The sequence below is a fragment of the Neovison vison genome, chromosome 5, assembly GCF_020171115.1.
Source record: "Neovison vison isolate M4711 chromosome 5, ASM_NN_V1, whole genome shotgun sequence".
In the NCBI taxonomy this organism is placed as follows: domain Eukaryota; kingdom Metazoa; phylum Chordata; class Mammalia; order Carnivora; family Mustelidae; genus Neogale; species Neogale vison.
The window spans coordinates 110,682,805-110,971,162 of record NC_058095.1 but is presented as its reverse complement, the minus strand read 5'-3'; the positions used below and the strand labels follow the sequence as shown (position 1 = coordinate 110,971,162).

Here is a 288,358-nt window from a genome sequence, read left to right as displayed (position 1 = left end):
TGTTGCTATAGTGCCGCTGGCCTCCTATGCATTGCAATTACATAATTTGTGAATGTTATGTTTCTAAAGATAATAAGATGAGGGGTCTGGGGGACTCCTGGGTGGCTCAGTCAGTTAAGCATCTGTGTTCTGCTCAGGTCATGATCCCGGGGTCCTGGCCTTGAGCCCAACTTTGGGCTCCCTGCTCAGTGGGGACCCTGCTGCTCCCTCTAGCCCTCACCCTGCTCGTGCTCTCTCTCTCTCAAATAAATAAATAAAATCTAAAAAAATAATAATAATAAGGTGGGGGTTTTTTTCTTACATAGGTAACTATTTTTAAATGAGCTTTGTTTGTACTTCCTCCCCAGGAATTGCACTTCAATGTACACAGTAATCACATTAATTTAGGCATTAATAATATAAATTATTAGAGTATGAGCTTTGAATTCTTAAGTTGTAATGCAGAAAAGGGTTCAGAATTCATTTAGACCAACGCAGTGTGTAGCTATAGCCAAAATAATAATAATTATTATAATTATATGCATCTCTTTAAAGCTAATAGGTTATTACATCAGAGAGAAAAGGAATACGAGGAATAAAAAGTGGTGCTACATTTGGGCAAAACTATGGTGTGTCTTCCTAGAAAACTGTTTCTTGTTCTAATTTCTATACCTCAAGAAAAGACATAACAGGGAGAGATCCCCTAGGTGGCTCAGTCAGTTAAGCGTCTGCCTTCAGCTCAGGTCATGATCTCAGGGTCCTGGGATCAAGCCCCACATTGGGCTCCTTGCTCAATGGGGAGACTGCCTTTCCCTCTGTTTGCTGCCCACCCCTGCTTCTGCACACACACTCTGTCTCTTTCCGACAAATAAATAAAATCTTAAAAAATAAATTTTAAAAAATGAAACCATAAAAGTACTGGAAGAAAATGTGAGAGAACTTAATTTCATAATCTCAGAATGGGCAAGGACTGCCATAGGATAACGTAACTTCTAGAAGTTTTAAAATAAAATGTTGATGAACTGGATAATATTAAAGAAAAATTGAAAGCTTCAAAAGACAAATGAATATTTGCAACTCATGTCACAGACAAAAGTGTAATTTCCTTAGCATTTGAACAACTGATTAAAGTCAATAAGAAATTCAACAACAGGGGCACCTGGGTGGCTCAGTGGATTAAGCCACTGCCTTCCGCTCAGGTCATGATCTCAGTGTCCTGGGATCAAGCCCCGCATCAGGCTCTTTGCTCAGCGGGGAGCCTGCTTCTCTCTCTCTCTCTCTCTCTCTCTACCTGACTCTCTGCCTACTTGTGATCTCTCTCTCTCTCTGTCTGTCAAATAAATAAATAAAATCTTTAAAAAAAGAAAAAGAAAAAGAAAGAAATTCAACAACAAAGGACATCTGGGTGGCTCAGCTGATTAAGTGTCGGACTCTTGACCTTAACTCAGTTCTTGATCTCAGGTTTGTGAATTCAAGCCTTGCGTTGGGCTCTATGCTGGAGCCTGGAGCCTACTTAAAAAAAAAAAAAAATCAACAACAAAAAAATCAACAAGCCAACAGATAAATGGGCAAAGAGTATGAGCCCAATTCATAGAAGCAAAATAGTATAAGATTAAATATATGAAGAGAAACTCAATCTTGCTCATAAAAAAGGGCAAGCAAGTTAAAACTACAATAAGACATCACTTTTCAGTTAATAGGTCAGGAAAAGTAAAAAATGTTAAGTTTGTTGGCAAGGGTGGTAGGAAATGTGTTCTTCACATTGTTGGAAGGACTATAAACTGTTGTGGCCTTTTTGGCGATTTGTGAATATTCATAAAAATCACATACAAAAGAACGGTAATTCCACTGTTAGGAATTTAGCCTACACGTATACTCGCAGAAGTATAAAAGGACGTGTCATTTCAAATTGCACGTTGTTTGCAGTAGTAAGACATAAATGCCCATCACAGGGGACTGGCTTAACAGAAATTGCAACACCGCTTTATTAAAAGAATGAGTCAGTTGTGTACATCCTGGTATGGAACCATCTTCAAGTTAGATTAAGTGAAGGGGTGCCTGAGTGGTTCAGTCGGTTAAGCTTCCAAGTCTTTTTTTCTTTAAAGATTTTATTTATTTGACAGACAGAGATCACCAGTAGGCAGAGAAGCAGGCAGAGAGAGAGGAGGAAGCAGGCTCCCCGCTGAGTAGAGAGCCCAACAAGGGGCTCCATCCCAGAACCCTGGGATCATGACCTGAGCCAAAGACAGAGGCTTTAACCCACTGAGCCACCCAGGCGCCCCATAAGCTTCCAAGTCTTGATTTTGGCTCAGGTCATGACATCAGTCGAGAGATTGAGCCCTGGGTTGAGCCCACCCCAACTCCGTGGAGCCCCACGCTCAGCGGGTGTCTGCATCTGTCCCTCCCCCTGTGCATGTGTGTGCATGCACCTGCTCCCTCTCTTCAATCAATCAATCAATCTTTTTTTAAAAAATCCTCTGCTCCGTGGACATCTCCACTTGATGTTCCATAGACCCTCCAAACCCATGACCAAATAGAATCCATTATTTGCTTTAAATTGAAATATGCCTGCAGAAGCCAAGACTATCTCTGGGAGAACAGAGATATCTCTTCTGTGAACAGGCACCACCGTCCAATGCAGAGCGCGGGAGTCATTCCTGAACGTAAGTCACGAACGCAGCGCCATTGTAACAATCTTTGTACCGCACACGTTTGATTACGTTGCCCCCTACTCAATGTCTTCCAATGACTCCTTTAGAGTCATTTAGCCTTTAGAATGCAGGGCCATCTCTTCTGACTCGCTCACAAAACCTTGCCTGCTGCACCTGGGGGTGGCGCCCCCTCCAGCCTCTGTGTGCCCCTCGGCTCACGCTTGCACCCCACCTTCTGCCCGGGGAACAACCTGGTCCTTCCACGAGGTCCCACCACCTCTGCTTCGGGTGCCCGTGAGTGTCAGCCAGCGGGGCTGTGTTGGATTCAGTCCGCTCCAGACACCTTCTTCCCAGGTGTTGCCACCAGCACTGTCTCCTGTGCCTGCTTCTGACTGCAGAGGGACAAGCATAGGGACCCAGAAAAACCCTGGTATTACTGCCTAGTAGACCCTGTGATATTTTGATGACGGAATCCCCTGCTTGATGAGATCAGGGTCTTTGTTTCATCTTTCAACATTGAAGGACCGGTTCTTTGAACATCCAGCTCCAAAAAACCTTCCACTTTCGTAGTGTACACAGTTTCCCAGGCCCATGGGTCCCTCCCGCTGTCATTGTCCCATTTGCTCCTATGACTGTTGGGAGCTGTTCACTCGCTTCGTCCCTTCCCCACACCCAAATTGGGAGCTCTGTGAAGGCAATACCCTGTACTTAAGAGTACTGTTTCTGGGGCCAAGCCGAAATGTCATGGCTACCCAGTGGCGTTTGTGGGAGGGAAGGAGAGGAGGACGGATCGGTTAATGATGCATGGAGCAAGACCACTTTGCTTCCTAAATACTAGCAGTAAAACCTCGGTTCGGGGTTTTTTTCCTGGAGGGGGAGGTCGAGCTGGAAGTGTCAGAGAGGCCACAAGGGGGCACTAGAGTTCCACCTGGGCTCCCTCTGCCAAGAAAAGCCAGTTAGAACGGAGTGTCTTGACCTGGGCAGGTGCCTTGTCACAGATGCCTGGTGGGGCCAAAATAGGCCTGGAGAGAGGGTTCGAACTGAGGACTGTGGGGGGAATTAATGCAAAGAGGCTACAGCACCACCGCTATGGCCAAGAGTTGGATCGTGCCTCTAAAGGGACTTTAGCATGAAAGAATTCCATCTCCACCTGTGACCAGCATCCCCCTGTCCCCCGGAACCAGATCCAGACCATATATTGCTCGCCGACCCCAGTTTTCCTCCTCTGCTAGTGAAGCAAAATACTGAGACTCATGATAGGGGGATATCTTCCTGCTGCCACAATAGGTCCCCTCGGAATCCTTCCTTCCTCGTTCAACGATCAATGACAACGGTCATGAATATTATTACCATCTCCCCCTTTCCTTCCCAAGAGGTCACTGAAACTTTCATCTCAGACCTTCGAACCCTGGATTTCTGGTAGGCTGGCGAGAGAGGAAAAAAAAATCCTTTGAAATTTCAAATACATGTATCTAACTCCTGCCAGGGACTGGGAGATGTAACCATGGCAACCAGAGCATGCCTGTAACCATGGAGACCCATTTAAACCAGCTGGGCCGTTACCGCCTTAGAAGCTGGTGGGGCGTGGCTGTTAGGATAGTTAATATGGTCGAGTGATTTCAATTGTTTAGGTGAAAATTTACAGACATTTCAAGCAATTTTGAGGTACTGCCAACACTGTAAAATGTTCATGAAAAGGCCTTTTAATAGGACTTCCTCTGTTTGACTAATTTCTAAAGGATCCCCAAATCTCTTCCCCACCCCCTTACCACACCTACAGAGCCATCACTTAATCAGACATTCCTTCCGTAGACACGTGCTAATCACTGTAGTGTGCTGGGCACTCTCCTGGATCCTACCATGTATGTTTTCCAGATAATACACATTATCTGTTCCATTATCTTTAATTCTGAGCCAAGTCCTTGAATAAAGGGTCTCTTTATCGAAAGGCTTCTTTACCAGAATCCATCAGAATTTGGCTTTGTGCTTCCAGTAAGTGAGATGTGACCTAGCCTTTTGTTATTTTGAAGGAAACTGCCCCTAGCCAATGTCCTAAAAGTGCTTCACAAAACCAGAACCTTCTGTTTATCCCACGTGTTTTATTCTTTCCCAGCTTCTGCCAAAACCCCATCATTGCCCCAGAATTTCAGCTTCCAAAGCCTGGTGACAGCTTGGTTTGTGAGCTGTTCTGTGGTGTGTTTTGTACCCCGATTGTAGTTACAAGATTGAGCGCTGTAGTCACAACACTGGCTCCTGCTGCCCACCAGCACATGCCCCGAGGCAAGTCACTGGAATTCTCTACACCTCTAGAAAAGGGAAACAAAGCCTATCATTATTTGAGGATAACTTCACACAGGGGTGGGTAGATCAACACTGCTACAGTGTTATCTCCTGGTCTTACCTGCATCCCCCGCATATCACTTAGCAAACTTTCAAACCTTCCGGTTCTTCGGTCCCTTCTATTTTACTCAACAGCTGGTCCAAATCTTTACAACTCCCATCAGGCACCGGAGACCATATGGCTCAGCAGATAGTGACAGTGGAGATGACACCAGTAAGGACAGTTGCAACACAGTGCGTGTGGTCCTCCAGGCACTATCCTAAGCCCTCCATGTATTCTAACTCATTGCATCTTAAAACAGTCCATTGCAGATTCTTATCCTCCCCATTACACAGATGAGAAAACTGAGGCACACAGTGTTTAGATAAATTTCTCAGGGTCATGAGGCAGGGAATGACAGGAAGAGAACGTGAACCTCAGCCACACCTCCCCAATTGGCCCTGCTCACAGTCATCAGGTCGTCGGCCTCTCTCAAATGAGTGTGTCCTGTCCCGACTCGCTGTAAAGAGAATCCACAAGCACAGACACCCTTAAATGTCTCCTGTTCAACCCCTGCACTCACCACATGAACTAACATCTTGCTCACCACCTGTCCCAACAGCCTTCCTCAAGGTTTTTGAGGAAAGGATCAACTTTCCTCCAACCCCCCACCTACCCCGGCATCAGGTTCCTTGCTCCCCCAATTGTTCCCTTTTTCCTGATCTTCAATCCTTCTTCTCATTTGGCACTTTCTTCCCAGCATGCCAGTACTTCCAAGTCTCTCCTATCTTATTAAAATTTAAAATATATATATATATATATGACTCTCTCTGCTTGTCACGTTCTCTTTCCTTTTCTCAGCCAAACAAACTTCTAGAAAGCTTTCTATCTCCACCTTTAGGCCTCCTGACTCAGCACTCTATTGCAACTATTCTCCCGACGCCCCTCCAAATTCTAAAATAAGGGACCTCATGCTTCCCGTCCTCCCTGCCCTCCCATCCTTCCTTCCACCTTCCTTTCTTCCTCCCAGCTCCCTTCTCCTGCCCCTCTTCCTCTGACTCCTTTTTCTTCTTCTCTCTCCCTCCCTCTCTCAACTTCTCCTCTCATCCCCAAACCTTCTTCCATGTCTCCCCATCTGTACCAAAATAAATAAATGAATAATAATAAAATTAAATAAATTATCTTGTTAAGGTACTGGTCCTGCTCCTCTTTGTAGCATTTAACTCCATTGATGGAGTTCTCCCCTTTAATAGGTTCACCTTGGCATGACCTCCTGTTCTCCCACTCTCTGGCTCCTCCTCTTCCATGTCCTCTGCTGGCTCCTCCCTTCCTGCCTATTCCTTACATCTGGGTGTCCCCGGAGGTCCTCCACCTGGGTGTCCTCTCTAAAGATAGTCAGTGTCGTGTCTTTATGTTTCACCATAACTTTCTTCTGAGTTTCGGAATAGTAGATGAAAATGAAGATTAACCATTGTGACCTAGAGGGTCCCCCAGCTCCTCCTCCTCAGCTCACCCCTGCCCTCCGCCCAGGAGCCCATCATCAAACCAGAAGTCACCCTCCAGTCTTTGCCTCTCATCCACCTCACCAGGCCCCCTTACATGTAGATCTTATACCTCTTCTTCCTGTTCCTTGTCCCATCCCCTCCACCACAGTCTTGGGCCAAGCAATCCTTTCCTGCAATATTAAAATCACATCCTTACCTTATTTCTTTTTTTTTTTTTAAAGATTTTATTTATTTATTTGACAGAGAGAAATCACAAGTAGGCAGAGAGGCAGGCAGAGAGAGAGAGGAGGAAGCAGGCTCCCCGCTGAGCAGAGAGCCCGATGCGGGACTCGATCCCAGGACCCTGAGACCATGACCTGAGCCGAAGGCAGTGGCTTAACCCACTGAGCCACCCAGGCACCCCACATCCTTACCTTATTTCTCAACAGCTATCAACCAAAAGGCTATCAGCAAGTCTTTCTAATATATCTATCAATCCATTGCTGAAAAGTCCTTCAAGATCCTCAATGCTGGGGCGCCTGGGTGACTCAGTGGGTTAAAGCCTCTGCTTTTGGCTCTGGTCTTGATCTTAGGGTCCTGGGGTCAAGTCCCACATTGGGCTCTCTGCTTGCCAGGGAGCCTGCTTCCCCCCTCTCTCTGCCTACTTGTGATCTGTGTCTTTGTGTTAAATAAATAAATAAAAACCTTTAAGAAAGAAAGAAAGATCCCCAATGCCAACATAAAGAAAACTAATTCCTTTGAATAACAAGGGAGGCCCTTCATTACCTGACCCCTGCCTCTCTCCAGCCTCATTAGCTGCCTCTCTGCCTCTCTAACTCTGCAGCCACAACACTGAGCTCCCAATGCAATAATGACCCCAAGCACTCCACTCATACTTCCTCCCTTGCCACATTCCATCTCTTCTTTCTAGGACTGCCGCCTCAACTTGTTCATCACTGCCATCAACATCAGAAAGCACAAACCAAATGCTGTCAATAAATGAACAAGAAGAGCTAATCATCCAGCAGCACAGAGTTACAGGGACATAGTAGTGTAGATGCCCACACGTATGACACAAACACAGTGGCATGCAGACATCACCAACACCAGGTGACGCGTTGTATTAGCTGGTTTGTAGGGTCTCTTCAAATACCGACATTCTGGGAGCAAAGACATGAAACCAAGACATCTAGTCAAATCAGCCACCATATGAGTGGCTATTATGTTCTAGCTCTTTCACTAAATGCTATAATCAATGGGTAGGAATAGACACTTATCAGTATTTAGATCAAAGATGAATATAATTAAAGGCCATTTGGATGGCAGATTGGGGTGGTAAAAATGGGAAAGACAGAGGAGAGAGCTCATTCATCTTGTTCAGCTAACACTTGTTAGGGCCCAGCTCTGCCAGGTTCTGTCTGTGTCAGGAGCCAGGGCACAACAACAAAACCATGTGCTCGCTGTTCTTAACGTGTTCATGGCCTGGAGAGGCAGACAGATACATAACCATCAAATGCAAAAGGCAGGAGGGGAAATGGTGTGATTAATTCTGCCTGGAGAGAGAACACAGGATGGAGCGCAGACCTCAATAAATTTCCCAGTCATGGCATTTGGTATGGCTCTTGAAGGGCTAATGATTTTTTTTCAAGTAGGGAAGGGAGAGTTCCACAGCAAGAGAACAGAACGAACAGAAGAAGCACATAGAGTTCCCAGCTGAGGCACCTTGGAAACCATTGATTTTCTCCAGGACGTGCACAGCAACAGCTGAGCAACTTGCTCAGAGCCCCATAGGCTCTTGGGGGGCCTGAGCAGGCTGATGTGTAGTCCCGTGTGGCTGGGGTACACCACGTTGGCCAGGAAGTAGGGAAATACAGTAGGGTCCCACAAAACTAACACACATTTCTTGGATGTGCAGAAGGAAAAATACTTTTTAATTTAATCTGTCCCTGATCTAGTCTTCCTTCTCCACCCTACCCACACCTTTGCCAAGAACAGAAGTAACTAGATGGCTAGTAGTTTCACAATCCGTGTAGGTAACATGTGTCTCTCAGATAATTTGCTTTACCCTCTGCTTCTCTTCCAAGAGCGTGCTGAGGAGTATAGCTTTTACACTCTCATGAGGTCCAGAAGGAGTTGGGGCCTTAAGAAGTTATAGCAGTACCTCTTTCCCTTGGGTGCTGTCCATTGTGCTGGCCTTTGAGGCTGAACGTCTGCATCTTAGGTCTAACTTAGCTGGACCCAGTCAGCCAGCAGCGCTCCCTGGATCTGAGCCCTCACTGGGCCCCCCAAACTCGGAGGTCTGTGACTCCCTATCCACCCTCACTTGGGCACTCTTCCCTGAACAGGACTTTTCTATAGAACATCTTTACCACATCTGGAGCTCCTCAGCTGAACCCCACATTTTACCTGTGCAATACTGGGATCAAGGATACCTTCGGCCATTAAACCTCCCAAGATCTCTCTGCCTAGCCAAGACGAAATGGTAGCACCCAGGGGTAATTTAAAATATTTAAAAGCTCTTGAAGGGCTATCTGCACGCCCTCGTTCATAGCAGCATTTTTTACTCTAGTCAAGACATGGGAGTGACCCAGTGTCCGTGGATGGATGAATGAATAAAGAAAATGTGACATATATATACAGCGGCATATTATTCAGTCTAAAAGGGAGGAAATCCTGTCATGTGCCACACAATGAATGAAACTTAAGGTATCGTGCTAAGTGAAAGAAGACAAATGCCAAAGGACAAATACTTTTTGATTCTACTTCCACGAGGTATCTAGAGTAGTCAGTCATAGAGACAGAAAGGGGCTACAGAGAGGGAGGAAAAGGAGGGTTCCATTTAATAGATACAGAGTTTCAGTTTGCAAGACAAATAAATTCTGGAGATCTGCCTTACAACAATGTGAGTACTTAATACTACTGAACTATACCACAAATGTTAAGATGTTAAATTTTATGTTACATGGGGGGGAGGGAGTTCAACCACAATTAAAAAAAAAACTACAAATAAAGACATAAAACCCAAAATACTTTAAAAACCTGTAGGACATCAACACAGCACAACCCACATGGACCCTTGTCCTTACGAACCCGACCAGACAACCAGAATAGGCTGTGAACCTCCTGGAACGGCTCCATTAGGGCAGACTGACACAGAAGCACCCAACTTAGCTACATTCTGTCCCCTGTCCAAGTACGTTTTTGCCCACTCGGTTCTCCTAGCTTTGCCCCTCTGTTCTTCTCTCCACAACTTCTCGTGCCTAAGAAGGCTTTTATTTCATTTCTACTCATAGATTTTATTTATTTATTTATTTACTTACTCATTTTTTACAGAGAGAGAGCACAGGCAGAGGGAGCAGCAGACAGAGGGAGAAAGAAAAGCAGACTCCCTGCTGAATAAGGAGCCCAGTGTGGGACTTGATCCCTAGGATCATGCCCTGAGCCAAAGGCAGATGCTTAACCGACTGAGCCACCCAGGGACTCACACTCACAGATTTTAGGTACAAGGAACAGAACCAACTCTGGCAGAGTCAAGGGATAAAGGAATTCAATGAAAAAGCAATGGAGAGCCCGCAGGATCCCTGGGAGGGCCAGAACCAGGCACCAGGACTCTGCAGCCAGGAACAATCCTCACAGAAAGGCCTTAGAAACAATGCTGTTGCTATGGACCTGGACCTCACAGGTTCCTCCACTGACAACACTGGACACTGGACACAGCCAAGGTCACTATCTGCACCTAACACCAGAACAGGCTATGGACTCCAGCTGCTTCTTCCAAATACCAGCTTTTGAATCGAAGTCAGGGTAGATGTATCTGACTGGCATGGGCCTCACTTATTTTCAAGGGAAGCTAGGAAAGCAAGTATCTGGTATTTTCTGATTTTTTTTTAAGATTTTATTTATTTATTTATTTGAGAGAGAGAGAGAGAGAGAACACCAGCAGGGAAGAAAGGGAGAAGCAGGCTCTGGTGAGCAGGAAGCCCAATTCAGGGCTTGATTCCAAGACCCTGGGATCATGACCTGAGCCAAAAACAGACACTTAACCAACTGAGCCACCCAAGTGCTCCTGATATTTTCTAGTTCTATGGTAGGTGCAGGCTCTGCTCAAATAGAGAAAAAGGCTTCAAAGCGTGTATGGTCAGTGTGACTGGCCTCTTCTAGACTTCCCTCACATCTTATTTTCCTACAAGGTATTACTTGTCTGGCTGTCTTGGAAATTAGGAATAGGATTAGGTCAGGTTTAGAAAATAAAAATACAAGATGCCCAGTTAAATTTAAATTTCAGATAAACAGCAAATAATTTCTTAGTGTAAGTATGTCCTATGCAATTTGGGGAACATACTTATATTTAAAAAGTTCTCATTGTTGGGGCACCTGGGTGGCTCAGTGGGTTAAAGCCTCTGCCTTCGGCTCAGGTCATGATCCCAGGCTCCTGGGATTGAGGCCCGCATCTGGCTCTCTGCTCAGCGGGGAACCTGCTTCCCCCCACCCTCTCTGCCTGCTTCTCTGCCTATTTGTGATCCCTGTCTGTCAAATAAATAAATAAAATATTTAAAAAAAATAAAAATAAAAAAATTAAAAGTTCTCATTGTTTATCAGAAATTCAAAATTAATAGGGTTTCCTGCATTTTATCCAGCAATCCTCCTTCGGGCTTTCTTTTCTATATGACACCACACTTTCCCACTCTATACCAGAGCCTGGTTCCCGAGTACACTAAAGATGCTGCCATGCAAAATCCATATTCAAGACAAGAGCCTCATTGCCGAATCCTGTCTCTAAGTGCCCCAAATCGGAAATTACCCAGTCTTTCTCTTCACTTGCCGCCCATACAGAATTTCATCTCCTCCAAATCAGATATATGCCTAGAACCAACTCAGGGGAAGATTATGTCCTTGGGAAGGCGATGGAGAGAAGCACATTAATATTCTAAAAACAATTACCCAGTGGCAATGAGGAAAAGTGCAGTAAGCAGAGCAGAAAGATTTCATGAATTTTTTACACCAGGCTCTCTCGAATTCTAGGACCTCGAGTTTAGTATGACTCACACTTAAAAGGGCTTTATAATAGGAGGTGAAATGATAAAGCAATGAAACGGATTTCCATGGGCTGTGTATGGAAATGAGTCTCTGAGTCAACGGTTACTGTGGCTCTCACCTCCCACGTGTCAAAGTGGACCCATTACCCAACTGCCAATGTGTTCCTTTGATGCGAAAAGGCAAATGATTTTCAAAACCACCACATTTTGATGTATTGTAGGAAAGTATAGGACTATTTTGTAACATTACTTAAAATCATAACACAAACAAGGCACACTTTGCCGAATTCCTGTAAGGCAACTCAGGTCTTACATAAGGAATAGTTAGACTTTCCCAAACCAACCTCAGCTTTCTCTGGGCTGCCAGCCGCCCCACAGTGGGGTGGTTCCAAGCCACAGAAAATAAATGGCGTCTTTGAGAGCTGATGTGCATGGTAGACTGTATTTCACTAGCCAGCTTCAGACCCTTGGGAAGAGAACTGATTTATGTATTTGCTTAAATTAGACCTCTTTTCAATTCTTCAAACATGTTCGTCCCTCCCATTTCGGAGCCTCTGTGTACACTGTTCCCTCCTCCTAGAATTCTCCTCTTTGCTTCATCTCGTTAATCCCCTTGGACCTCTGTTCAAAATCACTCCCTCAGGAAAAAGTAAATTCTCTGACACACACACCCCCGCCCCCAGACTGGATCAGGACTCCTTTTTATGCTTTCGGAGTCCATGTTACCATTTTACCACAGTTTATTAGGAGAGCTGGGGGTGAACATCATATCCCCTGTCTTCCCAAGTAATGAGAGTTTTAGCAGGACACAAACCAGCCAGTAACCATATTTCCCAGCATCCCTGGCAGCTAGGTGTGGCTGTAGGACTAGTGCCTAGCCAATAGGAAGAGTTTACCTTCTGAGTGTAGCCTTTGGTGTTTTTTTGTTGTTGTTGTTTTATTTTATTTTAACAGAGAGAGATCACAAGTAGGCAGAGAGGCAGGCAGAGGGTGGGGGAGAAGCAGGCTCCTTGCTGAACAGAGAGCCCGATGCGATGTGGGGCTCAACCCCAGGACCCTGAGACCATGACCTGAGCTGAAGGCAGAGGCTTTAACCCACTGAGCCACCCAGGCGTCCCCTGAGTGTAGCCTTTTGAAGGAAAGGAACACATCTTTTCTTCCTCTAACAGGCTGGAAGGGTAATACAATGGTGAATGGCCTTCGCCCTTGCAGGTATGAAGGGATGAAAAGAACTTGAGTCTTCATTATCATAGAGCCATCTTGTCCTTCTGCCATTAACCACGCGTTTCAGAGATGATGCCTCTGAACCTTTACCTGAGGAAGCAACTTAGTTTTCTCTACATAATTTTTAACTTAATTTTTCTCTGTGCCACATATAATTTTACATAAATGCAAATCGTATGAGCTTTTATTTTGGTGCAATGCTTTTTCTTTTCTACTTGGTTTCCTCCTTCATTTCCTCTTCTTCTTCCTCCCCTCCTACACCAGACATTCCCACACCAACCCACACACAAGCCGGATCACCAATCAGCTGTGTGTTCTCCCAGATTTTCTCCTCCGTGCTCATAAACTTGGGTATAGAGATTCAGAGGGGTTTTCTGTCTTTTTTGCTTTACAAAAGTGGGATCACATTATATACTCTTTCTGCGTCTTTCTCTTCTCTCTCAACAGGACCTCATGGAAATCTCTCCAACTCAACTAGTTTCGATTTACTTCAGTCTCTTTGATGCCTGAATACTAATTTATGGTGTCGTGTATTATAATCAGCCATGGGCTTTGTTTCCAGTTTTCTGTCATAACGAGTAATCTGCAACGGCATCCATGTACATGCATCTTGAAGGAGTGGCTTTGTCTTTGTGGGATATTCCCAGGGATAGGCTTTCGAAAGATAGATGAATTTTTAATTTTAAAAAATATTGTTTTCAGTTGCAATTGCTTGCTGCCCTAGAGCCAAACTTTCCTTCCACTCCCTACAGTTCTCCTGTTTCCCCACTTACCCCATTATATCCTTCCTGCCTTTTATTTTCCATAATTAAAAAGTTGGCCTGTTTATTTTAGGTCTAATCTAATAGTCTCAGATGTAAGCTATTTGTGCTACTCTATGAAAATACAATAAATAGTATTTTAAGAATGATCATTATATTTAAAGTCTCAACAGGAAGAAGCCCTCTTCTGCAATGGACTGAGTGATTAAGAATGTGGCTATAAGCTCCCTCTGCCCCTGCCCCGCCACCTCCCCTCCCTCTCTCTCTCAAATAAATAAATAAAATCTTTTAAAATTTAAAAAAAAGAGTGTGGCTATAGATATGTAATGGTACTTATTTTTCCTCTCTTTCTATATTTAATCAAGATACATGTTCACAAATGCCCAAGCACTACGGCAACTAAATAGTATCAGTAGCAAATTATGCAATATCCTGCCAGTGTTTCTTAGGTAATTCACTATATGAGGTAATGCTTTCCTGAGGCATACCTTGCCCTGCCACCTCAATCCCAGGACTATTTATTCATTCGACAATATTTATGGAGTTACTGCGACATGCTAGGCACTGTGCTGAATGATGGACATAGAGCAGTGAATAAGAGGGACAAGATCCCACTCCTATAGAGCTTCTCTTCTAGCTGAAGAGAAAGATATTAAACAACTAATTACACATGTGTTTGCATAATAGTTTTAAGTGTTCATTTATTCATTTAACTAACCTATACCCAACGTGAGGCTCAAACCCATGACCCCAAGATCAAGGGTCCCATGCTCTTCCAAATGAGCCTGCCAGGTGCCCCCCCTTAGATAATAATATTTTTATTGTGATCAAATATATATAACATAAAATTAGTTAAGCCACTATATTGTCTCTTATTAAAGTTGCCTGTATCTCACGGATATAGATTTAAACATTTTTAAGTGCCCAGTTCAGTGGCAGTGAGTATACCCACATGGTTGTAAAACCATCAACATCTTCCATCTCCATAACTTTTCTTCTTACAAAACTGTAATTCTGTACCCATTAACCATGAGCTCTCCATTCTCCCCCAGCCCTTGGCAACCACCAATCTGCTTTTTGTCTCCACATACTTGACAGCACTCATGTAAGTGGGTCACACAGGGCGTCTTTTTGTGACTGGCCTCTTTCACTTCTCATAATGTTGTCTAGGTTCATCCATGTTGGAGCAGGTGACAGAATTTCCTTTCTTTTTAAGACTGAACAGTTCTTATCATATGTGCAGACCATATTGTGTTTACCAGTCATCAGTGGATACTTGGATCGCTTCCACCTTTGGATACTTTTAAACTTTTTCTTTTCTTTTAACGAAGTTTAAACTTCTGCACTAGACTGGTAAAGAGTGGCAAAGTATTTCTCCCACATAACTTTCTCTATACATTCCCAGACAGAGTAAATTTGTGTTTGAACTATTTTAAAAATATTAACCAAAATAAATAAAATCTTTAAAATAATAAAAAGGTGGGGGGACGCCAGAGTGGCTTAGTTGGTTAAGCATCTGCCTTTGGCTCAAGTCATGATCCTGGAGTCATGGGCTGGAGCACCCCATTGGGCTCCCTGCATCTGCTTCTCCTGCCTACCACTGCCCCTGCTTGTGCTCCCTCTCCCTCACTCTAATTCTATCTCAAATAAATAAACTTTTAGGGCGCCTGGGTGGCTCAGTGGATTAAGCCGCTGCCTTCGGCTCAGGTCATGATCTCAGGGTCCTGGGATCGAGTCCCGCATCGGGCTCTCTGCTCAGCAGGGAGCCTGCTTCCCTTCCTCTCTCTCTGCCTGCCTCTCTGTCTACTGTGATCTCTCTCTGTCAGATAAATAAATAAATAAATAATCTTTTTTTTAAAAAAATAAATAAATAAATAAACTTTTAAATATATATTATATATATATACATACATATATATATATATACACATATATAAGTCAGTATTTTCCCTTTCTAGCTTTTCTTTCCTTGCTTTGTCCCTATGAAAATAGGGAAGCTATGATCATTGCTCTAGAGGCAGTGTGGCAGGGCAAAAACTTTTCCAGGTATTTCTCTGGCTGCTCTTGTCCAGTGGTCTAGATACTTAAGGAAACAGAACGAAATTGGACTCTAGGTGTCTTTTTTTTTTTAAGATTTTTTAAAAATTTATTTGACAGAGATCACAAGTAGGCAGAGAGGCAGGCAGAGATGGGGAGGGAAGCAGGCTCCCTGCTGAGCAGAAAGCCTGATTTGGGCTGCATCCCCTGACCCTGGGATCACGACCTGAGCCGAAGGCAGAGGCTTTAACCCACTGAGCCACTCAGGTGCCCCACCCAGAGAGATTTGTGGTCAGATAACACTAAAGACAAAGTGGTCATCCCCCCAATACCTTCTTTTCTTCCTCTTCCTCCCTCCAACCATATAAACTTAATCCTACATAACTATAGAAACACTTTGGGACCCCAAATATAATTTCTACCATCATGGTTGAATGGGATCTTGAAGTATAAGTTTCTTGCTCACCTAAGCTGTCGATTAGGATCTTGACTCCTCTACACAGTGAATGATGTAATCACAATGGTGTTACATGCTGTCAGAGAAGGACTGATTCTGTGAAAGCCTAGGATGGGGCCTCATCTGGATGGTAGGGGAAGGGGATGGCAGATGAGCGGCTAGGCTTCCTAAAATTTGAGCTGAGATCAAGGATGAATGTGAAGCGACTGCACAAAGGCAATGGGCCAAGAAGTTGCATCTTCTCTTCAGTGATGCTAGCCCACAACTTTCCCATGACCTTTTTCTGAGAAAACAATCCCCACATTGTTTTGTTGCCAGGAAAACTTGTCCAGCACTCCCTCTTGCAATAACTCTACTTTCCCAATTCTTATTAATATTGCTGAGGTGTCAGGAACACCTGGGTGGCTCAGTTGGTTAAGCATCTCGCTTCAGCTGAGGTCATGATCCCGGAGTCCTGGGACTGAGCCCCGCATCAGGCTTGCTGCTCAACGAGAAGTCTGCTTCTCCCTTTCTCTCAGCCCGTACACCTGCTCCTTCTCTCTCTCCCTCAAATAAGTAAAGAAAATCTTAAAAAAAATATATTGTTGAGGTGTCCAAAACTCCATGTGGATGTTATCATTTTCTAGAAGTTTTATATTTAGAATTCTCTAGACGTTTTAAGATGCTATCTTGATCTTTGCAGCTTGTCTTCTGAACATCTGAGCATTCTTCATCTAACACAGATATATCAGCTCACATGTGTTTTCCCTGGCAGTATTCATATTCAATCCTAACACTCTATGCCTTATCATACAAAGCCCTCATGTTGAGAAGCAAATAAAGGAAAAATTTCTTCCACATCATTAATTACTCCATTTTTAAGCAGACACAAACATGTTTCCTCTTTGGATGTGAAACAGCTACTATGGCTCCCAGCTGGGACTCCCAGGGCTTCAAGACTGTTAATCACCAGACTGAAGCTTTGTTCGTTTAAGACTAAATTAAAGGCACACTCAGATATTTTCCCCCTGGTTAGAAAAGGCACAAAATTTGGTGACTAATTTCTCATACTTGCCACTGACTTTTAAACAGTTACTATAACTTAAGTGAATTTCTATTGAAGTGTAGCCTGATTATAAATTTAACTATTTAGTCTAAATCTATTTTCTAGCTCCAAACTCATATCCAATTACCTACAACAACTCCCCTTAAATATCTCATGGACATCTAGGGGGAAAATATGTGTCTAGACCTAGGATTCTGACACCAAATGTGTGGTGTTTTTTCCATGCCAAGAAAGTCTTTTGAAAGATTGATTTATTTATTTTAGGGAGAGACCGCAAGAGAGCAGGGGGAGAGGCAGAAGGAGAGAGCTAATCCTGAAGCAGACGCTCCACTGAGCACAGAGCCTGATGCAGGGATGTAGGTCTCGATCCCAGGCCCCTGAGATCATGACCTGGCCGAAGTCAAGAGTTGGACTCCCAACCAACCGAGCCACCCAGGTGCCCCGTGCCACTCTCCTTCTGATGGAGGGATTCTCATGACCCTCTTCTCTGGTTTGATGACTTGCTAAAATGGCTCACAAAACTCAGGGAAACATTTAACATTCACTATTACTGGTTTGTTAGGGAAAGATTCAGGTTAGGAACAGCAGCATGGAAGATAGACATAGGTCGCGGTATGGGGCAGGAGTGTATGCGTTCAGAGCTTCTGTGTCCTCTCTGGGTATGCCACCCTCACAGCTTCTCCATGTATCCAGATCCTGCTGTTTAGGTTTTTATGGAGGCCTCATTACATTGGCATGAGTGATTCATTCATTGGCCATAGGTGATAAAGTCAACCTAGAGCCCCTCTCTTTCTTCTAGGGGGGAGGGGAGATTTGAAAGTTCCAACCATCTGGCAACCAGCCTCCATCCTCTAAGAGTCACCTCATTAACATAAAATCAGATGTGGTTGAAAGGGGCTTATTATGAATAATAACCTCTTCTCACTCTATCTGAGCCAGGAACTGGGAGGTGACACCAAATGTATATATCTTTTTGTGTCACAACATCTCAAAGAAATCGTGTCCAAAACTGGAAGGGTTTTTTGTTATTTTTTTTAAATTTTATTTATTTATTTATTTATTTATTTATTTGATAGAGAGAGAGGGAAAGATCACAAGTAAGCAGAGAGGCAGGCAGAGAGAGGAAGGGAAGCAGGCTCCCTCCAGAGATCATGACCTGAGCCAAAGGCAGAGACTTAACCCACTGAGCCACCCAGGTGCTCCTCATAGTCTTCCAAGATGAGTGTTGTCTGGACTGTATCAGGGGAAATTCTAGAAAACAGCAATTTAACTTAATAATTATTCTTTTTTATTTTTATTTTTTAATCCTTTTTTTAAAAAGATTTTATTTATTTGACAGAGAGAGAGAGGACAGCAAGAGAGGGACCACAAGCAGAGGGAGCAGGAAAGGGAGAAGCAGACTCCTGCTGAACAGGGAGCCTGATGTGGGGCTTGATCCCAGGACCCCAGGATCATGACCTGAGCTGAAGGCAGACATTTAATGACTGAGCAACCTGGCATCCCAATAAATATTCCCTTTTAAAAGTATAGAACTCTAACTTTATAAATGAAGGTTGTTTTAGGTTGTTAAGTTTGTTACACAGCAATAGAATACTACATGCTTTTATTTTTTTAATCATTTATTTTATTTTTTTAAAAGATTTTATTTATTTATTTGCAAGAGGGAGAGAGGGCAAAAGAGAGAGAGAGCATGAGTTGGAGGGAGAGGGGCAAAGGGAGAGAGAGAGGCAGATTCCCCACTGAGCAGGGAGCCCAATGTAGGGCAGGGGGCAGTAGGGGAGGCTGGATGCCAGGACCCCAGGATCATGACCTGAGCAGAAGGCAGATGCTTAACTAACTGAGCTACCCAGGCGCACTACTACATGTATTTAAAGGGAATTATAATAATACAAGAAATCTTTCATGCCAGCTTTCCCAAGCATGCTGCTGGATCACCTGTGGACCTACATTTGTCTCCATGTCAAGATCCTATATGTGCAGATAAAAGGCACCTAGGTGGCGCCTTCAGCTGAGTGTCCAAATCTTGGTTTCTACCCAGGTCATGATCTCAGGATCATGATCTCAAACCCTGCATAGGGCTCTGCGCCCAGCTAGGACACTAGGAGTTGGCTTGGGATTCTTTCCCCCCTCTTCCTTTGCCCCCCACCCCATTCACACATGCTTGCTCTCTCTCTCATAAATAAATAAATAAATTTTTTAAAAAACTATTGTATGTGCAGATAATGTGGAAGATTCTACAAGTTTGTTTGTTGCATAGTAAAGAGCTCAGGTTTTAAAAGATCAGGAACCAGATTTATCTTTTTTTTTTTTAAGATTTTATTTATTTGTCAGAGAGAGAGAGGGAGAGAGAGCGAGCACAGGCAGACAGAATGGCAAGCAGAGGCAGAGGGAGAAGCAGGCTCCCCGCCGAGCAAGGAGCCCGATGTGGGACTCGATCCCAGGACGCTGGGATCATGACCTGAGCCGAAGGCAGCTGCTTAACCAACTGAGCCACCCAGGCGTCCCCAGAAACCAGATTTAAATCATGACTTCACCTCCTGTAAGTTGTTTGATATTCAGTAAACTAAATAACATCTAGGGATATTGCAATAAGTAAATGAAATGTTATGACCAAAATCTGGAACATGGACAACACCAAGCACTGGCAAGTATTTGTAGCAACAGGAACTCTCATTCATTGCTGGTGGAAATGCAAAACGTTACAGCCACTTTGGAAGATAATTTGGCAGCTTCTTACAAAACTAAACATATTTCTACCATACAAATCCATCAGTTGCATTTTCTGGCATCTACCCAAGGCATCTGAAAACTTACATCCACACAAAAACCTATACATGGACGTTTATAGCAACTTCATATTGACAAGATTAAGCAGCAAGCAAGATGTCCTTCAGTAGGTGAATGGACGAATAAATTGTGGTCCATCCAGACAATGGAATACTGGTCAGCACTAAAAACAAATGAGCTACTAAACCATGAAAAGATATGGAGGAACCTTAAATATATGTCACTCAGTGAAAGAAGCCAACCTGAAAAGGCTACATACTGTATGATCCCAACTATATGACATTCTGGAAAAGGCAAAATGGTGGAGACATAAAAAGATCGGAGGTCGCCAAAGTTGAGAGGGAGGGAGGTGATGAATATACAGAGTACAGGGGATTCTTATGGCAATTAAAATACTCTGCTCTGTATCTTATAATAATCAATGTATGTCATTACACATTTGTCTCAACCCCTAGAAAGTACAATAGACTGACACAAGGTGGACATCTTCAGCTTTATCCTGATTCTTGGGGATGCAGGTTTATTTTGTCTTGCTGAGAAATGACAAAGAAGCTTAATATTTAGTGGGTTGGTGGAAGAAGAGGAATCCATGAAAGCACCTGAATAAGAATAAAGAGGGAGAGGAAAAGCAGCTATACTTTTTCTTGTTTAACTTTGGGAGAGAATTTTAAAGAGGGAGTAATTACAGTGTCTAGTGTCGCACTGAGTACACCTAAAATGGCCGTTGCATTTGGAAATTGCGGCGCCACTTTCAGTAAGAAGAAGTCACAAGGAAATTAGAAAATACTCGGAGATGAATGAAAATGAAAACAAATTTGAGCTCCCGTATTTGCTGCGAGGGAAATTAACAGCTCTAAATGCCTTTTAGAAAGAAAAAACCTTATTAAGAAACTTATTAAACTAAGATTTCACCTCATAACACTGGGAAAAGAAAGGCAAATTAAACCCAACACAAGCAGAGAAAGGAAATAATCAGAAGTAGAACAAAAATTAAATAGAGAAAAGAAAAACAATGGAGGAAATCAATGAACTCAAAAATTGGTTCTTTGAAGGGGCGCCTGGGTGGCTCAGTGGTTTAAGCCTCTGCCTTCGGCTCAGGTCATGATCTCAGGGTCCTGGGATCGAGCCCCACATCAGGCTCTCTGCTCAGCAGGGAGCCTGCTTTCCCCTCTCTCTCTGCCTACTTGTGATCTCTCTCTCTATCAAATAAATAAATAAAAATCTTTAAAAAAAAATTGGTTCTTTGAAAAGATCAACATAGTTGACAAATCTTTAGCAAGGGCAGCCAACAGAAAAGAAAAGAGGTTCAAGGTACTAGAATCAGAAGTGTAAGGGGAATATTATGGAGTGCCTGGCTGTCTCAGTCAGTAGAGTGTGTACCTCTTGATCTCAGGGTTGTGAGTTCAGGCCCCATGTTGAGCATAGAACTTACTTAAAATAAATAAATAAAAATAAAGACTGACATATTTAAAATTAAAAGAAGAAGCAAGAGGGGACTTTTCTACCTACCCTCCAGAAATGAGAGGTTTGTAGGAGAATACTATGAGCAACTGTATATCAACAAATTAGATAACTTAGAAGAAATGGACAAATTCCCAGAAACATGGAAACTATCAAAACTGACTCAAGAAGAACAAGCAGTGAGGCAAAAAGCCTGATGGGTGCCTGGAAGCTGAGGAAGGGTAGATGTGCATAGACTATTTATTCTTTGAAGAAGTCTGGCTATGAAGGGAAAGAAAGATGTGGTTCCTGGCAGGAGTGTGGCCACAGAATTAAGGGTTTTCTTTTCTTCTTTCTTTCTTTCTTTTTTTTTTTCTGGTTCTGTTTTCAGGGTATGCAGACTTTCTTCTTTTCTTTTTTAAAATTCTTACATTAAGTAGGCTCCACAGCCAATGTGGGACTTGAACTCATGATCCAGAGATCAAGAGACCCACGCTCTACTGACTAAGCCAGCCACGCACCCTAGGAGGCAAAAATTTGACCACCGTTGAACAATAAGGTACTAATGGAGAGGAGAGGTTGAGGACATAGGAGGAGAAAGAGGCACAGGAGGTGGCAGGAGATAGGATGGTATCCAGAAGGAGAAAGTCCATGCCTGCCCTCAGCCACAAGGACCATGGTATGGGACAATAAATGGCTTCCATGTAAAAGGTGCAGACAGTATAGGCTGAGACTGTATTTTCAAATGAATAGATGCCTCAGAGTTCATAAAGAGAGTGATTAAAACAGAGGCTGGTGACAGTAGCAGGTGGAGATACACTTTGGTCTGTCATCATAGAGGCCAAACAGAGCTATAATGCATCTCAACCCTGGCCAAAGTACTAGTCTCCAAATCTTTCTCTTCCCCAGATACTCCAGACGATGTGGAGTGACCCTCGCCTACACACATACCACCCTGTGCTACTTCTATTATAGAAGGTAATTGCATTGTATCATAATTGCATGTTTACTGGCTTATCTCCCCTACTAGACATGACAGTAATTAGTATAATCTTTACATAAGTTTTTGTAGTTTTCTTTTCTTGCTTATGTTTTTAGACCTCCAATCCTATAAAGAGGATCTTTTTTAAAAAAATCTTATATAATAGAAAATTTTAAATATATATAGAGGTTCAGGGAATAGTATAATGACCCTCCTCATGATACAGATTCAACAATTATCAATTCATAACCATTCTTTCTTCATTTATGTTCCCACCCCCCCACCCTGATTCTCTCTCTCTTTTTAATTTTAATTTTAAATTTTTGAAGATATTTTATTTATTTATAAATATGAGAGGGGGGAGGGTCAGAGGGAGAAGCAGACTCCATGCTAAGGGAGCCAGATGATGGACTCAATCCTGGGACTCTAGGATCATGACTTGAGCTAAAGGCAGTTACTTAACCAACTGAGTGACCCAGGCTCCCCTCCTTAAGAGAGAGAATAATGTGTTTTGTGCAAGTGAGTGGGTGTAGGGTAAGGGGCAGACCAGGAGAGGCAGAGGGAAAGAATCTCAAGCAGACTCCTGCTGAGTGCAGAGCCCAAAGTGGGGCTTGATCTCACAACCCCAAAATCATGACCTGAGCCAAAATCAAGAGTCAACACTTAATCACCCGAACCACCCAGGTGCCCCTCCTCTCCCCCAAATCTCTTGAAGCATGTCAGAGACATTGTAATTGACCTAAAATGTTTTAGGTGAACAAAGCTTATACTCTTTTAAAAAAACATAACCACATATTATTACATATTTAAAAATAAACAAGTTCTTAACATCATCACATATCAAGTCAATGTTCAAATTTCCTCGTTCGGCTGATAAAAATGTATGTACTTTTTTTTAAAAATCACTGCAATTAGTTATACAGCTTTTAAGTCTCTCTTTTTTTTTATTAAAGATTTTATTTGTTTATTTGACAGAGATCACAAGTAGGCAGAGAGGCGGGCAGAGAGAGAGGAAGGGAAGCAGGCTCCCTGCTGAGCAGAGAGCCTGATGCGGGGCTCAATTCCCGGACCCTGGGATCATGACCTGAGCTGAAGGCAGAGCTTTAATGCACTGAGCGACCCAGGCGCCCCTTAAGTCTCTTTTTAATATAGAAGTTCCCTCTCCCTGATAATCTGTGTAGAAAACCCAAAAGACTCCACCAAAAAATTGCTATAACACATGAAGTCAGAAAAGTTGCAGGATATAAAAATCAATGTGCTGAAATCTGTTGCCTTTCTATACACCAATAACAAAGGAGTGGAAAGAGAAATCAAGGAATTGCACCAAAACAACAAGATACCTAGTAATAAATTTAACCAAAGAGGTTATAGACTTGTACTCTGAAAACTATAGAACACTTATGAAAGAAATCAAAGAGGACATAAGAAATGGAAAAGCATTCCAGCTCATGGATTGGAAGACAAAGAGTATAAAAATGCCTATACTACTGAAAGCAATGTATACATTAAAAGCAGCCCCTATCAAAATGCCACCAGTATTTTTCACAGATATAGAACAAACAGCCCTAAAATTTGTATGGAACTGCAAAAAAACCCAAAATAGCCAAAGCAACCTTAAAACAGAAAACCAAAGCTGGAGGCATCACAATTCTGGATTTCAAGCTCTATTATAAAGCTGTAGTCATTAGACAGTATGGGACTGGCCCAAAACTGACCCATAGATCAATGGAACAGAATAGAGAACACAGAATTGGACCCATAACTCTATGGTCAACTAATCTTCCACAAAGCAGGAAAGAATGCCCAATGGAAAAAAGACAGTCTCGTCAATGAATGGTGCTGGGAAAACTGGACAGCCACAAACAGAAGAATGAAACTGGACCACTTTCTTACACCCTATGCAAAAACAAATTCAAAATGGATTAAAAACATAAACATGAGACAGAAAACCATCAAAATTCTAGAGGAGAACATAGCCAAAAACCTCTTGGAGCTCAGTCATGGCTACTTCTTACTAGACATGTTGCAGGAGGCAAGAGAACAAGAACAAAAATGAACAATGGGACCTCATCAACATAAAAAGCTTCTGCACAGGGGCACCTGGGTGGCTCAGTGGGTTAAAGCCTCTGCCTTTGGCTCAGGTCATGATCCCAGGCTCCTGGGATCAAGCCTGCATTGGGCTCTCTCCTCAGCAGGGAACCTGTTTCCCCACCTCCCACCCCCAACGCCTGCTGTTCTGCCTGCTTGTGATCTCTGTCTGTCAAATAAATAAATACAATCCTTAAAAAAAAAAAAAAAGCTTTGCACAGTGAAGGAAACAATAAAACTAAAAGTCATCCTATGGAATGGGAGAAGATATTCGTAAACAACATATATGATAAAGGGTTAGTATCCAAAATCTATAAAGAACTTACCAAACTCAGCACCCAAAAAAACCCAAATAATCCAGTTAAGAAATGGGCAGAAGGGGCGCCTGGGTGACTCAGTGGGTTAAAGCCTCTGCCTTCAGCTCAGGTCATGATCCCAGGGTCCTGGGATCGAGCCCCACATCAGGCTCTCTGCTTGGCCAGGAGCCTGCTTCCCTTCCTCTCTCTCTGCCTGTCTCTCTGCCCACTTGTGATCTCTGTCTGTCAAATAAATAAATAAAATTAAAAAAAAAAAGAAATGGGCAGAAGATATGAATAGACACTTTTCCAAAGAAGACATCCAGATGTCTTGTTAGCCAATAAACACATGAGAAGATGCTCAATATCACTCATCATCAGAGAAATACAAATCAAAACCACAATGAGATACCATCTCACACTTGTCAGAATGGCTAAAATTAACAACAGGCATTGATGGATGCAGGGAAAGGGGAAGTTGTGGGCTGTCGGTGGAAACACCAACTGGTGCAGCCACTCTGGAGAACGGTATGGAGATTCCTCAAAAAATTAAAAATAGAACTACCCTCTGATCCAGCAATTACCATACTAGGTATTTACCCAAAGAATACAAAAACACAGACTCAAAGGAATACATGCACCCTGTGTTTATATCAGCATTATCAACAATAGCCAAATTATGGAGAGAGCCCAAATGTCCATTGCCTGTTGGGTGGATAAGGAAGATGTGGTACAGGGGCTCCTGGTGGCTCAGTCGTTAAGTGTCTGCCTTCAGCTCAGGTCATGATTCTAGGGTCTTGGGATCAAGCCCTGTGTAGGTATCCTTGCTCAGGAGAAAGCCTGCTTCTCCCTCTCCCCCTGCCCCTCCCCTACTTGTGTTCCCTCTCTTGCTGTCTCTCTATCTGTCAAATAAATAAATAAAATCTTTTTTAAAAAAGATGTGGAATATATATACATATATACATACACATATATATATGTGTATGTATGTATATATATGAATATTACTCGGCCATCAAAAAGTGAAATCTTGCCATTTGCAATGATGTGGATAGAGCTAGAGCATATAATGTTAAGTGAAATAAGTCAGTCAGAGAAAGACAAATACCATATGATCTCACTCATATATGAAATTTAAGAAAGAAAACAGATGAACATATGGGAAGAGGTTAGGCAGGAAAGTAGAGAAGGAGACAAACCATAAGAGAAAAAACTGGGGGTTGATGAAGGGGGGTGGGTGGGGGATGGACTAAATGGGTGATGGGTATTAAAGAGGGCACACGCTTCATGAGCACTGGGTGTTGTGGGTCAGTAACAACTCACTGAATTCTACTCCAGAAACCAATATTACATGGTGCTAAGTAAGTAAAAAAAAAAAAAAAAAAGATCCCAGTACCTTTCTATTAAAATTTTGAGACCATTTCATACACACCATATTGACTGGACCAGAGGTATAAAAAGAACCCAGGGATGAATCAAGATGGTAAGAGGATGAACTATATCATGTAATGCTTTGGAAGAATCACATTCTCCCTAAAACAAAGGGAAATTAATTTTCATTTCATTAAACCTTCAGATATGTAAGATAAAGTCTAGTTAAAGCCATCTTTTTAAAAAAGTTCCCTCTCCCTCTTATTTCTCCATGCAATTTATCTTTTTGAAAAAACTGGATAATTTATTCTGGTTTTTTTTTTTTTTTTAAGATTTTTAATTTATTTATTTGAGAGAGAGCAGAGCTAGCCAGAGAGAGAGAGAGAGAGGGAGAAGCAGGCCTGGGAATGAGGAACTCCATCCCAGAACCCTGGGATCATGACCTAAGCTGAAGGCAGAGGCTTAACCAACTGAGCCATGCAGGCGCCCCTGGACAATTATCTTAAAGAGTTTCCCACATTATGGATTTTGATTATTGCATCTCTATTGTAGTATTTTATATATTCCTAAAGAGGATTTTTTAGAAAATATAGTTTACCCTGTGAAAATCTACAGTTTAATTCTCATATTCAATTGAGATTCTCATATCCAGTTCAAATAACATGTTATTTTAACACTCTGCAGCTGGCTGCAAATAAGGACAACAAACCCAAGCAGGCCGACACAAAAAGATGGAACTCCCCAAGGGGCAAACTAGCTACTTTTTCTCTGTAGCATTTTTACCCTCCCTCCCTCCACAGCCCTGCCAGCTCTGATGCAATGGGATTATGATTATGACAGAACAATGCCGTAAATTTGCTAAAATATAAAGGCCTTACATTCTAACAGAGAGATACAGATAATAAGTAAGAAATAAGTAAAACATAGAGAATGTTTGATGGTAAAAATGCTATAAAGAGAAAGTGCATGAACCTGGAAATGAGAAAGGCTATGGGAGAGACCTCTTTTCCTCATCCCCTTTGGAGAGAGAAAGGGGAAGCTAGGGGCAGACCGCTGAAGGGCTCTTTTCTTTCCTCCAGTGATTGCAACCTAGAACTAAAGCAAGATGATACCTAGCATGTTGGGAAGAGGAAGCAGGGTTGGCTAGACACCAACCAGAGGACAATCAGGATATTCTACTATATTTGTCTTAATTAGAGAGAAGATAAAGATCTAATTCATGTAAGAAAGTGATATAACTTAATAGAAAAAAACCCAAACAATACAACTTAAAAATGGGCATAATAATAATAGGTAATAAAGAATAAAATATTCTAGAGGCATCCGGTTGGCTCAGTCAGCTGGGCATCCAACTCTTGATCTTGGCTAGGGTCTTGATCTCAGGGTCATGAGTTCTAGTCCTGCATTTGGCTCCACATGGGGCAAGCAGCCTACTTAGAAAAAATACATATAAGTATACAATATTCTAGATAGGATGATGAGTGAACGATTCTACCAATTTGCTAAAATTAAGAGAACTCACATCCTGATGCGGGAAATAGACAATAAATAATAAAGGATACATTTAATGGTAGTAAATGGTATAGAGGAAAATAAAGCAGGGAAGAGGAATGGAGAGGAAGGAGGAGCTACGTGTGAAGAGGAATGGAGAGGAAGGAGGAGCTACGTGTTTCAATAGAATGAGCAGGGAAAGTGGGACTGGTAAAGCGCCACTTAAATGACAATTGAAAGAACGGAGGTAGCTTTGCAGAGCTGAAGGAAGATTATTCCAACCAACAAAATAATAAAACAATCCAACCAAAATACTAAAAGGAAATGAGCCTAAGAAATCAGAAAACAAGCAACAGGTCACACCCAAGGTAAACAGAAGAAAACAATAAAAATAAATAAAAATAAAATAAGGAAAGAATATCAACAAATTACACAGTAGAGAATATCAATGAAGCTAAAAGCTGCTTTTAAAAAAGAACTGGAAAAACTGAGGAAGAAAACAACAGACAAGAAACAGTTACAGAAATGTGCCAGGGCGGCTCAGTACGATAAATTTAACTGTGTGCCTTTGGCTCAGGTCATGATGCCTGGGTGCTGGGATCCAGCCCCCTCCCCCCTGCATTGGGCTCCCTGCTCGGTAAGGGGGGTTCTGCTTCTCTCTCTGCCCCTTCCTCTGCTGGTGCTCTCTTTTCCTCTCTCAAATAAATAAATTTTTAAAAAATAACCACAAACATAACAGAGTTTAAAATAAATTTTAAAAAAAATTTAACAGAGTTTAAAATAATAAAAAATGAAAGAGTAACTATTTGGCAACCTGGATAAGAGAGACATGGGGGTGGGGGGGGAACAACCAAAACCGTAAAGTGCTAAAATTGATACAAGAAGGAAAAGAAACATGGAGAGAATAATAAAGAAACTGACATGATTGGGGCGCCTGTGTAGCTCAGTCCTTAAGGGTCTGGCTTCCGTTCTGGTCCTGATTCCAGAGTCCTGGGATAGAGCCCCAAGGACCGCATAGGGCTTCCTGCTCAGCAGGAAGCCTGCTTCTCCCTCCCCTGTTTCTGTTCCCTCTCTCGCTGTGTGTCTCTCTCTGTCAAATAATAAATAAAATCTTAAAAAAAGAAAGAAAGAAAGAAATTGACTTGATTATCGAGGACATCCCCAAACTTGCCCACAACAAAAGGCCTTGCTCTTAATGGTTTTACTGTTGAGTTTTGATAGTTTTTAAGAAAGCAGAGAATAACTATACAAATCATTTCAGAAAATAAAAAAAAGAGGGATAACCTCATTTCTTGAGGCTGCTACAATTTTGATTTCAAACCCAGACGGTGTCAGGACAAGAAAAAGAAATTATGAGACCTCTTCACTTCTGAGCATGGGTGCAAAATTCTAAATAGACTAATAGACATCTGAGCCCAACAGTGTATTACAAATAAGAAACATCATGACCAAGTAGAGTTTATCCTAAGAATGCAAAAGCAGGGCAACATGAAGCAATCAGTGAGTGACTACCTGGTAATGCTCAGTAAATATTAGTTATTTATTGGCTATTAATGATGATGAGAATACAAACATACAACCGTTGCAGGGTGAACTAGGCAGACTGCCAGACCCCGGGGGTCTCAACCCTGACAGATCTGAAGGAGCTGCTGATGGTTCTTGGTCAAGAGAATGAATTCAAGGACAGACACGCAGCACAACAGATAAATGACACATGTAGGAAAGTGTATTAAAGCAAAAAGGATACTCTCGAGATAGATCAGGCAAACAAGAGACAGACAGAGAAAGAGACTAGAGAGATAGAGAAAGACAGAGAGAGGGAGAGCATGCTGTGAGCCCTGGGGCAGTCGGTAACTAGTGGGTGGAATGTTTATTTCTTGGGGGTGGGGAGCAGCGGTTTGTGCTTTTTCCTCCTAATTTGGTCAGGGGATTCCTGTCATGGCATCCACCATCTTGGGCCTGGCTGGTTAGATCTGGCTACTTTTGTGGAATCCTGCTGAAGGTCCCTCCCAAAAGCTGGCCATGACTTCCAACTTGCGGGCGTCTGGGTATCCTCCTAGAACCTAACCAGCTGCCTGCTCTACCACAATGGCTTTAGAAAACAATGTGATGTTATCTTGAAAGTTGAACACGTGTCGTGGGTAACGTTAGGACTGCCACCACCTGGGAAATACACCCCAAATACTTATATGCAGTTGTAGACATACACAAGAATATTCTTAGCAGTTTTTTTTTTTTTTTGAAATACTGAAAAAAGAAAGAAAGAAAAAAAAGATAAGCAATTGAAGTGTCTATCCATAGGAAAATGGATAAATAACTTGTGTAATAATCACACCATAGGCCTGGTATTCGGCTGTGGGTTGGAGGTAAGTAAGTGAGGGTCAAAGGATTGAAGATAAAAGAGAAAAGTAATTAAAACTATAACAAAACCCATGCCGGTTCCCTCCTTGGTAAGTCACGGAAACGGCACCAGGTGGAGGGTGGAAAGACTTTATTTGCAGCAAATAAGGAGTCACAGCTTCCAAATAAAGTTTTCTTTGTGCGACAGCTCACCTGGTGCCATTTCCGTGACTCACCAACTCAACTCCAATTGGTTCAGTTACATATTTGGCAACACAGGTGGGTGGGGCATGGGGTAACCAGGTGATGGGCATTAAGGAGGGCACCTGATATAATGAGCACTGGGTGTTGATTAATCACTAAACTCTACTTCTGAGATGAAAACAAATAAACACAAAACAGAACAAATTTGGTGACCCTGATGGGACTGCTGCCTGGGGTTCTCTTCTCTGGTTCCCTGGCTTCCAACAGTCAGAGCAGCAGGCAGCTGAAGCTCACTTGGGCCAAACCATCCAAGCTTGAAGGACCAGGGTCAGATTCCTCAAAGGGATCTCTGCCTTTTTGGTGCTTGTGACCACCAGCCTGCCATTTTGTCCTCACTTGAAATCCAGTGGCCGACTCTCATCACTTTTACTCAAAGAATTTCTGTTGGTATAAATTGTGCTTGGGCCATGGCACAGCTTTTAGAGGTAAAACTAGAGTTGTCTCACAAAGTCTGGGCAAGGCGGCGGAACAGAGGGAATGCTCTGGGTAAGCAGGGCCTCTCTGGTAAATACCTGGGGGGACGGAACCCTCCCATTAGGGTCTAGCTGCTGGACATCCCCAGGTGACAAAACATCACTCAGCCATTCAGAGGGTTGCACAGTCCAGCCTGGTTTAATGGGTGTAATCTAACAGATGAGTTTAGAGTCTGGGAGATTGAAAGAAATCTCCGTCCCACCTATGGTTTGATCTGTTTGTGGTTGGTTCCTGTTTGGATCTCTACCGTGGCTGTTTGGCTCTTGGGCACCTCCTCCTCCCCTGACAACCCTGGATGAAAGAGGCAGCAGTTCTGTGGGTCCCTGGAAGCACACACTGGGACAAGGTAAGAGCTCTATTTAATTGGTTAAAAGACAAGCACTTATAAAAACTGGGTATTCGGGGCACCTGGGTGGCTCAGTTGGTTAATCCTCTGCCTTCAGCTCAGGTCACAATCCTGGGGTCCTGGGTCCTGGGTCCTGGGATGGAGCAAGGCGCAGCAAGCTCCCTGCTTAGCGGGGAGTTCGCTCCAACCTCTCCTGCTGCCCCTTCCCCCTCCTCCATGCTTTGCACTCCCTCTTGCTCTCTCTCAAATAAGTAAACAAAATCTTTAAAAATTTTTGTGTAGGGCGCCTGGGTGGCTAAGTGGTTAATCATCTAACTTCGGCTCAGGTCATAATCCCAGGGTCCTGGGATTGAGCCCCACATCGGGCTCCCTGCTCAGCAGGAAGCCTGCTTCTCCCTCTCCCACTCCCTCTGCTTCTGCTCCCTCTCTGACTATGTCTCTCTGGATCAAATAAATAAATAAAATATTTTTTAAGAAACTGTGCATTCTAAAACTCAAAAAGGTAAAAACGAACCCAAATGTTTTTCAAGTTCCTGTGATCTAGTATAATCTTGGGTAAATAAAAATAGACATGTCTTTGGTGTTATCAATATCAAATATAATTGATAAGCAAGTTTTAATCTATCTGAATTTGTTAGTTGAATTCCTATTGTATCTGTTGCAATTTGTCAGCAAAAATGACATAAAAAGGATGGTTGATTTTGTGTCTCATGAAGTTTTCATGGAAAACTGTTAAGAACAAGTAGGTTGGTGGGGGCACCAAGCTGGCTCAGTCGGTAGAGCATGCGACTCCTGATCTTGAGGTTTTGAGTTCAAGCCCCACCTTGGGTATAGAGATCATTCTCTCCTCCCCCACCAAAAAAAAAACTTAAAAAAAAAAAAAAGAACAAGTAGGTTGAGTAGATTAAAATTTTGTAGGTAAAATTTCTGAGTAGCTTTCAAAATCTTTGGTAACCTACAACTTTGAAGTTTTGCCAAGTTAAATGATACATTGGATTGAATAAATCAGATATCTAAGGGTTTTTTAAATAAGATAAGATAAAATTAGCTAATAAATAAAAAAGAAGATAAAACAAGAAAAAATTAGATAATAAATAATAAAATAAGATAAAATTCTACAACATTGGTTACTAAATGTAGGTTATTTTTTGGCTTATTGCAGAGAAACTGAGGTACTTGGGTCCGTTAGTATACATGTTTTATGTTTTGTTGAAAGTTGTCCTATTAAAAAAACATGTTTCTGGAAATTGCAAGATATACTTATAAGTTTGACCATCTCAAGAATTCACAGTTGGTTACTACTTAGGTTTCACTACTTATTTTCACTAGAAAACTTAGTATCACTAGAAACTAAGGTTTCTGAAAGTAAAAATTCTGCTAAATGTAATTGAGGTGATTAGAAATGATAAGGAAAGCAAATCTGTCTACAAGAAAGGAGGTGTTTTTGATAAGAAAGATAAAAGGAATGGGAATACATTTCATTGAAGGGAAAAAGAAAGCAATTTTGTCCTAAAAGGAGACTGGTTATTTAAAGAGAAAAGGCTTAGGACAAAATCTGAATGAAAAAGGAACTTGTAAAGGAAAACTTGGGAAAATAATTTTGCGTGATCAGGACTAAGACTGAAATGAATGAATTTTAAAAATACACTGGTATAAGATTGAAAATCTGCTTTTCTCTCTGTTAAAAAGACAATATTTTCTTGGATTGTTGCTCAGTTCTTGATAAGAAATTATAAACAAAGTTTTAGACATGTTCTTTATGTGCCCAGGGGTGCCTCGGAGTCTCAGTCATTTAAAGATCAGACTCTTGATTTCAGCTTAGTGTCATCTCTGGGTCTTGGGATCCAACCTGTTCTCTCCCCTCCCCACCCCTCATCCCCTAGAGGCATGCATGTTCTCTCTCTCTCTCTCTGAAATAAATAAATAAAATCTTTAAAAATAAATAAAAATAAATTTTCTTTACCTGACCAAAAAAAACAATTCTTATGCTTTGTCTTTATCAGGTCTTTGATTACTTAAAAAATTATAACTTCTTGGGGCGCCCGGGTGGCTCAGTTGGTTGGGCGGCTGCCTTCGACTCAGGTCATGATTCCGGGGTCCTGGGATCGAGCCCCGCATCAGGCTCTCAGCGGAGAGCCTGCTTCTCTCTCTCCCCCTCTCCCTGCCACTCTTCCTACTTGTGCTCTCTCTCTAGCTGTCAAATAAACAAATAAAAATATATTTTTAAAAAAGTTATAACTTCTCAGTAGTCAAGGAGCTAAATTTGGCTAACAACTGTATAATCTATAGAATCTTTTTGGCCAACTTGTGTAAATAGATAATTAAATATTAAGTTTTATAATGATCTGTAATCCTATTTAGGCATGTGCTTTAAAACCTTCTGAGACTGGGGTCTCAGCTTAACTGGGTGGCTCAGTCAGTTAAGCATCTGCCACGGGGTCAGGTCATGTTTCCGGGGCCCTGGGGGGTCCTGGGATCAAGTGCTGCATAGGTGCCCCTGTTCAGTGGGGAGTCTGCTTCTCCCTCTCCCTTTGCTGCTCTCTCTCTCACTCCCTGTCAAATAAATAAGTAAAATCTTAAGTAAGTAAGTAAATAAATAAAACCTTTTGAGATTTATAACAAAATTCCTAAGATGCAAATTCTTAATGACGTCTTTTTGACTAGCTAGGCTTCTTTATTTGGTATGTTAAACTCAAGGAGAAGCATTGTCAAACAAATGATGGTAAACCTTCTTCGGGTATGTTGTTTGGGTAAATGCTATCACTGTTCTGAAATTATATAACTGTTCTGGAAATTATATGTAGTCCCCAAAGTTTTAATATGTCAAGTTGTCACTTGACATTGTAATTATTGAAGTGTTCTGTGTCACGGAAATAACTGGATTTCTTTGTCAACTGCGTGATAATGAACTCTCATTGGATGTTTAACTATGTCCATTTTTTAGGGCTTTTTCTGTCATTTATAGTTATTGTTCTGCTCTCTTACAAAATGTGTTTCATCTTCAAGGAGATTCATAAAAAGGCTGGCTCCGTTGGTAGAGTGTATGACTCTTGATCTTGGGGTTGTGAGTTCGAGCCCTACATTAGGTGTAGAGATGACTTAAAATTAAATCTTAAAAAAAATAAAGATATCCATGATATACAAAAATATGATAAACTATTCCTTTGTGAACGAATTGAAGGATTCAAGTTTTCTCCCTACCTGAGCCCTCCCGAATTCAGAAACTCTCAATGAGTATTCTTTCTTTCAATAGGAATCTGTTCTGTTTGTAACAGGATACCGCTGGAAACATTGGTTATTTTACCAAGGCTTTGACTTGAATATTATATTTGAGAATGACATGTGTAGACTCAGATATGTCCAAACAGCTTTAAAGAATTAAGTTTGGGGCCCCTGGGTGGCTCAGTCGTTAAGCATCTGCCTTCAGCTCAGGTCATGATCCCAGGGTCCTGAGATTGAGCCCCACATCAAGCTCCCTGCTCAGCGGGAAACCTGCTTCTCCCTCTCTCCCCCTGCTTGTGTTCCCTCTCTTGCTGTCTCTCTCTCTCTGTCAAATAAATAAATAAAATTTTTTTGGGACGCCTGGGTGGCGCAGTTGGTTAAACGACTGCCTCCGGCTCAGGGCGTGGTCCTGGAGTCCCGGGATCGAGTCCCACATCGGGCTCCCAGCTCCATGGGGAGTCTGCTTCTCCCTCTGACCTTCTCCTCGCTCATTCTCTCTCTCACTGTCTCTCTCTCTCAAATAAATAAAATAAAAAAATCTTAAAAAAAAAAAAATTAAAAAAAAAATTTTTTTAAAAAGTAAGGTTGACTTTATGGACACAATGGAGCCCTTTGGAAATGTTGGCCTTGTACCTAGCTTAGAGTTCCCAGCAGTCTTACCAGGTGAGTAAAGAAAATCACTTCCTGGCAGGTCCAGGAACCTCTGGATATTTTGGGGACCTTGAGAAGAGGAATTCAACCAAATCTATAGGTAATTCGGACAGGTCTGATGGCAAGAATTTGGCTTAGCTTCTGACCTCGAGAGGCTATTGAAAGTTCAATCTAGGGCACCTGGGTGGCTCAGTGGGTTAAGCCGCTGCCTTCGGCTCAGGTCATGATCTTGGGGTCGTGGGATCGAGTCCCGCATCGGGCTCTCTGCTCAGCAGGGAGCCTGCTTCCTCCTCCTTCTCTCTCTACCTGCCTCTCTGCCTACTTGTAATCTCTCTCTGTCAAATAAATTTTAAAAATCTTTAAAAAAAAAAGTTCAATCTAGATATTCCTTTTGAAAAGTTCTAGCAAAGCAAGTTTTAAAAAATCTATACAGTCAATCACTATTCTTGCTGAGCTTCTGTAAATAATCAAGCCAATGCTGTTAAAGCTGGACTTGTTTTACAAACAAATTAGTATTGATTGGACCATCCTTGGTGGGAAGGAGCATGATTTTAGAGAAAAATTATGTTTCAGTAATATGTCTTTTTTTTTTTTTAGATTTTATTTATTTATTTGACAGAGAGAGAGAAAGAGATCACAAGTAGGCAGAGAGTCAGAGAAGCAGGCTCCCCGCTGAGCAAAGAGCCCGATGCAGGGCTCAATCCCAAGACACTGAGGTCATGACCTGAGCCGAAGGCAGCGGCTTAAACCACTGAGCCACCCAGGTGCCCCTCAGTAGTATGTCTTTGTGGATGTTGGATTCTAGGTCTCATTGTCTTAGTATTTGTTGTTGGCCTATAAAACTGGCTAGATCCTGAATTCTGGTTTCTTTGAATTTCTGACGATGACCCGCCAAGCTAAGTTTTCCCATTTTCTTTCATTCTCTTGACTTGCAATCAATGAGAAATAACACTACCCACCCCACTTTCTTCCTGAAATCCTGCAAACCGAAGCTGGGCAATGTAAAGCTCTACTTAGGAAGGCTCCGGCCTCAGCATTACCTGATTTTGACAAGCTGTTTTATTTATTTGTATGGACACAAGAGGGAAGGAATAGCTGAGCAGTGTTAACCCAAATGCTGGGGCCCTTAAAGAGAATCATAGCATTTTTCTGAACAATTTTTTGTTTTTCTAAACAATTGGGCACAGTGGCTAAGGGGAGCAGTAGCAGCCACATGCTTCTTGATAAAAGCAGCAAAAAAATAAAACCCCCAAAACAAAAAAACTATGAGCCAACCCATGCCTGTTTGGACTCCACACCAGGTTCCAAAGGTTTGGGGAGAAACAAGGGACATCTGTGGCTCCCCCAAAACAAAATGTTACAACATCAGGCTGTGCTGGTAGATACCGCAGATACAGCGGCCACGCTACTCCCCCAATCATGAAGCACTCGATCAAATTTATTCTGGCAACGAAGATCTCCAGAGAGAACCTCTGTCCAACTCGGAGGAAATCGGGTTGACGCATGGCAGTCCTATGGGAAATGGGCAAAGAAGGGGAGGGTATGCAGTGGTATTCCTAAATGCGCTCACAGAGGCTAAAAAACCAGCCCCTGGAACTTCAGCCCAAAAGGCAGAAACAATTACAATAACCAGGACAGTAGAACTGAGTATACCTACAAGGTATTGTAGGGCCTATTTAGCCAGAGCGATTCCATCTGGTTAAACGGTGATTTTGTTGCTTATGCAGTAAAACTTAAACTGTCCCTGCCCCCCTTCCTCCCAGGGGACTTACTTAAAAACAAGTCCTGGAAACCAGTCTCAGGTTAGAAAGCCCAATTGCAAGGGTGGGTCAGGCCAGTGGAGGTATCCAATCGGTGGGGGCACATTCTGTCTCCCTAGCTACCAAGGAGTGTGGGCCCCGACTTTTGGGCGCCAATTCTGACCAAGGTGATAGGCTACTTCAAATATCTACTAGGGTAAATTGTAATTCAATTGGTCACTTATGTGTGACCTAGCATGACTGTGCAGCTTTCTCTGTGTGTTACAATCTCATTGGCCACCTGTGCGTGGCCAGGCCCAACCACATGGCCTTTGCCCTTAAAAGCTAGTCTGTAAGGCAGAGAGAGGTTGCCTCTTTGCAAGAGACAGCCCTGGCTAGTCAGTTTGATTCTCGATGCTTGGCGTGAAATAAAGCTTTGCTTGACCTTCACTTTGTATCAATCTCGCTCCTTTGACCATGGACCCAACAGTTTGAACTATTTCTGCTGATTCTAAAAAATGCCTTCTCTGTAATCCATGCCCATGGAGCAATATGGAGAGGAAAGGACTGCTAAACAGTGAGAATAGAGACATTAAACATGGCAAGGAAATCCACAGGCTGCTAGAAGCCGTACCTGAGCCTGAAGATGTGGCAGCGGTCTGGTTACAAAACCAGGAGGGGGGTTGCACCATGGAAAGAACCCTGGCTGCTGTAATCGGCAGCTGAGTAGAACATATGGTGAAAGGAAAGGATTTTATCATGAGGCCGTAGTGGTATTCCATGGACTGCATGAACGGGAATGTGGTCGAGCTGGGCTTTAGAAAGGAATGGAAATTAAGGCCAGCGAAGCTTCCAGGTGTCCTTCTCCCTCTGTTGTCTCCACTTCTCCGTGTGGGTTCATGATCCTCTTTTCTCTCTGCAGACTTATCTCGCCCTCACGGCTGTTCGGTTTGTAAGTTGCAGTCGCAGACACATAATGAGGATGACCTAATTCTTCTCGGATCCCAATTAAAAATTTCCAGAAAAGGGGCGCCTGGGTGGCTCAGTGGGTTAAAGCCTCTGCCTTCGGCTCAGGTCATGATCCCAGGGTCCTGGGATTGAGCCCCACACCCGGCTGTCTGCTCGGCAGGGAGCCTGCTTCCTCCTCTCTCTCTCTCTCTCTCTCTCTCTCTCTCTGCCTGCCTTTCTGCCTATTTGTGATCTCTGCCTATCAAATAAATAAATAAAATCTTTAAAAAAAAAATTTCCAGAAAAGAGAATTTTACAGGGTGTCAAGCACTAGCTCTAAAATTCGTGTATCTCCGATACAGACACAGCTGCCAGAGGTCCACTCCTGTCTCAACCAAGAAAGAAGTCACTGAAAATCTAATCAAACAGGCATTTATGGAGACTGTTAGAACTGCCAATTCCGGAGACAAAGATTCAGGTAGAAACCTGACTCTGGGGAAGACAAAGAGGCGTAGGGTTATAAAGGCAAAAGTACAGGAGCTCTCACTGAAGTCTTCTCAGCAAAATACCTAATGAAACTAGCTGAAAGGGGGTTGATTAACACATAAATGAGGGACTGAAACTTGTCAGTTCTGGTTGGCTCCTTTTGAAGTGACAAGTGTTAAGGATTCAGGTATTCTGATGAGGAGGGAGTTAAATTCAGGCTTGCAGCTTGCAGTTGGCACAAAGCTAATGGTTCCTCCAATGAGGAGGGGCATAAATTCCTCCTGGTTTGTGGCCTCTAACCCTATTTTATTTTATTGTTTTTAAAGATTTTTTTTATTTATTTGAGAGAGAGGAAGAGAGTATGAGAAGGGGATACAGTGTGGAAGGGGGGAGGGAGAAGCAGGCTCACTGCTGAGCAGGGAGCCCAGATGCCCAGCTGGATCACAGGACTCCAGGAACAAACGCTTGATCGACTGAGCCACCAAGGTACCCTTCCTAACCATTTTTTTTTTCATTAAAAAAAATTTTTTTTCAGTGTTCCAAGAGTCATTGTTTATGCACCACACCTAGTCTCCATGCAATACCTGCCCACCTTAATACCCACCACCAGGCTCACCCATCCCCTCACCCTATTTTAAAGATTTTTTTAAAAATTTATTTATTTGACAGATAGAGATCACAAGTAGGTAGGGGGGCAGACAGAGAGAGAGAGAGGAGGAAGCAGGCTCGGTGCTGAGCAGAGCACCTAATGTGGGGCTTGATCCCAGGACCTGGGATCATGACCTGAGCGGAAAGCAGAGGCTTTAACCCACTGAGCCACCCAGGCACCCCCCACCAACCCTATTTTAAAAGAAACTCTCTTAGCAAGCTTGCTTCGTCCATTTTAACATCTCCTGTTACACCTGAGACCTATGCATCGGTGGCAGCTCCCAAAAGAGGGGAATCCTTGTGAGTTAGGCAGGTGGCTACTTGCAGATGACCAATGACATTCATGTTCAGGTCAAAGGGCAGGGAGGTTGGCTCTGATTTCCAAAATCTGGGTTTCCAAGTGCAGTCATTTTGTCTATAGTCCCAACCAATTCATTATTTGAAATGATCCAGAAAACTTTTCCAGGCAGAGTGGTAGGGCAGTCTCGACAGAGAAAACCACATCTTTAGAAACAAGGAGACATCAAAATGGGCATTCTAAATGAGGGCTGGCTGGGCCCCTGTTTTGACTGTTGCACAGATTCATATCAAGATCCCAAATGGGGGAAGACAAGCAGGCAGAGCACATGGTGTTAGATTGTGAAAAGCTTTGTATGCCAGACATTTGACTTTCATCTTGAAAACAGAGGGAGCTGCTGAAGGTTCTAGAGCACAGGAGTGTCATGCGTCATCTACAGCTTAGAAAAATAAATGCAGAGGACAAAGCATTAGCATCGCCAGCAAGGCTAAATTCTTAAAAATAGTCATGGTTGCTGATGGAAAATATTTCTTGCATTGATTCTGGTTTTCAGTTTAATGTCTATGTATTGGCAGATTATTTACAGGATAAATCAGAGACGTTGTTAAGCAATCATTGACCCACGCCAGTAAATACACAGTTTATTCACAGAATCCTCCTCCTCACCACCTGCAGAACAGAAGGCAAAACACTGCACCTTCACCCTGAGCGTGGTTGGAGGACATTATAAATAAAGATTCTGTGGAGAAGTTCATTGTGACTCCCAGGAAGTCAGCGTATTGTGAATTCCAGGCAGCCGGTTGATGGACCATGAGTAGCAGATGCTCTGAAGTAAGGGATATGAACGAGCCATACTTTATGTGAGGTGTCCTAACAGTGCTGGACTTCTCTCTGCATGCCAGCGTTTCCTCCTAACCCATTCACGAAGGCAGCCTGTCCTCTCTATGCTGCTCCTCTCCCCACACTTCTGGATGTCACTGACATCTGGTTTCAATACGGTTTCACGGCCCATTGACTTTGGACTGGCTGATCCCGCTCCCAGAGAGAGAATACCACCTACGTAGGTATGAACTCTTTTGTCTAGTCCATTTCTATTTCAACTAATATCATAACAATTCATGTGCAGAGAGTGGCTGAAGCAGAACTTGATTTAATGGTGTGATTCTAAGTAGCTGATGCATAGTCAAGTTTCATCACAGGGAAAATAACCAAAGTGAAACCCACACGCCAGAGGTGGGTGCACAAATCTGGCAAATAAGACCCCTTTATGCAGAGAGGCAGGAATGCATCTCTTCATTTCTCTTTCCCTGCTCCCTTATTTCCACCTGTCATAGGCAGGAGGGCATCTTACGGCACCTTCCATAGTGAAGAGAGTCAAGACCTACAGATGTATTTTAAAAATAGAAATAATAACAGCCTCTCTTCCCTCCTCACTGAGTTATTGTGAAGACCCAATGAGAAATAGTTGAAGTTTCTTTGTAAGCTATAAACGGCAACATGGCTGCTGCCACAATCTCTCCCTCAGGACCTCGGACTAAAGTCCAGAGTCTAGGCGTGGCTTGAAGATTCTTCCCCAGCCGGCTCACCTCGGCAGCCACTCCTGTCTCTGAGTCACCTCCTGCTCTAGCTTCACTCTGTTCTCACCCATCATGGGCTGCTCCCGACCAGCCTTTGCTCAGACCAGCGTCCCCCCAGCTTGCCCTCATTCTTGCCGGCTCCTTCCTCGATCTCATGATCCTGAGATCATGACCTGAGCCAAAACCAAGAGTTGTTCACTTAACTGTGTCACCAGGCATCCCTTTGTTGGGGGCTGTCTTTAAGAGGGCAGGGTGTTTAGCAGCCTGGGCAGCCTTTCTCCACTAGATAAAGTAGTAGTGCCCCCCCTCCAAGTCGTGACAGACGCAGATGTCTCTAGATGCTACCACAAAACTCCTGGGGAGTAAAACTGAACCCGAAAATCACTGGGTTCAGTTATACTCTAGATTCATTCAGAGGCCATCAGATGCCCCAATGACAACAATAAAGCTTTCTTTATTTGCTAATGGTGGTCTGAACTCCCATTCAAGCCACCATCACACTCGTGAGAGATAACACTCGATCTTGCTAATTAAAACTTGCTCCCCTCTGGTTTAAAGGCATCTTTTTTGTGATCCTCCCCTTGTGTGAAATGTGAAACACTCTCTGAAATCTGATTCCGTGTTCACTTATGAATAGCGGTGGCTCACAAGTTGTTCACTTTTGAGTATGTTAGAAGGTTGCCTCTGAGCACATAAACATCCTAAAGTTTTGTTTTGTGCATCAGGAGAAGGAAGTGGGACCGACTGAGCTGGCTGTGGATAAGCTTGCAGACAGGAGGGCTGGGCAAGACTGGGGAGAAGAGGGGTGGGGACACCAGCTCTGGTCCACCCTCTGCCTAGATCCGCTCAGCTTTCTGCCCCAACTGGGTAGGTGTTGGATTCGGCATTCTTTTAAGGACACTTGAAAACTTCCCAGTATTTACCCAAAAAAGAGAGGAACAAGGTCCCCTTACTATAAAATCTCCCTAAAACTTTCCTGGTCATTTAAAGCCTCCCTCCTGGGGCACCTGGGTGGTTCAATTGTTTTAGCGTCTGATCCTTGGTTTTGGCTCAGGTTGTGATCTCAGGGTTGTGAGACTGGGCCCCACATAGGGCTCTGCAGACTGCATGGACTTCACTTGAGATTCTCTCCCTCTCCCTCTGCCCCTCCCAAACAAACACCTGCATCCATGCAGGTGCTCTCCCTCTCTTTTCTGTCTAAAATAAATACATCTTTAAAAAAGAAAAAATAAAGCCTCCTCCTCTCTCAACTCGGGGGAGGAAAAGGGTGAGGGAAGACAAGCATTACCCCCTCTTTCTTCTTCCTCTGCCTCTCCTCTTAGAACCAATTGGCTTTGTTTTCCCTTTCCTCCCTGCCTGGAAGGGATCTCCACCACCACCCGCCCCCATCATAACCTCCTCCTTCCTACATTCTGTTTCCTGTCCTAACAAGTATAATGACAGGAGACCTGCAGTTGAAGAATGATATTCACTGATGAAGGAGTGGTGAAAGTAATGGGTCCCCCATGACAGGTCCGTGATCAAAGGAGCGGGACCGGTACAAAGTGAAGGTCAAGCAAAGCTTTATTTCGCGCCAAGCATCGAGAATCAAACCGACCAGTAGGGGCAACCTCTTACAGTGAGACGACCCCTCCCAGCCTCCACAGACTAACTTTTATAAAGCAAAGGCCATGTGGTTGAGCCTGGCCACACACAGGTGGCCAATGAAATTGTAACACTCAGAGAAAGCTGCACAGTCATGCTAGGTCACACACGGGTGGCCAGTTGAATTACAATTCACCCTATAATAGCTATTTGAACTAGCCTATCACCTTGGTCAGACTTGGCGCCCAAAAGGCAGGGCCCACACTCCTTGGTGGCTAGGGAGACAGTACGCGCACCCCACTGATTGGATGTCTCCACCTGGCCCAACTCATCCTTGCATCCGGGCTCTGTTATCTCTACCTGTCCTGACCCACCCTTGTATTTGGACTCTGTTATCAGGTGCTGGTCGGCCATATTGTACTACATAAACAACACAATGGTTGTTTAATCTGAGAGATGGAATCGCTCTGGCTAAGTAGGCCCTTACAAAAGGACTTAATTCAAAGTCCTTAATTCAGGGGGTGCCAGAGCGGCTTAGGTGGTCGAGCATCCGACTCTTGACTTCAGCTCAGGTTATGATCTCAGGGCTGTGAGATCGAGCCCCGCACGGGGCTTTGTACTGGTCTCCTCAGTGGGCATAGAACCTACTTAAGTTTCTCTCTCCATCTCCCTCTGCACACCTCCCCATCATGTTCTCTCTCTTGAGACAAAAACAAAAAAACTCTCAAAGTACTTAATTCAAAAGTACTATTCCTTTATTCATTCATCGGATAATAGTCATCTGTTTATCTGTTTGTGTTCTTAGCAGGCCAGGGCTGTGCTTGCCTTGTGCACCATGGCATCCCCAGCACGCAGCATGGTGTTGCATGACATACTACCTGGAAAGTAGTTGCTTAAAGTAATGCACATCTATTATCTCACAGTTTCCATGGATCAGGAGTCTTGGCGCGGTATAGCTGGGTCTTCCGCTCAGGGTCTCACAAAGCTGTAATCCAGGGGTCAGCTCCGTGACATGGGGCCTAATTTGAGGCTCCAGGTCCTTTTCTAACCTTACACAGTTGTTGCAAAATGCATTTCCTTGCAGCTAGAGAGCTCACAACGACCTGCCTCAAAGCCAGCAGGAGAATCTTTCCAACGCTCCCAAGGCTTTCTCCTCTGATTTGGATCCATCCAGAATAATTTTCCTTTTGACTAACTCAAAATCCACAGATCTGCAAAATCCCTTAAACTTTGCCACAATACACAACTTCGTCACAGGAGTAACACTGGTCATAGTCACAGATCCTGCCCACCTTCAAAGGGAGAGATTTTACAAGGTCACAGATCAGTGGAGCTTATCTCAGGATTTTACCTAAGGCAGCACCCACAAATATATGTTAAGTGAATGCCTGAAGGAAGGAATGAAGGCAGGAATCCCATTTGTCTTCACCATAACTCTGGGCGTAGGGAGCAACACCATTAATTGAAGGAGAAAGACATTCAGTTCAGAGACAGTGAATGATTTGCCTTTGTTCAAAGGCGTCAAGATTGCAGGATGAGGCTTTTATGCAGTAAAACACTCCCTTATACCTCAGTTCTGCCCCCCAAACTCCATAAGCAGGTTCGACCTCTCTGCTTCTACTCACCTGGCAAGAGCAGGCCATGAGGTAGAGACAGAGGCCCACGGGGCCAAGACACTTCCCATCCTTGCCATAGGCAGATTCCCCAGCCACTGGGCAGCCCAACAGACTCCAGGGGCCAGCACGGGCTACACTGGGGCTTCTGGGTGCTGAGTGAGCAAAGATCTGTTTGCTCCTGCCCAGAGGTTTTGCCTCCTGTTCACACAGAGACCTCACTTGTAGGCTCTTTTGGTTCCAACCGCTTTCCAAGGATGGAGAAGGAAGCGGAAGCTGGTGAGGGATGTTTTCTTCATGGCCTCCTTCCTCTCTGAGGCTTAGTAAGCTGTTCCCCTTGCTCTCCGGGGGATGGAGTGTGAACAGTGGTTTCTGGACCACAGAAGACAAGAATCCTGGGTATACCCCAGAGAAGCTATGGGATTAGTTGCACAGCAGTGATGGAGGGTTTTGTTTTGGTTTTAAAGATTTTATTCATTCACTTGAAAGAGAGAGAGAGAGCACAAGCACGGGGAGAGGCAGAGGGAGAGGGAGAAGCAGACTCCCCACTGAGCTGGGAACCCGACAGACATGGGGCTGGATCCCAGGACCCGGAGATCACGACCTGAGCGGAAGGCAGACACCCAACCATCTGAGCCACCCAGGCGCTCCAGCAATGATGCAAGTAAAGAATTTGTGGGGCGCCTGACTGGTTCACTTGGAAGAGCATGCAACTCTTGATCTGAGGGTCTTGAGTTCAAGCCCCATGTTGGGTACAGAGATTACTTAAATACATAAACTTAAAAAAAAAAAAAAGAGGGGTTCCTGGTGGCTCAGTCAGTTGAGTGTCGGCTTTCTGCTGGAGTCATGATCCCAGGGTCCTGGGACCAAGCTCCCTATCTGGCTCCCTGCTCAGTGGGGAGTTTATTTCTCCCTCTGCCCCTCCTCTGCTCATGCTCTCTCTCTCACTTTCTCTCTCTCTCTCTCTCTCTCAGGTAAATAATAAAATCTTTAAAAAAAAAAAGAATTTTGTGGGAAAGCAGCAGCAGATTAATCTTCTTTTTTCTTTTTTTCAAGATTTTATTTATTTGTCAGAGATAGTGCACAAGTAGGCAGAGGGGTAGGCAGAGAGAGAGGGAGAAGCAGACTCCCTGCTGAGCAGGGAGCCCCAAGCAGGGCTTGATCCCAGGACTCAGGGATCATGACCCGAGCCGAAGGCAGGCGCTTAACTGACTGAGCAACCCAGGCGTCTCTTGGCTCCTCTTTTCATCTGCTTCCCGTTCAGCCCTTCACTATGTACCTTTGTGCAGCAAATATTCTCCACCCACCCTGTGTCTGGCCCACAATGGCTTATTTTCTTCCCTGCCTCTCATTTTTTTCTATTCTATTTGTGATCCTTAATAAGCAATACCCTTTCATCTGCCTTTGTGTTGACAGACTTACAATTTGCCTCATGGAAACTCCATATTATATATTAAAATCCCTCTATTATAGTAAAAATGCATAATGCATAGGCAATCACATCCCACCACACATAACCTCAAGCATGTCAGGCATAAATCCAAGGTGGAAGATGTTTGTTTGTATGTTTTCATAATCCACTTTAGGCTTTAATTACAATGAGACAATAAAAGAGAGATATGAATGCATTGATCTTGGGGCTGGCACCATTGTTATTCACTTCATGTTGACAACTTGCATTGAAATTCAAGCATTTCTCCTCTTCATCCTGGTTCTTCAGTCTACCGAGAGCATTCAAAGCAAATTATCTGCAGCCTTATGAATATCCAGCTCATTCTATCCTGCTCCCTTCTCCTGAGACACACAATAAAATAAAGCTTCAGGGTATTTATGTGCTCAGAGGCAAATTTATAATTTACTCAAAGGTGAACAACTTTTGCAAGCAGCTGCTAGTCATGGGTAAACATGAAATCAAATCTCAGAGAGGACATTTTTACATTTCACACAAATAAACCTTCCAACAGCTACTTACCTAAAGCCAGACGAAATGGGGAAGGGGCTTCCAGAACATAGCTGGATTGTCCAAAAGAAGCTTTTATTAATGAAATACACACATTTGGAACCAGAGAGCCTGTGTGTCTGATCCCCTCAACCTGCGTCCAACAACTACTCTATCCTATGATGTCCTTCCAGCATCCAACTTGATTAAAACTGAGAAGAGGGCCGTACCTATACAAAAAGCTTGGACTCCTGGCAAACCTTTCATCTGTGGGAATGAAAGCAATTAATGCCACCTTGAGGGCAGAAGAATAATGTGTCAAAGATGCTGGAGATGCCATCAAAGGGCCTCCATTAAGAAGTCTGTTCTCTCCCAGGCACCCTCTCAGTGGGCTGAGCGGTGATCCCCCAAAAAGATACGTCCATATCCTAACCCCAGGAATCTGTGAATGTTATTTGAATTTTTAAAGATTTAACTTATTTGAGAGAGAGAGTGAGCAAGCGAGCGAGAGAGCACAACCCAGGGAGGACAGGCAGAGGGAGAGGGAGAAGCAGACTCCCCACTGAGCAGGAGGCTGGATGTGGGGTGGGGGTGGGAGTTGATCCCAGGATTCTGGGACCATGACCTGAGACGAAGGCAGACACTTAACCCACTGAGCCACCCAGACAGCCCTGCTATCTGATTTAAAAAGAGAGTCTTTGCCAATATAATTGACTTAAATACCTTGAGAGGAGATCATGCTGTGCTATCCTCATGGGGCCTACGTCCGCTGACAAGTGTCGTTAAAAGCAGCCAAAGAAAAGGCCACAGAAAATAGAAGCAGAGATTACAAAGACGGGACACAGGCAAGGCAGCCAGCAATCATCCAAAGGTGGGAGAAGCAAAGAAGGGCATCTCCCCCAGCACCTCCAGAACGAGTATGGCCCTGCCAACACCTTGATTTCAGTGTCCTGGCCTCCAGCACCGTGAGGGAATAAATTTCTGTTGTTGAAAGCCACCCAGTTGGTGGTCCCTTGCAACCTCAACCTAGGAAACAGACCCCCGTCCACATTCAGGTCTTTGTGGAGCTCTACCTTTCAGACTTAGCTCATGGGTTTTGCTTTCTGTGAAAGACACCCACCCCATCCCCACCCCCTACCCCCAGGCCAGGCCAGGTTCCCCCTTTGCCTGCAGTGGCTGTCACAGTCCCCCTGTCCTTTCTCCTATTGCTCTTGTTTCATTGTCTGGTGACACCCAGCCGTCCTTGGTCTTCTCTTCAACATGACACCTAGACCCTTCGAGTCCTGTCTGCAAGGACTCCCAGACCACTTTCCAGAAGTGTGAGTAAACTCTTGGGATGCAGCTTTACATGTTTTTGTGGTTTTTTTTTTTCTTAAGATTTTATTTATTTGTCAGAGAGAGAGCCCAAGTAGGCAGAGCAGAGGGGGAAACAGGTTCCCCACCAAGCAGGGAGCCCGAAGCAGGCCTTGATTCCAGGACTCCAGGATCACGACCCAAGCCCAAGGCAGACGCTTAACTGGAGGAGCCACCCATCTGTGCCTTCGCATGGGTTTTGAAGTAAAGGTAAAAGCGGACTTCGCTTTGTTACCTACAACAGTCCCTAGAGGAAGGCTTTGGTGTGCTTTTTTCTCCGTCAGTGCCATCTTCCCTCACCTTCCATTCTTGCCGTCAGAAACGGGCTTTCTGGCTTCTCTTCACTGTGTTGAAACAACTCATGACAGCCGCACAGCTGCCTGCCTGGGAGAAAGGCCAGAACTAATTGACTCACAACATCTCTAATAAGAGGTTAAATACATATTCTGAGGCACAATTAACACAAAGAGAATGGAATTTTATGAACTCTAGGAAATGGTACATTCACTTCCAAAAGCCCTTTCTGCGTGGACTGTGTCTAGAGTTCACCTCCACGTCCTTCCCTGTCTCCAGGTTATTTTCACTGACTTCTGGAGCCTTCCTCTCCGAGTCCCCATCCCTCCCCCCAACTTCAAATTCTCCCCCTCTGTAGTGCAGAAGGTTCAGTTCCAAGTCAGGGCTTCTTCTGAAATGCAAGTTCAGCAAAACCAGAAGGCCCTCCTCTCTGGAGACTTACTCATCTGAACATCCCAGATGAAAATCACCTCCCATCCAAAGCAGCCATCTGTGTATGGGATTCAAACACCCACAGTGCTACCTTCCTACGTCAAGTGAAAGACGTTTTCTCCGTCTCCTGAGACATATGTAACTCTTACAATCAGAGAAAAAAAAAAAAAAGAAAGAAAGAAAAAATAAGATAACCTGTGTGAAACTATGAATATCTCACCCACACAGAAATGAGTGTGATTAAGCTATAGCCTCCTGTTGATAGAATTATGGTATCAGAACAATCTCTTAGGGAGTTTGCCAGAATCTATTAGTGTTTAAATATGCTTTCTCTTAGACCTGGAAATCCTCCTCCTAAGACTCAGTGCCACAGAAAAATCTCTCAGAAGTGTACTTGGATAAATGTCCAAGATGCTGGTGTAGTAGCAAGATACCAGAGAGAGATTCTGTACCAAATAAGTAAGAAAATAGGGATGCCTGGGTGGCTCAGTTGGTTAAGTGGTCTGCTTTCGGCTCAGGTCATGATCCCAGGGTCCTGGGATGGAGCCCCTGGACAGTCTCCTTGCTCAGTGGGAGCCTGCTTCTCCCTCTGCCTCTGGTCATGTTCTCTCCTGCTCAGTCACACTATCTCTCAAATAAATAAGATCTTAAATAAATAAATAAGAAAATAATTAAATATACAGCATAGGCACTACTGTCCACGGTGTTGAATAGGCGCATCCCATCACTGCACTATCCACCTGAAACTCCCGTAACATTGTATGTCAGCTATACTCCCATTAAAGAAAAGAAAATAGATGAATGACAGAACATAGACAAAGGGTGCATCGTCTGTGACAAAGAATGCCTTTCATGTATGTTATCTAACCTGAAAGGATGGTGTAAGGCACACTGTTGGGCGTTTGTTTTCTCTTCACTTGTCAGGCTTGTGAATTCCCTCCCTCTATGCTCAGGTGTAGAAACAGAATGTTATACCATTATACCCCATGATGGATCTCTTCTTACGAATTCTCAGTGTTTGGGATAACAAGGGTGAAGACATAATCCTAAAGCATGATTTAAGCCCAATCCCATGACCTCCGTAACCATTTTAGTTCCTCTTTCTCTGCTTGGATAAGTCAGGCAACTACTCAGGCCTACTTCTCTCCAAGAGAGAGAGGCCTGAGTCTGGGTCTATGAGGAAGGGTATGTTCGGGGAGGCCTCCTGGCACAGGGAGCAGGGGAAAGGGACCTGGCTTCCTGCTGGCTCTTGCGAATTCTCATAGGGTGTCTGCTGAGATGTGATGTGTTCATTCCTAATCCCCAGACCCTATGTGGGCATCAAAGCCCTTCCCTCCAATCTGTACCTTCATTGCAGCCAGAGTGAGCTTTTCCAAAAATGTCGATATAATGATCCCTTTGCCGCGGAAAACTTGCCCCTCCTCCCCCACTGCCTTAGGAGAAAGACACAAACCTGAACACCATCCAGGAGCCTCTTACATGAGTCACCCCTCACTTTCTCTCCTGCCTCAGCCTGTACAACCCACCCCCACCCCAAGGCATATGATCCTTCTTTCAGTTCCTTGGAAATGTAAGGCTGTTGTACCTGCATCTTCCCATGTCCCTTTCGCTTTGATAATTTCTATCATTCCTCTACATCCTTCCCCCAGATTCATCTTCCTTGAGCAATCTGATGTCCTCAATTCTCTGGCTCCCATACCACATCTGTTCACAAAGCCCCCTGATCATGGTTGTAACTGATCGTTGTGGCCCATATGGAACCTGAAACATATCAGATGCTTATAAATATTAGTTTCTTTTTGGCCCACACAACAGATTGGTGCTCCCTGAGGGGATGCCTATTACTCTGTCTTCTGTTTCCCATTGCAGGTCAATCCACTGAAATCTGAGTTTATAAACAGTTGGTGCATTTTGGTTAGAATGAGTCAGTTTCCCGAAGCTCAGTTACACATGACACTACAATGTTGCCCTAGGATCCTGGGGCCATGTAGCAAATTACCACAAACTCAGATGCTTACAACAACGGAAATTTGTTCTATCACAGTTCTGGAGGCCAGAAGACCAAAATCAACGCACCAGCAGGGCATGCTGTCTCTGGAGGAACCTTCTTCGGGCCCTCCCAGCTTCTGGTAGTTGCTTGACTGGAAGACAAAGACACAGGGATACAGTTTTGGCCTCCATCATCACATGGTGCTCTCCTAATGGGTCTGTGTCCAAGTTTCCCTTTTCTTTCTTCTTCTTCTTCTTCTTTTTTTTTTTTTCCCAAATTTCTCTTTTCTTATAAGGACACCAGTCATTAGATTATCAAAATCCATAATCCCCATAATTCAGATGACCTCACTTTAATTTGAGAAATTAGGTCTTCCAAGACCCGATTTCCAAACTAGGTCACATTCTGAGGTTCTATGTGAATATGATTAAAGGGACACTATTCACCTCAGTACAAATGTCCATAAGTCATCGTTAAATGTGTTCCATGTTTAGGCTTTTTAACATGCTTACAACCAAAGGAATGATAAGGATTCCTTCCCCCAGGGGCCCAGCACATGTGAGGTAACAAGAAATAATAAATTCGTGGAATAAGCCCCAAATTGAACTCTCCTTTTTTCCTTTTTTCCAGCCAGAGCATTTTATGGACATGAAAAAATGTTTATGAAACATTGCTCACTGTTTGTTCTCCTGGGTCAAGGCTGTAAATTCACTTGCCCTACACTCAGGTCTATAAATGGAGTGTCATTTCATTATGTCCCATTAATATATCTGGTCTAATGAACTCTCACTTGCTGCCACTGTGATATAAATAAAAAATAAAACATTGAAAGAAAAAAAATGGAAAAATAATCCAAAGAAACAAATATCTTCAAACTGCAGACTTTTTTTCCTTTGAGTTGAATATTCATTATTTAATTCCTGTGACTTGAGTTTTCCTGTTTGCTTTTTTTTTTTAATTTTTGAAAGATCTTACTTATTTATTTATTTGAGACAGAGTGAGAGCATGAGTGAGAGAGCACAAGCAGGGGGAACAGCAGGGGAAGAGGGAGAAGCAGCCTCCCTTCTCAGCAAGGAGCCTATTGGGGGCTCAATCGCTGGATCCTGGGATCATGACGAGAGCTGAAGGCAGGTGTGCCTAACTGACTGAGACACCCAGATGTCCCTCCTATTTGCTTTAGATGTAATTTTTTTCAATGACAAGCATATTTGTATTTAACACTTTATATTTGATCAATAAAGTACCTTTTCTTACAAACCCTTGGGACTAGGGTTTTTTTATTTGCATCGCAAAAGAAAAAATCAAAGCCTAGTGCCTTGGCTAGAGCCTGGCTAGAGCGATCTCCTGAACAGCCAGGTTTGGAGTCATCTGTCCTGGTCTACAGAGGTGAGGGCTCTTATAGCTGACCGAAGAATGACCTTGGGGCCTTTGGAACTTGAGCCAATTATTTCTTCTTCTTCCAAGGACAATATTAAAGAGTGGTGTTTTCTTACCACACTGTTTCTTATCATCCAACACTACGGACTGCTCAAGATAAAGAAAGTTATGAGACTTTGTAACAACTAGTAACAAATGGCTAGTTCTAGATTGAATCTTGGATATGGACAAATTAACTGTAAAGGGCATATCCGTAACAATTAGGGGAAACTGAATGCAGACTAGGTGTTAAATAATGTTAAGAAATTATTTTAGGGGGTACCTGGGTGGCTCAGTTGGTTAAGCCTCTGCCTTTGGCTCAGGTCATGATCCCAGGGTCCTGGGATCAAGCCCCACATTGGGCTCCCTGCTCAGTGGGAAGTCTGCTTTTCCCTCCCTATACTTGTCCCCTGGCCTATGCACTCACGCTCTCTTTGTCAAATGAATAAAGAAATTATTTTTAATTTTAAGGCGCTGATGTTATTTCAGTCACATAGGAAAATGTTCTTAAACTCTAAAGCAATGCATACCGAAATAAACAAAGGAACTATTTTTCTTCTTCTTCTTTTTTTCTTTGAGTAAGCTCTGGGCCCAACATGGGGTTTGAACTCACAACCCCAAGATCAAGAGTCACGTATTATACTCACTGAGCCAGTCAGGCGCCCCACAAGCAATTATTTTTAGGCAACATTTTGAAGTTCTAAAACTCAAAGGTTAACAATTGTTATTTATGGTGAAGGGATTAGAGAAGAGGTAAATTTTACCTTTTACTTCATATACTTCTCAGTTTGAGTTCTTTGCAACATTCATGTAACGTATATATTTAAAGGTATTCCTTCAAGAAACATTTAAATAAATCCAGACTAACAGATTTATTAGCTCACAGTCAAGTAAGTCTCTGACTCTTGGTTTTAGCTCAGGTCATGAGCTCACCCTGCATTGGGCTCTGCTCTCAGTGTAGAGTCTGCTTGAGATTCTCTCTCTCTCTCTCCCCTTCTCCTTCTGTCCCTCCCACTCATTCTCTCTCTCTCAAATAAAAAAATAATATCTTTAAAAAAAACCCAGATTGACATTTTAAAAATAACTGGCTTTTATACTTCAAAAATGTTAAGATTGTAGAAGACAAAGACAGACTGAGGAACTATTAAGGGAGACTAAATCGGTTTGACAACTAAATGCAACTTTTGAGTCTGAATTGCATCTGGACAAAAAAAGATTTTTATTTTAGTTTTGCTATAAAAAACATTATTGGAACAATAAGCAAAATAAAAAGTCTGTAGATTAGAGGATAGTATGGTATCAATGTTAGATTTCCAACTTTGATCATTGTACTGCACTTGTGTAAGTAAATGTCATTGTTATACACATTGAGGGGCATGGAAAGGGCACCATGTCTGCAGGTTACTTTAAAGTGGATCAGAAGAAAAGAGATTATGGTATGTGTGTGGAGAAACAGGGGAGGGGAAGAGAAAGAAAGACAGGGAACGATAAAAGATAAAGCAAATGTGGTAAGATGGGTGAAGCGTACTAAGAGTTCTTTGTACTATTCCTGCAACTTCTTATGATAAAAGCTACCCCAATTTTCCTTCTCTACCTTCTGAAAAGATCAGAAAAGTTGCTTCCTCATCTGTTAGTAGAGATAAATAATAGTACTTAAGCTCTTGGTCATGTGGTGATTAAATTCGGTAATGTGGGTACAGGGCCTACCACATCACAAGACAAAAATTGAACTGTCAACTTCTGAAATAGTTGAGAACAGAATTTTCTCTAGCTAGTTTAAGTACAAACAGATTTATTGAGGCATATAGAGCACTCACAGAACTATTGAGAGAGGGGAAGAAAACAAAATCAAACCCCAAAAACTCAAATCCTAGGCCCAGAAACCAAAACCACACTAACCAAAGAAGGTCTGCCAAGATGGCTGCTCTTCCTGCAGTGACGAGGAAGGAGTAGACTCAGGAGGCCACAAGCACAGCTGCTGTCTGACTATACTGCCTTGACCATCCTTCAAACCAGCCAAAACATGACTCCTAGCCTGTCTCCCTCTCCATTGTCTTCATTCCAAGTCAGCATTTCGTTTGTGTTCATCTAATTCAGGAAGCCTAAAATATAGCTATATCTTACTTGTAAAGGATTTTGGGAATATGGTATTTGGTTTCCAGGCTTGTGGTATAGACAGCCATAGCAGCAGGTGGTTGGGATGGGTGTGCAAAGTACAACTGTAGCTACTTAACCTCTGAAACTTTATATACTCATACTTCAATTTCCCAACAACAAAATACCTGCATAACCTAAATCTCTCGACTTCTCCCCCAAGTGGGAAACCCAAAACTCCATGACTCCCTGCCTCTGTCGCTAGGGGATTTTTATTCCTCTTCTAGTTTAATCACATCCCCTATTCATATCCTGGAACCTGAGGGCTAAATTAAAACTTAACCCAAACCAACACATTTATAAAGCAATAAGGAAAATTGGTGGCAGGAGAGGAAATAGGGCAGGACAGGGGAGGGAAAACCATATTAATACATAGGAAAACATATGCCTAGCAGAGTGAACAGATACACAAATTGGCTGAATGCTTAGTGGCCAAATGTTAAAATAAATACTTTGACAAAGGCAAAACCAAAGCTAAATATTACCAGCATAGGATGGACTTCTTAGACATAAGAATCAATCTGAAAAAAAAAAAAAGAAAAAGAAAAGGAAAAAAAAAAAGAATCAATCTGAAATATTCACAAAATGTTTAAATTATTGTTTTACATTTTAGTGGCCCACCTGAAAGTTACCAAAGCCCAGAACATTCTAAGGCTCTGGGTTGCTCTCATGGTCATGATACTGCACATGAGGAATATCAAATTGACTATGGTTAGATTGCTTTGAACTATGGTTGGAAAATAAGTCAGACTCTTTCTTTCTAGCTCTGCCAAAGGTCTTTGATGGATGGGATATTACCTCTATAGTGTAATGCTCTCCTTCTCTAATCACAATGGACTTATTTGTGACTCCTGGTCTTGAAGAGCAGTAGAACATGATAATGAATAGTCTTACAAACTGAAACTCTGTGCACTGTTTGGATAACCTGGCTGCATATTTTTAGAAGTAGAATTATGACTGTAGTAGGGATTCATGCTCTTCTGTTCCTAATATTTTAGCATGCACTTTCAGCTTCAAACAATTACTTGAGAAAATTTTGCCCTTAAATATTGGAAGTAGAAATATTTTAGGGGAAATTACAATTCATTGGACTCAGGAGAACAAAATGTGTTTTCACCACCCACTTTCTTCTCTTCTTCATACTTTTTCTATTCTTTATTATTCATGTATCACAAATGACTGTCATGTTCCATGTGATGTTGGAGGGTTTTTTGCTTGTGAAATTTTGAGGTGGCAAAGTTGGTATTCTATTTTAAAATTAAAATGCGGCCTCATACAATGTGAAGAAATCTCTAACGGAGCTTCCAGCAAATAAACTAAAACCATGGCCTAAACTTAATTAAACACAAAAAATTATATAAATTCTTAAAGGAAACCCATTTGCCTGCCATTATGCATCAGCCCATTATAGAAGGGTAACATGAGAAAGAGGGAGTGAAGACAGATAGAAGACAGTGAGACAGATGTGGGAGTGGTAGACAGTCAGACATCTACCTATGGGGATCTAATGTTGGGAAGCAATGGGGGCTCCGCTTGCATTTGAGACTTAGTGCTTCCTTAAATTTCGAGCCCTGAGCACCTTGCTTGCCTCCTCCTATGTTAGCTCTTCTGAAATTCCATCAATATACATGCAGCAAGGACACAAGTTGTGATACAGCAGCCTTCTGTGGGACTTGTTGCAGTGGGTCAAGATGACCCTACAGAAGAGTCTAGGAATGTACTGTTGGGAAAGCGCATAGAACAAAAAGGACTTTGCAGAAATTCAGAGAATGAGAAGTGAGAGTGAGAGAAATTCAGAGAATGAGAAGGGAGAGTGAGCTTTCTCTCAGATTATTCCCTCTAGCAGCCCTTCATCCTCCTGCTCCAATATGAACTAGTCTCAAGCCACACGTAGAGTTGTCATTGTGTGACTTTCAACACCTTCTCTCGTGTCGGGTCCCTTCTAACCTGATCTCTTGGGTTTCTTCTTATTGGTGTACTACTAGGATTTCTGAGAAAATGTGCATGGTGGTTCCCCCCCCCCCCTTTTTTTTAAAAGACCTTCTTTATTTATTTATTTAAAGAGCTTGTATGAGCTGGGGAGAGGCAGAAGGAGGGAGAGAGAGAATCCCAAGCAGACTTTGCATTGAGCATGGAGCCCCACTTGCGGTTTGATCTCACTACCCTGAGGTCATAGCCTGAGCCAAAATCAAGAGTCAGACATTCAACTGACTGCCACTGGCAGTCTCCTTTCTGAGACTTTATATGGCTGGAATGTTTTTTATTTTGTCATCAAATGTTATTGGTAATTTGGCTAGGAATAGAGCTCTGCATTGAAAATTATGTCTAGGGGCGCCTGGGTGGCTCAGTGGGTTAAAGCCTCTGCCTTCGGCTCAGGTCATGATCTCAGGGTCCTGGGATCGAGTCCCGCATCGGGTTCTCTGCTCAGCAGAAAGCCTGCTCCTCCTCTCTCTCTGCCTGCCTCTCTGCCTGCTTGTGATCTCTGTCTGTCAAACAAATAAAATCTTAAAAAAAAAGAAAAGAAAAGAAAATTATGTCTATACAGAATGTTGAAAGCAATGGTCTTCTGTTTCCAGTATGTGCTATTTCATATTTATTTTGCTGGATAATCTGAAAATACAAATTAAAATATTTAAAGTTTTCTTGTAAATCCTTCTTCGAAAAAGTTGTTTGTTTAGGTCTCTGTTTTTTATGTTGGAGACAAAATAAATACTTGGTGATCCCACAATATTCATTTACAATAAAGAATGAGGCACTAAAAATCTGACTGATCTCCTCTGTTCCAGCCACAGTACAGGAACGGTGATCAAGTGTATTCTTTAACTTAAAAACATATACAAATGTTCATAGCACTTTATTTTTAATATCTCAAATGCCCATCAATCAGTCAATGGATAAACAAAATGAAGTATATCTGTATAATGTAAGAGAACCCTACTCTAAGATATAACAAAGCAAATTATTAATATAAATAACAAATTTGATGACTCAAAATAATTATGGTAGATGAAAGAAGTAAGACTGAAAAAAGTACATATTATGTGATTCCATATATATAAAATTCTAGAAAGTACAAATTAATTTGGTGGGGATTTGGGGGAAGAAATAGGAAATAAATTTGTAATTTTGATTCATGTTTGATTAATCCTTCTATAACATCCTTTCTCCTGGTTATCCCCACCTGGTCCACATTCTAGTTTTAGAAATATTTCTTTTTTTTTTTTTTTAAGATTTTATTTACTTATTTGACAGAGAGAGAGACAGCACAAGTAGGGGAAGCTGCAGGCAAAAGGAAAGGGAGAAGCAGGCTCTCTGCTGAATAAGGAGCCCAAGGTGGGGCTGGATCCCAGGACCCTGGTATCATGACCTGAGCTGAAGGCAGACACTTAACAGACTGAGCCACCCCTAGAAACCTTTCTAAATTGTGGTATGCCTGGGTAGCTCAGACGGTGAAGCATCTGCCTTTGGCTCACATCATGATCCCTGGGTCCTGAGATTGAGTCCGACAGCAGGCTTCTTGCTCAGCAGGGAGCCTGCTTCTCCCTCTGCCTGCTGCTTCCCCTGCTTGTGTGCTCTAGAGAGTGTTCTCTCCCTCTCTGATAAATATATAAAATTTAAAAAAAAGAAAAGAAATCTTTCTTTTTTTTTTTTTTTAAAGATTTTATTTATTTATTTGACAGACAGAGATCACAAGCAGGCAGAGAGGCAGGCAGAGAGAGAGGAGGAAGCAGGCTCCCCACTGAGCAGAGAGCCCGATGCGGGACTCGATCCCAGGACCCTGAGATCATGACCTGAGCCGAAGGCAGCGGCTTAACCCACTGAGCCACCCAGGCGCCCGAAAAGAAATCTTTCTAAATTGCAAATCTTACCATTCTCATCTGCTTAAAAATCTATTTGTTTTTGTTATGTAAGAGTAATAGTGAGTTACTGTAAGACCTAAAATAAGAGTTAAACTCCACATGGAATGGAGGCGATTAGCAATTTGTTTTAAGATCCTATTATGTTGCTGACAACCCTCTCGGGTCCCCTCCCTCTTCAGGAGCTTTGTACTATCGCTCAATAAACTTTGCTTTATTATCCCTCAATAAACCTTGCTTTGTTGCCCACCAAAAAAAAAAAAAAAAAAAAAAAGTTCCTAATATGTTGCCTTGAAAGGAAGAATGAGCCCATCATCCCAGCATTCCCACCTGTGGAAAATCACAGGTGCAGAAAGCCACCATCACTAATAGACATGTGTTGTATCCCTGGATGTACTGCAGATGAAAAGGTGATTAAGAACCACTGTTTAAAGAGATTTGTGCAAAAGGGCGAGGAATGGTGCCAAGAAGAGGTGAACAAATGAAACATGTCAGTAATGAGCTTGTTTTTTCACCTGACATGGCATAGCTGGACAGAGTGAGGTTTCTCATTTAGGAAGAGCGAAGGGTCATAACAATGATTGTGATTTCACCGAGATGTGCTACCAGAGATAGCCCTCAGCTCATCAATTCTTCCAGAACTACCGGAGCTGCATAGAGAAATGGCATGTCCTTCTTGGGGAGCCCAGATCCAATATATGACTGATGAAGGGGGTCTTATCCTGGACTGTTATGACAAAGGCCATAGACTGAGAGGCTTATACAAGACACATTTATTTTCTCACACTTCTGGAAGTTGGAAGTCCAAGATCAGTGGGCCACCACGGTCAGGTTCTCAGGGAGAGCTCTGATCTTGAGTTGTGCATGACTGACTTCTCGTCGTATCCTTACAGGGGTAGGAAAGAGAGAGCTGTGGTCTTGTCTCCCTGTTACAAGGACACACTAATCCCATCGTGGGGTCCACCCTCATGATGACATCTAACCCTGGTTACCTGCCAAAGGCCTCAATTCCAAACCCCATAGGCTGGCGGTTTGGCTTCAACATATGAATTTGGGGAGGACACAATATTCAGCCCATAAGGGGGAAAGAAGAACTGACAATAGCAGCCCTATTTGGGACAATCCTGAGGGGCCATTCTAGCCTCAGAGCTCACCACAGAACTGGCTGAGGTTTTTGTTGCTCTACTCATCCTGCTTCCTTCCTCAAGATTCCTCAATAGACAAGATGGCAGGGAAACTCCTCAAGCTGGCGGGGGAGGGGGGGTGGGTCTTCCTGTGGAACATTAACTTAGAACTGATTTGCAATTTACAAGTAGCTTTTTTTTTTTTAAAGCTTTTAAAAATTTACTTGCCAGAGAGAGAGGTGGGGGTGGGTGGGGGGTGCACAATTAGGGGGAAAAGCAGGCTCCCCGCTGAGCAAGAAGCCTGACACAGGACTCGATCACCTGACTCTGGGATCATGACCTGAGCTGAAGGCAGACACTTAACCAGCTGAGCCACCCAGGCGCCCTACAAGCAGCTTTTGACCACATGTTCCCATTATCTCCTCTAGTCCTCATGAACAACATGGTGAGGTATCACTATTTTCCTGCTTTCAGGATAAGGAAACTGAGGGTCAGAGAGAATACTTGCCTGGGCTCTATGTTAGAAACGGGGCTGGAATATAAGTGTGGTTTCCTGACTCTGACCTTTAGCAGGGTGAGTAGCTCAGGAAAAGAAAGAAACAAAGAAAGGAAGGAAGGAAGAAAGAAAGAGAAACTACAAAACAAGCCTTTGTCGCATACCAGATCAGAGAATTTGGTACCCACAGCCCAACTACTCATGCTATTTCCTTTTTCTTTCTTTCTTTCTTTTTTTTTTTAAGATTTTATTTATTTATTTGAGAGAAGAGGGGTCAGCAGGGGAGGAAGAGGGACCAGCAGACGCAATGCTGAGCACAGAGCCCTATGCAGCCAGATCTCATGACCCCAAGATCATGACCTGAGCCAAAAGCAAGATGGGGACGCTTATTGCATTGATCCACCCGGGTGCCCCACTTGTGCTATTTTCTGTAACAAAGCTGCGCTGTCATTTCTGAGCATATATTCATTTAGATGCCAACACGTTCACAGGTTGCACTCCAAGGCCAAAGGCACTCAAAAAATTAAAGAGACCAGCAGAATCTTAAAATGTTGGCTCCCCTAACGAGTTTTCAGGGTTTTTTCCCCCTCCGGGAAAGTAACAGGCGAAACTGCTGTTAATTCTTTCCAAGCAATATGGCACCTAGGACATAGAGATGCCAATAGTCTCCTTAGCAACCATGAGTTGCTGGAAGATGAAATCCTGATCTCTATTCACGCTGCAGATCACATGGGGTCAGGTGCTGTTTATTTCTCTAACAGAAACCACGAGTCACTGGGATTTTAATTGCATCCTTAAGATCAGTAAGAAAAGTAAATGGGAGAAATGAGAGCCGTTACTAATGAGCATGTAGTGAACATAAAACATTTGGTTAGCTCCTTTGAAGCATGTACTTTTGTAAAGTACGCTCCAGAAGCCGTTGCTTATACAGACACACACACACACACACACACACACACACACTCTTTAGGGCTTCAAACACTGCCTTCTCTTCATTAAAATTCTAAACTCACAAACCAAGCTCATTATGTGAATGTTTGGTTTGGGAGGATTTTTTCCAGTGACATAGCCACTTGGCCATTATACGCTTGCCTCACCCGGCATTGCCGTTAACAGTCTTGCCTCCCCCAAAGACCAACATATTGAGCAGCCCTACCGTCAAACTGAAGCTAAAGGATATAAATCAATGTTATCTCTTTTCATGAAAATAGCCTTGCTGAGGTAGCAGGTGGTGTCTGGTCCTATAACCAACTGCTGAGTCTTTGACAGATGGGGTCTCAATTACATTCTCTGTTGTCTTTCCGAACTCAATTTCATGTATTTATTTAATAAATATTTATCAATGTGTTCTTGATTTTTCTATGTATCAGGCCCTCATTAAGACTTAAAAGTACTATACACTGTGGCATAATTTGTCTGACACAATTTCTCCACCAACAAATCAGGGGAGCCACATTATTTAATCACACTTATGGAAATTTACAGGACAAAAGCTGTTACAGCAGCATAGTACCCTGTTTCTAATATGCGTAATAGGAGGAATACTATTTGCGAGGGTCCAAAAAAGAGCAATTTTATAAAGTTGACAAGGTATCTTGTCTCACAAATCAATTTTTTCCTTCAACCTTTAAAAAGAGTTGCTTCGGAAATCTGACCTCTGAGGGAAATGAAATGACATTTAAAAATAATAGCTGTAGCTCTTTCTTTACTGGCTGCTAAAGGAAGGAGCTAGACCAAAGGCAGGCAGCCTGAGTCACCTGGGACCATAGTCCCCATGGTATACAGTACTTCTCTCTTTCATCTTTCTTTTCCTTTGATATGTTATTTTATTTTCCTTTGTCCTGCCTAAGTTCCTATTAATGAAAACTTTTAAAAACATTTATTTATTAATTTATTTATTTGAGAGAGTGAGCAAGAGAGAGATCATGCATGGGGGGGGAGGGGCAAAGAGGGAGGGAGAAGCAGACTCCCCATTGAGCAGGGAGAGCATGAAGCCCCAGGCAAGGTGGGGCTTGATCCCAGAATGCTGGGATCCTGACTTGAGCTGAAGGCAGACACTTAACCGACTGAGATAACCAGGCGCCCCCTTATTAATGGAATTGAAGAGATAAAAATCTTTCTAGCTCCATGGCTGGTGGCAAATATCATTTTAGATGAACCTCTGCCACTTTTTCTAGCATGCCCTGTGGGTTATTGTTAGAGATGCAACATTGGAAGACACAATAGTGGGTGCTTGACAGGCTGTCAGAATCTTGCTGTTTCCAAAATACTGTGCAATTTCCCAGGGAGTTGTGGAGCAATTTTGAAAGTCAAGTCAGAGAATCCTGGAATCTTTATGCAGGCAATTTGTACCGAGCTGTCAGTGTGAGCAGCGTGAGTGAATGTTTTAATGTATGTGCACATACTTCTCCCATTTTAGGTAAGTGAAGTTCTGATCTTAAGGGAATTCTGCGCCCCCCTCCTTCCTCTGGCACCTGCCTTCCAATCAAAAGTTGAATGAATCTGTAACTATCGTGTAATGGCAGCAAAAAGCCAGAGAACAATAATTCTACCTGTCAAGGAATTATGTATAAAAAATACAAAACTTGAGAGCTGGAAGGGAATTTAAAGTGTCTGATCTGCCTTGTTCACTGCTCTGTTCCCAGGGCAATGAATATTCAAGGACTCTTTATTGAATAACTGAAGGTATGAATTAATCACCCCCATTCTCAAAGATTCATGTGCATATGAATCACCTGGAGATGTTGTTCAAGTGCAAACTCTGATTCAGTAGGTCTAGGGTGGGGCTCTAAATTCTACATTTTTTTTTTTTAAGATTTTATATCTAAGTGATTCTGCAACATGGGGCTCGAAACTGCTCTACCGACTGAACGAACCAGGCGTCCGTCCCCAAGTTCCGCATTTCTAACAAAACTCTGAATTGATGTGATATTGCTCTTTGGAGGAACACTTTGAATAGCAAGATTCTAAACCCTCAATTTCAAACTTCCCATTGGTATGTCCGTCTTAAAACATACACCACTGAATTTTCCTGCAGTAGCAGCTGTTTTGTTTTATTCCTTAGACTGACAATGCAAAAACTGGATTGTGTTATAATTGACCTGGTTGCATTACAAATGAGTATTTGGGGGGACTGGATATTAAGTAAATGAACTTATCTAGTTGCTAAGGGCATGGTTAAAAGGAGAGCTTTTCATCTGCCTCCATTCATGAAGATGTCATTTTTTACGTATATGACAAAATTATGGCTGATTTTGTTTCTCAAGGTGCATAGGACTCAAGGAGGAGGCAAGCTTCTTCTTCTTCTTTTTTTTTTTTTAGTTTTATTTATTGATTTGACAGGCAGAGAGACCACAAGGAGGCAGAGAGGCAAGCAGAGAGAGAGGGAGAAGCAGGCTCCCTGCCGAGTAGAGAGCCCGATGCAGGGCTCAATCCCAGGACCCTGAGACTATGACCTGAGCTGAAGGCAGAGGCCCAACCCACTGAGCCACCCAGGTGCCCCAAGGAGGCAAGCTTCTTTTCCCAGATGCTATCTCATTCACCTTTTGAGGGTTGAAAAGAGATTTTGAAGAAGCATGGAGCTGAAGGGTGTTTTTGCAGACAATAATATGCCTGCACGTTGAGAAGAGGAGCCTGGATTATTTATCTATGGCCTCCTGCCTCTGCTTTATGGTGTCTGGGACCTCAGCTGGAGGATTCAAAGACCAGAAGGCTGAGACCATCTCAGTGCTTGACTGAGGCAGGAGGCACTGTTTCCAAGGGGGCTCCCTCAGTAGCTGACTGCTTGGTACTGCTCACCTATGCCTCTTGATACACGAACATCTCTACCCAAGGACATTGCCACCGGCCTGCTGCGGAATGGACATGGTGCTTAGCTCTGCCCAGAATAAGTGAGCTGACAAGCACAAACGTAGACCTTCCCCCTGTTTCCTGAGCTTGCTGACAAGGCAGACCCTCCAACACAATCCTTCACGTTCCCATTCTCTGTCTCATGTTTGATTCCCTAAAATTAGAACGGCTTTGTCCCCCCTGTTTACCAGCACACCATAGAAAAACTTTTCCTCTTCAGATAACTGACTGAGACTTCTTCTGCTGGCAAGAAACCCAAACTCTAAATCTGTAACTCATTATCCTTCCCTATAAAAGTCTAGGATAAAAACCATCCTGCTGAGACACTCTGATCTCAGATTTAGGGTGCTTTCCCTATTGAATAGCCTGAACAAAATAATGTGTGTGTGTGAGAGAGAGAGAGAGAGAGAGAGGAGGAGGGGGAGGAAGAGGGAGGGAGGGAGAAACAGGTGGAAAGCTATTCTTGTTATGCACTAGCCATGGTAATCATATAACCACATTCTATTTGTTTGAAGTGAGTCAGTAAGTGTAGCCTGTGTCCTACGTGGAGGAGAGGGGTACTGGGCTTAGCATTTTGAAGATTTTGAAGGAAACAGTATAAAGAATTGGAATATGAGAAAGAAAAAGAGATAAAGAAGGAAAGAAAGATTCTAAAACCACCCCAGAGTTACAGAAGATAGGCAGTAACTCACACCCTTGTTCAGGTATTTTCTCAATGTATGTATTATAGTTTTAATTTTTCTTGCCTGGTGGAATTTAAATATCACATAGAAAGTTCATCAAGATTCAAATAGTACTATAGCAGGTGAAACATATTGGCTTCAGTCTGCCTCCTTGCACAAGAGATATTGGTTACATCTGTCTGGATATGGAGAGGAATTTTTATCCTGGCATTCCTCTTCCCACCACCTGCCAATCCCACCACCACAACTCATAGAAAATCAGCACTGTTAAGCGCACTTTGTAAATCCTCCTTGACCCACACTTTATGCTGAAAAGAGAGAGAGGGGCTTTAGTCATTGAGGGAAGAGATTCTTGGAATAAAGCCTCATATAGTGAACCAACATAATGAAGATGCTGAGTCAAAAGATTTGCAGTAATTGCTTCATTTATAAGATGTCAGAAGAAGAGAAAAATCTATCAAAAACAAATTCACATTAGAATTAAATAAAAAATGCCCAATTATAACTCTTGTAATACTAACAGTCAATTCTTCCTCTGGGTTCTTAACAGCTATTGGATTCATGATTTACAAAGAGGCAGCTTGACCCCAGGGAAAGCAATTAACATCCCTTTCACCACAAGGCATTCGTTGCTCAAGGTTTCTGAAAGCTGGGAAGAATTGTAAAAGAATCAATAAAATAAAATCGATTTTAAAGTGTGATTTACATAATACTTTTTAGATTCAGGCAATATGAAAAATTCTGATTATCTTAGTAATGCAATATGAAAAATTCTGATTATCTTAGTAATGAGGGGGTACATAGGAATAAAAGCATATACAATGAAAAGTAACTGCTAAGGGTTTTCTCCCCAGCCACAGTTAAATCTGAGCCTTGAAGCCAGAAAAACAGATAACAATGGAGCAGAAATATCACCAACCATTCTCTCCTCTCAGAAGTCATTCCATCTTGATCAGTTCTGTCCTCTGAAGCTTATTTACTAGTCCCAAGGAATTATAGAGATGTGTCCACATGGGTCAGCTAGTTACAGAGCAAAGACCCAGTCTTATTTATCCCCACACAGAGCTGAAACTGTGTGCGCGCTGAACAGGTTTACTTGGCACTTATTTCTCTTAGTTTAACAATCACGGAAGAAAGATGGCACCTTTCTCTCTGGATACTTGACAGGCAAACACTGTAGAAATCCGTTATCTCTGAGTAAAAACAATTAGGCAATCAGCCAGTTGCAATTCTGGGGGCTCCAGTTTTAATGGGCCATGCAGGTTCTTCCTGATGGGTGATCAATGGATGTTGTAGGGAAAATAAAAAAGAACTATGGCTTTGGGCTTGAGGGATGAAGAGGAGATAGCCTGGGTATCAGAGAATTGCAGGTGGATTACAAGCTGCTCTCCCTGAGGTACTCAGAAATAGAGAGAGATTGAGCACAAGCAGGGGGGGACACAGGCAGAGGGAGAGGGAGAAGCAGGCTCCCTGTTGAGCAGGGCTTTCTGCTGAGTGGGGAGCCTGCTTCTCTCTCTGCCTGCTGCACCCCCTGTTTGAGCTTGTTCTCTCTCTCTCTCTGCCAAATTAATTAATTAATTAATTAAGATTATTTATTTATTTGGCAGATAGAGAGAGACAGTGAGAGACGGAACACAAGCAGGGGGATGTGGGGGAGGGAGAAGCAGGCTTCCTGCTGAGCAGGGAGCCCCATGTAGGACTCGATTCCAAGACCCTGGGATCATGACCTGAACCAAAAGCTGATGTTTAACCAACTGAACCACCCAGGCTCCCAATAAATAAAATCTTAAAAAACAAAAAAAAACAAAACAAAAAAACCCTGCAGTAAAGGGATGCCTGGATGGGTAAGTCAGTTAGGCATCTGTCTTTAGCTGTGGCCATGATCACAACCAGGGTCCTGGGATGGAGCCCCTCATTGGGCTTCTTGCTCAGCAGGGAGTCTGCTTCTCCCTTTCCTGCTCCCCCTGCTTGTGCTCTCCCTCTCTCTGTCTCTGACAAATAAATAAATAAAATCTTTAACCCACTGAGCCACCCAGGCACCCCAATAAAGAAAATCTTTTTAAAAATTGCAGTAGAATACATATGACACAAAATTTACCATCTTAACCATTTTCATGTGCACAATTCAGTGACATTAAGTTCATTCACATTATTGTCAGCTATCATCATCCAGCTCCAGAATTCTTTCACCTTGCAAAATAAATACTCTGAACTCATTAAATAGTAACTCATCATTCCCTCCTCCTTTCACTCCTGGCAACCACCATTTTACCTTTTTTTTCTACCATGTTTTATGACGTCAACTACTCTAAATACTTCATATAAAGGAATTGCACATATTTGCCCTTTTGTGACTGGCTTATCTTCCTTGCCATAATGACCTCAAGGTTCATCCATGTTGTAGCATATGACAGAATTTCCTTCCTTTTTTAAAGCTGTCTAATATTCCATTGTGGTGTGTGTGCATGTGTGTGTGTATTTGTTTATCCTGTCTTCCTCCCATGGACACTTCTGTTGCTCCCACCTTTTGGCTATTGTGAATAATGTAGCTATAGAAAAGATATTTTTAAGCTCTGGTTGAAATGATATATAATCTTTTTCCCCCTTTCCCTTTTCCTGTTGGTTAGAACAGGCAGACATTGTGGTCCACCATGTGTAGAAAAGGTCAACACCCCAGAAATAGTGAAATAGTAAGATGGAAGAATCCTTGGCCCCCAGCTACTTCATGGAACAAAGTCAACTCAGCTTTTTACATGGAGGAGAACTAAAAATTATGCTGGCAAAGAAGCTAGAGCTCTCCTCACAGAAAGGAGCCTTAAGCTGAATTGTCTCCACTCCACCCATTGGTGAGGGAGCCATGTACTTTCTTTAGATAAAATTGTCACCAAACCCTGCCTGTGAAAACCCTACCCGTAATATTTATGTGTTGAGGGTAGGAAGTCTGATGCATCAATATGGACGCTCCTAGGTTTTGCTCTTAGCAGGAATGTGGACATAATTCCTCATTGATATTCAGCACATGTAGCTTCTCTCGCTTTGAAATCTGAACACCAGTGAGGGTCCATCTGTTTAATATGGTGTTTTAGGACTTACTGTTATTGGCGATTTTTGTCTGAGTACCCTGACCAAGTATTTCAGCGCTGTATCTTAACCACAACTTTATTTAATATATAAAGTATGATACCAAAGTCTTGGTAAACCTATCTGAAGACAAATTGGATTTCATTGGAGCAATGACAAATTAAATTTTCTCATGCTTTATTTAGCACTTGAGTGCCAGAGTGATCCCCAACAGACAATTAAATTGACTTACTGAGAATGAGGGTTTCTTGTAGGCCATAGCCCCCATGTGTTACATCATACATGAGGCACTTAACACAAGCAATTCAACTGAATTATGTCATCTGTTGGACAAAATACACCCAGAGTCTTGTCTGAACTCCCAGAAGGAACAATGTTCCGTGCATGCTCACTTGTGTACTTTGTGTCCTGGTACTGAGTTATCACTGGTCACATGGTCTATCCTGCTACACAGCAAGGAATCACAAAGGACCATCAGTTCTACCTCTTGAATATATCAATATGTGTCCTATTCATCTACTTCTCTTCATCTCTGTCGCCACCTTCCTAATCCAAACAACTCTCCTCTTCACTTGGATTAGTGCAATGATGTCTGAGCTAGGCTCCTGGTTTCCATTCTGGCCCCTTCCAATCCACTTTTTTTCATAGCAGTTAGAGGAATCTTTGTAAACATGTAAATCTAAGGGGTCCTGGCTGGCTTAGTCAGGAGAACGTGCAACTCTTGATCTCAAGGTTGTGAGTTTGAGCCCTGTGATGGCTATAGAGATTATTTTAAAAATACAAACCTTAAAAAATGTCAATCTGACTATTCTGTATTCAAGCTTTAAAATTTTCCTGCAAGTTTGGGATGCCTGGGTGGGTCAGTTGGTTGAGCTCCCGACTCTTGGTTTTGGCTCAGGTCATGATCTCAGTGTGGTGAGATCTAGACCCGTGTTGGGCTCCACGCTCAGCAAGGAATGGGCTTGAGATTCTCTCTCCCTCCCCTTTTACTCCTCCCCAGCTCTCTCTCTCTCAAATAAATAAATAAAATCTAAACAAACAAACTTTTCTGCAAGTTTATATTTGATTTAAACAAGGCGTCCAGGGTCTTGCATTGCCTTATCCCCCCATTCCCCCTCCAACTGCCTCCCCACCCAACTTCTGAGCTCTGCCCATGGGCATCCTCTCTGTTCCACAGACACAAACACACAGGACCTTCTCCCGCTAGGATTGCAGACGCCACTACCTTTTTCCAAAGCACTAAACGACTGAATACGTTAAACATCAAGCTAACAAATAACCCCAAACTCATCACTTCTGAACAATTTTACTATTATCTGTGCCCTTGAGCTTATTTACATCTCATCGATCCATATGGTGAGTACTGTACAGTGGCATGCTACTCTGCATTTCATCCAACTCTGCACTACAGATCAGGCAAACTCAACAAACCACGGCTTTTTCTGGAGGTTAGGAGAAGTCAACTGTGAAACATTTACTAGCATACCACCGCTACAGTAAATTCTTTTTGTGCTTCCTTTCAATTATTTGACCCAATATAATTAGTGCAGTTACCAAATAGTCTCCACGTTATAGTGTTAAATCCTTTTGATTTGTCTTCTCATCTAGTCATATAAGAACTCTATGAGGTAGGTATAATCACCCCATTTTATAAGCCAGGAAATAGGTGTAGAGATGATAAAATAAAAAGGCGACTAGGCAACAAAACAATGACTTGAAAATGTGTTTGACTTCAAAGCTCATGTTCAACAATATGGAAACTCTTTCGGGGGTATTTTTTTTAAGATTATTTATTTATTTATTTGACAGATAGAGATCACAAGTAGGCAGAGAGGCAGGCAGAGACAGAGAGAGGGGGAAGCAGGCTCCCCACTGAGCAGAGAGAGGCGTTGGGCCTCAGACTAAAGTGTGTCATAGGCTCTCCTGGCCTCCAGTTTACCATCTGCAGGTCTTAGAACTACCTTTCAGTCTCCATAATCACATGAGTCAAGTTCTTCTAGTAGGTCTCTATCCTTGTCTCTCTCTCTAATTTAAATTAAATCTCAAGCCCAAGAAGGAGTCACTTTGCCAGGCCAAGTTCTTAAACTGGGACTGAGTATGTAACCTAATTACAGTTTCAACCCCCCTAAGAAATGTAATTTTAACTGTTCAGTCAGGGATTATTTGGTTGGCACCTATGGCGTCATCTGTCACGTGAGCCCTCTCACAAAGTAAGATCAGGTGATCCACCTAATAAGGCCTCCGACCCTTCTCCTTAAGGGAAACAGCTGGCCAGGAACAATTCTTTTTTTCTTTTGCTAATAACTGCCTTGCTCTACCCTTTTATTTATTTATTTATTTGACAGAGAGAGCGAGACCGGAACAGGAACACAAGCGAGGTGGGAGAGGGAGAAGCAGGCTCCACGTGAGCAGGGAGCCCAGTGAGGGACTTGATCCCTAGACCCTGGGATCATGACCTGAGCCAAACGCAGATGCTTAACTGACTGAGCCACCCAGGTGCCCCTGGAATTGCTCTCTAATTGCATTTTTTTTTTAAGATTTTATTTATTTACTTGACAGAGATCACAAGTAGGCAGAGAGGCAGGCAGAGAGAGAGGAGGAAGCAGGCTCCCTGCCGAGCAGAGAGCCCGATGCGGGCTCGATCCCACATCCCTGGGATCATGACCTGAGCTGAAGGCAGAGGCTTTAACCCACTGAGCCACCCAGGTGCCCCTCTAATTGCATTTAAAGATGCTAAAGACTCTATAGAGTAGTAAGAGAACACTGAGAGTCCATTGTGTGACTGGGCTCTAGGGATACACAGAAAACCGGCATCAACTATGCCTAATTGACCACTTATAAGAAGCAAGGACCTGGGTGACTCTGTATATGGTACGCTCAGACATTTTTTGGAAACTAACAAATCAAATGAAATTGGCTGGTTGCTCCTAATATTGCGGGACAGAGCGGTGAAAGAAAAAGACAAGCTCAGAGATTTGAACTCCCAGCTCAAGCTTGCATTCAGGACCAGAAAGCTAAATCCATAAAAGATAAAGAAAATAATGACCTTTATCTCCTGTAGCTGCGGGGCTGAGAAAGCTAGAAATCAAACACAAATATTCATTCTGGGACTGGCTGAACTAACCACACAGGTTGAACTCTTAGACTCAAAGGGTATATTTAAATGAGGGCATTGATTCAGAAAGGATGGGATCCTGTGTGTTTGGAATGGGGATATGTGGGAAGACCGGGATGAGGATGGAGCTGGGAACGCTGAAGCCCTAGATTCTGAGGAATCTTCTCTGCCAGTGGAAGTGAACTTCCCACCCCCACATAGAAGCAGCTTCCCCACCTCCAGTGATGTTGTCCCCTATATCCCCTAACCTACTCTGAGAAGTTTAAGGAAGACATTGTGATAGCTTCCCATAAGGCAGTTGTTTTCCCCTGCAATGCTAATTCTCAGGACTCACCATTCACCACCTCTCTTTGCTCCTAGACCTATAACTAGATTCAAGTTTCAGCAGATCCCAAGGATGAGGTACAAAGTATGGACCCAGGAGAACTACACTATACTTCAAAAGAACTACTTAAGTTTTTTGTTTTTTTGAAGATTTTACTTATTTGAGAGAGAGACTTGGAGAGCACAAGTAGAAGGAGGGGTAGTGGAAGAGGGAGAAGCTGACTTCCAGCTGAGCGGGGTCAGTTCCAAGACCCTTGGGTCATGACCTCAGTCAAAGGCAGACATTTAACTAACTGACTGAGTCACCCAGGTGCCCCAGTTTTATAATTTATACAAGTAAAACTTGCCCTTTTCTTTTTCTTCTCTAGCCATTTCTTCTTTACCCATTTGTTCTCTCTCATTCCATGTATACACACACCCACACTCATTTTAAGTCTTCCCATGACCAAAGATCAAAGGTCTTTTTTCTTTTTTAAAAAATTTATTTGAAAAAAAAAATTTATTTGAGAGAGAGAGAGAGAGCGCGCGCGCGCAAGAGAAAGCACAAGCTGGGTTGGGGGAGAGGCAGACGGAGAAGGAGACTCCCTGCAGAGCAGCAAACCCAGTGCAGGGCTGGATCCCAGGACCCTGGGATCACGATCTGAGCCAAAGGCAGACACTTAATCGACTGAGCCACCCAGGCACCCTTAATCCTTTAAAGTTCATTACTAGGGTGCTTTATATGTTTTAAGGCCTTTTTGTAAGCTGTGACCCAAGAATGTAAACCTCCTTTTCAACCCATGCCTGGTCTCCCATCTTTCCTATTAGTTTTCTCAGCTGATCACAGAAACCTGACAACTTTTTCTGGCTCTGTGCTACACAGGCATGGATTTTCCTGGATTACGTGCATCGTAGTGATGTTTGATTCAATACCATTCTTACATTTTGCTCTTTGTTTCTCTTTCAGCAAATGTTCATTCAGCTAAAGCCCATTGAAATCTGACAATGTGTCAAGTACTGTGCTAGCTGTTGTGGATACAAAATGAATAAAACACTGTTTCCACCTAGGAGGAGCTCTAGAAAGCAAAGGCAGCATGTAAACATGTATACAGTAGCACAGGGTGATAAGTATCACACTGTGATGTGAAGAAAAACCAACTTCCTCTGGGGAATTTAAAAAAAGGTTTCCTAGGAAGTGACATTTCTGTAAGTCTTGAAACGCAAGTAGGAATTTGCCAATCAGAGGACAGGGGTGAGAAGGAGAGTAAGGGGGGAATATGGCATCCATCTGTGAGTAAAGGGCATCCAGTGTGCAGAGGCTCTGAAATAATTGAGGGCGAAGATCCCGATGTGTTTGAGGGAGGTCTGACAGTTCCTTATGGTTCCATGTGTAGATTGAGCGGCAGGGATCATATTGAGAGGGACTTCCAAGAGAAAATTGAGTTTAATGCTAGAGGCAAGAAGACAAAGAGGAAACTGTTTAAGCCGGGGGAATTTAACAATCAGGTTTGTCTTACAGCTCTACTGTCCTTGATCTAATTATATGGACTCCGCGTTTGTGTTTTGGAGTCTGAAAGGAGTGTGCTCTGCTTGTTTAATTGGAAGTGCTCAGGATAGCTTGTCACCTGAGACACACACCCCCCCCCCCCGGTCTACAAACAGCATGTTTTTAGTATTGCCAGGGTTACACTGTTTGATCCCGGTGCCCATGTGTGCTAAAATTCACTTACTCTTTTTATTATTCCCACCCTGTCCTCAAAAATGTTGCTTCTTTCTTGGCCAGGGTTGGACACATACTGACAGCTTTTGTGTCTTTGAACCCCATCCTTCTGTTTTGACGCTGCCTGTCTTCACTTATGCTGACCTGGTCTTTAAATGTATTGTGGACATTTTGTTTTCATCCTACCCTATGTCTTGATCACTCAGACACAACCACCTACAATAACCACGCCCACTCATGCAAGTGCTGAACTAGGAGGTTTGTCCCGATCGGCGTGCCGTCCCGGCGGTGGCAGCGCGCAGGCGCAGTTCCCGCCTCCCAGCGGCGTGTTTCTCTTTCCGGGAATTCCCTGTATCTTGGCGGGTGGACGCGGTTTGTTCTTACTCCGCCTCTGGCAGAGGCACACACGGTTCTCCGGTCCTTTGCACCGCAGGCCCCTAGCTCCCGGGCAGCTGCTCCGGTCCGCTCGCCTCCACCCGCAACAGACCCATGGCGGAACGTGGGGAACTCGATCTGACCGGCGCCAAACAGAACACCGGAGTGTGGCTGGTTAAGGTGTGTTCGCGCGGCTCCGGCTTGCGCTCCTTTTACTTAGTGACTTGAGACTGTCCCACTTCGTAAGCCTTTTAAAGTTCTCTATGGCTGTCTCGTTAGAGCTACACATATCTTCTGAGGCAGGAGTCGTGCAGACTAGTTTGCAGGTGAGGCAGTTAGTTGAGGGACGCAGTCTTTGAGACAATTAAGAGTCCGAACCTGCCTGGAACGGATTCCTTTGCCCACCATGTGTGATTTTTCTGGGGTCCGATGCTGATGTTCTCCGACTTGAGTGGTGTACTTTACTCCAGATTGAAGAATATTTCTGTGTCTCCTTTTGGTGAAAGTGATTTCAGTCGTGAGTCTATATAAGGAAGTTGAGTATCTGCTACCTGTACAGTCTTCTCGGCCAGAAAGTAGAACGGGTCCCTGTGTACCCTTAACGTGTTCTTTTAGGTTGATGGCTCTTATTGGAGTTCTCAGGATAGCTGAGAGAGCTCTGAACTCGCGGAAGGAGAGGCCATTGAACTGGAGTGTTCTTTTTAGAGTGTTTTTTGGGAAAGGCAGCAATCTTGATTAGCCCTGAGTGAGCACAGCATTTTGTGCTCTACTTTTTCATATCCAGGAGTGTTGTCTCTTAGGGGAGTTTCAGGAGACATATTTATGTTCAGAATGTGATTATGTCAGTCTTTGAACTAGGACCTTTGGTTGGTTTATTTATTTATTTATTTATTTTTTACTTACCACATGACTGAGTTCTCATTAGTTAAATCTGGGGGGCGTTTCCTGTCCACCTTTCTCTAAAAAAGGTCCTTTATGATCAGTTGCTATCATCTCAAACTTGTATTATATTTTCAAAGCACTTGTTTCAGTCTAAAGTGATTGTATGTTCATGTGTTTAGTGTTGGTTACCTCCTCCCTTCTAGTGTGGGTGCACTCACATTCTGTGAGAATGGGATCCTTGCCTGTCCCAACCAGAATTGTGTTTGACACTTGATAATTGGTCACCAGATATGGAATGAATGAATGACCTCTTATTTATTATTCTTCAACCCCAGCTTTACTCTCTGGCACTCATTTGACTTCTCAAGGCTATATCAGTATGACCTAACACGCTGGGGTAAATTTCTCCTAAGGCATTTCTTCTATTGCGTGCCAAATGGAGGAGAATCATTAAGGAGAATTCCTTTGCAGATTGAAAGAGCTTGAAAAAGTGGTGGAACTTGAGATGATGCATTAATTCTTGAAGCACAATAAATGCTCAGTAAATATTGTTTGCCGTACACAGTTGGGTGGGTGGACAGAGGCATTAGCATAGTATATTATGGAGAGTGGAAAAGAAATGGAAAACTGAAAATGCATATTAACATGGTGTGTCCTGGAAAACAAAGGAGATTATTATGCTTAGAGCAGAGGGTTTGTGTAAAAAAAAGTTTGGGACCATATACTCATATTATCATATTATGAAATGGTGATGTCTTAACTTTAGTCTGCATCAAGTGAGGGTTTGAGTAAGGCAAGGATGCAAATAATTCAAGGGGGTAAAAAAAGCTAGAGAGGAAGATAACCAGAGTCAAAACTGGAAAATTATCACGGTATCATAGGATGTGATAATGAAGTTTGGCGGAGAGGGGGTTAGGGAAACTTTTTCAGGGAAAGTTGTCAGGATTGGTGACTATGTGAGAGTGTGAAAGAATATAACCTAAAATGAAATTAAAAAATAAAATGAAGTTAAAATTTTTAGTGTTCTGTCATGTGTGGGTATTTGAAGACGTTTTATCTCTTTGAAAAGAACTCAAGCCGATGACTTGTTCTCGTTTTGTAAAGGTAGTTGTTAGACTATTTACATTATCACTGTTTCTTCTTACCAGCTTGGCATAGAGAATATCTTCTTTTTCTAATCTTAAGTATTATCAGAAAGATCAACAAAAAAAGCACATGCTCACAGATAGATCTTTCCAGGGTTTGAAAGGATGTTCTTGCCAGTTCTTGTTCTTTGACAAATTTATCTCTGAAAGATGACAAGAATTGCTAGCAAATACTTTCTGCCCTAAAGTCCACTCCTGTTCTTTATTTGACAACTTTTGTTTCTGCTTCATTAGAGACCCAGTAGACTACGGGGTTTGATTTGCATAGCTGTCAGAAAACTTGAACTTGTTTCATTTGCAGTGCACTTAGTATCCAATGTGATTTTCATGCCCATACGGGAGCATATTTGGATTTTCATCTCTGAATTATAGGAATAAATTATAGGACATCAAATTGTAATAGTCAATTTTTGGCTTTCTTTACATGATATTAAACTATAACATATTAGAAAGTATGTCTTTGTTCTTGTACAGGCAGAATTTTTGAACAGAATTACATACTGATTTCACGTCTTTTCTCTATATGTTCGTCTTTCTCAGTGTAGGAGCACCTGGGTGGCTCAGTCGGATAAGCATATGCCTTTGGCTCAGGTCATGTTCCAAATCCTGGAATTGAGCCCATGTCAGGCTCCTTGCTCAGTGGGGAGCCTGCATTGTCCTTCTGCCTACGTCTCCCCTGGCTTTTGCTGTCTTGTCTCTGTCAAATAAATAGATTAATAAATCTTTAAATAAAAAAATTTTAAAAAGGAGATCACCCCCAGGACACCCCAAATTTCTCATTATAAATAATACTTTGAGTTCTGTTATTTGAGGATCATTTGCTGTAACAATATGTAAATTTCTTCTTAAAGAATCTCAAAGTTTATGGGCCATCTTGTATATATTGTATTAATTCCATCACTAGAAAGGTATAAAACAGAAACACAGTAAGGTATAATATACATGTAAGATCGCTGAGCATTTGAGCAGGAAACTAGTTGTTTTTCTCGCTGGAACAGGGAAGATTTCATAGAGAAGCTGACATTTAAGAAGATCTTATGGAGTTGATTAGTTAAGAAAAAACTTCCCAGAAGGGCTGGGGAGAACTAGAGGATTCAGAAAAAAGCAAATATAGAAGATTCTATCTTGGAATATCCTGTACTGTTTTGGCTTAATAAAATGCCATTTCTGAGGTTTTGAATATCTTAAATCTACAAGAGGTTGATGATCCAAATAAGCTTTTTAAAAAAAAATATTATTTATTTATTTGACAGATCACAAGTAGGCAGAGAGGCAGGCAGAGGCAGAGGGAAGAAGCAGGCTCCCCGCTGAGCAGAGATCCCGATTAGGGGCTCCATCCCAGGACCTAGAGATCATGACCTGAGGCGAAGGCAGAGGCTTAACCCACTGAGCCATCCAGGTGCCCTCAAATAAGTTTTGACAGGTAATAGACGTGGTTGGATTTAACTTTATGATGGGTACCATGTGCTAAAATGTAAAGTCACAGTTTTTAACCTTGTTATGGAGCTAGTACTTATAGTTTGCATTACCCTATTCTGTTGCTCAGTCTGTGCCACTTTACATTGCCAACTAGTCACACTATTACTACCCAGTTTATAACAAATCATGGTTTAAAAATTGTAGAATATTTAAAAATATTTTAGCATAGTTCTGTTGTATGGCTCCCATTATTTAGACTTCTGGAAAAATTATCTTGTTACAGCTGGCTGGAGGGTAAGGTACATACATGATGGGGAAGAGGAGGAGATAAAGTTAGGAAGGTTATTAGGAGTGGTGGGATTTTTGTAAGTAATGAGTAGTATAGTGAGGCTTGAATTATAACAAATGCTACCTCCTTCTGGGGAAAGAACAAGTGGAGGTTTTTTGTTTGTTTGTTTGTTTTTTAAGATTTTATTTATTTATTTGAGACAGAGAGAAAGAAAGAACACAAGCAGGGGGAAGGGCAGAGGGAGAAATAGGCTCCCGGCTGAGCAGGGAGCCTGATATGGGACTCTATCCCAGGACTCTGGGATCATGACCTGAGCTGAAGGCACACACTTAACTGACTGAGTCACCCAGGCATCCCCAAGTGGAGGTATTAAGAAGGCCTGAATAGGTCTAAGCAGCAGCTTTCTAGCCAGCAGAAAGTTGTTTCTAACCCAGTCAGCTTTCCTCTTCTAGGCATTTTGACTAATGCTTGTTGGAGGAAAGGTCAAGAAAGACAAAAAAGGAACTCAGTTTTCATATGTACCAAGTATTTTATACAAAGCAAACCTATGAAGTAGATACTAAGTATCTATTTTCCAGATGATGAAATTGAGGCTTGGGGAGGTTATCTTACCCATATAAGGAACAGTGTTTCAAATTTAGGTCTGCTTGGCTACATAGCTCATGCCAAGAGTAGGAAATGTCTTTTTACCAGCTTAGGTCTCTTTCATGAGTTATCTCCCTGGGGAATAGAGGTGCGGGAGGACTTCATTGCGACCTTTGTTTCTTTAAGAGAGAGAGAAAGCACATGTGAGAGGGAGGAGCCGAGGGAGAGGGAGAAGTAGACTCTGATGACCAGGGAGCCCAATGCGGGACTCAGCCCCAGGACCCTGAGATGACATGAGTGGAAGGCAGATGTTAACCGACTGAGCTACCCAGGCGCTCCTGGGGACTTCATTTTTGTGACCTTGGATCTTGTCAGTTCCATGTGGTGATCTTCAAGAACACATGGGAATAAAAGCTCCGTGTCACAGACAAGGCTTCTCAGGAAGCTGATTCTGAGATGATTAGGTTTAGATTATTAGGGAGTGTTCCTGGGATCATCGCCTGTGGAAGGAAGAAGACTTAAACAGGATTGGTAAGTGGGTATGATGCCGTCTTACGGAAAGCTGAGGATGATTCCACAGGGAGTCTTCCAGGTGTCCTGATTTGGGGTGAGGTATACCCTATGTTGACTTGTCATTGTATGTGGTTTGCCCTAGAAAGAGTGTGATCTTGTCCAGAAGAAAAAAGAAAAGTGGCGCCTGGGTGGCTCAGTAGGTTGAGCCCTCAGTTGGCTGAGGTCACGATCTCAGGGCCCTGGGATCTAGCCCGGCATCAGGCTCTCTGCTCAGCAGGGAGCCTGCTTCCCCCTCTCTCCCTGCCTCTCTGCCTACTTGTGATCTCTCTCTCTTTCTCTCTCTCAAATAAATAAATTAAATCTTTAAAAAAAAAAGAAAAGAAAAGAAAAAGAAAGAAAAGAAAAGAGGGAAGGAAGGAGCTAGTTCCCACATCACCTCTCTTCAGCTAAGTCAATGCCAAAGAGGGGCTAACAGCAAAGGGCTCTCTGTGGCCACACTCCCAGCAGCTGGGAGAAAAAGGCCTTCAGTCCTAAAGGGGACATGGATGTCACATCACAGTGTCCATTACATTGCCCTTAATTTGCTTGTATTCTGGGAGAAACAGGGTTTGGAGACTAGTAGTTAGGGAACTAGATATTTGCTGAAGCAAAGTTGGCACAGAAGTTCAGGGGAGTAACATCTATACATATCATCTTAGCACCTTAGCTTCAGAGTCATGGTTGACCTTACTGCTCTGCCTGCCGTGTATGAACGGGTGTGTGGACTGATTCATCCCACAAGCTTTCAGTGATTGCCAGTCATTGTGCCAGGCTCTGAGTATGTTACGGTGAGTCGAAACAGACATGGCCCCGTCTCTGTGAACTGGGATTTATAGTTTACCGCGGGAGATAGGCATCCATTAAATATTAGTTCTAATGAAAGCAGTTACAGACTTATCTCTCTGAACACTGAAGCCAGGAATAATCTTCTGTCAGTGTGGATAATGAATTTGGCGTAGTCTAGAGGGTCAAGGGAAGTTTCCTTGCGGAAGTAATGCTTAAGTGAGTCATTTTCTGTTACTGTCTTTGGAAATCTGAGAAGACATCCCCTGTTGTACCTAATATCTTGTCTCCATCTGATCTTCTTTAATGAATATGGAGACAGTGGAAACAACACATATCTCACAAGTGACATGTTCACATGAGTGTTTTGGGAAAATTTACTTAGAGTAGAATTCAGATGTTCTTATAAAAATTAATTATGTGAGGAGATACACAGTTACTACAGTCAAGCTATTTCACTATGTATATCAGATCATCGTGTTGTATACCTTAAGTATATACAACTTGATTAAAAAATAAAACATTTCAGTTAAAAATATAAGCCATTCAAAATAGTATTTTGGAGGCTTGGGACCATAAATGCTATTAGTTTTTCTTCCTCATTTCCCTCCCTTTTTTCAGACTTAATGCTAATGGGCTGGAACTTCTGGGAAACTCATTTCCATAAGCTCTTGGTATAGAGAGTTATATGTATATGATTGACATACTGTCCTAAATGTATTCAGTTTTTCATTGAAAGAGTATAGCATTTTGGCAACCTTTTGAATTAAATAAGCTGGTAGGCTTCCCTGGGAATTTACAAGTTTATTGTAATGATGATAATGCAGTATGAATTCCAAACTTATTTTTCTCAATTAACTTCTAAAGCATAGTCTTTTTTTTTTTGTAAGTTTTCAGTTGCTTGTATTAGGTACAACTTATTGTAGTGAATTTGATTATTACATTTGTTTTAGTGTATGATATAGACTTCACTTTGAACTTCTGGTTGTTTGATGACTTAAATTGTCATCTCTAGTAGTTTGATCAGAGACTCTTTTGACTTGCTTAATGTAGTGAAGAAGTGTGATCTTCTCAAGGGTTCAGTGCTCCAGAATATTCTTGTCTCTCCCTTATCTTAATAGCATCTCCAGGAACTAGCAGTAAGTGGATAGAGGCAGACTGGAAAATGATGCTCTCCACTCTTGGCATTTTCTTCCTTCCCCCTTGAGGTAGATCTCTGAAATAAGGTTTTTCTCTGAGAATGCAGTGAGGTTTATTAAAATTAAATTCTGTATCCTGGATGTATCCCAATAATGTCATCATTGTTATTACATTAACATTAGCTAATGTTTCCTCAGTATCCAGTCATTAAAATAGCTGCTCCTGCTACGTACCAGGTTATTCTAGATGGGCTAGGGATATGACAGTAAACAAAACAGACAAAAAAACCTGCCTTTTGCAGCTCACATTCTAATGGGGAAGGAGGATAGACAGTAAACTAACATATTTATAGCCCATGGTAAGTGCTCTGAAGAAACATGAATCAGGTCAAATGTGTAGTAAGTAGCTGGGGATGCTGTTTTATTTTTATTTTTTTAAAAAAGATTTTATTTATTATTTGACAGAGCAAGAGATACAAGCAAGCAGAGCAGTAGAGGTTGAGGGAGAAGCAGGCTCCCTACTGAGCAGGGAGCCTGATGCAGGGCTCGATCCCAGGACCCTGGGATCATGACCTGAGCCAAACGCAGTCTCTTAACCAGCTGAGCCACCCAGGTGCCCTGGGGATGCTCTTTTAAGTAGGATGGGGGAAGGGCCTCACTGATAAGGTGGTGTGTGATCAGAGACCTAAAGGATATTATGGGGGCATACGTTCCAGATATCTGGGGCGAAGAGTATTCCAGAGAGAAGTAACAGCAATTCAAAGGCCCTCAGATATGAGGTGCTGGGAATGTTCTCAGAGTCAAATGAGTGAGAGAAAGTAGTAGGGGATGAGGCCATGGGCTAGCAGGGGGCTGAAACACGTAAGACATCGTAGAATTTTTACCCAGAGTGACATGGAGAGGGAGTAGTCCTAGAGCAGCAACATGGCATGGTGATTATGGAGCTGGACTGCCTAGGTTAGAATCCTGGCTTCATCACTAGTAATTGTGAGACCTTAGGCAAATAACTTTTTGGTCTCATTTTTTTAAATCTGCAAAAATGGGGTAATAGTAGGGAAGCCTGGGTGACTCGGTTGAGCATCTGTCTCTTGGTTTCGGCTCAATCATGATCTCCTGGTTGTGGGATCCAGCCCTGCATTGGGCTCTGTGCACAGTGCGGAGTCTGTTTTAGATTTTCTCTCCCTCTCTCAAATAAATAAAATCTTTAAAAAACTGAGATAATAATAGAGTTGTTATGAGGATTAAGTGAAGTAACGTTTGTAAAGTGATCAGAAAAGTACCTGGCTTGTAGTAATCACTATGTAGATGTCTATGAAGTAAATCGAAAGGCTTTGAGCAGAATAGTATTAGTTGACTTCTGTTTTACGATGATGACTATGGCTGCTCTCTTGAGAATAAACTGGACGTGGACAAGAGTGGAAGTTGGGAAATCTGGAGGCTATTACAATTATACAAAAGATGATGGTGGCTTGGGCTAGGATGGTAACCCTGGAATGGGTGAGAAGGGGCTGGAGTCCTGCTCTGATTTGAAGTTGTTGCTCATAGGATATATCAGATGGTTGGATGTGGAATTGAGATAAAAGTAGCTATTCAGGGTAACTGCACAAAGTTTCAGACTGAGAACCTGGAAAAATGGAGTTGACTTTTACTGAGCTATGGAAAATTGTGGGAGGAACAGGTTATGAGGGAGAAATTAGAGTTTTGGTATGGATATTTTAAGTTTGAAATGTCCACTGAATATTCAGATGGAGAGCTTAAGTAGGCAATTAGTTATATAAGTTGAAACTTAAGGGGAGTTGCTCTAAATTTTAAGGGGACTTGCTCTAAATTTGGGAGTTGTTATTATACAGTGTTTAAAGTCATGAGACTGGATGAGAGTACATAAGATTGAGTGCAGGTAGAGGAGAGAAGAGGTCTGAAGACTGAAACCAGAACCTCTGCAGGTGAGAGGCTGGGAAGGTGAGAATCTAGATGTGTGGGGACCATAAAGGAGAATCCAGAGAACTATGAGGAAAATCAAGAGAGATTGTGGTAACTTGAAGCCAAGTGAAGGAAGTGTTTGAAGGAGGAGCAAACAGTTCTCAAATATTGTTGATAGGTATGGAAGATGAGACTGTACATTGGCTTGGCAGTGTGGAGATACTTGGTAACTAGGTCATCATTTTTAGTGGAGTGGTAGAGAGGAAGCCCTGGCTAGAGTAAAACAAAATGGCAGAAGAGGAACTGTAGTCAGGCAGCGGGGACAGCTTTCAAAAAGCTTTGCTGAGGGGCACCTGGGTGGCTCAGTGGGTTAAGCCTCTGCTTTCCTTTCATGTCATGATCTTAGGGTCCTGAGATTGAGCCCCGCATCAGGCTCTCTGCTCAGCAGAAAGCCTGCTTCCCCTCTCTCTGTCTGCCTCTCTGCCTACTTGTGATCTTTGTCAATAAGTAAATTTAAAAGAAAATCTAAAAAAAAAAAGCTTTGCTGAAAAGAGAGGTGGAAAAATGGGACAGAGTGTGGAAAGAGTTATAAACTCTGCTTTTACTAGGTGTGTAACCTTGGGCAAATTTGCTAATTTTCCTGTGCCTCAGTTTACTCATTTGCAAACTGGAGGAAATAAGATTGTGTGAAGATAAAGTGGTTAATACATTTAAAACATTGGAAGAGTGTTTGTCACTTAATGTATTAGTTATCTGTTCCTATATAACCACAGACTTAGAGGCTTAAAACAACATACATTTATTATTTCATGGTTTTGGTGGATCAGGAGCACTGACATGGCTTAATGGGGTCTCCTGCTTCAGAGTCTCTCACAGGTTACAGTCAAGGTGTCAGCCAGGGCTGAATTCTCATATGAAATCGTGACCAGGGAAAAAAATGTTTCCAAGCGTGTGGGGTTGGCCGATTGCAGTTCCTCGAGGCTATTGGACCCAGCCAGGGCCTAGGCTTCCCACCTGCCTACTTACTGGAGCCTGTCCTTAGTTTCTTGCCACCTGGGCCTCCCCAGCATGACAGCTCACTTCATCAAAGTGTACAGACTGAAAAAACAAGAGAAACAAGGTACAAGTTTCTGTCTTATGTAACCTAATCACAGAAGTAACATCCCATGTGGAGAAAAGGAACCCTCTTGCACTGTTGGTGGGAAGGCAGACTGGTGCAGCCACTGTGGAAAACAGCATGGCAGTTCCTCAGAAAGTTGAAAGTAGAGCTACCCTTTGATCCAGGAATCACACTACTGGGTATTTACCCAAACAGTGAAAAAACACTAATTCAGAGGGATATATGTACCCCTGTGTTTGTAATAGCATTATTTATACTAGCCAAGATATGGAAACAGCCCAAATGTCTATCAGTTGATGAATGGATAAAGAAGATATGGTGTGTGCGCGCGCGCGCACACACACACACCCCCACAGGAATATTATTTAGCCATAAAAAAGAATGACATCTTGCCATTTACAGCAACATGGACAACATGGACAGAATTAGAGTGTTAATGCTAAGTGAAATAAGTCAGAGAAAGACAAATACCTTATGATATCAGTCATATGTGGAATTAAAACAAAACAAAACAAGTGAACAAAGGTGGGGGAAGAGAAATAAACCCAGAAACAGACTTTTAACTATAGAGAACAAACTGATGGTTACCAGAGGGGAGGTGAATGGGGGGAATGGGTGAAATAGGTGATGGGGATTAAGGAGTGCACATGTTGTGTGATGAGCACCGGGTAATGAAAATAAAAACTTAAAAAAAAAAAGAAAAGATAGGGGTGCCTGGGTGGCTCAGTATGTTAAGTGTCTGCCTTTGGGTCGGGTCATGATCCCAGAGTCCTGGGATGGAACCCTACCCACATCGGGCTCCCTGCTCAGCAGGCAGTCTGCTTCTCCCTCTCCCTCTCCATCTTTGTGTGCACACGCTCTCCTCTCTCTCTCTCTCTGTCTCAAATAAATAAAGAAATAAATCTTAAAAAAAAAAAAAAAGGAAGAAAATGGGGTACCTGGCTGTCTCAGTCAGTAGAGCACGTGACTCTTGATCTAAAGTTTTAAGTTCATGTTGGGTGTGGACGCCATTTAAAAAGACTTGGACAAATTTTGTAGCCAAAAAATAAAAATAAACAAATGAATCCTAGCCATAGGGGAAGGGGAGTAACATCCCATCACCTTTGCCATGTTGTATTGATGAGGAGCAAGTCACAGATCCCCTTCTCAAGAAGAGGTGATTACACAAGGCTGTGAATATCAGGAGGCGAGGATCATTGGAGCCATTTTAAGAGTGTTCCTGCCGCATGTAGTGAACACTGTAGTGTTGGCGGTCATCATCATGGTCATCATTCTGATGGGGGAATGATTAAGTAGATAAGAGGAGAAAAAAGATAGGATTGAAGAAAAGATGTCCTTGGTTAGACTACAGGGGAAGAAATTCAGTGCACAGTGCAGGGACTGACCATTGTTCATCTATTGTTTTTAGAGGAAGTCAGAATAAAAGGCCTCAGCTGTGGCTACATGGTAGCTGTAGAGGTTCTCTTGATCCTTGTTCCCTAGTTGGTAGAGAAGTTAGGTTATCAGCACAGAAAGAGAAGGGAGGGAGAAATGCTACTGTTGGCTTGAGAAGTGAAGAGAACTTGTGATTCAGCTGTAGCGGGAGAATGGATTGGCTAAGGAGATGGAGTTCAATTGCCACCCATCTTGAAGGGCTTACTTGATGTTAGTAGCCATATATTTCAAGTGAGACTAGTTAGCATCACTGTGAATTTTTCTGCAGCTGCTCAGGTACAGTGTGGAGAAGTAACACAATCAAATCAAACCAATTAATTAAGTACTAGTAGAGATTTGCTTTAATCGGGATTAAGGTTCTGCCAGACCAGCATGATGGAGGTAGGGGCAAGGGAATGACTGATGTGAAGACGGGACATACACAGCTAGAGAAAAGTGCAGAGATGTTAGAGTCAGTGATCTGAAGGGATGGAAAAACTGTTGAAGTACTGAGGAGAGAGCCAGGAAGTTAGTGGTTAGTGTGATTGCTTGAAATACGAATTATGGAAGGGATACCACTACTGACAGGGAGAAAGTCTTGTGGTGTCTATATGTGTAGAGGACCCATTTGAACCAGTAACTTGGAATATGATGAAGAAAAGACACCATATTTCTCCTAGGGGCTTTATTAGGGAATATGACTAGTGTTCAGTAATTTTGGTGTAAATTATGCATACGTAATTGAAGAAACACCATTAGAATTTTCCTTTAAACCTTTTATTCGTGATTTTTTACTATATCTAAACAAAGCAGTGCCATTTGTTTGACTGATAATCAAGTGGTTCTTTTTGCAAATGAAATCTGGTAAATAGAATTTTTTTTTTTTCTTTCCAGCTTTGGAAGCTCTGACTCAGTTCTACACTGATGTTCATGTTATCATTTCAAGATTGCTGAGGGTAATAGTAGTGACACATGACACTCATTGAGTACTTGCCATATGTGAGGTTTTATGCTTCCTGCTTTGTATGCAGTATCTCATTCCTCACAATAGGCTAACATTGAAGGTGTGTGCTGATTCCACAGTTCAAACTGCCTCTTAGAAGAAAGATTCAGCTGTAGTCTCTTAACCTTTTGGGAAATTAAAATCCTTCTGGTTATACATATCTAGTTACCCAGACTGCCTGGTTCCATCATTTACACATTATATAATCGTGGCTAATTTATATAATCCCCGGGTATCCCAGATTCATAATCTGTAAAATGAGGTAATAAACAGTACCTACCTCATAGAGATGTGAGGATTAAATGTGTAAATACATGGAAACACGTAACAGTGTCAGGAAAGTAGTATTACATAAATGTTAGCTATGATATTTAATCATTTATTTCAGCAGATCTTTTATCATTGGTCAGAGTTATTGTCTTACAGTAAAACTTGACTTTGAAATCTTCTTAAACTTTGTGGTATCTCTAAATAATATGTTAGAGTATTCTACTCCTCTGAGAAACCTCTTCTAGTAGCCTTTCTCATGTCTGAACTTTCACTGGACTTGTTTGGAAACATAAGTTAACGCTTTGTTAAGATATTTGACTGGTGTTAATATTGAGTCACCAGCTTGCTTGACTTTAAGATCTTTGAAATTTAAAATGATTTCTTAGTATCCCTTATAGTGCAAAATGTATAATGGAAGGCTGATACTCAATGATCAGTTACTTACTATAGACAGGAAGTAAAATAGAAGCAGTGTATCATTTTATGTTTAAGAAGTTTGTTAGTATCTGAAGCATAGTCTTACTAGTGTTTTATTTATTTTTTTTAGGTTCCTAAATATTTGTCACAGCAATGGGCTAAAGCCCCTGGAAGAGGTGAAGTTGGGAAACTGCGGATTGCCAAGTAAGTTATTTCTTTATTTTTGACATCTTAAAAAAGAAATTTTGAAATTTTTGTAGGTCCTTTAAAGTGTAATAACAGTTCTTTTTCGGATAGAGAATGTACCTGGAAAATGAGAAGTAATGAGCATGCTAAGACATGTCAAGAGATGGTTAGGTGCACTTTAAGGAGTTATGTGTGCACATGCATGTTTGTGCATATGCATATAGATATGTGTGCATGCACAGACACACAGACACACACACATACACCCTCTCTAGTGATCAGTGTAAATATAAAGTTAGGTTTATTGGCCGTGAAGCAGCAGAGTATGTAGTTCCCTCATCCCTCCATCATCTCCACATCTTCTGAAGAGGTATGCTGGGGTTGGGTGTAACTGGATGCACCCCATTAAGTGCTTTAGTAGAAAGGTTTTTGTCATTGTCCCACCATGCCTACCTGTAGAGGCATTGGAAAAGCATAGGGAACATGTGGTAAGCAGTGTAATGGTGTAGTTTCCTGGTTGAAAAAATGGTCTTGTTAGGAAAGGAAGCCTCCAAAGCTCACTTGGTATCAGCTAGAGGCCTTACATTCCACTCTGTCCATTCGTTCTTAACCCAGCTTTAATCAAATTTTCACGCATGCTACTCCGTTGAAATAGCTCTAATTTGTCATCACTGTCTTCCTCTTTATCAGTTAGCTTTTGTTTCATAACAGAGCAGCCCAAAATTTAGTGGCTTAGAACAAAAACCATTTTATTTGTTTATTTTTCTGTGGGGCAGTTCCGTTTGGGGCTGACCTGACTGGTCTTCTGGTTAGAATGGCCTCACTCATGTATCTAGTAGTTGGCGTGCTATCAGCTGGGGCAGGGGCCGTGTATGTTTCATTTCCAGCATGCTCGTTCGCGTGATGGTGAAAGTGTGCTCATGGTTGCCAAGTCCTACTGAGGATGCAACTCATGCAGCCAAGCCCAGATTCAAGCAGGGTGCAGTAGACCCCACTCTCGGTGGGAGTCACTGCAAAGGATTTCTAGTCCTTTTTTGCAGTCTGGCACATCCACATTCCTAAATCTGAGTCATCTACCAGCTTTCCTAATTGTCCTTCAACAGACTTTGACATAGTAATCATTCCTTTCCTCAAACCCAATTTTTCATTTCACTTCTGGGACCCTACTCTCTTGATTATCTTCCCTAGTAGGCTGTTTCTTCTCAGTCTTTTGCTGGCCCCTTCTCATCTTCTGAGTCTCTACATGTTATTTGACCCCAGGATTTTCTTTCTAATTCTTTTTTCTTTCTTACTTACCTTTGTTCTGACGTATCTTTTAACTCTTCATTTTGTTTGAACAAAATATTGATTGGAAACAGTCATGCTTTTATATCCAAAGTTCTAAAGTTAGGTGGGGACAAGTAATATCTTATCCTCTCAAGAAATGACTACATGTTGAATAGCAGTACCAGGTTTGAATTCAGGACTTTGAGTGGTAAGAAAACTCCAGAAGGTTTCCATTCCAGCTCTGTCACTTACTATCAGTGAGATTTTGTCAGGTCACTTCATCTTTTGAGTTTTAGGTTCCTTATTCCCAAAGTTGCCAATTTTGGAGGCCTTTTTTGTGAATCCAGTGAGATAATATGGAAATGGTTGCCATTTATTAATATATTTAACTTGATAAAATAAACCAATTTCTGGTAAGTTGTAGATAAATCACATTTTCTTGTGAGTTGTCATACTTTTATTGAAGGAAAAAAGGAATGCACACTTTGCATACTTTTAAATCTGTGATCTTTTTTCTTTTTGTAATGCAGATAATTAATACTTTTTCTCTTGGGGATTCAGAATTCCTTATAATTGGTTTTACTGAAAATGGGAGTCACTATCAAGATAAAATCTCAGCTATGTATGTCACTGAAGAAGGCAGACTACAGGAAAAACGCATTTAAGTGATGAACCATGTGGTTTTATGTAGTAACTAGACTAGAACTCCAGACCTGGGTTCTAGTCCTAAGTGGCTCTTGAAAGTTCTTTGGCCTTCGCTCTCTAAGCCTTAGCTTTCTTGTTTGTAAAATGTGGAAAATAATGCCTCACTAACCCATAGAGTATTTATGAGACAAAGGAAATAGCTTAGGGTTTGTTTAAATGCTTGGTAAACTCAGATGTTGTCCTTTTTCTGCCGTAAACATTGCATTCCTCAAAATCTCTGCATGAGGAAAATACCTAGTTGAGGACTGTGAAATCTTTTTTTTTTTTTTGGTGTGGGAAGACAGGGCTAATATAGGAAATAGGGTAAAAGCTGAAGTTCAGGGAAACCTCTGCAAGCCTTTTGATCCCTAAAGTAGAACGAAGACAGCATGCTAAATAAGCAGCCGTGGGTATGCCACAGAATCTTTCTTCATCAGCCTTTGCTGGGTAGAAAATTTCAAGCTCTTTTTCTTCCTTACTTGAAGCAGATGGTTTACACAGTTGCATCTGATACTGGGTGGCCAGCCCCCTAGGTTTGCCTGGACAGGCCCCATTTACATATTTCCCTGTGCAGTTATTACTCATGTCCCCTCTTTCACGCTCTAGAGTATCCTGATTGTGACAGTAAGCTGTTTGCATTTAATGTTGTCAGGTGTGCATGTATTCTTTATGTTAAGGTAAAAGATCTAGCAGATTTTCTACCTAACATGATAAGGCTCTGTAGCGCAATGGATAGTGCATTGGACTTCTAACATGATACATAACCAGTCTTGTCTTATAGATCTAGATCCTTTTAATGATGAGAACAGATTCATAATAACTAGTACCCTAAGATTGCTATGGAAATGCTTAAAAACAGCATATTCCAGGGCGCCTGGGTGGCTCAGTGGGTTAAGCCGCTGCCTTCGGCTCAGGTCATGATCTCAGGGTCCTGGGATTGAGTCCCGCATCGGGCTCTCTGCTCAGCAGGGAGCCTGCTTCCCTCTCTCTCTCTCTGCCTGCTCTCCATCTACTTGTAATTTCTCTCTGTCAAATAAATAAATTAAATCTTTAAAAAAAAAACAAACAAAAAAAACCCAGCATATTCCATAGTAGGTCTCCTGGCTTGCTATCTTGTTTGTGCTATTAATTCTTTCAGTTTTCATTCCTTTTTTTTTTTTTTTTTAAGCTTACTTATTTTACTAATCTCTACACCCAACATGGGGGTCGAACTCACAACCCTGAGATCAAGAGTTACATGCTCTTCTGACTGAATCAGCAGGCGCCCCAGTTTTCATTCCTTTTACTGACTTACTAAATTCACTACTAAGCAAGTGTAGGATGATAAGGAATGGCTTTTCAGTCCATGTGATGAGGTTATCAAGATTTTATTTGATTTCAAGCTAAATATGAGTCATCAGGGTTATGTGGCTATAAACAAAAGATTCCATTAATAGATGTTTGTTGCTTAGAATGAAGTGGGATGATAATCCCACTCTTTTCTTTCCCAGTTCCTGTATGGTGCAAACATTATGTTCAGTTCTTAGTGCTATACTTAAAGACAAATAAGTCTATGCTGTGCTATAGACAAATAAGTTCAGAACTTATTTGATGTACTGATGGACTTATTTTGCTTACCATCCTAGTCCCTTTAGTAGAGTGAGACTAGGATAAAGAGAAGACTAAAAAGCTCAGTGCCCTGTGAGAAGTATTTGAAGGTACTATGGCTGTTGAGAGAAGCCTTAAGACACACCAGGTAAAACCATCTTCAATTTTTTTTTTTTTTAAGCAAGATTTGGCCCGCTCTTTTTTTTTTTTTTTTAAAGATTTTATTTATTTATTTGACAGAGAGAGAGATCACAAGTAGGCAAAGAGGCAGACGGGGGCAGGGGAAGCAAGCTCCCTGCATAGCAGAGAGCCTGATGCGGGCCTCAATCCCAGGACCCTGAGATCATGATTTGAGCGAAAGGCAGAGGCTTAACCCACTGAGCCACCCAGGTGCCCCATCTTCAAATATTTTTAAGGCTAGGAAATACATAATCAACTATTGATTTTTAGAGGCAGATTAACCAGTTTATGGATTATCTGTATGGCAAAAGAATGTATATTTGGGTAAAACATGAAAACAGTTAAGGTTTTTAAAAGCCAGGGTAGCATACTGGTTATGAGTATGGACTCAGGAGTCATTCAGCTCTGGACTTGTCCAGACCTTGTCGCTTACTAGTTATGTGATTTTAGGTGAGTTGCTTCCCCTCTCTGTTTCCTCATCTATTGAAAGGAATTGGTATTAATACCTCTTGGGTTCAATGCATGTAAAATGGTCAGTAGTGTTCACCTACTGTCGTGCCACATACTGCACAGTATAGACCATTGGCCCTGCATTATGTCTGATGTGGATTGGGGATGGGCCTCCATTCCCCAGCACATCTCCCAAAGATAGTAGCAGCTTGCTGAGCATTGGGCCAGAAGCTAGGAAGATCTACCTCGTGTGGTTGTTCATTCCAACAGAGACAGGGCTGTGGAGTAGAGATATTGGGAGAGGCAGAGGAGGGGGAGAAAACATGCAGCTGAGAGTGCAGCTTTCCCCAGATTTGGTGCTGTTTATACCTGGAAAAAGGACAGTTAGCCTTTTTTAGCAGCTGGTAACATTTGGGCCATTTTTCTTACAGTTTATTTAATGTTTCTAAATCATTGTACTTGGATTACTTTTATCCCTTTGGATATCTGATGTGTACTGCATTTTAGTTAGCTTATAGTTTTGCTTTAGCTTGTTTCATTTCCCCCCATCCGCAATCCCCTAAGTTGTTTAAGTTTTAAAACCAGCCTTCTGGGGCACCTGGGTGACCCAGTCGGTTAAGCATCTGCCTTCAGCTCAGGTCATGGTCTCAGGGGTCCTGGGTTGGAGTCCCACATCGGGCTCCCTTCTTATCGAGCAGTCTGCTTCTCTCTCTTCCTCTATCCCTTCCCCCTGCTTGTGCCCTCTCTCTGTCTCTCTTCTTTCTCTCAAATAAATAAAGTCTAACAAAAAAAATGAAAGAATAAAACCCCCAAACAAACAAACAAAAAAAACCCCAACTTTCTTTCTTTCTCTTTCTCTCTTTCTTTCTTTCTTTCTATTAACATATAATGTATTATTTGTTTCAAGAGTACGGGTCAGTGATACATCAGTCTTGCACAATTTACAGAGCTCACCATAGCACATACCCTCCCCAGTGTCCATTACGCTGCCACTAGATCCTTCCCACCCCACTTTCATTCCAGTTTGTTTCCTGAGATTGAGTCTCTTATGGTTTGTCTCCCGCTCTGGTTTCATTTTTTCCTCTCTTCCCCCATGATCCTTTGCCTTGTTTCTCAAATTCCTCATATCAGAGAGATCCTATGATAATTGTCTTTCTCTGATAGACTTATTTTGCTCAGCATAATACCCTCTAGTTCCATCCATTTCATTGCAAATGGCAAGATCTCATTTTTGATGGCTGCATAGTATTCGTGTGTGTGTGTGTGTGTGTGTGTGTGTGTATGTGTATACACAACACATCTTCTTGATCCATTCATCTGTTGATGGACATCTAGGCTCTTTCCATAGTTTGGCTGTTGTGGACATTGCTGCTATAAACATTGGGGTGCACGTGCCCCTTCAGATCACTACACTTGTATCTTTAGGGTAAATACCCAGTAGTGTGATTGCTAGGTCATGGGGTAGCTCTATTTTTAACTTTTCAAGGAACCTCCATGCTGTTTTCCAGAGTGGCTGCACCAGCTTGCATTCCCACCAACGGTGTTGGAGGGTTCCCCTTTCTCCTCATCCTCACCAACATCTGTCATTTCCTGACTTGTTAATTTTAGTCATTCTGTCTGGTGTGAGGTAAACAACCTTTTTTCTACATCACCATCCTGCCTCAGAATACTTCAGTTTTTGAAATGCTTTCCGTATGCTCTATTTTATTGACAATCATGCAGTCTGTACTAGTAAAGCTTTTGTCAGAGACTTAATATCTAGCTTTATTTCTTAACACACATAACATTGAAGATCATTAAAAATATGCAGACAAATAATAAGATATAATTTTTCTGTTATAAAATTGACTGAATTTAGAATAATCTTGTACTGATGAGTTTAAGTCAGTGTGAACTTTCTGAAAACCAGCCTGGCAGCATATATATGCATACATACATAAATGTATACATAACACAGTCACATGTACTAACGTACACATTACTGCTCAAAACAAAGAATAATAATCCCACTGTTTTCTCTTCTAGTTAGCTCACAGTGCTGTTTGTTTAGTTCTTGCTGCTGCCTTTATAGAAAGACACAGATAAACTCATCCAGCAGAGTGGGACTGGGATAATGAGAAGGCTAGAAATAACTAATAACATATTCATGTTCTTTTTTCTTTTTTTTTTAAGATTTTATTTATTTATTTGACAGAGAGAAATCACAAGTAGATGGAGAGGCAGGCAGAGAGAGAGAGAGAGAGATGGAAGCAGGCTCCCTGCTGAGCAGAGAGCCCGATGCGGGACTCGATCCCAGGACCCTGAGATCATGACCTGAGCCGAAGGCAGCGGCTTAACCCACTGAGCCACCCAGGCGCCCCATATTCATGTTCTTGACCCGGCATTTTCATGGAACTTATCCTGTGGAAGTAACAAGTTAGTGATGCAAAGATTGAGGGTATTCATTTTAGCATTGTTACAGAGAAAAATTAGTAATATTCTCAGATCCTTAGTAAGGTATTAATGAAGTAGCCCAGGCCCATTTTGAAATTATTTAATACTTTTATTTTTACTTTAATTTTATTCTTTTTTTTTTTTTTTTTTTGGTTTTGAACCTTTAATGAGAAAAAGAAATATATCGAGCTCAAGAACACTGTGTTTCGTGTAATTTTATTCTTTTTTAAAGATTTTATTTATTTGTGTGAGAGAGAGTGAGCGAGCACACAAGCAGGGGGAGCAGCAGGCAGAGGGAGAAGCAGGCTCCTCATATCGAGCCTGATGCGGAACTTGATCCCAGGATCCTGGGATCCTGACCCGAGCCAAAGGCAGACGCTTAATGAACTGAGCCACCCAGGCGTCCCTTAATATTTTTATTTTAAAACTACAGAAAAGTTAGAAGAACAGTACAGAGGGCTTTTTTTTCTTTTTTACAACAAAAAGGATATTCTTGTACATAGTATAGTCATAGCATATCCCTTCAAATCAGTTGATTAAAATCAAATAGTACTACCTAATCCTTAGACTTTATTCAAGATTTGCCAGTTGTCTTCATCCTGTTTTATAGCAAAAGAATCCAGTGCACAATCTTGAATTGTATTCTGTTGTCAGGTCTCTTAGTTTTCTTAAATCTAGAACATTTGGAAGTCTTTCTTTGACTTGTATACTCTGTATGAATGCTCTCCATTATTTTATGAAATTTGAGTTTGATGTTTCTTCATGGGTAGATTGGAGTTACGTATCTTTGGCAAGAATATCAGTGAAGGTGAAGCTGGGTTCTTACTGTATTCTAGCAAGGTTTGCATGTTTTCATTTTGTCCCATTACTGGTAGTGGTAACTTTGATCACTTGATTAAGGAGGGTCTTATGCTTTTTCATTGTAAATTTATTCTTTTCGCCTCAGGTGGTACTTTGGGACTATGTAAATATTCCATTCCTCATCAGATTTTCCACTTTATTTTATCTTTGTTAGTATGAATTCTTGATTCCTGTTTTAGTTAATGGGTCACAATTTGTTAACTGTCATCATTTATTCTGATGTTGAAATTGTCCAAATATAGTCAGTGGAAGCTCCTCCTAAGCTGGTTCCCAGGCCCATTTTTTTTTTCTTTATTGTGGTAAAAACAAATAAAAATTTACCATCTTAACCCTTTTTCAGTGTACATTTCAATAGTGTAAGTCCTGTGGCCTTTTGACTTGTCTTTCTCATTCTTTGAACACTTACTTTTTGTCATAGAAAAAAGGTATAGATTCATCTTACATATTTTTGTCTGAGCCTGAAGTCCCATATTTTTCCATGGATCCTAGTTGTTTCTAGAGAATAATATTTAGAAGCTAAGATCTGGATACTACAAGTGCTCATTGTTGTTCCCAGACCCCTTCAGGGGCAGAGTACATATAGGGAGTATATGTACCATACACATTTACATCTATATTAATTTGTATATTTTGTATATTTGTATATTTTGAAAATAATAAATTTATACCAATATCCAGTTCTAGTCCAACACCACTGAATGTTTTCAGTATTCTCCCTTTTCCTGGTTTGTACCTCTTTTCTGAAAGTGAAGATGGTTCCTGTTGTATTTAATATATATTCACTTACTTGTTTGGGCCTCTGTTCTTACTTGTTTAGAACCCCATCTTCCCTACCAGTGTGAATGCCCTCCCCACCTGACTTGGGCTATGGCATCCCCTATTAGGCTGCTGCTTTTGCAGTTCTCCACAGGGATGTTCTTTTCAGCACATTCAGACTGTCATCCCCTCCTGTCCTCGTATACATGCCTGTTTACCCCTCTAGACTCCCAGCAGCGGGCTTTAGGTTTTCTTCCCATGTGAATGAGCTGACCCTGCTACGTCCTAACACACTTCTCATTGAGCCATCCTTTGTGGGGATGCCCTCCTTACCCTCCGGGGCTCTGACACCTTGCCCCAGGCTACCTCTTGCGCCCCAGGTACTTGTTTTTCATCTCATTTAGTCTATGCTTAACCCTGCTCAACCCAGTCTGCAGATACCTACCTTGCTTGGCTTCACCTGATGGTGAAATTTTGAGCTGAATTGTTCAAGAAGGGGATGTTTGAATAGGAATTAAAAACAAAACCAAAAAATCCAGGTATGCCTGGGTGGCTCAGTTGGAAGAACGTGTGACTCTTGATCTCAGGGGTTGTGAGTTCAAGCTCCACATTGGGTGTAGAAATTACTTAAATAAATAAAACTTAAAAAAAAAAAATGAAGGCACTTGAAGCACCGGGTGTTAATATGCGATTTATGAATCAGTGAATGCTACCTCTGAAACTAATAATACAGTATATGTTAATTAAATTAACATATTAACCGATTAAATTAATCAGTGAATGCTACCTCTGAAACTAATAATACAGTATATGTTAATTAAATTGAATTTAAATAAAAATTTTTTCAAAAATCTTGAACCAGTTAAAAGTTTTGGTATTATTTGGTTGATTCGCTTACCTTGGAAAACGAGGTGTTTTATTGATTAGTGAAAAGTCTCCTCCTGTTGGTGTCAAATGTAAGACATATTTAAAAATAACAAAAAGGAAAGACAAATGATTAATTTTTTAAAAAGTCAAGAGGAATGGGGCCGAAGTATAAAGAAATAGCTGTGGAGTATTGAGAAATGGACACAGAGTAATGAAGGAGAAACTAACTACACAGCGTTGTGAGGCATTCAGTGAAAGGATGGGCCGCATGTTTGCTTCATTTATGTCTGAAGTTATTACTGTGTTAATGTTTTTAATTTTAACTATAGTTCATCATGAAGAGGATGTATTTTAGTGGTAATATTGAATAACAAAAGGTCATATATATACCAAGACAAAAGAATAAGTAATCCTTTAAAAATGAGTCTTGAAGTCTTCAAGGACTAGTTTTTATTCTGGAAAATGAACTCATCCAGAGCTCTTCAATCTCTTACCATTCTAGCTAAGATGATGTTATAAATAAATACATGAAAATAAAGTTGTCATCCCCTCCTGTGTTCCCTGATTGCATCTGGGTGATTTTTTTGAGTCCCCCAGACTAGAAATGTCAGCATGGTCTTTAAACAGTCCTTTCCCCCTTGCTGCCTATTTCCAGTCATTTCCTCTTCCATCAGTTCTGACAGCTCGGATACCCTGCCACACACTCCTCCTCCCATTCTGCCATTAACTGGCTCAAGCCTTCATTACTTTTTTATGTGGGTTTTTGCATCAGCCTCATTCCAATTCAGTAAACATTCTACAGGTGCCTTCTCTGCATCTTTGCCTTTGTTTTGACTGCAGCTTCTATGTTGGAAAGGTAGTTAAACTAAATGCTGCTAGATGCCAGGTCCAGAAGTGATAGGGAAAGAACTGCAATGAATTCATTGCTTGACTATCTGTGCATGTCCTAGGGATTGTTGTTGTGCTGAATTGGGGGTCGGAGAGGGCATTGCTGTCAAATCTTCCAGTCTTTTGAGAGAAGCTGGAAATGCATATTTTTTTATGAAATCTTAGAATTTCTTCACTTCTGTTCTAGGTACTTCCCCAACGAAAACAGAGTCAACATGCATTTTAATATGTGAAAGACTGAGAAGTCCTGCAGGAAACAAACCTGTTTAAGATTCTGGACTTCTTAGTTTGGCCTAAGAGGCTCTTTACCACCTGACTCCTGCCTGCCATTCACTGATGTTAGGAAGAATGTGCTAGGGACACCTGGGTGGCTAAGTCTGCTAAGCAACTGCCTTCAGCTCAGGTCATGATGCCAGGATCTTGGGATCAGGTCCATATCAGGCTCCTTGCTCAGCAGGGAGCCTGCTCTTCCCGCCCTAAGATTTTAAGAAGAAAATCTTAAAAGGAAGACTATGCTGGATCTTCTCATGTCTGTGTTTAATTGGATTCTCTTAACCTGTAATGCCTCCATGTTGTTGACCTCACCCCTCATTCTGTTCTTTTTCTGGCTTTCCCATCTGCATTTTCATGACAGTGTGTTGTACCTCTGTCATCAAGTAATTATCCAGTTTATATTGTTCATGTATTGGATCTTTTTTCATTAAACTAAGACCTTTTTAAAAAGATATTTTAAAAAATATTTACTTATTTGATAAGAGACACAGCGAAAGAGGAAACACAAGCAGGAGGAGTGGGAGAAAGAGAAGCAGGCCTCCCACTGAGCAGGGAGCCCAGTATGGGGCTCGATCCTAGGACTCTGGGATCATGACCTGAGCCAAAGGCAGATGCTTAACGACTGAGCCACCCAGGCACCCCAAACTAGGACCTTCTTGATGATAAAGACCTATGTTCATACTATACCATGCACTTGGTAAAATGCCTAATGATTGTAGAGTAGACGCTTAATGACAGAATGAGTGGTTGAGCCACTGAATGAAGGCAGGTTGGAACTTGACCTGGTGTGATGGAAAAACAATTAGTATTCTAACTGGTGTTCATATATATTTTCTGGTTCAAGTTTCTAGGAGCATGTTTTGTACTTTATTCTTTTGTTCAAATGATACAGCTCTCGATTGCTTGAGGAAATCAAGTTCATGCTCTGTACTATGATACTCAAGATATCCCATGGTCTAGCTTCAGTTCTCCATCTTGGTTTATCTCCCACTATTGCTTTTTTTTTTTTTTTTTTTTAATTAATTTATTTTTTTTCAGCGTAACAGTATTCATTGTTTTTGCAACACACCCAGTGCTCCATGCAATCCGTGCCCTCTCTAATACCCACCACCTGGTTCCCCTAACCTCCCAGGCCCACCCCTTCAAAACCCTCAGGTTGTTTTTCAGAGTCCATAGTCTCTCATGATTCACCTCCCCTTCCAATTTCCCTCAACTCCCTTCTCCTCTCCATCTCCCCTTGTCCTTCATGCTATTTGCTATGCTCCACAAATAAGTGAAACCATATGATAATTGACTCTCTCTGCTTGACTTATTTCACTCAGCATAATCTCTTCCAGTCCCCGTCCATGTTGCTACAAAAGTTGGGTATTCATCCTTTCTGATGGAGGCATAGTACTCCATAGTGTATATGGACCACATCTTCCTTATCCATTCTTCCGTTGAAGGGCATCTTGGTTCTTTCCACAGTTTGGCGACCGTGGCCATTGCTGCTATAAACATTGGGGTACAGATGGCCCTTTTTTTCACGACATTTGTATCTTTGGCGTAAATACCCAGTAGTGCAATGGCAGGGTCATAGGGAAGTTCTATTTTTAATTTCTTGAGGAATCTCCACACTGTTCTCCAAAGAGGCTGCACCAATTTGCATTCCCACCAACAGTGTAAGAGGGTTCCCCTTTCTCCACATCCTCTCCAACACATGTTGTTTCCTGTCTTGTTAATTTGGGCCATTCTAACTGGTGTAAGGTGGTATCTCAATGTGGTTTTAATTTGAATCTCCCTGATGGCTAGTGATGATGAACATTTTTTCATGTTTCTGATAGCTATTTGTATGTCTTCGTTGGAGAAGTGTCTGTTCATATCTTCTGCCCATTTTTTTTATATGATTGTCTGTTTTGTGTGTGTTGAGTTTGAGGAGTTCTTTATAGATCCTGGATATCAACCTTTGGTCTGTACTGTCATTTGCAAATATCTTCTCCCATTCCGTGGGTTGCCTCTTTGTTTTGTTGACTGTTTCCTTTGCTGTGCAGAAGCTTTTGATCTTGATGAAGTCCCAAAAGCTCATCTTCACTTTTGTTTCCTTTGCCTTTGGAGACATATCTTTTTTTTTTTTTTTTTTTAAGATTTTATTTATTTATTTGACAGAGAGAAATCACAAGTAGACGGAAAGGCAGGCAGAGAGAGAGAGAGGGAAGCAGGCTCCCTGCTAAGCAGAGAGCCCGATGTGGGACTCGATCCCAGGACCCTGAGATCATGACCTGAGCCGAAGGCAGCGGCCTAACCCACTGAGCCACCCAGGCGCCATGGAGACATATCTTGAAAGAAGTTGCTGTGGCTGATATCGAAGAGGTTACTGCTTATGTTCTTCTCTAGGGTTCTGATGGATTCCTGTCTCACATTGAGGTTCTCCCACTATTCCTTAGTGTGTATTCTTCCAGCCAAATGTGACTACATTTCATGATCAGACTCTTTCCTGGCTTTGCTCAGCTGATACTTCAGATATTCCTGTCTCGGCCTGTTGAAATCCCGGTACCCTTCAAGACTTAGCTCAGGTTTTTTTTCTCAACTCTTAAAAGGGAAGAAATGGTGTCCTATCTGATCCTGGCACATTGAGGCTCTCTTATTTAACTTTAGTTAAAATGTATCTCTTATAGTTACAGATGTAATTTTTTATATCTTCTGGCTGATGACAGATCTTTTTAAAAAAATTGTTTTTTAAAGATTTTACTTATTTATTTGACAGATCACAAGTAGGCAGAGGCAGGCAGAGAGAAAGAGAAGCAGGCTCCCCGGTGAGCAGAGAGCCCGATGCAGGGCTGGATCCCAGGACCCTGAGATCATTACCTGAGCCAAAGGCAGAGGCCTAACCCACTGAGCCACCCAGGTGCCCCATGAGGACAGAGATCTTAGACTCTTTAATTTGCTTATAGTAGATATGTAATATATGGCTTTAAATTAGACTATTACATAGGGTGTAGAAATAAAGATAGAAATTGTAAAGAGATCAGTGCTTGGTTAAAATATTAGGCAGGTTGTCAGGGCACCTGGGTGGCTCAGTGGGTTAAAGCTTGTGATCTCTGTATGTCAAATAAATAAATAAATAAAATCTTTAAAAAAAAATATTAGGCAGGTTGTAATAGTGTAAAGTGATACAAACTCATAATAACTACACATGGGATTAATGTGATTTTGTTTTTACTGTATGATTATAAGTAGATTAATTGAGGAGAGCCAGGGGTAAGTATTAGTTGATCTATATAAGTGTCTTAGACTGTGTAAATATGATGTAGTGTTATTTCTTTTAGTTTTTAGTGTACACTTAAAGAAAACATGAAATCTAAATAAAAGTTTTCCCTTTCTTTTGTAGGAGTCAAGGAAGGACTGAGGTAAGATTATTTCTATGAAATTTTTATTTAAAACATAAGATTATTTTACTATGTATTAGTAATAGTAAAGAGAAGGTGGTATTTGCATTCTGGAAAACTCCACATCAAACTAGTGGCTGATGGTAAGGAACACATAACAGTGTAAATGCCACTTTTGTGTGAATGAATGGACTCCTTTCTGGTTGTTCATTCTTAGCATTTTTCTGCTTTGACCTAAACTATCCCGTCTCGGTACTGTGAGGCTTACTGTTGCTTCAGTAATGCTTCATTATTATTTCAGCGTGGCAGAGGCATTTTTGTCTGGATTTTTCAGGGCTTTAGATTTTGACCCATTAAGTCTAGGACGTAATTGTGGCACCTATCATATAGTAGAGAAATATTTAACAAATGGTTCATAATCTTTCCTGTGTGGTTGGGAGATTAGGATTTCATGTTTATAAATCTTTCGATGTAAAATGTGATGTTCCCAGGGGCGCCTGGGTGGCTCAGTGGGTTAAAGCCTCTGCCCTCTGCTCAGGTCATGGTCTCAGGGTCCTGGTATTGAGCCCCACGGGCTCTCTGCTCAGCAGGGAGCCTGCTTCCTCCTCTCTCTCTGCCTGCCTCTCTGCCTACTTGTGATCCCTGCCTGTCAAATAAATAAATAAAATCTTTAAAAAAAAAAAAGTGATGTTCCTTTAGGGAGATCTGGTATATAGCAAAAATCATTTTGAAAGAACATCTAGTATGTGGTTTTTATTCTAAACCTCAATATTGCATTATCTTTGTAAATATTTAGTTGTATTTCTTAAAATATTAAAAAGTGAAATAGTACCATGTACTCCTACACTAGTCATTAAAACAAATATATATATATATATATATATAGTACATGGTACTATATATATAGTACCATGTACTCCTACACTAGTCATTAAAACAAATATATATATATATATATGTATCCTCTGCTTTTGGGAGTGTTTAAACTTTCTTAGTAAATACCTCACTTTTCCCCCCCTTAAATACAATTGATTTCTTAATACTCTTACAGTATTCACTCATTCAGCAAATACTGTTTTCCCTTCTATGTGCCAGGCATTTTGCTATATATTTACTTATATTTATTATATATTTAAGTATATGTATTCATAAGGATATAAATGTAACAAGACATGATCCTTTGAATTCACAGACCTTAAGGGTAAAAAAATTATTTCTGTTTTGGAAATAGAATTTCTTCAGCCGTAAACCACAGAAAACATTTGAAAGCTGTCACCTATCTTTATAATAGTAGATTAGTTCCATTATTCTGACAAATGGGATTATATTCTCTTTCTCTGCTTAAGATTTATTTATTTTATTTGGGGTGGAGAGGAGCAGAGAGAGTCTTCAGCAGATTCTACAGTGAGCATGGAGTCTGATGTGGGCCTTGCTCTCACAACTCTGAGATCACAACCTAAGCCAAAACCAAGAGTTGGCTGCTTAATTTGACTGCACCACCAGGTGCCCCTGGATTCTCTTTTTATGATGAAGTATTAAAGGTTTTTTGGATAAAGTTTTAGAGAAATGGGTTTTTATTTTTTTACATTTTCCCAAAATTTTATTATGAAAAAGTCAAATAACAAGCAATGTTGCAAGAATTTAATGGTTAAGAGTAATTAATATTTTATTACCCATAATGTATCACATATTTACTCATCAGTTTTAGAGAAATGTTTTAATAAAATGTCTAGAAACAAAGATACACATTTTTTAAAAGTATTTGTTTTATAATCAGAATTTCTGTGAATGATAATTCGAATACTTAAGCTTGTTGTAATAAGCTCTTGTTAATGTGTCTGTTAGGTGTCATTTACTTTGAATGAGGATCTTGCAAATATTCACGACATTGGTGGAAAACCAGCATCAGTCAGCACTCCTAGAGAACATCCATTTGTCTTACAAAGTGTTGGAGGACAGACATTAACAGTCTTTACTGAGAGCTCATCGGGTAAGTGGGAATAGAATTACTTAATATGATTCCTGTATGTGTTGTATAGATTTTCTGTCTCAACATATACTTTGAGGTCATTACCAAGGCTGCTCTACCTGTTGTTCTATCTATATTCATATCATGCTAGTTATTTTATTTCTCTAAGTACTTTCCTGTGATTAATGAAATTTTGGCTGTTACTCGAGGGTTTAGTTTCCATTTGGGGTATGAAGAAATAGAACAAAGCAGATGGAAGATTGTGGTGCATCAAGCTGTCTTCTAGGATGTTGAAGAAACAGTATTCTGAGTTTTGCCAAGATAAGGTCATACTTGCCTGTTTTGGTAAATCAATATTCAGCAACTATAAGTTGTGCTTTAAAAAAAATCTCTTAATATTAGGGAATATTTTAGTCAGAGTTTTTGCTTTTGTGGGTTTCAGTATGAAGAGGGACTTTTTAGTGCAGAGAGATGAACTGTTTGTAATTGGTTTTGACTTCCAAGAAGCTGTGTTAAGTATAGTTTATAAATTTTATGTGCTCTCAGATATTTTACCAGTTCAATAATCAGGAGCAGGTGTTTCAGTTTGTGAATTAAATATAGAGGGAGCTTTTTTGCCGTGTACATCTATGTTTATTTTCATTGTTATTTGATTTTTAACCTTACCTGAATTTAGACTATTACTATTAACGCAGCAGGGCAACTCACTTTAGTGGAGCTAACTTCTCATATCTAATTTTAAAAATTTATTGGTTGTTTAAAGAAAAGGATTTGTGGTTTTGTTGTATCTTCTTTAAATATTACAAAGAAAGCTGTAAGAAATTACAGGTGTTAAGAATGTTATTGTCTTAAAAAAGAATATGTTCAGATAAATCTTTTGTGGTATCTTAGATTACCAGTAGCTGTATAAACTGATCAAAAAGAATCTTTTTTTCCCACCCCCCTCCTTGGACATAGAGTGTAACAAAATGGTAAATTATAGGGGTGCCTGGGTGGCTCAGTTGTTGAGCATCAGACTCCATTTCGGCTGACGTCGTGATCTCGGAGTCCTGAGACTGGAGCTTCAGGTTGGTGGGGGTGGGGCTTCTCTCCCCCTGTCCCTCCCCTTGCTTGGTCTTGCTCTCTTTCTCTCTATAAAATAAATAAATCTTTAAAAAAATACCCAAATGATAAATTACAACTTTTATATCATGTGGTTTAAGATAAAAATTTTGTTTTATTGCATTATTCTGATGCTACAGATTTGTAATGTAGTATTATGGGAGGAAGAAAATGTTAAACACGTGCATTTTCTCTTGGAGAGGATTCAGCTACTCAAGAAATATTTATTGTATGCCGCGTTATGCAGGGCATAGCATAGGTATATCCAAGGACTTTGAAATTTGTTTTGTGATTGGTAAGATTTAGCAAGACCTATTGAACCCGTGAGGTTTTCTCTACTTTTGTGGTTGTCTATGGAGTAGAAGAGGCATATGGCACCAAAACAGGAAACAGGAGGCAGAACCTTGAACAAAAGTTGAACTACATTTGCAGAGAAAGGTACCTTATTTCAGCTTTTTTACATTTTACTAAGTTGCTCATTTTTCAAATGCATGATATATTATGATACAAAAGATAGTGATTTGCAAAGGTGAGGTTTGTTATTCTCAAAATTCATCTTCCATTTTTATCTTTTAAATCCTTTAGTTAGTATTGTGCTTTTTTCGAACATTTTGTGTTCACATTTCTGGTTATAGTGTACTCCAAAGTGAATATGGTATTACAAGGATTATCTTGGCAGGGATATGGAAGAGGATCAAGATTGTCATCCTTCTTCTGGAGTTTGGACAATATGTTCTTGCTTTGTCGAACTGTGGTGATACAAATGCAGATCTAAGTTACTGTTAGATGCTTCACACCCTAAGGAGTTTTTTCTTTCTTAATTTCTGTCATTTCTGTTTCATGTCATTGTTCCTTGGCTCTCCTTGTACCTTTCTGTGCTTTAATTTCCTTATTTGTGAAATGGAATAAAAATTATTTATATTTAGGTCTAAATAAGAATTTTTAAAAACACTTAGAATAGCACTCTACATAATAAATGCTCAGTAACTATTAGCTATTACTGTTATTAATTTTAGATCTTATTTTTTAAAGATCTATATATGTATATGTATACGTATATATATTTTAAAGTAAGCTCCAGGCCAAGTGTGGGGCTTGAACTCATGATCCCAAGATCAAGTATCACATGCTCTACTGACTAAGCCCACCAGGTACTCCTATATTAGATCTTATTTTTAAACACATCAGGTTTCAAGTTTATTTTAAGGCATGTGCATGCATTTTAGCTTGTTTGTGTGTGTATCATCTGATTAACTTCAGCCAATAGAGATTTTTATGTTTGGTGTTTTTTGATTGCTTTGATGACTGAGAAAAAGCTCTGTAGAGTTGTCGTTGTTAACAGTGTATTTCCTTGAGGGGCACTGTGTCATTTGCCATTTCTAATCTTTAAGGTCTCAGTTCTACAGCTGGGTTCCTTGAATCTCTAGGAAGTCATGAATAGACAGCAGAGGCTTGGTAATTGCATGACATATTTCAAATGTTAGATGTAGAGTTGCCTGGGTGGCTCAGTTGGTTGAGCATTCCACTGTTGGTCTCAGCTCAGGTCTTGATCTCATGTTCATGAGTTTGAGCCTCACACTGGGCTCCACACTGGGCATGGAGCCTACTTAAAATTCTAAAGATAATATCTTTTGAATTTTGTATTTATACACACACACACACACACATGCATATTTTTCTGGGGAACAGGACTGTAGCTTTCATTGGTGACCCAAAAAAGCTTCAGAGTCCACACTCTAGTATTAGCTTGGTTGATCATGAACTGGCCAGAGTGTGAATAACTGAACCATTTTACAGTGAGTAAAGCCATTTATTTTACAATGAAATATGCATAAAGCTGGCATTATCTTAAATATAGAGCTGTACCAGCTTATAAAAAATGGCTTTTCTTGGCTATTCACTTTTTTTTTAAATAGTCTGTAGGTGTACAAAATGTAGAATTTGATAAGAAGAGTTAAAACCTCACTTGTTCAATGTTAGGAGTTTAATTTTAGTAACTTTATTCCTTCTATAATACACATTTTGCTGGTTTTTGAGAGGCCTCCTTGAACCAATTTTTTCTAATGATTCAGTTCTACTTATTAGAGCATCTTTGTGGGAATGGAATTTGAGGAGACTGATGATATCTTTTACATTATCTCCTTAATACAATCTGCATTTCATGAGTGTTTTATGAACACAATTTATTTCTAGTTGAGTATTCCTATCTGAGGGAACATGTTTTATATTTAAGGACTGTTTTGGGTTGGCCCCTTTTTTGGTCCACATTTCTCTATGAAATTCTAAATCTATTTCCCTGTTAAATATTTTTATTAGCTAATATCCTTATCTTTCTGCCTTTGTCTAAGGAGAAATTCGTCATGTGTTTGGTCTTTATTTTTCTCCCCTTGGGTCTTTGGTTTAGTATTTTTAGCTACTATTGGTAGTTAAGTAACTTCAATTTCTTTGTAATTTACATCGCATCTTTGTTCAAACTTAGGTTTTCTTTATAATTGCAAATTCTAGACTAATATTGTTCATTCATCTGTTTAACAGATTTTTTTTTAATGCTGGGCCCTGTGTTAGAATAAGGCTAGACTGGCATACCTGGGTGACTCCGTGAGTTGGGCATCTGCCTTCTACTCCGGTTATGGCCCCAGGGGTGGAGCTTGTCAGGCTCCCTGCTGAGTGGGGAGTCTGCTTCTCCCTCTGCCTCTCCCTCTGCTTTTGTTGCCTCGCATTCTCTCAAGTAAATAAATAAAAATATTTAATTAAAAAAATCAGAGTTCTATTCAGCTGGGCAGCTGGTATACTCACTACAGAAAGTGCTCTAATGGAGCTGTGTATAAAGAAGAAAAAAGAGTAAATGAAAGAACTGGGAATGACTTCAAATGTGGAGATAATATTTGAGCTGGACCTTGAAGTAAGCATGCCTTGATAGGAGGCAAGAAGGTAAGATAGAATGCATTTTTCTTGCCTCCAAATAGCCTGTTCTTCACTTTGCTTTCTCCTACCTGTCATACTTCATCGTAATCTATCTAAAAAGCTATTAAATAGTCCTGGTTACATCAAAGCAAAATAGCTCAGTTGTGGATTTGATAGTCTAGTTTAGAGATTAAAAAGGTTGATCTGGTGCAGTGGAAGTGGAAAAGAGAATACTGTTCTAAAGACAGGAGAGGTAATTTTGACAGCTTTTGGTGATGAATTAACTGGGAGAATTGGATGAGTGGGAAGTCCAGAATGGTTTCCAGGCTTTTTCGGCTTGAGCATCTGGGTAAGTGGGGAGACCATAACTGAGTTAGAAAATATTGGAAGAGGTGGGCAGGACTAAAACTGATGGACCATGGTGGTGGTTTTGCTCTAAGTTTTCATTATCTTTGACCCCTCTGCAGCAGTTCATTAATTCAGCAAACTGATATTTGTACCTACTCTCTGCAGGACCTCTTTTATTTAGACTTGGAATACTTCAGTGCGCAAAAACCCAGCCTTCCTAGTGCTTACATTTTAGTAAAAGGAAACAGCAACAAATAATAAATGTAATGAGTAAATCTTTTTGCAGTCTAGAAGGTGGTGAGTTATCTGGGGGAAAAAAGCAGAAAGTGGAATCAGGAGTCCTGAGTTGAAGGTGAGACTTTCAAGTTTAATATTTTAATTTATTTTTAAGTTGGCTCTGTACTTAACTTACTTGACAGTAAGGTTTGTATTAGTCATTTTACTCCTGAATTAAACCTTATGGGCAGTTTACTATGTCTCATGCTTATCACCGTTGCGTCTGGGCTAGGATTGGCCAATAATGGGTGGGTGTATTAAAGCATAGGTGTTAAAATAGTTTATTTTCCCCAAAGAATTACTACCACTCTAAAGGTACATTCTACAATGGTTTTTAAGTGAAACGGTTTATTAGTAACTTCCTTCAAAGTTTCTTAAGACATTTGAGGTTCAAAATTGAATATTAAATTCCTTTCTCAGTTTTTTTCTTTCTCATTACATTTTTTGGCACAATTGATTCCTTTACTTTCTTTTTGCTAACTAGAGTAGTTCAGCAGTGTGTCCTTCAACACTTGGTTAACCACTGTACACATTATAATACCTCTTCCTGGGATAATAAAGCAGCTGAAATAATTGGAAGTATGTGTGAATATATTTGGTAGTGGCCTGCCTAATTTACTGTCAAGCCTGAATTTGGTAACATATACCAACACATATTTGTCTTAGAACACATTAGTTTAAATTGGAGGAAAACTGTTATAACTGGGAATGCTCTTTGCAGATGCTGAATTATCAATCATGTTGGAAATACTGTAGAATCTATAATCTGCCTTGTGTGGATTATTCTGCAGTAAAGGCAAATAAAGGATAAATATAGGTAGTATTTTTATTTAAAGTTGAATTTTTGACTGTTAGTGGGAAACATTAACTTGGTATGTTTCCCACATTTGTTGAGAATGGGATTTTAGCTGTATGATTTGCAGAGGTGGATTAAGCTTTACATATATGTGTATGTGGTTGTTAGCATTCATACTACAGCTGTTTCTTCTGTTGTTGAATTTTTTTTCTTATCACTGCCTTTAAACATGAGTTACATTCTGTTGTTTATTAGATCAGCACCATATGCTTGTTACTAGTTACCATGCAATGGGAGTCAGATTTTATTTAGCCTTATATATCATAATTGTAATTATTTTTTTTTATAATTATTTTGTGTCACTTTAGTGCAATGCAATGGTTCTTGAACTTTTTGGTTTCAGGGCACCTATACATTACATGTTAACATAAATAATATTTATATGAAAATACCCTGTTCCCTGTTTCCAAAAAAGAAGTAGATGGAAATGTATTTCACATTCATATCTGGCTTAAAAGACAAGTTGATTCTCCTCTCCACTTCTGCATTCAGTCTATAGCGGTATGTTAATTTTGGTTGAAGTATCTGTAGGAAATCTGATTTCTTACAAATACTAAGTTAGGAAAGGGAGGAGTAATTAATGAAATTTTCAGATACTTGTGCATATTCTTTTGCTACTATACCAAAATTCTGTAAGGGTAGTTTCTTAAAGGTTTGTTGCAGTATAGAGTTTAAACCCAGATCAGTAAACTTTTAATACTCTGTTACACTGAAATCCATAGGTTGTGGGGTGCCTGGGTGGCTCAGTCAGTTAAGCATCTGCCTCCTGCTCAGGTCATGATCCCAGGGTTCTGGGATTGAGCTCCACGTCGGACTCCCTGCACAGAGGCGGTTTTGCTTCTGCCTCCTGTTCCCTGTGCTCGTGCTCTCTTTCTGTCTTCTCTCTCTGTCAAATAAATAAAATCCTTAAAAAAAAGAAAGAAAGAAAGAAAGAAAAGAAATCCATAGGTTTTAACTAGTACTTTGTGAATGGATTTTTACGTACGTGTGATTTTGTAACATCATATGTCCATTATTTGGAGAATGTTGGTTCACTGAGCTATGCACTTCTTCCACATGTTGACATGTTTCCTTATATCAAAATTTTGCATTTATTAACATCACTGATTTAATCAGAAAGTCTTTAGATAGTTGTCAAGCTTATGGTGGGTGGGTATACATGTTTTGAAATTGGTACTTTTCGTTTTGAAAGTTTGAATTTTATTAACTGGCATAAAATGCTCTTGGTTGTTTCTTGGAAAGATTGGCCTTATTCCATTCATTTTTGAGAAAGTAGATACCTGAGTCTGATAACTATAGTTTGTGTGTCTGCCCCCAGGCTTTCCACTCTTCCAGTGAATTATGTGCAAAGACTCTGTGGAAGGAGTAAGGAAGCTGGATTTTTTGCTTACTCTTGAGTAACGGCCATGCCATGGAACTGAACATTTGGAATCCTACCAGTTTCTGGCAATTTTATTCTTGTCAGGAAGAGCAAAAACTGAAGCAAAAATGTATGACTTTAGTGTTTTGTATTTTTCCTGAACTGCCAGCAAGTTTTGTGGCTGGTTCAGCTTTGAAATTTCTGCCAACTGCCTGAACCAGGTCTGCTCTCTGAAGTTGAACCTAATAGCAGAAAATGTTCCTTTATTCAGTGGCTGGAAAGAGAGTAAAAGGCATGTTTGTATTCTTTTCATATTTAGGTATGCATGCATAAATGCACGGTTGGTCTACACTGTAGATTTAATAATTTGGGGATGAAGGTGCGGAGAAAAAAATTGAAGGATGAAATTAAGGTTTGGAATCACAAGTTATTTAAGGCTGACTTTTAAAATGAAATATTTCAAGCCTATAATAAACTGTAGAGAATAGTTCATAACTGTTTATATTTGCCATATATTTTTTAAAGGATATAAAATGTTTTAGATACAGCTGACATTCCTTTTTTTTTTTTCCTCATTTCATCCCACCTCCCTATCCAGAGGTAACCGTTGTTCTGGAATTTAGTGCGTATGTTATTGTGACTCATTTGAGAGTCTGCCATTGCTTACAACAAAAATCTTAACAATTTTACTCAAGAAAACAGAATTCTTGGGGCGCCGGGGTGGCTCAGTGGATTAAAGCCTCTGCCTTTGGCTCAGGTCAGGATCCCAGGGTCCTGGGATTGAGCCCCCCGCATTAGGCTCTCTGCTCCGCAAGGATCCTGCTTCCCCCTCTCTCTCTGCCTGCCTCTCTGCCTACTTGTGATCTTTGTCTGTGAAATAAATAAATAAAATTAAAAAAAAAAAGAAAACAATTCTTTTTTTTTGATGCATAATAATGTATTTTGGAAATTATCACTTCAAAAGAAAGGAGAAAATAGAAAATAAGGATAATTTTTAAGATTGTGATATAATTGACGTGTATTGTCATTGTATAAGTGTAAGGGTACAGTATGTTGAAGTGAACATTTATACTGCAGCATGACTGCCACTGTAGCATTCGCTAACACCTCTATCACGTCGCTTAATTAACATTTCCTCTAGTGCTGAGAACATTTGAAATCTAATCTCTTAGCAAGTTTAGTGTTTACAATAGAGTTTTATTGTCTGTGGTCCCTGTACAGTATTAGATCTCCAGGACTTAGATATCTATTAGAAGAAAACAAAATTCTTTAGAGACAGTTTAAGCAGTGTCATCTAAATTTGTAGCAACTAGGAAAGTTCTTTGTATTGAATGGAGTTTTTTTTTTTTTTAGTATTGAATGGAGTTTTTTTTTTTTTAGTGTAGATTACATCTTGTCAAGCCTTTTTATTGTTGTTCTGTTGTTTCTTTACTACATGAATTTTTTAATTCTCTAGAATTTAGTATAAATTATACGAACAAAAGTAATTATTAATGAGAAATCTAAGAAATTCAGTCCCATGTGCAAAATACTAATTCATCAGTGGAAAATATAAGGATAAAAGAAGACATTTAAAATTTGTGTTAGCCTTGCCACCCATACATTTTTTATTTTGGTAATGTAGTCTCTTCTTTATCTGTATTGTAGTAATCACACTGTCAGTATTTTGAATATGAGTCAGATAATATTTATAGTATTATTCTTCAGAAGAATTGATCTATAGTTTATGCAAGGAATATTGACACATTTGGCTTTTCATCAGTTTTAGTCATTGCTATGAATTTGTTCAAGTAACCTAAGTTTCCAGTTCTGTTACTCATGAATTCTGCTTTAATTTTATTGCTTATCAAACTCAACACTCAAAGAACAAATAATCCAATCAAGAAATGGGCAGAGGACATGAACAGACAATTCTGCAAAGAAGACATTCAAATGGCCAGCAGACACATGAAAAATTGCTCAACATAACTCGGCATTAGGGAAATACAAATCAGAATCACAGTGAGATACCACCTCACACCAGTCAGAATCATGCCATTTGAAATTACATGGAAGGGTATTATGCTAAGTTCATCAGAGAAAGAAAATTATCTTATTATCTCTCTGATATGAGGAATTTGAGAGGTAGGACAGGGGGTTGTGGGGGCTAGAGAGGGAAAAAAATGAAACAAGATGGGATCAGAAGGGAGACATACCATAAGAGATTCTTAATCCCATGAAACAAACTGAGGGTTGCTGGGGGTGGGGGTTGGGGTTAGGGTGGCTGGTTGATGGACATTGGGGAGGGGAGGGTATGTGCTATGGTGAGTGCTGTGAAATGTGTAAGCCTCATGATTCACAGACCTGAATCCCTGGGGCAAATAATACATTATATGTTAATAAAAAAAATTTTGTTGCCTAAAATCTACTGGAAGTTGCGGTTGTGACCTCTGTTAAATAACTTTATTTTGGACCTGTCTCCTCTGTATCCTTGTTCGTGATTTTCAAGGAGAATGTCAAAAAGCCTCAAGTTTTTATCTTTAGTGTATGTCTTATTTGCTTGTTCCTAAAATTCAGTTTTAATCTCAACACTGCTCATTTTCTGATTTGTAAAGCTGTTAAGAAGAACTTAGGAGGGGCGCCTGGGTGGCTCAGTCGTTAAGCATCTGCCCTTGGCTCAGGTCATGATCCCAGGGTCCTGTGATTGAGCCCCGAGTTGGGCTCCCTGCTCCTCCGGAAGCCTGCTTCTCCCACTCCCACTCCCCCTGTTTGTGTTCCCTCTCTTGTTGTGTCTCTCTTTGTCAATTAAAAAAAAGAAGAAGAAGAAGAAGAACTTAGGAGGTTTTTATTATACCTGGAGGGACTGATACGCTGTACGAATGTGTTTCTCTTTTTTCCTTTTTGATTTTCTATAGCCTCCGGGTTATGAAGTTGGTTCTTTGTTTTGATTCATGTATACTTAAGATCTTAGGAAGACTTTGGCTTCTTTACAAAACCTACAACATGGTAAAATCAATTTTACAGTGTTACACTACTTGAGGTATTAAAACTAAGTCTTGAAATAATGTTAATTTAAAACCATTTTAAGTTGTTTTAAACTATCTTAATTTTTCTTTTTAATTTTATTTATTTATTTGTCAGAGAGAGAGGGAGAGAGAGCGAGCACAGGCAGACAGAGAGGCAGGCAGAGGCAGAGGGAGAAGCAGGCTCCCTGCCGAGCAAGGAGCCCGATGCGGGACTCGATCCCAGGATGCCGGGATCATGACCTGAGCCGAACGCAGCTGCTTAACCAACTGAGCCACCCAGGAGTCCCTTAAACTATCTTAATTTTTGAAAGTCATTTTCTTCGGCTGTTTCAAATAACTTTATTGCCATTATTTTTTTTTTTTTTTAAACCTCATGCAAGATTGTTGCACACAGACATGGTTTTTGTCTCTGGTTCTTTGAACATAAGTGTATTCTTTTATCAAAATTTAAAATTGAGAAAATGCAGTGTAGCTGATTTTTTTTCTCTGCCATGTAGCCCCTTATTATAGGAAGAGAAGACACATTGCTTGGTTGGCTTTATACTTTTATTGCTTGAAACTGTATTCTTTTGATCTGGTGATAGTTCTAATACAGTAATTCCCTATGGGAAAAAGAAGCTTAAGACTTCAAAATTGATTTGTTACTTTAAAAAGGAATTCATATTCTTTGTTGTTGTTTTAATTTTTATTTTTTTAAGTAAGCCCTTCATCCAATGTGAGGCTTGAGCTCACTACCCCAAGATCAAGAGTTGCATGCTCTACTGACTGAGCCAGCCAGCCGCCCGTCTACATGTTTTGTTTTAATTTAATTTAATTTATTTTTAAAAAATATTTTGCTTATTTATTTGACAGAGAGAGACACAGTGAGAGAGGGAATAAAAGCAGGGGGAGTGGGAGAAGAAGAAGCAAGCTTCCCGCTGAGCAGGGAGCCCAATGTGGGGATCCCAGGACCCTGGGATCATGACCTGAGCTGAAGGCAGACGCTTAATGACTGAGCTACCCGGTGCCCCTATTTTATTTTACTTTATTTCTTTTTATTTTATTACATTTCATTTTAAATGTTTTACTTATTTGTTTGACAGAGAGAGAGAGCACACACAAGGCAGGAGGAGTAGCCAGCAGAGAGGGAGAAGCAGACTCCCCACTGAGCAGAGAGCCTGACATGGGGCTTGATCCCAGAACCCTGGGATCATGACCTGAGCCGAAAGCAGGTGCTTAACCTACTGAGCCACCCAGCATCCCCCATGCATGTTTTTTTTGAATTATTGTTTTTTTTATTAACATATAATGTATTACTTGTTTCATGGCTAAAAGTCTGTGATTCATCAGTCTTCTACAATTCACAGCCCTCACCATAGCATGTATTCTTTCCCAGAGCCACCCCCCAGCCACCCTATCTCTCCCACCCCGTCGACTCCAGCAGCCTTTAGTTTGTTTCCTGAAATTAAGAGTCTCTTACGGGGGACTCCTGGGTGGCTTAGTCGGTTGAGCGTCTGCCTTTGGCTTAGATCATGATCCCAGGGTCCTGGGATCGAGTTCGGCAGGGCTCCTTGCTCGGCAGGGAGCCTGCTTTTCCCTCTGCCTGCTGCTGCCCCTGCTTGTGCACGCGCTCGTGCTCTCTCACTCTCTCTGACAAATAAATAAATAAAACCTTTTTTAAAAAAAAATAGTCTCTTACGGTTTGTTTCCCTCTCTGGTTTCTTCTAGTTTCATTTTTTCCCTCCCTTCCGCTATGATCCTATCTTGTTTCTCAAATTCCTCAAATCAGCAAGATCATATGATAATTGTCTTTCTCTGATGGACTTACCTAATCATTGTCTGCAGATTATGAATTTATTTTTTAACTGCTGCTTTCTAGGTGTGTATCTTTATATAATTAGTGCAGTAGTTCTAAACTGGGGGCAACTTTGACAGCTCTGGAGACATTTTTGATTGTCACAGCTGACTGTTAGTGGCATCTGATTAATGATCGAGAATGCCACTAGACATCCTACCGTGCACAGGACAAGGACAGCCCTTCACAGCGAGGAACCACGTAGCCCAAAATGTCAGTAGTGTCAAGGATGAGAAACCATGGTCTCATATAAGAGAAGCTGTTATTTTTTAGCAGACAAGCTGTTTGATATAACTACTAGTGATATTAAAGTCCTAAAATAAATGAGGTTTTTTGAAGGTGCCAACAGGAGTGACCGCAACTTGTTTACCTCCCTAGTAATTGTTTTTGTTCTTCTCTTCCTTCTCTCTCTCTCTCTTCCTGCTGCTTTTCTTCTCTAATTGTGTCAGAAGAAATTTGTTTGCTTTTAGGAGACTACCCTTGAGGTTTTATCTTTATATGGATTTTTTAAAAATATCTACTCTTAAGCACCATGTTTTTTCACTAGCTATTGTTGGTCACATTACTTCTTTAAAACAGTTTTGGGTGTTTGCTACAATCACAAAAGCACATTTTTCTTACTTAGTATGACTGAAGAAAGCTCTTAGAGCAAAAAAATATGCTAATTTACATATGGCTTTTTATTGCTCTTGAAAAACATTCTTACTCTTAGAAAGGTATGGCTTGTTTCCTACCTCATCCACTTTAATTCAAGCTTGATTTAATTCTTCAAGCTTAAAGATTCATATTTAGTAAAGAGAAAAAGCAATATAAAGTTGAAATATGGCTGATTTCTCACCTATATATTAGTAAATTAGTGGAACAGAATTATCTGTAGGGCTTTTCATGGTAAAAGCTTACCAGGACAGGGTCTCCTGGGTGGCTCAGTCAGTTAAGCATCTGACTGTTGATTTTAACTCAGGTCATGATCTCAGGGTCGTGAGATGGAGCCCAGCATCAGCCTGTGTGCTGGGTATGGAGCCTGCTTAAGATTCTCTCTCTCTCTTTCTCACTCCCGCTCTGCCCCCTTCCCCTCTCTTTTTCCTCTTCTCTAAAATAATGATGATGATGATGATGATGATGATGATGATGAAAGCTTACCAGGGAAGAAAAATAAACTTTCTTTTCCCTTCCCCCACCCCCATTTGTTCTTTAACTTTTCACTGTGGAAAATTTTTAAGCATTCCAGTAGCAGAGAAGTAGTACAGTTAATCTTGTTTCAGCTATACCACAGCCATTGCCCTTTGTATCTCACAGGATGATTGATTGATTATTTTATAGATTTATAGAGAGGAGAGAAAGAAAGCAAGGGGGAGGGGGGAGGGAGAGGGAATCTTAAGCAGGCTCCTTGCTCAGCACAGAGCCCGATGCAGGGCTTGATCTCCCACCTGCGCCAGAACCACCAGTTGGATGCTTAACCGACTGAGCCACCCAGGAGCCCCATAGATCATTAAAAAAAAAAAATCTCACACAGTATGTCATTCTGTCTTAAAATTCTTCAGCATGTGTTTCCATAAGGATTCCTTTTAAAAAAATAGATAACCAGAATGCTGTTAGGATACCTTGCAAGACAAAACAGTAATTCCAGTATTGTAGATCTAGTCAGTGGGAGCTATCATGCTCAAATTCCAATGTTCCCTGATCCCCGCTCCTTCTGATATATGGTTCAATTCTTTTTTTTTTTTTAAGATTTTATTTATTTATTTGACAGAGATCACAAGCAGGCAGAGAGAGAGAGAAGAGGGAGCAGGCTCCCTGCGGAGCAGACAGCCCGATGTGGGGCTCGATCCCAGGACCCTGGGACCACGACTTGAGCCAAAGGCAGAGGCCCCAGCCCACTGAGCCACCCAGGCGCCCCTATGGTTCAATTATATCTGAAGTCATAGTGGTTTGCAGTTGCACAGCTCAGTGTTCACTTATAAAGTTACCACTGGAGAAAATACCATTCACCCAGTCATTTGAATTACTCTGAAGTCATGAAATACCCTCTGTAGAACTGTTTAATGAATTTGACTGATGAAGTGAGTATTGTGTGTCAACTGAAAAAAACCGAAAGAAAAGAAATAATTTCTAGAGCTGTACTGAGGCACTGATATCTAACTTGTGACATTGTTGATGGGGTGAATTCCTGAGCTGTGTTTACTGAATGTACTGGGATTATTGTAGGATTATATATAGTTAAAGTTAACAAACAAATGGATGCATTTATGAAGAAGAAAATTTTAATGCAATATGGCTGATATCTAAAGAATAGAGGGCTTTTAAAACAGTTTAACAACAAAATAAAAGGTGGTGTAAATTTAAATGATGAATGGAATAAAAATGTTCATTAACTTTGATTGTTAATGTGATACAGACTGTATCACTATATGTCTATATAAACAATGGGGACATTATATACAATTTGTATACAAACCTCAATTTAGAATATTTCTTACTGCAAAATAAAAAATTGTGAAAGAATAGAGAAATAAAGAGCAGAGAAACCTCTTTAAGTTGAATTTAAGTTTAAAAATCTCTTGAAGTCAGATCAGTTTATATGTCTTTAATGCAAAACAACTTAGATATTTTTATTTATTTATTTTTTTAAAAGACTTTATTTATCTGACAGACAGAGATCACAAGGAGGCAGAGAAGCAGGCAGAGAGAGAGAGGAGGAAGCAGGCTGTCTGCTGAGCAGAGAGCCCGATGCGGGGCTCGATCCCAGGACCCTGGGATCATCACCCATACTTAGTAGATATTTTTAAGTTCTGAAATAAAAACTCATTCTTCCATGTTCTTACCAGGTGCTAGAAGTGGACAGCTGTGGCCTGAGCAGAGGTAAAACACTAATAGAGAGCCAGCATGCTCTGAAAGACTGCAGTGTTTGGAAAGAAATGCAGATTATTTTTTTAAGAGCGCTATGTATGTGTATCAGTCCACAGTTTCTTGCTTATACTGTATCATTAGCTATTCCAAAAGAAGAAGGGAACATAAACCCCTACAGACACATTCTGTGTTCACATTTTCCTCCTACCCCCTGTAAAAGAGTCAGTCTTGAGAGTGTTTTATGGTTAGAAGTTGTAGCCTTCTCCACTCACACAGAGAAACAGCACACCATGCAGGCTTGTTTACAGCTTCAGTTTCTTTCTTTTATTTCCTTTCTTGATTTATTTGAGAGAGCAAGAGAGTGGGCACACATGCACACACATGAACGGGTGGGGCAGAGGGAGAGGATTAGAGAGGCTCAAGCTGACTCCATGCTGAGCGCAGAGCCCAATGTGGGGCTCCATCCCACCCCCTTGAGATCATGACCTGAGCCACAACTAACAGTTGGTCACTTAACCTACTGTGCTACACAGATGCCCAGTAGCTTTGGTTTCTTTTGTATAACTACAAAAACCTTAATGACTATGAGGATTTGGTAGGTTTTTTCCTTCTTCTTTTTCTTTTCTTTTTTTTTTTTTTTGGTAGTTTTTTTCTTACTGTGTAACTTGTTTTGTACCATAAACACTGTCTTGAGGGGAATGCCTGTACTGTTCAGCAAAGGAAAATGCCTTTTCACAATCCTTTTTCTGCAGCCTTTAGGTGAAGGATTTTTCTTTTCTTCCTGAGTTAGGGAAAGACTCCCATAGATTAAGGATTGTGGCGTAAATACCATGGATGGTCTCAGTGCCTGCCCGTAGTCTTTCTGCCCTTGCCATTTCTGTGCGTGCTGGCCAACTTCTAAATCTCAACATCTGTGTCTCTGTCTGAGTGCCCCTTCTGCTGCCCCCCATTCTGCCCTCCTGGAGGACAGGTTAGAAATGCTAGGATATTAACACTCATGCTGAGAACCACTCTCAACCAGTATCTGACAGGACTTGGTGGGTAAATATCTAGCTCCCTAAACCCTCAAGTGGGGTGTTCTGGAAGGATCTAAAACCAGATGGAGATAATAAACTGTAGCTCTCCCTTTACTCAGAAGGTGAAAATGATGTCTTTATAGAGATAACCTTGACATATACACCAACTTTTTAAAAAGTCGCGGACCAAATGTGATTTTATAATTCTTATTAAGTTACTTAATACCATACTTCACAACTTACCACTAACACACGACTATTTTTGTGGGAGCATTGATGTGTTCTTTGATCCTCGGCCTTCTGAGTGTCTTCTGTATCCAAATGGTTTTAAACCCTACTGTGATTCCTAGGATCGCTGCCCATAAAGCATTCTTTAATAGACCCAAATATTCTAAGGCTGAGATTCAGGAAGATTTAAAAGAGGAAGCCAAGATGTAGTTTCAGAACACACTGGTGTTTTTATGGTTGTGTGACTGCCTACATTGCTTTCTCTCCCCTGATCATTGCTTGTTTCTGCTGCCGTCTCGGTCAGCTGCCTGTTGCCATTCTGATTGACCATCGTCATCTTCCCACCTGTGTTCCCATCCAGTGTGACTGACTGTGCTGCTGCTGCCTTCCCTAGGCTTTCATTAGTCCCACTAATAATGGAACTCAGTCTCACTGGGTAAACATGCCTTCTCATCCCTGCCCTTGTGTTCATTTGGATGTCCCCAAAGCCTCCATGAACTCTTAAGATCTCAGGAAGGTGCTCTCAGATACCATTCCTGATTCTTTTTCTCACTTCAGCCCCCAGTCTTTCATATACACAGATTCTTTATTTACAGCTTTTTGAAATAACTGTTTCAAAGCAGTAGAACTTCTGCACTGAATATAATTTACTCTGGAAGACAGTTGCAAGGGGAAAATATTCTGTATACATAGTACCTCATTAGCTGAAAAAACTATCATTTGTGAGAAACCATTTCATTCCAACACTATAAAATTCATGAAAAGTAATTCACATAAATTAACTGCATCACTGATTCAGCTGACATTCGCCTCCCCCAAAGCCTGTACTTGCTTCTAAGTCTTGTCAGAAAAAAATATTAAAATATGTTAAGTGGGAGAAAGAAAAATTAATTGGAGCCTGTGTAATGGTAAGTTTACCAGACTGTCTCACAAAGATAACCATAGTCTGTATTAAGAAGAAAAATAAGTAAAATTTTTAAATGCTTGGACTGTGGACTCTGAGAAACAGACTGAGGGTTTTGGAGGGGAGTTGGGTGGGGGATCAGGTGAGCCTGGTGGTGGATACTAAGGAGGGCAGATATTGCATGGAGCACTGGGTGTGGTACATAAATAATGAATCTTGGAACACTGAAAAAATAAAGTTAAAAAAATAAAAAATAAAACGCTAGGACCATGACTCTGTTTTGCTTGTTCTTAACATGTTAGACCTTGAGTTTAGTATTTCTCTCTCTTTTTTAAAGATTTTATTTATTTATTTGACAGAGATCCAGCAAGAGAGGGAACACAAGCAGGGGGAGTGGGAGAGGGAGAAGCAGGCTTCCTGCTGAGCTGAGAGCCTGATGTGGGACTCGATCCCAGGACCCTGGGATCATGACCCGAGCCAAAGGCAGACACAACCATTGGAGCCAGCCAGGTGCCCCAAGTTTAGTATTCTAATATTGCAGTATTTCTAAATAATACTGGTTGTGTCCACTGTAAGACTTAGCTTGAAAGTTAAATAATTATTAGGAAGGAAATAAGGTTTCTCAGTATATGTAAGAGATTGTATAGAAAAGTCAAAGTCTTTAATGAGTACATGAATTCAGAAAGCACATCTCCCAGTGTTCTGTATTTTGATCTGAGTGATGGTTACAGGGATGTGTTTACTTTGTGAAAATTCATCAGAGCTTATGAACTTAGGACTTGGATACTTAAATGTAAGTTGTATTTCAGTAACATTTTTATTAATCAAGCAAAGCACAAGAATAAAACACATTTTTCTAAAAATCTGTTTACCAGATCTCTTAGTTGATTCAAAAAGTTAATTATAGGTATTAAATCAAGTTATATGCTTTGCTGGGGGTTCCATAAAACAAGGACAGACTGAGTGGCTTAAACAACAAATTTATTTTCTCATAGTTCTGGAGGCTAAAAGTCTAAAATCAAGGTCCCATCATGTTTGTTTTCTTCTGAGGCCTCACTCCTTAGTGTGCAGGTGGCTGCCTCTTCCTGCTTGTTCACATGGTTGTTCCTCTGTGCACATACACCCCTCCTGTGTGACCAGGTTTCTTCTTTTAAGGACACCAGTCATTTGGATTAGGGTCTACTCTAACTGTAGACTACAGTAACTGTAGAGTTACATATCCCTGATTTGGTTCGGATTTCCCCAGAAGCTCACTCTGTGTTATTTGATTAGGAACCTGAAAATGACTCTGCAGCATGAGATGCGTCTGTCCCATGGTTTACGTGTCACTGGGAGTGGTACATACACTGCTACTTTAGCAGTAGGATCGTACTGGCCAAAGTTACAGAATTAGAAGGCATGCTGTTTAAGTAGTAATTTACCCACATTATTAGTGGAGGAGACAAACTTGCATTTTGACCTGGATCATTTCTGAATAAGAGGATGTGTGTGTGTTGGGATATTGATTGGAAGAGAACTCATTTTACTAATCTTACATTAAAGATAGTGACTTTGCTGCACAGATAAAAGGAGAGTATATTGGAAAAATAAAAAGTCATAGACAGTAGGTTGAGTTTTAAGTACTAGGCAAAGATGTTTTAGGACAAGATAGTCAAAGATATTGGGTCATTAGAGTAAAACAGGGTCTAGAAAACCCTGTTCTATTGAAACTGATCTCGCCTGGATGTAGTGTTCTTTAATTTGGAAAACATGGCTCTCATGGTTCTTTCCTTTGAGTTTAATTTTAAAGGTAGAAGAGAAAGTACTTAAGGATTGTCAAGTTTAGGGGTGAACTCAGGAGTATAAGTCATGAATCTGTGTGTGTTATGACAACTAAAATAATGCTGGGGTAAGAAAGTAAATCCATCCTACAGGCCTGCTTTATTTGGCTTGCTTTTGTTTCGTTTTTTAATACGTACTGGTGATTTTAGGCAAGGCATTCATTCTCCACAAATGGCCAGGCTTATTTATACTCACTTGTTTCGTATACTTTTCTTACCTACCCCATCCCTGACAACTTCTGGGTTTAAAACGGCCTGATAATCTGTCCAATTTGCTTTTCTGAGATAGCAGAGTTAATTTGAATGACTTTGAGAATGGAACTACAGACCAGTTTCCTTTCTCTGTGTTCATGTCTTTCCTGCCTTGGAAAGAATACCAAAGAAGTGAAGAGATGAGTAAAAAGCCAAGTTATACCTCTTTGGACACAGGACAGAATGATAATGTCTTCTGTGGTTCTTTCTTTAGAAGACTAGACAAACCTATTAAGCAAATAATAAGGAACCGTACTGGAATGCTATAGATTTTCCTTTCCATTTGAAGTTAGGGGAGGGAAAAAAAATTCCAGATTGAGAATCTTTTTTTTTTTTTTTAAAGATTTTATTTATTTATTTGACAGACAGAGATCACAAGTAGGCAGAGAGGCAGGCAGAGAGAGAGGAGGAAGCAGGCTCCCCGCTGAGCAGAGAGCCCAATGTGGGGCTCAATCCCAGGACCCTGGGATCATGACCTGAGCCGAAGGCAGAGGCTTTAACCCACTGAGCCACCCAGGCGGCCCCCAGATTGAGAATCTTAATATTCCTGTTACCATACCCACTTTAGGAATGGAGTCTTGTAGCTTATTTGGTTAGGGAATTAAGAAATTTTAATGGTAGAGACCAGTGGAAGGATTTGTATTTCCCAGGTATAGTTTCAGATGAAAAGCAGTGTGATTCACTGTCTAAAAGATAAGTTTAGCCTATAAAAACATCATTTGTGGAATTAAAATAAATAAATGTATAATAAAACATCATTGGTACAGTTTTTTTAAGATTTTATTTATTTATTTGACAGAGATCACAAGAAGGGAGAGAGGCAGGCAGAGAGAGAGAGAGGAGGAAGAAGGCTCCCCGCCAAGCAGAGAGCCTGATGTGGGGCTCGATCCCAGGACTCTGGGATCATGACCTGAGCTGAAGGCAGAGGCTTTAACCCACTGAGCCACCCAAGAGCCCCTCATTTGTACAATGTTTTACGAAGTACTTTTGTAATACTACCACATGAGCCTCAAGAACTCAGAGGGAAAAACTGGTAACATGATGTGGGTTGGGCAGATCTAATTTAACCACCAGCTATGGGATCATTATTACACTATGCCCTGAGAATCCAGTGTTTTGCAAAGACACACAGTTTCTGTCCTCAAAAGTGACTGAAAGGGGGGTAGGGAGGGATTGGGTTTCAGTGGAAGCAAGAGAGGAAGCAACCAGATTATCCTGAATGAGACAGAAGCTTCCCTGAGAGCCTAGCATTTGCGTTAAGACCTGAAGTATTCCGAAGCAAGCAAAGCACACCTGTTGATCACTGAGGCAGCATGTACAGAGGTTTGAGAGCATCGTGCATTTGGGGAACCATCGCTGGGAGTGTAAAGGCTGAGGCACAGAGTGCGGTGACATGGGACTAGATGTAGGTACAGACTGGAGAGGGAGTCAGGCTCTGATGAGGACTGCTTTCCATTGCATTGATGAAGGAAAATGGTGACTCCTGAAAGTGTGTGAATCTTGGTAACGCTGCTCTGGGAGTGTTGAAGGGTGGCAGCATGTTAAACAGTTCAGGAGGTAGGGGCTATGGTACAGTCAATCTCAAAGACTGACAGTGCTACTAGAATAAAGGTTTTGGGAAAGAGGAGAAAAATAATTATTTCATCCTCGGAATTTGTGAGGCACTCATCTTTTTTGGGCTTCCGTGTTCTCTTAAGAGACTCAGTTTCATTTTGAAGTTAATTGTCATGCAGCTATAAATATTTTATATACATTTATTTCATCTTTTATTGCTCATACTGAAGAATGAAGAATGTTTTGATCATTTCTGGATATAGTGTTTTTCAAAAGACAGCTATTAGCTTTATTCACTGTAGCCGGCAAGTGTCTCATTCACTACTAGTGACTGTTTTTTATTCTGTCCCATTACTTTTATTCACAGAGTACACAGTACTTCTCATACGTCAGTTTTGAATATTTGTCATTCTAAATTGAATTTGCTTTAAATAACTTTTGTGAAGGATCTTGCATTTTGTGATCATTGTTCCATGCAGTTACTCTTCAGTGAAAAGAATTAGCTTTAATAATGTTTATAATTCTGTATAAGGTCTTTTCGGTTACATTAATTATTAGCTCTCACTTGCAGCCAGTTTTTTATTATCTTGACTGATATATTGTCTAATTGACTATCCAGATTGTTACCTGGGTATAGTGATGCTTTATAAATAGTGAGAAACAATTTCTCAAAGTAAATTTTTGAAATTTACTTTGTTTTTAAAAAATTTTATTTAAACTAACATACACTGTATTATTGTTTCAAGAGTACAGATTTGTGCTTCATCAGTCTTATATAAGACATATATATATAATATATAAAAGACTGATCATCAGTCTTATATAAGACATGTATATAATATATAAGACTTATGTATATAATATATAATATAAAAGACTGATGAAGCACAGACCTGTACCCCTGGAACAAATAATACATTATATGTTAATTAACTGAATTTAAATTTTAAAATGTGGGAAAACAGGGGTGCCTGGGTGGCTCAGTTGGTTAAGCCTCTGCCTTTGGCTCAGGTCTCGATCTCGGGGTCCTGGGATTGAGCCCCACATCGGGCTCTCTGCTCAGTGGGGAGCCTGCTTCCCCCTCTCTCTCTCTGCCTGCTGCTCTGCCTACTTGTGATCTCTCTCTGTCAAATAAATAAATCTTTTTTAAAAATGTGGAAAAATCATAAAGCTAGCTATACCTACTAAAGAAAAAAAAATCCCAGCCCAGTGCTCATTAAAGCACATAACCTCTCCCAGTGTCCATCACCCAGCTACCTCATCCTTCCACCCCACCACCCCCACTTCCCTCCAGCAACCCTCAGTTGTTTCTTATGATTAAGAAACAACTCAGGTTTTGTCTCCGTCTGGAGAAACAAATTTTATCTGCTTTAGATTTAATCAGGTGATACATATTTGATACAAATCATTAAGAAGTGCTATTATGAAGTGCACTGCCTTATTTTGAAGGATATTCTACTGCTGTGTAAGCTCTTTAGAAAATCAGATTTATTTGAAAATTGACTGTTATATCATTTCTTTTTTTTTAAGAGAGAACTAGAGCAAGTGGGGGGTGGGCAGAGGGAGTGGGAGAGAGAGGATCTTAAGCAGGCTCCATGCCCAGCAGAGAACCTGATGCAGAGCTTGGTCTCACGGTCCTGAGATATGACCTGAGCCAAAATCAAGAGTCAGATGCCCAGTTGACTGAGCCACCCTGGCACCTGATCATTATACCACTTATGTGGAATATAGATATCTTTGTAAAACTGATCTTATAATATTTTAGATCTTCAGAGTTATAATTCTTTGAAGTTTGGTGCTTAAGGTTATAGTTTAAATCTTTTAAATGGAAATTTTCAAGCGTAGTAGAATAATATATAAAGCTCCATATACCTATCTATTATTATTCCTTTTCCTACTTCCTTTGTCCACTGCTGGATTCCTTTAAGCAAATTCCAGGTGTAACATTTCATCTGTGCATATGTTAGTATGGTTCTCAGATCCTACTCTCTCTTTATGGATTGCTCTTTTCTCTCCCCTTAAAAAATATGTATAAAATCATAAATAGCTCCAAAATAAAAACTATTTTTGCTTAAGCAGCATAGTATTTCTGAATTTTTCATAATTCCCAATATTTATTTATTTTTAATTTAAGTTCAATTAACCAATATATAGTACATCATTAATTAGTTTTTGGTGTAGTGTTAGTGATTCATTAGTTGCACATAACACCTAGTGCTCATCATATCACACAATTACCTCATCCCCCTACCCACCTCCTTTTCCACTACCCTCAGTTTGTTTCCCCAAGTCAAGAATCTCTCATGGCTTGGCTCTCCATTTATTTTATTTTTATTTTTAAAAAGATTTTATTTATTTGTTAGGGAGAGAGCATGAGAGGGGGAGAGAGTCAAAGGGAGAAGGCAGACTCCCTGCTGAGCAGGGAGCCTTACGCGGGGCTTGATCTCAGGACCCTGGGATCATGACCTGAGCCAAAGGCAGATGGCTAACTAAGCTACCCAGGTGCCCCCTTATTTTCATTTATTTAAAAAAATGTATTTATTTATTTGACAGCACAACCAACTAGGAGCAGCAGAGGGAGAGGGAGAAGCTCATAATTCCCTATTTTATCTATAAGTAAACTTGATATTTAGTGATTTCTTAGAAGATTTTATTTATTATTTTTATTGGTTTTTTAAAAAGATTTGATTTATTATTTATTTGTCAGCAAGAGAGAGACAAAGAACACAAGCAGGAAGAGATGCAGGCAGGGGCAGAAGCAGGCTTCCTGCGAAGCAAAGAGTCTGATGTAGAACTCGATCCCAAGACCCTGAGCTCCTTGACCTGAGCTGAAGGCAGACGCCTAACGGACTGAGCCACCCAGGTGTCCCAGGATTTTATTTATTTATTTGACAGAGAGATAGAGAGAGCACAAGTAGGCAGAGCAGCAGAGAGAGGGAGAAGCAGGCTCTTTGCTGAGCAGGGAGTCCGATGCCAGGCCCCATCCCAGGACCTTGGGATCATGACCTGAGCTGAAGGCAACTGCTTAGCCCACTGAGCCACCAAGGTGCCCTTTATTTAGTGATCTTAAAAATAAAAAAGGAGTATTTGCATTCTACTCTTTTTATATAACACCTTTATTGAAGTATAATTCATATACACCATACAATTTACCCATTTAGAGTGTACAAGTCAGTGGTTTTTAGTATATTCACAGAGACCTGCAGCTGGCTCCACAGTCTTTTTTAAGAGCGTTTTTATCAACCCAAAAAGAAATGGTATACGTAGGCCGTCACCTCTTATTCTCACTCCAGTCTCCAAAACCAAGGCAACCACTAATCTCCTTTCTGTCTCTATGGTTGTATTTAACTATTCTAGGCAGTTCACAAAGTGGAATCATATAATACATATTTGGTCTTTTGAGATTGGCATTTCCACTTAGCACGTTTCCAGGGTTCATCCATGATTTAGCATTGATCATGCTTAATTTCTTTTATTGCTGAATAATATTCCATTGTATGGATATGCCATGTTTTCTTTATCCATTCATGAGTTGATGGGCATTTGGATTGTTTCCACTCCGGGACTAATAAGAACAATGTTGTTTAAGAGCGTTTGTTTACAAGTTTTTTGGTTTGTTTTTTGAACTTACATTTCCAAATCTCTTGAGTATATAGTAGAATATATATATAGAATACATATAGCATAGGAGTAAAATGCTAGGTCATATGGTAACTTCATGTTAAACCTTTTGAAAAACTGCCAGACTGTTTTCCACAGCAACTGCACAATTTTTCAGTCCCACTAGCAGTATTATGAGGGTTCCGATTTCCTCTGCCTCTCCACCAACTCGATACAGTCTGTCCTTTTTATTATAGTCATCCACTGAGAGTGAAGTAGTCTCATAGTGGGTTTGATTTGCATTTCCCCGATAGCTAATGCTGTTGAACATCTTTTCTTAGGTTTATTGGTCATTTGTATATCTTTTTAATTTTTTAAACTTTTTTTTAAAGATTTTATTTGTGGGAGAGAGAGAGTGTGTGAGTGAGTGAGCACACACACAAGTGGGGGAGCAGCAGGCAGAGGGAGAAGCAGGCTCCATGCTGAGCAAGAAGCCCGATGTGGGACACAATCCTAGGACGGGCTTATGACCTGAGCTGAAGACAGACACTTAACCATCTGAGCCACCCAGGCATCACATATATATCTTTTTTTTTTTTTTTTTTAAGATGTTACTTGTTTATTGGATAGAGAGACCGCAAGAGAGGGAACACAAGCAGGGGGAGTGGGAGAGAGAGACGCAGGCTTCCCACTGAGCAAGAACCCTGGGATCATGACCTGAGCCGAAGGCAGCCGCTTAACGACTAAGCCACCCAGGCGCCCCTCATATATATCTTTTTTAGTCGCTAGGGTGTTTGTTTTTTTATTATTGAATTATATGAGTTGTATGTATATACATACAAGTCCCTTGTCAGATAGAGACATGATTTGCAAACCTATTTTCTCATTCTCGAGGTTGTCTTCTTAACTTTCTTGATGGTATATACTCTTTAAAGCATACAACTGTTAATTTTGATGAAGTCCAACTTTTTTGTTTTTTCGTTTTTGTTGTTATATTTAAGCGTGCTTTGTCTAATTGAAGGTGATAAAGATTTATATTTTCTTCTACGAGTTATGTAGTCTTAGCTTTACTAAGTTCCATTATGAGTTAATTTTGTATACAGTATGAAGTAGAAGTCCAGCTTTATTCTTTTGCATGTGGATATCCAGTTGTTCCAGCACTATTGGTTGAAAAGACTGTCTTTTCCCCCATTTAATTGTCTTGGCATTCCTGTTGAAAAATCAATTGATCAGGAATTGTTTATGAACTTTGAATTCCATTCCATCACTCCATATATCTATCCTTCATGCCGGTACCACATAGTCTTTGTTACTATAGCTTTTGTAGGAAGTTCTGAAATAGGAAAAGTTGAGAATCCTCTAGCTTTGTTCTTTTTCATGATTGTTTGACTCTTCTGGGTCCTTTGAGTTGCCATGTGAATTTTAGGATCAGCTTGTTAATTTCTGCAAAAAGGACCAATTGGGATTTTGGTAAGGATTGTATTGAATCTATAGATCAACATAGAGGATATTCTCATCTTAACAGTGTTGTTTCCAAGCCATGAACATGGATGTCTGCATTCATTTAGGTTTAAAAAAATTTTTTTGTCTTCTAATTTTAGAGTATAAGTTTTATGTTATATTGTCTTTTTAAAAATTAAGTAATGACTTGTTATTTGTATAAAAAGAGAGATGTTGGGTGCTCAGTTGGTTGAGCGCCTGCCTTCGGCTCTGGTTGTGATCACGGGGTCCTGGGATCAAGTCTCATGTCGGTCCCCTTGCTTCATGGGGATCCCACTTCTCCCTCTGCCTGCTGCTTCCCCTGCTTGTGCATGTGCTCTCTCTCTCTCTGACAAATAAATAAATAAAATCTTTTTAAAAAAGATGTTCATTAAAAAAAGTTATAACAGTACAGAAACATTCAAATTACCTTGAGTTCCTACTACCAAGAAGTAAATAATTATCATATGGTTAATATTGCAGCTAGACATCATAGAGCTACTTTGGTTAAACTTCTATTTTGAGATAATCGTAGAATCATATGAAGCTATAAAAAGTGATGTAGAGATCCTTTGTTTTCTTTACCCAGTTTCCTTCAATGCTAACATACTGCCAAACTAGAATACATTCCATTGTAGTACTGCACAGTCTGCTGCATCGGTGTTGACATCCATACGGTGCACTGACACTCAGATTTCCCCAGTTTTACTTTTACTTACTGATGTGTATGCATGCATGTGTTTAGTTCCATGCAATTTTACACATGTGGTTTCCTGTACCCGCCACCACTGTCAAGGTACAGACAGTTCTATTCTCACAAGGATTCCTTGTTTCAGCCTTTTGTAACCATGCCACCTTCCTCCTAGCCACATCTCCTGCTTTCCCCCACCCCATCCTTAACCCCTGGTAACCATTGGTCTGTTTTCCATTTCTATCATTAAAAAAATACTGTATAAGTGTTATATAAGTGCTCCCCCCCCCGCCCACTTAAATTCCCTGGACATTCATCTAAGGTTTCGCATGTATTGGTAGTTTCATTTCTTTCTCTCACTGAGGATTTCCATGGTATGGAGGAATCATAGTATAGTCATTCATTGAAGGACATCTGTGTTGTTTCCCATTTTTTGCTAGTACAAATAAAGCTGCTATGAACATTTGTGTATAGGTTTTTGTGTAAACATAAGTTTTCATTTCTCTGGGATAAATGCCCAAGAGTGCATTTGCTGGGTCGTATGATAATTACATGTTAAATTTTAAAAGAAACTGCCAAAATTTTCCAGAGTGGCTATTTTTAAAAATAAGTATAAGTAATTTAAAAAACATTTTAAAAAGTGAGCCTAACAAATACAGGAAAGACCCATTAACACAAACAGTTGAAATGGAACATGTCCAGCCCCTCAGTAGCTGCTGGGTATCTTATCCTTCTTCCATCATAATGTACTCCTTCCTCCACAGAGGTAACTGTTACCATTGACATTTATGATAATCCCTTTATTTTTCTTTCATAATTAGCATTTAAATCTTCATTCCTTTGCAATATATATTTTTTATTTCTTTTCAGTGTAACAGTATTCATTGTTTTTGCACCACACCCGGTGCTCCATGCAATATGTGCCCTCCCTAATACCCACCACCTTTTTCCTCCAATCTCCCCCCCCACACACCCTTTCAAGACCCTCAGGTTGTTTTTCAGAGTCCAGTCTCTCATGGTTCACCTCCCCTTCCAATTTCCCTCAACTCCCTTCTCTCCATCTCCCCATGTCCTCCATGCTATCTGCTATGCTCCACAAATAAGTGAAACCATATGATAATTGACTCTCTCTGCTTGACTTATTTCACTCAGCATAATCTCTTCCAGTCCCCGTCCATGTTGCTGCAAAAGTTGGGTATTCATCCTTTCTGATAGAGGCATAATACTCCATAGTGTATATGGACCACATCTTCCTTATCCATTCGTCTGTTGAAGGGCATCTTGGTTCTTTCCACAGTTTGGCGACCGTGGCCATTGCCCTTTGCAATATTTTTTACTTCATTTTTGATTGTTAAAAAGAATCATACAAAATGCACTCCTTTTTGCATTGCTTTTTAACTGAACACTATTTTCTAGGACTGATTAATGTTGTATATAGCAGTAGCTTATTAAATTTTTTTCTGTATTCCAAAGTGTGTATTTAACATAGTTTATCCATTTTTACTTTTGGTGGGTATTTGAGGTGTTTATAATTTGTGGCTCATTACCAGTGCTGCTATCACATTTTTGTACAATTTCCCCAGTTCATAGATTTTTAAAAGGCATATTCCTAACTGTGGGCTTTGGTCATAGGACGTATTTATTTTTTCTTCTAGTTGGTGACGCCAAACTGGTTTTGGTTGTTTTTTTTTTAAGATTTTATTTATTTATTTGACAGAGATCACAAGGCAGAGGCTTTAACCCACTGAGCCACCCAGGTGCCCCTGCCAAACTGTTTTTCAAAGGATACCAGTTTATATTTCCATCAGCACTGTGAGTTTTTTTGTTTCAGCTCTTCTCCAGTAGTATAGTCCAATTATTATTTTTAAGGTTAACTGTTAAAAATGGATGTGTAGTGATTTCTCACTGTGGTTTGATTGACATTCCCCTGATTTCTAATGAAGTTGAGTCCTTTTCATTATTGTCCATTTGGATTTCCAGTTTTATGAAATGCTTGTTGAGATCTCTTACCTATTTTTTTATTGGGCTGACTTTTTCTTTTTGAGTTGTAGTTCTTTGTAAATTGTGGGTGTAGCCCTTAGTTATATGGTTACAAGTGTCTTTTATTCTGTGACTCACCTTCTCATTCTCTTAAAGGTGACTTTGATGAACAGAAGTTACTATCTTTGGTACATTCCATTTTATTAATCTTTTATGATTTGAGGTTTATGTGTCCCATTGCAGTGCCCAAGACCATAAAGGTATTCTCATACCATTTTCCAGAAGGTTTTTTTGTATTGTCTTTCACATTTTGATCTGAAGTCTACCTGGAATTGGTTTTTCTGTATGGTGTGAGATAGGAGTCAAATTTTATTTTTCCTCAATATTGATGATTATCATGTACATTTTAGACAACTATCTTTTTCTCACTGTTATGCATTGCCACCTTTGCCATAGGTATTTATTGAAGCAGAAGTCTGTTTTTAGATTCCCCTATCTGTTCCATTAGTTCATTCACTTATCCTTGCGCTGTACGAAACAACTTTTTTACTGTACCTTGTACTAAGTCTTGATATCTAGAACAGGAAGCCCCTTGCCATCCTGTTCTTTAGGAGTATCTTGGTTATTTTTGGCCTCCCAGCATTTCTGTGTAAATTTTAGAATCATCTTATCTTCCATAAGCACGTGACTGGTTTATTTTTTATTGGAATTGTATTGTTCTGTATAGCAACTTAGGAAAAATTAGCATCTTTTATTGACTTTTGCAGTATATGAACATTTGTGAGGTCTTTACATTTTTTTAAGATTTATTTATTTACTTACTTTAGAGAGAGCATGCAGTGGGGAGGGACATGGGGGAGGGAAAGAGAATCTGAAGCAGGCTCCCTAATAAGCACAAAGCCCAACACGGGCTTAATCTCAGGACTCAGATCATGACCTGAGCTGAAACCAAAAGTCAGACACTCTGAGCCACCACGCAGGTGCCTTTGTGAGGTCTTTAATTTTTCTCAGTAAAGTTTATAGTTTTTTCTTTGGATATCTTATACACTTTTATCATTTCTAGATATTTGATTTTTTTAAAAAATTTTATTTATTTATTTGACAGGCAGAGATCACAAGTAGGCAGAGAGGCAGGGAGAGAGAGAGGAGAGAAAGTAGGCTCCCTGCTGAGCAGAGAGCCAGATGTGGGACTCGATCCCAGGACCCTGGGATCATGACCTGAGACAAAGGCAGAGGCTTTAACCCACTGAGCCACCCAGGTGCCCCTAGATATTTGATATTTTTGACTCTAAAGTACCTCTTTTAAAAGATTGTCATCACTTTGTTTCTGGAATATAAATACAGTTGAATTTTAATATTTTAATATTGACCTTGTGCTCTTCAACCTTCTTTAACTGCCTTTTCATTCTAATAGTTTATCTATAAATTTTTTTTTAGTTTATAAATTTAAAAATCTTTCATACTGGGATGCCTGGGTGATTCAGTTGGTTGGACGACTGCCTTCGGCTCAGGTCATGATCCCGGAGTCCCGGGATTGAGTCCCGCATCGGGCTCCCAGCTCCACGGGGAGTCTGCTTCTCCCTCTGACCTTCTCCTCGCTCATGCTCTCTCTCACTCAAATGAATAAATTAAATCTTTAAAAAAAAATTTCATACCTATCATAAAATCTGCAAATATAACCTCAGTTTTGTGTCTTTCTTTCTAAGTACTATACCTTTCACTTCTTTTTCTTGCATTATTGTACTGGTTGGGGATATTAAAAGGGTCATGTCTGTTTAACATTTCATCTTTATGTTTGCTGTAGGTTCTAGTTAGTTGGTTGTTTTGGGTAGGCAATCCTCATCAGATTAGGGAAATTCCTGTTTCTTCCTAATTTGCTAAGCATGCCAATGAATGATGAATAATGAATTTTATCAAATATTTTTTCTGTCTCAAGATCTATTGATACTATAAAATTTACTTATGTGCAAAGTTATGTTTTTTTAAAATTGCTAATCAAACTTCCATTTCTGGAATAACTAACTTGGCTTTGACTTGTAATACTTTTAATATTGCTAGATTCAGTTTGCTTATCTTTTGTTTCATATTTTTACATTTATGTTCATGAATTTACTTGGCCCATTTTCCTTTCTCCTAATGTTTTTATCAAGTTTTGGTATCGAGGTTACAGTATACTCATAAAATGAGTTGGGGAAGTGATCCTTTTCTTGTTACAAAGATGATTTTTTATAAGACCGGGTATATTTCTTCCTTAAACAATTAGCAGAATTCACTGGTTAGTCTAACTAGAAGTGGAATTTTCTTTGTGGGCAGTTTTTAAATTACAGAGTTGGGGAGCAAATCCGTATAGCATTTCTGCACATCTTGTGACAGCTTTTATCTCAGACTATCCTTTAAGAGTGTTTATATAACAAAAAGCTTTGAAATACAGACATAGGGTCTTTCTAGAGGGCAAAGGTTTGTTAGGTTTGCTTGCAGCCTCCATATGAGATCAGTAGTTTTCTAAGCTTGGGGTTCTTCAGCTGTGACACACATCCTCTGTGTACATACTATCTACCTGTGCCTCTTTTAGATTGCTGCCATGGGCAGATAGCAGAGACAAAAGGAACTGGATACAAATGTAAAAGTCATGTTGTCTGCTTTGTGGTGAATAATGGCCTAGGAGTCTCCTATCTTCTGCAGGCATCTATGAAATTGTGGTAGGATAACTTGTTAGTTTTTGAGTAACTTGAGTAAAATGTCAGACCCTTCTCAGTTGTTGACAGGAAGTCGATTTATTTATAGGACTGTTTGAATTTCCTCTATCTTCTTGTGTCATTTTGGTGAATTTTGACTTTCTTCATTTTATCTAAATTGTCAAATTTACTAGAATGAATTTCCACTTGTTTTCTTTTAAAATTTCCATAAAATTCACAATAATGCCTTTGTTCTTCATTCCTGACACTGGTAATTTGTGGTTTTGCTGAGTGTAGAATTCTAGTCTGATAGATCCTTTAATTCAACTCATTGAAGATAGTCACAGCCTTCAGTTGGTTTTGTCATGGAGAATTCTGCTTAGTTTGTTGCTTCTTTTAAAGTAATCTTTTTATTCTCTGTGGCTACTTGAAATTTTTCTCTTTATATTTCATTTCGACAGTGTTAATATGATATGTAAGTGGAGATTTCTTTTTATGTAAGCTGCCTGGGATTCATTGAGCCTCTTGTATCTGTTGATTGCTCTTTCGTGAAGTTGAAAAATTTTAGACACCATCCCTTTAAATGTTGCCTCTGTTCCTTTTTTTTCCCCTCCTTCTGAGACTCTGATTAAACTAAATGTTTTAAATAGATGCTCAGCCTTTTCATTCTACCTTTTATATCTCTTTTCTGATTTTTCTAGCTTTCTTCTTTTCATGCTGTATTGTGCTATGCTATATTTCAGCTCACTGAAGTTTCCTTCTGTTGTGTCTAATTTCAACCAGTGAGGTTTAAATGTTACTTACTGTATTTGTTATTTCTAGATGTCCTATTTGGTTCTTGTTGAATCTCTGAGAATTTTCCTGATGTACACAAGGAGGAGTTTTTGGCAGTCATTTTCAGAGACAGTCTACCACAGCCACATTTAAACCATGTTCAAGGCTTGACATTTTTCTGGTAGGATAGCCAGAGGATTGAAACCAGTTTGATCGTTAGGGTGACCATGTAACGTGCCATCCAACTGGAACATTTTTGAGAGGTAAAAAGAAGTGTTATAATCTAGACTGTCTTGGGAAATCTAGGACCTGTGGTCATCCCAGTTACAATTTATTGTGGACTTTTCCATGTCCTGTTCACTCACGTTGGGAGTACAGTCCTTTGGGATGTTAATTTTTTATGGTAAGAGACTCCTCTTATGCTTTCCACCTTGTGCAGGATTTTGAGTTCTGTTTATTTCCCCCACTGCTTTCTTTGGGAGATTGTCTAAACAGGGTGTCTCATTTTCTCTGGATTGATGCATGACCTCACAAATTTTTGTTTTCCCTATATTTGGAGATTGGTGATTACTTATTGTCTTGTGGTCTTTTTGATACTTTTAAGATTTTATTCAGCTTTTATAGTTTTCTGTGGGAGCTTTGATCTAAATAACTTAGGCCACCATTATAGGGAATAAATACAAGTGTGGTTAATTTACTTCAATTAACAGAAGAAAGAAAATGGAAAGAATTGTTTAGTGTCAAATAAATGCTTCTTTTCCTGAAAAAAATATGAGTTCCCATGAGCTGCCTCTTAGTTGTGGAATGAGGTTGTGGGTGTGAGGGGGAGCAATTAAGGGTTTCAGGTCATTATGTTTGTTTTTTTAACTCCAGGTCCCACTTTTTGATAAACTTGTTAATTCCTTTTATGAAAAATTAGGACATTATTTCCCTCAAAATGTAATTTCTCAATTTTTATGAGTTACATTTTCACTTTATTGAGGCTTTAAAGGTTAACATTCTGTTCCACAGCTAATTCCCCTGCTGTTTAACCTTAGTGTTAGCTGTAAATAGATTTTGTGCTTTTTTTCTAGTTTTCTAACCATGCCATTTTACTCCTGAATTATTTATTTTTATGTGTCTGTATATTGTCTAGATTTCCACATTAGATCCTAATTTATTTTTAAAAAGGTTTCATACATGACTTTTTAAAAATACAGTTTTTCTTTTTCAGTTTCATTGTAGAATTTTTGTCTCCATTTTAGACTCAAGATTTTATGTCTTTTTTAGATATATAGTTACAATTTTATATATAGAAGATAGATTATATATGTTTTATTCCTCAAGGAGTTCTAGGCAATTAATGAATGTTTACTTTTAAGCTAATTAAACACTTTGGTGGAAGAACTGATTTACTTACTGGACCACATTTTTCTCTCCTTGCTTCTTATCTTTATTTCCTCTGATGTTGAAGTACAATTCTTAATAAGTACATTTTGTCTTAATTATAAGCTCTGATTTAATTTGGTCAGTATGGCTTGTATCATGTGAAAAATGATCATTTTGGGTTTTTTTAGTTTTGTGTATTTGTAGTGAAATGGATTGAATTGTTATTTCTGTGTATTTATATAGTTGAGGCCTCAATTTAATGTGCCGCTTTAATAAATTTTTATACAATAAAATTATTCAATGATTTTTTACATACATCTTAATATTTTCTTTAGAGGGATATAGTGATTTGGAAAGCATGACTTTTTCTTTTAAAATATTTTTTGGGGGTGCCTGGGTGGCTCAGTGGGTTAAGCCACTGCCTTCGGCTCAGGTCATGATCTCAGGGTCCTGGGATCGAGTCCCGCATCGGGCTCTCTGCTCTGCAGGGAGCCTGCTTCCTCCTCTCTCTCTCTCTGCCTGCCTCTCTGCCTACTTGTAATCTCTCTCTGTCAAATAAATAAATAAAATCTTTAAAAAAAAATGAAAAAAAAATTTTTTTGGTTTTGGTAGATTGTCAGTCTCTTTAGTGGTCCTTGCCATATGTAGTCATCAAAAAACAAAAGAGATGTGACATCATTTCTTTACATACCTCATTCCCTTCTTGCTAGCTGCCTCAAAAAGGAAAGGGTCACACATTTCATTTAATGACAGCTTGGAATTTATTTTCTTATTAATGGTTTTAAAGAGAGTTGTTATTATTCCTTAAGAATAAGAAATCGGGATAAAAGCTTGGTCCAGAGAGGTTTTGGGGGAATCTTGGAATGAATCGCCAAGAGTGTTTTAAATATATCAATTATTTACATATATAAATATTTCTTTCTTCTGTTCTTTCTTAAAATATTATATAGAGAGAGTGCGCACGCGCACAAGTCGGGGCGGGGGACAGAGGAAAAAGCTGAGCAGGAAGCCCAATGTGAGGCTTGATCCCAGGATCCTGGGATCATGACCAGAGTTGAAGGCAGATGCTTAACTGCCAAAACTACCTAGGTGCCCCTCTACTGTTCTTACAAAATTTTCATGTGAGTTGAAAATCTTACCTCTGAGTCACATTTACGTTCTAAGTTTGTTTGGTGAACACTCTTTTTCATAGACTCAGGAAAAAAAAATTTTCCTACTTTTCAAAGTTGGGAGAATTTAGACTGACAGTGTTATGTTGTACTAATTGAGAGTAGTTTCTGGAAATGAGTGCTGAATTAAAACCCTCTCATTAGGAAGGACGCCTGAGTGCCTCAGTCTGTTAAGTGTCTGCCTTCTGCTCAGGTCGTGATCTCTGGGTCCTGGGATCGAGTCCCACATTGGGCTCCTGCTCAGTTGGGACCCCGCTTCTCCCTCTGCCTGCCCCTGCCACTCCCCCTGCTTGTGCTTTCTCTCTCTCCCTCTCTCTCTCTCTGATAAACAAATAAAATTTTTAAATAGAAAATCTCTCAATAGAAGCTCTGAAACCTTAGACATACTTGGTCAAACTTCAGTTTGTACATCAGACACAGCAATAAGAATAATGCCTGGCACAAGCTAAGGCTTAATAAACATTAGTGTCATTTTATTCTTCTTTATTTTATTCCTTTATTTTTATATTTATTATTAATATTTTTCATTTTTAATATGAGCTAGGAATTTGAATAGAGATGAACAGTAGACTTAAAGGTGAGAGTCTTAGGCTACAGAGACTGTTTTAAATAAATGTCCACTGTAAACATGTTTTTAAAATAAGGGTCTAAGAAGGTGAATTGCTATGGTAATTAAATTACAGTTTAACTTAAAATAAAATTTAATAGATATCTATCATTAATATGAAGCCAAGCAGAAGGTATTATTAATAACAGCTTTAGTTAGGTATGTGTTTAATTCAGAAAGATTGACCAAGCAATGCCATTGGTCCTATTCCTCTCTTTGGTTTTATAAAAGATTGGTAGGAGCTATGTTAGCAGGCATTTTCCTTGAGTGCTTTAGAATAAGAACATTTCTCAATTTGTCCTCATCTTCTTTGGTTATATTTAGTACATATAAGTGACCAGAAGCTAAGAGATGCCCAGGTTCCAAGGTAGTAGTTGGGACTATTTTATTCTTACTAATCTTAGTTGATATCTTTTGCTTATTAGCCAATTTTCAAAATACTTTTTCTTTCCAATGGACTCCTAACATATATATTCTCATGTTTAAAACTTCTAGGTATTTATTAGTAATTTGTCTCTCAGATAGCTATGTAAAATGACGTATTAAGCAACAATAACTTCATATTTTATCTTTTAAAGCTGTATAGTACAAAACACTACATATTCAGAATTAAATATAAAATAAATTTAGTAATATGTGGATGCGTGAGTGTTGCTCTTAAAAGAGCAACAGATTTGTGTTGTATAACCTGAGGGGAAAAAAAAGAACTCACCACTATTGACCTTTGGGTCACTTTTTATCTGATTTATTTTTTTTAGAAAAAGTATGTGAGCTTTAGCATCAGTGCTTCAGTATTTTCAGTGTTAAAAAAAAGGCAGCAGTTGCTCTTCTTGATCCTTCTGTTGACATGTTCTTGGGGAAAGTGTCCAATTGTTTGAGTAGTTTACCACAAGCTTATTAATTTGGAATATTGAAGATAAGAATACTAGCTACTTAGAAAACAAATGGCTGCCCTGCTGGTTAAAGCCTCAGACCCCTCTCTGTGTGGAAATAGCTCCTTATGTAACTCTTCATTCATGCCTTGCTGTTCCTAAGAAATTGGGCATGTCCGTCTGCCAGCTTCCACCAGTTCAGTTTTTCAGTCTATGTTTCTCCTTCCCAAGGTTTTTTTTTTTTTTTTTTTTTTTTAAGATTTTACTTACTTATTTGACAGAGAGAGACCACAAGTAGGTAGAGCAGCAGGCAGAGGGCAGAGGCGTGGGCAGGCTCCCCACTGAGAAGAGAGCCTGATACGGGACTCGATCTCAGGACCCTGGTATCATGACCTGAGCCAAAGGCAAGGCTTAACCCACTGAGCCACCCAGGCGCCCCTCTCCTTCCCAGTTTTCTTTCTTCACTTCCTCTCAGTACTCTAAAACAGCGCATGTGAGATGCTTTTTGATCCTAAGTATTTTATTTTTTTTTAAGATTTTATTTGTCAGAGAGAAAGCACAAGCAGGGGGAATGGCAGGCAGAGGGAGAAACAGGCTCCCTGCTGAGCAAAGAGCCTGATGCAGGGCTAGATCCCAGCACCCTGGGATCATGACCTGAGCCTTAGGCAGCTGCTAAACTGACTGAGACACCCAGGTGTCCCAATCCTAAGTATTTTTTTTTTATTGAGGGAGATCACAAGCAGGCAGAGAGGCAGACAGAGAGAGAGGAAGGAAGCAGGCTCCCTGCTGAGCAGAGAGCCCGATGTGGGACTCGATCCCAGGACTCCGAGTTCATGACCTGAGCCGAAGGCAGCGGCTTACCCCGCTGAGCCACCCAGGCGCCCCTCTCCCTAAGTATTTTTTTTTAATTGTTTGATACTACTGGGAAGGAGAAGAGAATTACGTTTTTCTCTGTCCATCCTCTTATTCCTCTACCCCCTAAGTAAGGATAGAGGGTATAGTACAAAAGTTGACTGTATCTCAGAAATCTGTGAAGTTGTTCTTTCTCTTACTTTATATAAATACACTCTCCACCCCACCAAACCCCTCTCTCCCAGTTGCCTTAAGATATTCTACTTTTTCTTAGATGTTCCCATGGAAGAATTTTTAGTTCTTTTTTAGCAATCAGTTTGGTGGTTATTCCCAGGGAGCTAGGTATTATTCTGGATTATTCAATAATTATTCTGTACCTGAATGAGGAAAAATCTCCTTGGCTCATAGAGGTTTCTTTCCTGGTTAGACTTACTCCCTGATCTATCAGTCACACTCTTTCCTTTCTGTGATTGTGGTCAGCATGTCTCAGAAATGGATTCTATCTTGGTTTTTTCTTGCATCAAACTCACCAGACTGGGGCGCTTGGGTGGCTCAGGAGGTTAAGCCTTTGCCTTCGGCTCAGATCATGATTTCAGGGTCCTGGGATTGAGCCCCGAATCGGGTTCTCTGCTCAGCGGGGAGCCTGCTTCCCCCTACCCCTCTGCCTGTCTGTCTGCCTACTTGTGATCTCTCTGTCTGTCAAATAAATAAATAAAATCTTTAAAAAAAAAAAAAAAAAAAACACCTCACCAGACTGGTACTGGCTGGATTCCCTTTTGGTTAACTTCGGCATCTTTTGGTATCTTATGCCAAGTCTTGGCCCAATCTAATAAGGGGAGTTGCTAACCATTCTTCAACATTATCTTGCCCATTTTCAAGGCTGCATTGTAACAAGTAAACATATATGTATCATAAATGCCTGTGATTGTATATTTGGTCCTGTTGTTTTATAAATTAATCACCTGTGGGTTTTAGATTCTTTTGTTTGATGTTTCTCTCCAGTAATCACCCAACCCTTATTAATAAATTATTCCTGTACATAGCTATATATAGTCTTTCCTTTTTCTTTCTATAGGGGATTCTATAAAAACATACATGGATATGGGGCGCCTGGGTGGCTTAGTTGGTTAAGCGTCTGACTCTTGATTTCAGCCCAGGTCATGATCTCAGGGTCATGAGATTGAACCCTATGTGGGGCTCTATGCTCCGTGGGGAGTCTGCTTGATATTCTCTCCCTCCCTCTGCCCCATCCTGTTAATAGGTACATGCATGCGGGCTCTCTCTCTCTCAAGTAAAAAAATCTTTTATATACACACACACACACACACACATACATACATACATACTCACACATTCACACAGATAGAAAAAATACATAAAAATCAAAGTAGTTCTTTTAGGGGGCCCTGAGTGGCTCACTTGGTTAAGCATTCAACTCTTAATCTCAGCTTAGGTCTTATCTCAAGGTTGTGAGTTTTAGCCCCTTGTTGGGCTCTGCACTGGGTGTGGAGCCTATTTAAAAGAAAAAAAGAATTGTTAGGATATAGGATCGTAGGTATCTGCATTCATATTATTTTTAATATTTAAAAAAAAAAACAGTAGTGGGGCACCTGCCTGGCTCATTCAGAAGAGCATGTGACTCTTGATCTTGGGGTTGTAAGTTTGAGCTCCACATTGAATGTAGAGATTTCTTAAAAATAAGAAGAAATTTAAAAAAAAAATTTTTTAAAGTTCATCAAATGATATGCCTAAAAGCTAAATGGTCTAGTTTTTTCTGCAGCTGTATAAAAGTAATTAAATTCAAGGAACTACTGAGATTAAAGTTAGTATCATTCAATAATTCTTAAAAACTGGTTATAAACATCTTGTTATTTAAAAAAAAGAATCTGTTGGGGCACCTGGGTGGCTCAGTGGGTTAAAGCCTCTGCCTTGGGCTCAGGTCATGATCTCAGGGTCCTGGGATCAAGCCCCGCATCGGGCTCTCTGCTCATCAGGGAGCCTGCCCCCCCCCCGCTCTCTGCCTGCCTCTGCCTACTTGTGATCTCTGTCAAATAAATAAATAAAATCTTTTAAAAAAAAATCTGTTGTAACAAGGCAAAATCAGTAGAGTGAAATTAGGAAGAAATCAGACTTATTCAATTTTACACTTTAATGATATAGAAAATATATCTAACATCTTAGAGGACAAGAATCAAAATCACTTTTTGAAAAGTTGGGCCTGTTTTCAAAAAGGAATTTTCCAAAGTTAACTAGATTTAAAAAAAACAAAAAACAAACTACTAACTGTTTGCTTTTAAATGTGCCTAAATATTCTGGAATCTTGGGTTTGGAAAAACCTGTTGTGCTCTTAGGTTAACAGTTATATTTTATGATAGGGAACAGTTTTTTGTTTTTTTTTTTTTCAAGACCTATAATAAAGAAGTACATTATAATTGCCTCACTCTTTCATGTCCAATTCAGTATTTTTTCTGAAATAATCAGTGATCTAAATAAAGATAGAGGTTCTACATTTTATATATAGTATCCCTAACATTGTACTTTTTTTTTGCATTTTTGGAAATTTTTAATTAAGTGAAGGTTATGTATAGCAGCTTATGAGATTTATATCAGTGATTTTTGTTTGATAGAAACTATTGAACCTGTTGTTTATTTTGGTCAAGAAGTAGGAACACAGTCAACTCTTCATAAATTATTTTAGGTAAATTTAAAATTTCATCTTAGTTGTTTCCCTCTGCCCAGCATACTTTCCTTTATCACCACTCCCTCAGTGCTTGTTAACAGAAGCAAATTAATTTTAATATTAACTTAAGCAAAATATGATTAGGAAGACCAGTCTGCTGCAGAAGTAGCCATATATATTTCAGAGCTAAATACAAGTAATTTCTAAGTTGCATGCTGTTTTGGATAGTCCATATTACAACTCTGCTTTATTAGCAAAGATAATTACGAGTCTGATGCTCTAATTTTAACCTTGACTGACATCATTGCAGTTTAAGACATTTAACCAGAATTTATTAGGTGGGATATCTCTAAGATTGTGTTATCACATATATTACTGCTCACTGGTTTTATACTGCTGATGAAACAGCTGCAGTGATTATTTTGTTCTTGTAGATTTTATACATGAAGATAGAATATAAAAAGTCCCAGGAAACTCATCATATGCATTTTTAATACAAATGAAAACTGTGTTGGCCTATAGCAATTTAACATATATTCTTATATTTATAGTGTTCATCAAAGTATTAAGCATGCATTTGTTAAAAGTTCTGCATTCTGTTCATATCTAAGTTGAAAGCCTAATTAATGTAAATGTGAATTTTTGTGCATGGTATTCATGATTATGTCATGGAGATATCTTTATACTGGATAAGATAATAATCAGTGGTTATTGAAAGTCTGTAGTGTGTGAGGCACTTTACATATAATTTAGAATTTCATTTAGGTCTTATAAAAGGTGCGCCAGCTAATCATTATCTCCATTTTGTTATGGGGATGTTCAAGTTCAAAGAAGTTAAGAATTTTGCTTCCATCATGTAAACAAGTTAGTGGAGGTTAATTGAATTTGAATCCAGGTCTGACTCCAGTGCTCATGTGTGCTCTACTTTTTCTTCATAATATCTCCATTCTGTGGACTGTACAAGTCCTAAAAAGTTAACCTCCTTTTCCTCAAACTTGATATATGAAAATCTGGATTTACTAGTAGACAAATTTGGAATATCCTATATTCTTGTGAGGTGATTCATCTCATGTTCTTTAAATGACCCCGCATGACATTAAAAATATTATTTGCTTTCCCCTAGTTCAGTTTGTCACTCAACATTTTATGAGTACCTGCATTGTGAGATTTCATCAAGTGAGGTGAACCTGGGTTTTGGTACTCTGTATTCAGCACATACTTTATGAACACCAGGTTCTAAGTATTAAGAGATGTCAGTGGCTGGCAAAAGCAGACATAGTTCCTTCTGGCTCTGCAGCTAGTATATCTGGGTTTCAAGTCTGGGTTACAATTTTACCTCTTAATAACTGTATGATCTTAGGTTCCTTAGCCCTCGTAAGTCTCTATTTCTTCACCTGAAAGAAGGAAAGAATAATAGTACCTTTCTTAGGGTCATTATGAAGATTAATTGAGATAATGTATGTTCTTGTGTCATATTAGGCATGTAATGAAACAATAAGCATTACCCCCCCTTTTTTTTTGAAGCATTACCTTTTAATATCATCTTTAAAAGAGCAATTGGACTATAATGAAATTTCTTTAAAAAAAAAAAAATAACAAGCCTCGGAGCGCCTGGGTGGCTCAGTGGGTTAAGCCTCTGTCTTCTGCTTGGGTCATGATCTCGGGGTCCTGGGATCGAGCCCCGCATCAGGCTCTCTGCTCAGCAGGGAGCCTGCTTCCCCCTCTCTCTCTGCCTCCCTCTCTGCCTACTTGTGATCTCTGTCTGTCCAATAAAAAAAAAAAAAAGCCTCATTAGTATTATTAGCTTCAGTCTGGGATGGTAGTCATCTTTTACCTGCAGAGTCTCATTAAGTGTTTCATTTGCTCTGCACACAGCCATACACATTTTAGAAATATACTACACTATCAGCTGTGTTTTGTTTTTCATATTTTAAGGACACTGCTAGAAGCATTGCATGGGATAATTCCAAATGCAGGGGTATGTGTGTTTGGCTTATGGCAAGTAAACTATTTTTTGTTACTTTTCTTTTGAAAAAGAAGATAAAGATTCACTTTGTGATTTATTCTATGAAGCAATGAGAATTTCTGTGAGAAGAATTTAAGGAAGAAATTCTTCATTGACTGCAAACAGAAATACAACATCACTCTTACGATTGGCATTTTGTATGATTTCTTGAGTCATTTTTAGTGGAAAACATTTCTAAATATTTTAAGAAATAGGAAAACTGAAAATGAGATTTTCTGTATACTTAAACATAGTATTTATGCCGTTGGATATGTAAATTCAAATGCAGCTAACTGAATTTAAAAAGGTATACTTATAAAAAGCTGTACAAGAGTAATTGATCTAGTCAAATGACCTCCAATAACTAAATTGTTTTAGAATATTATGATCAAGAATGTAACGATGTGTTAAAGGCATCCAGTTATGATTTCTTTTGGAAACATACGTTAAAGTGAATGACATATTTCTTTAAGTAGTGGTTTCTATCGGTAATAATTTGTTATGACAGTTAAATTCTCTTTTTATGAATTCATGCAAAAACCTGTACTACCTCTAAGGTGATTTGTTTAGTGATATCTCCTGTAGAAAGATATGTCAGGGCTATTTTCATTATCTGTAATGAAATCTTGTTAGAGAAAATCTTGCTTTGACATTAAATCATTCTCATTTTTTTCATTACCAAAGTCCAAATGCCAAGGAAAAGTCAACTCACAAGCTGGGGAAGTATGTAAACAATTCAATTACAGGGAACTGTTTTAAAGTAGACTTTACTATATTTTGCTATTTTCATAGTTTCTTTAAATCCTGATTAAGCCATGTTAAAGTACATAAGAGATAATTTGATTTTTTTTTTAGAAACTTTTATACAAAAAGGAAGATTGTGTGGCTGATATGGATTTTTTTTTTAAGTGGATTTTTTAAGGGACTTTTTGGTATAATTTTAAAATACTTCCTTTAGTATGTTGGCCTACTTTTCCATTACCTTTGATTTATTAAGTGGAAGTCAGAGTTCTGAGGACGAATATTAGCTTTGCTGCTAATTTACTCTAAGTTTTTAATGTGTAAGCAAACTTTTGGCATATATGCTAATTTATATAATTCATGATTTTCAGCAATCTTTTGTGGAAATTTATTAAAATTAAGATTTAGTTACTTGTTTTAATGGTTAAATTTTAAAGGAGCAAATTTAAGATATAATTTATTCTTAGAAGCTAAAGAAAATAAGAGGCATAGAAATTATTTAGCTGCTCTTTTGGAGGGAAAATGCATTCACATTTAGAGCTAAGTTGCATTATTTCATTGAGAAGCCATATATAAAACTTAATTAAAAACATAACTTCCCATTTAGCATATGATTAAAGAAATTAACACAACTCAGTGAATTTGAGAGTTAGCATCAAAATATGTATTGGAAAGAATAAAGTTCTTTTGTAAGAATAATGTTTAATGATGCTCATTTAATATGAGCTTGAAAAATGAATAGATTCAAAGGATGAATAGATTCAAAGGATGTTCTGAAAATGAACTCCTTTATTATTTTGATACCACATAAACTGTTAAGGCTAAGTTATCCATGTTCTGTTGGAGCTCAGCCTGCAAAGAAAATGAATTTGCTGATTTTTGTCACTTGCAAGACCAGCCAGGGTTACTATAGCCTGTCAGTTGACTACATCAATGCATAATACTGTGTGAAATCATCAAGTGGTACTCTCTGTTTTGAAAGAGACACATTTAACTTTTTATTATAATTATTAATACAAGCAAAGAAGTTAATAGTGCTTTTATATTTTTATTGGCATCACACAGTTTTCTAGGAATGTTCAGCAATATGTCAATTCAGCTATAATTATAGCATGAAATACAGGAACTACAAATAAGCTTTTGGTGCCTGCCGTTAAAATTAAATCAGTAACTTTAATACCTTCTTACAGTTACATTTGGTTTCACTATAGCTCTGTCTTAGTACATCTGCACATCTCCTTTGCTCTCAGTAGTTAATTTTTACCAGTTCAGTTTCTTTGTAGTTTTGCAGAAAGGATTTAAAATCTTACAGCCCCTTAACATATTTTTATTATCATTTACTTAAATGATAGATAATGTACATGCTTGTTCATTGTGCAAGTACCCAAGACATTCTCATTGAAAGCTTCAGAAGTAAACAAATAGCAAAAGCATTCAGTCTTTATTTACAATATATAGAACATCACTGTTTTCATTTTAAGTATAAGAGTCTGATCAGCAGGAACACCCTTGAGAAGGACATCTTTAGCGATAGAATTTACATACCGTTAGCTCACAGTAATTGATTAGCAGCAGGGCTCTGAGTACGGAGCTGGCCCGGCACACGTTATTTGGGATGCCTTTGATGCTGTGGTTTTCCGAAGCTTGCTGGCTGCATGCTTGTTGCCTTTGTTCATGACACAGGTAATTACTTGATAAAATGAAGTGCATCGCTGTGAACAATTGACCCTTTGGAACAATCCAGGCTGGTCAGCAGTCTAAAGCCACACTTTAAGGCCATCATTATAGCCTCAAACTTGAGAGTTTCCAGGGTACAGACAAAGGTGTTGTCTTCCTTTAGTACAAGTCGAGTGCCATTTTCAGACTTTATGAAGTATTTGAATTGAATAATATTTGATGATATTGAAAACTCCTCTGGAAATCCATCCAGCCTGCTTTTGGACACCAGAACAATGCGAGATTTGATTTTTGATATGAAATCAGGAGCATTACAGAAAATTCTCAGTCCTTGTGAGCGATCATGGTTATCTGTTATTTCCAAGAAAGTAGTCTCTCTGGGTGTTAGCTGTTCTTTTTCCCACCTGGATTTCACTTCCTCCGCCAGTCCCTTGAGCTGAAAGAATTCTGCTTCTTGTGCAAGAAGTTGATTTTCTCGAAACCCTTCGGGCAGTAGAAGTTCTCCATTTCGTAGGAAGTTTAGGACATGTCTGAAGAGGAGTCCATCCCTGTCTATGAAATAGTGACCATCAGCATCAAACGGGCAGAGTATTTTTCCATTTACTATACCTTCAAGGAAAGTGTCTGGGTACTTGGTCAGTGTTTGTTTTTGAGTAATGTATAAATATCCACCAACGTTGAGGGTCATCAGTGTGGACTTGCAGTTCTGTCCTTGATCAGCATCTTCCAGGCTGTTGTGTTTGCCTTCATACTCCTTTTCTTTTTCTCTTCTGTTTATTTTACGCTCCATTTTTGAAAATTCTATTTCAGCCTGGTCTTCTTGGCTCTGAGATTTTTAAAAAAGAAACACTACCACACAAGCACGCCTTTATTCAGCCCCAGCCTGGTGATGGAATGGAAATGCTGGCAGCATCGCCTGCGCTGTCAGCTCGGTTTTGCAGTAGGTGGCGTATCAGCTATGTGTGCGGGAGCTTTCTGGAGTAAGACAGGGAAAAAAAAAGATAATTTGCATTTAACTGTGTCAGGGAAGGAATTTGTTGTTTAAGGATTTTCGTGTATATTCTTTGGAATAATAAAAGTTACTCTAGATAAATTGAATGTCCTCTTAGCAGTTAAGCAATTACAAAATTGCTTAACAAAATTGCTTTACAAAATTTTCCAGCTAAGTTTGAGTATGTTTCCATTTCTAAGTGTCTCTTAAGTTATGGCTCAATCAGGCAAGCTTAATATTGAATAATATTGTTAACTTCTGGAGAATAATGTGTTACTGAATTAATATCATCTTTCAAAGTAAATCATAAATAGGAAACCTAAAGAGAAAGGGAATAGATGTATAAAATCTTTTTTCCTAGAAAAAGTCACACATTTCACAGTGTGTAGTAATTTTAGAGACCCAAATGAGAATATTAAACCTGTTATTTGTGATACTGCACATGAATTTAATTGGATTTGCATGTGATTCTGATTTGGGGATTTTTACTAAGAAGAAATTTTCTTAAAGCCGTTTAACAAAAGGTTCTTTCTTTCTTTCTTCCTTTCTTTCTTTTTTTCCTTTTCTTTCTTTCAAGGAAAAACATCAAATATACAGGCTTTGCAGTAATCATTTACATTTCTTTTTGGTTAAGATTTCCTGTGGAAAATTCATAAGCTTCTTTTGCCTTAAAGCTTCTCCAGTGCTGAACAAAGACTTGGGCTGCTATAGAAAATACTCTGTGTATGTGAGTATGTGCACGTGCATGTGTGTGTGCACGCATTCACACACACATGCGTGTGTGTTTCAGAAGATAAAAGATTCAGAATACCTGCTATAAAATAGTGTCATGGTAAATTTCACTGAGGGGTTTGGGTTTTTTTTTTTTTTAAATTGTTGCTGGTTTTTCTCCCCTCAGTGTTCACCAAAGGCAAGAGAAAGGGCTAGAGACAGATTTTTTTTTTTTTTTAAACTTGGGAATGGCACAGCTTTCAGTCTGATGTTTTTCCTTGTTTCTTTCTTTTTTTCCCTTCCCTTCTAACTTGCCTTCGAAAGCACTTTAGAGATCTGAGCTTTCATTTCTAGAGTTTAAAGGCCCAGTGGTAAGAAATGTGAACATTTTTCCCTGTACCCTATTATTTGACTGGTCTATCTGCTAAATTATTCTGAGGAACTGCATTATTCTCAGAATTAAATTAGATTTAATATTAAATTGACTTCTGTTACGTTAAAGGTTTTTTTTTAATTATTCAACTGTATGTTGGTGGAAATCCTGGAGTAGAGTCTTCTAAAAATGCTTACCTTGTATTTTCTCTAAATAATGTTAGATTTTCTTCAGATATAAAAAATTATATCCTTAATTATAGCAGGTAACATATTGATCTTTGAAATTATCAAAAGTCCATTGAAATTAAACTAGAAATCTAATGCATAAACATTTTTAGAGCTGAGTTTTTACTTAGAAACCATAAAACTCAACCTCCTCATTTTACCAAAAATAAAATTACATTCTAGAGAGCAAACACTAAATAAAAATTTAGTGTTTTATCTAGAACATTACAGTTTGCTAATGATAAGCCAGCACTTGAACTAAACCTTCCTCTCAGTCCTGCATCTTTTAAGAAGAGTCTACTCTTATATTGTTTCTTTTTTTAAGATTTTATTTATTTGTCAGACAGAGAGAGAGAGCGCAAGCAGGGGCAACAGGGCAGAGGGAGAAGCAAGCTCCCCACTGAGCAAGGAGCGGGACGTGGGACTTGATCCCAGGACTTTGGGATCATGACCTGAGTCAAAGGCAGACATTTAACTGACTGAGCCACGCAGGCAACCTGTATTCTAACCATTTCATATGTGTACTAACTTTGTTGTTTCGGAATCAAATCTTTTTTTATGGATTTGGTTTTTTAAGAAGTACTGAATATATTTTTTCAGTACAACTTGGAAATGTGTGGAGTTTATATGTTTATAGTCCCTGTACCATGTTATAAGGCATAATCATTTCATTGCTAGGTCTAGTCCTCTTTAAATGAATTTTATGAACATCAGAATCAATAGAACATAACTGTAGTGTAGTGATGGAACCCAAGTTTTGTGTGTTTAAATCAAATGATGTAGTAGAATACCATGTGATACAGGCCTCCTTCCTTACATCCTGTTTGGCCCATTTGTAGAAGTCGTCGTGAGGAAATAAAGCTAGTGCTGCCAGAAGATAGGCTTTCCCAGGATGGGATGGTGAGGCAGGGCTACTGCAGGCTGGACTGCCGCCTCTACAGTCAATCACTCCAGGGCTGCCTTACACTTGCTAACTCACTTTTGGTTCCTGCTGCCTGATTTTGAAGACTATTGATGTGTGTTCCGGGTGTCTGCTGACTTGCCTTGAAGACTCGGAACCACACCAGCTTGTGCCCCTGACCCTTGATCGCTTTTTTTTCTCCCACTCTAGACTTCACTCTGGTGTTCTTGGCTTCTGCACACCTGACGTGTATGAGTTGTTTGCCACCCCCACGGCCAGGCAACAAGAGTGTAATGGAGGCTTTGTCTTAGTGCCTGACTAGAAGTTAGTTGTTAGGAGTCCATAGCACTTTTTTGTGTGTGTCTGTTGCCCCCAACTTGCAGTCTTAAAGAAAAGTGGCTCCCGGTAGTCCTCACTTTACCCCCATTACTCCACGTTATCCCCTTTAAAGTAACATGACCGTATCTTACAGAAGTTACAGGGGCTTGCTGATCACTGACTGCTTCCTTTTGGGGTATACCTGCCCCTTATGGGAAAGCCAGTTTGCTTTCTTTTTCCTGTTCCGTTCTAAAATTGTATTTGCCTGCTTGGGTGGGTGGAAGGTGGGGAAAGCTCGTCCTGGATATTGTCAATCAGGTCCCCATGGCCCTACGACTATAAAAATCATGCTTCAGTACCTATGCCAAGGAAAACGTGGTGTGATTATGTGTCTCCATGTTGCTGTAGATAGAAACTGCAGTTAATCAGTTCAGCAGTTTCAGCAAAAGGCTTAACCCATACATCAAAGATTAGCTCACTTAGATCCACTTGACCACTGGACTTGAGGATTTTGTCTCCTTTGCAGACAGAAGGTTTTGTGTGTGTGTGTGTGTGTGTGTGTGTGTGTTTTAAAGTTAGGGAGCCCCTGTTTTCTAGTTAGTACCCTAGACCTTTGTTAGAGTTAAAGCACCTCTATCTTAAGCATCTGGAATCACACATATAAAAGAGCCCTTTAGCCAGCTCTGAGGATTTAAACAATACCATTGTTACATTTTTGGTATACGTTTATCTGTTAATTAGGCCCAGTGCCTAATCAAATTCTAGCAAAACCTTCCACTAATATGATGATGCTAATCTGCATTAGGCAGAACTTATTCCAGGCCAGTGGGAGGAGTTTCCATCGTATCTACCACCTCCTGATGGAAGAGGTCATTGTCATTGCCATGGTTGACTCGGGATGTCATCATAATATATGCTTGCTCCATTTATATGCCATGGAAGGAAGTAGAACATCACCAAGAAGGTATCTCTCTTAGTTGGAAGATATAAAACCTGATAATTGCTTCCAGGCTCAACATATCACTCTTCTGTGAAATTCAGACACTCCTTTTCAAGGAAAAGGGTTGGTCTTAAGAGCTGCCTTTAAAATAAGAACATTATGGTTAAACAGCTGCCTTCAGCTCAGGTCATGATCTCAGAGTCCTGGGATGGAGCCCCATGTTGGGCTCCCTGCTCAACCGGAAGTCTGCTTCTCTCTCTCTCACATCCCCTGTTTGTGCTCTCTCTCTCACGCTCTCTCAAATAAGCGAATAAAATCATTTAAAAAATAAAATAAGAACGTTGTGCGCACCTGGGTGGCTCAGTCAGTTAAGCATATGCCTTTGGCTCAGGTCATAATCCCAGGGTGCTGGGATCAAGCCCCGTGTCTGCTCCCTGCTCAGCAGGGAGTCTGCTTCTCTCTCTCCCTCTGCCTCCTGCCCCCCCTGCCCCACTCATGTTCTCCACCCACCCTTCTCTCTCTCTCAGTCTTTCTAAATAAAATCTTTTAAAAAAATAAAATAAGGGGCACCTAGGTGGCTCAGTTGGGTTCCCTGCTCAGCGGGAAGCCTGCTTCTCCCTCTCCCCCTGCTTGTATTCCCTCTCTCACTGTCTCTCTCTGTCAAATAAAAAAATCTTCCAAAAAATTAAATAAATAAAATAAGAACATTGTGTTTTTGTCTCCATCTATACTAGATCTTTTTGGTTGATTTCACCTCCATGTGTTCTGCCTGCCTTTCAAAAAGATTAGTTCTTACTACCGTAGAAAGAAAGTAAAAGCAACTGCAGCTAGTGCGGATGCTGTCAATTTTTACTTAAATCTGGCACTCTGTCTCTTCCCTGGACTTGGCCACATTTTTTCAAGCTTATTGATCCGAGTCTTTCTTTCTAACTTGAATTTGATGCCCTCCTGCCTGACTCCATGATGATAGCTTTATCTGTTCATGTTCCCAAATTTGGCTAACCCTTGGCCATCTTACTTTTATGTCCTGTGATTCCTCTTTGCTTTGAACTGTGGCTTTCACAAGCTGAGTGTCTCTTTTTGAATGTGTGGCTCACCTCTTTTTTATAGCCTCTTGTTAATAGCATTTAATATGAGAAACATTCATTTCAATACTCAGCTCTGGCTGTTTTACTTTAGCCTCTGTGTGAAAAAATAAAAATTCGTTGAAAATATAAATAAGAATAAATTACAGTGTAATGTATTAACATTTTAAGAATCAAAGATTTTTCCATGTTAATCTAATTCCATTTGAATGCCGAAAGTTTAGTTCAGTTTTGAAATACAAAATCATCTGCATTAGCTATTGCCTGGTACTGGGATTGTACTAACACTAGTGCTGCCTCACCTGCTTTATGAGCTTATTGGCCACAGGGTCTAACCAGCTGTGTGGAATGCATGAATCCTCCTAGGACTCATTGGGTATAACTTCTGATAGGAACGTGATGTGGATGGGTGATTCTAGTCAGATCTTTGAGAATGTTTTGTGGTGTTGAGCTGAGTCTTCAGAGAAGCCCAGGAATCTTTGCAAACCTTTAAGTCTCATATGAGGAGTATAGAAAAGAATAAAGCACTACGGATTAAAAGGAGCACATATTAAAAAGACAGATTAAATGAGAACTTCAAGCAAAATTCCATCCCACATTTCTTTGCTTTTCATTAATTACAGAGATGACTTTGAAAACAACTTACAAATCATATTAATTCCTATTTTAAATATAGTTGGGAAGATGAGTGTTTCAAGGAAAGCGGTGTTTTATAATTGTGTAAGCAGAAGGCATTTAGGTTTTTTAAATGAATTTTCTCTTTTTTGAAGTGTAGCGTATGCATTATTATTCACTGGAAAATTCTATTGTAACCAGATGAACAAAGCACTTTAATGGCCATCAAATGAACACTGAAATTATGATTTTGTATAGAGCTCATTTTTATAGTGCTCTTTAGCCAAGTGGAATTTTGCCTTCTCTTTGGGAAGAAGATACTTGTAAAATGTTCATAACCACTGTCTACAGTCTCAAAATGAGCGACATGACTTTGAAAACTTGTAAAGGTAATATTTTATGAAATCAGTGACCAGGGTTAGCTGGGTGGGTCAGTGGGCTAAGCATTCAACTTGATTTTGGCTCAGGTCATGATCTCAAAGAGTTGTGAGATAGAGCTCCATGTTGGGTTCCTGTTCAGTGGGAAGTCTGCTGAAGATTCTGTCCCTCTCTCTTTCTACCCTTTCCTCTGACTTGTGTACACTTTCTCTCTCAAATAAATAAACAAATCTGTTTAAAAAAAAAAAGAAGAAGAAGAAAAGAATGAAATCCATGACCTAAAAATTTAGTTTCTGTTCCTAAATGCTGTCCCCTACCTAACGCAGCATCCTTTCTGTTAACCTCTTTTTTCTTTAGATCTTCTTGTGTCTCTGTTGATAAGATGGTGTGGTGGGGCCTGAACAGCAGGACAGGATATGATAGTTCATATGAGCGAATGCAGTTTCTTAGAGAGTACAGAGATTGGAAATTAGGGATGGAGAACTCTTCCATGTTCCACATCTAACACTTCTTCTTCTTTTTTTTTTTTTAAGATTCTATTTATTTGTTTGAGAGAGAGCCAGTGAGAGACAGCATGAGTGAGGAGAAGGTCAGAGGGAAACACAGGCTCCCCAAGAAGCAGGGAGCCTGATGCAGGACTCGATCCCGAGACTCCAGGATCATGGCCTGAGCTGAAGGCAGTTGCTTAACCAGCTGAGCCACCCCAGGTGCCTGCACATCTAACATTTCTAAAAATCTTACATCTTAAAATCATGGAAGTGGTTTGTTTTAGTGCATATAAAATAGTGTATATTATAGTTGGTGCTTTCTTAGTGTTGATAAATCTTTGAGCAGTTCTGTGAGCTCTATTACTTTCATACCACCAGAAAATAAAATTAATAGAGATGCAGGGAGAGGAAGAAAGGGGGCCTGGAGGTGAGGAACAATATTAGGGCAGCAGTTTTAAACTCTGGCTACTGCATATTAGAATTACCTACTGGCATAAAAATGCCACCAGCTCTTGCCCTCCTCACAAGTCAGTTAGAATAGAATCTCTGACTTCGGGCCCAGTAGTTTCTAAAAAGCTCCCCAGGTGATTCTGATGATCAAGCAGAGTTGAAGAACCACCGTATTAAGGAAATCAATGAGTTCAGGAAAGGAAACTTATATCAGAGTTCTTAATGGTGGGGACGTAATTTCTACCCTTTAGTTGTGAGGATACTTACAATTAAAGTATCTTGAAATTCATAAAGAACTAAACTAGTGTATGGCATCACTGCCATTACCAATTAAACATAGTGAATAGAACAGGAGTTACTGAAGCTGAAAGTAATGAAACTTGAATCCTATTAGTTGACTTAAAAATATGTGCCATTGGATTGTCTATAAAGTATTTCATTCATATAATTCATCAACTATATATTGCAGTCTTTCTAAGTGTAAGGGTCTCTTTTTCTTTCTTGGTATCACTCATCTTAACCAGCACAGTGTTTGGTACTATTTAATATTAATAGAGCATTATAGTGAAAGTCTGTTCTCTTGGAGACTTAATCTTTCCTGGAAGGATTTGTTTTTCTCATCCCTTCAATCATTTTTGCTGTTGTTTTTAAATTATCCCTAATTTCAAGTGCAGCAGCCAAAGCTGGACTGCACCCTTTGTTGACAGTCTAACTAAAATAAAATATTATGGTATTGGGATTTTCCTGACCTTTTTCATTATTACAGCACAGCATTACTTCATGTTTTTTATAAAGCTGTATTTTATTTCTGGGTTTTATCCAGCTTCTTATTCTTGAAAGCAACTTTGAGATTAGGGATTATGTCTGTTTATACATCAAAATGTCATGCCCACATCTGTATTCAAGAGGTTTTTATATTGGCTAATTATATATGTGATGGTAACAATCATAAAGGAGACTGTGATCTGAGTTATAGGAGGAGCAATAAATAACTTGTGGACTTGCTTTGTGAACGTTAAAACAAAAATGTTTGTTCTTAAGAAGCTCATTCACTGAGTTATTTCCTTGATCCGAAGTCTGTTACGGCTTCTGTAGACTGATAGAACAGTCTGGATTCTTTTGTCTTTAAGGCTTCCATCCTTTTTTCCAAGTTTTACGTATGTATTATTTGAGAGAGAGAAGGAGAGCATGAGTTGGGGGGGCAGGGAGGGGTCAGGGTGAGAGGGTATCTCAGGCAGACTTCCCCCTGAGCACAGAACCTGAGGCGACTCCGTCTCATGACCCTGAGATCATAACCTGAGCCCAAGTCAAGAATGGGATAGGCTTAACAGACTGAGCCACCCGGGTGCCCTTAAGGCATCTTTCTCTGATTTTGTACTTAAACTAACCAGTTCTTTGGGTTTTGTTTTGTTTTTACCCCTACTCCTGGGCAAGTACTCTTGTCGTTCACAGATACTTTTTGATCAGCATTATGATGTCGCTTGTATAAGAATGTACCTACAGCCTTCTTTAGTCCATAGAGGAACTGTTGAAGAGTAGTACTATGAGTGAGGAGGTTGAACTGTTTTCTAAAGCTTAGGTCTAGTCCTCAAAATATGGTTTCAGTATTTGGTTAGAATTGGGAATTTCCAGTGTATTAGGCATATTTATAATTTGAATAATATATGAAAACATTACATAAATAACTTCAGGGAATATTTATATGATTGCTCATTTGTTACTTTTGAGGTAAATAATCAAGTCCTAACTCTGTAGGTTTACTGAACATGAACATTTATTCCTAAAATTTTTGAAGGTTAAACATAGATCAGAACACCAGTTCACAAATTTGAATAGAATAAGGATCAACTTAATTAAATAAGTTGCAAGTTTGCCTCACTGGCTTGTTATTATGCCAAGTAGTTTATATTGATAGGCCTTACTTACCCTGTGAACCACAGGCAAAAAACTTCCATGAAAAGATTTTAAGTGAAGAGATTGGAAACTAATAGGAATATTTAAAATGGTTTACCTTTTAAATTCACCTGCTCTGTGGAAATATTTTTTCTTCAGTCCTTTTCCAGATGATAGACACAGATGTGATCTAAATAGAACCAGGAGAGTAGCTTCAAAAGTTGTAAGGAACAGTCCCAAGTCTTGTTCCTAGCCCACTTATCTGTGTTTTAACTGGAGTTGGACGTGTTCTTAAAGGCCTCCACATTGATCTGGATCCAGAGTGGCTTTGTGGAAATGAATGCCTATAACTTCCTGATACCTAACATCTTCCTAACATATCTGCCTGTCATTAATTACATGCCAATGCTAATAAACATCTTTCAAGCTTGTTTATTACTGTAACTTGTTTCAACCAGGCATGCCCTTAACTTGTAAAAAGAGCCTGTCCGTTATTTTTCTCTTTCTTCAACATAGTCTATCTCAGTTGAGAGAAAGAGCAGGAAGATCTAGCTTAGAGCAGAAGTTTCTCAGCATTTTGTTGTTATTGCTGTTCCCAGAAAGTTTCTAATTTCTCCTCAAAGAAAGTTTAATTACATCTAAGCCTTTTAGAAAATCTGAGTCCAACCAAAGTAAACACTAATGAAATGATAAAACATCTCCAGTTGGAAGAGAAGGCCAGTTTTTTGTTTGTTTGTTTTGTTTTAGGTTTTGGTGGTTTTTTGTTTTGTTTTTTGTTTTGAGAAGTCCAGTTTTTTAAGTGAAAGAGATTTGGAACTAGATCTGAGATACCACAGTAACTTCTTTACATAGATGCTGAAGCTGTATGAAGCTCACCGAAGTGACCTACCTCACTGTTTAGTGACAGAATCAGAACTAGAAACTCTTAAGTTCTTATTTTATAGTATGTGTTTCATATACTTAACCTTTAAAATTTTCTCTCAATTTTTGTCTGAAAGTAGGTGGTAGGGTAGGGTAGATCAATAAAATACTATTACCAATGGTGTGTGTTCATACTCTTTAAGATTCTTTTGGTTGCAAGTAACAGAAACCAGTAAATAAATGGATCTAGCAAAAAAGGTGGGCATGGGGGGAGAGAAAATTTAGAAATGATTCTGGACTATTTCTCAGAATCCAGTTCTGGTGTGGGTCCCTTAGTTTGAAATTCAGAAGGAGGCACAAACATACAGAGAGAAAGAGGGGGGAGACAAAAGTCATTGTTCACTCTATTCCCACCACCTTCAGTGTCCTTCTCTTTCACCTGTGTGTCTATCTTAAAACCCTTAAAAAGTTCTTCTTTGTGCAGTGCAGTGGAGTCCCACAGCCCATAGGGAAGGACCAGTAGTCTGTCAGGTAAATTCAAAAGTAGAGAATCATAAAATGATATTAATATGAATTCTTACTGCCTTAAACATTTTACCTTAAGAGTTCAAATGTACATATAGCCACCAATGTACATGTAGGATAAGGCCTTTGATTTCAGTATAATACACCGATTGAACATCTGTTTTCTCTTTCTTGGGAAAATTCAACCCATAATCTAGGTTTACAATTTTGGCTTCTTAGAAAGGAGCAAAAATTTAGACACTGAAACAACATGAATGCAGAATCCTTCTAGACTTTTATGTTTCTCTTCTAATCTCCTGTTATCTCTCCAGTGTTTTGACAGTAGTTTTTTTTTTTTAAGCAACTTACTTTTATATTAAGTCTTGCCAAAGCACTAAACCTGGTTTTCATAGAAACATCTCCTTCCCCCATACTTATAATTAATGGGATTATATAATATATAATCAAATTGCATAATAACTAACAGTAAAACTAGCATAAACAAGTTCTAATATAGTGAGAGCAGAAGTGTGTGGGAGTACTAGAGATGAACCTAACTACCCACTATGGGCAAGCTATGGGCATCTGTCACTGTATTTAAAAGAGGTGACTTGAGAACATTGATAATCTAGAAGTGGGGTAAGTGGAGATCTATTAAAAGTGATTCTGGTGTATTAAAATGATTTATATACCTCCTACTAGACCAGCAGCTCTCAAAAATGTGATCTGGAAACTTTGGGGTAGAGGGATTCCTGAGACCTTTTCAAGGAGCCTATAAGTCAAAACTATTCATAATAATACCAAGGCTTTCTGCCTTTTTCAGTTCCGATTTTCTAAACATTTCTTAGTTTTAGTTCCTAATATGATAAATAGCAAAAGGTACAACCCACATAAAAGCTCTTTGGGGGCCCTCAATACTTTTTAAGAATCTGTGTCACAGAAGTCATTTGAATGACTGCACTAGACTCTACTCCTTGAGTACAGGAGCCATGCTTTATGTGTCTTTGTTATTCCTGATGTGTTTCAAGTATTCATGGTCTTTTAAACTGGCCTAACAAAGTGGTTTTAAGTGAGGGTCCCTGTATTAATGAACATGGTCTGTAATAAACAGCAGTGGTATCCAAATGGTGCTTTCAGATGCCTTTATTTTTTTATTTTTTTAAAAGATTTTATTTATTTATTTGATAGACAGAGATCACAAGTAGGCAGAGAGCCAGGTGGGAGGGCAGGGTGGGGGGGGCGGGGAAGCAGGCTCAGGGTGCCTGATGCAGGGCTTAATCCCAGGACCCTGGGATCATGATCTGAGCCGAAGGCAGAGGCTTTAACCCACTGAGCCGCCCAGGCACCCCAAGATGCCTTTAAAATATAATGTATTTAATACCTTTCCCCCGAAATCTTAAGCAATGTTTTGAAGAGGAAAAGAAGCATGGTTAGTGGAAAGAATATGGAAACATTTTCCTACAAGGCTTTTAAAAATCGTGAAGGCTTTAAATCTTGCTTAGGAGGTTTTATCATAAGTAAATTGGCTTTTAAAATTTACTTAAAAGGAGAAGGGGGGGCACTTGGGTTGCTCAGTGGGTTGCTCTCTGCTCAGTGGGGAGCCTGCTCCCGCCACCCCTTCTCTGCCTGCCTCTCTGCCTACTTGCAATCTCTGTCAAATACATAAATAAAATCTTTAAAAAAAAAAAAAAGAGGAGAAAGGGAACAAGCTAACAGAGATGTGGGGTTATTTAAGAGCAACCAGTCAGTGGGAAAATTCATTGCAGATGATTAAGACTTCTCTTTGACTTGAGAAGCATTGGAAGGGTATTTTAGATTTGAAAAGGGGATGTGATGGACAGGAAATTATGGTTTGGGGAAGTGAGTTTTATTGCTTTGTGAGAGTGACCTTGATTGGAGAATAGTGATGAGAGTAGTTTCCAAGTTGATACGGGCAGGTGCTTTGAAAACATCTTACTCTCTCAGGTATTGTATGGAGAACACTGACAGCAGATCCTTTAACTAAAAATTGAATTCAGCCTATCTACCTGAAGTAGATATTACTTTAAATAAGTGGGGAAACATTCACAGATGGTATTAACAGATAGCTATTTTAGTATTCAGTGAAACACCTAGATATATAAGTAAATTGTTTTCAGGAATGGTATAGTATTCTAAGTTGTTTCCATTTTTTTAAAGGATTGATTCTTGTTTTAATAGAGGACTTTCTCAGGCATTTAACATATCTTATACATAGAAATTCCCCAGATCTTGCTATTGTTATACCAGTAATTTTTCTAGGTAGAACTTTCAACTTCAGCGGAAATGCAAACTTAAATATAAGATTTGGGAAATTCAGATTTTAATCTCAGTCTTACTAAACTGATTAACAAGGGGAAATTATTTTTAGACATTTAAATTTAATACAAAATGATTATGGTTTTGTTTCCTTCCTAACATTTTGATATAAGGTAGGCATGCTTCTCGTCATTGCTTTTTCCAGACATCTGATAGCGTGTACTTGAGATTAGTTGCATATGTTGCACTGAGGATTCTTCAACTATTGGATTGCCTGTGCATTCATAGTTAGGGGCTACAGTAAGGAGTCTCCTGGAGTTTGGAGACAAAATCAAGAAAAGTCACCATAAGGAAGATTTTCTAATGTAAATCATGTGGGCGTGATGCAAGCTGCACTCTACATTTTGGTCCATTTATCTGCCCTCCTCCCCCACCCCAGGAAACTCTGTGCTTCTTGGAAAGAGTACTATGTCTTACTCATCTTTGATTCCAAATGCTTAGATGGTGCCCTTTACATAGTAGGCATTTAGTTAATGGTAGGGGAATGCACGAAGTCATTTGCCCTGAAGAGATGAATCATAAATGCATTGCTGATGAGCCAAAGGATTTCCTGAATCTCTTCTCAAAACCTGGATGAATTCTCATGAAATTAAGACTGAACCATAGCTTCCTAACCATAGTTGTACATTTCCAGACAGTAGGAGAGCTGGTGCCATCATGGGATAATCTATGTGTACTATTAAGGTCTGTAAGGTGAATTTACCAGTGTTTGGTCCATAGTAGTCCCATAGTAAGTGCTAACTGTTGTTTACCTTTTTGGTTTCTCTTGAATTTTGTGTTAGTGTCACCTTAAGAATTCTTACTATTGGTAGGAAAAATTGCCCCTGTTTGGACAAATATCCATAGCAGTTAAAGCTCTAACTTGGACATACCCAAGTTAATAAATCTGCTGGAAAATAGAAGTCAGAGCAACTGGCAGGCAGAAGTGGTACACAGTATAGCCTAGACAGTGTTTAGCCTGGACAACTAGCATTGCCCAGTTTATAGTATTTTCTAGGCTAGCTATTCTAGTCACGGTGTATTCTAGAATTTTATTTGCATGTGTGTGTGGTCACCCACACATACAGATATATATTACCTTTAATTTTAGTGGTTTAGACTAGCTGGGTTTTCAGAAGTTACTTCTCTGCCAAATTTGTTGTAGTCTCCACTCCCTTCAAATTCTTTTAAATTTGATTTTATGCCCTAGTAAGTCACCCTCTTTTTAAAAAGTTAAATATATAAAAGTTGTATTGGCAAGGGGCTGCAGCAGCCCAGTAAACAAACCTGAGAAGTTCAGTTTTTTACTCACCAAGAGTAAGGTCTTTCTCTATTCTGGCCAATGATGTTACTGTAAACTTACAAGTATTCCTTTTGTTCTTTGATTTGTATTATTACATTTGATTCTAATCATCATCACTGTGGTTAGTATGTTAAGGTAAAATCTTAAAAATGGTCAGGGCTATCTCTGAATACATTTGTTAATTTTTTTTTTCTTTCCATTCAAGACAAACTTTCATTGGAAGGAATAGTGGTACAAAGAGCTGAATGCCGACCTGCGGCCAGTGAAAACTACATGAGATTAAAAAGGTTGGTGTTCTTTAACTTTAAGATAATACCCAGTATTTCCTTTTGGGGATTGAAATATGTATATTAGAGTGCTTCTTAACTGCATGAAAACTGTGGCTATGTTGAAAGTGTTTCCTTCAGAGGCTGTTTTACTTTAAAACTTTACTTTTTATGTTAAGAACAAACTTCTAGTTATAAAATAATTAAGTCCTGGGGTTATAATGTACAGCATGGTGACTATAGTTAATATTACTGTTTTGCATATTTGAAAGTTGCTAAGAGAATAGATCTTACAAATTCTCATCACAAGAAGTAAATATGGTGACATGATGTAAACTAGACTTATTGTGATCATTTTGCAATATATATATTTCAAATCATTATGTTGAATACCTGAAACTAATGTAATGGTATATGTCAATTATACTTCAATTTAAAAAAAAAAAAAAACCCAAGTAAGAGTTTCTTTGGCAAGGGAATTTTCAGAACCTATTTGGTTGTATTTGGGTTGTTTTAAGGTACTCTTTTAATATAACCTGGAGTGAAACTTTTTATACTAGTCAACATTATAGATCTTGATTCTTTAAACACATGTAATGTATTTGTACTCTCTTATTTTTAAAGGCTATACTTTTTGCATAATGAAGTTTCTAAAATACTATACAGTATAAAGCAAGTATAGTTGCTAGAATATCATCCTTTTCTCTTGATTTACAGAGAACTTTTTATAAACTTACTACTTTGTTAGAGATTTCACATAAGATCCTCCCTCCCCCAGTGTTGTATATGGTTAACATTTTATAATTAATATTTGAAGATAATGATTGCAAATTCTTGGTACTCTAATTTTTTGACTTTCAGAGAGCAATTTTCTAGAACCCTGAAGGCTTTTCTTATTTTAAGTAACTCTACACCTCCTGTGGGGCTCTAACTCACAGCCCCAAGATTGAGAGTCATGTGCCGTATTAACTGAGCTAGCAAGGCACCCCTTATTTTATACTTTATATTGAATGTATTTCAGCTTCGTGTACTTCAGAATTGTAAGTTTGTTCATTCAGCACTACTGTGTGAAAGAGTAGTGAACAAAACAGGCAAACTCTCTGCCCTTGTGGAACTTTCATTTTAGCAGATTATAGTTATCCAGAGCTCATAATGGGGAGCACACTGTTTGGGTGCTAGCGGTAGCCTCTCTGGATAGCAGGGTTCTCACAGCTGGAACTAGCTGCTTGAGGGGCGCCTGGGTGGTACAGTTAGTTAAGCATCCAGTGCTTGGTTTCAGCTTAGGTGGTGATCTCTGGGTCTTGGGATCACGCTCCATGTCAGGCTCCCCGCCCAACTTGGAGTCTGCTTAAAGATTCTCTCTCCCTTTCTCTCTGCCCTACTCCCCCGCCGCTCGTGCGCATGTGCTCTCTCTCACTCTCTAAAATAAATATATAGATCTTTAAAAAAAAAAAAAAAAGTCTGCTTGAGCTGGATCCTCTATAATGCCACATCATCTTTTTAATTTCCCTCCTTTCTCAATTAGATTAGAGTGTGTCTCTCAGGAACGAAACAAAAGACTGTTTTCTTGTCCAGTAATTCTTCTCATTTAAATGCCTCCCCAGGGCAAGGAAAAGGATGACAAAATGAAAATTTTTTATAACCGAAAATAACTTTGGAACACAGGCAGGAGGTGTTTCTGTCTTTGTGTTTAGCCTATGAAGTTGATCATACAGTGTGTGTTTTTGAAGACTTACCATCTTCAAATGAAATTTGAAGTGAAATTGCAAAGTACAAAATCTGGTTACTGAGCTGCTTGCCAAGATCTTTTTTTGTGGTCCTAATTTTCTTTAAAGGTTTGTAAAGATTTCTGATGGTGAGATTAGGCAGGTTGCCTGTTGTGTTAATGAAATGGCTGCTTTTTATCTTACCAAAAATTGTTCAGCCTTTGAGCGTGCTAAGAGCCATTACATATTTCAGTTACTTAAGTGACCTAAGGAAACAGAGTGATTCAGGAGATGATAATCATGTGAGTTTCATAAAATAGACGAAACATGGCATGTCTTTAAAGATGCACTCATATAAAGACTTGGGGAAGACATTGGGGAACTCTCTGTGAGCCTGGAATGCGGGATTGTTTGAGGCAGAACAATCTCCACCCTAAACCTCTGCTTTGACCTCCAAACTTGGATACTCAAGAACCTGGTTGAATGTCCACTAGACATTTTAAATACATGAAAAACTGTTCTCCGAGGCTTTCCCCCAAAACCTGCTCTACCAGTGGTCCTTCTCATCTGAGTTAGTACAAACTCTGTTCTCCTGTTTTCTTAGTCCAAAAATCTTGGTGACATTTTTGAATCCTCTTTCACACACATACATCCAGTGTGTCAGAAAAATCTTACTGACCGTACCTTTAGATTACTACACATCTACAAGTCTGTTTCTCACCACCCACGTGATCTGCCATGAAGTCTCACCTAGATCACTGCAGTAGCCTCTTAGCAGCATTCCTTCTTCTGTCTCTGCCCACTCTGGTCTGCTGCCAGCGCAGGAGTCAGAGCAGTTCTTCCCGAATCTGTCAGGTCATGCCATTCCTCTGCTCACTGGTCACTCACAATGCTTCCTTCATTACTCAGAGTAAAATTCAAGTCCTTCCAGTTCTCTGCAGGGATCAACGTGATCATGCTTCTACTTCTTCCCACTTCTCCCATCCTTAGCTTCTCTCCCCTCATTCCTCCTTTACTTACTCTGAGCTCCTAGCAGAGCTAGGAGTCCTGAGCACTCTAGGCACTTCCTTATCAGGGCCTTTACACCAGATCTTCTTTCCTACTGGGAACATCCTTTCTGCAGGTAACTGCATGGCTCACTCCATGCCTCTTTCAAGTCTCTTCTAAGATTCTGCTTTTCCAATAAGGTCTACGTTGACCAACCTACTTCTTTCTATACTTGTATTTTCTTACAGACCATACCACTCGTAATATACTATGTAATTTACTTGTATTTATTGCCAGCTTTGCCCTAGTATAGTTTAAACTTCCATGGTTGGTTCTTTGGTGTGTATGTGTGTGCATGGACACATGTGCACACAGTCATCTATTTTGTTCATTTATACACACACACAACCCCAGATGTTTAGAATAGTTCATGACGGGGCACCTGGGTGGCTCAGTCGGTTAAGCATCTGCCTTTGGCTCAGGTCATGATTTCAGGGTCCTGGGATGAACGCTGCATCTGGCTCTCTGGCAGGGAGTCTCCTTCCTCTCACTCTGCCCTTCCCACGCACCCCCTTTCCCCCACTCATGCTCACACTCGCTCTCGTGCATGCTCTCTCCCCCTCTCAAATAAAATTAAAAAAAAAAATAGTTCATGACATGTAGGTGGTCAGTAAGTATTTTTTTGAGTGAATAAGTGGCAGGAGATAAGGTTTAAAATATTGAAAATCTTTATATTCTTGCTAAATTATCTGTTAAAGAGTCTTAATATGCTTTGGTGAGGAATTCGGACTCTGTGCTGTGGCCGTTAGGGAGGCACTGAAGAATTCGAAGCCATATGGAAAGCAAAGAGATTTCTGTTTTGGATAGGTGACCCTGGCCATAATGTAAGACCAAAAGCAGTGAGGTAAGCTAGAGGCTGACATAATAACCCAGGTACAAAATGTCTAAGTGACTAAACAAAGTGGTTCTAATCAGAAGGGAAATGAAAGACAAAGTTTTGAGGCTATTTGGAGGTAGAGTCGATGGGGCTTAGGAACCCATCTCATACTTAAGTGGTCATGGGACAGGGGATTTCTCTAGGCCCAGACTGATGGTGGTGGCTCTTGTGTTGTGGCTTGGATGCACTTATTTTACGAATCCTCAGACTGATGAAGGGAGAAGGACAGGAGAGATCATAGAGTTTCCATGTCCATGTTAATGTAAATCTTGGTTGACAGTTTACATTAAAACTTTAAAAAGCAGCAAGTACTTAACCTGCAAGAAGAATAATGATGGGTAGATTAATCAAAATAGGAAAGTAATATAAGCTGTAAGTTGTATCTCATGTACAGCTGACATTTGAACAACAAGGGGTTGGGGTCTCCGCCCTTTGCACAGTTGAAACTCTGCATATCACTTTCGGCTTCCCAAAACCATGACTAGCAGCTGCTGTTGACTGGAAGCCTTACCAATAACATAGTCAGTTAACACATATTTTGTATGTTATATGTATTATTACTGTATTCTTACAATAAAGTAAGCCAGAGGAGAAAAAAATGTTAAGAAAATCATAAGGAAGAAAAAATACATTTATGGTACTGCACTGTAAAAAAGAAAAATCCATATATAAGGGGACCTGTGCAGTTCAGACTTACACCATTCAAGGGTCAACCTGTATTTTGTTTATCATCACTTAACATTTTCACATGTGTCATGAGATCATTGAGGTAAGGCTCAATTTTAAAAAATCACTAGTTAACTGTTCTTGCTTCAGAGAGTTTAGAGTTGTTTGTTTGTTTTTTAAGATTTTATTTATTCATTTGAGAGAGAGAGAGAGAGAGAGCATGAAAGGGGAGAGGTCAAAGGGAGAAGCAGACTCCCTGCTAAGCAGGGAGCCTGTGATGAGACTTGATCCCAGGACTCCAGGATCATGACCTGAGCTGAAGGCAGTTGCATAACCAACAAGGTTGGCGCAGCCACCCAGGCACCCTATAATGTGTGTGTGTGTGTGTGTGTGTGTGTGTGTGTGTTTCCCTTCAGGTTCGGGAGTTTACAGTTTTTGAAACTGAAGGAAAACACACACACACGCACACACACAACCAGATTATCCAAAACGTCTGTTTACTGACCGGATAGTTGTGGGAATAGAAATATAGTGGTGCTTTTGATCAGTGGACAGGCAGATATCCTAATGGAGGTGACATCAAAGTAGAAGTATTTGAGAACAGAATTGGTAGGTCAGTATTTAAGATAACTGGCACCTGGATATTTCACACATACACTCCAAGGTTTTCAGGGCCTCCTTCAGACTGCCTGGTCCCATTTAATGGTATTTGAGTTTTTGGATAATCTGGCTCTTGTCTCACTTTTTGGCTGTATTTTTAGCTGTTCTCCTTTTGACACACATCATCTAGTTGTGTCACACTACACATTGTTACCCTGAATGTGCTGGGCACTTCTAAGTTTTATGCTGCATCTTCTTCCTAGAATACCTCATCTAACTTCTGCCAGGATCCTTCTGAGCTTTTCAAATCAACCCACATGTTACTTACTCAGTGAAACTTTCTCGTATCTTCCAAAACTCTGCACTCCAGTTAGGATCTGCCACTTCCTTTTCTACATTCCTACATACTTACCTATTCAATTTAACGGTACATATAAATGGGTACATTTTCTGTTGGTTAGGCGTGCATTGTTGCATCTTCTCCAAGACTATCAACTTCGTAAGAACAGGGACTGTGGGTTTTTCTTTATTTCTCACTCTCTCTTATTCCCTTCCTGTTTGTATTCGGAACACTTAGCATAGTGCATTACAAATTATAAATACCCAGAAGTATTTGTGGGGTTGAAATAGAAAGGAATGGCAAAACTAGGTACAAAATGTAGGAATCCGCAGCATTCAGCTTTTTAAATTTTTTTTTTAACTCAGAGCTGCACTTGAAACCTGGACTGATTGATTTTTCAATTCATATATACATGCATATGTGCACACACACATGCGCATACATCCATACATCCTTATCTTCCTTTGGGAGGGGGAAAGTGATTATAAAACAAATACAGAAGCATTTCATCAATGACAAAAAGTTTTTCAGAATATAAAGTTATAATTAAATATAACTTTAAATAATAACTTTAAAGTAAATGTATTTTCCATTTACAGAGGACTGGAGGAGAGAGCCTTTTTATCAAAGAAGACCTTTCCCTAAATCAGTGTTTTTTTCTTTAACCATTGAGGTTTTACTATATAATATTTGCATATAGTAGCTGAACTACATTGTTAGTAACATAATGTATATATTTACAAAGTATATTTTACACTTATATAAAATAATCTTTAAGAATGATTAGTGCTACTTTAATGGGAATTGAATTTTAGTAATAAGTACTGTAGCTATCTGCTATTAAATTTTAGCTGATAAATTAGCCACATGTTATGAACATAGACCATATTAAACATAAGTAAGATTCTGTTAGTTTGTAAGATTCTGTTATTCATTTAAAGGTGGAAATAAGTACTGCAGTAAATGCAAGGAATATATGAACCTATCAGTCAATAAAATTCAGGACAAGAAAGAAATTAATCCTATGCTGTAATTTTCCTTTGTACAATCCCATCACATTATAAAATCCTGCAAGCATCCATTTAGCCACCAAGAAAAGCTAAAACACAAAAAGGAAAAAGTATTTCACAGCTTCTGTTACTTTTTCTTACCTGATATACATTTGAATTGATCTAAATAATATTAGGAAATTTATTTTGAGTTGGTGAATGTAAATATATTTATTATCAACTCATATTTGACATACTAATTAAAATTTATGGGGTGCCTGGGTCCCTCAGTCAGTTAAGCGTCTGACTCTTGATTTTGGCTCAGGTCTTGCTCTCAGGGGTTCTGGGGAACAAGCAGAGAGTTGGGCTCTATAGAGAGTCTCTTAGAGATTCTATCCCTCTCCCTTTCCCCTTCCTTCTCCTCCCTCTCTAAAAGTCATTTTAAATTATTTAATTAGTGTTTTATTAAGAGTAACTTTAAGCATCTTGAGGTGCTTTTTTTGTCCAACATGGGGCTTGAACTCACAACCCTAAGATCAAGAGTTCTACACTGCACCAACTTAGCCAGCCAGGTGCCCCCTTGAGGCTTTTTTAATAGATGACAAATTACACACTCACCAAGCTTTTAATTCATGTTGTACTCTTTAAAATATAAAGGGACATAAAGATAAGACAGTCACCCTAATGTGTGTTTTCTTATAGAAAAGTCATAGTAATGGGAAAATATGTTACTTTTAACTTCTACATGTTTATGTCACCAACTGATCTAAAAATACTTGTCTCAGAATTTTTATTTGTAATTTTTTCAGTGTTTGTGGGCTTTCATCAAAAACCTAAGAAAAACCTTTCTCTTTGGGAACAGAATATAGACTACAGAAGAAAAAAATCAGTCTTTTTTCTATGCAAAGACACCAGATAGTAGGAAGCAAGTTGTGATTCACTTTCTTTCTTGGGGAGAGGTTACCAGGCTGTACCTGCCTGGATTCCTGATGTTTCATATTATGGTAAAAAATGTCTTAGTATGTTATTATAAGGGAAGAGGAAAGGGACCCCCTCACTCAGTAGATTTTTATGTAATTTGTGGGTGATGTGATTCATGTGGGTGAACTAGACTCAGGCCCAAAGAAGTTTCTGCAAATAAAATTTTTTTCAATGCAATAACAACACTGAAGCATTTTCTTTTTTCCACATTTCAACAAGTATGTGGATATATTTAGTACTTGTAGTTTTGACTCTTTTCCATGTAAATTTTGTAAAGAATAATTATTTTGTAAATGATTTTTCTTACATAGTATGATGAGTCTCTTATAGCTGTGTCCCTTTATATTTAAAAAATAAATGTAGGATGAATTACAAATAAGGTAATCGTATAACCTATCATTTAAAACAGATACTTTTGGGAAAGAAAGCAGCCACTAACCAGAGAAGATGACACCCTAAGACAGCAGTGCAAATCATCCCAGATAAAATGGGGATGTCAGGTCAATATGAATAGCCTGGATACACTGAAATGCTAACTTTTTAAAATGGGAACTAAAAGATAAGAGTCAAATAATGAAAGTGCTGGTGCTTAGGAAATGTGTACAGTACCAAGAATTCTAGACTGGGTCGAACTGCTATGGCTGAGCATAAACTGTCTGCTTCCCAGTAGCCACACAATGTTGGGCATGCAGTAGTGCTGTGTTAATGTTTTCATGTAAATTTTTATTTATTTGACAGAGACAGATCACAAGTAGGCAGAGAGGCAGGCAGAGAGAGAGAGAGAGAGGGAAGCAGGCTCCCCGCTGAGCAGAGAGCCCGATGTGGGACTCGATCCCAGGACCCCGAGATCATGACCTGAGCCAAAGGCAGCGGCTCAACCCACTGAGCCACCCAGGCGCCCTCATGTAAATTTTTATATGAAGTTTATTAAAATCAGTAATAAGCTAAAAATAAGTTTTATTAAAAACCATTTTTCTTTTAATCCTCAATAAAATTTGAGGTCATAACAGCAACTCAGAATTCTATAAAGATAATTTCATGACCCGGGAAATATAATATTAGATTGTAGCTTTCTGGTAGTCTCATTTGAAACAGTTTTTGGTGAATGTTGAGGTTAATGATTAATATATTTTTATCAGTATCAGTTAAGGTACTTTCATTTCCTATTAGGAAAGCCAGTGCGGAGGGGCTTGGGTGGCTCAGTCTTTAGGCATCCACCTTGGGTGCGGGTCATGATCCCAGAGTCCTGGGATGGAGCCCCGCATGGGGCTCCCTGCTCAGCAGGAAGCCTGTTTTTTCCCTCTCCTATTCCCCCTGCTTGTGTTCCCTCTCTTGCTGCCTTCTCTGTCAAATAAGTAAATAAAATCTTAAAAGAAAAGGAAAGAAAAAAGAAAAGCCAGTGCAGACTTAAAAGTAAAAGAAATTCATTTCTTAATTAAATAAAAATTTCATTAAAAAATTAAAAATAAAAGGCTTAAAAATAGAAGAAACTCATTGACTCACATAAATAAAATCCAGTGGTATTGTGGGCGTTAGCCATGCTTTATCTAGACATTCTCAACATCATCAGTACTGTAGCTCTTTTCCTAATGTTCTTTGGTCTTTCTCCAGCTTGACTGTCCTAAGGAACCCAGATGTATGATTTTTAAAACATGGAGCTATGTATCTTTTTTAATCAAAAAAATTTTTTAAACGCCAGGGAACAGGAAGTCCTTCTGAAGAGCTAACCCAAGAAGGCAGCTGGCCTTCTTTGCCCTAAGCATGCTGTTATTCTCACAGCCTTACCCCTGTACTGCTCCTTAATTATCACCTTAAGTGAAGGATTATGTGAAAGGGGCTGATGTCATCATTAAAATATAGTTTTTAAGCACATTATAAATAGATAGCTGTAGTAAAAGTGCAAAAATACCAGTGCAGTAAAACTACCCAAAAAAGGTAGGCAAAGTGTTTTACCTAGAATGTTTTTTTTTTTAAAGATTTTATTTTATTTATTTGACAGAGAGAAATCACAAGTAGACAGAGAGGCAGGAAGAGAGAGAGAGAGAGAGGGAAGCAGGCTCCCTGCTGAGCAGAGAGCCTGATGCGGGACTCGATCCCAGGACCCTGAGATCATGACCTGAGCCGAAGACAGCAGCTTAACCCACTGAGCCACCCAGGCGCCCCTAGAATGTTTTTTTTTAACAGACTAAAACAGTTCCTCATAGGGAGTGTTATTTGGAGGAGGAAGACTTCTTAGTCCTTGATAACAATCTTTTTTAAAAAAAGAAGAAGAAGAAGAAAATCTTTGGGAGATTGCCCTGTAAGAATGCCTCCATTTCCTCTGAAGAACCATTAACAGCTGTTGTCCCCAGCATTGAGCTATAGACTACACCTGAAGATTTAGTATTCTGATGAAAGAAGGATTTCCAAATGATTGTAAAAGCTATTGGGAATATATATAAAGAATTAAAGCATTGGCATAATTTCTACTTTATTATTTTTTATAAAGATTTTACTTATTTGAGGGAGAGAGAGAGAGCATGAGTAGTGGAGAGAAGGAGAAACAGCTCCCCACCCTTGAGCAGGGAGCCTGCTTCAGGGCTCAATCCAAGGACCCTGGGATCATGACCTGAGCCAAAGGCAGACATTCAGCCAACTTGAGACACCCAGGCACCTCCCCCCACAACTATTGGCATAATTAAACAACAAAGTTTTCATCTGATTTCCTTCTTTCAAATTCTCTGGCATTTTCACTGGAAGAAAGAGGAGAGGAACTTTCTGAGTAGGTATTGCCTCACTGTAAGCATCTCTTGTCTTTGGAGTTCCATAGCCCCTCTGCCTGTTCTCTTGGGGTTCTGGCCCCTTCTTAGTCTGCTGCCATTCCACCTCAAATGGGCATTGTTTGAAAACTGGCCACTTTGACACTTGCCAGATGTATCCTGTGCATTCTTCTCCCACTGTCTGCTGTGCTCTGTTCTTGGTTTTCTGCTTGCCAGACTCCTTATTATCCTTTAAGATTCCGTTCAAATGTGAAATGTCACCAACCATTTTTTTCCACACAGAATAATCACCATCTCCACCAAGCTCCTGCTATATTTTTTCTAATAAACCACTAATCACATTTTGCTTTTTTTTTTTTTTAATTTATTTGACAGACAGAGATCACAAGTAGGCAGAGAAGCAGGCAGAGAGAGAGAGAGGAGGAAGCAAGCTCCCTGCCGAGCAGAGAGCTCGATGTGGGTCTCGATCCCAGGACCCTGGGATCATGACCTGAGCTGAAGGCAGAGGCTTTATCCCACTGAGCCACCCAGGCGCCCCTCACATTTTGCTTTTTATTAACTTTATTTATCTCTACTAGATAGTGAGCTCCTTGTGGTCAGGAAATACATCTAATCTTTGTTCTAACAGCTTTATATTCAGTAAATTCTCATAAATGACCAAAAATAAACATTTTAAAGTTACGGATTTACTGTTATACCATGATTAGTGACTCTCTTAAGAATTAATACTTTTTTAAAAATGCATTTAGCTGTGTTTAAATTTGAATTCTAAGTCCTGAGAAGCAGTACTGGCATGTGGTGGTGTTTGTACAAAGCCTCAGAGCTTTGCAGGATAAAAATACCTTCGTACACAATTTGTCTTTGTTCACTCACAGTTGAAAATCAACAGGACTCACCTTAGGTAAAACTGTGAAGTAGGGAAAGTTTATCTTTATTTTCCAGGCATCTCCTTTTATCATTCCTTTCCCCCTTAGTAATGTCTATCTTTAGGTACCTACTTTTTATCATATTCTGATCTTTTCTAGTCTCTCAATTCTGAATACATTTTAAGAATGAATAGGCATCAAACTGGGTATTTGATTTTATACCTTTTATTACCACATGTGAATAATAGCCATTAGATTACCTGTTCAAAGTATTTGAGTAGGCACTTTTTTATTTTATGGGAAAGGAAGAAAAATCATTGAAATTACACCATGTATAGGTTGGCCCTAAACACAAAATCTGAGTAGTCCTTTAGTTTGTGGTGGGACTTGTCACCAGGACAACCATCTCTGCTTCCTGGGCTGAGTGGGTAGATCTGGCCTGCTTGCATTTGTTGAAGATTTGTTCGGAGGATTTAAAACTTGCTGCTGAATGCGACCCACAGAAGTGGTCAAATTCCCTCAGGCAGGATTAGCATCATCACTAGTCCATATAGTGTCTTTGTACAAACTTGTAAAAGGCAATTCTTCCTTCAGTGTTTTATTTTTGTCTGTCAGGGAATCATGGCAATTTACATATTTTGTTGAACAAGACATTATTGCCATTTTCCAGAAAATTGTCACAAGAATTATACAAATCTTTATCCTCTCTTTGAATGTGCTCCATCAGTGTGACCCTGTGGTGCACTGCAAAATGGGCCAGCCTGGGAATGAACGGCACTCCCTTATTTGCTGCAAGCCCAGATGTCCATTTTTCTTACTAGTTGGCTTGTCTAAGCCAATCTAAGTTGCTTATCTGGTCCTTGTAGGCACTGAAATTTTCAACCCTTGGTCTGTGGTTTCATGAAGCACTTGAAGAATAAGGAAATGTAGCTCATGTTTCTTTGTTAGGGAATCAGGGTCCCACTTACCATTTAGTAATTGAATCAGCAGGAATGATGATAATCAAGTCTTTAACTCCTAGGAAGTACTAATTTAGACTTTGAGATGACTATGCTTTAAATATTCTTAACAGTTTGCTAAAGTACAAGAAGATCTTACTTATAAACATCATATAGACTGTCCTTCTTGCTTGAGACTCTTAATGAAGCTGCCATGGGATATATTGTAAAGAAAACTTAAATTTAAAAACAGATTTTTTTTAAAGATTTTATTTATTTGTTTGACAGAGATCACAAGCAGGCAGAGAGGCAGGCAGAGAGAGGAAGGGAAGCAGGCTCCCTGCTGAACAGAGAGCTTGATGCAGGGCTCGATCCCAGGACCCTGGGATCATGACCTGAGCCAAAGGCAGAGACTTTAACCCACTGAGCCATGCAGGTGCCCAAGAAAACTTGAATTTTAAGAAAGAATTCTAGATATAAGTAGAGAAAGAGAAGACATTGTTTAAAAAAAAATTTTAAAGACTTCCTAGTTGGGGTGGTGGGGGTGTAGGGGGGGACACACGCCTGCGTGGCTCAGTTGGTTAAGCACATCCAATTCTTGAGTTTTGGCTCAGGTCATGATCTCAGAGTAATGAGATCTAGCCCCACGTTGGGCTCTATGTTGGGCATGGAGCCTACTTGGATTTCTCTCTCTCTCTCCCTCACTCTCTAACTAAATAAATAAAGTTACTCAGTCAGTCTGCCGAGGGGAACTGATTTTCAGGTAGGACAGCTTAGCCTGCATGGTGGGCTGCCCACTCTTAAATGGCTTCATGTTCTGTTAGGTGTTCGATTTAAATCTTCTTTGCATTTTCACAAATAAAAAACTGAGTTAAGTGATTTCCCCGGGCTCACAGTTTGTGAATGGCAAAGCTGAAATTTGAGCCCAGATTCAAGTTGATTCCAGTACATTAGATGACTGGGAACATCTTCTGGCCTTAATATTTTCAAAAGCTTGTGTGGCTTTTCAGTAGGAAAGGGAAGGGAGTTTGTTCTCTTTTCCTCTCTCTTGTAGAGGAAGATCCTTATCCTATTGCCCTGCAACTTAAACTACTATTGTTAGTACCATGGTTCTGTTATGTTATCAAATAAATAGGATAACATTTTTAGGATTTTTAGAAGATATTTTATAGCTTCATTGTTTCATTTTAGAATTTTTGTCGAGTTTCAGCTCCTACAACTTAAAAATGAACTTTGATAGCATAATTTAATTTCAAAGCTCTGTGTATCTGCAGGGGAGAGGAGAATCTTCAATGATTTTACATATCTGTGGAGTTTATTATTTTACTTTTGGGTAGTTTATGTGAATTCTGTAATGCTTTGGGTAGTTTTGATGCACTAGTAGTTGTGCTGTTTTGAAGATGTACTTCTCTAGAATGTGTCCTAGTATGAGAGTTGCTACATACTGTATACTGTTTTTTTTTTTTAGCCCTTTGAAGGCCTCAGAATGTCCAAAACCCTTTTATCATAATGCGTTATATATTTGAGGAAAACGGAAAGGATGGCATTAATAATAATGATAATGTTCAGGCCAAAACTTGTCAGACTTAAAAACAGTAGGCTTGTAGGGAAAATAGAGGAAGGTGTAGGCTTATATAAATAAGCTTATATAAAACAAAACATGCCAGCAAATGGTATTTCCACTAAACTGCAGCTCCCTGAGGACAAGACTTTTTGTCTGCTTTTTTGGCTGGTGCATCTCTAATGACTGGAAGAATACGTGGCACCTAGTAGACGCACAGTAAATACTAGTTGAATGAGGAAGGAATGAAAGGTATACGACTTAGGTTTTATGCATTTTATTGGGCGGGCTGCCCAGGACTTTGATCACAATGAGTCATTTCTTTTTAAGCTGTTACATGCCAAGTTGATTTATCTACTTCTGTTACTTCCCCATATTTCATAGCTTCAAGGTGTTATTTATTACTCACTTGTTCAACAGATATATATTAATCATTAAGATACATATTAAGCATCTAATGCATCTATTATACTAAGCAATGTAGCATTTAAAGGAAACCAGAGCTTATCTGTTTTGGGAAATGGATCATAGATGGGTATTGAATAATAATTTAGGGTAGCATATTGTTGTATACAATATGAGAAATTGACGCAGGCAGTAAATACCAAGATTCAGAAAATACTGATTTGATGAAGTCAGTGAAAAGAGTCATAGGCTTTGAATAGATAAAGAGGAGGAGAGAGAAATTCTAGGAGGATCATGCACATCAAAATCTGGGATAAAGCAGTTGGAGTGTTTTAGGGAATGTAGTGGGTCCGCCTGGTAGGCTTAGTACATGGATTGCTGACTGTAGGGTGTTACAGTGTTGTCATGAACAGGTAGATGATCCACTGGAGTGCCTGTCACTCAGAGGGAGGTTCTTAGGTATCCTTCAGGGTTCTGTCTTCAGCATATTCTCCCTTGGTCAGTGTGACCCTCTTTGATTTTCATCTGGCCTTTGTAGTCTTTGTAGCTTTTACTTATCTCTTGAACTCTAGCCCTCCTATGTTGTCTTGCTAAGTGATCCCCCCCCCTTTTAAAAATATATACACAACAACTCTGGAATTTGTATTTCCAGCTTAGACCTCTCTTTGGACCTTCACACCCATGTATTTGCCACAGTTCACTGGAAAGCTCCCCTTGGATGTCTCACAGGCCACTTAGCTTCACATACCTGGAATTGAATTCCTGGTTGTTACCCACCTTCCCACCCCTAATGCAGGTCTTTCTCCAGTCTTCCCCATTTCTGCTCAGTTACTCAGGTTAATAAACAACCTGGGAGTTATCCATGATTCCTCTTCTCGTGACAAGACACAGCCAGGCCATCTTCCAGTTCTGTCAGCGGTGCCAGCACTGCACGCTGACCTTCACTGCACACGCTACTACACAAGTCTGAGCTGCCTTCTTCACTCACCTAAATTTAGGACCAACTACGTAATTTGTAGGGACTGTTGCAAAACAAAATTCTACAGTCCCTTATTAAGTTAAGAATTTCAAAAGTGACAGCATTGCATCAGATCAAGTTAAGACCCTTCTACGTGTGGGCCCAGTGCACCATAGACTGCTCCTGCCCCTGCGACTGGCTCTGCTATTGCAGAGCCTCCTAACTAGTGACTCCCTGCTTCCCCCTGTGGGCCATTCTTCACACAGCATCACTAGCATAGACGAGATCCTACCGCTTCCCCACTTAGCATGTGCAAGATCCTGTATGTCTGCCTTCCAAACTCTGTGTCCTTGGACCCTGAAGCTTCTTCATCCTCTTCTCCCACCATACCCTGTTCTCATTCACTAGACAGAAGCCAAAATGACCTCTTCTTGGCCCCTCAGAACAAGACCCATCTCCAGGCTCCTCTTTCAGTCTAAGCACAAGTCTTTCACTAGATCTTATCTTCCTTTCCATCAGGCAGTTCTCAGGTCATACATCACCTCCTCTGACAGGCCTCTCCTGACCACTCCTAGGTGAAAGAGTATAGCTACCTCCTCATCCCACCACCACGGCCTAGTTACTTGCCATGCCATGACTTTATTGTATTTTTAGCACTTACTACTGTATGGCACTGTCTTTATTATTCATTAATTATTTCCATTGACTGTATTCCTGTCACCTAGCATGGTTCCTGCCACTTGGTAATGATGAATAAATAATTGTTTCATGAATGAATGTTTTTCGTAATCCTTTTAGCCTCTTACATTTTGGAGATTTATCTGAAGAGCGACAGGTTTATTTTTCCTTTGTTAGATTCTAATAATCTTTTATTTGTTGAATTCTTATAAAATTGAATTACTTATGTTTAATTTGCAAATATTCCAAGCTTAATTTTAAAATGCCAAATTATTTTCTCTTTAAAATGGCATAATTCTGAAATGACACATACTTACCTGTATTGTAGCTTGGACAACAAATTTAAGATGCTATTGCCCATTGAGCTGATGTTGATACCATAGAGTGAGCAGAGTTCCTCTCCCCACCCCCATCAGTATTTTACACCATAATATCGAAGGTTTCACAGCCCAAAGCTTCACAAATGTGTGTAAACCCATTCATTGGGTAGCCACTGAGCACCCATTATGTACCACACACTCAGGAACAAAAGATGAGTAAGGCATTTTTCCTGCCCTTGAATTGCTCACTGTAGATAGTTCTTTCTTTGATATGCAGCATTCTGTGTAGTTTCAAAAAGAAAAAATTACTCAGTTTGCTTCATGAACTATACTTGATCTTCTAGCTTTTAAACGTGAACGCCCAACCCAAAATAATTCAGTTGTTATAGGAGAAACACTGTCATACACATACAGTTTATGAGGCGAACATGAATATGAAATATTGTAAAATTAATTTACAAATCTGTTGTTTACCAGTACTGTCTGGTACACACAACAATTGTGGAGAGGGTGGGTGTGGTACAGCCAAATGCTATTGTTAACAGAATTTGCAGTACTTCCCACATAATTACATTGACTGCCATATGGCATTTTATTGCAGTTCATTTAAATTACAAGGAGTTTATACTTCTGTTTGTGTTCTCTTTAGCGCCTTTCAGTAGCACTGTTTTTTATACTACATACTTTAGATATCCCTTTGTCGTAAAAAAATTATCTTTTAAGATGAACGTAATTTGTAAAATAGAGCACCGTGACTTTTTTCGAAATAGTCCCCATGTGGATTCTAAATGGTAACTAAATGATTGCGTATATGCTGTACAGTTCCCTGAATCTTGCTAATCATACCAACAAAACAATAACTGAAATTATTTTTTTTCAAGAACATATTGTTCTGAAAATTATCTCTTGTTGGTTAAGTACATTAGCGTCTTTTTCCTTCCTGGAACTCTAGAGGAAGGAGTTGCTTCTAACGGTTATTTTCTAGATAGCTACTACTCGGTTCTTTTTAAAAGTTCGTAGCTTTAAATAATTTTTTTTAAAGATTTATTTATTGGGGGGGGAGTGTGTGTGTAGTGGGGAGGGGTAAAAGGGTGAGAGAGTCTCAAGCAGACTCTGTGCTGAGCATGGGACCTGACGCAAGGCTCAATCTCACAACCCTGAGATCATGACCTGCGCCAAAGTCAGGAGTCAGATGCTTAACTGACAGTGCCACCCAGGTGCCCCACTTTAAACAATTTTTGATTAGCTTTAGAATGAAAATCATTCTGAAATATGTTACATATTATACCTACATCCATACCTCATATACAGAGTCTGTTGGGAATGTAATCTAGCCTTCTCTTTAACTTCATTTTTCTTTTGAACACCTGTTTTGAGTTCTATTGTAGATGCCTTCAGATCCTGTCAAAAAGAGTAGCATCATTTACCCTTTCCCCAGATGACCACAAAGTACTATGCTTTTTTGTGAGTTTATTTGCTTGTTTTCAAAAATTTTTCACCCCCCTCTTAACAGTTCTCATTTTGTCATGTTCATGGTGTTGCAATCTGCTGCTGCCCCTCTCTTCGTTCTGATTTAGTGTTTTTAATTTCCTGTGAGCTAGGAAACCAGTTTTACAATTCTGTTAAAATAAATAATGTGTGCAAAGAGTAGCCTGAATAGACTCTGAGTGAAGGTCTAATGGGCTTGCCTATGAGTCAAGTGCCCAGAGCTGTCATGCTTGGCCTCGTGACATCTGTTTTGGTAGCTGAGATGTTCTTTTTTGCTTCTTTCCTAGTTCTGGTTAGGGCAGATGTCACTACCTAATAAATAGAAAATAAGTAGAATATCTCATTTGGGGACCTTTTCTTTGGGTCATTTGGTCCTTGTTAACATGATACACTTGAAGCATCTATCTGAAACTCAGATATTTAATTAAGTATTGCTAATTAAATTCCCTGACATCTTTCCAAGTGCTTTGCTATGAAACTGAGTCGTGCAACTAAATGAACTCTTATTAAGCTATTGATTGCCAAAGCTTGTTTCTCTGCTCTTTATTCAAATTTCTGTCATGGATGAAGCTTACAGTTTAAAAATCAGTTGGTTGTTAACAACATAGCAAGATACTCTGCAGTCATTCCCAATGTCCATTCATTAAACCTTCAACATACATTCTGGGATACCTTCTTTGTCAGGCATTGTGCTAGGCACTACACTTACAGTTAACAAGAAAGACAGGGTTTCTGTGATTATGGCTTTCAGTAGTACCAAGTCTTTCTTAAACTTCAACATATGTATGCAGATCACCTGAGAACTTCGTTTAAAAAATGTTGGGCCAAGGCCCCAGAGTTTTTGACTCAATAGGTCTTAAGTTGGTACTAGAAATAAGTACTGTTCATGGGCACCCTAATGATTCTAAGGTAATGGTTGTCCAAGCACATTTTGAGAAATTCAGATCTCACAGATGAGGAATCCTTAACAAGGTGTACAGTTTCCAACTAATACATGGACCCGAGCAATGTAATGCTGTATTTTAACCTGATTGCTAGTTCATCTGTAAACGGTCTCAGACGCGTTTTTTAAATCATTGGCTTATGTTTCTACTTATTCCCTTTATGTTGAGTTGAAATGACTGGAAACTATGATTAAATCGAAGTGTGGTCATTTCTTATCTCTTAAATAACCCACCAACAAATTAATCTTTTCCATAAGAATAACACTGCCCTATGGCAGGCTGCCTCCCAAAGACCATGGATCTTTGACAGCAACAGCAAAGATAAAACATTTCCTCCCAACAGCTTCTTTCAAAATGAAATGTCCTTGAATGCACAAGAAATCCTTGTCAGTGGTTGTCTCCAGGGAGGAAGATCTAGGGGAGATCTGGGGGTGACTTGTATTTAATCCCTATGCTTTTGCACGTTACACATTTTATACCATGTGACTGCATTAATTAATCCGTAAGTCATGGCTATTACCACAGGTCTAGAAGTACACTGTTGGTCACTGTTTCACTGTAGTGGCCTCCTAAATCTACCTTTTTTTTGGACACCTTCCCCATCAGCATATCCTAGAGGGTGGAGCCCTTCCTCTGCTGAGCACTTTATTCCAATGACTCCTTTCTTCTTCAGAGGTTTATGGTACCACCTTACCATAAGCTTCATTCTTAGACATCCTAGAGTCTGTTTCTACTTCACTGGTCTAGTTTTATGTCCGAAAGGTGCTATTTTAATTATTGTGGCTTAATAGTGCATGTAAATGCACAGCATATTATGAAAAGCATTATTGTTCCTTTGAAAATTTTTCTTGGTTTGGGACGCCAGGGTGGCTCAGTGGGTTAAAGCCTCTGCCTTTGGCTCAGGTCATGATCCCAGGGTCCTAGGATCGATCCCGAATCAGGCTCTCTGCTCAGCAGGGAGCCTGCTTCCCTTCCTCTCCCTGCCTGTCTCTCTGCCTACTTAAATAAATGAAATCTTTAAAAAAAAAAAAAGGTACTTAATTAGCATATGAAATTTAGAGTATTATATAAATGTACATATCCGTAGTTGTTATTCTATTAAAAATGTGAAATAAAACTTCTCTGTCCTTAAGTTCCTGAGCTTATTGATCAGAGATACACAATAACTTTAAAAAAAAAAAATACTCAGGGGCGCCTGGGTGGCTCAGTCATTAAGCGTCTGCTTTCGGCTCAGGTCATGATCCCAGGGTCCTGGGATCAAGACCCGCATCAGGCTCCCTGCTTCGTGGGAAGCCTGCTTCTCCCTCTCCCACTCCTCCTGCTTGTGTTTCCTCTCTCACTCTGTCTCTCTCTGTCAAATAAATAAATCTTAAAAAGAAAAAATACTCAGTTTGGGTTTATTAAAACTCTTCCGTGGAAGAAACAAAGTTGAGCATTGAGGAGCCTAGGTTGTAAGGCTGGGCAGTTTTTCTAAATACACATACGCATATTTGAGAATGTATGCATATATTGCATAGGCATATGCATATGTGAAAACTACCAAATTGTTGCACAGGCATATGCCTATGTGAAAACCACCAAATTGTATACGACAGAAATCAGCTCCCTTTATAACGGTTATACCTCAGTTAAAACTGTTTTAAAGTATCACAAAACTTTTGCTTGAGTTAGGTTTCCTCTCTGATAGTCTTGCCCTTTTTTTCACTTTCATTAAATATTGCTATTATAGTTTTTGCTAGTGGGCTTTAAAAGGAGTATAGATCCGTAGCTAACATAGTACCTGACAGATAATAGATACTCTGAATGTCTTCAGTGGACTGTAATTGAGTAACATACTGATTATTTTCCTTGTTGAACGTGACGCTTGCAGCACTGGCTTTGGGTGGCTGTGGGAGGACTGTAGTCCAGTAAGAGCCGCCAGAGAGAGAGGTGAGTGCAAGATGAGGGAAATAGAGCAAACACATAGGGAGTAAGGGGCTGCTTTGCTTGGAAGGTGAAGGCCCAGAGAGGAGTTTGCCATGCACACTGGGAGTGAAGGATAGAAAAGAAGGTGGCACATTCCAGGAATGGTGAAGAATCCTTAGAAGTTTAAGAGGCTCTTATGTTCCGTTATTTGTATTGCCCTCTCCACCAGCTTGTAGCTCTTTCATGTTGGTTTCTTTCACGGTACCTCGTTCTGGGCCTAGCTTGTATTAGGTCTCCAGAACCCTCTGGAATTCAGCATCATAGGCATGCTTACCATATGCACATACCATTCTGCCCTTCTCTCACTGGTACCTGGTATCATGTAGCTTCTCTTCATCCCTTGTTTATTGTTGTCCCTGAGACCAGTCTCTCCTTACCCTGGTTCATTCTCCTTTTTGTGGTCAGAGTTAATTTTCATTTTAAAGTGAGCCCTTTCCCATAGTTCCCCAGTTTTGACAACTGACTCATAATAGCTTAGTTTGGCATAAGAGAGCTTCTGTAGCCTGACCTAACAATCTTTTTACCACGTATTTTTCACCTCTTCTCCTCTCCCGCTCCCCCTCCCTTATTACCCCTCTTCTTCCTTCCCTCCTTCTCCCTCCTCCCCACTTTCCTTCCTTCTCCACCCTCTCCATTCTTGGAATTTACCACCTTCTTTTCTGCCCCTCATACTGTCCCACTTTGTACAACGAAATCCTAGCTGGACCTTCACATCCCTGGAAAAAGCCTTTCCTTACTCCTCCAGGCAGTTGCCCTATGGGTCCCCATGTACTTGACTCTGGCTTTTACTGTACACTTATTTTGCCTTCCTAACTTCAGGTTTCTGATTCCTCTTGGCCATTATATCAGCAAGAGATGCACCAGTGGTGGCCCTCTGGAATTTGACTGAACGGCGGGTTACCTCTCTGTATGTTTTTCTTCTCCGTTAATCAAGAGCAGGCACTCATAGGAGACTTGCCTCTGACAGTCAGTTGCAAGATGGTGGAGATGTGATACCACTTTGAAATAGAGGCTTTTGTTGAAGTTGGAAGGTGGCTGGTGAGAAGATAGTGTAAACATACATATTTAGCAGAAGTTGGAGATACCGTTTATGAATACAGTGTGAGGAAGAATGAAGGAGGGGTGAGAAAGAGATTTATGTGTTAACATCAGAATGTTGAAGGGGAGAAGGTATTCGAGAGCTGTTGGTGGAAAGGAGCCTGATCAGAAGGACAACCATGGTGATGTATGGAATGTTTGGAATTTTAGAAATACAACACCTAATTGGGTACTGTTCTGAACTGTACAGAGAAAGGTGTGTGGGGTACAGGCCACCCGCCCTGCAAACAAACAACTTTTAGTTTGACAAGCAAGGTAAGACAGATACAGAAGAAATTGGAGTAAAAAGTTTAATAATGGCAATGTGTATGTGATTGGGTCCTTGGGTATGGTAGGAGAGCTAATTCCAATAAGAATTTGTGTGTCTTAAGCAATGCTGATGAGCAAGCCATTCAGACAGGAAGTCAGAGGAGAGTCTGTTGCGGTGTAGTGGGCCCAAGTAATGAGGATTAGAAGATCTGAACAAATTTGGGAGGATGAATTGAGGTGCTTATTAAGTATGGCTTTTAACACTCTGATGCTTACACTGATGAAAACAAGGACAAAAACAAGCATGACATTTAATATTTAATAGAAGTCAGCCAGTTTTGTGTACTGCTAGTCTTTTTTTCTTACAATGGTAGTTTTGCCAAAAAAAAAAAAGAACCACAAAAACAACTATGGGGAGCTAGTACTGCCAGTGGACTTGAGCATCTTGAACTGCCATAACTCCTCCATAACACTATGCTGTATGTAACTAGCTATGTGCTTTGTAATTACACTACTTTACTTTGAACTAAGGCTTTACTGTTGTGTCATCAAAAAGTCATAATGTAACTAGCATCATTTATATAATAACGTAATTATGTGCCATAATAATAACATAACTGACATTTTTATAACTAACGATTTAACATAGTATTTATATAACAGCATTAAGTAGAAACTAAAATATAAGCATATCTTTGGTTAGTTCCTATATGGTTTGCATCAGCTACAAGTTCTTAGTGGCAGTGTAAATGTAGAGGAAAAGACAGCATTTTGGTTTTTTGGGGTTTTTTTTTTTGTTGTTGTTGTTGTTGTTTTTTAGTTTCTAGCCTTTGTTTTTATGAGGTTGGAGCAAGAGTATATGGAGTGTTAGATAAATTTAACTTCTTTGAGAGAAGTCTAATTCTAGCATTGATCTTTTGTCACTGTACCACAGAAGTTTATTTCCAGCTTTCATTATCATTCTTGAATGTAAAGTTTGAATTCTTCAGAGATGAAGCATGTGCAGAATTCTTCTTTCAACCCCTTTAGTCATCCTCTTGAAGAGAACGTGAGACCATATGGCCTGAAACCCCATTCACAGTGGAGAGTCTGAAGCAGTGAATCGATAGGGAGTCCTTCCTTCTCTCTTTGCTGTCCCTAAAGGACAGTCTGAATGACTCGCAGTCTCTAATATCAATATCAGTATCACAGCAGCTGGTCCAAAATGGAGCACTCTCCCTCGAGCCTTCCACTCCTTCTGTAGATTTTTCCTCCTGGCTTGATTTGGTTTTAATTAGCACCAGAATCTCTCTTCTTAATTTTTCGAAGGTTGCTAAAACAGCATAATGAAATTCACTTTATCTTTTAAAAAATTCTCTCTGACTCTCAGCACATGTTGGTGGCCACACACTGTCAGACATTTCCCATCCATTATTCCAGCATTTATACTTTCATGGAGTCACTAATGAAGTAGCCATTTGCTATATTTGCTTAGTCACCATAGCAACAGTGTCTTGGTTAGTGTACGTCTGGGTAGCTTCCTACAGTTTGACATGATACGCTGCTAATAATTCTGATTTCTACTCAGAGGCAACTGGAATTTTGCAGAATGGAATTTTTAAATTTGCTGAGTGGAAGTTGTTTGATCCCACTGGTGTATTCTGTTGGCACCCATCACGTAGTCATAGGATCATAGAAATTTTAATTTGGAAGAATGATTCATACTTGCAGTATATATTGCAGTGGCTGGCTAGAGAAACATTGATTCTGTCCCTATAAGCAGCTTATTTAATCCCTAGCCTAAATATTTTTAGGTTCAAAGAAATTGATCAGAAGGTTACCAGTTGGGGCTGCTTGATAATATTGGGTGCTTAGCTTTAAACTATTTTAAAGAATTCTGGCTATATGCCTTTAAATTATAATTTAATAAATATGAAAATTGAAAAGTACTTCTTGTCATAGTGATTTTTTTCAATCTTTTATTGGCTAATTTCTGTTAGGTCAGCCTCTTTGAACTACATTACCTCATTCATTTCCCCTTCTGCACACTCACTTTAAGTTCCTTTAGTCACTACTTAAAGTAACAGTTATATAAATTTATTTTCATTTTTAAAATGTGTCTCCTTCAGATTTCATATAATGTGAACATGTACCTTGCAGAAAATACACATTCTATAATATACTTTATTTGGAGAAGATAGTGTAGCCTGTTCATGGTGATAGAGTTCACAGTTTTAAGAACCATATCTAATCTTAAATGATATAAAGACTGTTGCTGTACCTTCTGTTATAAAATGTGTAAAGGCTCATTTAAACCACCAAGTTCATTTCACATCTAAATTTTAGATTTTATCCAACATACTCCATATTTTAACCCTTACCTCATGTAGGAATTAAACCCACAGACGCCCACTTCCCTTTAGTCATCCATATTCTCATTTTGATCTGTATAAAAATACAGCAAGCTCAGATCCTATTAATTTCATTCTTGGCTCTAAATATTGAACTGGGAGAAACATAACATGGGTGTGTTTTAGAATATGTTCATCCAAATATATATGTACATATACATACATACATACATACATACCTAGTTTTTCATTTGTTCCACAGTTGTTGAATTGATAATGTTAAGAGACCAAAGTCATAGTGTCATTGCCTTGGACTGTTGCATGGACACAGCTAGCTTTCAGCTAGCAATACTAGAGGGAACTGAGGAAAGGAGCTTGATATAAAACCATTACCGCAACTGAAAAAAAAAATTACACAGAAGTTTATGCTTTCTTACTGGTATTCCTCCTTATCCTCATCTTACTGGTGTTTGCCCTTACCAGAGATGTCTACCAAAGTGACATTTACAAAGATAAATGACCCAGATTGTCATATCAAGAGCTTAGCATAATGAAGTGAATTTTGTCTGTCATTTTTAAATATGCATCATGGTCAAGTAGCCTTTCAAATAATTTGTCCCATCCATGCATGTTCATGATGCGGAAGACATTTTGATACATTTGTTTTGGGCCCATAATAGTAGTCATTCTGTGACTAACCAGAACTCCATGAAGAATAGTCTGATATCCGTAACATTTTGTAGGAATTACAGGCTATAAAATGAATGACTAAAAGGTGAAGCTACTTTCAAGTAGAGCTAACAGTGCAACTAAAATAACACAGAGAGACTAAGTCCCTAAAGCATCAGGACTATTTTCACCCCCATGTTGTTTAGAAACCCTTTTTCCCTGTATGGCAGGTTTGTTGTCTTTGTACTGAGACCAGCTATTAAAAAATTCTAGGTTTGAATTGAACCGGATAGTATTTTATATATTTAGAAAAATCCAGATTAAAACATTTATGTAATGCCTTCTTCCCTCTACTAATAGCAAGGAAAAGAATTTGTACTATATTCAAAATGATATATTCAGTTCTTAATCAATCTATCTATAGGCTTTATGTAAAAGAAAACTTGCATGATGGCCAGGTAGCTGTATACTAGTGTTGCATAATTCCCTACTAAATAATAGCAAATCAGAAACCTATTTACAGTCAATGGATAAACAGTTTTGGGAGCTTCCAAAAAAGTAGTTGGAGTTGAAGATCTATCAAGAGTACTGGCAACATGAACAGATAAAATTGTGAAAACAGAAAATCTTAGTGTAATAATTATTCTCGGCACTGTCTCAAAATGGTGAACATATAAGCATTAGTGTTTCTGTTGTGAAACTGAGTTAATGTTATTAATGGTAATTTCTAGCAATATTTTTAAGTTTTGGAAGAATTTTATCTGCAAAGGTAAAACCTGTGTCTTAAAATCAAATTGCAGCCTTAAATTAATGAATACATTTCAGTCTTAATGGAAAGAAAAAGCTTTCACATCATATCGATTAAATATTTTTAAGTATTTTCAATCAAGATCTATATGATGTGATTCAAGAATATTCAGGGGCGTGGCTGTCCCAGTACATTACACTGAACTGCCACAGTGACTGCTTGGCCTGCATTTCTCTCATCCACTCATGCCTCTGAGTCATACGTCACTGTGGGAGTCCGTGGACTCTTGTATGTGGGGAATCTGTAAGGAAGCAGAAGGCTAGAGCCCATTACTTAGCTGGGTGGGAGAGTTTAAGCCGCACGAGCCTCTAGAATTAGTACTTAGGCAAAACTCACTTTCTATTTATGAAAATAATCTGGGAGAAGAGAAGAAATGGATGGTGAAACCTGAGTTGCTTGAGTAAAATGGTGGTGTCAAGAGGATTTCTAAGCACTAGATTAACCCACCACATACACAAAAGTTCAGGAGGGTCAGTGTAGGTAAGTGCTGGGCAAAGAATCCTTTAGGATACAAAATCTAAACTAATCCTTAGAGATTCCATGGTGGAAAGAGGCCTAAGGGTTATTGTTTCATGTTCCCTGAGACATTAACCTATTTGGTCATCGAGGTAAGATAATGTATATGAAATAATCCAGAGCTAGATAGAAAATCAACTAAAAAGGTCAGAGAGGTAAAAAAAAAAAAATAGGGACACTAGCCAAAGTAAAGTAGACACTGATAATAAAGGAAGGAGAGGAATAAAATCATTATTCCATTCAGTTGTACCCACCGTGTAGTTTTTCTGCAGGTGGCCCTGTCCTCTGGGATGAAAATTAGAAAACCTCTTTGCATCATACTTAATATGAGTAAGGCAGGGAAAGATTAATTTTTGAGACTGTTTAAAAATGGCTGTGAGTTATGTGTATAACTTAAAGAGATGTTCTGCTCAAATGTAGTTTTCTACTTTTGTGAAACTTAGATACATGTTCTAGTCACTACTGGTTGAAATTCATATATGAGACGTTGATTTGAGTGCCCTGAGATTAAATTGAAAAATATTTGACTACATCTAATAATTCAGTGCATTTTTAAGATCAGGTGTACAGTCATCCAAAACTGTAAGATGTAAGCTGCCATATTTTTATATGTCTTTTGGTGCTGTGGTTGTTATAATTAGTTATAATTAGCACTTCTGTGAATTACATGTTTTACCTGCTGTTGAATGGCATTTAGGAAGAAATTTTCTTTCCTTGAAAACATCAGAGGAGATCAGAAAAAGTGCTTTTAATCTGATGTAGTCAAATATCCCCTGTTAGAATAAAGGATAAACACAGATTCCATAAGTTTTGATTTCAGAATCCATTAGGTAAACCAGATAATTATTAAGAGTTGTTTTCAAATGACTCCTATACATTTCTGTTCAGTGTGGCTACTTGGGTAAAACAATAATTATAATAGCTACAGTGTACTGAATACAAGCTAAGGGACAGTGTTTTATAAAGATCATCTCCCTATTTCAGTTGTTAAAATCTTCAGTTTTTCCCTTGAGGGTACCAGGCGTTAAAGAGATTGACTAACTTGTCCGAAATCATACCTGGTGGTAGGCCAGGAGCTTAAAACTATCTTGTTTGAGACCCTATCATATCATGCATGGTATGGTATTTTCTTTCTAGACTAAGCATTTTTCAGAGTCTTGCCGTATGCCATAGGTTTGCTTTTAATCCCTGATTTTTTTAGTGCAAAATATTGGCATAAACCTGAATACAATAGATAGTTCTTTGTTGCTCTTTTGAATATTGAAGTTATAAATATTAGTGGTCCTATTGATAGATGAGTTTTCGCCCACACCCCTGGGAACTATACCAAGTTATTTAGGCTTTTTACTGTGATTGGGATTTGGAGAGGGAAATAAAATGAAGGCTTCTTAAAGAATGAAATTTAAATGTTTTTGTCACTCATCATCCATTGGAGTTTACGATAATTTCATTTCTAGCATAGGAAGAATAGCTTGCTGGTCATGTATTGAGAAGTAATAAATGGTCCCTGATTAGGTAACCTTTTTTTCTTCTCATGTATTTCTATTCTTTGCCTGTACTAAAATAATGACTAGAGTATCTGATTAATAGGAAGAGCGTAAGCAGCAAAGCATTTCTTCCAATAAATGCCTCCTTCTTTCTGCCCCCTTTCCTTTCTGCCTGCCCCTCTCTTCCTTTCCCTTTCCCATCACACACACACTTAAACTGGAATCCAAATTTTCCAAGGTGAAAAGAAATTTGCTGTCTTGGGATGGTATAAGAAAACATCCCTGACTTGGACTAACGAAAAAAAAAAATTATAATGGCTACCTTGCAGGTGACCAAAATTGGTAATTATTTCAACAAAACCTTTAGGCACTGCATATCGTGGACATCCTGTAGTTTTCCAGACGAACGAGAGCTAGTTGTGTGTGCTGTCCTCCTGGCCCCCTTCGTCCAGTGTGGGTGTCTTTTGTACTTGCGCACAGCCAGAGCCCTGGTGACCTAGAAGTAATGCCACTGCTTCGGGTAAAGATACCCACTGAACGCACTTGCCTTCAAGTTCAAGATAATAAATATATTACATAAGGAAAGAATATAAGATAAAATGATAAGATAATGACGAGGTTTTGGCAGGAGGCAAGATATTTATATTTTGGACTGTTGAGTGAGGATTTTGTGTTGGTTAGCTAGTGGAGATGGATACTTGATAAAATGCTGGTGACAGAGTCTTCCTGGAGAAGTGAAAATTTGCTAATATGTTGACAGTCGTACAGTGTTTCAGTGAAAAATAGAATTTAGGCAATAATTAAAAAAACAAGAACAAGACCCTTACAAAATGTCTTCATTACACTAAGTGTCATTTATTTTACCTTAATCAACACATACCCAGAACTTCTCAGGGCTGTTGTTTCTATCAAGAATCTAGGAGAAAACAGAGTCCAAGTGTGAATCATTCCCTTGCTGAGTGTAGGCCCCTTCTGGATACCTTGCTAGCTAATGTAATGGACATATTTTGGGACATAGTATATTTTTGCATATAACTATAAATATTTTAAATTGGGATTTTATATACACACACACACACACACACACACACATATATGTATACATATGCTTACCAACTTGAGACATCTGGATTATTTCATTATATTTAAGATGTAATTATGGTATAAGTGAAGAGCACTGGACAAGGAATCTTGAATCTCTCCCCCTCTCCCTGCTTCCGACAAACAGTATTGATCATGGGCAAGTCACCATTATGCTAGGGCTTAATTAGCAATTTGAGTTCTATTCTCATGTAGAAGACTCAACTCAGTGTTAAGTCTTTTCATTTAGTGGGAGCTGTTAGGTTGAATCATGTGAAATTGCTAGTTTTCTAAAGAGCCAAAAACCAATTTCTGTATTGCTTAGGAGATATCTTTTGATTTTTAGTCTGATTACTAGCTGGAATGCACTCCCATGAGAACAGTCTCGGTGAGCCTATCCAGGAGCTCAGGGATTCTCCTTAGGATAAGAACACGGGATTGAAGTTGGAGGGAATTACTGGTCTTTTAACAAAACTAGAGTCTTTTTTTTTTTTTTTTTAAAGATTTTACTTATTTGTGTGTGAGAGAGAGAGAGAGAGAGAATGAGAGGGGAGAAGGTCAGAGGGAGAAGGAGACACCCTGCTAAGCAGGTAGCCGGATGTGGGACTCGATCCTGGGACTCCAGGATCATGACCTGAACTGAAGGCAGTCGCTTAAGCAACGGAGCCGCCCGGGCGCCCAAAACTAGAGTCTTGATGCAAGTAGTTATTACACACTTGTGTCATGACTTTCCTGCTTCTAGTACTAATTCTTAATTCTTTGCTGCTGCTTTGCTTAAAACTAAAAACAAACAAAACCCCTGGGATCTAGAGGTCAGAGGGCTACAAACTAGTGACGTGGTACAGCTAGTATGTTTTTTGGTACTAAGAGATTGTTTTTGTTTTGCCGGGGGCTGGGGGTGGGTGCGGGGCAGGGGGAAGGTTTGCCCTTTATAAAAATTGAATTGGTTGGCAGTGTTTAAATAAATACTTTCACACAAAAATCTGACTCTGCATATTCTTGAGTAATTAGAAGATCTGGTAATACTGTGCTTGTATTCCTACAGACTAACCATCAAGTGCATGCTAAGGGCTTATTGCCCACTTGGGATGGAGCATGTGCTCTATTTCCAGTTCACCACAGCCCCCATCTCTCACTGGGACTTCTACTTTACTTGACAAGCTCCTATAGATATTTGGGTGTGTCGTTCTGCAATGACTTACTGCAGTGATAGAAGTGCTCTTTATCTGTGTTGTCCTATATGTTGACATTAGCCATATGTGCCTTTCGGGCACTTAAAATGTGTTTGGTGTGCCTAAGGAGCTAAGTTTTAGTTTAAATTAATTCAAATAATTGCATATTGCTAGTGGCTACTATATTACGCAGTGTAAGTAGGTATGATGAGTGTTCCCTCCAGAGTGAAAATTAAATCTTAATATATTTTACAGTCTCTTTTCTCAAATGCCAAATCTAAATGTTAGCATATATTGCCACAGATCTTATGATTTGACAGTCAGATTGCCATCTCTGATTGAATGCAGCCTAAAATTTTTCTTCTCATCTTTATTTTTCATTTATTCAGCACATTTATACTGCATGCCTATTCTAGGCGCTAGAGATATGAGCAAGTTCCTGTTTTCACGAGGCTTACAAATACTAATAAATATTTGTAAGAGACACGTAAATTACTTAATTTCAAATTTGCTGTCTTTAAACCTTCCAGAAGCCCTGCCAGATAAGGATATAATTCCTTTACTCATTAATTGCAAGCTGTGCAATTTCTTCATTGCCACTCGGATGCATGTTCTAATAGATTAACATGTGCAGCTGTTACAGTTCCTCCAAGAAGCTCTCTTTGTCCTGTTCTCAGAATACTGAAACTTCTAATAAGTGGATTGTGTTAAAACAGGATGTCACCAGAGCCTTTTGTATTAGTGAATTGGCTCCACGGGCATCTTGGCCGTTGTTCCAGCCTTCTCTCTGCCTGCCCCCACACTGGACTTTCTTCTGAAACTCCTCTTTTGTTAACCTGACTCTGGGCCAAGTATACGTGCTCTTGCTCATAGGCAGTTCCATTGCTCCACTGCTGTTCCTGCTTCTCCTTGCCTCGAGACCTACCTTTGTCTCACCCTGCAGAACATCAGCCTCCTTCTCCCCCTTGGACGCACTCTTTACCTCTTTCATTGCTTTACTTTTCCCTTTAAAAATGAAATCAAAATCTTGAGAATATACACGTTCTTTTGTGAAACCTGTCATTTTAAGAAGAGCATAAATTGCAATCACATGCAGCTATAACACAAATGACTCCTACATTGGCAGTTGCTGGTGGAAACATTTGTAGTTTAGTGGGGGTTTTTTGGTAGTTGTTTAATTCTATCACTGATAACCAGATTAGTCAAGGCAGTGTTACTTAGGGATTTTTGCTTAAGCAAATAGTCTGCAAGTATAAAATCAGGCATTAATGCGCGATTTCTTAATATGGGTTTTGCCCTTTTCCTTTGTGATCTAATTGTCCAATAGTGGTATCATTTGTTCATTTGCTTAACAAATATTTATTGAATTACTTTTACATGGGATGTACTACACTTACCAAGGAGGTGAATGGAGGGTCTACTGATTAAAATTTGTAGACTTCCCTTCTGCAATCTAGTATCTTTAAAGCAATAGAATTGACTTTTTCCCATTTTTTTAGATTTTACCAGTGTTCATCCTTTAAAGTATTTTGGAGATGCTTATGCTACTATTTTTTTTTTACATGGATTTTGTATTTCTGAAATATTCTAAATAATTTAAAAATTGAATTCCCAGTATAGTATGTAAATCTTAATTAAGTATAATGAAGAAGATCTTTAAGTGATTTTGATAAGAGTGATTATGGACCATGATTGTAGCCTAATGACTCGTGACATTAACTTAATAGGAATCTTTTTTTAGGTGTTGAAAAAGAAAATGTGCCCTTCTGTATGTATGTGTATAATTGGGCTAGTTGTAGGCAAGTTGATGAGTGTTAAGGAGAATTACTTATTTTGAACTATACTTAATGAATTTTTAAAAACTTTTTATATGAATGAGATTTTAATTAGCGGTTTTATTCTGCTATGTGGCCTTTTAGGAGACTATATAGAAGAGACCATATGTTGTTAGGGACTTAATAGGTTAACTGTTTGAAACTTGGGGTAAAGGAAAAGAAAAATCCGAGTTCTAGTTCACTTTTTGCTTACTGTAAGGAAAAAGTGAGATTGAGATAATATAAGTAAAGCTTTTAACACAGTTTCCAGCACATAGTAAGTGCTCTTTTAAATGTCTGTATAAATTTGTTACAGCTATTGTTTTGTTAGGATTTTAGCTGTTAGGTCATGTAGCCTTTGAGCTTTTTCTTTGCTGGGAGGAAGTAAGAGATAAAATTGGCTCTTGAGATAATAATTCCAGAAACACTAGTAATTGTTCTAGCTTTCTAAGATGGAAGTATATTCTGAACTGTCCTGAAGTGATAGTAATAATTAGCGCTAAGTATTTGTTTTAAAGATTTTTTTTATTTATTTGTCAGAGAGAGAGAGAGCACAAGCAAAGGGAGAGGCAGGCAGAGGGAGAAGCAGGCTCCCCACTGAGCAGAGAGCCTGATGCAGGGCTCACTCAGTCCCAGGACTCAGGGATCATGACCTGAGCTGAAGGCAGAAGCTTAATGGACTAAGCCACCTAGGCATCCCATAAGTATTTTTTTTTAATGGTTTATAAAACAAAGGTAAAACAAGGTCTGGCTGCACCTAAAAATCAGAGGGATATGATTTTGGTGTTACAGTTTCTTGAAAATAACACGATATTTAAAAATTTTTCTGAAAAAGACCTTTTTTTTTTTTTTTTTAAATGGTTAGGACAATGAAACTTAGTTTCCTCTCAGTCCTGCCTACAACCTCTATATGTTCTTTGCTCTTCAGCTTTATGGACCAGATATTTCCAAATTTATAATTTTGTGCAAAGCCAGAAAAAACTCATTTTGACTTTGAAGGCATGTTGAGGTCAGTGATGTTTAATTAAGTACATGGTTCAGTGGTGAAGTAGAGTTGCAAATTGTTCTGACACTTTGTGAGATAATGTTAAATGAATTTATTTGTGTTAGGTAAAGATCCCTGCTAACCTATTTTAAACTATTCAAGGTTGGGGCACCTGGGTGGCTCAGTGGGTTAAGCCTCTGCCTTCGGCTTAGGTCATGATCTCAGGGTCCTGGGATTGAGCCCTTTTCTCAGCAGGGAGCCTGCTTCCCCCTCTCTTTCTGCCTGCCTCTCTGCCTACTTGTGATCTCTGTCAAATAAATAAAATCTTTTTAAAAAACTATTCAAGGTTTATTAAAGTATTTTAAAATTTAGTTCTTTAAAGATGTCATGGTTTTCAGCCCCTAGATTAACATTTTGAGTTTTGAATCATAAGATAACTTCTTTTAGTTAAAACCCTTGAAGTTGATATTTCAAATACATAATACGAAGGTTAAGTTTTTATATGAGCTCTTTATTTTTAAAAGTTAATTCAGTGTTTTCCTTTCTAAATTTAAAAGATGAGATACTTTGAGGCTAAAAATGGCATGACACTACGGATGACAGCATTGGCTTTTAGAGCTGTTGCACTAGAATTGAAAGGAAGTGAGTGTATGCCACCTGAACTTGAATCAGAATGCAGTGCCTGCGAATGAATTCAAGTGCAAGAGTATGACAAGAATAAGTTACCACTTATAAAGACACACTTACCTAAACAAACAAAAACCCCAAGGAATTTTCAAATTGTGAAGTAATGGGAACAATTGTTTAATGTGGGAGGAAGGAGCAAGTACATGCCTCCCTCCTTGAATGTCTCATAAGATCAAATTATGGAGTGCGATGATTGAAACAGGGAAGATAATTTAGTGGAAGCATAACAGATAGATTACCATTTAGAGAGGCCAGATCCCTGAGAACTGATTCCGGTAGGGGATAAGGCTAAGATTAGAACACAAAGAGGTGTTTAGAACAGACTGCCACTTGATTATTTCTCCCCCCCCCCTTCAGGGAGTTAGACATACTTAGTTCTAACCCTCTGTAAACATTCCTACACCTGTCTTCACTCACTCGTTTTTTTCTTAGTCACTTGGTGGTGTCTTCTCAGCTTGGAGGAGTCATTTCCACTTGACCTTTTTGCCCCACCTCTTAAAAGCTTGGGCAACCCTGCTCCAGCTACCCTGAAGTGCACACACCAGGGTTCGTGTTTACTTCCTAGCAGCATGCAGTCAGTCAGTCGTTATCATACCAACCCCCTGCTCCTTTTGAGTTCTGCAGTTAATTAGTTATAGATAAGCATTTGTTTAATGTTTGTCTTCCACTCAAGTAAGTCTTTTCTTTATTGCTGCCTTCCCAGCCTCTGTTCCGGTGCCTGGCAGAGATAGGCACCCAGTAAACACTTGCTGAATAATTGCCGGCAGGAGGCTTCTGCCAAAATCTGGTTATGGCACAGCTGTGGTCTGAAGCAAATATGGGGGAATGTCACTAAAGCTAGAGACATAAGCAGGGACTAGATCTCAGAGTGACATAAAGTCATATGAAGGACCTTGTGCTTCATCCAAGAACAGTTAAGAGGCCACTGAAGGAGTATAAGTCCAAGTCTGTCTTTGGGTGGACATCTGCCTTCTAGATCTCTTGCTAGTACTTTCTTTGTGGTTCACAGAAAGTATATTTGGCTCATGAAAAGCAAAGTAACATTATATGATTTATGGTTACCAATACAATAAGTTTCCAAAGGCATTTCTAGAGTACTTTTCTTATGCTTTATAAAATAATCATTTTATGTATTGAAATGATAGATACAGATTTATAAATAGAAGAATTTAAATATTTATTTAATATTTAATTTATTATTAATTTAATATTTAATATTTGAAATATTTCAAATTAGAAATGACTATACTGAATTTGGGGATCACAGCAAAACCAAAACTTATAGTATTTATAACTTTTACATTTAAAAATGCAATTGCTATGTATCTAAATTCTTCTGAGTAATTCAGTGTTACATACCTAAAAATAGGCAGAAGGAAATAGATAATTAGCTTCACGCAAGGAATAAAATAAGAATGTCATAAAAATAGGTACTTTCTGGGGGCACCTGGGTGGCTCAGTTGGTTAAGTGTCTGCTGGGATCAAGCCCCGCATTAGGCTCCCTGGTCAGTGGGGAGTCTGCTTCTCCCTCGCACTGTGACCCTCCCCACTGCTCCTGTCCTCACTCAAGTTTTCTCTTTCTCAAATGAATTAAAAAAAAAAAAAAAGTAGTTTTTATACTGCAAGTTGTGCTAGTTGTGCTTTTTAAAGGAATTTTAAATGAAAATTCTTTTTAGTTCCTGTACTAGTAAAAGAATTTAAAGTAATATGTTTATGGCTTTTCCCCAGAGGTGGTATTTGGAGTTATATTTCAGTTTAGATGGAGGTCTGCAATAGTTTTATACCAATGCTGTCCGATAGAACATTCTTCGATGCTTGAAATGTTCTGTATCTGTGCTGTCCAATAAAGCAACCATTAGACCTGAGTGTCAGCATATTATCTATTTATCTTTATCTCTTATCAAGTGATTGGAATTTTGTAATGACTTGATTAGTTTTATACCATATAATTTAAGAAAATTTATAAAGTATTATATTAAAGTTGATACAGCTTTGGGGGTTACTTTTTATATGTTAAATATTGAGTAAGAAGATTTATAGCAATAACACTTCAGGTTTCACTCTAATTAATGAGTAAGTTTGTTAATAATGCCTTCTGTTTTTCAGATTGCAAATAGAAGAATCTTCCAAACCTGTAAGGCTATCACAACAACTGGACAAAGTTGTGACAACCAATTATAAACCTGTTGCTAATCATCAGTATAATGTAAGTCTTCATGTCGTTATTCATTCTGTTACATTTTTATTCTTTTCTGTTTTGTAGACTCTAAGGCTTTAAAAGGACTTTAGTCACACACCTGCTATTAAGTGATTGAGTTATCTAGACTGGGTAAGGAATATGATGATTTACCACGCGTGGTAGAAGATGTTCACTCTGTATCCTAAGTTAAACAATGGGAAGAAGGCAACTGTTGTTTAAGCTACTCTTGATAAATTTTTCAAAGAAATCAAACACTTCATTTTTCAGTGTTTTTAATATTTTAAATTACGATGTCCTTAATAAATATTAGTTTTAATATGTTTTTCATTTTTCCATACCTATATAACTGGGAATTTTTAATGTATTGACAAGAAATTTTATAAGTCTGGAACAATAGTAATTTTTCCCACTGATTTTTTTTTTAAAGACTTTATTTATTTGACAGAGAGACAGTGAGAGAGGGAATACAAGCAGAGGGAGCGGGAGAGGGAGAAGCAGGCTCCCCGCAGAGCAGAGACCCCAATACGGGCCTCGATCCCAGGACCCTGGGATCATGACCTGAGCTGAAGGCAGACGCTTAACGACTAAGCCACCCAGGCGCCCCTTTCCCACGGATTATTAAGATTGCTTTGCATAGTTTCAACTTCCACAGGCATTTTATGGTCTCACATTATCATGCAAAGTGAGGATTGCCTGTATATATTTTTAAACCATTTTTAATTGAAGTATATCTTATATATACTATATATATTATAATATACAATACACACATATTATATACATGTTATGTGCTGTGCACTGAGTGCTTCATAGGATGCATTTAGTCTTCACACTTACCCTATGAAGTAGCTACCATTAGTATCCTCGTTTTACAGATGAATTAACTAAGACCCTGAGAGGTTAGCTTACTTAAGGTCACAAAGCCAGTGATTAACCAATTCAGGTGTTGAACCCAGGTAGTCTGGTTTAGGAGCCACGCTCTTAGTCAACACTGTGCTATGCTGCTGCAGGTCATTAGAAGTACTGAAAGGGCTAAGGATTTGGGGTCTTGAAATACCTATAATGTAAGGAAAAATGTGATGATTTTCTGAAAATACAGTGAAACCTGAGTTAAGTCAAGTAACAATTAACAGTTGATATCTTATGTCCTACTTTGTTGCTTAACATTCTTCCCGATACAGTGTTTAGGAAGAAACAATCCCTTTTTAAGACTGGCCTTAAGTATCTAGATTTAGGTGTCACAGTTTAGTATTTGTCAGACCACTTACTTTATGAAATTTGAGTTTCTTAAGGTTATTTTACATGAGAAGTAGCAAATGCCTACAGAGCCAAGCAGTCCTCCTCAGTGAGCAGAGTGCTAAAATTTAAGAAGGTAAAATGGTAAGGACTATGGTGAACTGGAGTGCGCATGCCCCTTCTTAAAAACAATATTTTTTAAATTGCTGTGCTATGTGGAGTAAATTAAGCAAATCAAAGTTCATTTGCATCCAGCCAGGCTTTCAGTTTACAGTCTCTGGTTATGCTTTCAGGGGAAACGTAAACTTAAGAAGAAGACAGGCTGAATAAGTGTCAGATAATCCAAGTCTATCTTTTTGGCTGCTGCTTTATCACAGTAAGGACAAGAAAGGCCATACTTCCCATAAACTATAAAGAGATACAGCCTTTCTGGAGAGAAGTTTGGTAATTTGTGTCCAAAGCACTATAAAGAATATATCTTTGACCCAGCAGTCTTGTATCTAAGAATGTATCATAGAAAGACAGGGCCCAAAGGTAGATATACAGTAGTGTTTCCCTCTGTTATTTAAGACAAGCAAAGATTGGAAACAAATGTCCAAAATTAAGATTAAATACTTTAATGGTCATTATTTTTGGATGATAGAGGAGTTAGAATGATTTTATCCTAATTTTCTACCTTATAAAGTCTTTTTGAATTGTTGGAATCATCACAGTGAGTATGTATTGTCAAGTTGTTACAGTGGACAGTAAATATGGCCTTTTTGATGGAATAAGAAAAGTAAGGAAGCTGGGAAAGAGTAAGTACCGGGCCATCATGAGCTCCTACCACCATTGATGAGGCAAAAAGAAAATTTATCTTGAGTCAAGCAAAGCTGGTACTTTGCTAGTAAGTTCATATTCTTAGTGCTATTGGCACTATATCCAGTTGGCAGGTATAGAAGATAAATTCCAAATTTCGTATTTTTAGGATGTTTTTATATTTTCTTTTTACTGCTAAAGTAAGTTTGAATATGTTGTATTCTGAACTCCATATTAGGATGTAACGCTATATCATCCGCTTCAAAAACTTTTTAACATTAAGTGGCAGTTCATGGTATCAACCTTTATTAAGGTTGTCATTGCACTAGTGAGTCATTATACTAATGTAGTTATTAGCAATGAGCCATATAGTAATCTTTGGAAAGATTTTGCTTATATAAAAATAAAGATTGACTATAATCTATCATGTGGCACTATTTGAATATTTCATGAATTTTTTCCACCATGGTAGTGTATCAGAATGAATGGAGGCACCTACACAGCTTTCAAAACATATTCAGTATTATAGTATAGAAAGAGTATAAAGCTTTTGTTACTTTTATCAGAAGGAGGCTTTGATTTTTTAAAAGATTGAGAAACATCAACATAATTCAACAAGAATGACTTAGAGGTTACATAATCAAGATGTTCTATAAAATTGTAAATCCAGTATGATGTTGAAATGTTTTCATAGTTTTACCAGGTGAAATACATAAACATGAAGCCTGGTATTTCATCATAACTGTTGAGGTTCTTTGAATACAATTTTCAGGGTAAATGTAAGGAAAAATTTTTCTACAAAAATTGAAAGAAGGGCTAGAAAATGGCATATATATTTATAAAACTATATCCCTGCATTTGATCAGAAAAACCTACCTTGCATTTACTCCCAAAACCTTTCCCACCCACCTATGGCTCATAGATAAACTTACATACACAGTTGACCCTTGAACAATGTGGAGGTTAGGGTCACTGATGCCCCCCCACCCTCCACCCCCTTACACACACACACACACACACACAGAGTTAAATCCATGTATAACTTTTGACTCCCCCAAAACTTAACTTATTGGAAGCCTTCCTGGTAATATAAACAGTCAATTAACACATATTTTGAATGTTATATATATTATATACTATATTCTTAAAATAAAGTAAGTTAGAAATAAAAGCATTATTACGAAAATAACTCTCTCCTACAAGGAAAGAGAAAACACATTTAAAGTATTGTGTTTACTGAAAAAAAATCCATGCTGGGGCAGTAGACTTAAAAAATCCATATAGTGCAAACCTGTCTTGTTCAAGGGTCAACTGCATGTAGAATGTATATGTAATCATCTCATAATATTTGAACCCCCACTTTGTACATGGAGCTCTTCTAAGCATTATATTCAGATTTATCTCTTTAGTTCACAGATTGAGATGTAATACTACCATACCTTGCCATTCAGAAAGCATTTATTGGACCAAAAAGAACACATGATTAGTATTATATTTTAGAATGTTCCCTCCTTGAAAGCTTGGCCCTGAAAAACCTTGCCTTACCTATGGGATATGACCGGTTAGGTTTCTTTAAGTGGTTTTCTTCTGCCTTGAATCTTCATTATATTTCAGAAACTACTCGTTCATGTAGGCCAGCATTTTCCAAAGTAAGTTTTGAAACACTAATCTTGGGGTGCCTGGGTGGCTTAGTTGGTTAAGTGTCTGCCTTCAGCTCAGGTCATGGTCCTGGGGTCCTGGGGTTGAGCCCTGGGTCAGTCTCCCTTCTCAGTAGAGAGTCTGCTTCTCTCTCTCTCCCTCAAATAAATAAATAAATAAATAAAATCTTTTTAGAAAGAGACACTAATTTAGTGAGAGTCTTCTTGAAAAAAGGAGTTGTATAAAAAGAGTAAGTGTTAGAGAGGAGTAGGGAATTTGGGTAAATTGGAAGGGGAGGTGAACCATGAGAGACTATGGACTCTGAAAAACAGTCTGAGGGGTTTGAAGTGGCGGGGGGGTGGGAGGTTGGGGTACCAGGTGGTGGGTATTATAGAGGGCACGGCTTGCATGGAGCACTGGGTGTGGTGAAAAAATAATGAATGCTGTTTTTCTGAAAATAAATAAATTGGGGAAAAAAAAGATTAAGTGTTAAAAGAACTTATAGATTCTGATTGTGTCCTCTTCAAAATGGACACTTTAAAATATAGAAATTGGGGACCTTGGAATTTGCTTAATCATATATTTTGCAAACATTTGAACATTAAATTCCCCTTCCCCCATCTTTTGTAGTGGTAAAAACAAACTTTGGGAAATAATGGGTTGTCAAAGTAGGATTTACAGGTGGGCTATTGATTGAGGGGGGAAATATTGGAACTTGTATTTACCTTGTTTTTCATGTAATAAAAGAAGGAAATTGAGCTTTAGAAATACTGTGTGAATTGACCCTAGCACCCTTATGCAGCCCCTGTGCTAGTGGGCCATTTTCAGCAGAAGAGTAGAAATTTTGCAACACTGGTGGATTGACATTGGTATTTCCAATGCCTCACGTTATCATTTGCCTTCAGCTTTTTAGGTTTCCTGCCAAATTCAGAGGTTTATAGAGTATAGTAACTATTATTAGCTAAATTCAATCTTCAAAAAGGAACAAATGGTTTTAAAGGTTCCTGCAAAGAAACTATAAAGATAATTAATATATTAATAAAGCAAATATATGTGAACAAGAAAGTAGAAAAACTGGTACTTTTATTCTAAAATGGTCTCTTTATCAGTCATTGTGTGGGGTAGAAACAGTGATGATGTAATCTGATGTAACAAGTACTCTTGGCCCTTCCAAAGGAAATTAGCAATCTCAGTCATCCCCTGTCTTTAGTGATAATTCTGTTAATGTCTATTGTGGAAACAAAAACAACTCCAGATTTTCAAGCAGAAAGGGATTTAACATAGGGAATTGGTTACAGATGCTTTGCAAATACAAAAATGGAAGGTCTGGAGAGGGGGGTTCGTTACCGGAGATAAGGAAGCTGCTGCCACGGGAGGTATACAGAATGCACACAAAAAGAAAAAATCTCCCTTCCTCCTCCTTTCATTCTCCCTTTGCCAGAACCCCAGCTGGAAACCCGCTAGGAAGGGACTCCTGGAAATGTAGCCTTTAGGTCCCCTGTTGCCATCACCACCAGGGCCTGGAGCTAAAGGCTTATTGAAGATAACTGATGTAGTGACCCTTAACCTTTTTGTGTGTTGGACCTTAGGTCGTATTAGCTATTGCAGTACAAAGCTACTCCAGTTGGCAATCCACTTAAAAACCAAGCATCCCCCGCCACTTCAAACCCCTCAGATTGAAGTGGTGGTGGGGGGGTGGTGGGAAGTTGGGGTACCAGGTGGTGGGTATTATAGAGGGCACAGCTTGCATGGAGCACTGGGTGTGGTGAAAAAATAATGAATAATGTTTTTCTGAAAATAAATAAATTGGAAAAAACAAAACAAAACAACAACAACAAAAAAAAACAAGCATCCAGGGGCGCCTGGGTGGCTCAGTGAGTTAAAGCCTCTTCCTTCAGCTCAGGTCATGATCCCAGGGTCCTGGGATGGAGCCCCACATCGGGCTCTCTGCTCAGCGGGGAGCCTGCTTCCTCCTCTCTCTCTCTCTCTCTCTCTCTCTCTCTCTCTGCCTGCCTTTCTGCCTACTTGTGATCTCTGTCTAACAAATAAAATCTTTAGAAAAAAAGCAAAAACAAAAACCAAGTATCCAGAATGTAAAGCAAATTGCTGTATTTTGACAACAAAACCAAAATGTATTTTGTAATTGGACAAATTAAAACTTAATCTTAAAATAGTGTTTTATTTTTTATTCCATCTCTTTAAATTTTTGTTTGTGTGTGCTTTAAAATACCCGTGCATGTTAATATAGAAGTACCTTTTTACAGTTTACAAATTGATATACATAGAGTTAGCAGATGTGTAAGATTCCTTGCAGCTCCTTCCAACTCTGATTGCAAGTAAAGGAGCTTGCTTCTTTCTGTGGTTTTGTTGGCTTTGTGGACATCATCCAGAATATGTAAATTTCACAGCATTCTCTTATGTAGTAGTTTATGCTCTTAGGACTTTACTCATCAGGAATTCTGTCTTCTGTTACCTAGATGTGTTTGCCAGTGTTAGCTATACACTAGAATCCCCTGAGAAGCTTTTTTTCCCCCCATATTACTTTTAATTATTAATCATATAACACAAATAAAAATCCTGGTTTAAAATATTTAAAAATTCTGGTTGAAGTTGCAAAAAATCATTCAAGCTGTATAACCTTATCCTATGCTTGTCTTTAATAAGAATAAGCCTTCTAATCAGAAAGATTTAACTTGGAGCATAATAAATCTGAATATCAAATATCCTGGAAACTTTTTTTTCTTTTGGTTAATTTTATTTTATTCTTTTCTTTCAGTGTTCCAAGATTCATTGTTTATGCACCACACCCAGTGCTCCATGCAATACATGCCTCCTTAATACCCACCACCAGGCTCACCCAACCCCCCATCCACGCCCCTCCAAAACCCCCAGTTTGTTTCTCAGAGTCCACAGTCTCTCATGGTTCATCTCCCCTTCCTATTTCCCCCAACTCACTTCTCTCCATCTCCCCATGTCCTCCATGTTATTCCTTATGCTCCACAAGTAAGTGAAACCATATGTTAATTGACACTCTCCGCTTGACTTATTTCACTCAACATAATCTCCTCTAGTCATGTTGATACAAAAGTTGGGTATTCATCCTTTCCGATGGAGGCATAATACTCCGTTGTATATATGGACCATATCTACTTTATCCATTCATCTGTTGAAGGGCATCTTGGCTCTTTCCACAGTTTGGCGAGTGTGGCCATTGCTGCTATGAACATTGGGGTACAGATGGCCCTTCTTTTCACTACATCTGTATCTTTGGGGTAAATACTCAGGAGTGCAATTGCAGGTCATAGGGAAGCTCTATTTTTAATTTCTTGAGGAATCTCCACACTGTTTTCCAAAGTGGCTGCACCAACTTGCATTCCCACCAACAGTGGAGGGTTCCCCTTTCACCACATCCTCTCCAACACATGTTGTTTACTGTCTTGTTAATTGTGGCCATTCTAACTGGTGTAAGGTGGTATCTCAATGTGGTTTCAATTTGAACCTCCCTGATGGCTAATGATAATGAACATATTTTCATGTGTCTGTTGGCCATTTGTATATCTTCTTTGGAGAAGGGTCTCTTCGTGTCTTCTGCCCATATTTTGATGTGATGATCTGTTTTGTGTGTGTTGAATTTGAGGAGTTCTTTATAGATCATGGATATCAGCCCTTTGTAGTGTCATTTGTGAATATATTCTCTGAGAATCTTTTTTTAAAAAAAATAATAACCTTGAGAGTTTGATTTTAATTGATCTACTGTGAAGGCCAACTATTTTTAAAATTTTTCAAGTTCCCTGGGTAATTGTAGCATGCAGCCACTGACTCAGAGATGGAAACTTCCTAGGTCTGTTTGCCATCTTATTGGGTAGTGGCAAAAATGATACCTGAGAGGAGACCAGAAAGTCTCTTTCACCAAACATAAGGTTTTTAAAAAGAATTAATATTTTCTTATCTTTATCATCCTCTCTGTTACCTAGCTTTAAAAAAAATTTCTCTTTCCCTTCTTTTTCCTGGCAAGAACTCTTGATCAGAAAGTGATAGGGAATTAGAAGAGCTTAACTAGAAAATTATTGTTGGAGGGAGTTGAATGATAACATAAAATCTTGAGGTAAATCTCCAGGAACTAGAGAGAATTTTTTTTTTTTTTTTTTAATCCACACTCTCTTTTCTCCAGTGTGGCAGCCAACTTTGTTGGTCTTCAGAACGAAGGTTATTGGGTTTGTTTTAGTAGTGGTGTGGTTTTTGTTTTTGTTTTTTAGTTATGTATAGATTTGGAATTTGACTCAAGGTTATCATAGATGCCTACAGGACTATATCATAAAGGCTTTTCAGTAGTATTTACCTAGTATTAGTAGGAGTATGCTAGGTGCTTTGTCCATTTGAATTTGCACACCATGAACTCAGAGACTCTTTAAGAATTAATTTCCTCCCCAAAGATGGCAACACACTAGGCAGTCATAGAAGCATTAAGGGTGAGGAGGATCTTTTGTAAGAATTTAAATGCAAACCATGATATTCAAGGCTGTCATGCTCCCTTCAAAAGTTAAAAGCTTCCACAAGAACTGCCTTGACAACGCAAAGTATTTCTGCAAACAACAATCTAGAAATTTACAGACATCTGTATTACAATATTTTAATTGGCAGTGGGTGGCTTTTATAATTTTAGTCAGTGATTAAGGTTTCCGTAATGATGATTGACTCTCTCTATACCATGTCACAATGGATTTCAACATTTAGTTGCATTTAGTCTTGAATAATTTGTTTTCTGTTGTGAAAGAAAAATTATTGTGTGTGATAGATTTTTTTATTGTAAAATTTTTAATTAGAGACCAAATTTAAAGTCCTTTCTGAATTGACAATTATTTCTGCGCAGCTCATTATGCAGTTGATCTATGATCACTAGGGCAGATATAATAGCGGCAATTAAAATTCACGTAATAGCTATTTCTAGTCCAATGACAATCCTACTAATATTTTGTGGTGGCTGCTAACAAGTTAGATGTGTGACTGTTTTGAGTAGTATCATTTCCCTACCATGCTGGTACAGCAGTACAAAACAAAATGCCAAGGGGAAAGAGCTAAAAAGAGAAGCATTAACATTATCATAACACTGTAGTCTTCTCCTTCATGAACTAGTTCATCATTTGTACTTTATTTGTAGAATGTATTTTATCAGCAGTACAAGTTTTAAGTACAGTATTAAGATGACCATTTCTGTACTGTTTAGTTTTAAAAAGAAAAGCTACCTCGGGACCTTAGTTTTGTCCTGAGTATAGAGTTAGTCATTAATAATTTAATGACCATTTTTAAACGGTTATGTATATATACATATATATGTGTGTATATATAATTTTAATTCTACATATATCCACTGGAACTACTTGCTACTACAGAGCAGAATTTAGATTATGAGTCTGCCCTGGACGTTATCAAAAAAGATTTAACTAATGCTGTACTATAAAAAATTTTGTTTTAGAACAGTCTTTTGACTGATGATTCAAAGACCTGTACTCCAGAAGCAAATAATACATTATATGTTTGTTTGTTTAATTAATTAATTAATTAATTTTTAAAAAGTCTTTTCTATAGTTTATCCCTGTAGTATGGGCCCTGAGGACATTTAATTTTGCCATTTGCCTTTTGTTTTTACGTAAGTATAGGATTTAATTTCTAGTACTTTAGTTTCTCTTATAAGGAATAATATTGCCAATTTATTATTGCTGTTATTGTTTTATATGCCTGGGTTTTCAGATTATACTTTTTAAGTGTTTTTATTCCACTAATCAAAAGTAAAGTTAGGTTGCACTGCCCCCCAGGAATTGAGCCATCAACAGACACAGTTAACACAGAACATTTCTAGTCAGCTTTCCCCCCAAAAGTAAGGAAGCACCAATGTTGAATACAGTAATTTTGAGATTGAAGCAAAGTTCCTTTCCAGCTTATTCTAAATTCTTACCTTTGATTCAGGCCCTCTCGGATCTGGCATGTGGTTCTGGGGTTGGGACAACTTGGTAACGAACACTTAGAAGGTTTTTCTTTCCCCTGGCTAGTTAGAGGATATGCCCCCTCTGAAGTGGGCCATCTGGCTTCATTAACAGATTTCTTTATAGATCTGCCTGTTTTTGGTGGGGTTTCAGTCAAAATTGAAAATATCGTAGGTCAAAAATGCGTTTATTACACCTAACCTACCAAAACACCATAGCTTAAACCAGCCTATCTGAAATGTGGTTAAGAACATTTACATTAGCCTGCATTGGGGCCATATCGTCTGACACCAAGCCCCATTCCGTAATGCAGTGTCCTGTAATTTATTGAGTACTGTTGTGAAAGTAAAGCAGAATGGGTTTCCGTGTCTTGGTTGTTGCTGGGTGATAGCATGGCTGACCGGGAGGCTACAGTTGGCGGCCACTGCGCAGCCCCGCAGGAGAGGGTTGTACAGCAGATTGCTAGCCCGGGAAGGGATCCAGATTCAAAAACCAAATTACGGTTTCTACTGCATGCATGTTGCTTTCGCACCATCATAAAGCTGAAAAATTTGAAATCGAACCATTGGAAGTTGGAGATCGTCTGTATTTGAAAACATTTTTCCTATTAATCTTCTTAGCTTCTCTAGGCATTTCGCACAAGGAAGAGTCTACCAAGGGTGGATGCTGAGTATACCAGCGCTTCTCTCAAGGTTCCTGAATTTAACTCTTCCTCCTCCTCTCAGCATGAATTAAAACTGGGATGGGAGGACACACAGGATATCGTGCAACTGTGGCCTCATGCCGAGTACAAAAGCCTCACCTTGGACCTCTGCAAGGTCCTCACTTCCTTTGTATTATTTTTCTCGAGGACTGGTGGCCTCTGTCCCATATCTCACTTAAGCCTCTGGGACTACTGTAGGCTTTCTTCACCCTTCCTTAATCTGATTCTGTCTCCCTTTATTTTTCTTACCACACACCTGACTAGAGGAAAAGATTATATCAACTTCATCTCGTAGTCCAAACTTTTCTATTTCTCTGTTTTTTAGCAGTCACCTTTTCTGGATTGTTCATCTTAATGCAAAACTGAAAACTATTCATATGAGGTGCAACAGTGGAAGGAAGTTTCAGGATGCAAACTAAAGTATAATTGTAAACAGTAAAACTATATGTTTTAGAGATTGGTCAGCAAAGCAGGGCTTAAAATATTAATGCCTTAAGGCATTCCATGATATTTCTGTATCTAATCCAAAGACTCTCCTTCTTGGATTTGTGGGTTTTGTCCTGGCCTGTCATGCTTACTTTCTCCCTTCCTGATGTAGCTATTCTCTTGCTTCTATCCTTTACTTTCCCTCTCTCCCTTCCTTCCTTCCTCTCTCCCTCCCTCCCTCCCTCCATTTTTCTTTGTTTCTTTCTCTCTCTCTCTCTTTTCTTTTCTTTCCTTTCCTTTTCTTTCTTTCTTTCTTTCTTTCTCTTTTCTTTTCTTTTCTTTTCCACACCTAACATGGGGCTTGAACTCATGATCCTGAGATCAAGGGTCACACACACTACTGACTGAGCCAGCCAGGCACTCCACTTCTAGTTTTTTGTTTTTTGTTTGTTTTTTTTTTAAGATTTTATTTATTTATTTGACAGACAGAGATCAAAGTAGGCAGGGTAAGGGGGGAAGCAGGCTCCCTGCTAAGCAGAGAGTTCAATGTGGGGCTCAATTCCAGGACCCTGGGATCATGACTGGAGCCGAAGGCAGAGGCTTTAACCCACTAAGCCACCCAGGTACCCTGAGAGAGAAAATTCTTGAACAAACTTCAAGTCCATCCCTTTTAGTCTTTGCTATCTCTTCAGCCTCCTTTCTCACTGAATCGGGACAGCCACTCTGCTTCTGCCTTTGTATTTTACTAAATGCATATTTTTGTCTGTTTTTCCATCTTCCCCACATTGGGAGGACTTGGATTTTCTCCTTGTTCTTGGGTTGCTCTGGTCTCTCTTTTTTCTGGTCTTGCTTCTAACTCTTCTAGTCACTGTGCTCTTCTCTGACAAATTCCCTGTAGCTGTCCATAGTTGTTTCTTTCATGCGCTTGCCACCCAGAGAATCTGGAGTCCGGCCACATTCCTCCCCAGCAACACAGCCCTTTATCAGCCCTTTGTCACAGCACCTTTCACAGCATCCAGAGGTGGCTCTGTGCTCTGCTATTACTATTTTTAAAATGCGCAAGGCCCTCTCTGTATATTTTAATATATGAGGCCTAAGAAAGGGATATCTTTTGAAAGAGACCATCTTATTTCACCTGTATCTTAGTGCAGTCCAAGCACACAGTCCATGCTTAATCTGTTGAGATTAATGGATTTTGAGTTTTACTCCCAAGATGCACATATCCAAAAACCAAGACAAGTTGGTTCCTTTTCCCTATCTCCTAATTTTACTTCATTGAAGGATACTCACTGTTGTCTGTGACTTGTGCCATTAATTTGAAAGTGTCTGATTATGTGTAAGATACATTTTTAGTTTGAAACTAAATTTTATCTTTTTTATAACAAATCTCTGTTGTTAAAATATAGAGAGTAAGCCTGACTATATCAGGCTAGAATTTATTCAGTAATTTAGTTGTAGATTTTGAAATGAATTTCATTTTTTTAATTTTTGAAACTAGTCCCTAGATTATAGTTAATTCCCTCTGATGCACAGGAGATTGTTCTCCAGCAGCTTTCATCCAGCCTTCGGATGCCTTATGTACTAAGTGGGCTGCTGCGGTTGATATGTATTTCCTCTAATGTGCTTTATCAAAACGAAGTGTTTCTTTAAAAGTTAAAAACTAAACCAACTGAAGGGAGTGAATATAAGTTGCATGTGTGCAGTGAAGAGTAAGTTTTTTTAAAAAGTGTTCTATTTGAGTACAGTTGACACACAATGTTACATCAGTTTTGGGTGAACAGCCTAGCAATTCACCTTCTCTGTACATTATGCTGTGCTCAGCTCACCACAAAGGCAGCTACCCTCTGTCATCATACAGTGCTATTGCAGTATCATTGCCTGTGGTCCCTGTGCTGTACCTTTTATTCCCATGACTTATTCCATAACTGAAAGCCTTCCACCATCCCTTGGCCCATCTTGCCCCTCTTCTCACCCCTCTTCCCTCTGGCAGCCATCAGTTTGCTCTCCTGTATTTATAGGTCTGATTCTTTTTGTTTACTCGTTTGTTTTTTAAATTCCACATGAGTGGAATTATATGGTATTTGTCTTTCTCAGTCTGATTTTTTTCACTCAGTGTAATGCCTTCAAGGTCCATCTGTGTTGTTGCAAATGGCACAATCTCATCCTTTTTATGGCTGCATAATATTCCATTTGTGTTTGTGCATGCACACCACATTTTTTTTTCTTTTTTTTTTTCACACCACATTTTCTTAACCATTTGTCTACTGATGGACTCTTAAGTTGCTTCCATATCTTGGCTATTGTAAATAATTCTGCAATAAACATAGAGATACATTTTTTTAATTTAGTGTTTTCAGTTTCTTTGGGTAAATAACCAGTAGTGGAATTACTGGATCATATGGTATTTCTATTTTTTAATTTTTGAGGAACCTCCATGCCTTTTTTCACAGTATTTGTAGTAATTGACAATGTAATTGACATTCCCACCAACAATGCCTGAGAGTTCCCTTTTCTCTGCATTCTTGCCAACACTTGTTATTTCTTGTGTCTTTGATTTTAGCCATTCTAACAGGTATAAGGTGATACCTCATTGTGGTTTTTGTTTGTATTTCTCTGATGACCAGTGATGTTGAGCATCTTTTCTTGTGTTTATTCTTGGAATAATGTCTGCTCAGGTCCCCTTCCCGTTTTTTAATCAGATTTGGGTGGAGAGTTTTGGTGTTAAGTTGTAAAAGTTCTGTATAGGTTTGGGTATTAACTCTTTATTGAATATATAATTTGCAAATATCTTCTCCCATTCGTAGGCCAACTAATAAAATGTAATATTTTTCTTTTTTTTATTAAAGATTTTATTTATTTATTTGACAGATAGAGATTACAAGTAGGCAGAGTCAGGCAGAGAAGGAAGCAGGCTCCCCGCTGAGCAGAGAGCCCTATGTGGGGCTCGATCCCAGGACCCTGGGATCATGACCTGAGTGGAAGGCAGAGGCTAAACCACTGAGCCACCCAGGCGCTCCTGTAATATTTTTTTCAAGTGATCAAATCCCTGGATCAGATCTCTCTGTAGGAAAGAATTTATACATTCTTTTAGTGCCACTGCTTTCAAACTGGGGTACATAGAGGTACACAGAACTACAGGACAAACATACCACTTGCTCCTAGAGTATCATTTGTATTTGAATGAGAGATTTTATTTTTGTATTACAAATAAAGGTATATTATGGAGGTGAATTTAGAGTTCACATGAATTTTTAAGGTAAAATGGAGATTTTGGAAAAACAGTTTGCTTGTGCCTGAGTACTGAGTATAAATTCACCCTTTCCTGTTAGTAAGCTTACTTCATGTTATAGGAGAAGAAACAAGCTCAAGGTCACACAGAGCTGGGAAGAGAAAAGGCCTCACTGCCCACGTTCTTTTCCTTTTACCAGTGCTTCTCAAACTTTGCACTTCCTAGAGAACCTCTTCTGTAACCAGTCTGCCTTTTAATTCCCTGTCTGTCCTGAAAAACTTCAATTTTGGAAGATGTCACCTACCAAACTGCATCTGTCAGAGAAGCTATTTTACTGTATTTGAGATAATCAAAAGCAAAAGAAACTGCAGGTTGATCTTTCTGACTCAGTAGCCACACTGAATTGTTCTAATTTGGCAAACAAAGGCTATTTGGGAGCAAATGAAGACATTAATAAAGCCTTAGAAAAGAATGAAGGGGGTGGTCACTGGGTGGCTCAGTTGGTAAAGCAACTACCTTCGCCTCAGGTCATGATCCCGGAGTCTCGGGATCGAGTCCCACATCGTGCTCCCTGCTCGGCGGGGTATTTATTTCAGAGTGAGCATGTTGGATTGATGCCTTTATTTTTCTGTTTGCACCTAGATTGAATATGAAAGGAAAAAGAAAGAAGATGGAAAACGGGCTCGAGCTGATAAACAACACGTTTTGGACATGCTATTTTCGGCATTTGAGAAACATCAGTATTACAATCTTAAGGACTTGGTGGACATCACAAAACAGCCTGTGGTATGTGTTTGCTCACGCTGATCCCATCAGTATGTCTTGCTTTATTTAGATGATGTTATTGAAGAGAAGGGTATCATATATGATGTAGCTCACATGTACCTTTGCTAACGTCAGGGTTTATTTTCAACACTCAGAAAAGATGTCTTAATACTCCTCATTGGCATTGAACCTGAAGTCTTTCTTTTGTTCTCCTAGGTCTCGCCAAAAAAAAAAAAAAAAAAAAAAGACTCAGCTTCTTCATTTGTTTGCAAATGTGCCCCCTAAAAGAACCATATTCTTTTAAGAGCCATACAGATCTGTCATGATGTAGGTGTTTATCCCTGTCATGTAATGAAATGGGCTCTTCTTTAATGGATTTTTCTCTTTTTAATCAGAATTTACCTAGCACTAGCATGAGGTCCCTTTAAACTTGAGCTGTACTGTCCCATAGTACTTGTTGAGGTTGTGGTTGGGTTGGCCTGTTCTACATTTTCAAGGAAAAATTGAATAAACTGATGTTTTAGAGTTTATGTTTGTTCTATAAATAATCAATTTTTTCCCTGCTCCAGACTTTTGTGCTTATTTGCTAACAATTTGTTATTTCTAATCTATTTAAAATACTGGTAACAAGGCGTGCCTGGGTGGCTCAGGTTGTGATCCCGGGATCCTGGGATCAGGCCCCACATGGGGTTCCCTGCTCGGCAGGAAGCCTGCTTCTCCCTCTCCGACTCCCTCTGCTCGTATTCCCTCTCTCACTGTCTCTCGCTTTGTCAAATAAATAAATAAAATCCTTAAAAATAAATAAATAAAATACAAAAATCTAGTAACAAATAAGAAATCCAGATCTCTTTTCTCCAGTCTCCAAGTCACATTTCCTTCTATGTAACTTTCTTAACCTAACATTAGCAAAGCAGCAAATTGAATTATAACAGTATTTATTTACAAGGTTTTAAATAATTAAATGGAACCTCTTTTCTGTCCTTTTACCTAGTTTTCTTTATCATTTTGTCCACTTTGCTAGTATACTCAGGAGTATTTCAGTCCATTTATTTCCTTAAGAATATGTAACAAGAGGGCCAGTTTTTAAAAACATTATAACATAACCAAATAACAGTGTATTGAAGAGCTTGCTGTATGTTTATTCTGATTTATTCAAAGCTTTAAGAAGTGATTTATGACACCTCAATATTGATTGTACAGTTTCCCACTTCTGTAGGAATTTTGTTACTATTATACTTTTTTATTACGAAATTAAATTTCAAAAGATCTAAATAGTTTTTTCAGTAGAGAGGAGACAAATGCTCATGCTGCAGTATTATCAGCTCCTCTTAATCACTTATTCTCCTTAGGATCAAAGCCTTAGAAACAGCATTTCAAACTAGGTAAAAAAAATTAATTAATTAAAAAAATTGAAATAGAGTAATTCATTAGATAAGCCTGTTTTTTTCTGCTTTTAATCAAGTTTATCCTGTGAATGTAAACTTTATATGTGAGAAACTGAATTAATACACAAACATATTCAGAAACTGAATGCAAATAATATATTCTTATGTAATAATGTACACACAAAAATTAGAGAACACAATTATGAGAACACAAGTCTTTGTAGAAGGGACATTCAGATGATATTGGAGAAAACAGTTTCTTTACTTTCCAGTTTCTTAACATGGAGCGGCATGTTGTTTTTAAAGTTTATTCATTTTGCATCAAAGGAAAGGGATAATTAGTATTTCTCTCAACTTTGGTTTTTCAGAGAATTTTTGTGTAGAGGTACACAGTGAGGCTCTCAGAATAGAGCTTCTTAACTCATGGTCAGTAGGTGGGTTTTACAAGATCCAGTAATCTTCCTGAATAGGTGCAAAAATATGTAGGTTTTTCTGGGGAGCATATCCATAGTTAATATCAGATTCTCATAGAGGGCGTGGGGACCTCAAGGGGCTTGTGAGCCACTAACCTAGGAACTAAATTATTTTATAATAGTCTTATTGTTTAGAGACTGAAGTGCCTCAGCAAGCATAAGGTTCTTGAAGACAGAGTTGTATATTAGTCATATCCTTAAATTTTTATACGCCCTATAATATAAACATAGTAGAAATTCAGTAAATATTAGAGGAATTGGGCGCCTGGATGGCTCAGTGGGTTAAGCCACTGCCTTCGGCTCAGGTCATGATCTCAGGGTCCTGGGACCGAGTCCCACATTGGGCTCTCTGCTCAGCAGGGGGCCTGCTTCCCTTCCTCTCTCTCTGCCTGCTTCTCTGCCTACTTGTAATCTCTGTCTGTCAAATAAATTTTAAAAATCTTTTAAAAAAAATATTAGAGGAATTGATTTGAAAAAAAGGCAGTGGCCCCATCCTCAGTATCCAAGGACTACCATGTTTTATTCAGATTAATTCCGTGGGCCTCCTGTCATTTATGGCAGGAGAGCGGGGACAGAGAGCCAGTCTCAAGGAAGTATGGAATGTGACAGGTTTACAATTTATCTCTCCCCAGAGGAGCAGCCAGGAAGTGGTCAGCATGGATTCAGTTCTGCCATTTACCTACCCCATTGGGATCTGAGAAAGTCCCTTCTGTTCCTAAAATTGAGGAAATTGTACTGAATAATTGTGCTCCCTTCCAATCCTAAATGTGTGATTCTCTCCCTCTCCTATTTCATCTCCTCTCCACCTCCCTCTTGATTTTGAATTGAATTGGCAAATCTCACCTAGAAAGTGGCCCAAAGCCAGCTCTCCTCCATGTAGGTAACTATCCCCTTTAAAATGTTCACAGGACATAAATAAGTCTGTACTCATGATCATCGGTATACCCTTCCTAATTTGATTTTAATCTGAGCAACACCAGGAGAATAAAGAAGAGAGCATGAAGATCCAGGGAAGGGGCTGCTTGGTATGATGGAAAGAGCAGTGGGTTTGGAGTAATGGGATCTCGGTTCATGTCCCAGCTCTGTCATTTAGACAAGTAGTCCTGGACAGGGTATTTAAATACATTTAATGTTCAATACAAACAAATTTTTGAGCCCCCTGGTAAAAGAGAAAACAAAGAGATCTTGTTTGTATTCAACACTTCTTTAGTATATGCAGTTAATGACTTTCTCTCATTTTCTGGTGGTCTCCAATGTCTCCTTTGATGGATTTCTTTTTTTTTTTTAAGTGGTTTTTTTTTTTTGTCTTGTTTTGTTTTTTTGTTTTTAAGATTTTATTCATTTACTTGACAGACAGAGATCACAAGTAGGCAGAGAGGCAGGCAGAGAGAGAGGAGGAAGCAGGCTACCTGCGGAGCAGAGAGTCCAGTGCGGGGCTCCATCCCCGGACCTTGGGATCATGACCTGAGCCGAAGGCAGAGGCTTTAACCCACTGAGCCACCCAGGCAACCCTGATAATGGATTTCTTTTTTTTTTTTTTTTAATATTTTATTTATTTGTTTGATAGTGAGAGAGAGAGAGAGAGCACACACACAAGTAGGGGGAGAAGCAGGCCTCCTGCTGAGCAGGGAGCCCGATGCGGGGCTTGATCCCAGGACCCTGGAATCATGACCTGAGCCGAAAGCAGACACTTAATGACTGAGCCACCCAGGTGCCCTGATAATGGATTTCTAACCATGAAGTCTATCCCTTTAACACACCGTCTTTGTCATTGACATTACTATATTCTTAAGTTACCATCTGCTTTCTGACCTTTAGAATGTCATTTGTTTTTTAAAGATTTTATTTATTACAGAGAGTGAGAGCAAGAGCAGGGGAAGGGGCAGAGGGAGAAGCAGACTCCCCACTGAGCAAGGAGCCCTATGTGGGACTCTATCCCAGGACCCTGCACCCTTAGCCGAAGGCAGACGCTTAACTGACTAAGCCACCCACCCACCTCTAGAATGTCATTTTTTACAACATCCTGAGTGAATCTGAGGTATTATTCATGTTTTTCCAGTTCTTTCTTTTCTATATTCTTCCTAAAAATCTTTATTTCTATAAGCAGAATTATTACTGATCAGAAAAACTGCCCTTGTGGGCACACTTTTTCTCTCAGTGGTCAGTATCTGACCTTCATAAACAATCAAGGAGTTAGTTACTCATTAAGGGTAAATAAGCTGATTTTAAAAGGCCAAGCTCTGATAACTGATATAAAGTCAGAAACATGATACCATTTAAAGGGGTATTTTATATGGTTTAAATTTGAGCTTTTAAGCCCTCCTTAATGTGAAATACCAGAAGAAGCCTATTATTTTTTTCCTTGTAGTCTTTGATCTTTCACCTTGAATTTGTTATGTCTAGTCTTTATATTTTATCTGTAAAATAGAAGCATACACAGCATTTCCTTCAAAATTTAAATCATTTGAAACTTTATCTAATTGCTCCCTTAGAAACACCAAACTGCCAAGACTGCTTTGAGCCCTGACACCCTGTTTTCTAGCATAACATCCATTTCCAGTGTTCCTTGAACCACATCTTTCTGCTAAAAGTATCATTGAAAATTAGCCCTGGTTATAAGTGAACCCCTAATTTCCTTGTGCTGTATCCACCCAACTTCCAGGCACAACCCAGGGAAGTTTATATTTAATTATTGATGATCCCTTCTAAATCAACAATCCCCAGTCATGTGGTCCCGCAGACCATGGCATAATTCAAATATGTAATTGAGCAATTGGTGTGCTTTTTATTAAAGTAAGTTCAAATCAACAGGAGAAACCAGGCAAAGATTTTGGGTGATTTCGACTTTGAAGCAATTAGTGCCCATACTTCAAGTTCCTCAGCACTAAATAGTGCTCAGTAGGCAGATTTATTTGCACAAAGTGGGCTTTAAGTAAACAAAGCCATTGCAGCAATAAGGCAGTGTTAACCTCATCCTCAGAATTTGTTTCCAGATAGACTTAAATATAAGGCATGAATAGAAGTAATCGAAGCAAAATGTGGCTTCAGTAAGATGAAAGAAGATAGGCTTTTTTAAAGGATAAAATAGCTAGACAGTTTGACCTACTGAATATTTCTCCTGATAGGGGCACGTGGCCGGCTCATTTGGTGGAGCATGTGACTCTTGATCTTGGAGTCGTGAATTCAAGCCCTATTTTGGGTGTAGAGCTTACTTTTAAAACACACAGACCCTCAAGTATGTGTTATTACAGATCTGTAAATTGGCTGAGACTCTTTGAGTTGCAGAGACTGGAAATTCAACTCAAACTAGTTTAAACAAAACTAAAATTTATTGTGGGGTGCCTGGGTAGTGTCTGACTCTTGATTTCTGCTCAGGTCATGATCTCGGGGTCGTAAGATTAAGCCCCACATCAGGCTCTGTGCTGGACATGGAGCCCACTTGAGACTCTCTCTCCCCGGCCCTGGGCCTTCCTCCCTCCCCGCTCTGTCTCTGTCTCTCTCCTAAAAAAAAAGAATTTATTGACTCCGTGTAGCTAGAAGGTTCAGGTTTCAGGAATGTATCTAGCTTTAGCTATAACTAGCCGCAGCTACTAATATTGTTTAGTTGGAACTGTCCCTTCCTGTCTTTCCACATCTCTCTGCACTATTCTTTCTTGTGTGTGGTCTTTACTCTTAGCGGGATCTTGCCATTTGGTAGCCAAAATGACCTCTTCGAACACCCTACAGCTAGCAACCCCTAAGCAAAAAGAGAATATTTGTCCTGATGATTTTAATAAAAGCCCCAGGGAAGATTTTAATTGACCTGAAAGGGGTTGGTATGCCCATTCCTGAACCAACAGGATGGGGCTAGAGGTACTCTGTCAGTGTACCTTCCCCCGCTCTGTGCCATGTTGCCTGGTATGGAGTTAGCAGTAGTCAGTGCTAGCTAGTCCGTTGTTATTTAAATAGAACTCTGGTTTCTATTCTCTTCCAAAGGGACTTTGCCCGACTTCCCCATTTCAGTAAGTGACACCACCATTCCCCAAATTGATCAAGCCAGACAACTGTATTCCTGTTTCCTCTTCATGACATATATATTACAAATTATGATATATATATATATATATCATTTAAATTATATACATATATACATGTATCTCTGTGTGTGCGTGAGTAGATCTGACTCAGGATCTTAAGGCAAAAGTGATCTTAGAGATTATCTAGGCTCTCTCACTTGTAAACCCAGAGAAGGCGTTGCATAGTAACTTGACCCCACTTGTGCTGACTTCAGTCGAGGGAGATAATCTTACCACATTGCCTCTTCTGTATTCAGACATGTGCATGTCTATGTAGTCAAGCAAGGAAAATATTTTTCTAACAATAGGAACCCCTTTTTAATGGGAAAATAAAACAACGAAAAACTAATATCTCTCTCAGCAGGCTTTCTCATTAAGAATCATCACTGGGGTGCCTGGGTGGCTAAGCCAGTTAAATATCTGATTCTTGATTTTGGCTCAGGTCGCAATCTCAGGATCGTGATATCGAGCCCCAAGTTGGACTCCGTGCTCAGTGCAGAATCTGCTTGAGATTCTCCCTACCCACCTGCCCTTCCCCCTGCTCATGCTCACTTGCTCGCTCACTCTCTCTCTCAAATAAGTAAGTAAAATCTTTAAATTAAAAACAAACAAAAAAAAGAATCATGATCATTGATCTAATAAGCCAGGTACATAGAGAATGGTATCTAAGCTTTATCTTAGCTCATTCAGTTCCTAATCCAAAATAAAAATGGGTATTTTTAATGTTTGAAACTTATTCCCAAATTTACTACTTAAAATAAGTATTTTTTTTTAAACAAAGATTTTATTTATTTATTTGGCAGACAGAGATCACAAGTAGGCAGAGAGGCAGGCAGATAGAAAGGGGGAAGCAGGCTTCCCACCGAGCAGGGAGCCTGATAAAGGGCTTGACCCCAGGCTTTAACCCATTGAGCCACCCAGGTGCCCCAGTAAGTGGTATTTTTAATATAATGTTTTATTCTGACATACACTTTCCTTTTTTTACTTCTTTTTTTTCTGAAATCTTTATAATTTCCTTTCTGTTCACATAACCCCTTTTAGTTCATTTTTCCTATAATGGAAGTTTTTATTTTTGAATGATACTAGTAAAAAAAGACCACCAATTTCTTAATAGAACATATTACTGACAGCCTTTTGTGAGACTTCTGTTTTAAAAAGTAATTATTTGCTAGTTAATGATGTAGAACCTGATTTATTGTTAAGCTTTAGAACATGAAATGTCATACTAAAATAAATTAACTATTTGAGTTGTATCGAATATAAATGCATGAAATTTAAACAAATGAAATTTTAATACTTACAGATTTACTACCAAGTTTATTATAGGATAGTAACATTTTCTCCTTTAACTTATATGTTTTACCTTTTTTTTACCATATTTCTGAATGTGGTAAAATTTGAGATGAATTTACTAATATAACCAATGGAGTCCAGATTTTACATGAAATATTATGTAGATAAAAGGAATATTTAACATAAGCACCCATTAAAGAAAATTGGGCATTTATTTATATACAAAGTTTACATAGGATCTCTTTTTAAGATTTTATTTATTTATTTGAAAAAGAGAGAACAGGAGCAGGGGGAGGGGCAGAGAGAGAGAGAAAATCAAACTCCCTGCAGAACATGGAGCCTTAAGTGGGCCAATCCCAGGACCCTGTGATCAGATACTTAACTGACTGAGCCACCCAGGAGCCCCAAAGTTTTTAATTAAGCAGTAAATTTATATTTAATCTGGAAAATGTCATTACTTACAAAATCTTCCCTATCCTTCCCTCGCCATTTGATTTCAACAAAGGTTAACGTTAAGTTTTGAGCTTATTAACTGCCTTCTGATTTCTTTCTTTAGTCCCTGAACCATTTAGAAGGACTTGTTTTTAGGCTTGCCATCCTTATGGAAATTATCTCAGGAAAGAGATAATTTCTTTGGTCTCAGCACTAGAGAAAGCATGACTGTATGGATTAAAGTGTTTACAGCTTCCCAGTTTCTCTATCTCAGAGGAGAATTGATACCAGAGGATAAGCCTGTTGACAGAAAACCTTGCAGTGGCGATTCTGTATTGCAGCATTACAGAGGCATTCCTTCTAGAATGTCCCAAGACAGATATTTTAATTCCATCATATTTTCCAGTACATACGGACTGATACAAAGAGCTGGCCACTGTGATTTTTGTGTTGTTTTGTTTTGTTGGGTTTTTTTGAGCTAGCCACTGTTGATTGGAAATGTTACCATCGTAATTTGGTAATAAAAAATGGTGGGTTTTTTTTTTTTTTAAATGTCGTAGTCTATACGGACTTTATTATGGAATTTAGTTTCCAGTTCCCCAAAAATCTTTTCTTTTTATTCTTAGCATATAATGTGTTATTTGTTTCGGGGGTACAGGTGATTCACCAGTCTTACATAACACAGCACTCACCACATCACATACTCTCCCCAGTGTCCACCACCCAGCCAACCAATCCCCCCACTCCTTCTACTTCAGGAACCCTCAGTTTGTTTCTTGAGATTAGGAGTCTCTTATGGTTGGTCTCCCTCTCTGATTTGTCTTGTTTCATTTTTTCCTTTCTTCCCCTATGATCCTCTGCCTTGTTTCTCAAATTCCATGTATTAGTGAGGTCATATGATAATTGTCTTTCTCTGATTAACTTAAAAATGCTGTTATCTTAATTTGTTGTTATGAGCTAGGTAGATCTCCTCCCTATCTAGTGGAATTGCTGAGTCACTTCATAACTCTGTTTAACCTGAGGAACTAAGTGCCAGATTGGCATCAGTCCTTTTTTAATCCTTAGCAAAAACTTTTATCTACTGTTGTCGTAAGGTAAAACTTTACTCTCTAGTCCAGATATTTTAAGGATGAATAATACTTCGGTATTGGGAGTGCTAGCTAATTTACAGAAAATTCTCTTTTGGTAAAATATATACCTATAGTCTCTGTGCTTGCCATTTAATTTCTAGCAATGTATTCAAATAGACTAATAAGTATGCCAATTGAGATTTTCTTATTTTTTGTACATTTGAAACTATACTTCACACCAAATGCACTAATAGATAGTTGCCATGGTTCTAAATGCAATAATTCATATTTAAATTTTTATTTTTGCTTTTTCTGTTCTATTTTTTATTTAAATGCAGTTTAGGGGCACATGGGTGGCTCAGTGGTTTAAGCCGCTGCCTTTGGCTCAGGTGGTCCTGGGATCGAGTCCCACATTGGCTCTCTGCTCTCTCTGCCTGCCTCTCTGCCTACTTGTGATCTCTGTCAAATAAATAAATAAAATCTTTAAAAAATAATAAATAAATAAATAAATAAATAAATGCAGTTTAGTTAACATGTACTGTAATATTAGTTTCAGAGGTAGAGGTTCAGTGATTCATCGGTTGCATACAACACTGGGTGCTCATTACTTCAGTGATGGGTACCCAGTGACTGGGTAATGCCCATCACCCAGTTATGCCATCCCCCCACCCACCTGCCCTCCAGCAGCCCTGTTTGTTCCCTATAATTAAAAGTCTTATGGTTTGCCTCCCTCTCTGTTTCTGTCTTATTTTATTTTTCCTTCCCTTCCCCTGCGCTCATCTGTTTTATTTCTTAAATTCCACATATTTAAATTTCAAAAGGAGTTTTAATTTGTGCTACTTCATTACATTTTAGATATTTCTGATTGTATTTTCCTAATAACAGTTTCAACATGGTCTATATATGTATACACTTTTCCCAGTTGAAAGCCATATATCAGCCTTGGAATATCTTGCAGTATTCCAAGGTTAAGTTATGTTTAGCATACAAATAAACAAATACAGGTTTGTTTGTTTGTTTTTAAGGATTTTATGTATTTATTTGAGAGACCATGAGAGAGAGAGATCCTGAGCAGGGATGGGAGGGGCAGAGGGAGAAGCAGACTCTCTGCCCAGCAGGTGCCTGATGCAGGACTCTATCTGGGTCCTGGGATCATGATCTGAGCTGAAGGCAGTTGCTTAACCAACTGAGCCACCCAGGTACCCTAAAAAAGTACACTTTAGAAAGCAAATAGTTAAAAGTTTTGGCCCATAGAAGGTAAACTTTGTTCATTTGATATATGCAAACATATGAATCATTTGCTAGTGCTAGGCAGATGAAGTGTTAATAAGAATAAGATGATATACCAGCACACAAATATTCATGCAATAATAAATTGCTTTTCCAGAATTTGGATTAAGCCATAAGATAGGGCTTGTGGCTTGACCACTTCATTACACATCATCTCTGCTTTTTTTTACAGAGGAGGAATGCAGCCTATGTGAGCTGAGAGGAAGACAGGGGGTGGGGTCTAGTAGGAAAGTGGGGGTGAAACCAGAAGGAAAAGAGGATAAAAATACTGACATGTCCCGTGTCCCAGAGAATCCCCAGTGTCCCCTTCCCTATCCTGTTAGCAGTTTACTCTACCTAAAGGAGTGAAAACATATGTTGCCTTTGTTAACAGCTTATGCCTAATGTGTAGTTTGTTTTTTTAATGAAAGACTTGTGCCTTGGAGCCACTAGCATCTTTATCAGTAAGTATTCTGTTTTAATCGCACAAATCATTTGAAAGGGTACTTTGGATTTACACAGAACTGATAATGCCCCTCTTGCCTTGTTGGATCATTTTATAAAAAGCATATGATGACTTCCCTTTAGTGACTGGCATTAACCAGTGCCATCTTTGTTATAGATTGCATATTGTCTATTCAGTCCAGCCTTTCTGATGCGATTTTGTGACTAGATGTCTAATAGGGTCATATTATTTATTTATTTTTTAGAAAGAGTTTATTTATTTGACAGAGGGAGAACATAAGTAGGCAGAGAGGCAGGCAGGGTGGGGGGCGGGCGGTAAACAGGCTCCCCACTGAGCAGAGAGCCCAATGCAGGGCTCGATCCCAGGACCCTGAGATTGTGACCTGAGCCGAAGGCAGAGGCTTAACCCACTGAGCCACCCAGGTGCCCTGGGTCATATTATTTATTCACTTAAAGCATTAATAGTTGGTGATCAGCTCTTTGTTAAAGATACATGTTTTGGGCCAATTTCTAGGAATTTAGATATAGTTACCTTGTTATTATGTATGTAACACTTAACTGAAATTCCTGGTTTGGGAATTAGTTGGCAGAGCAGTAGAGGAAAAGATGATACAAGAAATGGTGGGGGTGGAGGGAGGGAAATGAGAAAGAGAAGGACTGCAGATAATAGGCTACTGTCCCTTGTGACCCTACATAGGATTGTCATGATTTGGGGGGAAAAATAGGAATTCGTGGATTTCTGGCTTTTGGGCCACCACAGTGTCATCTTGACCCATAAGTACGCAAATCACATCCTAATCACTTGACCTCTTTGGTCCAGTGTTTGCTTTGTCTTTTCCTTCCAAAGAAGCTTTAATGTTCTATCCCTTTTTTCTCTGCAATTCAGACTTGCTGTAAATACTCTCCCACACATCCCTTTGACGAAGAGTTGCTGGACCTGAGCCAGTTTATTATTTCTGATATTGTTCTGCAGCACAGCACAGAGCAGTAATGAGAAATCTCTCCGGTCCTGTGTCACATAAAGGTGATCTACCAAGTTCTAGAATCCTTTGTTTAAAATGCAGGTGGTCAGGCAAAAGATGAAACTGGAAAATCGTTGTTTAGTATGAGAGAAGAAGAGCTAGTATCTCCTGATATCTGCACAGAATTGCCATTCAATTCAAAGGATCAAATATACATCCTCAAAACCAAAGATCATGGCTCCGGCTGGGTTAAGTGCCCTGTATCAGTGCTCCAGGATATCCTGCATATGTGTCCTTATTTCTGCACTTTAGTTTGTGACTCCCTGCTTCTGTGCCTTTGCCTCCCCACTCACACACCTTACTTTTAAACTGTAAAGTCTTGATGTTGAAGACTGACTGTGTTACCATTCCAGCTGGCCCATAGTAGGTTCTAAAATAAATATTTGTGTAAATGTATGAATTTTTTATTAAAGGAAAGTTAGTCAATTGATCTTCAATCCTGTTAGAATCTTTAAAATTTCCCTCTCAGATGACTTTGTTCCCAGCAATATTTTACCACTATAATATAGATTTTTAGTCACAAATGTCATTCCGAATCAGGTAATTCAATTTAATCAGTCAACTTGTATTTCTCATTGCCCTATAAGTTAATTAGAGCCTGAGTTCTAAAAATGAGCAGAACTAGGGGCGCCTGGGTGTCTCAGTGGGTTAAGCCGCTGCCTTCGGCTCAGGTCATGATCCCAGGGTCCTGGGATCGAGCCGCGCATTGGGCTCTTTGCTCGGCCGGGAGCCTGCTTCCTTCTCTCTCTCTGCCTGCCTCTCTGCCTGCTTGTGATCTCTCTCTGTCAAATAAATAAATAAAATCTTTATTAAAAAAATAAAATAAAATAAAAATGAGCAGAACTAAATTTAGCATAGTTTAGTCCTGTGGACCTTCTAAGTGATCTTACCTCAAACAACTCCCCCACTAAATCCTCTTAGTTCCCTTGTTTGCTCTTAAGCATACCTTGTTTGTTCAGCGTAAATGCACTGAGACTCTGTGATGTGCAGGCATCCACTGCCGTAGGAGCGCATGGCTTGATGGGAGAGAGGCATGTGGGTCAAGGGATACAGTGTAGTATGAGGGCTATCACTGAAGAACATCCAGTGTGAAATGTAAATCTAAGATGTGTGAGTGTTAGGGAAAGTTGGTCTGAGAGAGGGACATTCATGCAGTCTTCAAGGATGAGTTCAGATCTGACGAAAGGGAATAAGCATGACAGGGAAAGGGAATGGCATATGGAGAAAATAGGAAGCATGTAGACACAGAAATGACAAGCATGTCTTCAGGGAATTCTTAGAAGAGGCCAAAGGGAAAAAGCAGGCCTGAATGGATGCCTGTGAAGGAGTATGAAAGTTAACCTCTAGACCAAAGGGGAAGTTATTAAAAAGTTTTCAACAGATTAAGCATCTGCCTTTGGCTCAGGTCACGATCCCAGGGTCTTGGGAACCATGAGCCCTCTGTCAGGCTCCCTGCTCAGCAGGGAGTCTCCTCCTCCCTCTCCCTCTCCCTTTGCCCTTACTGCCACTTGTGCATGTGCACTCTCTCTCTCTCTCTCTCTCAAATAAATAAATTAAATCTAAAAAAATTTCTCTCAACAGTGGAATGACATGATCTTACTGTTCCCTACCTGTGTCTTCCCTTCAGGGACTTTTGTGGCCTGTTTCCCTATCATTACTGTTACTTTCTTTACTAATGGGTTGTGCCAAATTGATTCATTTGGTTAGAGTAAAATGACTTTAGGTTGCAGTTTGGAACATTCTAAAACTCCAGAAATGTCCTCTTCCCCCACCTTCCACCAGAAAAAATTCTGTACCGTGGGTAGATACTGTGACCCTAATCACAACTCGTTACCTGACAGACGATCTCATTCTGTTCTTACTGTGAAAAGGAAATAGGGCGTGACTTTTCATTAAGAAAACAAAATACTCCGTAACTTTATACTAATTTAACAAAATGAGTGTGGGCTACACATGAAAGCAACTGTATTTGTACACTTGAGACTTTACTTTTGTGTTTAACCCTTCTGAGGCTTTTCACGTCTGTGTCTGGCTACTGAATGTTCACACTACACTTGCAGTCCAGAGAGCTGCTGGCTCCCGGCCACAGTGCCCCCAGCGATTGCTCTTTTCAGTTTTGACCGAGAGCAGTGCGGCCAATTTTTGATTGTTTGTGTCCAGGTTTGTAGCCTGCCTCCCAATAAATCGTCCTTTGGAATTTTACAAAGATGTCATTCTTGGCATCTAAACTGAAAATCCTTTGTGTCCAGCACATCATTTTCCCTTTATGAATACTGCTTAATGAGAAAGTAGCTTATGAACAGTGTCCCGTTTTTAAAATGTCATTTGAAGCAGCAGAGAGCAGCTGTGCATATCACCTGGATGGCTCGAGCCTTTATGCTTACTCATTGGCACCGATCCCTTAGTGAAGGCAACTGCAGAAAGTGTGGGAGACAAGCAGGCTTCTTTCTGGGAAACCCAGGCCTCATTTGATTCATTGCTGCCACCTGCTGGGCCCTGGCTGCTGGAATGGGGAGGCCACACCTGTATTCCCACTAAGCCATCCAGGGCCATGTGGCTCCAGTGTTAATCAGCTCTTGTTCCCAGGTGACAACCGGCCCCTAAATGAAAGGATCCAAACAGTAGAGCATTACAGTGCCAGTCAGTGTAAGGTGGTATGTGATTGGGTTTGTTAATACAGAATCCCCAGCACTTAAACTTCGAGGACTCAAGATCCTAGAGTATTAGGTCTGGGTGAGTCATTAAAGCAGATGCCATGGAACTTTAGTGTAGTTAAATCAGAGTCTCCTAGAGGCTTGTGAAAATGCAGATTCCCAGGCCTGGCCCCAGAGATTTGATTCACTAGGCCTAAGATGAGAGGTTTATTTAACAAGTCTCCCATGAGGATCTGGGACAAGTAGTCAGCCCCAGGAAGGGCACTGCCTTAAACATTATCTCTGTAAGAGCTTCTCAGCCATTTTTCTAGTCAGTACCTCATTTCAGTAAGTAAAAAATATTATATCCTCTGTCAGCAGTACTGTAACTGGTTCTGTGAAGCATATACACAAAACATTACTGGATTGGTTCTGCATGGGGAAAAAACACTTTTTTTAAAAAAGATTTTATTTATTTATTTGACAGAGATTGCAAGTAGGCAGAGAGGCAGGCAGACAGTGAGAAGGAAGCAGACTCCCCGCCAAGCAGAGAGCCCGATGCAGGGCTCAATCCCAGGACCCTGGGACCATGACCTGAGCCGAAGGCAGAGGCTTTAACCCACTGAGCCACCCAGGCACCCCCGGGGGGAAAAACACTTTTTAAAGATTTTATTTATTCATTTGAAAAAGAGTGCCAGAGAGAGAGAGAGAGAGAGCACATGCATGCAAGCACAAGAGGGGAGGGGCAAATGTAGAGCGAGAACCGGACTCCCCACTGAGCAGGGAGCCCAGCCACGAGGATGTGAGGCTTGATCCCAAGACCCCAAGATCATGACCTGAGCTGAAGACAGACACTTAACTGACTAAGCCACCCAGGAGCCCCAAAAAAACACTTAAAAATAATTAACTTTTCTCTCTATTGCCAAGAAAGCAGTACTATTATTTAATTGGTCAGTTTGCAGTGGGATGATTTTTGGCCTTGGACATTGCCAAGTAAAGGTAGGGTTTGCTACTATATTTATCACGGCCATCATTTCCCTGAATATAGTAATCATTTGGTTAATGTGTATTGATTTTGAGGACCTAAAATGACATAAAACAGAGTTCTATCCTGTGTCACAGCTTACCTCTTTCCTCTGGAGGAGCCAAGCATGAGAAAACCGCAGGCCTCATGGCTTTTACCATGTCTTATTATCACTTCTTATTCCTTACCCTGTCTTGGCAAGCTTGGCTAAGATCAAAACAATACTAAAGATGAAGGATAATCTTCTTTATTACACAGGAAAAACAAGTGGCCTGATAGCAAATTTGAAAAGTCACCTTAGAATTGAGAATTCTGAATGCCTGTCATGTGCTTGCTTTCTAGAATATTATCATCCCCAAAATATTTGTTATTTTTGTATATGTGCTCCTTCTTCTGAAATGACTGGTTCCAGTCCAAGAATAACCCTGTCCAACTGTGAACTGAATGAAGCCACTGAACACAAGGGAAGATTACACGTGGTATATACTATGTCATCTTAGTAAACAGTGAGCACCAGTAACTTTCTAGTGTATTTTCATCGGAACGTTTTTGGTTTTTTTTTTTTTTCAAGCTCTCAGGTCATTGGCATTCCACACTTCCAATCCCTTTAATGCAAGTGAATGTACCTTTAACACAGTATGTACTGCATGTGTAGAACCAAGAGACAGTTTGTTGAACATCTTTTTTTTTTTTTTTTTTAAGATTTTATTTATTTATTTGAAAGACAAAGATCACAAGTAGGCAGAGAGAGAGAGAGAGAGGAGGAAGCAGGCTCTCCGCTGAGCAGAGAGCCCGATGCGGGGCTCGATCCCAGGACGCTGAGATCATGACCTGAGCTGAAGGCAGAGGCTTTAACCCACCGAGCCACCCAGGCGCCCCTATTGAACATCTTTATAGAGAAATCTTTTTGAGCTTTCAAGATCATAATTTGTATTATTTGTGAGTGGGGTTTGGTGTATGGTTTTATTTTAAATTTTGTTTCACCTTCAAAGTCTCATCTTGGGTTGTCTTTGTTTTTAGGGGTACCTAAAGGAAATCTTGAAAGAAATTGGCGTTCAGAATGTAAAAGGGACCCACAAAAACACATGGGAGCTGAAGCCAGAGTATAGACATTATCAAGGAGAAGACAAGAGCGATTAAGAAGACTTCGCCAGCATGCCAGCAGAACAACTAAAGGGCAGTGCGCTGAGGAAGCACCGCCAAGACTCAGATACTTGAGTACCGTCTGTTGTAGGGGTGAAATGACTGAACTTTAATTTCCCTAGGTAAATTTTTTAAACAGTAATTCTTGTAGAGTTACTCAAGGGTTTTTTTGTTTGTTTGTTTGTTTTTTGAGGAAAAAAATTTATTTATAGGCTTGTATTAAACCTAGATTATTCAGAAGGGGGTGAGGGGTTGGGGGGGTTAAGAAGGTTTTTCTTTTTAAATATTGACTTTTAAAATGTCAAACTAGGAAATGTTTTCTAGATGAGGACTCTGTCCTTGTTTTCTCTGAGGATCTGAGGTGATACAAAGCGGAAGTGAATGACAAAACCAGAAAAAAACGGTCAACTACAGAAAGACTTAAAGGGAATAAAAAACCAAAGTTCCTTATTCTGAAATTGTCAAAGAACAAAGCTCTCTTTATTTATTTTTACAGGAGATCATGTTTCATATTCACACCCATTAATAAAGAAGAGGGCATTTATGTTTGTACCTAAGATAGCAGTTTTCATTATTAGCTTGCATATTTAACCCTCATGTTAGTGACATGAGAAATGGGGAAAATCTTGGCCAATGATTATATCTTTTACTTGCTTTTATTTACTTTTTAAAAGATTGATTGTTTAAGTAATCTCTACATCCAGCAAGGGACTTGAACTTATTACCCCACAATCAAGAGTCACGTGGTCTACCAACTAAACCAACCTGGCGCCCCTCTTTTATTTTGTTTTTAAAAGAATCAGAAATTAAATATTTTCCCAATAATTCAAGATCTGTCTCTCCCATCCAGATTATAAGCTTCTCAGAAACTGATTTTGTTCCAGAATTTTGCTTCATACTCAGCTGGCAGAAACTGATTGTCGCCTGAAGAATGATGTTGACAAACTAACGGAGGGTTGTAGGGGTGAGGCCGATATGTATTAGGCACGCACAAAAACAAACCTACCCACAAACAAGACCATGCAAGCAAACAAAGGAAGCTTTTAACAAGTTAATTGCTTCTTGGCCTTTTGGCTAAGATCAAGTGTAACAAATTAAACACAAGGAAAAGTTGCTTTTCATTTGTTCATTTTGTCAGCTGCTTTTGTATGCGCCCAACCAAGAAGGAACGAATGCCAGAAATTTAAGAAACTGTTACATAACTAAAGCCAGTCAAAGAGGAACCTATCCTTTGAGATAAATATTTTTCTGTATTATTTGATTTTCAGCAGGGAACACCATCATGCAGAGGCTGAGTACAACTGCTTTGAGAAAATGTCTACCTTTGCATTCCCACTGTAAACTATAATTCTGATGAGGGAGAGTGGTCTTATTCAATGTTGTTCTGGTGCAGGAACCAAATGTATCCCCCTTACCTTTGTTTCTGACAGAGACTCAGTGTCAAGGAGCAGATGGATAATGGTGTGACCGATCTGTATAGAACTGAGAATTCTGGAAACCTGTCATGTGCTTGGTTCATAGCATATATCTCCCCCCGCAGACCTTGTCTTTTTTTTGATATTTGGCCCTGCCCTGAAACAGACCTCTGTGTCCTCTCCTTCTGTCTTTAGTTTTTATGGTGACCGTGCCTGCCAGATTGAACTGTGTAGCTGCTGGCAGAGCTTCCGGGCAGGGCTCTGTCTCCCCAGAAGCTCTGCTCTGCTGTTTCTGCCAGGTCTGGTTTCTTCAGCTTATTTTAGGTATCTTTTACCTCATCACACCTGACAGTATCTGCTTGAGTCATTTAAACACTTGTTACTTGTTCAGTGGCATAGCTAATCTAGGCGGTAGACTGGTACCATTCCTGATTCGATTTTTTGAAATTGCTTTCTTATTTAATACTAAAATATGGCTACTGGTAATGAAGGAGACTCTGTCTGGCTTCTTTTATTTTTTTATTTCAGAACTCGCTCTATAAACACGCTTTCGACAGCCAACTCTCAGGAAGTAGGAGTCCTCAGCCCTTATAACCACTGTGAGATTGAGAGAGGAAAGCTAGTAAGAGAGATGCACATCTGGTAAGATGTCACATCCTAAGCGCACAGGAGGGCCCTGTTTCATAGGTGATTTAGTTAAACTCTGCTAGTTACACTCACTTAAGGGATGTTTTAACCAACAAATGGTAATAAATATATTACGGTTGCTGGGCATTGGAAAGATTTGAAATTACATGTTGCCACAGTAACTTCTAAAATGATAGATCTTAAAAAAGAAAACCGTTTTTGCTCTGTTGTATCATAAGCAGCCCTTAAGGAGTTCAGCAGAGTTGGAGTTATTCCTAATGGTCTGTGAACAAATTTTCTTTGGAGCTTATTTTCATCCTTGTTGGTACTTATCCGTGAAATAAGAGTTAACACTTACCAGGCCCTTATGTGCCTGGCAGTGTGTTAAATGCTCTAAAGTATTGCATTTAATCTTCAAAAATAGCTCTGAGAGGTAGATAATGACCATTTTATAGAACCATTTCCTGCCCAACACACTGTCATAAGACCTGATCGCCTTTGGGGGAAATTCTACCTTTGGGCCAAGTGAATACCAGAGTGTACTTTTCCAGAAACCTTCCCCTGACGCCCCATCCTCCCCACCCCCGACAATCCTCCCTCCAGGAAAATGGTGCAGACCCCGGAAGATGTGAGAGCGAGGGAGTTTGCCTTTGGCATTTCTAATACAAACACCCAAACCTCCCCATTGACAGATGAAAACTCAACTTCCTACTTTAAAGTCAAGATCCCCTTCCTACAGTTTTCATCTCTGCTCTTCTTCAAGTACCCAGGAAGGGTGCACAGCTTTAGAGTGGCCTTACTTCGACCTCCGTAAGAGTTAAGGAGCCTTTGGAATGTGGTAGGAGGCTGGGGCACTGGGCTAAAGGGGCGCTGCCTTATAGTCGGCCTTCACTTGCTGGGCTGGGCACCCACCTTTCGTCCCAATACATTGGCCATTTTCCCTAGTGTTTGTGTCAGCGTCCAGGAGGCGATAAGCTGGTTTTCTTTTCAGCTCAGTTTTCTTTCTGACATGAGTCCAGAGTAGGTTCCTGAGCCTAATATTTTTATTAGGAGGATCAGTCAGAGATTGCTTCTTTTTTTTTTTTTTTTTTTTTATTTATTTATCAGAGAGAGAGAGGAAGAGAGAGCGAGCATAGGCAGGCAGAATGGCAGGTAGAGGCAGAGGGAGAAGCAGGCTCCCTGCTGAGCAAGGAGCCTGATGTGGGACTCGATCCCAGGACGCTGGGATCATGACCTGAGCCGAAGGCAGCTGCTTAACCAACTGCGCCACCCAGGTGTCCTCAGAGATTGCTTCTTAATCTTCCTTTTCTTCACCTACTTCTATCTTTTCTTCTTCCCACTTCTTGGTCTTTGAGCAAGTACCACCATCCATAGTACAATAGTACTGTGTAAATCTGACAGCAGGATAAGCCTTTAATGGATTCTTACAAGAAAAATCAGCAGCTTTTATCTGACTTTGTTAGAAATCATCTGAATTAAAAAGGGACATTTTAGATGCTTTAGCTTCCAGTTTAAACTATATTCTGTCAGATCAGTTAGTCTTAAATCTTAGGGTTTTAAAGAATAATTTTCTTAAAGTGTACCATATTTTTAAATGTTGCAGTTTATATTTAAAAATCTTAAGATAGGAGGTTTCTGTTGTCTTGTGGGAATGGAAGTACACCGAAAGAACATGTTGCTGGACTGAACGCCATAATGTGCTGTGGTCATGGTGCCAGAGGCAGGTTATTGTCAGGTATTTACTGACCACAGTTCTGTCCCAGGCACTGTGGGTACTAAAGTGCTAGACATAAGAGGCGTTCACAGTCTAGTGGGAAATAGACAATGTAGACGGGTGCAACACTGTGTGAGTAGTGAAGTGTGAACTGAGTGTTGCAATCAATCAGAATATACCAGTTAATTCATTGTTGCTGTTCATGCTTTGCGTGGATTTCCAATTTTTAAAGCATTTGAATGCAGTAATGTATACTTAATTTTAACTTCTTTGAATCTTATTTAACCACTGAAAAATTCCTAAAACACAAGAGGCTTTATACAATGCCTATGGATCATTATTACGAACACATACAGTGGATGTCTGTAACATATTGATCTCGTTAATAGAATGCTAAATTGAAGTATTCACTGGCCTAGTCCTTGTGACATGTTAGCCTTATTTCTGATTGCCATTCTGGTTTCTCTCCTTGAACAAAAGCCTGGGAAGCACTTGGGCCATTCATTCATTCATTCTGTGAAAACCCACTAAATGGCCCCTGGGTGCCAGGCACCAGGAGCAAAGTGTGATGGGTATTTGTAATAGTGTGCCTTACTTGCCAGCAGTTCTCTGCCTGTGTTACTAAATATGCAGGAAGAAAAATAGCTTTTGTTCATTGGACCCTTGCTGTGTATCAGGCACTGTGTTAAAAGCATTTGACTCCTGTTACTCATCTAATCCTCACAACAGTAAAACATGGGTCTCTTTTTGCCTTTTATATTTGTGGAACATCAGGTACTAAAAGGCTGAAGAACCTAACCAAGGTCATAACCAGGGTGGTCGGGGGCAGAGCCAGATTCAAATCCCAGAAAAGCACTTGGCAGTGCCGGCTCTTGTTACTATTACGTGTATTAAGTGTATTTTTCTGGGTCCAGTGTTGCTGAATGCCCTTAGCTGTAATTCACCTCCCCAGAGTCTCCATTTGGTTTTTTGTTGTTTGAATATTATTGTTATTAATATTATTGAGGTGTGATTGACCTGTAACTCTTTTATGTTTGACTTCTCACCAATGTCTTTCTTGATTCCAAAAAGAATTAATTCTGGGTTCTGCCTGAGGTTTTTTGCCTTTAGAGATTAGTTTCCAATTTTTGTTGAGGTTCTGGAGTTTTTTATGGAATGGTGTTCCTTTTTTTTCATGGCTCTAGATTCAGAGGAGATATTTCCCAGAAATGACTGCAGATGGCCAGTGTACTTGATTTACTTAGATTCTAGCCAGCCAGGCATATGAGAAAGTTGGTGATTTGGCTGGTCACAGCTGAGGGCCTCTGCTGTGGCCTCATAAGCGCAAAGGAAGTCCCATCGGTTTGGGACTGCTAAGTCGTGGAATACAGAGCTCAGTACGACCGGGCCCTTGCTTCCAGAAACTCCTAGGGTTGAAGAGGACTTGGAAGCCAACAACCAGCCAACATAGTGTATCAAGTGCAGCAGTAGAAACACAACGACAGAATGTTTTAAGAGCTACTTGGGTTCAAAGCAGCTCACTCAGAACAGGTTGTTTGCTTTGTGTGCCTCTTTGTTTCCTCTGTGAAGCAGATGCATTGAAAGTATCTACCTCACAGAACTGCTGAAAGCTGAGCGAGTCCGTCTGTGTGGGTGGGACTCTTGGTGGTGCTGTGGTGCGGGAGAATTGCCGGCCCTCTCTGTTGCACAGCTGACTGCCATCCTGCTGCTGCTGTCAGGGCATAGGGAACATAAGTAGTTCCCCCCCCCCCAAAAAAAAAGTCATATACGTAAAGCACTTAGAACACTGTGCGACATGTAGAAAGTACTTTATCATATACTAAATGCGTAAAATACGGAAGCGGCACAGAGAACGAAGTGATTAACTACATCTTCGGGGAGTCAGGAAAGCATTCCTCAAGCTGCCCCTGCAGTGGATTTCGAACAGGGGTCTAGGAGTTCATGATTCAGAGGGCAGGAAGTACAGGGAGAACAAGTGCATGGGTATCACTTAGCAGGGTGGTTGCAGTGAGATCCCACACACACCTGCAGTGTCCTCCCAGATACAGCCACACTCTGGCTTGACAGGTCACATCTAGTTTTGGTCTGGTGGAAGAATGTGGAGGGCAGGTCATCGCTGCCTGGGACGAGGTGGAACAGATGAACAGCTAGGCAGGACCAGCCTCCTTCAGTCATACGCACAAGTTCAAAATGATGCGAATAACCTAGTTGCTCCCTTCTTTGCAGCATGCTTTTCCACTTTGATTCATCCCCGAACACATTTCTTTAATATAATCCAATTGAAGTGACAGTGGAAACCAACCTTAGTGAATTACATGTTAGAGGTTTGAAGTCCCAATCCTTTATCCTTCCACCACTGCAGACTCAAACAAATAAAGATAAATATGGAGCAGGAGCTAAATGAGGTCGGATGGATGCACTTTACTAATAGAGGCCCAGTAACTCCTAGCTAGACTAGAAGACCTAGCTAGGAGCTGAGTCTGAAGAGAGCGTTCAGTATCTTTCTCCTCAGTTGGTGATGACTAACTGGCCACTGGTCGGCAGTACCATTTGCAGGTGAAAAATCTGGAACAGCTGGAAGACCACCTCCAAATGGCCAGCAGGTACATAAAAGATACGGAATATCATGAATCATCAGGGAAATGCAAATCAAATCGACAATGAGATACCACCTCACACCTGTTAGAATGGCTAAACTCAAGAAGACGAGAGAGAACAGGCATTGGCAAGGCTGTGGAGAAAAGGGAACCCTCATATGTAATTGGTGGAACATAATTGTTTCAGTCACTACGGGAAACAACATGGAGGTTCCTCAAAAAATTAAAAAGTAGATCTACTTATTCCACTACTTATTCCACTTATGGGTACCCAAAGGAAATGAAAACAGAATATCAAAGAGGTATATGTGTGCCCATTTTCTTGCAGTATTATTTACAGTAGCTAAGATAATGGAACGACCCAGGTACCCATCAACAGATAAATGGATAAAGAAGATGTGAGGGGTGTGTGTGTGTGTGAGAGAGAGAGAGAGAGAGAGAGAGGGAGAGAGAAAACTCTTAAGGAATATTATGTGACCATGAAAAAGAAGAAAATCTTGCCACGTATTGACCTTTAAGGTGTATGCTGAGATAAGTCAGAGAAAGATGAATAGTCTTTTTTTTTTTTAATATATTTATTTACTTATTTGACAGAGATCACAAGTAGACAGGCAGGCAGAGAGAGAAAGGGAAGCAGGCTCCCCGCTGAGCAGAGAGCCCAACGCAGGGCTCAATCCCAGGACCCTGGGACCATGACCTGAGCCGAAGGCAGAGGCTCTAACCCACTGAGCCACCCAGGCACTCCAAAGACAAATAGTCTCAAACATGGCATTCACTTTTACGTGGAATCAAAAAAAGTCAAATTCATAAAAGCAGAGAGTAAAAATGGTGGTCCTTGGGTTGGGGTGGGGTAGAAGAAATGTTTAAGGGTACAAACTTGCAAGTAGTAATAAGTCCTAGAGTTAATGCATAGTGTAGTGAATGCAGACAGTATTATAGTCATCACATTTGCTAAGAAACTAAATCTCCACAGAAAATAAAATAATTCTGTGATGTGAGAGGGGCTAACTGTTGATACAATGATAGTCATCTCACAATTTATCAACACATCGAATCAACATGTTGTATACCTAAGAGGATGTTAGATATCAAATATATTCCAGTTTAAATAATAAAATTATTTGTCAGAGTGTGGATCTCCAAAGAGATACCAGGGCACCATGAAACTACTGATAGCACTTCAGAAATAGTGATCTCTCATCAGTGATGTTGAAATGGAGCCTTTAAAAATCCTACAGAAGAGAAAATACAAGACACTAAGGTCTTGCATCTAGATGGTATAAAGATCTCTCAAAGTTCAATAACAGAAAATAAGCCAATTAAAAAATAGGCAGTAAATGTACACGTACATCTCCTCAAGAAGATACGCATGGTCACATAAGCACATGAAAAGCTACTCAACATCACTGACTGAGAAAAATGCAAACAAAACCACAAGACAGTGTTGTATACCTATCAGAATGGCCACAGTTTCTGGGACCTGACAGCACCAAGTGCTGATGAGCACACAGAACCACCAGAACGTTCTCACATTGCCCACGGGAATGCAGAATCATACAGGCACCTTGAAAACTAGTTGGGCAGTTTTTTGTAAATTTAAACATAACCACTGTACAACCCAGCAATCTCACTCCCGGGCATTTCCCCCCAGAGAGATGAAAATCCTATGTGCACACAAAAACCTGTACACAGATGTCTATAGTAGCTTTCATCCTAATAACCTAAAACTGAAACCACCACCGCCTGCCCCCCCCAACCCCTGCAATGTCCACGGCTTGTGAGCAGATAAACGGCAGTGCAGCTCGGCACTGAAACACTCCTCGGCCACGAACACGGAAGACCTGCCGCCTCGGTCATTTGGATGAATCGCCTCTGCCCTGTGTCAAGTGACAGAAGCCAGACTCCTAGGGCTGCATCTGTGTGCTTCCATCCACGGGACATTACAGAAATGGCAGAACTAGAGGGATAAAAACACAGGTCAGTGTTTGCCTGGGGTTGAGGTTATGTGGAGGGATTGACCACAAACACAAGGCAACGTTTTGGATGATGGCAGTCCTGACTCCTGGTGGTTACAGGAGTGTGTGTGTGTGTGTGTGTGTGTGTGTGTGTGTGTGTGTTTTGAAACTTGCACATTTAGAAAGATGACTTTGGGGCACCTCGGTGACTCAGATGGTTAAGCAGCCGACTTGATTTCAGGTCATGATCTCACAGTCATAAGATCAAGCCCCGAGTCAGGCTTCATACTCAGCAGGGAGTCTGATTGAAGATTTTCTCCCTCTGGCCAGTTGATGCTCACTTGCTCTCTATCTCAAATAAATAAAATCTTAAAAAAAAAAAAAAAGGTAACTTCTGCATATAAAATATACATCGATAAGCCTAGTTTAAAAAATAAATAGAACACTGGAAACAAATGTCCAACAGGGAAAAAATAAATAAACTGTGACTTGTCTGTATTATACAATGTCTGCAACAGTTAAAAATTAGATGAATATGTTGACTGGAAAGGTTTCATTAAGTATAAAAAGCAACTTTCAAAAGTGTTAATAGTAAGGTCCTATTTATATTAATAAAAATAAGATTCATTTTTTGGAAAGGCACCCAATGTGGGGCTTGAACTCACAACCTTGCAATCAGGAGTCCTTGCTGGGCGCCCTGCAAAATATATATTTCCACATGAGCACATACAAGGATAAACACAGGAAAACATCAAGAAACACACGAGTCTTTTAACAGGACTGCCTCTGGGGAGGAGCCTAGGATAGAAAGGCGCGGGGCAAGGGGGGATTTCTCTTTATGTGTTTATTTTTATAAGGACAGTGTGTTAATGATTCGAATATTTATAATAGGTATGTGAAATATAGATCATATATAATATGTATGTGTGAAAATCAGGCCCAGAGGGAGAGCATGCCTTTTAGAAGTTAACTCAAGTCGCTACCTAGAAGCAGCTTCTCGGCCCCTTGTAGAACCTCTGTCAGGTTCAGCCTACTCGCCTCTACTCCAGCCTCCACTCCGGCCTCCACCATGTCCGTCAGGGTGACCCAGAAGTCCTACAAGGTGTCCACCTCCGGCCCCCGGGCCTTCAGCAGCCGCTCCTACACCAGCGGGCCTGGCTCCCGCATCAGCTCGTCCGCCTTCTCCCGGGTGGGCGGCAGCTTCCGGGGGGGCCTGAACAGCAGCATGAGTGTGGTCGGGGGCTACGGCGGCGGGGCCGGGGGTATGGGGTGCATCACGGCCGTCTCAGTGAACCAGAGCCTGCTGAGCCCCCTTAAGCTGGAAGTGGATCCCAACATCCAAGCTGTGCGCACCCAGGAGAAGGAGCAGATCAAGACCCTCAACAACAAATTTGCCTCGTTCATCGACAAGGTGAGGCACCTGGAGCAGCAGAACAAAGTTCTGGAGACCAAGTGGAGCCTCCTACAGCAGCAGAAGACTGCGCGGAGCAACATAGACAACATGTTCGAGAGCTACATCAGCAACCTCCAGCGGCAGCTGGACACCCTGGGCCAGGAGAAGCTGAAGCTGGAGGTGGAGCTTGGCAACATGCAGGGGCTGGTGGAGGACTTCAAGAATAAATATGAGGAGGAGATCAAAGAGCGTGCAGACATGGAGAATGAATTTGTCCTCATCAAGAAGGATGTGGACGAAGCTTACATGAACAAGGTAGAACTCGAGTCCCGCCTGGAAGGGCTGACCGACGAGATCAACTTCTTAAGGCAGCTGTATGAAGAGGAGATCCGTGAGCTGCAGTCCCAGATCTCGGACACGCCTGTGGTCCTATCCATGGACAACAGCCGCTCCCTGGACCTGGACGGCATCATCTCCGAGGTCAAGGCCCAGTATGAGGACATCGCCAACTGTAGCCGGGCTGAGGCTGAGACCATGTACCAGATCAAGTACGAGGAGCTGCAGACATTGGCTGGGAAGCACGGGGATGACCTCCGTCGCACGAAGACGGAGATTTCTGAGATGAATCGGAGCATCAGCCGACTCCAGGCTGAGATTGAGGCCCTCAAAAACCAGAGGGCTGCCCTGGAGGCTGCCATTGCCGATGCTGAGCAGCGCAGGGAGCTGGCCATTAAGGATGCCAATGGCAAGGTGGCCGAGCTGGAGGCCGCCCTGCAGCGAGCCAAGCAGGACATGGCCCGTCAGCTGCGCGAGTACCAGGAGCTCATGAATGTCAAGTTGGCCCTGGACATTGAGATTGCCACCTACCGCAAGCTGCTGGAGGGCGAGGAGAGCCGGCTGGAGTCTGGGATGCAGAACATGAGTATCCATACTAAGACCACCAACGGCTTCTCAGGTGGCCTGAGCTCGACCTATGGGGCCCTCCCAAGCCCTAGCCTCAACTATGGCCTGAGCTCCTTTCAGTCCAGCTTTGGCCCCTCCGGGTCCTTCAGCCGTGGCAGCTCCTCCAAGGCTGTGGTGGTGAAGAAGATTGAGACCCGTGATGGGAAGCTGGTGTCCGAGTCGTCTGATGTCCTGTCCAAGTGAACAACCACTGGGGTCCCACCCAGCCTCCCTGCTCTCATGGCTGCCATAGAGCCTTTGGGAGAAGGAGCTGTGCAGGGAAGCATTGGGAACAGGAGACTCACCTAAGACTCACTCAGCCCCAGTCCTCAGCCTGTCCCTGCCCCTGGGGGCGGTTCTGCTGCCCTGGGTACCCCTTCTTGTCCATGCCTCCAACTAAAAGCCAATTCGAGTGTCTTGTCCCAAATAAAGTCTCAGCCGGCTCTGTCCATCCAAAAAAAAAAAAAAAGAAGTTAACTGAAGTCCACTCCAAAGATACAGAATACTCCAGTTCGACCCTCTGGGTACTAGTGTTAGAAAACACCTTCAATCCTTGGGGCGCCTGGGTGGCTCGGTGGATTGAGCCGCTGCCTTCAGCTCGGGTCATGATCCCAGGGTCCTGGGATCGAGCCCGGGCTCTCTGCTCTGTGGGAAGCCTGCTTCCTCCTCTCTCTCTGCCTGCCTCTCGCCAACTTCTGATCTCTGTCTGTCAAATAAATAAATAAAATAAATCTTTAAAAAAAAAAAAGAAAAGAAAACACCTTCAATCCTGCCAGCAGGGAAGAACATTTGCTAAATGTTTGAGAAAGTAAGCTTGAACGGTAATTTCCTACCGTAATTAGGGAAGTAAGAGATGTATATTTCAAAGCCGATAAAACCAAGGTGGGTTCTTCACTGTGTCACAGTGGACCTGTGGCTAGAACTCAAGTCCACTTTTGCTAATGTTCTTGGCCCCACAACATTGCTTTTGTCAAGTCTCCTGCCCTTGGATGAAGAGTCTTGGAGAGGAGAGTGAGTGTGCCCTTCCCCTGCTGTGTGCTGTGCTGGGCGCGGGCCAGCCTTGCGCTGAACTCGGGCAAGTGGACCTTCAGCTTCTGGAGGTAGGGAGTCATTATTCACCAAGCCTTTATATCCTATTCGAAAATAAAATTCTTAATCACCTTCAGACAGCATTGTCAAATGAAACCTTAACGCGCCAGTCATTGCTGAGATCACGTTCTACTAACCACCTACACAGAGACTCACCTGTAAGCCCACAAACCCTACTCTACAGGCTTAGTGTGCTGAAATGAAAGGACAATGGCCTCTGGATGTCAAGTGTCGTGCAGTTGCAGATGGATACCAAGTAATCAACCAAGAAAGGACAAAAAAGGAAAATGGGATTATTTCAGGTCACATTAAAACAAAACAGGGGCGCCTGGCTCGCTCAGTCAGTTAACCATCTGCCTTCTGGCTGAGGTCATGATCCCAGGGTCCTGGGATCGAGCCCCACATCGGGCTTCTTGCTTGCAGGAAGCCTGCTTCTCCCTCTCCTACTCCCCCTGCTTGTATTCCCTGACTCGCTGTCTCTCTCTCTGTCAAATAAATAAATAAAAATTAAAAACAAAACACTATCAGTTGGGGTGCCCGGCTGCTCTTAATCTCGGGGTGATTTCAAGCCCCATGTTGGGGGTAGAGATTACTTAATAAATAAATATGCCCTCAGTTGGGCCAGGTTGGTTGATTTCCTTATGAAAAAATGGAGTATGTCAATTGGCAAGGGCATCATGTATGTTAGAAAGGTCTGAGTCAGCATGTTAGAACTTGGTTCCACATTCTCCATCACACCTAGTACTTCCTTTTGCCAGGTCTCTGTAGGCAGTTGCTGTCACCAGTAATTTGGGGTGGAGAAATTTGTTGGTGGCTGCAGAGAGGCTGGTCAGCAGACAAGAGAGTGTCTGTACTAGATGAGAGGTTGGCAAGGATGAACCGTAGTATCCTTTCTGGTTTTAAGATTCTATGACTCTAAGCCATGGGCCTGGCCGGACATGACTGTCTGTTCTCCCCATATCCCAAGACTGGAGAGGGGTTTGCTTTACTCTTAATCACTTGCAGCTTCTGTACCTGGCACAGACCCAGCTACAACACACATGCTGAGTTGTACTTGTAAGCATCCCGCTGTGGACAGGCTAAAAGGCACTAGACAGGCGTGTGTGTTCTGGGGGAAGACCATTCACTCGGTGGCTCCCCAGCATCACCTGCCCCCTGCTGCAGGCCCACCTGCTTCTACACGCGCTCTTGCCTGCCCCCGGAAATCCTAGTCTGTTACCTGGTTCTTACCCAGCTACCTCCTACTAAAGGCTCTTTTGGTGATAAGAAGGTGAAGGCCACTTACATCTGCTCAAAGGCAGAAAGGACAGCCCTCCCAGGGACTGGCCCTTCTTCCCTTCCTCTCTCAGAGGCCACATGGTCCTTGCTGATGGCCTGCCTCTGTGCATCTACTCCCTCCTGTTGTCTGCAGGTTGGCTTCCCCGGCTTCTCAAGGTCTGTCCCCTTCAGCATGTGTTTGGTCTGTCTTAACACAGTGCCACCTCTGGCATCAGTTTGACATGACTTTCCACCTCAGCTTCTCTCACAGCTGACTGACTCTAATTCTGGGTCCTGTCTCCAGATATCCCAGAAAAACCTGATGGCTGCTTTTTGGTCAGGCATCCATCCCTAATCTGATCAGTGGGGAGAAGCATGAATGGCAGCCATCAGCCATTGTTGCAGGGGCAGAGGGTTCCAACGGAAGGGCTGATGTTTAGCTGAGCACTCCAGAAAGCAACCACAGCATCCTCCACGGGGTCAGTTCCTTACCAATGCACATTTGAGACTCTAAGAACCCAGCGGTCATCGTTTCATTGTTACTTTTTTTTTTTTAAGATTTTATTTATTCATTAGAGCACAAGAGACAGCAAGCATGAACTGGGGAGGAGGGGAAGGGGCAGAGGGAGAGGGAGAAGCAGACTCCCCACTGAGCAGGGAGCCCAACATGGGGTTTGGTGCCAGGACCCCCGGATCACGACCTCAGCTGAAGGCAGATGCTTCACTGACTGAGCCACCCAGGCGCCCCTCATTTTATTTTTGTAAGATTCTGTGCCTTGAGTTCCACAACTGAAATAGAGCACCGGGGAAAAGCCCCACCGAGGGAGTTCAAGGTAATGGTGAAAATCAAAAGGAAAAATCCCTTCCAGTTCTAAAATTCCTAGGATTCCTATGGAAAGATAGAATACTGAACCTATAGAAGAAAAAAACAGCATCCTTATACCCAAACCCAGCTATGCCAAAGTCTCCTCTACTGGGTGTGTAATTAGGGGAAAGGACCCACACTGCAGAGAGAACAACATGAATTTACCATTTTACACATGCTATCAGCCACAATTTAGGAAGGTTTGATCTCCAGTTCTGAGAAAGTTGAGGTGATGCTCGTATGTCCACATTGCTAGTGAGCACCGGAAAAAGCATCTCAATGCCATCGCCATTCTACAGACAGAAATCAAGGCACAGAAAAGTAGATGTTTGCGGTGTCTGCATGACTCAGTGGGTTAAAGGCTCTGCCTTGGGCTCAGGTCCCATGATCCCAGGTTCCTCGGATGGAGCCCCACATCAGGCTCTCTGCTCAGCGGGGAACCTGCTTCCTCCTCTCTCTCGGCCTGCCTCTCTGCCTACCTGTGATCTCTCTGTGTCAAAAAAATAAAATCTTTAAAAAAAAAAAAAAGAAAAGTAAACATTCACACTCCACAGCCTAATAGTGGCTGAGCTGGGGCCAGCATGCACTCACTCCCAGTGCCCCAACCTCTCTTCAGCCCCAGGATTCTCAAACCTACCTAGTCATCAGAGTCAAGGAGATTGGGTGGGTGGGGAGCGTGGTAAAATACAGATTGCTGGAAGCTACCTGGGAGAACTGCAACATATTCCTTGCGAGGGGGACCTAGCTCTATATTTTTATAAAACTCCAAGTTCTTTTTTTTTTTTTTTTTTTAAGATACTATTTATGTGATAGAGAGTATAAGCAGGGGGAGCGGCAGGGAGAGGGAGAAGCAAGCTTGCTTAGCAGGGAGACTGATGCAGGGCTCGATCTCAGGACCATGATCTGAGCTGAAATCAAGAGTTAAGTGCTTAACCCACTGAGCCATCCAGGAGCCTCTGAAGCTCCAAGGTATTTCTGACGACCAACCAGGTCTGGAAACAATGGCACTTGTCAAAATTTTTACCCGCAAAAATAGTGAAAGAGGGTGGTGGTGTTTCCCTGGCTGGGAACAGCGTGTAGGAAGGTTCCAGGCTTTTCCTGGCACACAGTGGTATCTACCCATCACGCATCACGCCCCACAGCCCACCCTCAGAACCCGAGAAGAAGTCCACGCTGACAGTGGGACGAGACACCTCGTGAGGCCTCCCTGCCATCCCCCGAAGCCTGAAAGATGAGGATACGGTTTCCCAACAGGCACTGAAAGGTTAGGTGAGAAGCGTTCGTGAAGTGGCTCAGTGTCTACCACATAGTACATGTTCAATAAACGTTTCTTGTTGATGGTGTTTCCAGAGCTGCGGTCACTGAACGAGAAAAGCAGCCTGCATTTCTCATCTTTCCTCACTAACTCACGGGAGAGGGCCAAAAGCTGTTAACAGGGATGAAAAGCTGAGGACAGAGGAAAACCAGTATTGAATAATGGCAGTTGTTTTTATCAAACAGACCAAATATTAACTCCAGTTTGGGCAAAAACAAAAGTAAATATGGACTGGCTTTAGAGCCCTTGAACTGTTTTAGGACTGTAGGATCAGACCCAAGACCAGGTCTCTCACCCCCCAGGGTCACCAGATCAGGCAAGCGGTGCTGTCCTCCCCCTGCCCAGCCAACCAGCTCTAGATCCCGCACCTCCTGCTGGTTTTCCTGATGAGGTTCCTGTCCTTGGGGTGCATGTCCTGGTGTAAACAATGAGAGGAGGAAGCAAGCACTTGTCACCCCAGTGTGCATAAACTTGCCCTGCACAACGTCAGCCCAGTCCCTTTGGATTTTAAGTCCCTCGGTTTCTTCTCTTCCAGTGTCTGCTCCTGATCTCCTTGCCCTGAGAGGTCTGCCTCCTACAGCCAAGGAGGTAAGAGCACTCAAAACTGTTGGAGAAAATGCCTCTCCATGGCCGCTCCCCGGAAGACAGACACTCAGTTGCACCCTTGAGTCCTACGTGCTTTGGGGTACAGAGTGGTGTAAAGTAGAAGGTGTGGGAACCTCAGAGTTCCGACCGGGTTTGTGCCTTAATTAGCTTTCCTGACCCACAAGACGTAGACTTCTCTGAACCAGTTCAAGACCCTTACCTTGTCAGGGAACAAGGAGTCTGGCCACATTTTTCTTTTGGTACAACAGTTAGTTTATTAGACCTTGAGCCAGCTTGATAGGAGAACTTGTCCTAGATTTCTTCAATGAATAAACCTTATTTTGAAAACAACTATTTGTGACCTTCCATCCTCAGATAACATGAGCTCACAACTCTGTCATTTACCGGAGTGGAGACGACACCCACCTACGCTCTCCTTTTGGGCTTGGAGAGGGTGGGGTGCCACAGCTCATAAAGGCTCCCTTGCCAAGTTAATTGAAATTTGGGCTGAATAGCAATTCTAGCATTCTGGCTAGACACACTGGGGCTGACCTCAGAGCTCGCAATGCTGAGAAATAGCATTAAACAGTTGAGAATGAGCGGTGGGGTCCGCCTGGGGGGCTGTCCTTTTAAGCGTATTTGTCAAGGACCCAACAAAGGAAATTTGGAAGCTCTGGCAAACCTGCAGGGATGTGAGCCAGTTCTCCTGGCCCTGTCCCCTCGCTTGGCTGCAGAGAGACTTACTTGATAGAAGGAGAAAGGAGAGGAGGAAGGGAGGGATGCACTGAGCTGAGAAGTTAGCCACAACGTGAAGGCTTTGGACCACTTGCATGAAGGGAAGTCCGAGGTCTGGCAAAATTTCTTCAGACCCCATTGTCTAGAATTTGAAAGAAATTAGGACCAAAGAAATCAGACAATGGAAGTATTCAAATGAATGATTGCCAAAAACTGCCTCCTACTAATCACACTTCTTCCGCATATCGTGTCTCAACAACGTGAACCACATCCATTCTCAGACTTTGGGGTGACTTGAAGCTCCCCGGGCGGAGGAAGGGAGTCTGATTGGAAGGGGCAGAGGCTCTGCGGCAGGAACGTGGGCTCAGGCGTCAGCTTGTCTGGGGACAACCTCTGTTTCTTTGCATTTTCATTTCTTCTTCCTGACAGAGGGTGAGACCAAAACGCCTGCCTCGCATTGTTTATCGTCAATGTAAAACACTATAATCTGTAAAATAAGACGCAAATGTTATTTTATGCCTGAGGGTCCTCGGAGTTGCAAATGACAGAAACTCAACCTGGCTGAAGCCAAAAAAAAAAAAAAAAAAAAAGGAATGGATCTGCCTGGTGGACCCAAATATAAGGACTAAGAGTGCACCGGTGTGACGCTGTGGCCTGGAGGCCCATTTCTCGAGCTGTCATTCCGCGATGTTCTAATTTATTGAAGGCTCATCAATCAGGAACTAAGCTCCTGCCCTGGAGAACTCCACATTCTGAGACTGACTCCGTCCGACTACTGACTTTACACACCTGCAGACCTCGTTGATGATTATCGTGTCCCTTTTGTCGTCTTTCTCCAGTCTCCAAGCTTTAGGAGCCCCGTGTCCAGCGGTGTTGCTCTGCACCAAGCGGGCTTTAAGGGGACTTGTGAGAATCCTTCTTGCTGATAATTTTGAGTTTCTTCTTTCGAGAAAGGTGCTACAGCAACCACGCAAGGGATGCGGGGGCGCTGGTAAGGCCCCCAGACCCTCGGGAGGGAGTGTGTGGTGGGAACTGCTCGGGAAGCTCAGACGGCCTGGCCTGACCCATCAGTGGGGGTGCAGGAGGCGGGGAGCTGACGGGGAGTGGTGTGCCCTGTGTGGTGGTCGTGTGTCTGCTGCTCCTCTTGCCCAGCTGGATTTGGAATTAGTGTCTGAGTCTCCATCTAGCACAGTGCTTGGCACACAAGAGACACTCGGTACATGCTTGTTAAGGGCATCAATGGATCCAGCCCAGGCTCCTCCCTTTAACAGCTTCATAGGACTTAGGATATGGATGTACCATAATTTTACAGAAATGTTCCCCTACTAACATACGTGCAGGGTGTTCCGGGCTTGGGTTTTGTGTTCTTCTGCTTTACTTTATACACAGAGCTGCCCTGAGCATCCTTGCCCACAGATCCCTGTGCTCTGTGCGACCACATCTGGTTAGGGGGCTCCAGCCTTGAGGGAGCGGCCGGCCTCTCTATGAGGGCCAGGCCGTGGCAGTCTCGGTGTGTCCAGACCTGAAGTCCACGCTGGTCCCATTCCCACTTTGGGAGGTGGTGTGTATGCAGTGTGCAAATCCATGAAAACTCATGAGGAGCCAGGTTTCCATAAACAAGAGGGATCCCCGGCCCTTCGACCCCCTGTGCGCCCACCTTTGTTTCAAATACAATGCAGAGAACTTTCTCTGCCTTTAAAGATTTTTTTTTTCCTGATACCTGAAACAGGTTTATTTCTAATGATTGAGGGTCAGATTTCCACTTTGTAAGTTTTCTTCTCAGAGTGTAAATGTGCTCAAAGTCTTCCTAGTCTTGGTTGCCTATTTCTGTTTTGCTTCAGAATCTTGCTATAGAATCAACCCCTGCATGAAGAAACAGGCCTCTCCCTATTTCAGCCCACTCAACTATGAGCGCTGAGCTCCTTACAGAGATTATACCTACATATAGAGATAAATATTGACATCAAAGCCCCAGGTCTGTGGCTAACATATCAAACAGCACAGAGGACTTAGGATGAAAAACAAAAACAGTACCTATGCCATGTCTACCTCCTTCTTTCCAGTCTCTTTTCATCTAGACTATGACCTTCTTCTAGAGCTTTTTGTTTTCCTGGAGTGAGTGTGTGTTTCAAGATTTTTAAAAATCTTTAAGTAGTCTCCACACCCAACATGGGGCTCAAATTCACAACCCCAAAGTCAAGAATCCCACACTTGGTGCCTGGGTGGCTCAGTCATTAAGCATCTACCTTTGGCTCAGGTCATGATCGAGGCCTTGGGTCCCAGGATCCAGGCTTCTTGCTCAATAGGGAGCTTGCTTTTCCCTGTCCCACTCCCCATGCTTGTGTTCCCTCTCTCCCTATCTCTCTCTGTGTCAAATAAATATATAAAATCTTAAAAAAAAAAAAAAAAAAAAAAAAAGAGTCACACACTCTACTGACTAAGCCAGCGAGGTGTCCCTCCTGTTTAAATATACCTTTTTTCTTCCTCTCTGTTTCTTTATCTAGCCATACCTTAATTTATATATTTATCTAGGCATACCTACATTTGACAGCTGCCCATAGCTCTCTGTACATACACTCAAGTTCTCAATAATGCTAGCAATTCTATAAGAGTTCCTCTTTCCCCTCTGGAAACTTCAGTCATCTTGTTTTAAACTGGATTACAAGTCTGTCATTCTGGGAGTTCTCTTACTACTCTGTTTTGTTTTTGTTTTCTCCTTTCTTTTTGAGGATTACATCCTCAAATAACTTCCTTTTTTTTTTTAAGATTTTATGTGTTTATTTGAGAGAAAGAGAGCATGAGCAGGGGGGAAGGGCAGAGGGAGAGGAAGAAGCAGACTCCCAGCTAAGCAGGGAGCCCGATGTGGGACTCGATCCCAGGACCCTAAGACCATGACCTGAGCCCAAGGCATACACTTAACCAACTGAGCCACCCAGGTACCCTCAAATAACTTCCTAAGAAAAGATATATAGGAAATAGTGTTCTCCATCTGAAATGCCTGAAAAGATCTTTTTTTCTCCTCATAATTCATTGATAATTTGGCTGGGGATAGAATTCCAGGGCGAAATAATCTTTTTCTTCAGAGATACTGAGGCATTGAGCCATTTTATTTTAACATCCAGTATTGCTGGAGAATTCTGCACCCCCTTCCTTGTGGGTGAAGTGTTGGAAGGCACTGTGTATAAGCTCTCTTCACAGACTGCCTGAGTTTCCAACCCGGCTCTGTTGCCATTTGCTGGTTCTGTGACTTCAGTTTCCTTGTCTGTGAAGTAGGAATGATGATAACACCTACTCACCAGGGCTGTTGTTAATGATTCAATGATTTACGAGAACAGTGCTTTGAAGAATTCCTGGTATATACTTCCTGGGACTAATATTAATATTTTTCTTTATTGGAGCTTCTCATTTTTCTTCAGTGTTCTGACATTCTTCTAAGTGTGACCCATGCTAGGACACGTCATCATATCTGATATGTAATTGTGGAAATACTGGAAGTGTCCTAGCTTTTTACATTTCCAGGGCTTAACACTCCATATTACATTCAGTCTGAAGATATCCCTTCATCCCAGGGAAATTATTTGTTATATCTCTTTCAAGATTTCCTCTCCTCCTTTTTCTCTGTTCTTTTTGAGCTACTATCAATCAGAGGTTGGTTCCTAGATTGATTTTTAAGTGTCTAATCTTTTCTTCCAATTTTTCATTTTGCCTTATAATAAACTTTATTCTGGAAAATGGCCCCATATTTATTTTCCAATCCTTCAATTAAGAACATTTAAAATGGGACGCCTGGGTGGCTCAGTTGGTTGGACGACTGCCTTCGGCTCAGGTCATGATCCCGGAGTCCCGGGATCGGGTCCCGCATCAGGCTCCCAGCTCCATGGGGAGTCTGCTTCGCTCTCTGACCTTCTCCTCGCTCATGTTCTCTCTCACTGTCTCTCTCTCAAATAAATAAAATCTTTAAAAAAAAAAAAAAAAGAACATTTAAAATTTTTCTTTTTAAATAAGCTCTAGGTCCAAGACAGGGCTTGAATTCAAAACCCCGAGATCAAGAGTCACATGCTCTACCAACTGAGCCAGCCAGGCACCCCCAATTAAGAAGATTTTAATTAAAATGATTCCATCTCCAAAAGCTCTGGTCTTTGATTTTTTTTTAATTTCATGGCATCATTTATGGATGCTCTACCTTTGTGAATTTCTCTTCTCTGAGGATATTGATTAGGGGCTACTGTTTGTTCTCTTCTGTCCCCTGAATTTTTCCTGGTTTCTGTTTATTGTGAATTATCTCTCTTTTGTGCTGAAGGCTTTCTCGTTGATTCGTGTCTGTTTGTTAGAATTTTTTAAATAAGGGAATTGCATGTTTGATTAGGAGCTCTATGTGTGGCCAGCACTTGTCAACCAACAGACTTTGCTTTGTGGTGAGCAGGTGGGAACCTGGCCACGGTTCTGGGATCCTGAAATGCCACCATGTGGAGGACCTAAATTTGGGACATCACATATTGTCACTGCCCTAATTTTTCCCCAGAGTTTATTCAGTTTTTTAAAGAGAAAAATCCTATGTAATGTCATGTTATGGTTTAGATCAATTGACCAATTGATGGGTCATCTCACAAGTGCCCAGGAAGGTAAATACAATTATCCCTGTATTCCAGAGGAATGAATTGAAACAATTCATTAAAGAGATTAAATAAAGTGCCCCAGGTCACACAGCCAATGAAAAGTGACAGGAGAATTTAAACTCAGGTCTCTCTAACTCCAAAAGCCATATGCTCCAAACCATTATGATAAACTGTCCTAGAAGATCCAATAAAATGGGTACAAAGGCTTCATCCCAACCCCCACAGAAGGACCTTTGTTACTAGTCTTTTTTTTTTTTTCTTTTTTTAAGTAAACTCAACACTCAGCATGGGGGCTTGAACCCACAGCCCGGAGATGAAGAGTCACATGCTCTACTGACTGAGCCAGCAGGGCTCTGTATAGAAACTGTAGGGACTTAGTATTGAAAAGGTCCTTTGCTTTTAGCTTTTATTCAACCCTATTCTTTTTTTTTTTTTTAAGATTTTATTTATTTATTTGACAGCGAGAGAGAGCACAAACAGGAGGAGTGGCAGGCAGATGGACAAGGAGACGTAGGTTTTCCACTTGATGTGGGGCTTGATCCCAGGACTCTGGGATCATGACCTGAGACGAAGGCAGTTGCTTAACCAACTGAGCCACCCAGGGGCCCCACTCAGCCCTATTCTTTGTCCGCAGAAGAAGCAACTGGATTCCCTGGAGCTTTGTTAAAAGCTTGACTTTCTTGACACACATTAAAGCTCTTAGATGACCTTTTCAGGCTCTTTCCCCCTACAGGTCATTGCAAAAGGCATTGCACACAACTATGTTTCTGAAGCCAAGAGACCCTCTGTAGGAACTGTCGCAGCATCTGTATCATGTGACGATCAGTGCCACAGCTACCTGATGCCTGGGCACAGTCTCTGCTTTTGACAGAAATGGTAGCTCTCTGCTGCATGAGTCATTCTCCTCTTAACTTTTTAATGGCATTCAGGGTCACTGTGAGTTGAAACTGTAAGTCCTCAGCCATTCTCCAACTCTGAGGTTGCTTACAACCTCTCTGCTTTAGAGCCCTTATTTAGGGGAGTGGGGGAAAGAATATAAGAATGATTCCAGGTACCATTCAGGAATGGCTAGTGTCAGGTCATACCAAAAAAAGTCTTGGGATTGTTAATCACGAAGCAAAGTGATCCAATAACTCCCCGAATGACTTGAATTATATTAGTATAATGTCTCATTTGCCAGAAAGTCTGAATGCAGAAAGAAATGAGAACGTGCCAGCCAGAAAGTGCAAAACTTCTCCCTAACACATCAGTTTTTATAATTTTTTTTTAATTTATTTGACAGACTGAGATCACAAGTAGGCAGAGAGACAGGCAGAGAGGGAGGAAGGGAAGCAGGCTCCCTGCTGAGCAGAGAGCCCCATGCGGGGGCTCAATCACAGGATGCTGGGATCATGACCTGAGCCGAAGGCAGAGGTTTTAACCCACTGAGCCACCCAGGTCCCCCAGTTTTTATAATTGTGAGGCATCGTGCATATATTGTTAAAGACAGGACACACACATCCCCAGCACACACCTCTTCAGAAACTGTTTTCTGACCTGTGGAAGAGGGAGGCCTTTGTACTCACAGGAAAATAAATTTTCTGATATACAATTAAAAAGTGGTTCAAGTATACATTTTCAATAACATTAAACAAGGTAAAATATACATTTGAAAAGATACTTAAATGTGCTTTTTTTTATGATTCTTATTTATTTGAGAAAGAGAGCACGAGCAGGAGGTGGGGGCAGAGCAAGTGCAGCATAACAAATAGCATGGAGGACATGGGGAGTTAGAGAGGAGAAGGGAGTTGGGGGAAATTGGAAGGGGAGGTGAACCATGAGAGACTAGGGACTCTGAAAAACAATCTGAGGGTTTTGAAGGGGCGGGGGGTGGGAGGTCAGGGTACCAGGTGGTGGGTATTATAGAGGGCACGATTGCATGGAGCACTGGGTGTGGTGCAAAAATAATGAATACTGTTATGCTGAAAATAAATAATAAAAAGAAAGAAAAAAATGTTAAGAACTCATAGAAATCAAACTAAAAAAAAAAAAAAAGAAGAAGAAGGAGGAGCAGGAACTCTATCCCAGGACCCTAAGATCATGACCTGAGCTGAAGGCAAATGCTTAACTGACACAGCCACCCACGTTCCCCTCAAATGTGCATCCAGAAAACAAGTCAAGTGATAGACACCCTCCAAGGGAATCTTGGATGATCTGTACCTCCTTTTTTTTTTTTAATATTTTATTTATTTATTTGACAGAGAGAGATCACAAGTAGGCAGAGAGAGGTGGGGAGGCAGGCTCCCTGCTGAGCAGAGACCCTGATTCGGGGCTTGATCCCAGGATGCTGGGATCGATCCCAGGATCCTGGGATCGTGACCTGAGCCGAAGACAGAGCCTTTAACCCACCAAGCCACCCAGGTGGCCCTGATCTGTACCTCCTGATATTCCCACCCTTAGGTAGTCTGTCCCCTCCCACATTCAATATGGTTGGCCTATGTAACCTATGTAACCATTAGGATGTTGAGGGAACGATGGAGTATGAATTCCAAAGCTAGGTCATAAAAGATATTGTGGTTTCTACCTTTTGTCTGTTGGAGCTCTGACTCTGGGGAAAACCAGCCCCCTGTCAGGGGGATACCCAAATAGCCCTATGATGAGCCATAGGATGAGGAATTGGGGCTTCCTACCACGAATGAGCTTCTTAGAAGTGGATCCTTCAGCCCAGCCAGACTCAGATGATTGCAGACCCAGCAACCCAACATTGGACAACTTCATAAAAGAGGCCCCAAGCTTAAACTACCTAGCTGAGTCACACCCCAATTCTTAACCTATAGAAGCTGCAAGGTAGTAAGTGTGTATTGTTGTTTTAAAGCACTATGTTTGGGTGTTATTTGTAACACAGCAATAAATATTTAATACAGTGAGTCACAGTAAACAAGACTAAGGAGATTCAGAGAGGTATTTGAAAATAAAAGGAATCCCAGTACTTATTCAGAACTTTTAACTTTGAGAACATATGACAAAGTTCTTTTGATTATGCAGAGCTGAGGTCACTCTTTTGCGGACGTACAGTCTCCTGCCATTCATACCTACCTATTCATTAGCCTGTAATTGCACTTTTTCAGGGACTACTGTTGATCACCATCACTTAAGACCCCCTTGGAGGCGGACAGGTTGATAGAGAGGGAAGGGACTTCCTCTCCCTCAGCAGCAAACCACAACAGAAAACAAGGTCCAAGACTTTCTAATCCAGCAGAGGGCCTTAGCCCAGTTCCAGTTCACACCAGTGGACCTAGAGTTACCAGCCCTGCATCACACATCACTTTCCACGAAGGCGATGTTGAAACAGTTGGGCTGTCTTACTGAGTCTTTTGAACTACAACTTGGAGTTTTGTAGGAAGCAAAACTTGAGCGCCCTCTGGTGGTCTTCTAAGGAATTACACCACCCAAACATTACTGGGCCCTTTAAGTACATTGGCTATATAGGAGTTTAATTTAGTGAAGTCCCTTTTCTGTACATATACTTTGGTTGCAGCATCTGGGCAGTGTGATTTCCAAAAATAAAAATTTTACCTACGTACCTTTTTTAAACCTGTCTCCGATATTTTTCATTCTTTTCCTCATGTATATATACCTTAGTGGTGCAACTAATGGGTTATGGTTATTGGTTGTACAAATTTTAATAAAATCATAGCTGTCTCCCCACCCAGTCTAATTCCCCTGACAATTCTTGGAGAAGCGCTTGCAAAGTTTGTTAAATTTTTCTGAAGAGCTAGAACAACAATGACTGACAGCGGCTCTTGTATTTTAATTTGTGTGGGTTCCAGAAGACCCTGGGGCAAGATTTCAGATACTAACTATCGGTTTGCTTACCTTCCCACTCTGCATCCCCACCATGCCATCATTTCACCTGCCTTTGCCTTTCTTTGGGTTAGGCAGGAAAAGGCAGGAATAGAGGAGGCAAAATAGTCACAAAGAAATGAAAGGGTGATAGTAGATCACGAGTTGATCAGTGATGCACATGAACTTTGCACAATGGTACTTAATCTCTTCAGAAAGAATAAACTCATAAAACCTCATGCTGGGCCGCCTGGGTGGCTCAGTGGGTTAAGGCCTCTGCCTTCGGCTCAGGTCATGATCCCAGGATCTTGGGATCATCGAGCCCGCACGGGCTCTCTGCTCAGTGGGGAGCCTGGTTCCGCCACCCCCTCTACGCCCCCCCCACCCCCGCACCTCTGCCTGCCTTTCTGCCTACTTGTTATCTCTGTCAAATAAATAAATAAAACCTTTAAAAAAAAAAAAAAAGAACCTCATGCTAACCATTTTGGCCACCTTAGAATGCTTGCCGCATGAATTAATAACAGAATTAGACTGAACTTAATGTACCTGCAGCATCGTTTCCATTCACTCCCAAGGGAATGTTTGGTGTCTTTCTGCAAAAACCTATTAGAAGCAAAGCTACCTCTCCCCGCTCCCCGGCACTTAGCCATCAAGCATTTCAAAGTAATGAGATGCAGCGGAATCCACGTACTTTTGTACCACCTGCCTTTTATTCTGCATTTTTATTAACCCTTGATGTTGCTAAGCAATGAGCCTCAACGGATGTCTGCTTAGTCCTGGTTCCGAGGGAAAGGTCACCATAGCAAAAACACACTCCTTCTGGGTTCTGACCCGCTGTTTCCTTCCCTGGACCACTCCCCAGGCGGGCACGCGGACACTTCACCGCGCGCAGACCCAGCCGCGCAGCCGGCGCCCCCTCCAGGCGACACCGCCCACGCGCGGCGATCCCGAGAAGCCAGAAGCAAGGCCCTTCCAGGGTGCTGCGAGCCCGCTGGGTGCTGGGCTTCGCCTTCACTCTCCCGAGCTAAGGGGAGCCGCCGCTCGGCTCCCCCAGTCGCTGCCACCGCCATGCCCCGCGCTGTGTCATCCGGAAATGCGGCTTCTCGTCGCAGTGCCCAGAATACGGGACTGGGGGGGAGGAGGAGATGGGTCGTGCCGCTGAGTTGCTGGGGTTTGTTGTTGTATTCGGGCAGTTCGAGCGCATTCTGCTAGGAGAAGGCAGATGGGGAGAGGCTGGAGAGATGGAGGCGCCTCTGGTTAAAAGCCACCGCGCGGAGCGAGCGGCGACCCCCCGGGACTCCTGCCGCGGCCCCGGCCCCGGCGGCCTCGCGCTCCTGGCCGTCGAGGGCGAGGCGAGCCTGGCGCCGAGCCGTCTCAGGTCCCGGGGAAAGCCCGATCCCGCTGGGCACCTGCTCCCGCAGCCGGTCCCTGTGCTCTCCGCGGCGGGTAGAGGTGGCACGGGCCGGGGTCCCGGGGCGGCGAGGGCGGCCGCGCGACGCTCCGGGCCGCGACAGAGGCCGGGGCGGGGGGTGGTGGGTGCGGGTCCTGGGGGTCCGGCTGGGGCGCTGCGGCACTCATGTCTGTCCTCCTCTCTGGGGCCGTGGATGTGCTTCTCAGCAGCGCTCTCTGATTGTTTCCCTAGGATGAGCTGCGGGGGTCCAAACCACTAGTCACTCCAAAGCGTGTCCCTGGCCACTGAATGTTTCCAGAAGACGTGGCGCTGCACCAAAAGCAGACAGGTAAACACCTTTACATATCAGCATTATGATGGTTCTTTCCGCATAAAGGTCTGGAAATGTGCCCCTCCTAGGGGCATGCACCCGTGGGCCAGCAAAGTGTCCTTGGGGCCTTTTACTCTTATTTCAAAAGCCAGAGACTGGGGGAGAACATCCACTTTACAAAATGTGAATGTCAGGCCTTTTCCTGGCCTTTCATCTTTCCAGACAAAATTTCGCTTCATGTCCACACTCTTGTTAGATTTTAAGCCCATCGTCCTTTCTGATCGGAGTTCTTGTTTTCTAATTTATTCAGCAAGTATTTATGAAGTGCCCACTGGAGAGCATTCTAGACACTAAAACTGGGGGGGGGGGGATATATGTCCCTGTTTTCATGGAACTGCCACTCTCATGGGCGTGCAGAGGGGGTGTAGCAGCAGGTAAATGTGTAACGGGTCAGGAGGGGATAATGCCTCCAGCAGGGTTCCTTGTTTATGCAGTTAAATGGCTGGTTAGGAAAGACCTTCCTTTCTGACAGGGCAGTGGAGATGTAGAGAAATGAGTGTAAGCCATGTGGGGATCCAGGGGAAGAGCAGGCAGGAGACCAGGAGTGTGTGGGCCGTGTGAGGGAGAGGGGTGGTGAGATGAAATCACAGGGGGAGGGGACCACATGGGGAGAGGGGAAGCTGTGGGAGGGGGTGACAGACCAGTGATATGTAGGGTCCAAGGTGGTGAAGGCTGGAGGGCTGAGTATCCAACAGATCAGGCCCTGGGTCCAGCCCTCTGCCATGGGTGGAAAGTGACAGTTGGAAGATGACAGCATTTTACCCCCCCCCCCCGCCATTCTCCCCACCCAGCCCCTGTTCACTGTGAAGATGGGACAAGTGATCATTGCCTGAGTGTATTTTGAAGAAAGATCCAGGTTTTATAGGGCCTAAATCTGACACAATTGCAGAGGCCCTATTTAAGGAAATAAACAATTTTTATTTTTTTATTTTATAGGGCCTAAAGCTGATACAATTGCAGAGGCCCTATTTAAGGAAATTATGACTCCAAAGTTATTATAGTGAATATTTTAAGGAGTTCTTACCGTGGGGTTCATGAACACCCCTTCCTACCTCCTATGGGTAAAATCCAGGAGGTATGCACTTGGGTAGAAAAAAAATACATCTTTATTTTCATTAACCTCTAACTGAAAATTAGTATTTTTTTTTCAATTGTAAACGCAGGCAATGCACCACAATGGTAAGAACAATACCTATGACTTTGTCACTGAGGAGGCACATATGATAGTGTTGTACAGGTAGCTGAGAATATCCTTCACACTCATTATTACTTTAATATTTCAGCAGTTATTAGGCCTGCCAGTGAATACTCTTATTTAATGCACTAAAACAAATATGACTGTATTATAAATTTGTTTCTTTAATATTGTGGAAACTGTATTTCAGTGGCCCTATGTAACCATACCTACTTTATACACTTAAGAACATTATTTTTTATTTTTTTTATCATTAATATATTATTTGTTTCAGGGTACAGGTCTGTGATTCATCAGTCTTACATAATTCACAGCACTCACCATAGCACTTACCCTCCCGGTGTCCATCAACCAATCACCGTGTTCCCCCCCACTCCCTCCCCTCCAGCCACCCTCAGTTTGTTTCCTGAGATTAAGAGTCTTTTATTGGGGCGCCTGGGTGGCTCAGTGGGTTAAAGCCTCTGCCTTCAGCTCTGGTCATGATCTCAGGGTCCTAGGATTGAGCCCCGCATCGAGCCCCATATCGGGCTCTCTGCTTAGCAGGGAGTCTGCTTCCCTTCCTCTCTCTCTGCCTGCCTCTCTGCCTACTTGTGATGTCTGTCAAATAAATAAATAAAATCTTTAAAAAAAAAAAAGAGTCTCTTATGGTTTGTCTCCCTCTCTGGTTTCATCTTGTTTCATTTTTTCCTCTCTATCCCCATGATGCTGTCTTGTTTCTTAAATTTCACATATCAGTGAGATCATATGATAATCGTCTTTCTCTGATTGACTTATTTCACTTAGCCTAATACCCTCTAGTTCCATCCATGTCATTGCAAATGGCAATTTCATTTTTTGATGGCTGTGTGTGTGTGTATATATATAAATATATAAATAAATATTTATATTTATATAAATATGTAATATAAATTATATAAATTTATAATATAAATTTATATTATATTTAATATTATAATATTAAATATAAATTTAATAAATTTATAATATAATACAAATTTATAAATAAATATATTATATAAATATTATATATATACATATATATGTATATAAAAAATCTCCCATATCTTCTTTATCCATTCATCTGTCAATGGACATCTAGGGGCTTTCCATAGTTTGGCTATTGTGGACATGGCTGCTATAAACATTGGGGCGCATGTGCCCCTTTACACTACTAAATTTGTATCTTTAGGGTAAATACCTAGTAGAGCAATTGCTGGGTCATAGGGTAGCTCTATTTTCAACTTTTTGAGGAACCTCCATGCTGCTTTCCAGAGTGGTTGCACCAACTTACATTCCCACCAACAGTAGCCCCATCCTCGCCAGCATCTATCATTTCCTGACGTGTTAATTTTAGCCATTCTGACTGGTGTGAGGTGGTATCTCATTGTGGTTTTGATTTGTATTTCCCTGATGCCAAGTGATACTGAGCACTTTTGCATGTGTCTTTTGGCCATCTGGATGTCTTCTTTGCAGAAATGTCTGTTCATGTCTTCTGCCCATTTCTTGATTGGATTATTTGTTCTTTGGGTGTTAAAAACATTATTTTGGGAAGAGGTTCATAGGCTTCACTGGACTGCCACAGAGAGCCACAGGGGGGAAAAAAGCTAAAAACCCATGATTTAGAATGAAAAAATAAATTTAAAATATTCTCATTTTTAAGAGCTGACAGAGGCGCCTGGATGGTACAATTGGTTAAATATCTGACTCTTGATTTTGGCTCAGGTCATGATATCAGGGTCATGGGATCCAGTTCTGCCTCAGGCTCCATGTGGGCTCTGGTCTCAGCAGAATCTGCTTGAGATTCTCTCTCCCTCTCCCTGTGCCCTCTCCCCACTTTCATGAATGCTCTCTCTCTCTAAATAAATAACATCTTTTAAACAATAAAAAAATTAAAAAGCTAACAATCAGAAAAATAACATATTTTTACTAATTGCCTACCAATTTCAGTATTTTCCCAGTATATTTTGTTGCTATATATATGTGTGTGTGTCTGTGTATACATATGTATGTATATATACACACATATATATGTATTTTTTATTGGCCACCTCTTAATCTGCAGATATTTACAAAAATATATGGGCCAGCTGATTACTCTTAAAAAAAGCAAGAGATCTGTCAGTGCTGGACTCTCATGCCAGGATTGGCACAAAATGGCTTTGTAACATAATTTTATAAAAGAGTTTTATTCATCTAAGAAGTGGATAACTTTTCCACAGACTAGCTTCTGGATCCATTAATTTTATACCTTGTTTCTTTTCCACCACCTACATATTCTAATGTTGGGCACTCAAAGGTTCTAGCATATCACCTCTGACTTTTCATCTTTAAGTCACACATCATCATTCCAGGTGAATCGTGCAGTGGGTGGTAGAAGAATTTCTGGAAGTTATTCTTATGCCAGCATCCCACTAAACACACACTGTATGTAATCCAGAGTTGGCTTATTTCTATGGTACTTGGAGTCTACAAATGTCTATAGTCACTCCGGTGCCACCCAATTTTAGAAGATGAGTGACAGAAAGGAAATCAAAGTGGAAAGAGACAGGAGTCTGAACTGATAAGATACAATATCTTATTTTTATACTGTGGGACTTTCCAAAAGTCACTCTGTTAACATAAATCAGATATGGTTGAAAGGGACTAGTTAGAAATACAAAAAACACATTTCATTTTATCTTCTGGAGCTATTTCAAGAGCTGGGAACAAAAGAGGCCCTTATAATTCTTATTGGTTAGGAAATTATAAAGGTTTAAAGTGTTACATGCTGGGAACCCAGGATAAAGACAAAAATATCTATTCTTTTTTTAAGTTTTTTTTTTAAGATTTTATTTATTTATTTGACAGAGAGAGATCACAAGTAGGCAGAGAGACAGGCAGAGAGAGAGAGAGAGAGGAGGAAGCAGGCTCCCCGCTGAGCAGAGAGCCCAATGCGGGACTCGATCCCAGGACCCTGAGATCATGACCTGAGCCGAAGGCAGTGGCTTAACCCACTGAGCCACCCAGGCATCCTAAGTTTTTTTTTTTTTTTTTAAGATTTTATTTATTCATTTGACAGAGATCACAAGTAGGCAGAGAGGCAGGCAGAGAGAGAGGAGGAAGCAGGCTCCCTGCTGAGCAGAGAGCCCAAACCGGGCTTGATCCTAGGACCCTGGGATCATGACCTGAGCCACCCAAGAGCCCCTCTTTTTTTAGTTTTATTTAAGTAATCTCTACACCCAACATGGGGATCGAACAGAGTCAAGAGATCAAGAGTCCCATACTCTTCCGACCAAGCCAGCCAGGTGCCATGTGCCCCCACTATTTCCCCGCTTTTTAAGAACATCTATTTCCTTTTACGAACCACATATCACAGAAAAGAAACCCAAAAATATACATACTACAGTTCTAAACTCTTGTTTATTAGATTTTAAATTATATTTGTATACACAACAAACAAAATTACTGTTAAACTGCCTTTAAAGGTTTTTAAATCCTTTTAAGTTAGCTAAACAATGTGGCCCGTAGACCAAGTAGGCTCTAATACCTTAGCAGCCGATGTGAGCGAGGTGAAACCCACCACCTGTCCAGGCCTCCAGGCTAGGAAACCAAAACCTAAAGCTAACCAATCAGGAACAACCGCGGAGGCTTTCCCTGCAAACTCCGAAGCTACAGCCAATCAAATAATTTCCTTGCTTCGCTTCCACCTTTTCATAGAAATGTCTTTCCCTGAGCTCCTGATGGTGGAATGCTCCCAACCACTTCCAGTTTGGCAGTGCCCAAGTCAAGTCATTTTTTGCTCAAATAGACTCCAAAATGTCTCTTTCTATGCTTTGGCTTATCTTTTATTAACTCTCAGTTGCTCCCCCAGGCTGTGGACCAGAGGTTGAGTAACTGCGCTCCAGGCAATACTGGCCTGAATGTGACCTAGTTTTGTTACTGAACACTGTGATCCAAGCGGTTCACCCCTTCTTTTCAAAATCTTACAACATGCCTTAGCCTGTTTTTCAAAAACCTTCACCGTGTGCCCCAAATGTACTTTTAAAACACCAAATTTTACTGAGATATAATTTATGCGCAAGGAATGGAACCCTTTTAGGGTGTACAATTTGATGAAGGTTGACGGATGCGTATACCCTTGAAACCACAACCAGGATACAAAGCGTCTCTGTTACTTCAAAGAGATGCCTTGTGTCCCTTTGTAGTTTGGCCCCAGTTCCACCACCAAATTCACACTGCTTCTGTCACTAGAGATTCGTTTTGCATTTTCCTCTCATTCATTGTAATGATTCTGAAATTCGTCCACGCTGTGGACATAGCTGGAATTTTTTTCCTTTATAACTGCAGTGTGGTGCTCAACTTGGACCCTACTGGTGTTTCTAGTTTGGGGTCACTGTGGATAAGGCTACTGTGAACATTTGTGTATTGGCCTGTGAATGGACATAAGTTTCATTTCTCTTGGGTAGATACCTAGGCGTGGAATGACTGGGCTGTACAATAGGTCAGTGTTGAACTCCACGCCCATTTTTCTCACTATTTCAATTTCCTACCATTCCTCCTACCCACCTTGGAGCCACACAGAATCACTTTCTTTTTCTCAGACGTGTTCCAAGATCTGCCTCGGCACCTTTCTTCAGGTTAATCCTACAGCTTGGAACAGCCCTTTTGAGATCATTCCATCTACCTTAGCTGGGTTCAAGCACTAACTCCACAAAGGCCTCTTTCTTCCTCTCTATTAGAAGTGACTGCACCCCCTTGGAAAGCTCACAGAGCTACACCCTTCTTTTCGTCTTAGAGCTTGTCTCCTCTACTAGATCCTAAGTGTCCTTGATGGCAGGGTTCAGTTTGGAGGCTCCCCACCCTCACAGGGCCTGTTCAGTTCTTTGCATTGGGTAGGCACTCAGTAAATGTCTGTTGAATTAAGGAACATAATTTGTAAAGCAGGGAAAGGCCAGAGTATATGTGTTTGAGAAAAGGAAATAGGTAAATTACTTGGAGAGAAGAAAGCTAATGGTGGTTACAGTAGCTCCTTTGCAACAGCTTTATTTGAAAACAGACTAAGAACTCACTTTAGGTGATGTGAGGTGTTATTCAAAGGATGGTAAGATATCCTGGTTCTCTGAACCCCAAAATAGCTCTCCTCTAATTGACCCATTTGCGTATCTGAAATTCCATCACGAAATATTCACTTCTATCTAGGAATTGAGTATCAACAATTGGTAAGATCACAAAAAAAAGAGACAGCCAGGCGTTAAGTACCTCCTGATGGAAGGACACAATACCACCTACGAAATGGTCTTGTGAAAAAAATCAAACCTGAATCTAATCAAAGAGCAATGACCAAAGTACCACCACTCCAGGACAGGATGTATTAAACTCCATTAAGGTGATGCCATCACCCAAATCCTGACTGGTGGTGGTGGGGGGGGACTTTAAAGAACAAATTACTGTCTTTTTTTTTTTTTAAGATTTTATTTTTTTATTTGACAGAGATCACAAGTAGGGAGAGAAGCAGGCAGAGAGAGTGGGGTAAGCAGGCTCCCCCTTGAGCAGAAAGCCCGACTCGGGGCTTGATCCCAGGACCCTGAGATCATGACCTGAGCCAAAGGCAGAGGCTTAACCCAGTGAGCCACCCAGGTGCCCCTACTTTCACATTTTTAAAAGAAGTTATTTACACATAAGGGAAATGTTGTAAAGATGTCTAAAAAAGAAAAGAAAAAGTCTAATATTACAAGACACTATAGGGAAATGTCCCTGTGCAATAACTCCCATATGGGGTGGGTGACAGAGTTGGGCTTCGAACTTAACAACTCACCATGCTGTTACAGAATAACATACAAGCTCCTTCTGGGCCTCCTTGCCTGACAGCGGTACACAGCCTGCTGTGACAAGGGAGACACATCAAGAAATAGGGATAGAAACATACCAAAAATGGTCTTTTAAATGGAAGGAGCACAGTACCTACTTGGGGGCTCATGAGGACTCTGCAGGTCTCCACCTGGCCAGAGCCCAGGGGGGCAGCCAAGGAAACTCCCAGGATTGGGATGCACGTTAAATGAAACAAATTATATAAAAATGTTTCCACCTATAAAATGGGGTACAAACAGAAGGAAAATATTCGGATTTTCCTAACCCCAGAAGGTTCTGTGTGCACTTTTTTTCCATGACGGCTCTCCCCAGGGTTACTGGCAGGGCCTCAACACACGGCCATAGGCTAACAAGGTGGGCTGTTCACCTTCCAGCCATGAAACAGGAACAGAGGGGAGCTGACATGAGCTGCAGGCATGCTTTGGCCTCCTGACATCTTGTGTGTGAACAGGCCTCCTTGGTGGCAGCAACAGCTACGTGGTGCCCAGATTACACTGAAGATCACCCCTGAGAAGCAAGCCCCCAAGACCCAACATCTGACTAACAGGAAATTCAGAAAGTCAGAACTGAGAAGATGGAAGGAAAACACATAAGTGTGTATATGTGTATATAGACATTTCAAGAAAATTTCCAAGAAATGAAAACCACGTTTCCAAGTTGAAATGACTCACCAAGTGTCTCACAGGATATGTTTAAAAAGACACAATACCAAAGAACAGCATTATGAACTCAGAACATCAGGAACAAAGAAGATTCTAAAAACTTACAGAAAGGGAAAAAACAAAAACAAAAACAAAAACGTCACCATGCAAAGAACTGACAAACTTCCCAATAGCAAGTGGGGAAAAAAAAAATCAAGTGGAAGCTAGAAGAGGATGGATTTTTGGATGTCTAAATTTGACGGGTAATTATTCTTCATCTATTAGTCCATACTTAGCCAAACTATCAATCATGTGCAAAAGGAAAATAAGGATATTTCATGCAAGCAAAGTCCCAAAAAAAAATTTTATCTTCTCAGTAAGCTATTAGAGAGCTGCTCTACCAAGACAGAAATTTGGGACTTTATTTAAGTGGTGAAGGGAATTCCAGACTGAGGAGAGAAGCTCCATGTGACCAGAGGGCCGCAAGATGGCGAAGGCGTCCGTGAGGAAGTGCTTCAAGAAAATTGAAAGTCGGTCCAATAGATTCCTGGAACATTTGAAGTTTTGAAAGAAATTTTACATTTTGCAATGTTGTCATTTATAAGACATATATATTTGGTCTTTTCCCCTGTTTCTGGCAGGGCTCCTAAAACCTCTGGGATTTCCTGTCATGACAGCAATAAAAGGTGTCTTGTGTTTTGAGGTGACTCTTGGAAAGCCGCAAAGGATAAAGGCCGATTGCCAGTGTATCCAAAGGTGTGATTAAAGGGTTAGAACTTTCAGTCTTACCCTACTCCTTCCTGGAGAGGAGGGACCGGAGATTGAGTCTGGCCAATCACCAATGGCCAATGATTGAATCAAGCATGCCTAGGAATTGTAGCCTCTGTAAAAACTCAAAAGGACAGGGTTCAGAGAGCTTCTAGGTTGGGAATACATCTACATGCTGGGAGGGTGACAAGCTTGGAGAGGGTACAGGAGCTCTGTACCCCCTCCCCATACCTTGGCCTATGCATCTCTTCCATCTGGCTGTCCCGGAGTCCTCTCCTTTCATGGCAAACTGGTCATCTAGCAAGAAAAATGTTTTCCTGAGGTCCATGAGCTGCTCTAGCAAATTAATCCAACCTGAGGAGGGGGCATGGGAATCTCCAATTTCTGGAAGAACAGGTAACGTGGACATGTGGTTGCTATCTGAGGGGGGCAGTCCAGTAGGAGATTCCTTCAGCTATGGACTCTGATGCTGTCTCCAGGGAGATAGTGTCAGAACTGAGTTAAATTGTAGAACCAGCTGCTTGGTGTGGGGGAACTTCCCCACATTGGAATTAGGAGAATTGTTGTATCTTCTACAGAGTTTAGGGGATGAATTAATGAGCACCTAGAAAACTAAGCAGTAGGGAATGAGTTAACTCCAGCAAAAAATGTAAAACAATCAAAAATAGAAATTGTAAACTGTACAGTTCAATTTGGAAAAAATACACAGCCATACCATCATGGTTAGCTTAAACCGGGAGGTAACTATATAGGAGGTTACGGAAAGAGAAGTGACGGGGCTCAGGGGAGAGGAGATGGGAGTTACCAGCACCAAGAGAGCATAATCATCTCCATAGAGAAAGTCAGATGGTAATTTCTAAACTCTGAAACTGAAAAAAACAAGAGTAGTTGGGGCAAGTTATTTAGAAATAAGGATTTTAAAAAATAGGAAAACAGCAAATATCCAGAATGTGTCTTGAGAGAGTAAAAATAGCCTGGCAGGAATGAGGTAGGGCAAGGGGCCACTGTTCTCACTCTAATCACTAAATTCAGTGGTTTAGACTAGGATATGAAATGTTTTCAAAAAAGCATATCCAGGGTAAACTGAGTAGTGTGTTTAGGAATCCTGCCATTCCTTTAAGCCTGTGACCTGTACACCTCGAGCACCTGCGTGCTAAGGGCCAGGCCCCGTTCTGAACATTCAGGATACATCACTGAGCGTCAGAGGTAAGCCCTTTAGGAGCTCGGGTGGCACGGACACAGATGATAAGCCAGTAAGCTAGTAAAATCTTATCACGTTAGATGGTGGGATGCACCATGGAGAACAGAAGCAAAGGGGGTTGGGTGGTGGGGGTGTGGGTTTCGATGGCATGGCTAGAAAAGGCCGCTGATTTGGACCAGATGGCTTTGAGCAGACTTGGTTGTCAGAGCAAGCCACAGGCTATCCAGGGAAAAGCACTGGGGCTGGTTAGGGCCTCCAGATTAAATGCAGGTGTAGGAAAGGACTTTGATACAGGCAACTCCCAGGGTTAGAAAATACTCCGCAAAACCACAGGTTAGTGATAGGGAAAGCTATGCCGTAGTCGGCAGTCCTGCACAACCCTCACAACCCCATAGACCAGAGGGTTTAGGAACTGCCTTAGAAAATGAAGCCTCCACATTGCTCTTGGGATGCTAAAATCAGCTGCTCCCACATTCACACCCAGCCTTCCTCTTCTGTAGCGCAGAGTGGAACAGTTTGCACATTACTTAACCAGTTTTCAAAAGCTTAGTCACTTTTGCTTTTAATAGATGCCGGCAGTTGGTATTTACCGTCCTGCTGGTATGATGGCAGTCACCAAGGGTAGCGACACCCAGCCTGTGTTCCACCTGACAAAACCCATCCATGTGAATTGCTGACTCGACAGGGGACACTTCCGAAGGATGGAATGCTAGGAAAGTGATAGGGAGAAACACGGACTGCAGCCCCCCAACAGGCGTTTACTTACCTTCCAGTTTTTTTTTTTTAATGTTATTTATTTGACAGAGATCACAAGCAGGCAGAGAGAAAGGGGGGGCAGGCCCCCTGCTGAGCAGAAAGCCTGAGTGGGGCTCGATCCCAGGACCCCAAGATCATACCCTGAGCCGAAGGCAGAGGCTACCCACTGAGCCACCCAGGCGCCCCAGCCTCCAGTGTTTTACTTGCTGTCTGTTGATACGCATTATTCCACCTCAAGGTGGTCAGAAGAGGTGTTCGTGTGTAGCAATCTTCCTCCTTTCACTTGCCGATCCCCCACCCCCAAGGCTGATCCCCCACCCCCAAGGCTGACGATCAGTTTGGCTATTTGACCTAAAGGAGAAATTAGCAGTTCTTGAGGGAAAACATCTAAATTAATGTCCTTAAGAAAGAGGAAAGGGGCCCCTGGGTGGCTCAGTCGTTAAGCATCCGCCTTCTGCTCAAGTCACAATCCCTGGGATGGAGCCCGACAGAGGGCAACCTCTATTCACACACACACACTTGTCAAGTTCGCCTTCTTGGTCCTCATCTTGGCTAGTTTGCAACAGGTAGCCCTGAAGCTCTGTCCACTTGACTTCCAGACCACTCCTGCGATCTTGCTACTTCAGGGACAGCTCCTCTGAATCACTTTGCCAGTTCATTATGCTGAGCATCCCAAGTTCTAGATCACAGGGCTAAGTCTGTCCTTTCTAGGTGATCTCACCCAGTGTTTTGACTTCAATGTCATGCACTGAGATTTTCCCAGTAGTCTTTAAAATCTTTAGACCTCTCCTTCCAAGTAAAATAGTCAACTGCTCACCTAATTCATTAGGTCAGATCATGTCACTCTTCAGCTCAAAACCCTTTTATGGCCTTCCTGCTGGCCTTGGTTTCTGCTTTTCCTGGATTTTCTCTTCTATGCCTTAACCCTTTGTCATTTAGGGTCCAGCAAACCAGCCACCTTGTCACCAGAACATGCCAACACACTCTTCAGACTCTCCATTTGCTCTTCTTTGCCTGAACTGTTCTGCCCCCCAGATACCCACACAGCCTATTTATTTGCTTTCCTACTCAAATCACATTTTAAAGGCCTTCCCAGACAACCCCATCAAAGTCCTTTTACAATTTTCTCCAAACTCGTTTAACAAAGCCTAGGGCTTTAAGGGCACTAGGAAAACTTTCCTCAAGCTCAGCACTCACAAGGACATGCCCACAAAGTTCACATCACCTGTTACTCTTGCACAAAGTATCTTAACCAGACTCTTAACTGGGAATAACTATGAAGACTGAAAATAAGCATTCCTAGGCTGGACTGACCTGGACTCTTCACTTCCTACAAAGCCTCTGTGCCTTTTTCCAGTCTTTTCCACAGCTAGCTCACTGAAATCAGGTTTCAGCCTAGATGGTACAAGACCTCACACACAATTAGGTGGTCAAGTTCATAGCACTGACCACTGCCCAAAAACTCTTTCCCCACTAATGTTTCGGAGGGCCAAGTGGCCTAGATCAGTAACTGGAGCTTTTCTATTGTAGTGTCAGATCAGTATGCTTAAAATTGCCACCAGCTTTAGGACTGGTTTCCAGTATTTGGGTTTGCTTCCAATCATCACCAGGGGGCACTATCAACCTTAATGTGTCTCAGGTTCTGAACCACATTGTGAACTTTGAAACACCCCCTCCCCGCCCTGGGGCAAATTCCAGATGGCTAAGTCACTGGATTCGCCCTGGGTTCAAGCGTCATAGGACCAGCTGAGTCACTGGCTTGCATTTACTTTTAACCCTTAGGTTTTTAAAAGTAAAATTAATCAAAAGGCAAAGGTCTGGGAAATTCTTTTCCAACACTTTCCATGAACTCCAATTTTTGACTTTGGAGTAAACCAGATCCTCATTGTTGACAAGGTTTACTTGACTTGCAGAAATTTCCCTCCTTTTAGCCTGTACTCCCCCGTTCAATCTTGACTGCCACAATGAGAGACAGAAAGTGCGAGGATTTTTTTCTTGCATCTCTAGTGGAAACCTTAGCAGCAGACAGAACTGCTCCAGGTCTGTCAAATGGATGCATTTTCCTTCTTCTTCAACACCCACAACACTTTCCCATACAATAGGACACAACAGCAGCATTTTCCTCAGCCCACCGGCTAGCTCACATTCCAACCAGAGCTTCACCTTTTAAAGCAGGGGCTGGCAAACCTTTCTTGTGAGGGGTCACATGGTTGTTTTAGATTTGTGGTCTTAGGATCTGTCACACTCTGCTCTTAACAGTTAAGAACCAGTCAATACACAACACAAGAGCACGGCAGTGTTCAATAAACTTGGACACAAATTTAGGTTTCGTCTTTTTCACATCCCACCACCTATTTTCTTCCAACCATTTAAAAATCTAAGTACCAACTTCAAGTCACAAAAATACGTGGCAGGACCAACCAGTGTGCCAACCCCATTCCAGGGAGTTTGACATAAGCACTCCAGGAGACTTCTAGGTTTCTCTAGAACTTGGCTCTACTTGACTTATGATAAATAAGATCACACACTTTGCTTCCAAACTGTTATTAGTCTCTTTTTATTCTTTTGGTGATCTCCTCCAGAGTTAACTACTTCCGTTTGTAGGTGATGAAATGTGTAAGGAATCCACTTCAGAATGTTGGCCCAGCTATGAGCATGGTCTTTCCCTTTACTGGAACTCAGAATTAAGACTTTGGGTTCTTGTTTTTTATATTCCAGTCCCAGAAGTAGTTCTCACTGTAGAAGTTATCTGCAGGCAGTCTTATGCTTTCTAGCCGTAGTCTACAACCAGGCTCTAGCTTCTCCAGGACACTACACAGGATGGATTTAAATAGGAGTTAAACTAAGAGGCATTCTCCCAAATGAGTTTAAATGCAATTTTATTTTTAGACAACCTACATGACATGTTTTTCTCTTAAAAACAATGCCTCCGCTCCAAATAAATCAGGGTCAAAATAAATGAAGAGCTCAAGATGACATCAGTCCCATTTGTCTAAGTCCTGGTGTTGTGTGGATGAAGAGCAGCAGCCAGTCACGACAACAGGTGATACATCCAAAGTAATGGCCAGATGCATTACTATAAAAACAAGAAAGGCTGTATTAACACATTTATCCAGTATGAATATATTTAACATTTCTACGCTGCAGATGTTTTCCCCTATTCAATCTGGGCTGCCACAGGAGACAGACAGAAAGCGCAGGGATTTTTTTCTCTCGCATCCTAGTGCAAACCAAAAGAACAACAGCCAATTGTTCAAGGTCTATCAGTGGATGCACAACCATCCTTACCAACACAGGGGTATAGCACGGTTTTCTAAAAATCTCATTCTGCAGCAAGTCCCACTCACTTTTTGTTCTACCAAGAAAAACCACAGATATTCCTAGAATATTTGCCGTAACAAATGATCTGTACCATCCTAAGACATTTCTGACCACCGTTGTCCCTAATCTTACTTAGTGTAGCCTAAAGTTGATCTTATTGCTAATTTATATGGAAGCCTCTGAATGCTGGGATAATGAATGCTTTCATTCCTGTATTGCCTCCCAGTAATTCCTTGCATAGTAAGACATTCATTTAATTTTACTGAAGAATTGGGCATATTGGGTAAGCAGCCAGCTCTAACTTTATTTACTAAAAGCTGGTAACATCAAGGCTTTCAATGACCAAAGTGAAAAAGATTTCATGCACACACATGCCACTCATGCATGCATGGCAGAATATGAAGAGAAGGGCCATTTCTACGGGGGGGGGGGAGGAGATCAAACGGTGTTGTTTCTGATCCCCAGCTTACAGATTTGAGCCAGCTACAAGAAAAGCTTTCTGTAAATAAAAATTCTAAGTCCCTTTCTGTGTTGTAAAAACCTTTTACATGTGAAACAGAACCCTATTAGACTCCCAAAAGGAACAAGAGCAACAGCTAGACCTACATTTTACAAAGACTGCTAGAAAACCCATTCTAACTATCCCACGGGCAGGGAACAAGGGCTCACACCAAAAAGGTCTCCATTTTTACATCACTGCTTTCAACCCCACGTCCTTATACTTACACATTTCTCCATCTCTAAACCATCCTTAAAGAAAATCATATATGGGGTCACACCATCCTCACGGTAGTCCAGCAGAGCAACCATGCCATCTGGATTCATGTTTTCACCAATAAAGAACTTAGGAAGCAAACAACAAATACCCAGAATTAGACCATTATATACAAATCATATCAAAACAAACTACAGTAAAACAATCAAAGGAAGATTCAAAACACCATAATTTAAGAAATTTTCACCGGGAGGAAAAAAAAAATCCTAATCAAACTTCTGTTCGCCAAATGATAACACTGTAACAACTGACCAAAGCACAAGGCATTTCAGAACACTTTTAGACTTTCTGGAAACACAACCCCACATATATGCCATTCCAAACTCTGCTTACATGATCAAGTATAGGGAACATACGAGACAACACATTACAGGGATAAAGTTATATGGCCAGAGGACGTGTGAAAGCTGAAAAAGCAAAGAGCCAGGCTGTAATGAGTTTTTTCTTTACTCCTATAGAGGTTAAGGGAAAGTCACTGAGCTTCCCAACAGAGAAGTGTAGAAAGAACTCTTAGTGCCAATGAGACACTGGAGTTGGAAATAAAAAGAAGACTGGAAGACCCCAGAAGTGGTCAACAAGCAATTCTAGACAGGGAGAAATGAAAAAGGTCCTCTGGGAAGGGAGTATGGATGGGACTCTGGAATCAAGCATACAAGATCTAGAAATACACCTGGGGGCAGGGAAGGCTACTTTCCACAGCCTAGACTACTGGAATTGAATCTATGAAGTATTTAAACTGCTCAAAAGATCCAGAAGACAGCCAGGTTACATCACTAAGTCAAGTAATTTGTTGCTCTGGCAACTAAAATTGCACAGTTCTTTGACACAAACATTTATGGTATTTACCTGGTAGTTTTTGAAATTAGCAAGGATGTGCTTGATTTGTTCTGCAGCCCCTGTCATAAAAGGCTTTACTCTTTCTGGCCTCTGTTCTTCAAGTTTGCCTTTGATGCTAAAACAGTATTTTATTAATAGGTTAAGTACTCAGTTCTCAGCAAAATGATCTTTTTTTTTTTTTCCCCAGTAAAAAAAATCCAAACTAAAACAAACAAGCTCTGAAAAGGGCAACTAGCGGTCACTGGGCCAGATTAATATGCCACAATCAAGAAACTAAGAGCTCACAGGATCCAAGTTTCAAGACTGTTTACAATTTTGGATTTCATGTTATTCCCAAAGCACACATCCAAAATACTACCACCACACTTCATGCCACAGTATGTTCACATTAATTTATAGAAAACCAACTATCCTTGTGAGCTCACCACAGAAAAGAATTAAGGCTTTTCACAAGTACACCTGCTAAGTTTCCTCCAAGTGAGCTTATCCCTGAATCCCATAGGACTCCAGGCAGTAGGTGGGCTGCGCCAGTAGCACTTACGATTTCATATAATCTTTGATGTACTTCTTGTAGGCTTCTTTTGTGAAGCTGGTTTCCTGCAAGTGATGGTTCATGACAATATCAACACCAGTGATGACTGTGCTTTCGGTACCTTCGCCCTCCGGGCCTTCAGCGGAGGCATTTCCACCAATGAGCGAGTCATCAATGTTACCCTCTGTCCTACTGACCATCTGCATGAAGAGAAAAAAAAATAGTTCGGCTTCAGACGTTTTGACCTTAGCTTAAAGAATCCCCCAAATCTGTTACCAGCAGTTCACATATCCATCATCCTCCCACCAAAAACTTTTGACTTTTGCCAAAAAGCACTAAAACATTGCCATGAAGAAAAAAACTGAAGCCGTCTGAAAGTCCTGGTATCTCGTACGTAACTCAGTAAGAATTCTTTGTTGACCAAAAAGAAAAGGGGATCATATACCCCAAGCAGAAGTTGTGTGTGGGCATTTGGGCTGATGAACAAGTACGTGCAGAGCAAACGCTGAGAGGCTTGGGGCTCCCTAACCCGAGGCTACCTGTCCTGGGCGGCCCGGGAGGAGGACGGGCGCCAAGGCGGCGGACCTATTTCCAGGCTCAGCTCCGCCTCCACTTTTCTAGAAAAACCCAAGCCCGGAAAGAGCGTCTCCTCCGCCAGGAGGCAGCGGAGAGGATTGCACAACTTCGGGCGGGGGAGCGGCGGAAACCCGAGCCTGCCCGGCCTTGCCTCCCCCGCGCCGCGCGGCCCGACCGACTCACCTTCCCCTCCACCTCCAGACACAGCCCGTCCGCGATCTCCCGGATCTTGTAGATGTCGGAGAACATCTCATCATCTGCTCGGGGACACAGACCCGCCCGTCACGGTGCGCCCGGAGGTCTGGAACCGGCGCCGCCATTTCCCGCGCGGGCCGGGCGCACGCGGCCCCCGCTCCTCCCCGGGCGCTCGAGACCGTGAGGCGCGCCCCAGGCACCGACCCCTCCTCGCTCCCGGAAGGGCCGCCAGCGTCCCCTAGGCCCACGACAGCGGCGGCGACCTTCTTCCCCGCCCCCACCCGCGTCCCCTGCGCGCGGCAATAGGGGTAGTGCAGTCACGACTCACGGCTGATGAGGTCCCGGTAGATGATCATGACGACGGCTGAAGAGAGACGACGGCGGCACTACCTTAGCAAGAGCCGGGAGCTCTGAGCGAGCGCGGTGCAGCCGGAGCGGCACTCGGGGGGAGGGGGGAGCGGGCGGAAAAGGCCGACTCAGCCGCTCCCCAACCTCATATAGAGGGCACGTCCCCCTACGTCATCGCCCGCTGCGCCTCCGGAAGCGCCGCAAGCGGTGACGTGGCACGCAGAGCCGCGGGAGGTGGGGCCACGGCGCGGGCCGGTGAGGGGAGGCGAGCATCCGGGGACTTGGCCCGGGGGCGCAATGCTGTGTTCCACGGTGCTCGCCGTGGGGTGGCAGCTGGGAGACCGAGAGGAAGGGGTTCTCTGGGCCCTAGTGCGGAGAGGGGGGGGAAGCGGGGCAGATTCCCCGCCCCCTCCGCACCCTGCCGGGCTGCCCCGGGAGGTGCTGGGCCTGGGTGGGGCTTCGATGAAATCTCTTCAAGCTTCCGCCGTGCGCCTCGCCTCGCGCAGCTCCCACCCCTTTCTGGGAACAAAAATGTCAACTGCTGTAGAGGACTCCGCGTTTACGGAGGGTCGGGGCTTGGGGAGACGTCGAGGCTGTCCACCAGGATGAGGGTAGGGGACTGTGCTTTTGGCCTCGCTCTGGGTTCTCCGAGGCCTCGGAGAACTTGCGGCGTTTGGCCCAGGCGCTGCCGCAGCTGTAGTTTTCCGACGCGTTCGTGGGGCAGAGCGGAGTCCCGGGACGGTCGTCGCGCCGCCCTCTGGGACTAGTCGTGGGGGGCGCAAGGTCTGTGGGGAGGAGGTAAGGTGTCGCTAGAGTTTGCACAGCTTTTCCATCTCCTAGTTGGGTTCCGTATAGAGCTTGGCGATTCCTCAGGCAGACCTCCTAAGAACTTCCTTTTCTGTTTTGCACTTGAATTATGGCCTCTGTTTGACCAAAAAAAAGATATATTGTCACTTTAAGATGACATTGAAATTATATCCTAAATGCTAGAGAGTTAAACAACAATAGGGAGCTTCCTACCTGCTCAAATGTTATGTGGACTTCAGACCCAGTTACTGGGTCCAAAACAAACACTCAAGGAAACAAACAGTTTCCCTTTTTGTGTGAAACCGGAGAGCTTGTTACATTGTACGAATATTTTTATGCTCTGCGGGGTCCCTAGCACCGGGTTTTGCACGGATCTCGCAATCGTAAACAAGTTAAAAGCAGTCCTATCTTCACACAGTTTTGTTCTAGGAAATCAAAGAATCAGGCAATTATAATACATCCAGCATTCCCCACCGTCCCCCCCCCATCCAATAATGAAGCATTCTGCACAGTAAGAGCAACTCACGAAAGAGGAGAGCACAAAACTGCATTGAGATGATGGAGAAGTTAAAATGGAAAAGAGCCAGGGAATAAGATGTGGTCGGGGGCTGCACTGTACACCCCAGAGGACCCCCCCCCCCGTAACTGGGAGGAAGCTAAAAAGTGGCATGAAGGGAATTTGAAAACAAATGGACATCTTCTGACAGAATGTCTAAAGGATCTCTCAAACCTCTTGGTTATTTCTGGAATATATGAGTGGGACAGGTTATCCCAGACAGATCTTCAATTCTTTTCCTTAGCTTTAACATTTTCAAATTTTTTAGAAAGATTGCCATTTACTGATACCATATCCCTAAACCGATCCCTCCACTCTTCTCCAGTTTTATGTTCAATTAAAAACATTTTTTTTCAAGGGTGCCTGGGTGCCTAGGTGGTTCAGTGGGTTAAGTCTCTGCCTTCGGCTCTGGTCATGATCTCGGGGTCTTGGGGTCCTGGGATTGAGCCCTGCATGGGGCCCTCTGCTCAGCGGGGATCCTGCTTCCCCTTCTCTCTCTGCCTGCCTCTCTGCCTATTTGAGATCTCTGTCAAATAAATAAATAAAACCTTAAAAAACAAACATTTTTCAGGTTTTATAAAAGCTACAGTGAAAAAAAACGAGTACTGAGTTTGAGTCAAAGGAGCTTAGGTTGAAATCTTGGCTTTCTCTGTTACTGGTCCTGCAACCTTGGGAAAGCCAGCCTCCCTAAGCCCAAGCATAACATGGAGCTTCTGTGAGTTAAAAGGTTTGGGGGTTATTAAATAAGACAATGAAAAAAATGCTTGGTGTCCTCAGTAGGTTGATAATAAATATTGGTTGCATTTGGATGCATAATTCTTTCCAAATCTTACTACTTTTTTCCCCAAATTTTATTAATTTACAAAAATTCCTGAAACTATTTCATTGGTCCTCTAATTATGTTATTTGGAAATATTTAGGGATTTAGTGGATATGTGTTGTATTAAAGACATTCTGTTTAATCACAACACTAATTGTTCATTGAAAAAATTTAACTCGCCATGAGATTCCTATCTTGTGTTTCTTTGATAGCTCACAGTAATTCAGAAACTAGAAATCCTAAAAAAAAAAATGAAGGAAAAGCTGATTTGAGCTTAAGGATATTTTGTAAGCTCCACCTGTCATCTAAAAATTTTGTGTGGGGGTTGGGGGAACACATCTGGGTGGCTCAGTTGGTTAAGTGTCTGCCTTTGGCACAGGTCATGATCCCAGGGTGCTGAAATCCTGGGCTCCCTGCTCAGCAGGGATTCTGCTTCCCACCCCTCCACCCCAGGCTACTGTTTCCCCCCCCCCCCCGCTTTTGCTTTTTGTCTCTCTCTCTCTCTCTCAAATAGATGAATAAAATCTTAAAGAAATTTTAAAATAAATAAATAAAACTGTGCCAGGGCAATCCTGTTGGGACCCATCTCTTGAGAGCTTTTTCTATATCTTCACTTCATAAACTATCATTTACTCGCTCAAAAAATTTAAAAAGTATGTGCTGTATCTTAATACCTACTTAGAACACCAGCAATGCAAATAGGGAAAATTATTGCCTAATTGCAAGCCACTGAAATTGAAGGATTTGGGCTTTACCTAGCTAATTTGCTTTTACTTTGGCATCACTTGAATTTTTTTTTTTAAGTAGGCTCAACACCCAGGGTCGAACCCAACACAGGACTTGAACTCATAACCTTGAGATGAAGACAACTGACATCAAAAGTCGGATACTTAACTGAGTCACCGAGGCACCCCTGAAATTTTTATAACATTTTATTTCTTTAAGTGATTTTATTCTGTGATTTCTAACAAAATCTAAGATTGTCCTAAATTTCACAGTTGAATATTACTTGGTATCTCTTGCAATTAAAGAGGTCTCAAAAACAATGTCTTCTGGCCTCTGCACACAAGTCCTCACATGAGAAAAGCACCTCAGAAGATTCCCCCTTTTATCACTTTGGAACTGACTACAATAGCTTAAACACATATGGTTTCTTTTGTTCTCTCATATAAATGAAATTCAGGGATATGCAGTCCACACTCATGGTAGCTTCATAGACATCAGGGACCTAGGATTTTCCTTTCTTCACCACTTACATGGTCTGCAATAGAGGCTGGAACTCTAACCATCACATCCAACTCGTAGGCTGCAAGAAAAGGGGAAGGACAAAAGAGGAATGTTCCAGAAATTCTAGAAGTCCTAAAAGAGGACTTGGTCCACTTCATTTGACCTCAGACTTTTCTAGTTGCGATCTCCTTCCCAGCTTGTCTCGGCTCAGGCAGAAGAGCCTGAAGGCAAAGCATCCCCAGAGAACAATCAAAACAACCCCCTCAAGCAATAAGGACTGCTCTGAGCCAGCAAGACACCACCCTTGACTGATTTCAACACAGTAATAGATTTGACCTTCACTGCTCACGTGCCCTTACCCACCCACCTTTGCCCCACATTTTGCTTATATATACCTGGAAGTATGTGCAGCACTTTGGACACCTTCTCTGAGACGGTAGTCTTCTGTCTTCCCGGTACCAGCCTCACTGAAATTCCTTGTCTCCTCACCACACGTCTCTCTGCCTTTGGATTTTGTCTGCGGTGAATGGCGGAACCTGGACTGTTTGGAACCCCCACAGCCAGGTGCTCTTGTACCTCTGGCTACAATCCCACTGAACAATTACATGGATGCATCTAGTTACAGTAAAGGACACAAAATAGTCTTCCAGGTCATGGTTCATTGCCACCCTAAGTAAAATCAGGATTTTCTTTAGGAAGAAGACAGGCAGCTAGTAGTCCTTGCTGTATTCATAGTGCCAAGGGTTTGGTTCTCAGCTTAGACATTTTTTACTTTTACTCACTGGAGGTCAGGTTCAGGGAAACTGATTAGTATTTTCCAAACTCATATGAGACTGATTTGCAAAACAAGAATACCATTAATGCAGAATGAGAATTCCTAGTTGCTTACATATAGTGTAGACAGGTTGCAGAAAATGTAGTTTACTTAAGAGGGAATTGGGCTGGGAGGTTAGAATGAGGTTTATGATGGTGGCAGTGGTGACAGAAGGTGATTTAAGAATGAACCAGTCCAGCTGGATATTCCTGGTGTGTGGTCTGAATCCCTTCATTCTGAGGTCTGTTAGTGAATTCCCTTGCTCCTTTTACCCAGACTTTTCATACTCTGCTAACAATTACTATAGTCAAGTTACAGGGCAAATTCTTCCTTTAGAGCAGAGCTGTTCAAAAGAGCTTACTTTGATCATGGTAATGTTCTGTATCTGCTCTAATACCATAGCCACTAGGCCGCAAGTGGCTATGGCATACCTGAAATGTGGCTAGTATGGCAATGGAACTGAGTGTATACTTCTATTTCACTTTAATTCGTTTAAATTTGACTATTCATGGCCTCAGAGCCCTATGAGTGGGGGACTTTGTTAATTGCTGTACCTCAGGAGTCAGAACAGGGCCAGACTCAGTAATTGTTGATAAATGAATGGATGGAAAAAGTTCTCATTTCTCTTCATTAAATTAAGCCAAATCCCATCTCAGTTAATAGGTTTCAGCATATATTCAAGACCTGGTATAAGAGTGCTTTTCAAACTGAGAACTGAAAAACAACTTAGTAAATAATTAATTAAAAATGAAACAATAAAAAAATGGAATCACATGTAGTAAAGGTAAATATTGTTTCATGAAACTTGTGTTTTAGATTTACACATGTATGTATGTACCAGATCCCAACATAAGATATATTTCTTCATGTGGATCTAGTTCAAACAGGTTTGAAAGTCATTGACTGAGGCAAATTTTCTCTTTAAATATATTTCTTGGCAGCATGAACTGGTCGATTTCAATGGATAATGTGCCCCAAGATTTGGTCAGTATCTCCTTTTGACTCTGTAGCCCTTTTGGACAAGGTTCATATTTTTGTCACAAAGTATCCTTATCTGATGTTAATGTTCTATGAGTTTGCTTATGCGCAACAGAATACCAAGGCCTAGCTAGGGGGTCCCAGACCAGGGGCTGGCACTATCTAGTCTAGCTGAGAGCAAGAGTTCCCTTTCTCTTAAGGGCAACCAAGCAACATAACCAATGTAACTTCTAGGAATGTCCTTGATGAGTGTAAAAAGAACATTAGAATTTGAGGTATTTTTAGATATTTGAATATTTATTTTAACTTTGAAAACTAGGGCTGCTTTTTTTTTTTTTTTTTAAGATTTTATTTATTTATTTGACAGAGAGAAATTACAAGTAGATGGAGAGGCAGGCAGAGAGAGAGAGAGGGAAGCAGGCTCCCTGCTGAGCAGGGAGCCCGATGCGGGACTCCATCCCAGGACCCTGAGATCATGACCTGAGCCGAAGGCAGCGGCTTAACCCACTGAGCCACCCAGGCGCCCCTAGGGCTGCTTTTCTGATTTAAAAAATTGTAATACACATAATAGAGCTCTTATAAACCATAGAGAAAACCACAGATAACTAGTCTTGACGTCCATGTTCTCATCAATGTTCATAAATTTTTAAACAAGCAAGGTAGAGGGAGGAGCACCTGTCTGGCTCAGTCAGTAGAGCATACAGCTCTTGATCTCTGGGATTATGAGTTTAAGCCTAACACAGAGCTTACTTACAAATAAATAAATAAATAAATAAATGTATTGCCTATGTTAAAAAGCAAAAAATGGGGTGGAAAGAATCCTAATGTTTAAGTGACTTCTCCATCAGATGCGTAAGTTTAAGCATAAGTTACTGTTTTATTTTAAGCCTGCTCTGAAAGATCTATAAATAAGCCAATTTGAAGATTTCTTGATTGGAACTACTTTTAATCATTCTTAGACTTGGTGGGCAACTCCAGCTCTCCAGTTCTTAGTACTGGAAAATTGTTCAATTTTTTTTTCCTTTATCATGAATATTTTCCTATATCATTAAATGACATTTAGATGAATGTCATTTTAAATTATTATAAATAGGAACGCCTGGGTGGCTCAGTCAGATCAGTATCTGTCTTCAGCTCAGGTCATGATCCTGGCATCCTGGGATTGAGTCCCACATTGGGCTCCTTGCTCAGCAGGGAGCCTGCTTCTCCCTCTGCCCACTATTCCCTCTGCTTGTGCTCTCTCTCTCCTCTCTCAATCTGACAAATAAATAAATAAATAATAAAAAATAAAAATTCTTATAAATATTCCAGGATGTCTGGCTGGCTCAGTCAGAGCATGAATCTCTTGATCTCAGGGTCGTAAGTGCAAGTCCCCCATTCGGCATGGAACCTACTTTAAAAATACATATATTATAGGGACGCCTGGGTGGCGCAGTTGGTTAAACGACTGCCTCCGGCTCAGGGCGTGATCCTGGAGTCCCGGGATCGAGTCCCACATCAGGCTCCCAGCTCCATGGGGAGTCTGCTTCGCTCTCTGACCTTCTCCTCGCTCATTCTCTCTCTCACTGTCTCTCTCAAATAAATAAAATAAAATCTTAAAAAAAAAAAAATACATATATTATAAATATTCCAACTGATGAATGTTGGAATTTATTTTTAAATCATAGGGGCGCCTGGGTGGCACAGTGGGTTAAATCCTCTGCCTTCAGCTCAGGTCATGATCCCAGGGTCCTGGGATCGAGCCCCACATCAGGCTCTCCCCTCAGCAGGGAGCCTGCTTCTTCCTCTGTCTCTGCCTGCCTCTCTGCCTACTTGTGATCTCTGTCTGTCAAATAAATAAATAAAATCTTAAAAAAAAATGTTTAAAAAAATTGTTTAAATCATAGATCTAAAACATTGGAAAAAACATTGCAAAATAAACATTTTTTAAATATTTAGATACCCACCAATCACAATAAATAACCGCTAACATTTTTCATATTTACTTAGAGTTTTTTTTTTTTTAATGAATGAAAAAATACAACTGATCACATTGAGGTCTATTTGTGGACATGCAGAGCTCCATCCACCCTCCCCACTAATACCCACTCCAGTAACCACACCATCCATGTTCACATCCCATGGGGTAAGGAATGGATAAGCAGAAATCAGAGGGCAGGCACTAGCAGTCATGTCTGTCACTTCTTTTATCTTATTGGCAGAACCTAATCACAGTGCCTTTAGCTCCCAGAGTGGCTGGGAAGTATACTCTTTTTTTAAAGATTCTATTTATTTATTTGACAGAGATCACAAGTAGGCAGAGAGGCAGAGAGAGGAGGAAGCAGGACCTCCACCGAGCAGAGAGCCCAGTGCTGGGCTCAATCCCAGGACCCTGAGATCATGATCTGAGCCAAAGGCAGAGGCTTTAACCCACTGAGCCACCCAGGCGCCCCTCCATACATGTTTTTTCTCCCTTCCAGATCGCTGACCTTTTGGCGGCTTATTCTTCTTTTCTAAGTGACTTCACCTTTGCTGGTGCATCTTGCCCAGCTGCCTACCATTCCGCATAACAGTCATGGAAATTAGCTTATAGTAGGAACTGAATGCAATTTCAGAATATCAAAAAAAATTTAGAATTTGAAATATAAAGCCTAAAGATAATTGAATTTTGTTATGAGAATGGAGCGAATAGAGTCATGTGGATAGAATCAGTATTCCTTTTAGGAAAAGAATATACATCTCTTTATGTCTGTATAAAAATTTTTCCAAAGTTTCATAAATTATTCACAGTGATTATAGTGGGCATAATTTTGGGGTTAAAGTGAAGATAGGAATTAGAAAGATTTTTAGTTTTAGTTTTATAACCAGTGGAACTCTTTGGAGGCTGAATTTAATTGCTCTAATTCATCTTTGAAATTTATCACATAGTTGAGGACTAACAGGGAAGAAAACAATGGCAGACTTCTTCATTAAGCTGTTGGTATGGCAACAGTTATTCTGCTACCCTTAGCAGGGGTCACTGGAATGTTAACTATGGAAAAGGAAGGAATTTCTTCTCAGATCTCATAGGGCACACTAGTTCACAGTAACTTATTACTGCTTTTAGAGCAAAGTTTTCATTCTATTTAAAACATCAGTTATGTAAACATTTGTTCAGGAGTGCAAGAACCAAAATTATAGAAATGGAGGGGCGCCTGAGTGGTTCAGTGGGTTGAACAACCCCCTGGGGATTTCGGCTCAGGTCGTGTTCTCATAGTCCTGGCATCAAACCTAAGCTGGGCTCTGAGCTCCATGGGGGTGGGGCAGGGGTGGTGGAGGGAGGGTGCCGGCCTGAGATTCTCTCTCCTCTCCCTCTTTCTCTGCCCCTCCTCCTGCTCCTGCTCTCTTGCTCTCTCTCTCTAAAATAAATAAATCTTTATAGAAAGGGGCATAGGAGTATATATGAGGTAAATGTAAATATAAAATATATATTTAAAATATCTGAAATATATACATATGTGGAATATAATTCTAAAAATAAAATATAAATAGATCACATATATCCCTATCCACATCATATAAATAATATAAATATATCTATAGGAATATAAATATGTATGCGAACGTAAAAAATAATTTTTGACCCACTTTTGTCCTACCCTGTATTGTATATCTTTTATTTTTTTTATTTTTCAAAGATTGATTTTATTTATTTATTTATTAAGAGAGGGAGAGAGTGGGGAGAGGGAGAAGCAGACACACACACCCCCCCACCGCCCTCTGAGCAAGGAGCCAGCTGCTTGGCTCCAGCCCAGGACCCTGAGATCATGACCTGATCTGAAGACAGACACTTAACCAACTGAACTCTCCAGGCGCCCCTTATAGATCTTTAGTGTAGGTACAGAGCTTGCTGCCATTTTCAAAAACTGTTCCAGTATGATGAGAATTAGATTTGAAACAAATATTTCTATGTTGATAGGGAAATATACTTCCAAGTAACCTTGCTCTTCACAGTTCTGTGACAGTGCCTAGGGAAAAACGGACTCTCACACACAATACTTCTGCCACCAGATTCCCCACACAGCAAAGCAATTCTCCAACACAGGAGAATTGGGGCCTACAATTCAGTTCAATTCTGACACTAACTGCTCAGAGCCCGCAAGCTGAGGTCTCTGTCCCACAACACTATGCCCCAACCCTTTAGACACCAATCACAAGTAGTAGGTCTGCAGGTTACCCCCCCACTTCTGTCTGACGTGGCTATAAATTGGAGGTGCTCACAGCACCCCCTTCTTAGGTTTAAACATTTGCTGGAACAGCTCACAGAACCCAGGGAAACAGTTCACTTACTATTACTGATTTATTATGAAGGATATTTTTAAAGGATTCAAATGAACAGCCAGTTGAAGAGATCCATAGGAGTAAGATCTGGAAGGGCCCCACATGCAGACCCTTCTGTCCGTATGGATTTGGGGTTATGTCGCTCTCCCAGCACATCATAAATGCCTTCACTTACTCAGAAGCTCTCAAACCCTTGTACTTGTGGGATTTTTATGGAGGCTTCATCATGTAGACATGATCAATTATTAACTCAGTCTCTCCCACTTTTCTTCCCTGGACGATGAGGTGTGGGGCTGAAAATTCCATGGTTAATCACAACTTGGTCTTTCTGATGACCAGTTTCCATGCTGAAGCTCTCCAGGAGCCCACCAAGAGTTGCCTCATTAGCTCAGAAGACATTCCTAATCACACAGGAAATTATTTTTTTCTTTTTTTTTTTTTAAGATTTTATTTATTTATTTGTCAAAGAGAGAGCATGCACGCACAAGCAGAGGGAGTGGCAGGCAAAGGGAGAAGCAGGCTCCCCACTGAGCAGGGAGCCCGATGTAGGACTCAATTCCAGGACTCCGGGATCAAGACCTGAGCCAAAGGCAGATACTTAACCGACTGAGCCACCCAGACATCCCTCATTTTTAAAAAAAATATTTTATTTTTACTTATTTATTTTAGAGAGTGTGTGGGTGAGTGAGCCAGGGAGAGGGGAGGAGGAGGGTGAGAGAATCTGAAATAGACTCTGCATGGAGCTGGGAGCCTAACTTGTAGCTCAAACCCAGGACCTCAAGATCATGACCTAAGCTGAAACCAAGAGTTTGTTGCTTCACCCAATGACCCACCCAGGCAATTCTAAGGGACTTCGAAGCTCTGTGCCAGATGATTCTATCACTCAAGAAATTATAAAGACCTTAGGAGCTAAGGATGCCAACACAGATTTCCAAAAAGATAATATATTCAAAATGCTTGGAAAAGTGTGAAGTTATGTGTAAGGAAGTAAGGAGAAATTAGCAGTAGCAACATCTGGCTAGTTACAGGATCCCCCCAGCAGTCCTAGTTCTGGCTGAGCGAGCCTTCAGTTGGAAACCTGTGGTCATTTGTTGAACACGTTATCACTAGGGCCAGTGGCCTGTAAGATAGTGGTTCTTATCCCTGGCAGTGCATTAGAATCACTTGGAAAACTTTTTAAAAATCCTAATGCTCCGGCATACTCCTGATCAAAGAAACTAGGACCCCTTGGGTGGGACATAGGCAGCAGAAATTGTTAAAACTTTCCAGGCCATGCCAATATGCAGCCAAGATTGAGAATCTAGCCTTTTTTTTTTTTTTAAACGTTTATTTATTTATTTGAGAGAGAGAGTGTGTGCATGTTGGGTGGGGAGGGGTAGAGGGAGAGAATCTCAAGCAGACTCCCTGCTGAGCACAGAGCCCATTGTGGGGCTCAAACCCACCACCCTGAGACCATGACCTGAGCTGAAACCAAGAGTGGGATGCTCAGCTGACTGAGCCACCAGGCACCCCAAGAATCTCTGTTTTAAGGGATTAACAAGAAGAGGATTTTTCAAAATAGAAGGCAAGAGAAGCCATTGGATGCTGTTATTTATTTTAAGCAATCTCTCCATTCAGCTGGGGCCCAAACTCATGATCCTGAGATCAAGAGTCAGTTGCACACAGACTCCAAGGACTGCGCCAGCCAGGTACCCTGCAATTTGATACCTTTTAGAAGTGCAGGTGCCTGTTAAAGGAAGCTAGAAAGAGAAAACAGCCAAGTTGTTTTCTGGTGTGCTGTCTGTAGGCCGGCGGAAGTGAGATCTTCCAGACCCTTCTTTCAAGGACATTGCTTAACAGTCAAGTTTTAGAAGGTGAGCCAGCAAGGGGAGGGCTAAATGATGGGAAAAGTGCTGCTAAAAATCCCTCATTTGAGCCTTTTCTCTCTCTCTGAAAAAGAAGCTCTTGTCCGAACAAATTAAAGGTATAATTTGGCTCAGATGGTTACCTTCTCTACAGCCACCATGTTTAAAATCACGGTCACTGGTCTTCTCTTGGAAATCCCTATTCTTTTCTCCCTAAATTTTTCTCTGTGGTACTTATTGGCAACCAACATATTATTTCTTCTTTTTCTTTTCTTTTTTTAAAAATTTATTCATTAAAACACCTGGGTGGCACAGTCGGTTTAGCAGCTGCCTTCAGCTCAGGTCATAATCCTGGGGTCCTGGGATTGAGTCCCACATCAGGCTCCTTGCTCAGCGGAGAGCCTGCTTCCCTCTGCCGGCTGCTCCTCCTGCTTGTACTCTCTCTCTCTCTGATAAAAAAAATAAATTAAAAAAAAAAGATTTATTTATTTGAGAGAGAGTCGTGGGGGCAGGGCAGAAGGAGAAAGAACACAAAGCTGACCGGTCAGAGCCTGAGGCGGAGCTCGATCTCACAACCTGGAGATCAGACCTGAGCTGAAACAAGAGTCAGATGCTTAACCGACTGCACCACCCAGGCGTCCAAAAATACGATTTCTTTTCCTTATTATTATATCTTCTGTAAGCACCAGAGAAGTAGAGATGAATCAAAGCTGAATCCCCAGTGCCTGGAACAGTGGGTGGTGGACAGCCAGTCAAAAAGTAAAGCAATGTGGGGCGCCTGGGTGGCTCAGTGGGTTAAGCCGCTGCCTTCGGCTCAGGTCATGATCTCAGGGTCCTGGGATCGAGTCCCGCATCGGGCTCTCTGCTCAGCGGGGAGCCTGCTTCCCTCTCTCTCTGCCTGCCTCTCCATCTACTTGTGATTTCTCTCTGTCAAATAAATAAATAAAATCTTTAAAAAAAAAAAAAAAGTAAAGCAATGAACTTGCGACTGAGGCAAATGGTAAGTTTAGCACCGTATCCCAGCCTAGCAGCCTATGAGATAGTTCTCCTTGTATATTCAGATTTTCTGAATGCCTTTATGGCCTTCGACTTAGGTCTTTGGCAGTGCTGGTGACTGAAAAGTAAAGATGGAAGACCAGCCACTAGAGACTAGAACAGTCTGTTGACATAAGTTAACATAGACAAAAGCTCTTCCCTCAGAGTAGGAAATGGGCTCTAAGACATATCCTTAAGTGAAAAAAGCAAGTTGTAGAACAGTGTAACACGTAAAACATACCATCCATTTAACACAGACACACATACTAAAAGCAGTATATTGTTACTGATACATGTGTATATTTGCAAAAGCATAGACAACAATCTAGAAGGATTGCATCAGCCTGGTAACAGCGGCTAACTCTGGACGGCAGGGGCGCAAAGGGAAAGTGTGGTCAAGGGGAACATTAGTGCCATTATCGCTTGCCTTGTAACCTACCCCAATGATGTTTCACGTGCAAGTTCACGTTTAGTTTCTAGAGCTCTTTTTCTCGTGGATACCTAACATGGTATTATTATAGTGACTCAAGTAGAGAATGGGGGAAATATTTCTGTCATATATAGACAATTTATAAGGAAATGCCCTAAAGAAATAAGAAGCATGTTATACCTGAGAAGAGCTAAGGGAGTTCTGTCTTTAGATTGTGTGGCTGGGAGGCAGTGAGTTTTCTGATCACTTAATACGTACAGGGCGTATGTGTGTGTGTGTGTGTGTGAGAGAGAGAGAGAGAGCGAGCTTGATTTTGATCCAAAAAACTGACCTATAAATAACTTTGCTAGAAATGGCAGCCAGTACTTTCAAGAGAGGAATGGAGAGGGATGGGCCAAGCCTGCCATCAGGCTGTGGGAGGAAGATAGCTTATCTTCTGCTTTCCACTCATTCAAGTGCAGATACAAGATGGGGTGGGAACTAGACAGAACATAATTTGGAGAGTATGTGAATTTCTTTTCTTTCCACTTTGCCTTGCTTCAAAAATTATTGGTAGCAACTTATGGAGGTCTCTGTAGCGCCTTCAAAAATCAATGAGGCCATAGGTAAAAACTGAAAATGAGAATGAGAGTATGAAGCCAGGGGTCGGGATGGTATCAACCTGGGTATGTCTGGTCCTGCACAGTCACTAGAGGTGGGACCGTAATTTAGTCAGGAGATTTTCACAACTGAAGAGAAGAAAGAATAGAATTGGTTCTAAGATTTGCCATCATTTCTGTGTTTTTTTCCCGAGGGAAAACTTTAATTAGTGTCTGGTGATGAGACACACACAAGCCCTCATCAGTAAGTAGCCCTGCAGTAAATCCAGCAATGGGCTCCCTGTGCCTTATTTTCTATGATCTCCTTCAGTGTAGGCCTCATCTTCAAATTCAACTCAATAAAAATAATTCTAGGGGCGCCTGGGTGGCTCAGTGGGTTAAAGCCTCTGCCTTCAGCTTAGGTCATGATCTCAGGGTCCTAGGATCGAGTCCCGCATCGGGCTCTCTGCTCAGCAGGGAGCCTGCTTCACCCCCCCTCTCTCTGCCTGCCTCTCTGCCTACTTGTGATCTCTGTCGAATAAATAAATAAAATCTTTAAAAAAATAAAAGTAAAAATAATTCTAGTGGCTGGCAGAACGAAGAGATCCTGCCTTACAGTTTTCCAAGGTCAGGACCCATCCAAAGATAAAATTATTTTATTATGATCTGGAATGGCTAGAACACTGCTCAAGCGATCTAGCACAAGTATGTTTCTGCAACACAGATGTCAGCTGGGCTCTCCTGTCCCCATGAAATCTAGAGGAGGTTGGTACATACCTTCTGAGGAAATCAAAACCCTCTCCAAGATTTCTGTTGGTGTTTATATAAGTCACAGACAATACATGGGAAGGAAGAGAGCATATTACATCACGGGGTGATGTCTGGGTGTCCCTGTTCTTAAACTACAATTAACTACCAGCCACGACTTTGTACGATCCCCCATCTCCTACCTGCTCACTGGCTGCTCGCTCTCTCTCTCTCTCTCTCTCTTTTTTTTTTTAAAGGGAGGAAGTTCCCTGCTGAGCAGAGAGCCTGATGTGGGGTTCTGCGGGGCTCTGCGGGGCTTCCAGGACCCTGAGATCATGACCTGAGCTGAGGGCAGAGGCTTTAACCCACTGAGCCACCCAAGCGCCCCTCACTGGCTGTTCTCTTTTCTCCCTTCCTGGATCTGCTCCCCACCCTCTTCAGGAGAAAAAAAAAAACCAAATCCCTCGTTTTGTCATACCGAGGCAGCTTAACCATCTCTCTTTCTTGCCTTCAAGGTCTCTCACTTCTATGACAAGGCCATGCATTATTTTCCGAGAGGCAGTTCTTTCCCAAAAGGGAAAAAAAGTTTATTTGCGCCTGAGCTTTTGGTAAGAATTGAGTAGTATTAATTTTGTATTCATTCATTCAGCACATGCGTGTGGAACAATTAATATGTGCCAGCCCGACTAGCAGCTGCTAGACATACAACATGAAAGGGGCAGAGTCCTTCCCCCGGAAGGAAAGTGGTCCAGGTGTGTGATTAAATATGCAAATTGCAATAGAGCCATAAACCTTGCCCAGGGGAAGATGGGAACGCTGCAGGTGGCATCTCAGATAAGTCAATCAAAATATCAAGTCATTTCCTTAGAGGCTAACAAAAGTTTCTGAAGATAAGCCCAAAGCAAGTTTTTTTTTTCCTTTTTTAAAAGATTTATTTACTTGACAGAGAGAGAAATCACAAGTAGGCAGAGAGGCAGGCGGGGGTGGGGGAAAGTGGGCTCCCTGCCGAGCGGAGACCCCCCCACCCCCATGTGGAGCTCCATCCCAGGACCCTGAGATCATGACCTGAGCCGAAGGCAGAGGCTTTAACCACAGAGCCACCCGGGCACCCCCCCAAGGTAAGTTTTATAACTTGTAGACTACTTTTAATAACTGCCTTTAAGCAGTGACCTAGAATTGCTAACACTTATTGATGTGACCCTGCTAGGGTCTCTGAGGTGCACGGTAAAGGTGCCCTTCTGCCTCATTCTTGTGTAGTGGGTATGGACTTTCCATTTGGGATGACTCAAAGTTCTGGAGATGGATGGTGGAGGGTGGCAAATTTTCTGTTATGTATACTTTACCAAAATAAAACAAACAAACAAAAAACAGTGACTACCACACTGCCTGACTTACTCTATGCATTCATCAAATGCTGGCTCCCTCCCTGCTTTTGTGAGTGAATTTGCATCTGGGATCACCCACTGTTTTTGCTTTATTGACTAATATACATAGAGAAAAGCGCAAGTCATCCAAAAAGAAATTCTGGGAAACTCATTTGTAAAGTGACAAGCTCTGAGGTACCTTGAGTCCTATATATTTTTATGTCTTTCTCCCTTCAATTGCCAGTACCGTCCTCTCCTTCAGTAGAATGATTTCCCAGAACATTGAGTCTAGAACTTTGTGGTAGAATAATGCTTCATAGTTGTGGAAAAACAGCAGTCAGTTTTTCACAGTAAGGGGACATCATCTTCTTACAAGTCATTTGTTTAAGGAATGAATTTTCAGGGACTTGGTATTTCCAAAGAATTTTCTGGCCAACGAGCTCAAATGACTGTACTCACCAATGTTCTCAGGGAGCAAGAATTACCACTTCCTTCCAGGCACACTTCCTAGTCTTTAGGAATCAAGGTTGGTAGTTACAGCAAATTCCATTAGGTAATTATTTCTTCAAGAGAATCTAGAATCTCAGAGCTAATGGGACCAGAGAATTTAAGGGGAAATCCCATTCAAGGGCTAGTTTTCATGTCCCTCTGTTATAAAACACAGGGTGATCTATGCTTTGTAGCAATATTGTAGCTGATAGCTCTAAGATCGGTATTACAGTGGGCATGAGGTAGAAACACTTTTATTTAGATTCTCTTCCTTCTCCCCTCCTCATCTTCCCTCCATTTCTTAGAGTCTGCCAGTGGTGAGATATATTTCAACTTCCATCTTGGACCCATTCACTGGTGTCAGACTCAGCCATCAGCTGCCCCAGCTTTGCTTGGGTCCTATAGGGGTGGACCAAGATGTGGGTGCCGCTAAGCCATTCCTAGGCCCAGTGTCCAGAGGTATAGGCTCCCTCTTTCAGTCAAGAACAAGCAGGGGGATGAGTCAGGTCTAACTTCATTTTGGTGGGGAATCAATGAGTAGCTAGGACTACAAATCTAGTTCTACATGTCAGAATGCATTCTTCTAACAACCTAAATGAGGATTGGGTATTTCCCTAAAGTAGGATCTTAGGACTATAAGAAAACGTTCTGTTTTGTTTTTGGGGTTGGTTTTTTTTGTTTTTTTTTTTTTTGGTCTTTTAGAAAAGATTTTATGAAAACATACATACTGAAAAATGCACATATTGTGAGCATATAGCCCAATAATTTTTCACAAACTGGGCACACGCATGCAACCATACCCAGATCTATAATCAGATCATGACCAGCACCCCAGAAGCCTGTCTTGTTCCCAGAAGGACTTCTAAGAAGTTATTTTATACACCCATCTGCCCATAAGTAGGCCTACACCTAAATCCACCTAACAGAGGGACATGCTCCCTTTTTATTTATTTCTAAGTGTAGAGAACCACACATAATTCATTTGAGGAAATGCATAAAGGTCATCATATTGTATGTACCTTTTTGTGGTAGCAGATTTCCTTCCTTCTTTTGCCTGGCCCTCCCATCTCCTTCTCTTTCTCCCTTGACTTACATAGTGATCTCAGAGCCCTGCAAACACGCTTGTCATCACTTCCCAGGACAAGAAACAAAATAGGCTGGGGCCACCCCAAAAGCTACCCCTCATGCCCCATCCCCATCAAGCCTTTATATGGCCTTTGCATATGAACCCTACCCAGGTAACCAAACCATGGATGCAAGAAAGTGTCTTTTTAGAAATTTTTACATTTCTAAAAAGAAATGGTAGATGGGACACTGGGTGGCTCAGTCGGTTAAGCCACTGCCTTCACCTCAGGTCATGATCCCAGGGTCCTGGGATCAAGTCCTGCATCAGGCTCCTTGCTCAGTGGGGAGTCTGCTTCGCTCTATCCCTCTGCCTGCCACTCTGCCTACTTGTGCTCATTCTCTCTCTCTGACAAATAAATAAATAAATAAATAAATCTTAAAAAATTAAAAAGAAATGGTAGATACCAGGGTTTCTGTTTGGGATGTTACAAAAATTCTGGAAATGGATAGTGGTGATGGTTGTACAATGTTGTGAATGTGCTTAATGCTACTGAATTATGTGCTTAAAAATGTCTAAAATGGTTAATTTTATCTATACATATGGTAGAATTATGGTATTTTACATATATGGTATTGTACATATACATACCGTATATGGTATTCTATATATATGGTATACTACATATATAGTATCGCCATTCTGTAGCCCTCAAATGAGTGCTATCCCATCTCAAGCCTACCCTTTCCCTAAAGTAAATACTCTCCTGATTCTATACTGATCACTTCCTCCTTTTTACAGGTTTTAAGCCAAATAGCATCCATAGATATTAGAATTTAGTGTTGGCTTTTTGAAAAATCTGATTTGGTCTTCTAAGTTTATTTCTGGTCCACATGGTTCCTTTCAGTTCTTCCCCTCAGGTTCATCTGTTGGAGAATTCATATCATTTGTCCTGCTTCTCATGGTCTGGATTTTGTGTGGTTCATGTTCCTCTGGCCTCTGTATTTCCCACAAAGTTGTCTTCCTGGATTCAGGAAGACTCAATCCCTTTAAGAAGACTAAGATTAAGAAGACTCAATCCCTTCGGTAAGACCATCATGGGGCTAAATGCTCTCATTCCATATAGGGGTCCATATGGTCTGGCTGTTGCTCTTTTTAAAATATATATATATATATATATATATATATATTAAGATTTTATTTGATACAGAGAGAGAGGTCACAGAGAGAGAGAGGAGGAAGCAGGCTCCCCACTGAGCAGAGAGCCCGATGCGGGACTCAATCCCAAGACCCTGGGTTCATGACCTGAGCTGAAGGCAGAGGCTTTAACCCACTGAGCCACCCTGGCACCCCATAAAATTTTTATAAGTTTGATATCATCAAATAGTGTATTGAATCTTACCTCGGTGCTTTGCTATTGTCTGTTATTGTGTGAACACTAGTTTCCCTGAGCCTTTGGAACGAGGTGTACTCTAGAGTGGCATGGCTGTCCTCACAGAGTTCCCTCTTCTGGTGTTTTTGGATAGGATTCAAATACATAGGCAACTTCCTCTCTGGGGTTTCCTGGCTCTGCTCCCCTCCCCTACTTTAAAAGAAAATTTATTTAACAGAGAGAGAGAGCTCAAGCAGCAGGAGAGGAAGAAGCAGCCTCCCTGTCTGATACGGGGCTAGATCCCAAGACCCTGGATTCAAGATCTGAGCCAAAGGCAGATGCTTACGCCACACAGCCACCCAGGCACCCCTCCCCTCCCCCACCTCTATGTGGCCTTTCTATTTCTTTTGTTCCTCATTCCTAGAGTTCACAGGAGCTAGGCTTCTTCAAGCTTACTGCAGACTCCTGGCATTCTCCCCGTTGCCATGCTTCCCTGTGAGTACCTGTTTTCACTGTTCTCAAGTCTGTCAACCCACCAGCACCCTCTGCCTTCTCCTGCACAGACATCAAAACCTTACAGTCTGATAGCTGGCCAAGGTTTGCTCCTATCTGCCTCTATTTTGAACATCATGGAGATTTCTGACTCCTAATTTTGTCGTAAGTGTCATCCATAAGACTTTGACTTTGTTGTAGTTGCTCTATTTTTTCAATTGGGAATTCAGACACATTTAAAAACGACCTTACCCCCGCGGCCATTTTCCCAGAATCCTCCTTATTGACTTTAATGAAGGGGATACACACACATTCTCACACACATTCACACATAGTTTGGCTGTTCGTTGAAGGGTATATCGAAAGCCTTTTTCAGTTCATGCGTTTATGGGGTTTACTCAGTTGAATCTAAGGTACAGGTTTTAATTTCTCACAGTATCTCATTTGGTTTTCTCTATCACAGTGATATCTGTGACATGTCTTATTATCAAAATGTCCTGACTTAATGTTCCAGGGCCCTCGGCCAGGTGACCGGGGACATTCTGGAGAGGACCTCTGTCTTGGTGTGCCATGTGAGTGTTCGGGTCCTCAGGGCTGGTGAGAGGGGCTTAATGTGCAAACTGTAAACATGTGATATATGTCCTTGACTCCTGAATTAGTGGCCAAGTGTATCCCCAAAATGATGTGCTCCTTTTGGGGAACAGATACTCAATTAAGGGGCAGGTAGAAGAGAATCTACTCACTCAGGAAATGCCTGGTGTTCCGTTAAATGAGCCCCATGTCATACGACTTGGGAATTGATTCTGTTGTAGACTCCATGTTTGTGTTGAAACTTCTCATGTTGAAGTCCTAACCCTCAGTGTGGTGGGGTCTTTGGGAAATGATTAGGTCATAAGGGTGAAT

At 40.7% G+C, this 288,358-nt stretch overlaps 4 protein-coding genes, 2 long non-coding RNA genes and 2 other non-coding genes across 9 annotated transcripts; 3 read left to right on the top strand and 5 right to left on the bottom strand.

The window, feature by feature from the left end:
• Positions 1 to 71,799: 71,799 nt before the first annotated feature.
• Positions 71,800 to 225,961, top strand: GTF2F2 (general transcription factor IIF subunit 2). The gene is made up of 8 exons (XM_044249764.1): positions 71,800 to 72,000; positions 84,888 to 84,961; positions 98,556 to 98,574; positions 100,399 to 100,543; positions 158,557 to 158,638; positions 193,707 to 193,806; positions 208,454 to 208,597; positions 224,718 to 225,961. The coding sequence occupies exons 1-8, from the start codon at positions 71,935 to 71,937 to the stop codon at positions 224,835 to 224,837; spliced, it is 750 nt and encodes a 249-aa protein (XP_044105699.1). The 5' UTR covers positions 71,800 to 71,934; the 3' UTR covers positions 224,838 to 225,961.
• KCTD4 (potassium channel tetramerization domain containing 4) lies at positions 143,225 to 153,698 on the bottom strand. 2 transcript variants are annotated; one of them, XM_044249761.1, is made up of 2 exons: positions 153,486 to 153,698; positions 143,225 to 144,972 (listed from the first exon to the last, which is right to left on the bottom strand). In XM_044249761.1, the coding sequence occupies exon 2, from the start codon at positions 144,785 to 144,787 to the stop codon at positions 144,008 to 144,010; it is 780 nt and encodes a 259-aa protein (XP_044105696.1). In that variant the 5' UTR covers positions 144,788 to 144,972; positions 153,486 to 153,698; the 3' UTR covers positions 143,225 to 144,007. The 2 variants fall into 2 exon arrangements, with proteins under 2 accessions (XP_044105696.1, XP_044105698.1); XM_044249763.1 differs by lacking the exon at positions 153,486 to 153,698 and adding an exon at positions 149,846 to 149,882.
• An 8,154-nt stretch (positions 225,962 to 234,115) lies between the features above and the next one.
• On the top strand, positions 234,116 to 235,911 carry LOC122907102 (keratin, type II cytoskeletal 8-like). Its single transcript, XM_044249760.1, has one exon. It carries the CDS (start codon positions 234,218 to 234,220, stop codon positions 235,685 to 235,687), a length of 1,470 nt encoding a protein of 489 aa, XP_044105695.1. The 5' UTR covers positions 234,116 to 234,217; the 3' UTR covers positions 235,688 to 235,911.
• A 27,975-nt stretch (positions 235,912 to 263,886) lies between these two features.
• LOC122908126 lies at positions 263,887 to 264,015 on the bottom strand. Its single transcript, XR_006384905.1, has one exon. It is a non-coding gene; the product is annotated as a small nucleolar RNA SNORA31 (small nucleolar RNA).
• An 803-nt stretch (positions 264,016 to 264,818) lies between these two features.
• Positions 264,819 to 268,679, bottom strand: TPT1 (tumor protein, translationally-controlled 1). Its single transcript, XM_044249759.1, has 6 exons — positions 268,521 to 268,679; positions 268,181 to 268,254; positions 267,431 to 267,621; positions 266,899 to 267,004; positions 266,004 to 266,120; positions 264,819 to 265,032 (listed from the first exon to the last, which is right to left on the bottom strand). The coding sequence occupies exons 1-6, from the start codon at positions 268,546 to 268,548 to the stop codon at positions 265,030 to 265,032; spliced, it is 519 nt and encodes a 172-aa protein (XP_044105694.1). The 5' UTR covers positions 268,549 to 268,679; the 3' UTR covers positions 264,819 to 265,029.
• On the bottom strand, positions 265,102 to 265,232 carry LOC122908125. The gene has a single exon (XR_006384904.1). It is a non-coding gene; the product is annotated as a small nucleolar RNA SNORA31 (small nucleolar RNA).
• A 125-nt stretch (positions 268,680 to 268,804) lies between the features above and the next one.
• Positions 268,805 to 271,769, top strand: LOC122907100. Its single transcript, XR_006384681.1, has 2 exons — positions 268,805 to 269,151; positions 271,531 to 271,769. It is a non-coding gene; the product is annotated as an uncharacterized LOC122907100 (long non-coding RNA).
• Positions 269,332 to 272,423, bottom strand: LOC122907098. Its single transcript, XR_006384680.1, has 4 exons — positions 272,346 to 272,423; positions 271,980 to 272,029; positions 269,561 to 269,772; positions 269,332 to 269,463 (listed from the first exon to the last, which is right to left on the bottom strand). It is a non-coding gene; the product is annotated as an uncharacterized LOC122907098 (long non-coding RNA).
• Positions 272,424 to 288,358: the final 15,935 nt, after the last annotated feature.

Excerpts from the sequence above, each read along its gene's own strand:
- GTF2F2 (XM_044249764.1), top strand. The coding sequence starts at position 71,935 with ATGGCGGAACGTGGGGAACTCGATCTGACCGGCGCCAAACAGAACACC. Across the intron at positions 158,639-193,706 it reads AACTACATGAGATTAAAAAG|ATTGCAAATAGAAGAATCTT; the intron begins GTTGGTGTTCTT and ends TCTGTTTTTCAG. Across the intron at positions 193,807-208,453 it reads TTGCTAATCATCAGTATAAT|ATTGAATATGAAAGGAAAAA; the intron begins GTAAGTCTTCAT and ends GTTTGCACCTAG.
- KCTD4 (XM_044249761.1), bottom strand. The coding sequence starts at position 144,787 with ATGGAGCGTAAAATAAACAGAAGAGAAAAAGAAAAGGAGTATGAAGGC.
- LOC122907102 (XM_044249760.1), top strand. The coding sequence starts at position 234,218 with ATGTCCGTCAGGGTGACCCAGAAGTCCTACAAGGTGTCCACCTCCGGC.
- TPT1 (XM_044249759.1), bottom strand. The coding sequence starts at position 268,548 with ATGATCATCTACCGGGACCTCATCAGCC. Across the intron at positions 268,255-268,520 it reads CTACCGGGACCTCATCAGCC|ATGATGAGATGTTCTCCGAC; the intron begins GTGAGTCGTGAC and ends GTCCCCGAGCAG. Across the intron at positions 266,121-266,898 it reads CTAATTTCAAAAACTACCAG|TTCTTTATTGGTGAAAACAT; the intron begins GTAAATACCATA and ends TTGCTTCCTAAG.